This window comes from Nuphar pumila, chromosome 11, assembly GCF_984573655.1.
Source record: "Nuphar pumila chromosome 11, dmNupPumi1.hap1.1, whole genome shotgun sequence".
Taxonomy (NCBI): domain Eukaryota; kingdom Viridiplantae; phylum Streptophyta; class Magnoliopsida; order Nymphaeales; family Nymphaeaceae; genus Nuphar; species Nuphar pumila.
The window spans coordinates 5333760-5622117 of NC_143259.1; the positions used below are offsets into that span (position 1 = coordinate 5333760).

General features: G+C 37.8%; 10 protein-coding genes, 1 long non-coding RNA gene and 1 pseudogene across 20 annotated transcripts; 4 read left to right on the top strand and 8 right to left on the bottom strand.

Annotated features, from left to right (window-relative positions):
• The first annotated feature begins 6433 nt into the window (after window positions 1-6433).
• LOC149821732 (protein NRT1/ PTR FAMILY 6.3-like) lies at window positions 6434-10133 on the top strand. Its single transcript, XM_089980051.1, has 4 exons — window positions 6434-6711; window positions 6902-7119; window positions 7549-8111; window positions 8970-10133. The coding sequence occupies exons 1-4, from the start codon at window positions 6594-6596 to the stop codon at window positions 9838-9840; spliced, it is 1770 nt and encodes a 589-aa protein (XP_089836177.1). The 5' UTR covers window positions 6434-6593; the 3' UTR covers window positions 9841-10133.
• A 33209-nt stretch (window positions 10134-43342) lies between these two features.
• SIP1 (Raffinose synthase family protein) lies at window positions 43343-51721 on the bottom strand. The gene is made up of 4 exons (XM_089980030.1): window positions 50386-51721; window positions 48681-48858; window positions 47491-47858; window positions 43343-44123 (listed from the first exon to the last, which is right to left on the bottom strand). The coding sequence occupies exons 1-4, from the start codon at window positions 51637-51639 to the stop codon at window positions 43563-43565; spliced, it is 2361 nt and encodes a 786-aa protein (XP_089836156.1). The 5' UTR covers window positions 51640-51721; the 3' UTR covers window positions 43343-43562.
• LOC149821734 (uncharacterized) lies at window positions 45447-45720 on the bottom strand. Its single transcript, XR_016425733.1, has 2 exons — window positions 45587-45720; window positions 45447-45493 (listed from the first exon to the last, which is right to left on the bottom strand). It is a non-coding gene; the product is annotated as an uncharacterized LOC149821734 (long non-coding RNA).
• An 11122-nt stretch (window positions 51722-62843) lies between the features above and the next one.
• Window positions 62844-107517, bottom strand: LOC149821735 (FKBP12-interacting protein of 37 kDa-like). 4 transcript variants are annotated; one of them, XM_089980052.1, is made up of 14 exons: window positions 107360-107517; window positions 107227-107279; window positions 107040-107097; window positions 99599-99666; window positions 99433-99469; window positions 96481-96568; window positions 96268-96332; window positions 96109-96186; window positions 95482-95529; window positions 83662-83715; window positions 83127-83288; window positions 80804-80873; window positions 78996-79051; window positions 62844-63458 (listed from the first exon to the last, which is right to left on the bottom strand). In XM_089980052.1, exons 1-14 carry the CDS (start codon window positions 107381-107383, stop codon window positions 63276-63278), a joined length of 1044 nt encoding a protein of 347 aa, XP_089836178.1. In that variant the 5' UTR covers window positions 107384-107517; the 3' UTR covers window positions 62844-63275. The 4 variants fall into 4 exon arrangements, with proteins under 4 accessions (XP_089836178.1, XP_089836179.1, XP_089836180.1 ...); XM_089980055.1 differs by having other exon boundaries at window positions 63354-63479; XM_089980053.1 differs by lacking the exon at window positions 83662-83715.
• Window positions 107518-123651: 16134 nt separating this feature from the next.
• On the top strand, window positions 123652-166251 carry LOC149821736 (uncharacterized). Its single transcript, XM_089979965.1, has 10 exons — window positions 123652-123995; window positions 124259-124381; window positions 125793-125913; window positions 129615-129743; window positions 143866-143975; window positions 144076-144259; window positions 160713-160913; window positions 163478-163714; window positions 163834-164026; window positions 165897-166251. The coding sequence occupies exons 1-10, from the start codon at window positions 123937-123939 to the stop codon at window positions 165989-165991; spliced, it is 1452 nt and encodes a 483-aa protein (XP_089836091.1). The 5' UTR covers window positions 123652-123936; the 3' UTR covers window positions 165992-166251.
• Window positions 166252-175722: 9471 nt separating this feature from the next.
• Window positions 175723-176856, bottom strand: LOC149821737 (golgin family A protein). Its single transcript, XM_089980983.1, has one exon. The coding sequence runs from the start codon at window positions 176832-176834 to the stop codon at window positions 175959-175961; it is 876 nt and encodes a 291-aa protein (XP_089837109.1). The 5' UTR covers window positions 176835-176856; the 3' UTR covers window positions 175723-175958.
• Window positions 176857-195989: 19133 nt separating this feature from the next.
• Window positions 195990-204306, bottom strand: LOC149821738 (uncharacterized). 2 transcript variants are annotated; one of them, XM_089980914.1, is made up of 5 exons: window positions 204074-204306; window positions 200170-200307; window positions 197633-198962; window positions 196420-196607; window positions 195990-196341 (listed from the first exon to the last, which is right to left on the bottom strand). In XM_089980914.1, the coding sequence occupies exons 2-5, from the start codon at window positions 200301-200303 to the stop codon at window positions 196227-196229; spliced, it is 1767 nt and encodes a 588-aa protein (XP_089837040.1). In that variant the 5' UTR covers window positions 200304-200307; window positions 204074-204306; the 3' UTR covers window positions 195990-196226. The 2 variants fall into 2 exon arrangements, with proteins under 2 accessions (XP_089837040.1, XP_089837041.1); XM_089980915.1 differs by lacking the exon at window positions 204074-204306 and adding an exon at window positions 199807-199948 and having other exon boundaries at window positions 200170-200236.
• Window positions 203962-231905, bottom strand: LOC149821739 (uncharacterized). 3 transcript variants are annotated; one of them, XR_016426002.1, is made up of 17 exons: window positions 231240-231905; window positions 229975-230061; window positions 229362-229465; window positions 229029-229079; window positions 220758-220929; window positions 220325-220645; window positions 213185-213388; window positions 212553-213080; window positions 212225-212434; window positions 211384-211572; window positions 209056-209231; window positions 208532-208684; window positions 207797-207878; window positions 206972-207614; window positions 206801-206882; window positions 206475-206665; window positions 203962-204148 (listed from the first exon to the last, which is right to left on the bottom strand). XR_016426002.1 is itself a non-coding variant. In XM_089980913.1 (14 exons), exons 1-14 carry the CDS (start codon window positions 231738-231740, stop codon window positions 207225-207227), a joined length of 3168 nt encoding a protein of 1055 aa, XP_089837039.1. In that variant the 5' UTR covers window positions 231741-231905; the 3' UTR covers window positions 206760-207224. The 3 variants fall into 3 exon arrangements, 1 of the variants encoding a protein (XP_089837039.1); XR_016426001.1 differs by lacking the exon at window positions 203962-204148 and having other exon boundaries at window positions 206103-206665; XM_089980913.1 differs by lacking the exons at window positions 203962-204148; window positions 206475-206665 and having other exon boundaries at window positions 206760-207614.
• Window positions 231906-242684: 10779 nt separating this feature from the next.
• Window positions 242685-243941, top strand: LOC149821740 (uncharacterized). The gene is made up of 2 exons (XM_089981620.1): window positions 242685-242923; window positions 243750-243941. The coding sequence occupies exons 1-2, from the start codon at window positions 242702-242704 to the stop codon at window positions 243834-243836; spliced, it is 309 nt and encodes a 102-aa protein (XP_089837746.1). The 5' UTR covers window positions 242685-242701; the 3' UTR covers window positions 243837-243941.
• A 4252-nt stretch (window positions 243942-248193) lies between these two features.
• LOC149821741 (uncharacterized) lies at window positions 248194-253740 on the top strand. 4 transcript variants are annotated; one of them, XM_089980607.1, is made up of 3 exons: window positions 248194-248581; window positions 252717-253047; window positions 253155-253264. In XM_089980607.1, exons 1-3 carry the CDS (start codon window positions 248244-248246, stop codon window positions 253215-253217), a joined length of 732 nt encoding a protein of 243 aa, XP_089836733.1. In that variant the 5' UTR covers window positions 248194-248243; the 3' UTR covers window positions 253218-253264. The 4 variants fall into 4 exon arrangements, with proteins under 4 accessions (XP_089836733.1, XP_089836734.1, XP_089836735.1 ...); XM_089980608.1 differs by having other exon boundaries at window positions 248196-248581; window positions 252717-253072; window positions 253199-253740; XM_089980609.1 differs by having other exon boundaries at window positions 248203-248506; window positions 253199-253740.
• A 5597-nt stretch (window positions 253741-259337) lies between these two features.
• Window positions 259338-263863, bottom strand: LOC149821742 (vacuolar protein-sorting-associated protein 37 homolog 2-like). The gene is made up of 7 exons (XM_089980814.1): window positions 263780-263863; window positions 261721-261930; window positions 261197-261284; window positions 260095-260134; window positions 259925-259971; window positions 259721-259841; window positions 259338-259639 (listed from the first exon to the last, which is right to left on the bottom strand). The coding sequence occupies exons 1-7, from the start codon at window positions 263794-263796 to the stop codon at window positions 259482-259484; spliced, it is 681 nt and encodes a 226-aa protein (XP_089836940.1). The 5' UTR covers window positions 263797-263863; the 3' UTR covers window positions 259338-259481.
• Window positions 263864-266037: 2174 nt separating this feature from the next.
• Window positions 266038-267704, bottom strand: LOC149821743 (putative xyloglucan endotransglucosylase/hydrolase protein 32; annotated as a pseudogene).
• Window positions 267705-288358: the final 20654 nt, after the last annotated feature.

The following is a 288358-nucleotide window of genomic DNA, read 5'->3' on the forward strand; positions in this document are numbered from 1 at the left end:
GGGAGGATTAGATGGTTTTTATTCTCCCTTGCTTATCATGGTCAGATCTCGAAAAGTAAGGAGTTTGCTCTTCGAAGCTGACATCACAAGACATAATTTTTTTCTTTCATCGTCATAACACGTGTAACTCTTCTTGATGAAAGATTATCTAAGAAAGACACATTTAATGGCCAGAAGGCTGAGTTTATCACACCCTTGAGAGGGGCTTAGGACATAGATAGTGCACCCAAAAGCACACAAGTGGTCGAGGGGCACCTTCCTCCCTTTGACAATTTTCATGGGAGACTGATTGCTCAATTTGAGATTGGGGAACCTATAAGGTAGGAAGATGTAGCAATGGCATCGTTACAAAAGTGTTTTGGTATATTATTTTGAAACATGAAAGCTCTGGTAACTTCTAAGCAATGACAAATTTTCCTCTTGACGACCCCATCTTGCTGGGGGGTTTGACGCAGATAGTTTGGTGGTATATGCCCTCATTATGGAGAAAGTAAACAAAAGATTTATTCAAATATTTGTGCTCCTGATGCACTGGATCTTAGCCTCATATTCAGTGTCAACATTTTTTAGAAAATCTTTGAAATGGGAGAAAACTTCATCCTTGAAACCCCATAGAATAGACTCATCCACAAAAAGTCATCAATGAGGATCACATATTATTTGTAACCATTGTAGGAGTCAATTGGGGCAGGTTCTCTAGACTTATCAACCAACTCAAACATTTTTTAGTAGTTCTATGAATACAGAAAAGGAGAGCTAGTAAGTTTGGCATAACAACAAACATCACAAGTGAAACAATCAAAGTCAGTGTCTGACAAGAGAGAGTTTAGGACTTTATTGGATGGGTGGCCCAGTCGATGGTACCACATCTTTTTATTTTCTTTTATTTGTGATTCCATGAGAGCTTCACTTTCAATTTCAAGAAGGTATAATCCTTTGTTGGTCCTTCATTCACAAATCGTTTTCCAAACATCACAAGTGAAACAATCAAAGTCAGTGTCTGACATGAGAGATTTTAGGACTTTATTGGATGGGTGGCCCAGTCGATGGTACCACATCTTGTCATTCTCTTTTATATGTGATGCCATGAGAGCTTCATTTCTAGTTTCAGTAAGGTATAATCCTTTGTTGGCTCTTCATTCATAAATCATTTTCCATGTCTCCTGATACTGAAAGATCATGTTTGTCAGGGTGAAAATAACATTGCAATTATGACTGAGTTATCTTTTGGAACAATAAAAGATTTGAGGTAAACTTGGGCATACGGAGAGTATTACGACCAATGTTTTTGCCAAAGAAGTGTCTCTCCTATTCCCTCCACTGGAACTAAGGATTCGTTGGCAATGGTTACATGTCCTTTAAGACCTGGGGGTATGATGTTAGTTATTTTGCATTTGGCTCCAGTCATGTAGTCGGTAGCCCCAAAGTCTATAATCCATATAGTTTGATCAGACAAAGGGGAGGAAGTAACGAGGTTGTCTGGATTACCATCTCCACTCCATCTTCCAAACCCAGGCTCCTAAACAGCAGCTAGGAGAAGGGATTTAGTGAATTCTAATATCCTCTTCAAATCCATCTCCCAAACAAAGCTTATTTGGATTTCCATCCTTTCAGTTTCAATACAATAGATTGAAACTTAACCTGCCATGAAGTGAAGCTTAGAAGTTACTTGGGTGGAACATGTAACACTCTCAATTGCATAATGTTTAAGGCATTTACATTACCTAGTGATATGATTTTGAACCTAAGACCATAGGACCATAATTAGTGTGGTTATAGCTTCACTTTATTTTAATAAGAATCTGGCAAAATACAACTCACTTAGGTTGTACAAATTCCCTTTGTCCTGACTCTTTTTTTCATGATATTTCTAACTCAATCATCCTGCACGTGAGATTTTAACTTGAAGAAAATACCAATAAGACGATAATCAATCAGGTGAGCTACCAAATCACCCTTTCTGTATTGTTACCAAACCCCCCAACTCTGGTATGGAAAAAGCAATAGGAGCTCTGAGGTAGAAGAAGTTTGTGCAAGTCACCATGTGATGGGACGTTGCAAGTTCAAACCCCACCGGTATATGGGTGCTTGCATAATTGTCGGGTAGTATGTACTGACCTTTGGCATGTTTGACTTGGCTAAACGCTATTTGTAAAAGGGAGGGGCCCTAATTCTCCCAGCTCTGCTATGGGAAAAAACACTATGGTTGGACTCTATATCTTACATGGGTTTCACCTTTTTTATTTAGAGTTGTTGATGCAAATGGCATCTAGAGTTTTTCCAAATGAACAGCTAAAAACATAAAGTTCAACCATGGTGTTTGGGATGCATGGAACATGAGAGAGGATAAGGTCCAAGGAATTAAAAGCGTCCAAAACTCTTGGACATCATTCATCACCAAAGGGCATCAAGAAATCCATCAAACAGAAGGGTGCTTGGACGAATATGAACCTCTCATTTTGCAACCATTGATGTATTATTTCTAAATAATGAACATCACAGAAAAGTTTTGTGGGACCCATCTAACTGGACACCTATCATTTGATGGGTTTTTGGGTGTCGTTTCCAAGGTACCTTAGACACTTTTTTCCAAGGTATGTTGGAGAGAAAAGTGTCCCAAGTACCTTGGACCTAATCCTTTCTCATGGAACAGGGTGACCTCAGACGAATTACCATGAGAGGTTGCTCTAAGCTCAAATGCACTCTTTTTCTTTAAGGCAGTACACCAATACTTATTACTGTAATATTATTTCTACCAAGTTGTGTCCAATTGTCTCATCGAGACTTACCAACTATATGTCCCATGTAGGTCATTGGACTTGGCATCACCATGTGGCTGGGCGTGTAACGCCACTCAGGTGCCCACCCAATTTAAGAGACAGAATGAGAGAAGTCCCTCCCTCTTCCCCCATGTACTCCCTCTTCTCCCACGTATTGGTGGAGGAAGAAGGGAAAAACTCCCCCTTTAATGCCTTAAGGGAGAAGCCATTTCCTCTCATCCACGATTTTAGTAATGGAGAGATGGAGAGCATCTATTAATGGGGGAGTTACTGGTGGGCATCTTTATATAGAGGCCTCCAGATTTGTTGTGGGAAGGTTGAGAAAGAAAAAAGAGATTGAAAAAAAGAGGAAAGAAGGGAGACAATATTAGAAGAAGAAGGCAATGAAGGAGATCATGTTTTAGCGATCACCTCTCATCCTTCTTCATGTTTCATTTTTCTTCTTATGACGTTCTATGTTGTTGTATTTGTCGCCTGACCTAGTCGACCAGAATGGGGGAGGGTGACTCTCTTTGTCTCAGCCATGTTAGAGCCCAACCAAGTAGGGATGTATCCTCTCTGTCTCGATCAATGGACGACTAACCACTAGGTCGGCCAGTCTGGGTGAGCACAGACCGAATCTGGTCTGATGAGGATTGAGACGGAGAGCCAAGGCTCCCCACCTTGGTTCGGCTGGACATCACCTAGCCGATTTGATCTGGGTGGGCCCAGACCAAGCCAGAGGGGAGATGATAGAAAAAAAATAAACATACATAGAGCTTAGCTCTTTGCCTTGGTATGCCTTTGTCGCAGACTGACTCGATCTGGGTGATACCAAACCGAGTCGGGTCTGGATGGTAGGGACAGAGATGATTTCCTCTCTTTATCGCCCCTATTTAAAGCATGCAGACTGACTCGGTCTGGGTGAATGCAGACCAACTCAGTTTGGATAAACCAGACCTAGTCTGGTCAAGGTTGGGCCGAGACAAAGAGTGACATGGTTCAGACCGACTCGGTCTGGATTTATTTAGACGTACGATCACCGATGATTTTGTTAGGGCATGATCAACCATTTGAGTAGGTTCAGAACCGACTCGATCTGATCAGACCGCGTCAGTCCTGAAGGAAACAAGATAGGAAGCAAAGGTGCTTTATTCTGTTTGTTAGCATAACCAACTCAATTCGGGATCACCCAAACTGAGTCAAATTATGAAAGGACCATGATTCTGAGCATCTTGTTCACTGTCTAGGCTGGTTGAAGCAGAGTGACTCGGTCTGGCAAAAAAGATGAATGAGACATATCACGACTTTATCTCAGTTTTAGAAGCATTGAGTAACTCGGTCTGGGTTTGATTGAACTGAGTCAACAGGAAACTGATTTTGGTGCAAACCAGACCAATTTGGTTTGGTTGAGTTTCAGACCAATCGCAATTTAAAGAATATATATATATATATATATATATATATATATATATATATATATATATATATATATATATATTAATACACATAATTATAGAGAAAATCGAGACAGAAGGTGTTTCGATTTTATATCATAAAATGAATCCAATAGGACCAAGTCAAACTAGACCAAGTTTTGGAACCTATTGAACCGAATCAGAGTTGGATCCAATAGAATCAAACCATAATAGAGCAGGTTTCGATCCAGTTCAAACCCAAACCTAGACTGGATCGGTCTAGTTTCAATTTTCGCACCAAACCAGAGAACCAAGGTTCAGATATGTCATATCGGATTTGGACCTAGTATAGGAAACAAAGTCTTGATCTTATCCTGTTTGGGATCCTCAATAGAGTGAATTTGGATATGGATTCGAGTTGAGAAATCTGGAACTAAACCAGGAAGGTTCAGTTTAGACTTAACTTAGACCAGACTAGTTTTGGGTTAGGTTCAGTAAGAAGTTTAGATTCGAGGGACTCATACCCATTCGAGAAGTGAAATAACCATTTTACTCTTGTAGATAATTTGGGCATAGCCATTTACTCTGAACTCGAAATTGGATGAATTTTGGTGTGTTGGATTTGAAACAAAAAGAGAAATTTGACTATCTTGTGTCTATATTCAAACACATAACACAGAAAAATGAGTATCGATAGACCATTCTGAGGAAGGGTAATTTAATAATTTTATAAAGTATGAACCACAAATCTTGAGGAGTAGGTATAACTCTCTGGCTAGTTATAGGCTTGTCCTCTTTCACTGCATTGCATCGTAACTCTCGTGAGATCACAAGGAGTGGTTTATAATTTGGCCAACATTGTAAAATTGGGGTATTCTACATGGGTTGCTACACCTATAGTAGGCTATTACTGGCATAGCTAATTTAGTACATCAGTTAGCATCGAGTGGGTGCTAACTTATGAGTTTTAAAGTGATAAGTAAAAAATTTTAAAGAAACAAACATGTGTGTTACGTGGTATAAAACTAAACTAATACTAGGGGCTTAGCGCTCACTACAATTGTAAATTAAAGTCTTTGGTTGTTTATAAATATTTTTTACTAAGTTATAAACTCACCCTCCTTTTATAATTATAACTTTAGGTTTTAGGTTATTTATTAGAGACTAATCGGAGTCGCCACTGCTTCAGTAAGTGTTCTTAGGTTGTTAGATGAGATGAGACTTTATTTTATGTTTTTATTTTATTGAACTTATGACATGCATGAATGATGTAGCTTGAGAGGGCTTGAGATTATGAAACTATGTTATTTAAAAAATAATAATTTATGTCGTGGTTCTAACATGTTCACTTTGTATTCTTTTTTCTGAGAAGTAATACCTACAAACCCGAACTCAAGAGGTCACAAATGAAGTGTTCCAGGGAGTGACTCACCAATTGGAATTCAATTTCTCTAAGCTAACAAGCTATCATCGAACTACCTTTAAGATCTTATTGTAATGATCTTTTTCTTTTTCTTTTTTTGAATTCTGAACATATAGATGGATTCAACATGGTTGATTTCATAAGCACCAATTCTTGAATCTTTCAATGAAAATTTTGACTATTTAAAATCTTAAAAGTTTAGTGTTTTTATGGCGTCTGTTCTTTGAATAGCCAAAACCTCTGTACGCGATTCAAGTGCCTATCGCCACTAAACCATGTAAAACACATCTACGATATTAAATTTCATTGCAACAACTAGCAACGATGAAAACTGAGGGGTGGCATGACGATAATGTATGACTTTAGAGATGACTAGATCATAATGGGCTCTAACTACTGTGCCCCAATCAGATTGTATGTTTGTGCCCGTGCGGAGAGAGAGAGAGCAATTGGATGGGCCCTGCAACTTCAAATCGATGCCCCGGTGACTTGTGAGATTACGCATCTTTGAATACCCCACCAGCAGAGAGAGAGAGAGAGAGAGAGAGAGAGAGAGAGAGAGAGAGAGAGAGAGAGATGAATGTAGTATAGAATAGACTAATAGTAGAGGGGCACTACTAATGGTTGAGGAGAGGCGGCCATCGCGATCCGTAGAGAGCGTGGCAATGAATCTCTTTGAGATCGAAAGCGACTAAACACGAAAAAATTGAACCAAGTGAAAATGACGGTGAAAAAAAAGAAGTGATGCGTCATAGTTGATAGGGGGTCAAAATTGATGAACACGTCTACCTTGTTCATTTATTTATTAATATTTTCTTAGTATGATTGGATGAGGCTTTTAACACAGAACCACGCCTCTTTACATCCCTATATAATGAGCCCAACCCCCATCCATTTCAAACAGGCAAACAAAATCCCACACCCCACCCCTTTCTCTTCTTCCATCCAAGGCAAAATAGAGAACCTCTCCTTCTTCTCTCCATATATAACAAAATGGGAGTAGCTCATGATGAAGAGAACAATGGGGTGGTGAGTGACTCTTGGGATTACAAAGGCCGCCCTGCCAAGACTTCACAGTCTGGTGGCTGGGCTAGTGCTGCTTCAATCCTAGGTATAAACTCTCTCTCTCTCTCTCTCTCTCTCTCTCTCTCTCTCTCTCTCTGGAAGATGGGTGATATCTACTAGTGGCGATCTATTTTTACTTTTCTCTTTTTTGCTTTTCGTGTTCTTATAGACAAGTCTGAAAAAAGAGAATCAAGAGTTACGAACATACAAGGTGGTGTTGTGTTGGTGTTTCACAGGTGTGGAGCTGACTGAGAGGCTGACAACACTAGGGATTGCGGTTAACTTGGTGACATACTTGACTGGGGTCATGCATCTAGGCAGCGCCCAGTCTGCCAATACTGTGACCAACTTCATGGGCACCTCCTTCATGCTCTGCCTCTTCGGTGGGTTCATTGCCGACACCTACTTGGGCAGATACCTCACCATTGCCATCTTTGCCACAGTTCAAGCCACGGTAGACCACACCTCTCCCTTTCCTCCTCCTCCTCCATTTTCTCATTTGTTTCATTTCTAGCCTCAAACGTCATTCTCATGTAAATCTAGGCAAGGATGAATCTTGCAATATTTTCAAAAATCTTATTTTTCTACAAAAAAAAAACTCATGAAAATATCGGTATGTACGGCCACAAGGGCTCCACTCATTTGGTGGGGGATGTCACGAAACCTACAGGTGTGGCATCCGTTGCCGCAAGGTCAAAGCTGGCTGTGCTCCCTTGTGGACCGTCGGTGATGGGGTTTTTCCGTTTGATTATCCCGAATGTATATATATATAGTGTTTTTAACAAGTTAAAAGCACGTTATTTTTAAAATATTGGCGATTTTTATTACCATGGTTTTCTTGTGATGTCAAGCTTGATGTTTTTTCTTTTCCTCTCTTTTGCAGGGGGTGACCATTTTAACTGTGTCCACCATAGTGCCAGGCTTAAGGCCACCACCTTGCTCCTCAGATGGCGTATGCGTGCAGGCAAACAGCGCACAGCTCTCAGTTCTATACCTTGCCCTCTACCTCACCGCTCTGGGCACAGGGGGGCTTAAATCTAGCGTTTCCGGCTTCGGTTCCGACCAGTTCGATGAGTCCTCTGCCAGGGAAAAGTCTAAGATGATCTCCTTCTTTAGCTGGTTCTTCTTTTTCATCAGTATTGGCTCCCTAGCTGCAGTGACCATACTTGTGTACATACAAGACAACCTTGGCAGGAAATGGGGATATGGCATATGTGCATGTGCTATCCTCACAGCACTGCTGGTGTTTCTGAGTGGGACTAGGCGCTACCGCTTCAAGAAACTGGTGGGGAGTCCCATAACGCAGGTTGCTAGAGCGTTCTTTGCAGCATGGAGGAACAGGCGCAGAGAGTTGCCCTCAGATCCCTCTCTTCTTTACCAAGGTGACCTGTCCCCTGTCAATGAAAGAAAAAACACTGCTACACTGACGCATAGCAAACAGTTCAGGTACAATCATTCATTTAATGCTTTGCTATCAATGTTTACACCTGACCTACCGCTGAACTAGGACATGTCCAGTGAGCGGCCGATGCACATGGCTTTATTAAGAAAAGGGTGGGTGAGACTTTGATGTTAGTCAAATTGGATTCATCATATCAACTACATCCCACCAACTTTTTATTATGAGATCAGATGAATAAAGCCTAGTTTTAATTTTTGTTTGTTGGTAAAATCACGCGTTTAATATGCAAGATATTTTGAAAATATCGGGAACAAGTGATACCCTTATTGGCTGCCTTATTAAATGGACATAATATCATTATATTATATCTTTACCGAAAATTATCATGATTTTGTCGCAATATTTATGTTAATATGGCTATATATATGTTCGCTAAACTAAAATGAGTTTTTATATATTTTTTATTGATGTTTCTTTTACATAATTTCGATTCTAATTTTTAAGTTATTTATTTTTGCAGATATTTTTGACGATAAATGTGCAAGGAAAACAAAATGATTTCAATTTCTCATGAGAATTTAATTAGCCCTTGTTCTTTTTGCCTTTTTAAACTTTCGTCACTATGGTTCCACTTTGATTTTGACTTGATGCTATCGAAAAGGAAAAGCTGATTTTTTATTCAACTTATTGGCAACTGTGGCCCCATGAGGAGTGTGTCAGTAAGGAGGGGTAATTAGGCCTTTATCCACTTAACTATTATTGTGAAATAAATGTCATCTTTAACATAGTGCCATGAAAATGGCATTTGACAAAAACAAGTACTTTTATGCATATATAATATATATGACAGTAGCGAATAAAATGCACGAGGTGTTTACTTTTCTTCTGATCTTCCTGTGCAGGTTTCTTGATAAGGCTGCTATTATTAGAGATGATCATGACATGGAAGCAGAGAAGAAGGACCATTGGCATTTATCTTCGCTGACACAAGTTGAAGAAGTGAAAATGGTAATCAGCATGATGCCCATATGGGCCACAACTATAATTTTTTGGACGGTCTATGCCCAAATGACAACATTCTCGGTGCAGCAGGCCACAACCATGGACAGACACATAGGCAAATCCTTTCAAATTCCTGCTGCATCAATAACCGTCTTCTTCGTCGGCTCGATACTCCTATCGGTTCCTGTTTACGATCGCGTAATCGTCCCGATCGCTCGAAAATTCACAGGCAGGCCTGCGGGGATGACCACCCTCCAAAGGATTTCAGTTGGTCTTGTTTTATCTATCTTAGCCATGGTTGCTGCAGCTCTCACAGAGATAAAAAGGCTTAAAATGGCACATTCAAGTAATGACCCCAAGGCAGTGGTGCCCATGAGTGTGTTTTGGCTTGTGCCCCAATTTTTCTTTGTGGGTTCAGGGGAGGCCTTTACTTACATAGGTCAGCTTGACTTCTTTCTAAGGGAGTGTCCCCATGGGATGAAGACCATAAGCACCGGCATGTTCCTTAGCACTCTATCCCTTGGGTTCTTTGTGAGCTCAGGCCTTGTCACTGTTGTTGGTGAGGTGCATGGATCAAGTGGGTGGATATCTGACAATCTGAATGAGGGGAAGCTATACAACTTTTATTGGTTGCTAGCTGCCCTTAGCATCTTGAACTTGGGGTTCTATTTGTTTTGTGCAAAATGGTACGTGTACAAAGAGCAGAGGGTGTCGGCCACCAACCTCGAGGACGAAAATGCGATGGAGTTGGAAGCATGCTGCCATACATAGAGGGAAGAACAAAGCACCATATCAATGTGCCATGTGACTCCATTTATCAAAAGGTGAAATTTGTATTTCACCTTTGCTTTTGGATCACGAGGCTTGCAAGACCATCTAGGTTCCAACTGGCCCAACACTAAAAAAACGTTGGATATATATATATATATATATATATATATATATATATATATATATATATATATATGTGTGTGTGTGTGTGTGTGTGTGGAAAGTTGTATAATAAATTTAGCTTTTGTTCCCTTTTTTTCTCTTTTCAGAACGAAATGCTTAGTGTTCTAAGTGGAGAGAGAGAGAGAGAGAGAGAGTCACATTCCTAGATACCAAACATGCAAAAGCTAGAGAAGGAAAGAGTGCCATAAGATTTGAAACCTCTTGTACTTTTATGGCATCTATTTGGTTTTATACTGTTGCTATATTATCTATTTAGATTACCAATAATCAAAGGCAGAAGAATCGATCCCACCCCGGGTTAATAAGTACTGGTTAGGGCAGTTGTTGAAAAGATGGTGGAACCCCAAATTTGGACCAGGTGTACTCACATTGCACAAAGTGCAGGTGCAGGTGCAGTGACCCAGTTGAGACCAAGGAGCAGCTAAGTGTGACACTCACCAATCACATGACAGCATTGCATGGGGCCCACAGCTGCATAGTGGAGGCCCCATGCAATGAAATGATGTCATGTGATTGCCTGTTTCAGATACTGGCCGGAGTCTAAATCCCTGTTTGCCGTGGCCACCACCCACTTACTATTGGGCCCCAAAACTCTTAGGCTGTGTCAGAAAACTGAATGGTCAAGTGGGGCCACCACATGCATTTTTTGCATTGCACTTGATTCAGCCTCAGAACCTGAATTTTGTTCAATATGATTGCACCTGATTCAGCTTCGGAACCTATTCACTTGGGATCATAACCAGTGGTTTGTGCGGCAGATGTCCTTTGGTGTGCTAGGGCGCTTTTTCCGATTTATAATTCCAAGAAAATGCACAATGAAAACCTGAGCGTGCTGGCTCAGCCTGCAATACCTACGGTCTTCGTTTAAAACTCCGAGGCTAGGACTCCTTCCCCAGGGCTTATGCTGCGCGTCTACTTGTGCAGAGAGGAGAGGAGAGACTCATGAGAATAGAACCTTGACGACCCCTCCAGGTGATATTGATTATAAACCACGCCTGTTTACGACATCGTGGTCCTCACCTGTCAGGAAGAAGATGGTTCTTTACAGAAAGCTCGTTATGTCCTCTTCATACGTCTATTTAGGAACCAGCATCGTGGACACACAAGTGATGCTTATTCAATATCACCAACTTTTGCTGATATTACATATGGCCGGATCTCTTCTCCAACAAGTGGGTTTTGTTTATTAGGGATATAGTACTAAACTATTGATAGGATTTACTCTTATTCTTATATGTGGGAAACGATGAGAAACAACCGTATCACACCCAAGTTGTCTTTGTTTCTTTTACGGACGAATATGTTGATCTTTGAGGTCATGACAAACATGTACAATATGAGTGAAAAAAAAGAGAGATTCCTTGAGAAAGATTGGGGATACATAGACTAGCTTTTAGTTCACGAAACTCTGTTATATGATATGGGGGATAGTGAAGCTGCAACATGTTGACAAGGGAGGGGAGGGTAACTCATGCATGCCCCTCCATTATTGGCTAAGATGGCAGACAATAATGGGAGTAAGCCCAACATATATACATGTGGTTTTCAGTATTTCACGCCGAGCAGATCAAGTGATATAACACATCACCTACCATAGAGATCTAGATCTAAAGTTCCTCGTTCATGTCTGCGGTTCAAATTGAAAAGCGTTTCATATTTTGACACTTTGAAAAGAATTCTGTTTTAAAACCCCACTTAGGCCTGTTTGCTTCCTTTCATGGGAAAGGTCATAGATTTATCAAAATTCCTGCGAGCTCAGCCTTCCTACGAAAATGCTTTAATACGGGGAGAGCTATGAAAGGATTTGCACGTGAAAGTAGCACGTGGTGGGAAAAACTAAGGCCGGATTCTGCCAACAAGACACCTTTCCATCTTGATGATTGATGTTTGTTTCACTCACAGTACGTAGGAAAGGAAGGGAAAGGGTTGCCGGCTCAACAATTTCTCATGAAAATTGCATGAAACACATGCCTACTGGGGCATCTATTTCATGCCCTTTCTTATGAGAGGCTCTCTTTCATAAGAAATAGGACCCCTTTCCTATAAATAAAGAAACAAATGTCTTTGAGAAATATGTGGTAGGGCATAATAAATCCTCTTTCCTGTCAAATATGTTGATTGAGTAATAAAAATCAGTACAGGTCACGTCGATGTGGGAGCTATGAGGTATCGCCACCCACAAAGCCGCAAAGGACTGTATCGTAGATGCAGACTGTCACAAAAAAGATAACACAGATAACAGAAAAGAATTGAATTATTCAAAAGCCGATCCCAACTAATTCTATCATGTAGGACACATCAGTATGGTCAGATATTTTTTAAAATAAAAAATAATAATTGATGAAAAATTGAGTGAATTTTTGTACTCATGAATGGTGGTGCACCTCTCTCCCTCGCCCAGATTGTTCGGCCAACAACAATAGAACCAATGAGCGCTGGTGATTGCAAACGCTATCAATTGCACTCTCTTTTTTTTCTCAGAAGTGATATTGGAATCCTCAAACGACGATTGGCGACCTCTACTAAAAAGATTTCTGCAAGTGCACGGGCAAGCTAACTGCATTCGAGATATAAAGTACATGGTTTCTAAAAGTTTTGCTGTATGCACGTACCGGAGGAATATAATTATATTCCCTGCTGTCTTGCGAGGCTGAAGATCGTTCAGAGGAACCGTATCTTGAAGGATAAGCCCCCTGACTGGTTTCAAAACCTTTAAACCTGTGTAAGTTGATGGGATGCAACTGGTTCAGGTCTGACTAACCCCGAGCAGGGATCTAGAGAGCGCCATGGCTATTTGATACACCCAATCACATAACAGTATTTTATGTGAAGCCTTCACTCTATAGCTGTGAGCCCCATGCAATGCTGTCATGTCATTGGCTAATATCACATAGCCATGGCACTTAGCTGTTCCTTTGATCTCAATTATACTAACCCAAGCTTGCCAATCCAAAAAAATAAATGACAAAAAGGAGACCTTTTCAAACCAGAATGCTTTGAACCTCACCGAGGACATGGCATTGGATAGAAATGAATGGAGGAGAAGAATTCATGTGGAAGACCCAGAATGATTTTCTTTGTTGGTTCTTATCGCCGACCCTAATTGTTTTGGGATGAAGGCATAGTTGTTGTTGTTGTACTCAGAACGGGCCCTTTTCCCAGGGAGTCACCGGGCTTATTGGCCGATAATGGCATTACCTATTTTTTAATAAATGTAAAAAATAGCTTAAATAAATAATTTAATATCATTTTAATGGTTTTAGCACGTGTCAGGTTCTTATTGACACATAATACTTTGTAATTATTTTTTGGTGGATTCAGAACGATTCACTTTAAAATCGGTATCGACCGAATCCACTGAATCATTGGCCAAACGATACATGTCCGATTATTATACTGACAACACTATGCTGGAGTCAAATCCCGACTGCCCACTCCAACTATGCTAACCCTTTTAGGGCTTTTTCAAATCAAAAGTTGAAAAAGACATTTCATATGAATATTTTTTTCCTTTCTTTATGTCCAAGGGAAACCGCTGTTTTTCTAAATCACTGCAACGTGTGTTTTAAACTTTTAATGCCCTTGGTAGAAAACTCTATACTATGCTTTCCATTGGAAAAGTTTTCCCTTATTCATTGGCTTGCGCAAATAACGCTCCCATCACTTTGAGATGTCATTTCCTCTTGAAAAAAAAAAAAAGGAACCCAGATGGCTTTCTTTGAGATGTCCCAAGTGCACAAAGACCCCACTAGTCATTTCTATATGAATCTTAACCATCAAAATAGCTTCAGATCTACTTTTTTTTGTTTTGAAAGGCAAGCTGGGGTTAGGCAGACCCCTACTAGTTATGAGTTTTGAACATGCAACGTCCCAACACAAGGTGATGGGTGCCAGCTGCTCCTATCGGACAAGGGGAGCCGCTTGGTAGCTTCATATATACATTTGACAAATGCAAAGTTAGTGTTGCACACGAAGTCTCGGAGAGCCTTATCGCATGCCACGGTAGGGAACAATTAGTCAGGAAATAGCTCCCCTCATCTGGTAGAAGCCATTTGTAAACTTCACCCCGTTGACAGGACCTCATGAGCAAGGTTGTTAAATACGATGAGGCGAAGCGAGGCATTGAGCATGTTATGAAGCGAGGCATAAGCCTCAAGACATTGAAGCGTAAGCTTCATGATCAAAATAATAAAATATATAATATTAATAAAATAATAAAAATTTTAAAATAATGAAGATTGAGAAATCAAAGCCAAGGCAAGGGGATTGAATGTGCGAAAAATGACGATATATTAATTTTGGAAGAATAATACAATGTGTGACTGACCATGTGGGGCTAACAACCTGAACCTCATTATCTGTAAGTCAAGGGTTAACAACAGTCGATTCCCAAAAGCACAGAAGATCATTCTGTCGATGACAGAAGATCCAAAGGTTGAAGAGGGGGCTGGCCTAAAAACATATTTGGAAGCCTTGTGGAAGCAGCCAGAACTATTAAGGATGCAACAAGTAAGTGTGTGATGGATGAGAATCAAAGGGTGCAACATAGAAGGAAAGTCGGGGGATGGTTTGTGCAGTTGGGATCATCTTCCATGATGCAGTCACTCAATCAAATGGGGGCACCAAAAAGGAGGAGGTGCCGTACATTCCAGTATGCTTCAAGTACTGAGTGTGCGCCTCGCCTATGAGGCGTACGCCTCCCACAACAATGCTCATGAGTTCAAACCTATAGGGGCATTCTTTGCTGCTGCAAGGTTGATTTGATGCTCATGAGTTCAAACCTATCACTTGATTTGATGCCACATTTCACTTGTGTGCGTGTGTACTTGACAAACCTTGTGGCTTTGTTCGCCTACTCTTTCTTTCCGTGTTCACACAAGCATCCTTTGCATAACATTGTAGGAAAGCAAACACTATAATTTATTAGGGACCACCCGCGTCGCCGGATCAAACCCTGCTGGCGTACGGTGTGTTCATAGCTTTTAGTGGTGGGCTAAGTAAGGCAGGGTGGTTGGGGGAGACCCACTCGGGGTTTTCCTTGGATTCGATGAGGGTGTTTCGTCATCAAAAAAAAAAATTATTAGAAAAAAATTCATTTAGGGCCCAACTTTTTGCTCTTAATTTCAAATTTGGCCTCACGTTTAGGAAATTCTAAATATGAGTATTTGTTATACTGAAAAACTGACAAACAAGGATCGTTAATTATTGTTGCCCTTTAACTTAGATTAAATCACGAGTTGTCTTCATCATTAAGAGTTCAAAATATTTACCTTTTCTTATGAGGATGAATGAGGACTTTTAAATTTTCCAGGGACACAAGAAACCAAAAAAGAATCACGTTTTCCAAGATGATAGATGTTGAGCCGAGGTCCTGTTTGATTGTTTTCTGGAAAAGTTTGGCCAAAACCTGAGAATTTTGAAAAGTGTGGCCCAATTTTTAAATTATGGGCAAAAGGTTGGACCTTAAATGGAATTTTCCTAATTTATTATTCTTCCAACAGGGTCCTTAAAATTTTGAAATTATCTCCTTGAATCATGACCAACTTTTAAGGAGATTGGACCAAACTCGCTTCAGATCTGTACCCTGTTCAGCAAGACTAAAAACCCTTTTCATTGTTTTTCTGTTTTACTTTTAGTTTTCTTTGATAAGCAAGTTTTGGACATCCCCCCCTACATAGGATTTCTGTTATTCAGGATTTTTAACATACTTTAGTCCAATAATCAACAGTTAGATCTGAATCCGGATCCAGGGCACATATTAAGGGCCCAATATGGTCTCGAAATCTCATGTATGATCCTTAAGTGTCGAACCTTGTTTTGACATTTGGATAATTCTCTTTCCTGCCTTGTTTAGGCCCAACTAGAATAAAGTGAATGGTTGGACCCAGATCCATCACACACTTGACCTGGATCTGGGCCAGTTTCTGCTCCAGGTCCAGATATGAACTGTTTTTTCATTAGGCCTGAACATGTGGCAGCATTGTAGCAACAGCGTTTTATTAGACTAAGTGCATGACTACAAATAACACCAAGTTGTTGGCTATTTACAAACGAGTATCCTAACTTACAGTTATTAAAATATCCCCCCTTTTTTTTTGTTTCCATCACACACTTGGTCATAAAATCTGCAGTTGTCCATTGTTTGGTAAAAAATAAGTATGCATGATGTCCTCAATGGGTTCGACCGCGTGGCCAGCAGGGTGGTTACGAGGGTGCTGAGACGAAGGCACCGATTCGAACCCTACTGGCGCACGGGTGCAGTTATAGCTTTTAGAAGTGACCCAAGTAGGGCAGGGTGATCATGGGGCCCCACTAGGGTTTCTTTTTTCTTTTTCTTTTATCATGTAGAAACCACAGCCACGGTTTGGACATCCAGTTATGGGCTGAGAGGTGTCACATTAACCATATACCTAAGTCGATATCCGCAATGTAAAATTCCACAAGTGCTTTCCCCTACCCATTGGAGATAATTTCTCATTTGGTTTAGGCCTTACTGCAAAGGATGCATACACCTAGGGGTGGCAAAACCTGACACGACCCGCCAACCCGACCCGCCTCTTAGGCGGGTTCGGGTTTGGAAAAAATGAACCTGTTTAATAAACGGGTAACGGGTCGGGTTCGTGTTAGGGGTATGCCAACCCGCCGACCCGCCAACTCGTCTGCCAACCCGCCAACCTGACCCGCCAACCTGCCTACCTGCCAACCCGATCCGTCAACCCGCCAACCCGACCCGTCAACCTGACCCGCGAACCTGAAAACCCATTTACCCGACCCAACCCATTTATTAAATGGGTTGGCGGGTCGTGTCGGGTTACCCGTTTATTAAACGGGTCGGGTTCGTGTTTGCCACAGCCGACCCGTTTAATAAACGGGTCGGGTTCGGGTTGAGGTATGCTGACACGCCAACCCGCCAACCCGACCCGATTGCCACCCCTACATACACCCCAAGAATCGATCTTTCAATTTCCTTCAACTTAAGCCTTAAGCTAACCCACCTAGTCAGGTGTACAAAGCCCTTGTGAGCTCGTAAGAGTTTCATTTGATTCATGCAAATTAAACTGTAAGAGTTGGTCACCTGCATATTCATGAAATTTTTTTCTGCTTTACAACAAAACAAATGGATAATTGGGCTGTGATATTGAAACCAATAAACTATTCCCCTTGTATTATCATGGTCTTGCCTAGTAGAGATTTCGTCTGCATCATGAATAATCATATCCAAGGAAGAGGTCGCCCAAGCTTTATTAACGAATCCATCTTACGTAGTTTAATTATATCAATCCAATACACAGATTGAAAGTAGATCGGGTTTCAAATATGTATATAATAGTATTCCTCTTGTGCTCAATAATACATGATGCAAGCGTCCATATTCCTATTCCTATGGAGCCTCTACAAGAATAGAGGAAAAATCCCCAGTTTTTTATTTTATTTTATTCCCAATCATGGTGTTATGGGCTCGTTAGCTCTTGGATGAGCACATGATGTGGAAAATTGACCCAAAAGAATCATTGGTCCATGAGAAGATATCAGCATGCATGGGTCCGGATATCCACTTGTTCATTGATCTATATGGTCCATATATAAGCAGAGGACCATCTAGAAAATATGAGTAAATTATATTTCCTACCAACCAATTAACTTAACATACGTAGATGGCCTGAATTGGTGCGAATGAAGGTACTGGACTGTTTAGCATAAATCGCTCTTTTTTTTTATATTTTATCAAAGATTTTGATTCATGTGATTATAACAGGAAAGTAGGTTTTTCAGGGGTGTCAAAAATGAACGGCTCATAATATACCAAAACTTGGAGACGCAAAAAATAGTTTCCTTATGTTGGACAAACAGGATTCAAGGTGCAAATTTTTAGCAAACAAGCCATGCCAAAGTATCCCATATTGTAGGCCAACGATTTTTTAACCCTTATGAGTGTAGGAAGTGCAAACCCATTTTGGGTTGTGAGTCGAAGTCAAGTGTTGGATTTGTCATGTAATTAAGAGTTTTCGTAGTTTTGTCAATGCGCAGTGTGTAGAGATTTCATGAGCCAAGTTGGCATTTCCCTATATATATATATATATATATATATATATATATATATATATATATATATATATATATATATATATATATATATATATATATATATATATAGGGAAAGAGAGAGAAATTAGTAGGCCCCAACCAGTTTAATCTCCTAATCGTCTTAACAAAGTTGCAAAAAGCAAAGTAGCAAATATTTGCTTAGTTTGACCTTATGAATGTATTCTGTATGCTTAACAAAATGCATGTTCATGTGTGTTTTTAATCAACAAAATTGAACGATTCATACTGCACGCACTAAGAATTTGGGATAAAACATTCAAAATTTGCTATTAGTTAGATCTAAATCATGTTTTATACCAAAAAAATCATTGTTAAATCCATCAACATGTTCATATTAAGCAACAGCACTTGCAACTATGATTTGTTTGATTGCTCACTACGGTTAAGAACATAAACTGGTTAGCGCCTCTCTCTCTCTCTCTCTCTCTCTCTCTCTCTCTCTATATATATATATATATATATATATATATAGAGAGAGAGAGAGAGAGAGAGAGAGAGAGATGGGCATATCATCAGACACTAATGTGTAGGTCGATCCATCGGTCAAAGGCATGCCTTTTTTTTGCGCATTTTGACAATTTAGCGTGCTAAATGTTAAAAATTGTCAAAAAAAACAGACGTGTGTGTTTCACACACGTCTGATACCCATCCAACTAGAACGGGGGGTCCGACGATACCCCCTTATATAGGATAAATGTTGGTTACTAATGAAGGTACGGAACTAACAAGTAAAAATCAATTTTTTCTTCAAAATTTTCTGATTTTTTTGTAGATCAAATGTTATGGATGTGATCTACATGATTTGTTTAGTAGAAAACTCATTTTGAATCATGTGATTATGACAAGTAATTGTTTTTAAAGAGGTCAAAAAATCAATGGCCCACAATGTGCCAAAATTTAATTACTCAAAAGATCACATTTTTACAATAAAAAGGCATGATCTAAGGCTCGATCCTTAACAAACAAACAATGTTGAACACATCTATGTGGTTAGATTGAGTCGATATAACTTGCACCTATGATTTCTAGCTCATTAGTTTTGTACCTTCATTAGTAGCCAATATTTACCCATATATATATATATATAGAAAAAGTGATAGTTGTGCAACCCTTAGGTGAGAGTGTTCATCGCACTCAGCATCAATTTATGTAAAAGACCTTTACTGGTACACTAAAGGTGTCTGCCAGTAAAGGTCTGAGACCTTAGGAAGCATACTAAAAGCTCCATAAAAGGTCTCGGGTGCATTGCTAAAGGTTCCAGACCTTTACTGGTGCACACTTTTAGTGCACCAGTAAAGGTATTTTTGCAATGGATGCTCAGCGTCATCCCGTTGGCAGTGTGCTCCTAGTGATTGTGTAGCTATATATATATATATATATATATATATATATATATATATATATATAAGAAGGGGGATGGTTCACCCCTTGTCCTCCCCTCCAAAATCTATATGTTATATATGTTTGTTGGCAAATCTGAACGTATGGATGTAATCTCCATAGATGAAAACATATAAATATATTCCTGGGTCAATTTTTTTTTATTTGTAGGTAAGATTTTATAACATAAAAAATTTCAAAAATTTAAAAAAATCGTTGCTTTTCCGATCTTTGTAAAATCCTACTTACTCATCAAAAAAGTTTGATCATAGGGATTCATATGTTTTCAATTATGAATATCACACCCATATGGTTAGATTTGCCAAAAAACATATTTAACCAGTGTTGTGAGAGGCGTAAGCCTCAATACCTGAAGCGTACGCCTCATAGGCGAAGCGCACGCTCAAGGTATTGAGGCGTTGCATTGAGGCGTTTCAGGCTTGAAACACACGCTTCACTCATGTGAAGCGCACGCTTCAAGTCGAAACCCGCTTCGCTTCTAAAGCGTACGCATCTGCGTATGGACTCGGCAATTCCGGAGGAGATCGATCCGATGTTCAGGATGATGTACTTGGTAAACGAGGGCAATCTGCAAGGGATTCAGGAGCTTCTTGATGCAGGGACGGATGTGAACTTTAGAGATATTGATAGGCGGACTGCCCTTCATGTTGTTGCGTGCCAAGGTAGAGTGGATGTTGTTGAATCGCTGCTTAAGCGAGGTGCCAAGGTTGATCTCCAGGACCGCTGGGGAAGCACGGTAAGATCCATTGGTAGTGGTTCATTTCCGGTTTTAACTTTTGTCTGATTTTTCCGCTTCTCAGGAAAAAAAGAAAAAAGCCACTTTAATCACTTTCCTAAGCCTGGCCAGCCCACATTACCACCTTTTCTTTACTCCTTTTTTCTCCCTTTGTCGGTTGGGAAATCTGATTCCTGCCTTTGTCTTTCCCTACCCCTTTCCTTTCCTTCTCTGCGTTTTCTATCATTCCACCACAGAAGTTTCCACGGCGTCTTCTTCCCCTTTTTCAGGAGATTTCATTCCCTCGCAACGCGGAGAACGCCCTAATCCCTTGCTCCTTCTCGTTACAAAGGTAACGATAAGTTTTTTTTTTGAATCCCAATTCTCTCATTTCTTGTGCTAGACCGAAATTCTCTCTGCAGAACGAAGAAATCCCCTCTAGGGTTGTATATTTTAGGGTTTTGTCTTCTTTTTATTCTCTGTTGAGTCTGCTACAAGTCTTTGTTGTCGTTCGGATTCATCGTAATTGGTGGTTTTGAAATTGGTTGGGGTTTTTCTGCTTTGAATCTTGGGTGTTGAGTGTGTAATCTAGTTCAGTCCAAGGGACCCCCGATTGATCATGAAGCTTGCGCTCCAACGCCTCGAGGCTTACGCCTCGCTTCATAACATGCTCAACGCCTCGCTTCGCCTCAGCGCATTTAACAACCTTGTATTTAACATATAGATTTTAAAAGAGAAAACAAGGGGTAGATTATATATATAGATAGATAGAGAGAGAGAGAGAGGGAGATAAATGGGAAGGTGATAAATGAAATATGCTAGATGATATGTGCTAAATGGGTTTTTTTGCTCTTTCGGTGCTTTTTTCGCAGTTCTGGCCCCATAAATGTGTTGGGCATGGTCGATTTATAAGGAATCCACACCTGGATCATGTGTTTTCAATAAAAAATGATATTTAGACCCTCAAAATTTTACAAAAATTTTGGACTATCTATAAAATCAAGTACATAGATCACATTTGTATGGTCAAAATTTGAAAATAAAATAAAAAACCCTAAAAAAATCATTTAGCACGTATCATTTAGCATATTTCATTTCGCACCTACCCATTATATATATATATATATATATATATATATATATTCTTATTTAAAACTTTAATTATAGCATTCCCTCTCTCCCACTCATAGTGACAAATATCGTGAGATCTATGAAAATCTCGCGATAATATCGCAAGAAATTGCCTAAAAGTTTAAAATGGCAATTTCTCGCGACAATTTCAAAATATTGCAAGATTTTTGAAAAAACATAAATACCTTGATTTAAACGTGATATCTAGGTTTAAAATGGCTATTTATCATGAAAAAAATTTGTTTTTTATTTTTAAATAATTTTTATTAATATTTTCTTATAAAAAGTATTTTTTGTATTTTAAAATTTATTTTTTTATTGCCAAGATTTTGCCAAAAATGCAAGATTTATAAAAAAACTCAAATTCTCACGAGATTTTGTAGTTTTTGACGTAGTCACTATGCTTCCACTTAATACTTCAGAACAACGCACTGGTCTTATAGAGTAGAGAGAACGTGCTTCGTCTCTTTCACACACACACACACACACACGTCTCAGTCGATGTTCATGCAGTGACTATTACAACAGTTCTCACATATCAACAAATTAAGCGCTACAGCTTGACTGTGATTTCTGTACAGAGCCTGCCTCAGATCATGCCAGGAAGAGATGGAAACATGGTGAAAAACTGCACTTACTGATATGGCACATAATTGACGGAACCATAGCTGTGGTAGCCCACTTCAGAAGCAATCGACGTGAAAGATCTTGATCCTTGTTGTTATCTCATTAATGAAGCAAAAAATAATTGGCCTTCCAGGTCATTTGAATCATACCAACAGATGAAACTTAATAAGCTTAACTTAATGGCTTGGACGTGGATTAGAATTCATCAAGTGTAGTTCGGTTCCGTCCATCCCCTGCCATCCCCCTATCATCACACCCCTCTGAATCTTATTGACTCAAGTTGTTTCGATCAACCCTATAGACGGATTTAGCATGGCCAATGTAATAAGAATTGACCTTTGGATAGTAACTTTTAGATGAAAAATATGATTTTTTAAATCATGAAATTTTCTAGTCAACTGTTAATTTTTGAATCGCCAAAAAAACTTGCATACAAGTTGGATTCTGGACATTTAAATGTTGAACTTTACTAAATGAATGATGCAAATCCATACATCTATGGAATCTGATTTGATCAAGACATATTGAATCAATGAAATCCCAACGAGGAAACGCACCCATGAGGTTTCGAACTTGTGATGTTTGTCAACTTTGTGACATTAGTCTTACCCGAGGAGAACCCTCGTGGGCAATCACCGTTGCTTTTCCTATCATCTACAAAACCAGCCCAATCACTGTCAGAAAAGCCAATTAATTTGAAATCAGGAATTGATTGGTACCAAATCCCATAATTAGTTGTTGCTTGAACATAATGAAGGATCCGCTTCGCCGCTCCAAGATGATGTATCATGGGACACTGCATAAACCTTGAGATTAGGCCAACAGAAAACATGATATCTGGACGTGTATGTGTAAGATACATTAGCCTTCCAATTAAACTTCTATACAATTGTTCATCAGCCTTCATAGTACCATCGTGTACCGATAATTTCTCATTAGTATTCATGGGAGTGGAACATGGCCTGCACGACACCATATTAAATTTCTCAAGTAAGTCTAAAGCATACTTTTCTTGAGAAATAAAAATACCATCAACACTTTGTTGAACTTGAAGTCCAAGAAAATAATGTAACAACCTAGATCTGACATTTCAAATTCTTGCATCATGTTTACTTTAAATTCTTTAGAAAGTGTACTCAATGAGTCTGTATAAATTATGTCATTTACATAAACACAAACTATAAGAAATTCAGTACATGTTTCTTTTACATGCAAAGTGTGTGCACTCTCACTTCTGTGAAATCCTCTTTGCATTAGGTATGAGTCCAATCTCCTGTGTCAGGCTCGCAGTGCCAGTTTAAGGCCATAAAGCACCTTTTTCAACTTGTACATCATTTCTTCCTTCCATTTAACAACAAATCTTTGTGGCTGGCAAACATAGACCTCTTCTTCCAAGAACCCATTTAAAAATGTTGACTTTATATCAAATTGAAAAACTGACCATTTCATATGAGCTGCTAATGCCAAAATAATTTCAACAGTTTCAAAATGTGCAATAGAAGAAAAAGTTTTTGACAAATCTACTCTAAATTCTTGAGCACACCCCTTAACGACTAACCTTGCCTTGTATTTTTGCACGCTCCTATCAGCATTATATTTAACCTTGTAAACCCATTTCACATCAATAGCATTTTGACATGTGGGTAAATCTACAAGTTTTCAGGTATCATTTTTTTCAGTGGCTACCATTTCTTCTTCCATGGATCTTACCCATTCTTGTTTCCCACTAGCGTCCTCGTAGCACATAGGTTCTTCAACCAACAGGGCAAATGTACAAGATTCATAAATTTCTTTTATGGATCTTACCATTCTAGGTAGTGAATCAGTGTTCTCAGTACCACCATTTTCTTGAGAGATGCTTGTTGAAGCTTCTGAGCTTACCGCCTCTTTCACCAACTTGTTCTTTACAATTGCATTTCTTAAAGCTTCCAACGTCTTTTTAGACACAAGGAGAATGCCTCCCATATTTGACCTATCTGCATCTTGATTCCAATTCCAAGAGCTTAATTCATCAAAAATAACATCACGATGAAAAATTAAACTCTTAGTTGTTGGATTATATAATTGATACCCCTATGTTGTGTCACTATACAACAACAACTACGCCTTCATCCCAAAACAATTGGGGTCAGCGATATGAACCAAAAAGAAATTCATTTTGGGTCTTCCACATGAATCCTTTTCGTCCAATCATTTCTATCCAACGCCATGTCCTCGGTGAGGTTCAAAGCATTCATATCCTTTCCTATCATCTCCATCCAAGTCTTCCTAGGCCTACCCCGACCTCTTTTAACTAATATATTTTCCCATTTCTCCAATCTTCTAACTGAAGCATCATTAGGCCTTCGCCGAATATGTCCAAACCACCGTAAACGATTCTCTCGCATCTTATTTTCAATGGGTGCAACACCTACCTTCTTACGTATCTCTTCGTTCCGAATCTTATCTTTTATTGTATTTCCACACATCCATCTAAGCATCCGCATCTCAGCTACACTCATTTTTTGAATATGATGTCTCTTGGCAGCCCAACATTCCGTACCATATAGTAAAGCGGGTCTAATAGTCGTCCTATAAAACTTTCCCTTCAACCGCAATGGCATTCTACGATCGCACAGCACTCCAGTAGCACTTTTCCATTTCATCCACCCAACCTTTATCCTATGATTTACATCTCCATCAATTTCTCCATACTTTTGAATGATGGATCCCAAATATTTGAAATAATCATTCACCGGTATATCTTGCTCACCAAGCTTCACTACACTCCCATCACTACTTCGTTGCTTACTAAACCGACATTCCATATATTCAGTCTTACTCTTACTCAACTTAAAACCTCTAGCTTCCAATGTCTGTCTCCATAATTCTAACTTAGCATTAACCCCAGCTCTAGACTCATCAATCAAAACAATATCATCAGCAAACAACATACACCACGGTACATTTTCTTGAATTGATCTCGTAAGTTCATCCATCACTATCGCAAATAGGAAAGGGCTTAAAGCAGATCCTTGATGTAACCCAACCGTTATCGGAAAATTGGTTGTCACCCCTCCACAAGTGCGGACATTGGTTACTACTCCTTCATACATATCTTTAATTATACTAATGTACTTGAGAGAAACACCTTTCTTCATCATTGTCCACCAGAGAACGTCCCTAGGTACTCTATCGTATGCCTTCTCTAAATCAATAAAAACCATATGCAAATCTTTGTTCATCTCTCTATATCTTTCAATAAGTTGTCTAAGAAGATGTATAGCTTCCATAGTTGATCTTCCAGACATAAAACCAAATTGATTCTCCGATATCATGACAACCTTCCTCAACCTAGACTCAATCACCCTCTCCCAAAGTTTCATAGTATGACTCATGAGTTTTATACCACGATAGTTTGTGCAATCTTGTATATCACCCTTATTCTTATATAAAGGCACCAAAGTACTCTTCCTCCATTCATTAGGCATCTTATTTGTTCGCCAAATCAAGTTAAAAAGATTTGTCAACCATTCTAAACCTTTCTCTCCCAAGCATTTCCAAGCCTCGATAGGTATACCATCTGGGCCAACTGCCCTTCTTGATTTCATTTTCTTCAAAGCCTCTGCAATTTCTTTCTTTTGAATCTTGCGCATGAAGTCACGATTTATCTCATGAAAAGGAATGGAGAAGTCTCCAAGATCTTGAGCATGACTATCATTAAATAGCTTATCAAAATAATCTTTCCATCTCTCCTTAATCTCCTCATCTTTGACTAAAACCCTTTGCGTTTCATCTTTGATACATCTAACCATACCCAAATCCTTCGATTTCCTATCTCTCATCTTTGCAAGCCTATAAATATCCTTCTCGCCTTCTTTGGTATCCAACTTGTCATAAACCTCCTTATATACCTTAGCCCTCGCGTTTCGAACAACTTTTTTAGCTTCCTTCTTTGCTATCATATACTTCTCCAAATTCTCATTATCACGACTCTTACTTAGATTTCTATAACACTCTCTTTTAACCTTAATAGCTAATTTGACATCCTCGTTCCACCATGATGTATCCTTACCTAGTGGTGCACCGCCTTTAGACTCACCCAATACCTCCTTAGCTACTTTTCTTATACCACCCGCTATCTTATTTCACATTGATTCTGAATCCTCCTCGAGACACCAATCAACTTCCTTAACTACCTGCTCTACAAACATTCCTTGTTTAGCTCCTTTCAGTGCCCACCACTTAATTCTAGGATCTATCCTATGTCTATCCCTTTTGCGGCATTGTCTAATTCTAAGATCTAAAATTAAGACTCTATGTTGTGTAGCTACACTTTCTCCTGGTATAACCTTACAATCGATGCAACAACCCCTATCTCTCTTTCTAAGCAGGAAAAAATCTATTTGACTCGTATTAACCCCACTTTTAAATGTTACTAGGTGAGACTCCCTCTTCCTAAACCAAGTGTTTGCTAAGATCATATCATAGGACAAACAAAAATCTAAAATCCTTTCTCCACTTTCATTTCTTTCTCCTATACCATAGCCTCCATGGATATTCTCAAATCCATCCCTACTAATGCCTACATGTCCATTAAGGTCATCGCCGATGAAAAGCTTTTCTCCATAAGATGTCTCTTGTACTACTCCATCTAAATCTTCCCAAAATTGATGCTTAATGGAATCATCTAAACCTACTTGAGGTGCATAAACACTAATAATATTAATAATATCCGTACCTAATACTAATTTAATAAGTAAAATTCTATCACCCTTCCTACGGACCTCAACTACATTATCTATAAACTGACGACTCATAACAATCCCTACTCCATTCCTATTCCTATTTATTCCTGTATACCAAATCTTATATCCCCAAGGTTCTATCACTTTAGCTTTCTCACCTACCATTTGGTCTCTTGAAGACATAAAATATCAATCTTTCTCCTACACATAACATCTACTAACTCTACCAACTTACCAGTTAAAGACCCTATGTTCCAAGTGGCTAACCTAATTTTATGGTCTTGGACTAACTTCTTTACCCCCACCCGTCCAACAAAGTGAGGGAACCCTTGCCTATTTGACACCACACCCGGGCGCCGGTGTGACGCGTCGCTTCTGGGCGACGACCTAGCAACCCTTGCATATTTATCACTGCCTCCGGGCCTAGAGAGTACAGCGCGTCGCTAAGTAGGGAACGCCCCAACGAAATTCTCATATTGGTTCATTTTCATAGGATATGACAAAGTTTTTATGCTGGCTGTCACAGGCCTACCGCAACCCTCCTCCTTTATCCGGGCTTGGGACCGGCAGTGTATAACTACACAGGCGGAGTTACCTCTATGTTGATACCCCTATGTTGTGTCACTATAACCAACAAAAATGCATTTTTCACTTTTCTTATCCATCTTGTTACTATCACTATAATCGATCAAGAAATAAGAAACACAACCAAAAATTCTTAAATTACTCACATTTGGCTTTCGTTGCCACCACGCCTCATATGGAGTCATGTTACGCACAACTTTTGTTGGAGATATATTGAGTAAGTATAATGTTGTGTTCATTGCTTCAGCCCATAATTCATTTGGGAGTTGTTTTTCACTCAACATGCTCCTGACCATTTCTACGACTGTACGGTTTTTCCGCTCAGTTATACCAATTTGCTCTAGTGTTTTCCTTACTGTTAGCTGCCTGTGAATTCTATTCTTCTTGCAAAAATCTTTAAAATCATTAGATAGAAACTTTCTGTCTCTATCTGTACGTAGACACTTTATGACATGCTCACTATCATTTTCTACAAAAGCTTTAAACTCCTGAAATTTCTTAAATGCTTCTGATTTTTTAGAAAGAAAAAATACCCAACTCATGCGAGTAAAATCATTAGTAAGCAATAAAAAATATCTACTATTGTTCAAGGATGGAGTGTTCATGGGCCCACAAAGGTTTGCATGAACTAACTCAATAGGCTTTTTGGCTCTCCATGCCTTTTCGATGAGAAACGATAAACGGTGTTGCTTCCCATATACACACCATTCACAGACTCGATCACTGCATGTTACACTAGGCAACCCCAAAACTATGTTTTTGGTTCTTAGTATTTTCAACCCATTATAGTGGAAATGTCAATATCGTAAGTGCCAAAGATGTGAAGGCCCATCATCTTTTTCAATCAAGGCAACATCATTCACGTGTGTTGAGAGGTTTCATTCTATTAGGTGTTATCTTGACTCTGATGAGAGGTTCACTATCTATTTTTCTTTTTCTAATTTCACATACTCTATCATAAAAATTAAGTGCATAACCATTCTCAATCAATTGTCTAACACTCAATAAATTGTATGATAAACCAGGTATGTAATAAACATCATGAATCATCCTTTTATTATTTGATTTAACAACAACTACAATAGTTCTCTTGCCTTCACTTTGCACCTATTTGTTGTTTTCAAACCGAACATTCATTCGCATGGATTCATCAATATTGTAAAAAAGTTTTTTTCACCTATCATGTGGTTACTATAGCCACTATCTAGAAACCACATATTATTAGCCTTGGTTTCCAATTGAGCAAAGAAAAGATTATCTTGTTCTTGTTTTTCAGCGACATTGACCTGCTTCTTTGTTTTCTCCCAACATCTTGCTTCCGCGTGCCCATACTTCTTGCAATAATAGCATTGTTTGTCTTTATAACTCAACCTTTGATTGTTTCCATTTTGCTGACCCATTTTAAATCTCCCACGATCATGACCTCGGCCACGATATCCACCTCTACTTCTTCCTCTTCCTGCATATTTGTTCTTCAAGGATCCTTCGCTACTCGCTTGCTTGTTAGAAATTTCTACCTTGGCCTAAAATGCATTTTCAATACTTTTCTCGATTGACTTGTTCAACCTAGCCTCATGTGCAAAAAGAGACCCCATTAATTCGTTAATAGAATAATCACTCATGTCCTTAGATTCCTCTATAACTGTGATGACATTATTAAACTTTGGTGGCATACTTCGTAGGATTTCTTCTACTACCTTTTTATCATTAATTATTTCTCTGAATGTTCTCATTTGGTTTACAATAATAGACATTCTAGAAAAAGTCTTGTACGGACTCATTTTCTTTCATTGACAGGGTCTCAAAATCTCTACGAAGTGTTTGGAGTTTTACAGTAGTTACCTTACTATCTCCATGATAGACTTCCTTCAAAACAATCCACGCTTCATTTGACTTGATGCTTGTCGCAATTCAAGGAAAAATACTTTTTGTCATGGCTTGCTGCAAAATGATAAGGGCTTTGGCATCCCTTTTGCGCAACTCCTTTACTTCAGTTGTTGCCTTTTTTGTTGCCTTTGAGCTTTGTGTCTCTATAAAACCATTTTCAACTAGATCCCAAAGATCTTGAGAGATGAAAAATGTCTTCATCTTAATACTTCAAAATTCATAATTTTCTCCATTAAAAATAAGTACCAATGCATGTGAAAGAATTATAGAGTTTAAATTCGTACAGTTTGACATCATGAATTACACCACGTAATTACAAACCAACTTGAAGATCTGGCTTCGGCAACGATCTTCGCAATGCTCAAACACGCCCAACTCAATCAAACATGGTGCTCTAATACCAAAACTATTGAAAATACTGTGAAACACGCAGCATACATACTATAAAAGATAATCTAACAGTGGGAGACATTAATACTGAAACTGTTTAACACAAGGTAAAAACTTACGATTAAAACGTACAGGCTACAGGACCATTATATAGAGATAAAAAGCAGACTCATAACTGCTCCTTCCCATTAGAAGCCACTACCCCACTAATGTATGACTCTTATAACTCACAGAAAACTGACTCCTTAAGTTTATGAACCACATCACATGTGGTTTACAAACTACTCTCACATACACCTACTACTTACAGTTACACATTCACGTAATCCCTTTTTTGATCAGACTCTATTACTTCCAATGTTTAACGTTCATAACAAGGTGAATCAGGATCAAGACATGAGGTCATAAGGCTTATGCCACATGTGTCCTCTCCAAAGTTTCCAAGAAATTAAATGGATACGAGATACAGCTGTGCAGTGATGATATATGTAAGCTAAAGCAAGGAAGCGAGGGTTAAAAAGTGAACACAGATCCTATCATATGAAATATGATCATTAATTCAATCCTAGCCATCCAGCAGACCATTTGGCCATTGATTGGATGGAAAGGATTGAATGTATGATCATATTCAAATGATGGGATCCGTGTTCATTAAAAAGTAGCATGAAATGAAAAGCGAAATTCGGTTGTGCAATGATTATATATGTAAGTACGTTAGAAATAAAAATAGAAAGGAAACACAAAAAGCAATATAATGTGCGAGGCAGAAGCAAATAAGAAAGGTCGCCACACAATGATATAGCATGAACAAGCAAGGAAATTATTTTTTTAATATGAAAAATGTAGAAAGTGAGAGATGCAAGAAAGAAACATTAAAAAAGCAAGGGAGATCAATATGGAAAATAAATGGAAAGTGGGTTTTCTACTAAAACTAAACAAGTTTCTCATATTTCAGAAGTGGGTTTCTTAAAGCTTCCTCTCTTCTCAGAATAGCTATTATCGAGGAGTTTTGTGCTTCAGAAGCAGTATTATTTGGATAACTATTGTCCTCTCTTTCTCTCCTCTCTCTCTCTCTCTCAAAAAGATTGAATTATTACAATACCCTTATCTCCTAAACCCATTGAGAATGGTCATACAGAGAAGTTCAGAATGAGGGTGGTGGTGGCAGTGGTAGTGGTAATCAGCTATCTTTGGTAACTGTTGGATCCACGATAAATCAGAAAAGTAAACAACATCAGCAAGATCAGCTACTTAAAGAATGTCGTTACCAACCAAATGAAAAGTCTAACTGCACAAAAGATAATGATAAGACTAATATTGTTGATAAAGGAATGACAGAATGCAAATTTTTATAGAAGGAAAGATTGATGAACAATCTCATCGTTGTTATCTTGCAGAAAGTTATCCTATTAAAAGGAACAGATGAATAATCATCCTCATGTAAACTCTCTCTATATTGATTGTAAAAGAGTGAAAATAATAATAGAGAGAAAAAATAGAGTGAGAGAGTTCCTTACCATGGACTTAGGTCTAAATCGACTGAACCACATAAATTGTTTGTGTTGTGTGTGTGATCTTTGATTAAGTGCTTCTCTTTTTATGGTATCAGTGCAACTTGCAAAGAGTTTCGCAACCTCGATCTTGTGTCACCATAAGCAGTGATTCAGTCATCAACAGCTAGGGTATGAGTTTTCTCTGCTTCAATTTTCCAACAATCTATAGCACTTTTTATCTATAAAGTTGACTGCATAAAATTATTTCATTTGGGAATCTCAATTTACTCCCACCCTCATTTCTTACGATTTGATGGGCTTTATTGACGGAAGCAAGCCTGCACCATCAAAAACAAAGGGAATTCAAATGAAGTCAACCTCGATTATCTTGAATGGTTGAGATGAGACCAACTACTATTAAGTTGGATTTTATCGTCTCTTTTGAAACTAGTTCATAACCAAATCATTGGCTTTAGCTTGTCAGCTGTTGTATGGAATGCACTTAAGTAATCATATGTCGTGCATTCCAGATTGAGAGTTATGCAATTGAAATCGCAGCTCCAGAACTTAAAAAAGAGCTAAAGTACTGTGGGTGAGTATTTCATTAAAGCCATTGCCCATATGTTAGCAATTGCTTCAAAACCTGTGGAGGAAGATTATCTAATCCTATAAATCCTTAGAGGTCTTCCTAATGAATATATTGCATTAAGATTACAATAGAGACTCATAGAGATTCGATTACTCTTGCTGGCATGCCTCCTAATACAAGAAGTTAATTTTAAGGATAGTGATGATCAATGTATTGATCACTTAAGCTCTGTTGTATGGTGTTCAAGCAAGGCTTTAATAAACAAAATGGTTGTGGTGGAAGAAGAAATCAATAACATGGAAGACACTTCATCAAGGACCAAGTGAAGAGGGCTCTACAAAATAAGTGTGCAGGAAATAAGGAAGTATACCATGGAGAGGAGTCGGATCATTGGCACAGGCGTCTTGGATACCTAGCCTTTAAAATTGTTCGTTGTGTGTTAGATTCATTTGATTTGAATTATGATAAACATTTGTTTAATAATGTGTGTGAGGCATGCCAGAAGGGAAAAAGTCATAATTTGTCATTTTGTCACTCTTTTAATCATATTCAAGCTCCACTTGAAGTTGTCTACTCGGATGTGTGGGGATTGGCCTCAGTCACAAGTACCAATGGGTTCAGATACAATGTGATATTTGTTGATGCTTTCTCAAAATACATTTGGCTTTATCTTATTAAAAATAAATCACATGTGAACCAAGTTTTCAAAAACTTCAAGGTTTTTGTTGAAAATATCATTGGGCTCAAAATAAAAACAATTCCACTCTGATTGGGGAGGTGAGTTTCAAAGTTTGAAAATGTAATTTGTTGAAAATGGAATTTGACATTGAGACTCATGTCCACATACCCCCGAGCAAAATGGGGCTGCCGAACGGAGGCATAGACACATAGTAGAAACGGGTCTCTTCTTGATGGCTCAAGCACATATTCTAAATAAGTATTTGACTTAAGCTTTCAGCTGAGCTGTTTATCTCATCAACTGAATCCAATTTAAGTCCTTGATTACAAATCCTCTTTTGAAATGTTATTCAAAACCAAACCTGATTATCAGTTCCTCAAAATCTTTGGGTGTAAATGTTTTCCCTGCTTGCATGCATATCGAAAGCATAAGCTTGATTTTAAATCTGAAAGGTGTGTATTTATGGGTTATGCACCAAACCATAAAGGATATTATTGCATGAATGTCAAGGATGAAAAGTTTTTCATCTTTTGTCATGTCATCTTCAATGAGAAAAAAATTCAGTCATGCATATGAATGGAAATATTGTAAAAAATGCCTCTAAATCCGACCAACCTATCATTTTAGTTCCACTTGCTTTTATCCATCAATCAACCCAAGAGACACATATTCCTAAAAACGTCCAAACCCTACTTGAGACCGTCCCACCATCATCTCCACATGATTTAACTGAAACCTCTAATTCAGCCAAACCTAGCAGCATGCCAATTGTAGTTCAAAATGAAATTATTGAACAACAACCTCAAATCATTTCAAATTTGCCTTTTCTTTCTCACCAAATGACAACTCATCATCAAGATGGCACCTTAATACCAAACTCCAGATATCAAGACTTTCATACCTTCTTAGCAACTAAGCATCCTATACCTAGAGCTCTCTTGGTAATCTTACTTAAAGATAATGAACCTATCTCATTCAAAGAGGTTGTCAGAAATCAGAAACTGTGAGAGGCTATGAGAATGGAAACTGAGGCTCTTGATAAAAATGAAACTTGTAAATTGGTTTCATCCCACGATGCAACCCATGTAGTTGGATGTAAATGGGTTTATAAGATAAAAAGAAGAGCAGATGAAACTTTAGAATGTTATAAAGCTAGATTGGTAGTGAAAAGGTACAACCAACAAGAGGGGATAGACTACACAGTTCAATATAGTGATAAAACCCACCACTATACGAACTGTTTTGTCTATAGCCATCAGCTAAAATTGGGTAATTCATCAACTAGATGTGCAAAATGTCATTCTTTACAGATTTCTCACAGAAAAAGTCTACATGACCCAACCTCCAGAATTCAAAAAACCTAAATTTTCCAATCATGTATGTAAGTTATAAAGAGCCCTGTATAGGCTAAAACAAGTTCTACGGGCGTGGTTTGCTCGTCTTAGCTCTTCCTTTCTTAATATTGGATTCTCTGGTGCTAAGTCGACTAATACTTATTTATCTTCACAAAAGCTAACCTTGTCATGTATGTGTTGGTCTACGTTGATGACATAATTGTCACTGGGAGTTCAGCTCAAAAAATTCAAAATTTAATATCAAGATTTGGGTCTGAGTTTGCCATAAAAGATTTGGAAGCCCTTCATTTTTTCTTAGGCCTCAAAGCTTGTCCTACAAAAGATGGTTTGATCCTCTCAAGAAAAATATATTTTTTGATCTTTTAAAAAGAGTAGGAATGACTGGAGCTCGACTCATCATCACGCCTATGGCAAATACTCCGATTTTATCAGCCATTTTCACAACCCTACCTTATACCGGAGTGTAGGAGGAGGACTACAATATGCTACAATGACCAGGCCAGATATGTACTTTGTGGTCAACAAAGTTTATCAATTTATGCATCATCCTAAGGATGAACATTGGATTGCAGTAAAAAAAAATATATGGTATCGCAAGCAAACCATTTACTATGGTCTTATCATTAAATCATCCCCGACTTCAAGTATTTTTTGCTACAGTGATGCAGATTGGGCAGGATGCCCTGATGATCGAAGATTGACTAGAGGATATGCAGTCTTTATAGGACCCAATCTTGTATCATGGAGCTTGAAATAACAGTCTGTGGTGCCTCTCTCCAATACAGAAGCAAAGTATAAATCTCTTGCCAATGCTATCATAGAGATTATGTGGATTCCATTTTTACTGTGAGAACTTGGAGCTCCCTAAAGAGAACCACGACAACATTGGAGCATCATATCTTGCTCAGTATACCACAATCGGTGCAAACATGTGAAAATTCACCTTCATTTTGTTCAAGAGAAGCTCCACATGAAAGAACTAATTGTAAGGTACATTTCTTCTAAAGATCAAGTAGTTGATATCTTGACTAAACCATTATTGCATCAACAGTTCAGCAGACATGTCAGCAAGCTCAATCTGATTCCAGATCCGTTGAGCTTGAGGGGGGATGTTAGAATATCTAGCTAGTGGTAATCAGCTATCTTCGGTAACTGATGGATCCACGACAAATTAGAAAAGTAAACAACCTCATCAAGATCAGCTACTTAAAGAATATCGTTACCAAGCAAATGAAAAGTCTATCTGCACAAAAGATAAGGATAAGACTAAAAATACTAATAAAGGAAAGATAGAATGCAAATCTGTTAAAGAAGGAAAGATCGTTAAACGATCTCATCGTTGTTATCTTGCTGAAAGTTATCCTGTTGAAAGGAATGGATGAATAGTTATCCTCATGTAAAGTCTCTGTATATTATTGACTGTAAATGAGTGAAAATAATAATAGAGAGAAAAAAACAGAGTGAGAGTGTTCCTTACCGTGGATGTAGGTCTAAATCGACTGAACCACGTAAAATCGTTTGTGTTGTGTGTGTGATCTTTCTCCTTTTAGGTTCTTTGAGTGTGCCTTGAAGGAGAAGTTGGAAATGAAGTTGGTGATGGTGGTGGCAGTGATAGTGGTGGTCCAGCGAGGCGGTCTTAGTGGTGGTGGTGGTAGTCCAAGAAAAGAATCATAGTGGTGGTGTCAGTGACACCATCCAAATGCCTAGCGCCATCCCGCCCGGCTTGATAGGTAAAACCCTAGCAGGTGTTGGAAGGGAGTTTCAGGTGGTGGTTTGAGGCGATCAAGCAGCAAACAACACGAAGGGAGATGAGAGTATTTTAGTCATTTTGGGGTAGTGTTGAGTGGTGGTGGGGGAGACGGCCGATCAGGTGCAATCACATTGCACACTTTTGTGTGCTACTGCACCTAGCTGCCCTTAATCTTTTGGATACAGCTTCCCATGCGGGAGCATGAAACCATTTTGACTGAAGCAGGTTATATGCCCCCTCCCCCCCCCCCCCTGAACAGAGCCGCTAGCTTCATCTCATGTTCGGGGGTTCCCAAAGAGCACCACGTATTTAAGCTTGTGCATCTCGTATCCCCATGTTTGTCAGCATTAATTAGCATTAGAGTTTGATGCGATTGCAAAGACTTAAGTACCCTCTCCTCCATTGGTGTCAAAAAAATGACGATTCTAGAAAAGGAGTGGTTGTAAAGACTTAAGTGCCCCAAAGATGATTATTTAAGACTCAGTCTCTGCACTGCATGATTATCCGAGAAAGAAATCTCCATTGGAGGAGGCCATGAACATCAACCCTCTCACTCTCTCTCTCCCTTCTCTTTCTGCTTTTGTACACATCCATCAGAAGATCCAACATTGCTTCATCAAGCACCGACTGACTTGCACATTGACTGTTGTGGAGCCTGATTCAGAGTTTTTACCCTTACAGGAGGAGGGTTTGGCGGCTCCTCTCAGTGTGGGTAGCATCATTCAACTAAATGAGTTGTGGATCCTGATTCAAAGTTTTTACTCGTACAGAAGAGGGGTTTGGGAGCTCCTCTCAGCGTGGGTAGCATCATTCAACTTTAAGAGTTGTGGAGCCTGATTCAGAGTTTTTACCCTTACAGAAGGGGGGTCTGAGGGCTCTTCCCAGTGTGGGTAGCATCGTTCAACTTGATGAGTTATGGAGCCTGATTCAGAGTTTTTGCCCTTACAGGAGGTGGGTTTGGGGCTCCTCCTAGCGTGGGTAGCATAGTTTTTGCCCTTACAGGGGGGGGGGCTCTTCCCAGCATGGGTAGCATCATTCAACTTGATGAGATGTGGAGCCTGATTCAGAGTTTTTTCCCTTACGGGAGGGGGGTTTGGGGGCTCTTCTCAACGTGAGTAGCATAGTTTTTGCCCTTACAGTAGGGAGGTTTGGGGGCTCTTCCCAGCATGGGTAGCATCATTTAACTTGATGCACTGCAGGATTATCCGAGAAAGGAATCCCCCCTGGAGAAGGCCATGAACATCAACCCTCTCTCTCTCCCTTCTCTTTCTACTTCTGTGCACATCTAGCAGACAATCCTACACTGCTCTATCAAGCATCGACAGACCTGCACACTGACTGTAGCATGGTTCAATTTGATGAGTTGTGGAGCCTGATTCAGAGATTTTTCCCTTACAGGAAGGGGGTTTGGGGGCTTCCCCCGGCGCAATAAAGTGTTTTGTTTAATCATGGTGCTCATGTTTCCTTCGGTTGTTTCTTGCTAAAGGTTTTTGTAACACCCTTTCTCACAGTTTTTCTGTTTTTTTTTTCTGGTTTGAAGATGGTGACTTCTGAAAGTTACCGTTCAATTTCAGGAAATGAACCTGTCACAGAACCTGAAATTTTGTAACCAGTTCTGGTTTTTAACATATTTGAAATATCAAATGAGTTCATAAAGTTATAAAAAATTCCAAATATAAACTAGTCAAATAAAGAAAGAAAACTCTTTTTACAAATTTGAAAAATGATCTTTCGTTGGGGAGATATGACTCTTGCAAAATGAACAAAAAACCTTAGTAACTCAAATGATATATAGTGTGACAGGGTCTTGGGTTTAAAGATTTTTAAACATTTGTAATGTCAAACAAATATATAAAGTTATAAAAATTTCTAGATATAAACTAGACAAATAAAGAAAAAAAAAACCTTTTTATAGATTTGAAAAATGATCTCTCGTTGGGGAGATATGACTCTTGCAAAATGAATTAAAAACCTGAGTATCTAAAACGATATAGAGTGTGACAGGGTCTTGGTTTTCGACCAAAAACAGGTATGAAATTACCATAAAAATTGCTGAAATTTTACAGAAATAAACTAGACTTAATAACAAAGATGCCGCTTTTTAGGGATCAGAAATCCGATCTCCAGTTAGAGAGATACGCCCCCGACAAGTTGGTCTTGATTCAAATAGCGATTTACGCGTGACGGCTTACTGAATAACACTACAAATCGCTATAGCGATTTGTAGTGTATTTCATGAGTCACTATAGCGATTTGTGGTGTTGTTCAGTAAATCTACAAATCGCTATATATTCAGTAAGTCGTCACGCGTAAATCACTATTTAAATCAAGACCAACTTGTCGGGGCGTATCTCCCTAACCAGAGTTTGGATTTTCGATCCGTTAAAAGAGGCATCTTCGATATTGAGTCTAGTTTATTTTTGCCAATTTTCAGCAATTTTTATGGTAATTTCATACCTATTTTTGGTCGAAAACCAAAAACCTGTCACACTCTATATCGTTTGAGTTACTCATGTTTTTATTTCATTTTGCAAGAGTCATATCTCCCCAACAGAAGATCATTTTTCAAATCTGTAAAAAGGGTTTTTTTTATCTAGTTTATATTTGAAAATTTTTATAACTTTATATATTTATTTGATATTTCAAATATATAAAAAAACAGAACTATTTTGTTTAATCATGTTTAAATAAGATTAATTTGTAACCAGTCCTGAATTTTAACATATTTAAAATATAAAATATGTATAAACAATTATAAAAATTTCCATATATAAACTAGACACATAAAGAAAGAAAACCCTTTTTACACATTTAGAAAATGATATTTCATTGGGGAGATATGACTCTCGCCAAATGAACTAAAAATATGTGCTACTTGAATAATGCAGAATAATAGGGGTCTGGATTTTAATCAAAATTGGAAAATAAATGACCATAAAATTATTAAAAATTGAAAAAAATAAACTAGACTTAATAAGAAAGACACCGCTTTTTACGGATTTGAAATTCGATCTTCGGTTAGGGAGATATGCCTCCGACAAGTTGGTCCTAATTCAGGTAGCGATTTACGCCATAAATCGCACAGCGATTTACTGAAAATACTATAAGTCACAATAGTGATTTACACATAATGATTTACTGAATAACACCACAAATCGCTATAGTGACTCAAGTAAGCCCTCACGCGTAAATCGCTATTTGAATCAAGACCAACTTGTCGGGGGTGTATCTCCCTAACCGAAGATTGGATTTCCTATCTGTAAAAAGCGGCATCTTTGTTATTGAGTCTAGTTTATTTTTGTCAATTTTCAGCAATTTTTTTGGTAATTTCATACTTGTTTTTGGTCGAAAACCAAGACCCTGTCACACTCTATATTGTTTTAGATACTCAGGTTTTAGTTCATTTTGCAAGAGTCATATCTCTCCAACGGGAGATCATTTTTCAAATCTATAAAAAGGGTTTTTTTTTCTTTATTTGTCTAGTTTATATCTGAAAATTTTTATAACTTTATATATTTATTTGATATTACAAATCTTTAAAAAAATTGAACTATTTTGTTTAATCATGGTTAAATAAGATTAATCTGTAACCAGTCCCGAATTTTAACAAATTTAAAATATCAATATGTATAAAAAGTTATAAAAAACTTTATATATAAACTAGACAAATAAAAAAAGAAAACCTTTTTTGCAGATTTGGAAAATGATCTTCCATTGGAGAGATATGACTTTTGCAAAATGAACTAAAAAACTGTGCAACTCAAATAATGCAGAATAATAGGGGTCTGGTTTTTAATCAAAATGAGGAATGAAATGACCATAAAAATTGTTGAAAATTGTCATAAATAAACTAGACTCAATAAGAAAGACATCATTTTTTATGGATTTGAAATTTGATCTCTATAACAGGTTCATTTTCTGAAATTGAACAGTAACTTTTAGAAGTCACCATCTTCAAACCAGAAAAAAAAAAACAGAAAAATCGTGAGAGAGGGTGTTACGAAAACCTTTAGCAAGAAACAACCGAAGGAAACATGAGCACCACGATTAAACAAAACACTTTATTGCACCGGGGGAAGCCCCCAAACCTCCCTTCTGTAGGGGCAAAATCTCTGAATCTGACTCCACAACTTATTAAGTTGAACGATGCTACCCACACCGATGGGAGCCCCCAAACCCCCCTCCTATAAGGGCAAAATCTCTAAAACGGGCTCCACAACTAATCAAGTTGAACCATGCTACAGTGAGTGTGCAGGTCAGTCGATGCTTGTTGGAGCAGTATAGGATCATCTGCTAGATGTGCACAGAAGCATAAAGAGAAGGGAGAGAGAGAGAGAGGGATGATGTTCATGGCTTTCTCCTGGGGGTTCCTTTCTCAGATAATCCTGCAGTGCAGGGACTTTCTGGATTGAGGACATGTTTGTTCTTTTTTTAAACCGTTTGTTTTCCTTTTTTGAATGAAGGACATTTTTGTCATTTTCTCAAATCATCGTTTTATGGCAAGAATAGCAAGAAAGGATACTTAAGTCTTTGCAACAACACCAGAGTCTGATGCAAAGTTATGTCAACATACACAGGAATACGAGCCCCATGTGCATAAATACATGGCGTTCATTCATCCCCCTGAACACAGACGTGGGATTCAGTGAATCATCGAGGGAGAGCATACACCACCCTCTCCATTTTGACAAGAAAGCTGTTTTTTTTCAGTATATTTATCATGGACTTGTTTACTTTACTCTTTTTAAGAAAGAGGCTCTATTTCTTAAGAAAGATAGATTAGGAAAAAGAACTAAACAAACACACCCCTTAATGAGGTTTGATGATGGTTGTATTCGTTGCAAAAACAAGTCTATTTTTTTTATGAGTGAGGGTTCATTCGTCATAAAAAAAATACTGATGATTAAGATGATTACCCTCTGTTCGATGATGATTGATCTATCAATGATGATGGCGGTAGCAACAATGAGATCAGTAATGTACAATTTCCAAAGTCTGTGACAATGATGGCAGTGGTTCTGATGATAGAAATGACAAGAAAGATGATGCGTGATAATAGCAATGATGATGAACATGAGCATGATGGTGATCATCACGATGATAGACAGATTTTGGGAAAGAAAAATATCACAAAACAAGGTTTTATTTTACTCTGAGGTGACCACCCTGTTCCTCTGTTGCGACTGGACTCTGTTTTGCTAAACACAAAGGTTTTTTATTCAATAAAATTATTATATATGAAATTGTGGTCTAAAAATTTTGATTAAGATAAATTCACTCGCACAACTAAATTAATTGAACACTAATCTTAACATCTGTTTACAAATGGGCCCAAGTCCTCAGGCTAGATAGTCTTCAATTTGAGCCAATTCATGACTGGATCTATCAATTTGAACTAGTTCACATTTCCCATGCCCAGGAGGCCCAATAGTTCATTGGCAAGCAAGTGTGTTAGCAGATCCAGTACACAGCTGAGCAGTGTTGTGAGAGGCGTACTCCTCAGAGGCGAAGCACACGCTCAAGGTACTGAGGCCACATATTTTTACGATATTTTAGATATACCACGGATACTTGAGAGTCTCGCGTTGTGAGAGGCGTACGCCTCAGAGGCGAAGCGCAGGCTCAACGCCTGGCTTCGCCTCATCGCATTTAACAACCTTGCAGCTGAGTACTTTGCAAGGGTATTCTCAGCCACAAGGAGTAGATGTCACACATTCCACCCTCTTTACCACAGGGGAATTGAGATCATATGCAAATGTGACTTCACATTGCACCTGATCCTCCATCTGGCAATTGGACCCAGTAGCTTGCAAGGTACTTGGTCTGATTACTGGATCTGCTCTCTCAGAAAGGTTTTTTTGTTTTTGTTTTTAAAGGCGAGCTCGGGTTAGTCCGACTCCTGCCAGTTACTATTCAACGTACCACTGGGGTTTGAACCTGCCGCGTCCCACCACAAGGCGACTTGGGCTGACAGCTCCTACAAATCATGCTGAGCCCATTGGTCTCTCTCAGCAAGGGTGTCAATGTAAGAGAACTAAACCTTTTGGCATGACTTTCAAGCTGACAGTTCATCAGGCTTAAAGCACAAAAGAACTAAATCATCTTGAACCTGTGACGTTCCGTAAAGAAATACCGTTGAACCTGAACGCAACAACCTAGCCCACGCCCAGCTGAAATAAAGCCCATAGGCAAAAGCATAATTTTTGAGTAATTTTTAACTTTTCAGAATTTATTTTAGAGAAAATAAATTTTATTTATGTCCAAAACCCATTTTGTTAGGATCTAAATACTATTTAGGAATTTTGAGAATCTTTGAAGCCAAAATTTCAACTTTTAGGATTTTAGGGATTCTTTATCGGATCCGGATTTAGGTACCGTAGCTAGTTAGGATCCGTTTGAGCCGTTGGAGGGTGTATTGGGTTTGCAGGGTAGATTTTTATTTGTATTAAACATTATGCAAAATATTGATTATATCCATTGGACGGCCCAAATCCGCCCATTGGACCCTGCTAATGGTGGATTGGACAATTAACTAGCTGTTGGACCCAGAACCGCCCCCATTGCAGTTCTGGGGCAAGAGACCCGGACACAACGTCTCTTGCCCCGCCCCCCACCCTGTCTATTTGGGGGCATGAAACAGAAATGAGGAGGATCTTTTGCTGTGAATCCTCCATTGAACAACCGTGCGTGAGGTGAGGTGAAGAATCGCCCTCCCAAAATGAGTGTGCTACCGTGAAGTTCTTCGGCCGGGAATCAGCCTAACCAGGGTCTGTCTGTGTGTTTTGAAGCAAGGAACGAGCAAATCCATTGTTGGCCAGCGCTGCGTCACCGGAGCTAAGCGGACTCTCTCTTTCCTCTCTACCTTGAATGCTATTCTTTTATTTTCTTTTGACTGATTGAAGTACCGAACCATTATCAGCGTGAAATATGTTTATGCGTGGCTGTTAATGATAAATCTGAGTTTGTTTTTTAGTTTGAAAGTTTATTTGGAATCTGATTAGGACAGGTTATCATTCTCGTTATTCATCGTTTCGTGTTCAAGCGAAAACTGCATAAATTTTGTTCATGTTTGAATCTATTTTCGCGTCACACTGAATGTGATTAATCTTGGTTTTGCATCCAATTTGAAGCATGTTGAATCTGGTTTCTGCTGTGAATATTAAATATCGTTTATTGTTGAGCAGGGATAGCGATTCACGACATTTTCCTGTTAATCCGGAACAGGCCTCGTATAGTCATTGGGGACGCTCATCAACTGTTTGGTGAAACGTCCCAATGAACTAACTGTGCCTATCGCAGCCAGATTTGGATAGTGTTCTTAAGCTTTCATTTTTCTGTTTGTAAATACGCCATTAAACACCGAAAACAGCATTATTATTATTATTATAAAAAAAAAATTTAAAACTTGTTACCTATTTAGTTTGGCACACAAACGATTGATTAAGGATTGTTGAACACATCGTGTAGTCACATACTAGCCATACCCGTGCATAAGTACATTGCTAGGACGTGTCCCCGTCCTGTAGGCACCCTCAATTAGGCACAGTAATGCCACATTTGGAGAGGTGTCCCATGTTTTTGTTGGCATATGACAAGATACTATCATATCCATATGGTACTATCCTGTTTCTTTTTAATTCTCTTTTGGAAGTCTTCAAACCGAGAACAGGCAGAATGCAACAACAAGATTTATCGTTCAATGCAAACGAATCTGGATCCAGATTTGAACATGCTTGAAATCTCATCAAGCCTGCTTTGGCAATAGTCCACTAGTACTTGTTCTTGTGATTATTGCTGTGTCTCTTCCAAAAATTACTAGTTCGGTGTTTGTATGTTACCATCCATCGAGACATACTTTTGCACCCTCAGTGCATAAACCATCCATCGAGACAAATTCAAATGAGCACTTCTCTTATATATTAAAATTATAATTATTAGTAATAATACAAATTATGTAAGATTCATCTTGATCAAAGCATCTATGGATCCGGGAAAAAATGCACATGGAAAATCATAGCCAAGTTGTTAGAGTTGCAGCAAATTAACCCAGGGATCATAGGTTCAAGGTCTGACCTTACAACAGGTAAGACCAACAGCCCAGTACCTAGAACAAGTACTCAATAACAGAGGATCCAGAAGCTGGCCAAGCAACCTGAACCACAACCATTTTGTCATCATAAGAGTGCTCCACTTCTTCTCCATTAATCCTGCATGATTTTGGGTTTTTGGATGAAAAGGCGCGCATCTCGCCACAACCTTTCACCTTAATGGAGACAGTGGCTTCATTTTCATTGTAATCAACCGTTTGAATTGCACCTCCAGTATTGAGCATGTTAACAAGTCCAATTGGTGAGAACTGAATGCCTCTGTTGATGAAAGGCTTCATTGGGGAGACCGTTAAGAGCTCGAAATCAAATGGTTGCAATTCAATGTCTATGCTCTCTTCTGGTTTGAGGAAAACCAACTTTTTTGCTTGGAAAAGATATACAGCAAACAGATTAATGCCGTCAATTGAAATTGGATCCTTCCCTTTGTTCCATTCAATGTCCAGTGGTTTTGCTGAGCATTTTATCTCGTGAGAATACTGTGAGAAGCATTTGTTTCTCCTGGCCTGCGGGCACCAACCTCCTCCTTGGCAGTTAAATGCTCCAATTACTCCAGTAAACTGTAAAAAGAAAATTTTTACTGGTTGAAAAAGACATATTGCTCATATGGGGACCATAGTTGCCAAACTGTTTTTTTTTTTTTTTGAAAGAAAGTAATTGTATTACTGATAGAAAGAATTGAGCACAATCAAACAGAGAAGAGAGGATAACGAGAGGACACCCACAGAATAGTTCAGAAACAGAAAAATTGAAAATGAAATAGAAGAGAGAAAAGAGCAGAGCAGAGGGAAAAAGCGCAGAACAAAGGAGGGTAGAATTAAACAGAACTGCAAATTGCAGAACATCATAGAGTGATTCCTGCAAACTCTGCATGTCACCCCATGTGAATCCAGCAGATTCGTTCTGGCTCCACGAGGAAGAGAGAAATGAGGATCTATTAGGTAAAATTACAGCTCTATTGTGATGGGATTTCAGTTTGCCAAGTCCTGTATTGTGAAGCTGCATTAAGTTTTGTGATGTACTCCAATAGACCTGCTGTGAATGAAATTTGTGGATCCTCCATGAACAGACCCGGTGTTACATAAGGTGGAGAAGCCTCCTTGAAACCAAGCTTGTGAAGGAAAACACATTACTGTGCAGTTTTTACTGGAACCATATTCATGCTGATCATAACCAAAGCACCAACAACACAGCCTTGATGAGCACGTCAAGATGTTGGAAGTTGTATCCACATAAGTACACACACACACACACACACACACACACACACACACACACACACACACACACACACACACACACACACACAGTAGGGAGGGGAGGGAGTTCATATTCTTGCTTCACCCAACCTGTTTGCAGAGAATTCTGGCCATTTAATTTTAATTCTTTGAGTTTTCATCTTATCATTGGCAACAATGCCGATGCTGGAATAGCTTCATCCCTATACTTGCGTCTGTTTCTTTCCAGCCACATGCCTAGCCGTGTAAGGAGAATGCACCAACGCCACACAAACAACCACTGGTGCCCTTTGTCAGCCATAGGTTTGGCCATAATCAAGTCTCTAAGTGCTGAACTATTTTGCCAAAAAGATAAGGTCTGGCCAAACCAACTGAAAAATCTTAGAGATATATACACACTTGGCGAAAAGATGCATATTAGACTCTTGTCAGCCACACAAGTAACATCTACTTGCCGAGTAGAAGTCTTTTCCATTCATAGCTAAATCTGATTTAACCCCTTCATTCAAAACCGACCACCCAAAAGTGCATGCTCTTGTGGGCAGATCATGTCCCCACAATGCATTAGTAGGCCAGGAAATGACAAGTTGGAGGATGAAAGTCCAGTAGCAAGAAAAAACTGTAAATTTTCCGGAACCTGAAAATCTCCAAATAAGTTGATCACGTTCTGTTAGCTTGAAATGGGATAGGGACTGCATTACAGAAAACCATTGTTGTAAGACTTGTGCATTGAGATTTCTTCTCAAAGCTATATCCCAAGAATTATCCTTATACATGATACTGACCGAATGGCTAGTGCCTTTGACGACTTGAAATAGCAATGGGTATTCCTCTCTTAGTGTTAGATCTTTGCACCATCTCTCCAGAAGTTTGTCATGTTACCATCCTTCACTTGTACTGTAATCCCTTCCAAAAAGATGTGTAGGACCTTTTGTAAGCCTTTCCAAAACCTTGAACATCTTTTCCACATGTTTGGACACCATCTCCAAGGCCATTCATATAAAGCAGACTTGGCTTTCACCACATTCGCAACCAAGGAGTTTTCCATGGTGAATATCCACCACCATTTGGCAAGCAAAGCGTCATTGAACCTTCTTAGATCTATGATCCCTAGACCACCAGCTTGCAAAGGTAGTGTGACGTTCTTCCAACTCTTCATGACCCGACCTTTGGCACAAATTGGACCAGTCCAAATGAAGTTTTGGATTGATTGAATCAACCTGTTAGTGACCTTTGGCATAGAAAAAAGTTGCATACAATGGGTGGCCATAGATGAAATGACAAATCTTACCAATGTGATGCACCCCGTGAATGAGAAGAATTTTATTTTCCAATATTGAAGTTTGGAATTGATGTTTGGAATTGGAGTTGCCAAACTGTTGATCTCTGCATTTCATCCAGGAGCCATTATGTCCTATTCTATAATTACATTTTGTCAAGATCCTGCAAATGTGAATTTCACACACCACTTTCTCAAATTTTTACAAACATGAGGAAGTGTGAGTTATCATGATTCACACTTGAAAATGCTCCTCCTTTGATATTTGACAAACTTGTTGGTGCAAGACCTATCCGGTAACCAACTTTCTCAAGTGTGATGGCTCATCCCACCTGTGACCAAACTAAACGTGCCCTTGGTATGCCAAGGTCTCACGATCTTTACATATACACACGCACACACATATGTATATATATATGGAATTCATTTATTATTAGAGTATATGTATTGAAGTAATTCAGCTAATTGACATGAGTAAATCATCCTTAAAAGCAATGGCAATTCTCAAAATATACGATTGTTTTTTTAACAAAGTAAATATTTTATTTTTGAGGGAAGATAAAAGTTGGACACATCCTTTAAAAAGTTATATTTTATAAACTTAAATTTAAAAAAAGAACTTTTTTTTATCAAAAAATAACCTTACATTTTAAAAATGTCATTGCACTTAAGGTGAAAAATCGATGGCTTACAATGCATTTAAAACTTTACAATACAAAGTAATGTGGGCAGTTGATTTTTAGCACTTTCAAAAACACATCTGAATATCAAAAATTCATAATCTAAAACATGTCTCTTACTAAATAAACGATAAAAATCCAATATGTAAAGTTTAATAGATGAAAAACTCGTTGTTAGAAAAAGAATGTAATTGATCATCTGTTGTAGATTTTGAACCTTCTTTTGGTTGGACTATATATATATATATATATATATGTGTGTGTGTGTGTGTGTGTGTGTGTGTGTGTGAGAGAGAGAGAGAGAGAGAGAAAGAAAAATATTAGATAATAATAAAGGTATGAAACTATTGAATTAAAAATCATAAGTGCAAGATGTACCAACTCAATCTAACCATATAGATGTGTTCAGCATGGTTTGTTTGCTAAGGATCAAGCCTTGGATTGTGCTTTTCTGATGTAAAAATACAAATTTTTGAGTTATGTAGTTTTGGCACATTTTGGGCCATTAATTTTTAAATCCCTTTAAAATCCTACTTGTCATAAACTCATAATCATGTGATTCAAACATATTCCCTACTAAACAAACCATCTAAATCACATTTGTAACTTTTGATCTAAAAAAAATTGAACAATTTTGGAGAAAAGAGTGATTTTCATCAGTTTCAGTACCAAATAAATATATATATATATATATATATAGAGAGAGAGAGAGAGAGAGTCAGTCGATCACCTTATTCAAGTTCCATATCTTGAGCATAGTATTGCCATCATGTAATGGGTCTTGGAACAGGCAATCACGAGTAGGCAGAGTATAGTGATTGCAGCGCAGGATGGATCCATCGGGCAAGGCAAGGCTCTTGAGGAGTCGGAAGTCATGGCACCCAACGGAATCGCTGATATAGATGGGACCCCCGGATATGGCACGGGACGCAGCATGGAACGCTGCACAGCAGTGAGTAGACTGGAACATGTCCCAGTCTGGGTGTATGAAGTGCGCCATCCACAGGCTGTTGTAGGCACAGTGGACCATGTGACACCCTTGCAGCCAAAAGCTCCCATTTGGATCACCAGACGGGTCAGTGCACCAAAAGTCATCACCTGCAATAATGATACATAATCAAATTAAGTCTTGTTTACTTTGTGCTAAATTTCCAATAACTCAGGTGCCTTTAACCGGTGGGCTCTGTAAAGGCTCGAGTGTTAGTGTGGTGACCCCATCCAAGGTTTATCTCGCAGGGAGCTGGCTCCTGCACAAGTGACTCGATTCTCAGTGAGGGTTTCTCGTCATAACCTTTTTTTTTCAATGACAAGAAACTCATCCAGGGTCTAGGCACAATGAACCTCACCCTGGGTGGTAAGTCAAAGAAGAACATTAGCCCCATAATCGCTCTCTTCGTAAAGTCATTAGTACACTCTGGTGGTTAGACCATGAGACACCTGGGGTCGCCAGACTCTCAACCCTTCTTCCTTAGCCAAGAGGACCTCAACTCTATGCAGCCGTCCTCTTTTTTTTTCCTTTGGCTTGGCTAAGGGAAAGCCTCCCAGTCCCATCACCAATAAGGATGAAAATGGGTCGGGTTTCGGATCCCAAAATACATTGGGGAGTCAGATCGGTTCGGATCCTGGACAGAAATTTTATAAATTTTTCTTCCTCAATCCGACCCATTTGCAACCCTAATCACCAACCGCACATCTGATTGTTACAACTCTTGAGGCCATTCCCTGATTCGACCTTCCAGCAAGGGGCAGACTTAGAGGATTTTGAGCCATGATTATCTTATGTCAAAACAACAAACCACGGTTACCTCTAAACAGGAAGGCAGAGCCCTTCTAGTAGGGCAGGGGCATGTTTCTAACATAGTTGTGAAGTTAATGCTAATGTGCATGCTTGAGTGCATAGACAGAGTAAGTGATACATACCAACACGGCCAAGGCATATGGTCTCGGTGCCAAGAAACATGAAGTCATTGCAGTGTTCCATGCTAGCGATCAAGCCATTGCCATTGAAATGCTTCCTGACCGAATCACTTAGAGCCTTGTAGTATCCCTTAGCTAACTTTACTCTACCACCGTAGTTCTCGCATAGCATCTCCAATAGCTGCAGCCAACCGTTTGCAAGCATTAAGACCACCAGTTTTTTAGATAATTAATGATCAATCTAATCTAACATTTGTTGCTATGTGGGGCCAAGTTCATGACTATTGCTTTAGATTATGAATGGGCAACATGTGACAAACTTTTTCGTCATTGGCCGAAAGTGGCGCACATGTATTGCGGTGGGGACTTTGGTGACATGCGCATTGCTATGTAGAAAGCTCATGTTGATGGTCATGAGCTACGAGGGTGGCACGAGACAACAATACATGCACATAGCAGCTCAACAAGCAAGCATGAACGTGTGTCTCACATCTTAAGTACATCTAATTCAACTTCATGTTCCATATCTCTCCGACCACCCGTGGCCACGTGTCATGCTTCGGAAGTGTTATGCCACCTACGGCCTATCTCAACTTAATACCCGCAAATGGAGGACTTTCATGTATAATTCATGTGTTACAGTTGAGTATTCTTCTGCACAATCCTATGTGAAGAACACTTCCATGAATTCACTTCATCCGGCAGTGTTGTGTCGATGCTCATGCTCGTGTATCTCTATGCACATTGAAAATTATTGAGTCAAGATCAAAATTTCACCGACATATTCATATGTGAGGAAGATCGTAGTGTGATCATTTAGGCAAAAATATGAGACTTTGTTTAAGAGCACTATTGGGGACAAAAAGTGTCGTGTTCCCAAGTAATTTTCGAGTTTCTCCTATTGGCGGGGTCAATACTCATAACACATATATAGGGACCCTTCCTCACTTACCACCTTGCAGTCTTGGCTACTCGCGAGTAGCACCTCAGAGTGCATGGGGGTCGAGTATGCAAATTCTCTACTTAGACATCTAAAGCACGCTTGGGGCCCGCTCTGACTCCTTACCTTGCCGCCCAACCTTGCACCCTTACGAGGAGCTCGATGAGTGCATGTCGAACGATGGTGATTTCTCTTGGTTATGAAGTTTCACTATGTCATATTAGCAACTAGCTTAGGCTTGAAGTCGAAAAGCCTTTTCCATCGGGACTCGTTATACGCCTTGCGGACTCACAAGTCCCAGAAATCAATATACCCCTTGTTCGGTGTGTCTCTAATGCCTGTGACGATTATTCAGATGCATAGTTGGCGTTCCGACCCTCGACTACTTATACGCTCGTCAGAGGAATGTAAGGCACCCGTCCATCATTGGTTTGAATGCTTTATGCTAAAAGTTTTGGCATAGACCTGCTCGGCTCGACTCGACTTCTTCAAAATATTTCATTGTGTTAAGCGTGCATGAAAAATGCACAACCACAACCTCGAATGTGCTTTTCTAAGCTTATGCAGCTCCTCGCTAAGGCAAGTTGTGTGCCGCATGGCACAAAGAACCCCCCTCTCCGCATGGGACAAGAAGGGGAAAAAAACCATGACAAACCGAAAGAGAGCATTTATGGTGATCTCATCTGGTTTCCTTTTCCTCATAGTAATAAATCTAATAACAAAAGTAGCTAGCAATTCTATTGGATAGAGGGATGGGGGGTTACTTACATGGATCACGTCCACCTTGACTCCATCAATCCCAACCGAAGCAAGATGCGAGTGCAGCCCCTCGTACATTTGGTGCACTTCCTCTGGTGGCACCAGACCCACACCATTGTTCACAATCTTGTCCACAGCAAGATCCTCCATGGTCATCTGCAAGCCCGGTGAGAGCTTAGGTGTTATCACCACAGAGTCAGGCATCCCAGGCACCCCTGGCCTTACCCCACCCCAATAACCGCACAAAGCATGCCAAACATACACATCCTCCACACTCTTAAATGTGTTCTTTAACTCCCTAATGAAGCCCCCCATCCCACTAGAAGGACCTTCTCCATCATTGGGGTAATCCCTGAATTTGTAGTTCTCTTGGAACTTTATAAGCCTACATGGCATTTGCTCTCCTGCAGAGGTCCTATTCATGCCCTCTTGCTCAGTTATAGGGTCATCATCGTGACATATGGATTGCCACCCATCATCTATAAGCACATGCCCTGGGGGACACCCACCTTCCACTAGGCCCTTGACCCCTTCCCACACACCTTGTGGGTGCACCTTTAGGTAAAAAGCATCCCAAGTGCACCAACCAAGTTTGTCTATAATCCTTGGGGGTGTCTTCTCTTCTAGTAGCTTGAAAGTGCCTAGGTGATACCTCATGGCCATCATGGCATCTTTAACGAGATCATAAGGATCATCTCCATCAAGCATGTAGAGGCAACTCCTGAAGCTAGATTCCGCGACTCGCGTCGATCCGCTCTCGACGCAAACGTCGACATTGTTGTCTTCCCCTGGTTGCAGAGATGCCCTGAAAGCACCCTCAATGAGGGGGAGGAGGAGAACATAGGGGCGCCCAGAGTCAGACTTGTCTAGGATCATGATTTGGGTCTCATTCTCAACGTCACCCCCTTTTTCTCCAACCCAATGTGTAGTCCACCAGACCTTGAACCTGAATATGCTCATGAACCTTATGCCCTCAAGCTTGCCAAGTGACACCACATGCCTACTGTCAGGAGCATCAGCATTGAAGCCAACAAAGTAACCTGGCTTTGGTACTTCCTTGTTTGCACAAATGGAAGTATAGGGGGTCAAGACTGTGTTGCAGGGGACGTCTGACAGGAAGGGGAAGCCATGGACCAAAAATTGTTGGTCTTGGAGGGTTATGGAATGATGCTTCTTGTCATCCAAGTGAACTAGGGAGGTATCTGTTGTGGCTTTGTTGAGATTGAGAGCCATTTTCTCTCTAGAGATTGAGCAAGGAAGCATTCATGAAGGGAAAGAGAAAGAGAAGCCAAAAAAGAAGGTGATGTTTGGGGAATACCTGTAGAGAAACAAAAGATACTTGGCATCATGGGCACGTCTCTCTTGAAAATGGGGTCTTCCTTATTGGATGGATGATGGAAGGGAAAGGGGCCCCACAGCTTTTTTCCTCTATATGAAATCCTCAAGGAAATGGGGAAAGGTGCTTGGGGGTTTCTGGAAGGTGGGGCCCATCTTGGCCTTTTGTATAACCAATCTTTTGAAAGTATCTACCCTAGGTGAGGGAGAGCGGATCCTTTAAAACGTTACTGAGCTACAGTACAATGGGGGTGGGGGGTTGTGGTTGTAAACGCCCAGTGTTTTACAGGATCTCATCTCTAGGTGAGGTGGCATCCACATTGAAAAGGAGAGGGGCCAAGTGGTTTGAATTTTCACCTCACGTTGAGGTAGCAATCACCTCCCAACATCCTAAAAAAATCTCATGCCTCTTTGAAATGACGCCCTGGCCCTTGGACAACCGAATGGATCAACCTTAACACACCTAATCCGTTACTAAACCAGAATCCATCCAGATTTCAGATCTATGGATCGATTTGGGTCCAGTTCGGGTCAAGAACCGGGCCGGGCCACACTGCAGGAGGACCGCACCACGATACCAGAATCGAGTAGCCCTCCCTTTAAGGATGACAACACGTTGACGGAAGCACTGGTCATGCTCAAAATGAAACTCTAGGGCGCACCAAAGAGGACGATCTTGTCAAAGAAAAAAAAGGATCCGCGTCCCAAAATAGCACATCGTGGGAGTTGGTTCGGCATATCAACCGCACAATCTCAATGCACAATTCAGCTAAATATAAAAAAATATCCAAAATCAAGTTGTATCTTCCAGAAAAGACAACGACGATGATCTGTCTCATGCCGCCAAGCAACCTGTCATCACACTAGCTCACGTACTATTTAAAAAATGTTAAAATATGGAGCATTGATCCACAAGCCTACTAGAATACACCAAACAACGTAAACATGAATGTACACAAGAGATAAGCATTGGTACATCTTCAGACAATCAACTAAAACATGCAATATCAATCTAAGCTCAATTCACATATTTACAACCAAACATGCTTACAATTAATATTCATGATAATTATCTTACTCTGCATTATTTCAAAGATAAACATACAATTCATAATAAACCCTAAAATCATACACAAACTGTAGTAATGCACTTAATGTTTTGTTTTTGTTTTTGTTTTTGTTTTTGTTTTTGTTTTTGTTTTTGTTTTTTTGAAGAGTACGGGTTCCTGACTCCGATTCAACCAATCCAATGTGGTGTCTATTATGCCATATAATTTATTAGCCTCATTGATTAGAAGAATCTACCAACTCTCTTAGAGTTTTCCACTGGAGTAGTCTCCAACCGAGAGAATCTTTCAGTAGTCCAATGCATAAGGTAAAACCTCTAACTTACCTATTTTGATTGGATTCCAATTGGCATCCAATTTTGGTTTTTTCTTTTCTTTTTTTTTGTGTGTTTTCTTCTTATTTCAATTTCTTTTCTTCTTTTTTTGTGTTTTCTTCTTATTTCAATTTCTTTTCTACTTTTCTTTCTGTTTCTTTAGTATTTTATTTACTTTTTTTATATACCCAATATGGCAAGGTAAGGGACCTCTCACTATCTTTGCCATACTACTACTCCATATGGGATTTCAATACTTGCTTTGAAACCAAAAGAAAAAAATATATATTTAAGATTAATCCAATAACTAAGCATATTTACAATTAGGAACTTTTGACCTTTTTTTATCCTTTTCCTTAAGCAAGGAAGGTGGGGACGTCCCACCCCCCTTGGGCTTGGTTTCTATATATTTAATTAAAGTAATTAATTAAATTCCCTAAAAATTTTATTTTGGATCTAAAATCCTATCTTGATCCAATTTTGATTTTAGATTTTATATCCAATCCAAGTCCAAAAAATTTCTAACTCCAAATTCACTTCAAATTAAATCTAAATTCAAATTTATGCTCAATTAAATCCACATTCAATTTAACATGAAATTAACTTCAAATTATGCTCAAATTCCAAGAAAAGTCCTAATTAATTCCCAATAAAGTCCTAAATTAATTCAATTCATAATTAAATTCTAAATTCAAAATAGACCTCAAATTAATTTAAACAAGAGTATCGAATTAATTTCAACATTAATTCAAGATTAATCGCGAATCAAATTCACACCATAAATGCACATCAATTTTAGCTTTATTTATTTAAAAAAATTGCTGGAAAATTAGGTTTATTACACCAAGGACCTTAGGCATTTTAATAATGCGTTGCTGGTCAAGTGATGGTGAACAATATAGCCAATGAGGAGGAGGGTGTTAGGGGGGTAACGAGGAGCAAGTATGGGTTGCAGGATTGTCTTTGGAATTGGTTTGAAATTTCTAAAACGAAAGTAGATTTTAAAAGGGGCTAATGAAGGTCCTTGACATCTTTATTGTCAGCATTAGGGTGAAAGCTGGAAATGTAGGTAAGATTTCTTTTTGGTGGGATGTATGACTCACAGAGGTTCCATTACAACTAAAATTTTCAGACCTATTTTGGGTGTTCAGAGACACAGGAGGAAAGAGTAGGAGATAGATGATTGTTGGTGCATTTTTGTCAGCTAAATGTGGGTCATCACCATTCCAGTGATTCCTTACAGCAGGTGCTCACTTTATTGGGTGATTTGGAGGGGGTTTGACAATCAGTTGGACAAGATCGCCTATGGTGAAAACTTGAGAAAGATGAGGCCTTTACGGTGGCATCATGTTATCGTGTGCAGAGACCCTCCTTGGTTGCTTGACTTCCTAACTGAACTTTGTAGATATGATTTACCCCCAAGATCGGCACTACTTAGGTTGGGTTGTGCTGCATGGAAGGGTGATAGCTGAATCCAACCTCTAAAGTTGAGAAATTCGTTGGCCTTGCTAGCATGATATTGAAATGATTACACACATCTTTGTTAAATGTCAAGGTGCTATACAAGGTTTTTTGGGATAAAGATTTGTCCATGACAATTTTTAGCCCACACAAATAATTCTTATACGGTGGCAACAAGGGTTAGGAAAAAAATGAAAATGAATGGAAGTGTTGGGTTGTCACCATGTGGAAGCATGAGCAGTAGGGGTGGTAATCGTGTCGGGTTGGCGGGTCGACCCGACGGGTTGGTGGGTCAGCATACCTCAACCCGAACCCGACCCATTTATTAAACGGGTCGGCTGTGGCAAACACGAACCCGGCCCGTTTAATAAACGGGTAACCCGACACGACCCCCATTTAATAAATGGGTTGGGTCGGGTAAACGGGTTCTCAGGTCAGGTTGGCGGGTCAGGTTGACGGGTCGGGTTGACCCACCCGCCTAACCCGTTCATTAAACGGGTCAGCCGGGTTGGCGGGTTGGCATACCCCGAACCCGACCCGTTTAATAAACGGGTTAGGCGGGTCGACCTATTTATTAAACGGGTTGGCTTAAGCCCAACCCGAACCCGCCTAAGAGGCGGGTTGGCGAGTCGTGTCAGGTTTTGCCACCCCTACTGAGCAGTGAGCGCACAGGAACGAGGTTTTATTCAAAAGTTGCAGCCACTAATAGGAAGCTGATCCATATATGCATTAGCAGGGAGTGTGCTGTCACAAGCCATGTAGCTATAGCTGGATTCAGCTTGCTGCGCTTAAGGGCCTCCTATAATTGTACGTTGAATAATAACTGGTCAGGTCTACTTAACCCCAGCTAGACTTTAAATAAAAAAAGGAATCTACAGGTTCGAGAAAGACCCTTGGTTTTCATAGATGGAAAAGCATTATTATGGGTTACTTGCCATGTGATGCCATTTCACGTCCTTGGCGACACGACATGGGCATGCTATGACACTCGACATGACCTGGACGCATATGTATATTATTTTAATATTTCAAAAAAAAATTATAATATTAAAAAATCATAACATAGTTTTCTAGTCTCAAAAATTAAAAAAAAAAAAATCATTCCCTCATGTCTTATTTTTTCAAAAAAAAATTCAAAGTCGTGGCGTTAGATGGTATAGGTTTCTTAGTTTTCCATAATATTCATCTTCAAAGAATCACACTTGAGACAATTTGTCCTTTCTAAGCCAGGGAAATAGGAAGAGTTTTTCCAAATCTAAAGCCATTTTTACTTTGTGCTTCACCATGAAGGCCCTTGTCAAAAGGAAAACGTTGTGGACCCTACGTTGTGCTTTTAAATTTAGGCCACTTCTTAACATGTGCAAACAAATTTAACAAAATAACTTTAACGTGTGCATCGGTGGCCTTGCCTCCAGCCTTCCTTTTTCTTATTTGGGAGCAATGTTGTCAGTATCTAGGGATAGCAGTGGTTTTGATTTTAACCTTCATGATCTATTCTTTGTATCATGTCTTCCATCCTCTGTTCAAATGGGACGAGGCTCCATTTCTTCAGTTCTTCTGTTGTTGTTGTTGTCGTCTTTCGCTGTTAGAAGTAGAGAAGAGAAATACGAGCTCGCACTGTTCGTTAGAGGAAGGAGAAATTCGAGAAAAGGGTTTAATGTTAGGGTTATGAATATATATAAGATTTTATAATATATGTAAGGTATAATAATATTTTTTTTAATGAAGATCGGAGGCAGGGTGGGGCAAGAGTAAATTCATCTCCACCTTCATCTCCGGACAAGTTTAAATTTTAACCTCTATATTCCCTGTTTTATGTCCTCCATCTCTGATCCAAACGGGGCAAGGCGGGGCGGGGGCCCATTTTCCCCCAGTCCACTGCCATCCCTATCAGTATCGGTGCTTATGGGCCAATACTTACTGCATAGCTAAGAAATCAATATGATACTGACTTGAATCAGCTATTTTTTAATCAATATAAAAAAAACTTAAAATCAATTTTTTAAATATTATTTTAATATTTTTAACACATGTCACATTTTGATTGAGACCTAATATTTTTAATTATTTTTTGACTGATTTAGAATGTGTTAGTATTGTTTAAGGTATTTATTCCTTCATTTGTACATAAATTATTGATTTAAACTAAAATAATATTTAACATAGATAATATAATATACAGTGTATTAATGTGTTAATTCTTATATGAATCCCTGAAGGTTTGGATATGAGAGCACATATCTATTGGAAGCCCCCAAGAGGTTGCATTCTTCCTGCATTTTCATGTATTGCAATGTGAAATCGGTCAAGCAACAAAGAGGAGATTGACCGAAGAGTGTATGGTTATCACATTTCCAACAATGGCCATTACTTGAAATTATCGAGAAGGTTGATCAGAATAAATATAAATATTTTTTATAATATTTTATACTTGTTTATAAATAATGCAATATAGGACTAACTATGAATGAAACTTCGTTATGTAAGTAAAGTGGTTTTCCTACAAAGACGCGGAGGAGGAGGAGGAGGACGAGAATGAGGATATGGTTGTGCAAGCAAAGGTCATCACGAGGATGGACATTTTGTTGCACAACATTAATGAAGTTGAGCTTCAAATGGTCAGTCAAGTAGTTTGGCAATTTGGCTATGTTCATCAACCAATTGGTCGCCCTAATACAATTAGCAAAATCGTTCCACTGACAATAAAAGATAGGACAAAGGATTACCTTATCGTATTCTTCTTTAAACTTGAAGATTGGTGTGATGGTGGTGAAGACATCAGCTTGTCCTCCATGGAACTTGTCGGTGATAACAAAGATGTAGTTGCTCAATCCTAGCATTTTGCATGCAATCCCTCCAGAATAGGGGTCATTTAGGAGGAAGAATGTGAGCTGATGAGCCAAAAGTATAGAAGGACCGCAAGTGAAACATATGCAAGGTGGGCTCTTGCACAACACGAAATCTAAGTGCTAAAGGATATGTTTGCTCTAAATGAGGCTATTATACATAATCAAGTCGAGTTTATCGATAATGATGCTACGGTCAATGAAGAGTTACGAGAGCGCCTGAGGTATCTACAAAAGTGAACAATATTTTGTAATTGAAAATCCTTATAATTAAGTAAATAGTGATTTATAAATTGAATTGTAATTGAATTTTTATTTCACAGTTTAACTTTAAATACCTATAATAATTTAAATGTATGTTGAGAATGAATGTATGTAGTTTAAAATATTACAGGTGAATTGTGTATAATTTTAAAATATTTTGTAAATGTCAAATAAATTATAATAGAAAATATTTGTTGAATTGTAAATGTCTATTGAATTATAACAGAAAATGTTTGCTGAATTGTAAAATGTTTGTTAAATTATAACAGGTGAATTATAACAAAAATAATGGATTTATGATTTTAGAGAACTTTGCAAATAATTATTGCAATTTTAGGGAACTCCTCAAATAATTATTGTGATTTTTGGAAACTCTGTAAATAATTATTGTGATTTTACTAAAGTATTTGCGAAGTTATAATCATAACGAGGTTGGCAAAACTTGATTTTACGCTCTTTTTGTGAGGACCACAAAAAATAATGTGTGAATATATATTTAAGTGAGGGTTACATAAAGGAAGTTTGCACGGTATTCAATGACTTCAACATAAAATATATAGTTTTACTAAGGTATTTGTGAAGTTACCATCATAAAGAGGTTTGCAAAACTTTTTTTTGTGCATTTCTTAAAGATTGCAAAAAAATAGGTGTGAACATACATTTAAGTGACGGTTAAAGAAAGAAAAAAGGAGGTTTGCATGGTATTTAGTGACTTTGATATAAAATATGTAATTTTATTAAGGTATTTGTGAAGTTATGATTAATAGAGAAGACCGCATAAATAACATATTTTTTTGCATGCTTCTTGAAGACTGCAAAAAAATGTGCTAATATGAAATTTAAATGAAATTTTGCCTTAGCCAACGAACAAAATGATATATCTGTGTAACCTCCTGAGGTTTGCTTGTGCGAAGGGTAAAAAGGTCCTAAAAAGTTTTTTATTTTCAATTTTAAGCAACGAACATATTTCAAAAATTTTAAGGCATTTAGGAAAACGCATCATATTTATCTTCATTTATTTTACGTATAGGTAACTAATGATGAATACTCAATTAGCAGCCTTAGGTTTTAAATAATTAAGATGAACGCCTATGTAAATTACTCAAATGTTTGTTTGAGTTTTTTTATTTGACCAAACTCTAGTTAACTATCACTTTTATATCTTCCCATTTTTGTAGCTATAATTAAGAGGAAATAAGCAACTCTAGAGAGTAAAAGCAACACAAGTAACCATCACAGCAATTTCTAAAACAGTAAGTCGTTTTCTTTAAATTATTGAAACCTGAGGCAACTAAATACAAATTCACCATATGTTAGGCAACTATATATCAGTTACCCTTTATTTTTTGTAGAAACTACAACTCATGAGATGCATGGGTCGGACAAAGTTGGAGTTAAACTTTGACATGTACATGAGCATTGGCTTCATTCAAATAGAGCTAAAAAGGTGATGAGACATTAGGTCTAGCACCTATGGACCACCATGCAAATAATTGAATGAACGCCTATTAAAAGCCAAATCTGATTGCATGAATACAGCCATAAAGATAACGCCAGGAGGGAGGCTGTTATGAACCTATTTCTTTCATACACCAGTGCGGTGTGACGGTCCTTTCTTACCGTCGCAAGCCTTTCGATCACTCACAGACATAGAATGCTTCGCAAACCCACGATATGACAAACTGCTCAATCTAACAAGCCTAACGGCCAAAGGCCGCACACCAACACTTTTTCACGTGTTGAATCATTTTCATTGGCCATGCGCACTACCTTGTGCGCAGCTGCCTAGCGAAAGTTGATCAAGCACATTTTCAAATGCGAATTTCATCCAGTCCATGTCGCTTAGTGTATAGTCGTCTCATACCAGCTATTACTTTCGAAAAGGGCACAAACTTTGTCTTAGTCATGCGTGTCATAGAACGTATTGTCACTTCATACGCACTCTACAGTAAAACCTCTCCACTAAAGGAACAAGACCTTATGGCCCCAAGTCCGAAGACCAATTGATGATTGAACACCGTAGAAAAGAGCACCACCCAGACATTGGTGCCTAGGCATTCATTCGCCTGACCCCGAGTCACCACACTCAGTTGAAATCGCCTAATATGATACTTGGGGGGATTAGCCCTAACCCACATGCACCCTTGTGCATCCAACCACTATGTGTGGGAACTCCTGAAAGTCGAGAGGTCCTCAACCAAATTTTCAAAGGCAACAACCTTTTATCTGCTGCACTATTTAACAAAACAACGCTCTATGTCTGTGTTGCCACGCAGTGATGCACTAACGACGATATTGTTGCCTATCGCGTGTCATGCTACCATTGCACGTCACCGATCAAGACAACGCATACCGCGCGTTCCTACAATCGATGCATTTTTCACTCGGTAGAGCTCTGCACTGCGCATGTCTCATTCTAAAAGCTTGACACAAGACATTCTCCCCCACCCAAACCATTGTCATTCTCGACAATGTCGGTGTAAGTAAGAACACAGTCTTAACTGATATCTCAATTTTTCTTTGAACTTATCTTTAGTCTACTTTTTTTTGCTCTACTCAACTTGTTCTACTTTTCATCCACCATCGCCCCAACCTTTAACGCGTCAAGTATCATTCCTTAACGCGCCTCTGATCACTTAGATAGTCATTTTTAGCTTCACTAACATCGAGCATTATTTGCTCATGGAACCTCAGTGTAGTCCCATATACAAGCAGGTCATCCCCGCCTGCACGATAAACTTGTCGTCTTTATGCTCATGGTTGAGGTGTTTTCCAAACCCAGCAAGGGCAATTCCTAGCCCTTCGTGATTCTCGCAGAGAAGAATAACCATCAACATGTGTCGTAAGGATATCAACTCCCTTAAGGCACCAACTTGCGGTTTTCCAACAGTCCAAACTAGTCCTCAAGTGGGGGACGCCTACTTGTGTATCACCTCAAAGCGGTTCTTCAAAGTATCTTCTTGAGCACTCGTCCTCACAAGGGCACATTGGCCCAACGTTGCAACTCTCATTCAGAGCCAGCATGTTGTAATTCTCTCTCAAAGTCAGCAAAATGTTTTCGCAGAAATAAAATCGACGAGAAACGAACAACTTTTTTCGCACACACAATCCACAGAGGAACTGCCAACTCAAGGGACCAAAACAATGAGCATTCTGCTCAAGATGGGCACTCCACTAACCCACCATATTGGGAGAGAATATAAAAGTTTAGTTGAGTCTCTCATACCCAAATGTGCAAATCCATCCAACGTGCATTCTCAGAATGCATAAGACAAACGTCACGCTCCACCTACGAGCCTAACGCACAATTGGTAAGAATCTTTAGCTTATCTATGTTCTCTTAGCCAACTTAACAGCAACCTTATACTTCTGTTTACCATGGTCAAGATGGCTCATACCATCCTGCCAACATCCTGCTTCTGTGTTCGGTCAACAATACTTCAATTGCACAAATTTATGTAACCAAGATAAATCATCTCTATCCTCTTCAGTGTCATACACAGTGAACAACAAAGTCTCCATGAATCCTTCTGCTCTGATGCCAATTTATCACGGGCCTATTTGTTTCATAGGTCAATGTGGCACGACTACATTATTGTCACAAGCCTACCAGTCGCTCACTCGCAACTAATTTTTTGCACGCATAGAATACTTCGCAAACCCACGACATGATAAACTGCCCAATCTGGCCAGCCTGAAGGCCGCGCACCATTGTGAGCAACATTTTTATCGGCAATTTCTCATTTTTCAAAAACTTGCGAGAAATTAAAAAAAATCCATAAATATCACATTTTTTGGGCAAAATCATGATAATAAAAATTTTAATTAAAAATATAAAATTTATTTTTTATAAGACAATATCAATAAAAATAATTTAAAAATACATGATTTTTTTGTGATAAATAGTCGTTTAAAACATAAATATCATATTTAAATCATGGTATTTATGTTTTTTTCATAAATCTCGCAATATTTTAAAAATATCGCAAGAAATTACCGTTTTAAACTTTCAAGCAATTTCTCACAATATTATTGCGATATTTGTCACACTGTCGTGCACCAACACTTTTCCATTTGCTGAATCATTTTCATTGGCCCTTCGCACCACCTCATGCAGAGTTACTTAAATGTCTTGTGATACTTTTGGTTCATACATGACATGTATTGCTCGATGAGCAAATGGGTCTGTGGAGGCCGGTATTATCTCATTGATATCAATAAGGAGTTGCTTGATCACTTCAAGGTACTCAATGACCTCCCGTACTATTTGTATCATACTTGTCTTCAGGTCTAATTATGAAAGTAAATTTGTGGGTTTTTCGATAGATAACCCATCACAAAGTTTTATAAAAGTCTGTATTATACTTGGCATACTCGAATACTAAGAAACAAGAAGTTCATGCTGCTTAGTGCATAACTGTTTTATACTAGCTATCATTTCCAAAAAAATCATACACTTTGCCTTAGCTTTGTGTGTTATGAAACATATTGCGACTCCATGCGCACACTACAGCAAAACCTCACCACTGAAAGAACAAGACCTTGCAACCCCAAATCCGAAAACCAGTTGATGATTGAACACCATAACAAAGAGAACCACCAAGACTCATTCACCAGTGCCTAAGCATTCACTCGTCTAACCCCAAGCCATCATACTCGGTTGAAATCACCTAATACGATCCCTGAAAGAATTAACCTTAACTCACAAGTACTTCCGAGAGTCCAACCGCTACACGTGAAAACTCTTGCAAGCTGAGAGGTCCTCAACTAAATTTTTAAAGGCAACATCATCTAATCCGCTAGCACTACTTAACCAAACAACACTACGTCTGAAAAGTCACACCGCGATGCACTAACAACAATATTGTTGCCTATCGCATGTCATGTTCAATCAAGCTAATGCATACCATGCAGTCCTACACTTGATGCATTTTTTACTAGGTAGAGCTCCACACTACACATGCCCCATTCCGAAAGCTCAGTTCGAGACAGAGGCAGCGTCTTCCCAATCTTAATCATGGGTGTCAATGGAAACAAAAAATCCTACTTTTCAAGTGTCTCCACTCCCAGTTGGAATGTCCAAAGCAAAGAGCTATCATTAGACTTTAACAGCATCCACGACTCCACCGAGATGCAGAATTTTCTAGAATTTGGGTATTCCTAATAGTTCCAGATTCGCATTTTAGTTAAGATACACGTGGCTTCAGGCCAAAAAAGTATATATCTAAAATCTCATCACAAATTCAAATTTGAAATCTAAGCAATCAAACGCCCCCAAAATGGCATATTGGCTCCAAAAATGGGCAAAAGTCGAATATTACAATTTCTCCTCATGCTAAGCTAATGATGTTGAGGGGCAATATACCCCAACCCTGTGCACAGTCTGTGCCTAGCCAGGTGAAGGTCAGAACTGAACCACTGAGCCCAATTACAACAGGATGGGCAACAGAAATTTACAATACCTCTAGGCCACGGGCATAGCCACAACAGATAAGCGTTTTGGTTCTCAGCACGCAGCTCAGAAAGTGATTCTCATCAGAAGCTATGCGAGTTTGGTACAAGCGAATAAAGTTCTCACTTTCCCTGTGAGATGGAGCAATGCATTCAAATTGCTAGACAGACTGCTTTAGGTCCATCAATTCTTTCCCCATGTCTTCAAGCTCGATATCCTGAGCAGCCTCCTGATCACCACCGTGGTCTCTGTTTTCTTTGCCCGTTTCTTGGTCAGAAAACTCCTTCCTTAGCCTTCGCAGCTCGGATTCCTTCTCCTCCAGTGTCTGCCGCAAAATTCTCACCTGGGAATACCACATCTTTCACTTCAAAGTACACACTTTACATCAATACGGAAATACCACATCTTTCACTTAGAAGTGCATACTTTACATCAATACGGAAAAAATGGAATATTTGGTAAATGTACAACATATTGAGGATACTATCGAATTTTTATGTGAAATGTCAGAAAGCGTGATCATTATAAAACACTTCACAAAAGGCTTAAGAAATCAAAGTGTTCAGCAATTGTTCCAGCCCCATGAGGGTTATCACCCAGCTTGCCACAGAGAGAGAGAGAGAGGGAGTCAATCATCAAAAAAATAGGAAAGACCTTATTGGGAACTTGCAGCAGAACCAGGGCGAAGCCCTTTTTATATTTTTGGTTGTTGAAGTGATTCAAACGTGAGACCTTCGGATAGTGCAATTTAACCCGCTACCATATTTGGGATTGAATGATATAAGCAAGATGATTAGGTCACACTATTATAACCAAAGGGTCTCAGGTTCAACTGCCAAGTGAAGTGGGTTATCCTTCAGGATGCCTATCATTAAAAAAAAAGACTAATTTATTCAACATCACTAGAGGAAAGACATTATTTGCAAAGCAAGGTACATCAGTGCTAGAACCAGGGCACTAGAACCGCTACTTGCATGTGGAAAACCCATTCTTGAGAAACTATATCCGAAACATGAAACTTAACGTTTCTGAAACTTGTATGGAAACTTGTGAGAAACACATTTCTCATAGAACGAGAAACATTTTTCATCACATGTAAAACCTATTTGCTTTATATGAGAAACACATTTCCTATGCATTTTTCATGCATTTCACTTAAATAAGAAAAATCTTTTTTCTATGAAAAAGTTGAGACGTGTTAAGTTTTCTAGTTCATTGTTTTCAAGAAATATATTTGTTTACATACTTTTAATGTAAAGAAAAATGAAACGTGCCAGATAAAAAGGAAATCTCAGAATTTAATGCAAGCACACTATTATATATCTTTTGATTCTATTCTATCCAAACCTACAGCCTTAAATATTTTATTGAAAATATTTAATATTTGATTCAAAGTAACCCAACCAATGTTGTGAAAAGCGTGGAGGCACAGCGAGGCACTCCACCAAAAACTGAAGTGAGGGATAAGCCTTGAGAAGTAAAGCATAAGACTCAAATTTTTTTTAAACTTAAAAAATATCTAAAAATATAAATAAATAAAATAAATGATTTATTCATGAAGTAACAACCAATAAGAAATAGGAAATATCAAATAAATACCAAAAAATATGAGAACCTGTAAAAGTAACATGAATGCAACAACTTGATCTAAGTATCTAATAAATACAATATGAGCATTCAATGAAAAATTAAGTAACAAAATCACTAACAATTAAATTCCTCAACATCATATTATCAACATATAATGCATATTAACACAAACTAAAAGTCACAAATCACATTAACAATCTTTATATACAAAATTACAAACCTACACATACACAATAGATTACATGTACATACACAATCTTTATGTGTAGTTATGTACATGTACAAACCTACATATACACAGTCAATTACATGCATATCCACCTATCAAAATATTATTTTAAAATAATGACACAAACTAACATTCAAGATTTGATATACACAATCTTTACAAAAACCAACACATACACAGTCAATTTCATGTACATACATAATCATATGTACAGTCAATTAATTGCACAGAGGAAGAAGAAGAAAGGAAGAGGAAAGAAGAAAAAAAAATGAAGAGGAAAGAAGAAAAAGAAGAAAAGGAGGGAAGAAAAAGAAGAATAGAGGAAGGACAGAGAAAGAAGAAGCAGCAGCAGCAGAGGAAGGGAAGAAGAAAAAGGAGGGAAGAAAGAGAAGAAGAATAACAGAGGAAGAAGGAGGAGGACAGAGGAAGGAGGGAGGAAGAAGAAGAAGAAAAAAAAAGGAGGAAATAAGAAGAGGCAGCAGCAGAGGAAGGGAAAAAGAAAGAGGAGGGAAGAAGAAGAGAGAGAAAGAGACTTGCTGCTAGTGGTGGCTGCCGTTGATGGTAGGTGTCGTCGATGGTGAAGAGGGCGGGGGTCGGGGTAGCAAAAGGGAAGGAGACGAAAGGGGAGGCCTGGCCTAACATCGGGCCTCCCTCCCCCCTTTTGTTTCGTTTTTCTTTTTTTAACTCCGCCTGTGTATAACTGTTTAGTTATACACTGCCAGTCCCAAGCCCGGATAAAGGAGGAGGGTTGCGGTAGGCCTGTGACAGCCAGCATAAAAACTTTGTCATACCCTATGAATATGAACCAATACGAGAATTTCGTTGGGGCGTTCCCTACTGAGCAACGCGCTGTACTCTATAGGCCCGGAGGCAGTGATAAATGGGCAAGGGTTGCTAGGTCGTCGCCCGGAAGCGACGCGTCACACCGGCGCCCGGGTGTGGTGTCAAATAGGCAAGGGTTCCCTCACTTTGTTGGACGGGTGGGGGTAAAGAAGTTAGTCCAAGACCATAAAATTAGGTTAGCCACTTGGAACATAGGGTCTTTAACTGGTAAGTTGGTAGAGTTAGTAGATGTTATGTGTAGGAGAAAGATTGATATTTTATGTCTACAAGAGACCAAATGGGTAGGTGAGAAAGCAAAAGTGATAGAACCTTGGGGATATAAGATTTGGTATACAGGAATAAATAGGAATAGGAATGGAGTAGGGATTGTTATGAGTCGTGAGTTTATAGATAATGTAGTTGAGGTCCGTAGGAAGGGTGATAGGATTTTACTTATTAAATTAGTATTAGGTACAGATATTATTAATATTATTAGTGTTTATGCACCTCAAGTAGGTTTAGATGATTCCACTAAGCGTCAATTTTGGGAAGATTTAGATGGAGTAGTACAAGGGATATCTTATGGAGAAAGACTTTTCATCGGCGGTGACCTTAATGGGCATCTAGGCATTAGTAGGGATGGATTTGAGAGTATCCATGGAGGCTATGGTATAGGCGAAAGAAACGATAGTGGAGAAAGGATTTTAGATTTTGGTTTGTCCTATGATATGATCTTAGCAAACACTTGGTTTAGGAAGAGGGAGTCTCACCTAGTAACATTTAAAAGTGGGGTTAATACGAGTCAGATAGATTTTTTCCTACTTAGAAAGAGAGATAGGGGTTGTTGCATCGATTGTAAGGTTATACCGGGAGAAAGTGTAGCTACACAACATAGAGTCTTAATTTTAGATATTAGAATTAGACAATGCCGCAAAAGGGATAGACATAGGATAGATCCTAGAATTAAGTGGTGGGCACTAAAAGGAACTAAACAAGGAATGTTTGTAGAGCGGGTAGTTAAGGAAGTTGATTGGTGTCTCGAGGAGGATTCAGAATCTATATGGAATAAGATAGCGGGTGGCATGAGAAAGGTGGCTAAGGAGGTATTGGGTGAGTCTAAAGGCGGTGCACCGCTAGGTAAGGATACATCGTGGTGGAACGAGGATGGCAAATTAGCTATTAAGGTTAAAAGAGAGTGTTATAGAAATCTAAGTAAAAGTCGTGATAATGAGAATTTGGAGAAGTATATGATAGCAAAGAAGGAAGCTAAAAAAGTAGTTCGGAACGCGAGGGATAAGGTATATAAGGAGGTTTATGACAAGTTGAATACCAAAGAGGGTGAGAAGGATATTTATAGGATTGCAAAAATGAGAGATAGGAAATCGAGGGATCTGGGTATGGTTAGATGTATCAAAGATGAAACGCAAAGGGTTTTAGTCAAAGATAAGGAGATTAAGGAGAGATGGAAAGATTATTTTGATAAGCTATTTAATGAAAGTCATGCTCAGGATCTTGGAGACTTTTCCATTCCTTTTCATGAGATGAATCGTGACTTCATGCGCAAGATTCAAAAGAAAGAAATTGCAGAGGCTTTGAAGAAAATGAAATCAAGAAGGGCAGTTGGCCCAGATGGTATACCTATCGAGGCTTGGAAATGCTTGGGAGAGAAAGGTTTAGAATGGTTGACAAATCTTTTGAACAAGATTTGGCGGACAAATAAGATGCCTAATGAGTGGAGGAAGAGTACTTTGGTGCCTCTATATAAGAATAAGGGTGATATACAAGATTGCACAAACTATCGTGGTATAAAACTCATGAGTCATACTATGAAACTTTGGGAGAGGGTGATTGAGTCTAGGTTGAGGAAGGTTGTCATGATATCGGAGAATCAATTTGGTTCTATGCCTGGAAGATCTACTATGGAAGCTATACATCTTCTTAGACAACTTATTGAGAGAAATAGAAAGAGGAACAAAGATTTGCATATGGTTTTTATTGATTTGGAGAAGGCTTACGATAGAGTACCTAGGGACGTTCTCTGGTGGACAATGATGAAGAAAGGTGTTTCTCTCAAGTACATTAGTATAATTAAAGATATGTATGAAGGAGTAGTAACCAATGTCCGCACTTGTGGAGGGGTGACAACCAATTTTCCTATAACGATTGGGTTACATCAAGGATCTGCTTTAAGCCCTTTCCTATTTGCTATAGTGATGGATGAGCTTACGAGATCAATTCAAGAAAATGTGTCGTGGTGTATGTTGTTTGCTGATGATATTGTTTTGATTGATGAGTCTAGAGCTAGGGTTAATGCTAAGTTAGAATTATGGAGACAGACATTGGAAGCAAGAGGTTTTAAGTTGAGTAAGAGTAAGACAGAATACATGGAATGTTGATTTAGTAAGCAACGAAATAGAGATGGGAGTGTAGTGAAGCTTGGTGAGCAAGAAATACCGGTGGATGATTCTTTCAAATATTTGGGATCTATCATTCAAAAGTATGGAGAAATTGATGGAGATGTAAATCATAGGATAAAGGTTGGGTGGATGAAATGGAAGAGTGCAACTGGAGTGTTGTGCGATCGTAGAATGCCATTACGGTTGAAGGGAAAGTTTTATAGGACGACTATTAGGCCCGCTTTACTATATGGTACGGAATGTTGGGCTGCCAAGAGACATCATATTCAAAAAATGAGTGTAGCTGAGATGCGTATGCTGAGATGGATGTGTGGAAATACAATAAAAGATAAGATTCGGAACGAGGAGATACGTAAGAAGGTAGGCGTTGCACCCATTGAAAATAAGATGAGAGAGAATCGTTTACGGTGGTTTGGACATATTCGACGAAGGCCTAATGATGCTCCAGTTAGAAGGATGGAGAAATGGGAAAATATATTAGTTAAAAGAGGTCAGGGTAGGCCTAGGAAGACGTGGATGGAGGTGATAGGAAAGGATATGAATGCTTTGAACCTCACCGAGGACATGGCATTAGATAGAAATGAATGGAGGAGAAGGATTCATGTGGAAGACCCAGAATGATTTTCTTTGTTGGTTCATATCGCCGACCCCAATTGTTTTGGGATGAAGGCGTAGTTGTTGTTGTTGAGGTGTGTGCCTCACCCTAAGGCGTGCCTCGCCACGAGGCGTGGACCTCAAGGCGTATGAGGCGCACGCCTCAGGCATAGTTGCGCCTTAGGCTTGCTCCTCAAGGCAAAAATCTCCTCGCCTTGAGGCGAGGCACACTTTCTGCACCTTGAGGGGTGTTTTCAACATGTACACTCATTTATATGAATGCTTTCAATGAGAAATCCTCGGAACGAGGCATGTGTAATTGTTCTATCATTCTAAGCTAGGTATTCACATACTTGTAAATTAATTTATTTAATTCTTATCAGTTACCATAATGTTGGTGAACAAGTTTGCGTAGACTTATAATATTCTTCGTATATATCACCATATTTAGACTTCACACATGTTTTCTATTCCACGAGACTAATGTTTTCCCTTTCTGCTTCCCAAAACTTTTCTCGTTTCCATTTCCCTTCCTAACAACCTTAGGAACTAACTGTAGGCATTTGAATTATACTTTTGTGAATCAAGGGATATTGTTAAAATGCATTGATTCATAATATATATATATATGAGTGTATATGTATATATTATATATTTTTGTAACTATTTTATTATTGTAATAGGTACTGCCCATTAGGGGCAGTTTTGTCTTTGTACATTGTTTATATTTTTTTGTCATTTCCATTTTTGTATGAGGGCATATTGGACAAAGTCCAATATAGTCGTTGGGATCTCCCCAACAATCGTTAGGAGCATCCCAATGGCTATATGGCCTCTTGTAAGGACTATTTAAATGGGTTAAAACTGTCACGGGCTTACTTTTTCCAATAAGCCAGTGCGGCGCGACGGTCCTTCCTTACCGCCGCAAGCCTTTCTATCGCTTTGTCACAGGCACAGAATGCTTCGCAAACCTGCGACGCGGCAAGCTACCCAAGTTGGCCAACCAAACAGCCAAAGGCCGCGTACCAACACATTTTCATGTGCTAAATCATTTTCATTGGCCCTGTGCACCACCACGTGTACAAAGTTGATCAAGCGCATTTTCAAATGCGGATTCCATGTAGCCCATGCCGCTTAGTGCATAGTCGTTTCATACCAGCTATCACTTTTAAAAGAGGTACAAACTTTGCCTTAGCCTTGCGTGCCATGAAACGTATTGCGACTTCATGTGCACGACATAGCAAAACCTCGTCACTGAAGGAACAAGACCTTGCGACCCCCAATCCGAAGACCAGTTGATGATTGAACACCATAGCGAAGAGCAACACCCAAACTCATTCGTCGGCGCCTAGGCATTCACTCGCCTAGCCCCGAGTCACCATACTCGGTTGGAATCACCTAATGTGATCCCTGAGAAAATTAGCCCTAACTCACACGCACCCTCGTGCATCCAACCACTATGCATGGAAACTCTTGCAAGCCGAGAGGTCCTTAACCAAATCTCCAAAGGCAACATCCTCTGATCTGCTAGCACTGCTTAACCGAACAACGCTTCACATCTGTGCCACCACACAGCGATGCACTAACGACTATATTGATGCCTATCGCATGCCATGCTACCACCGCACGTCACCGATCAAGCGAACGCATACCGCACGTTCTTACACTCTATGCATTTTCCACTCAGTAGAGCTCTGCACTGCGCATGCCCAATTCCGAAAGCTCGGCCCGAGACAAAAACTCTCTTGTTTCTTAATGTTTTTCTAAGCATTCTCTCATAATAAATATCATATTTTTAGGTGCTTTGTGTTCTTTTGTGTGGTTATTGTAATCTTTTGTATTTGTCATTGTTTGGCTTGTGTATTGTCCCCTTGTGAACTTGTGTTTGAGGATTCACTTGTTGTCTATTGTATGCCCTTGGTGGCTCCTTTGTATTTCTCTTGATTTCCTTACATGGTATCAGCGCCAAGAAAAAATTTCTTGGTATTTTGCCTCATTATCAATGTATGGCTTGGGATTCAAGAGAGTTTTTTACTAAGTTATTTTTACTTGAGTTGTCTATCTCATGCTTTATGCATGAGAAAAACACTCATTTCTCTCATATTTGAAAATTTATTTGTTATTTCTTAACTTTTTGAAATTTTTTGTGTTTTATGATTGTTAATTAATCAATGATTTTTTTAAATTCCAAGGTTATTTGTTAAAATCTTTAAAATGTTTGTTTGCAAATTTATTGTTAGATTTAAAATTGCATTCATATTTGTGCTAATTTATTAAAATGTTTCATAAGGCTTATATTATTTTGTGAAATAATAATTATGCATGTGTATGCTTTTATAAGTCCTTTTAATATGTATGTATGTGATCTAGTATTTTTTGAGCATTCACTCGCCTAGCCCTGAGTCACCATATTCGGTTGGAACAACCTAAGGTGATCCCTGGAGAATTAGCTCTAACCCACATACACACCAGTGTGTCCAAACTGTTAAAATATGTAACATAATATATAATATAATAATAATATGATATATAATTATTATATTTTATATATTTTCTTTTCTTTTTATTTTTTATTTTTTATTTTTTATTTTTTATGTAATAAACATTATCTAGTTCACATAGAACTAGATAATGTAATTTGGTCAAGTTCCGGTTGAAACTTGACCAAATAATCTAGTCGTTGGAACTAGTCCAACGGCTAGATTTCTAGCCGTTGGACTAGTCCAACAGCTAGAAAGGGAGAGCTCCTTATGAGCTCTCCCTCTTTCCCTTGTATAAATAGGGATGCAGCCCCTCTTGCTTAGACACTTCTTGTAATGCTTTTCAAGCATCTTTTTACATAAATATAATTTATTTATTTATGTGTGTTGTTCCTATTTTACCCTTTTTAAGGGCTTTGCTTAAAGTGTCTTTTAGACACTTCTTTTGAGAGTTTCAAGGGCGATCGTGGACGACCTCCATTTCATTACATGGTATCAGAGCTACAGGAATACTAGATCTTGGAGAAAAGCTTACTCGGTTTTTTGCCCTTTGCAAAAGCATTTCACCACTTGAAGAGAAGTGTTTTATCACTTCATTGGAAGAGCTTCTACATCTTGTATCTCTTTCTTTTTTCATTCTTTTATTGTTCTTCTTTTCTATCCCTATTCTTTCTCTTCCCTTGTAATCGATGGATGACAATGATAAAGTCACCATAATTCCCATGAAATTAAGTGATACGAATTATGTAACATGGGCTTCAATCATGAAGCATTATATATGGGGAAAGGGTCTATGGGGGATTGTGGATGGTTCCGATTCAGAACCTAAACTATCTCTTACCAAAAAAGAGGGAGATAAAGAGGTTCCTCTATTAGAAGAGAAAATGAAGGCCCTAGCCTCTTATGAGAAAAAATGGAAAGATTGGAGAATGGCTCATGCAAAAATAATGTTATGGCTTATCAATAGCGTTGACATTAAAAAGTGCTCAAGTCTTGCCAAGTTTGATCATGCCGATAAGGCATTGGAATACCTTAAAAATATGTATTCCCTTAAAGATATTGCACATGTGTGCAACCTCCAAGAAAAGGTTCGAATAATGACCCAAGGAGATAAAACGATTCGTGAATACTACAATGGGTTGTCGAAACTTTGGGAGAAACTTTCTCTCTTAGAACCAAAGTGGCATTGTGCCGAAGACATCGAGCTTCGCTAAAAGCAACTAGATGCTGAACACTTTTATCAGTTTATAACTAGATTAAGGCCGGAATTTGAAACCACCAAATCGGCCCTTCTTCACCAGGGAAAAATTTCTTCCATTGTTAAAACTATTGAAGAACTAACAATGGAGGAAAATCGTCTCCGGAAAGGCTCCTCTAAAGCTGATGATGATTCTGTCCTAGTTGTGTCTGGGCCTGGGAATCATACTCGCACCTACAGGCCACCTCATTTTGGGAGGCAAAATGGCGAATTTGATAAAAGAAAAGTGATTTGTTATCACTGTCATGAACCGGGGCACTATAGGCCTCAATGTCCAAAATTAAAGAAAAGCGACGAAAAGAAGGTTGCAGCAGTTGAAGAATCAAAAGACCAAGATGCACATGTTTCTATGGCTCAACTTATGGAGATTCTTCAGCCTCTTCTTCAAAAGGCCTCTTCTTCCGCTGAAGCCTCAACTGGAGCAGCAGTTGCATCTGTTTCCGGTCCAGGTAACTTTCCTTGGCTTTTAGATTCTGGTGCCTCATTTCATATGATCCCACGTTATAAATTCTTATCCGAATGTTTTAAATATAACTCAAGTATTTCAAAAGTCTTTACAGCAGATGGAACATCTCTTGAAATAAAGGGAGTTGAGTGTTTTGAAAAAACCAAAACCTTTTGTGTTCCAGAAGTTAGATATATCCCAAAACCCAATTTGAATCTCTTATCTGTTTCTCTAATTTCTGATTATGGATGTAATATATCCTTCTCTTCTGATGGTTGCTGGATACAGGATCGCCAGTCAGGGAAGCTAATTGGAGAAGGTCATAGAGAAGGAGGACTATATTACATGGACTTTTTGGAACTGCCCAAGAATGTTTTTTGCTTAAATGTTTAGAAATTGAAAACAGACTTATGGCACAGAAGACTTGACCATCCGCATATGTCTAAAATCCAATATTCTCCAAGTTTGGGAAAGTTTTGTAAATCTGAAAATTTTGCTTGTAAAGACTGCATTCTTGGAAAAATGAAAAGATTACCTTTCTCAAGTAGAACTTTTGTCTCTTTAAAACCTCTTAAGTTAATACATTTGGATGTTTGGGGACCCGCACCAGTAATTTTGTAAAGGTGGTTTCGCATATTATGTCATTTTTGTAGATGATTTTACTAGACATACTTGGATTTATTTTTTTAAACATAAATTTGAAGTTTTTACTCACTTTCAAATATTTCATAAAATGGTCACAAACAAATTTCAAAGTAATGTTTCCATTTTTCGCACTGATTCAGGGGGAGAATTTATGTCTGGGGAGTTTAAAAATCATCTTAATTCATATGGCATTATTCATCAACGATCTCGCCCAAATACCCCGCAACAGAATGGTCTTGCAGAACGCAAACATCGTCACATTATGGAGATCACTCGGACATTGCTAATAGCAAGCCAAGTGCCAAAAGGGTTTTGGGCTAAAACAGCTTTAACTACTACTTATCTCATAAATCGAATGCCATCTTCTTCTTTAGAAAACATATCTCTGATTGAAAAACTTTATACCTTAGCCCCAGACTAAGAGTATTTGGTTGCAAATGTTTTGTATTTACAGACAAAAACGATAAATTCTCTCCTCGTGTTATTCCATGTGCCTTTTTAGGATATGCCGAAAACCAAAAAGGGTATAGATGTTACTATGTTCAAAATAATAAGTTATATGTGTCAAGGAATGTGACCTTCCTTGAAAAAGAAAATTTTTTTTGAAAGTGAAAAATCCAAGGATATTACTGAATATTCCTTTTTAATTGACTTAACTTCCAAATCCAATGAAGAGGATTTTGAATGTAATATTGACAATGATCAAAGTCCTACTAGCTATGAACATGATATTGAAGATCAAACTAGTAGGGATGTTAGTCTTCAGTATTCAAGGCGAAGAATTGGAGAGCAACGCCCTCCATGTGCGTTAGAAAGATTCTCTGAAGCTCCTCCTCGTAGAACTTCTAGAATCTTTAGACCCCTGGGAAGTTTGTGTCTTATGAATCCTTTTCACCCTCATATAGGGCAGCGCTTGCTTTAATTCAATCCTATGTTGAACCTTCCTCATATCTTGAAGCCAAAAATCATGCAGAATGGATTGAAGCTATGAAATTAGAGCTAGATGCTTTAGAAAAAGCCAATACTTAGTTCATCCAAAATCTACCTCTTGGAAAGAAACCTATAGGTTGTCGATGAGTCTATAAAGTCAAAACCAAAAGTGATGGGACCCTTGAAAGATATAAGGCACGACTTGTAGCCAAAGGCTAGGCTCAAGAGTATGGCATTGATTACGAAGAAACCTTTGCTCGTGTGGCCCGAATGATGACAGTTCGAACTTTAATTGCCTTAGCCTCTATTAAGAAATGGTCTATATTTCAAATTGACGTTAAAAATGTCTTTTTAAATGGGAGTCTTGTTGAAGAGGTGTATATGGAAGCTTCTCCTGGTATTAGTCTTCTTAAGGGTAAAATTCTTCGTCTTGAGAAAGCGCTTTATGGTCTTAAACAGGCACCAAAAGCCTGGTATGACAGGTTTAGTCATGTTATGACTGATATTGGTTTTCGTTCTTGTTTGACTGACACTGTCTTGTTTATTAAGCAATCTGATGCAGGTATCATCATTTTTCTTCTTTATGTGGATGATATGATCATCACCGGAGATGACAAACAGGAAGTTGCTAATATCAAAACTCTTCTTAAAACTCATTTTGAGATGTCTGACCTAGGACTATTACGATATTTCCTAGGAATAGAAGTTGCTTATTCCCCTAGAGGGTATTTGATATCTCAATCTAAATTCGTTTCTGACATTGTTTGCAGGTCTGGCATCTCATATGAAAAGAAAGTAGATACTCCAGAAGTAGTTAATGTTAAGATGAAAATTGATGATGGAGAACGACTTGAAGATCCTACTCCATTTAGACAACTTGTTAGAGCTATTTCCTACCTTTTTATCACTCGGCCAGACATTGCGCATGTCGTCTACAAGGCTAGTCAATTTCAACATGCTCTCACCTCTGTTCACATGGGAGCAGTCTTACGCATTATTAGATATTTAAAGAGTTCTCTTTCACGAGGACTCTTCTTGTTTGCATCATCATCTTTAGATTTAATTGTTTATACAGATGCTGATTGGGGAAGTGATCCTAATAATAGGCACTCAACCACTGGTTTTTGTGTGTTTTTAGGTGAATCTCTCATATCGTGGAGGTGCAAGAAGCAGCAGAAGGATTCTCTTTCCTCCACTGAAGCCGAATATAGAGTCATGGCAACTACCACAATGGAGGTTGTTTGGCTCCGAAGACTGTTAGCTGACATGGGAGGTGAATCAATACAGGTCGCACGCATGTGCTGTGACAATAAGAGTGCAATCTACATCGTAAGCAACCGGACCTTTCATGAACGCACCAAACAGATAGAGATGGATTGTCACTATGTCCGAGAGGAGTTCCAGAATGGCACCATTGATCTGTCATATGTTACATCAGAATACCAATTAGCAGATTTCTTCGCCAAACCTCTTGCAGCTCCCAGATTTCACTTTCTCTTAGACAAACTTTCGCACATTGTACTGTAAGTTTGAGGGGGAATGTTAAAATATGTAACATAATATATAATATAATAATAATATAATATATTATTATTATATTTTATATATTTTATTTTAGTTTTATTTTTTATTTTTTATGTAATAAACATTATCTAGTTCACATAGAACTAGATAATGTAATTTGGTCAAGTTCTGGTTGGAACTTGACCAAATAATCTAGTCGTTGGACTAGTCGAACGACTAGAAAGGGAGAGCTCCTTATGAGCTCTCCCTCTTTCCCTTGTATAAATAGGGGTGCAGCCCCTCTTGCTTAGACACTTCTTGTAATGCTTTTCAAGCATCTTTTTACATAAATAAAATTTATTTATTTATGTGTGTTGTTTCTATTTTACCCTTTTTAAGGGCTTTGCTTAAAGTGTCTTTTAGACACTTCTTTTGAGAGTTTCAAGGGTGATCGTGGACGACCTCCATTTCATTACACTACGCGTGAAAAACTTATCAAAGTTTAGAGGTCCTTGATTAAATTCTCAAAGGCAACATCCTCGAATCCGCTGGCACTGCTTAACCAAACGCTCCACGTCTGTGCCGCCGCATCAACGACGAAATTGTTGCCTATCGCATGACATGCTACCACCGCACATCACCGATCAAGCCAACGCATACAGCATGTTCCTACACTTTATGCATTTTTCACTCAATAGAGCTTCGTATTGCACATGCCCTATTCTGAAGGCTCAGTCTGGGACATTCTCCCCCACCCAAACTATTATCGTCCTTGACAATATCGATGCAGGTAAGAACACAACCTTTACTAACATGTCAGTTTCCCTTTGCACTTATCTTTGGTCTTCTTTTCTTCACCCTACTCAACTTGTTCTAGTTTTTATTCGCCATCGCCACAACCTTTAGCACGTCAAATCTCATTCCTCAATGCGCCTTAAATCACTTGATCTTTTGCTCCATCAACATTGAACATTCTTCGCTCGTAGGACCTCAGTGTAGTCTCATACACAAGCAGGTCATCTTCGCTTGCACTGCAAACTTATCGTCTTCACGCTCATGGTTGGAACGCCTTTCGACCCCACCAAGGGCAATTTCAAGCCCTTCGTGGTGCTCACAGAGAAGAGCGACCACTAACGTGTTTCGCAGAGATATCAACTCCCTTAAAGCAGCAACTTGTGGTTTTTCAATAGTCCAAACTAGTCCTCAGGTGAGGGACGCCTACTTCATATCACCCCAAAGCGATTCTTCAAAGCGTCTTCCTGGTCACTCGTCCACACAAGGGGCAAGTCACGACCCAACGTTGCAACTCACATCCGAAACCAGCAAACTGCAACTCTCATCCGAAGCCAGCAAACACGTTCCTACAGGAACCAAACCGACGAGCCTCGAACGACTTTTTCCGCACATACAATCCACAAACGACTTTTTTCGCAACACACAATCCACTTTTTCCACACACACACTCAAGAGACCAAAACAATGAGCATTCTACTCAAGATGGGTACTCCGCTAAGCCACAATCTCGGGAGAGAACATAGAAGTTCAATTGAGTCTCTCATCTCAAAGGTGCAAATCAATCTAGTCCAATCCAACGTGTATTATCTGCATGCACAAGGCAAACGCCACGCTCCACCTGCGAGCCTGACGCACAACTAGTAAGAATCTTTGGGTTATCTACGTTCCCTTAGCCAACTGAACAGCAACCTTACACTTTTGCTTACCATCGGCAAAATGACCCATATCACCCTGCCAACAACTTGCTTCTGCGCTCAGTCAACCACACCAGCTGCACAAATTCGCGTAAACAACACAAACCATCACTGCCCTATTCAGTGTCGCACTCGACGAACAACACGGTCTCTGTGAATCTTTCTGCTCTAATGCCAATTTGTCACAAACATAGAATTTTTCGCAAACCCGCAACGTGCCAGACTGCTCAATCTGACCAGCCTAACAGCCAAAGGCTGCGTACCAATACTTTTCCATGTGTTGAATCATTTTATTGGCCCTGCACACCACCTCGTGCACAACTGCCTAGCGAAAGCTGATCAAACACATCTTCAAATGTGTATTCTACTCGGTCCATGCCACTTACATGCATAGTTGTCTCATATCGGCTAGCACGCGCACGGATGCCTTAGCCTCGCGTGTCATGGAGCGTATTGCGACTCCATGGGCACGCCCCTGCATTACCTCACCACTGAAGGGACAAGGACTTGTGACCCCCAGTCTAAAGACAAGTTGATGATTGCATGTCATAGCGAAGAGCATCATCCAGACTCTTTCGTTGGCCCCTAGGCATTCACTCGCCTAGCCCGGAGTCACCGTAGTCAGTTGGAACCACCTAAGGTGATCCCTGAAGAAATTATCCCTAACCCACACGCACCCCCGTGCGTCCAAACGCTACATATGGAAAACTTATCCAAGTCAAGAGGTCCTTAACCAAATCCCCAAAGGGAACATCCTCTGATCTGCTAGCACTACTTAACATCCACATCTGTGCCGCCACACACCGTTGCACCAACGACGATACCGTTGTCTATCGCATGTCATGCTACCACTGCATGTCACCGATCAAGCCAACGCATACGGCGCGTTCCTACACGATGCATTTTCCACTCAATAGAGCTCCACACTGCATATGCCCCATTCCAAAGGCTCAGTCTGGGACACACAATGATTTCAAAATTTTGCTTTTTGGGGGAAAATATTTGAAAATCTCAATGACTTGAAACATAATAAAAAACTGTAAAAATAAATAAATAAAAACAGAAGCCATAAGCTTTGCAATAAAATCATGATACGATCATTACACCAAGAACAGTCAACAACTTGAATTCATCACAATTTTATCAAGAATTTCATGTTTACTAAAATTATCAAAATAAATTCAAAAATTGACAATATTTGTCACTAACCTCCAAAACAACAAATTAAGAACAAGTACACAAGGATATAAAAATTTACCATTTCATTTGATTTTTCGACACTTTCATTGAGTTCGTCCATATAGTCATAAAGTCCTATAAAGCAAAAACAAACAAAAATAATTTTCTTAGGGGTGAATAAACAAAATAGTAATGTAATTATAACAACTAAATAACTAGAACCATAAAATTAGACTAAACCATATAGTCTAGCTAAAGCATGATACCTAATAAGAAGTCTAATTTCTGTTTACAGAGGAAGATAAGCCACATAAACTTCAAAAATATTCAATAGAGCAGTTTCTGAAATTCTTTTACCACCATATTCTAGAAAAGAAAACAGATAAATCAAGAAAAGGAGTGTTCAAAGGATTTAAAGTTTTCTGCGTTTGGAGGCAGAAGATTATATGGCAAAGCAACAGAACCTCATTATCCTTGTGCATCCCTATTTGTATATAATTCTTGACCCTCATAGTTGGATGGATATTGAGCAGATGTTGAATCCTGTGCGAAATCCTATATAAATGCTGCATAAACCTCTCAGGATTCCAAAAATGCAACTGCATTAGCTCGGTAGCACCAAGGCTCCATAAACACAACCCAGATGATGAACAAGTTCATGCATATGCAATCAACCAGCAATAACCATCAAAACTTTTGCTGGAAAACAAGTATGACAGGTTGATGTGATCTGCAGGAAACCTTCATCATTTCATATCACCTATACCAAGCAAATAACAATCGGCCCATGAATCTGTCACTTCTGCATAAAGTTATGCCACAACAGCATCGATTTAATCCAGTGTTACAAATATCATTCTCGGAATATTTTTGGCAAGAGAATATCCTGGAAGTCTTAAAAGTTAAAAGTTTTTCATTTTTTACAGGAATCTCACAGAATTATTAAAAATTAAATTAAATAATAAAGACAAAATAAAGGAAATTGGAAAAGAAAAGGCAAAAACACAAACATAATAAAAGACCATGATCTTATGGTAATTTTCAATAAGCTTTGCAAAAATTCTGAAGTTTAAAACCAAAAACATGTCAACCAATAGAATATATTCATGGGACACAAACAGAGGCTGATACAGTATCCCAGGGTGACCAGTATCAATGACTGAATACTGGCCAAACTCCTCTTCGCAGCGTTCAGAATAACAATGACCGGCAATCAAAGCAACTTGATCTAAACAGCCACACCTGCTAATCTTGTACATTGAAATGATACCCTCAGTTAGGCTGCAAGTGCCACCAGCCAAGCCTGAATATCATCTGTTAAAGATCAGCTCCGTAACACATGCCAGGCTCGAGCTCAAGCTCACCAAGCTTAGTCAAGCTTGAGTTCAGTTAGGCCAAGCTGGAATCAAACAGCTTAATAGAAAATCTTTATTTTTACTTTATAAAAGAGGCAAGAAGCAGGATTTGAACACACCAACTCTAACTTGAGGGAAAATATCCTTACCATTGCACCACTATTGTCACAAATGACTAACATCTACTAGATATAAAGATATTTTTATCTTAAATAAGTTTATCACAGATCTTAAGAAGCTTAAGCTCGGAGTGAAGCCCAGCTTCTTTAATTAAAGGAGCCTGCTTATTAAGCACAAGCATGGCTTAATTATTAAATGAAGGAACTGAAGCCAAGCCCAAAATCTTAAATGAGGTCAAGCTTTTGCCCACCCCTGCTCTCAGTACAAACCCCACACGACATAGAGATGCCAACTTCTTGCAAAGCAGTTGACTATCTGGACGTAATATGTACCTACTTAGAAGCAAGAACATCTGCATCAAAGGGCTTAAAGAATACCACAAAATAGAAATCCTGCATTATGTGATACTAACCTTGGTACTGCCGCCTTAGTTCTGCATTCTGAGACTTCTGTAGAGCTAGTTTCATAGCCAACTCATGTATCTAGATTAAAGAGAAGAATAGGATTAGTGTGCAGAAAATACTTCTATCATTAAACAGAAACATGGCATTTGAATATAAACATTAAAAGCATGTCAAACAAAGGTTGCCAGACAAGGAAGCAAAATTGGGAAATGATACAGAAAGCAGAAGCGATGAGCAAGGCATTTTAAAATTTATACGAAGCCATAAGCAAACAATCTATTTGAAAGAGAAAGGGAATAACAAAAGGAAGTAATATGAGAATCAAATGGGAAACAAATTGGGAATCGAATGGGAAGTGAATGAAAACTAAAATAAAATGACTATTCTTAAATTGCATGATTTTTTGTATAAACATTAATTTTTTGTCAAATCTTAAAAATGTACACCAATTTGGAGAAAGAATGTGGGAAGTGAGTATAAAGCATGAGGAAGCACATAGAAAACATGAAAGATGTGTGAGAGAACATAAAGGAAGTATGTAGGAAGCATGAAGAAAGAATGTAAGAAGATTAGAATCGAGATTCCCATCAAGTTTCATAAGCAAGGAATATCGTGCTTCCGAAGCAAGTTTGCAGGAAGAGTGCTTCTCACCTATCTAAGAAGCTTCCAGTAACTCTACGTCAAACATAATAATTGTATTTCACCATCTAGATGACAGAATATCAAGAAAAATATAAAGCCTGTGTCCATTAATCTGAGAGATACAATTAAATCAATAAAAATACTAGTTCATCATAATAAAGCACCTTACTAGCAGGAAACGCTTGGATATGACAGAATGTGAATTAGGCAACTACCATATTGCCCTCATCAAAAAAGAAACATTATTCTGAAAATTTTAGGGTTCATAGCTCAACTAATTCGCAAGTCAATAATGAGAAATTTTACTCAAACACAAACCATATTTACTACTGCAAAACTGCAAAGTTTAGAAAGCATTTGAACCAGGTAACATGTGGCACCTCCCCAGAAAGCATATTGTACAGAAATGAAATTTAGTTAGACGGATTTCTTTCTTGACCGCAGTTAGTCTTACAGGAGAATGGAGAGGTTGACCAGACCCAATAAGCAAGCAGACGTCTTCAATGATTTCAGGATCACGACATACTGATGTTGCCATAGTTTTTCAGATCCACAAGATTTTTAGAAAGCTCCCATGCAGCAAAATTATAAGTTAGATTAGGACAGACCAGGGTTACCGGAAGCGCCTAGCTAAAAGGGGAAGCGCGCTTCCCCGAAGCGCGCTTCGGAAGCGCGGAACGTCGCGCTTCCGAAGCGTGGGGGGAAGCGTCCCCCTTTTTTGGGAAGCGCATCCCCCTTTTTTGGGAAGCGTGCTTCCCTTTAACGGGGGACGCATTTTCCTTTAATGGGGGACGCGCTTCCCTTTAATGGGAAGCTCGCTTCCCCCTCGCTTCCCCCACGCTTCCCCCACGCTTCCCCCACGCTTCCCCCTCGCTTCCCCCTCACTTTCCCTGTTTTTTTTTTTCAATTTTTTTGTATTTTTTATTTTTTATTTTTGCTTTTTTTCGCTTCCCCCTCGCTTCCGAGACGCTTCCTATGTCACTTCCGAGACGCTTCCTAGGTCGCTTCCGAGACACTTCCCGAATCGCTCCTAAGTGGTCCCACGCTTCCCCGCTTCCTAAAATTTTGAAAGTGCCTCGCTTCCCGCTCCCGCTTCCTCAACTGGCAACCATGGGACAGACACACAAGAACATGCATACATATGTAAGTTTGTGTGAGCGTGTGAGCATGAGAGAGATGGTACGGTGTCGTTTAACTCCACACACACACAAGAACACGCTTACGTATATACATATGTAAGTTTGTGAGTGTGAGAGAGATGATACGGTATTATTTAACTCCAGACACAAAATACAAATATAAACGTAAATTTGTTTTCTCATTTTTTAATATGGAAGATGCTTAGCTGACCTATTATGTTAGAAACTAGTCGCAACACAAATTTGATGTCAGTGGGAAAGTGTGACCTTTTTTCTCCAGAATCTCCTTTCCCTTGTTACTGCACAAAACAGCCCCAAGCTTTGCAGACATGGCAGCAAGGCAATATTATGAATCCTAAGTTCTACATATAATCCCTGCCCACCATGATCACACCACTCTGTGCATGCATACACGCATCAGCATAAACCAAATTTATATTAGTTTATTTCCAGTAATAGGATCCAGTATTGAAAACACACCACGGATAAATAGGAATATTACTGATCTGTTAATATATATCGAACAAATAGCAATAAGGATTCCATGTACCTTTCCTTCCGAGGCCATCATTCCAATCTCTTCATTTTCCTCTTGCAATGTCTTACATTTAGCCATTAACATCTTCCCCATCTTGCTTTGAGGGGTGAAATTCACTGCAGCAACATTGTCCTGCAACTCTTTTACTTTCTTCTCTTTCTCTTCAACCAAAGTCTTCCATTGTTAAAAGCACGTATGGATTGTGAAAATCCCAAGAAAAGATTGTCAGATTTTTATCACAATAGCCTCACTGAATAACTTGATAATCTCTGTGCTTTCATAAGTATCATTGGAAAAAGAATAAGCACGCAGGAAGGAAACAACCATAACAACAAGAAATTGAGTTCTACCCTACTCTCGTTTCTGCAAAAACTGCTACATGGAAAGGGAGAAATAGCATACGAGACAAATTTTTATCTGAGAACTGAAATTAAAATAAGCAGGCAAAACCATCTAGTTTAAAGTTGAAAATAATTTCCATGTATATTGGCCTATAACGTATAACCAATATTATAACATACAGAACATAGTCATGACATTCAAGCACCTTTAGACGTGTGAACTCCTCATGAATGGCAGGGTCAAGCAGCAACCTTCTAGCCTGTGGTGCATAAGATACCACCAATGTTATCTCACAAAGCTAACTACAGCATCAATATCTTGTCACCACACATCCACATGAAAATCAGGTTTCTAGCAACATACAGCAATCTTATGACAAATGGATAAAAACTTGCACCTGTTAAGTTTGAATGATTAACATAGACAACCAACTATGAACTAGCTGACTGCAGTAAACAAACATGAAACATGAATAAAAGAATTTGTTGCTATATCATGGCAGCCTATATACACTAATGGACTCCACTGACGGTATGCAGGAAACTGGTGGGGTTGGCACAAACCCCAAGACTTTTGAGATCTGGTTCAACCAAATAAAACCAATCCTTCAGACTATCACCATTCTGTCATCAGATTGCCTGGAAATCCAATGGCATCCTACTAGTTTTATAGCCAATCTAACAATCAAGGCACCGGGGAGAGGCTAAAGTCTATAACAAGCTTGACAGACACAAGTGTATACAAACATAAAGAAAAAGTTGGTCGCTCCACAAGGAAAATTTTTGTCACCGGTTTTCTAATAAATCTCAAGAAAATCTCAATATTTGAAAAAATAACACAAAAGTAGAAAAGTTTATTCCTGATGAATTTAATGTAACGAAGTATGCAGAAATACAAATACAAAGTGCACAAGCACAATTACAAGTCCACCAAGGGACAATACAAAGGTATTAAGGCACTACACAAGCACAAAGTGCATACAAAGACTTAAAAGAGTCAAAAGAGAAACACAAGAACATAAAAAATATTAATTTTATTGAGAAGCAATGCTTAAGAAAAGCATGAAAGAATAGGGACTAGAAGTCCCTTTAAATAGGCTACGCAAGAGAGAAGGGAGCTCCCAATATAGTTATTGGAAGCTCCCAACGGTCATATTTATGACTATTGGGCCTCCCAACGACTTTATGGTCCAAAAGAACATAGAGCACATTCACTATTATAAAAAGACAAAAAAAATAAATAAAATAAAAAATACAAAATTGTCCTTAGTTGACAGCACCTATTACAATAAAAAAAAGACAAAAATGGCCCTGAAAAGCATTACCTATTACAATATTGTACATAACAATATATATATATATACACACATATACTTTAACACCCCCCTCAAACTTACGATGAAGTCATTGAAAGTTTGTTAAGGAGAAAATAAACTAAGGCGCGTGAAGAGCTTTAATGAAGAAATCTGCAAGTTGGTACTTTGATGTAACATACAGCAACTCAATAATTCCTCTCAGATATTCATCATGTACATAATGACAATCTATCTCAATGTGTTTGATTCGCTCATAGAAGATGTGATTGCTCGCAATGTAGATTGCACTCTTATTATCGCAACATATCTCCAAAGGTTTTGAGATGATTACTCCCATGTCTCTGAAAAGATATCTTAGAGACACAAGCTCCATTGTTGTCGTAGTCATCGCACGATATTTAGCTTCAGCTAAGGATAAAGATATTTTTTTGTTTCTTGCATCTCCACAAAATTAAAGAATCTCTTAAAAAAACACAAAAACCAATAGTTGAAATTCTATCATTAGGATTTCTTCTTCAATCTGCATCAATATAAGCAAGTAAATTTAAGGATGAAGATGAAGATAAGAAAAGCCCTTTAGTTATGGAATTCTTTATATATCTGACCATCTTTAACACAATACTCATGTGCACGTTGGTTGGAGCATGTTGAAATTGACTAACGGAGTGAACAGCATGAGATATGTCTGGTAAGTGAGTGACCCGATTAGTTGCCTATAAGGTGTGGGGTCTTCGAGAAGAATTCATCTTCAAGCCTTAATTTTGCATTATTACTTCAGAAGTCTCCACTTTCTTATCATCTAAAATATCAGGATTAGCACAAATATCGACAGCAAACTTCATTTAAGAAAGATTATACCCTCCAGGAGAGTAAGCAACTTCAATACCTAGGAAATATCTTTAAAAAACCAAATCAGGCATATCAATTTTTTTTTAACATTTTTAATATCACTAATTCCCTGTTTGTCACTTCCGGTTACTTTTATGTCATCTACGTATCGCAAAAGTATAACATTAGAACGTGTACTTTTGACAAAAAGAGTAGTGTCAATATAACAAGAATGAAAACCCAGATGAGTCATAACATCATTAAATCTATCATACAAGGCTATATGAGTCTGTTTAAGACCATACAAGGTCTTTTAAAGTCTAAGAGTTTTACCTTTTTTAACATCAAATCCTTATGCAAATTTCATGTAAACTTTCTCATTTAACTCTCTATTGAAAAACGCATTATTAACATCTAGTTGATATATAGATCATTTTTTTTATAGATGCAACTATTATGAGTATCCTAACACTAATCATCCTAACTAAAGGTGCAAAGGTTTCTTCATAGTCAATTTTGTATTCCTGGGAATGCCCTTTGGCCACTAACCTAGTCTTATATCATTCTAGGGTTTCATCACTTTTGCTTTGGACCTTAAATAGCTCTACAACCTATAGCTTTCTTCCTTAAGAGTAATGTATTCCCAAATTTTAGCTTTCTTAAGGGCATCCAATTCTACATTCATAGCTTCAACCCAATGTAGAAGGTTTTTGGCATCATTATAGTGTGATGGTTCATAATAGGAGTGTAGAGCTATCAAACCTACTTATAGGAATAGAGACACGACTAGATCTTCTAAGTGAGGTTTCTTTTATAGAAGAGTTATGTGAGTATTTTTAAAAGCACTTAGAGGATTTTTTTGTTCATGTCGGGTATACACTTGTATAGGTTTTTTAACTATATCATCATTACTTAATTATGATCTATCATTCTCATCATTAGAATGTTCAAGATCATCACCAACTAAGTCTTCTTCATTATCATCGAAGAATTATCACAAGAATTAACTTCTCTTGGCAACAGATCAAATAAAAAAGTATAATCTACTTCCTCTTTTCTATTATCCTTATCAAAACCATTTTCATTTTCTGAGAAGGCCACATCCTTAGAAACATAAAGTTCGTAATTTTTAAAATCAAAGCATCTATAACCTTTTTGAGTTTCTCCATAACCAATGAAAACACATTCAATGGTTTTTGAAGATAACTTATCTCTTTTTGTGAAAAGAACAAAACATTTACAACAACAAAAAATCGCAAAAGATTAAAACTGGGTATCCTTTTAAATAATTTTTCATATAGAGAAATGTTTTGTAAAGATGATGAGGGCATTCTATTTATCAAATAGGTTGATGTTAGAAAGGTCTCAACCCAAAAACTCTATAAATATTTTTAGAAATAAGTAGGGTCCTAACGGTTTCTATAATATGCCTATGTTTTCTTTCAGCAAGCCCATTTTTTAAGGAGTTTTAGGGCAAGATTTTTTATGATAAATTCTATTTTATTGATTCAGCAAGCCCATTTTTTTAAGAAGTTTTAGAGCAAAATTTTTTATGACAAATTCTATTTTGTTTTAAATAATTTTGAAATTCACTAAACAAATATTCTCCACCCGAGACGGATCTACGTATAGAAATATTGCTTTGAAATTTTTTTTTGACAATCATATGAAATTCTTTAAAGAAAGAAACATCTTATTTGAAATTGAGGAAGTAGACCCACGCATATCTAGTAAAATCATCAATAAATGTAACATAATATGAGTAGCACCCTTTTAATATGACCAGAGAAGGTTCCCATACATACGAATAAACTAACTCAAAAGGTCTTTTGAAAATAAAGGTTTTATTTAGAAATGGAATAGATTTCATTTCTCAAAGAATACAATCTTTGCAAATAAAACCGTTCTCATTACAAAAAAAAATAAAAAATGATGAGATACATCTTTGATAGCTTGGATGTCCAAGTCTTTTATGTCAAGTTTTAACATCTTTTTTTTTGGACATAACTACAAAAAAATTAAAGAAAGATTTAAAGAGTCCATAAAGTAGACAACCCCCCTCCTACGGCCTTGCCCAATCTACTTCATGGACCGAAGATCTTGCACAGAGCAACCCTTAGATGAGAAGGAGATTTCACATCCATTATCGAATATTTGAGAAACTGAAAAAAGGTTTAAAATTAATTTTGGAACCACCCTAACTTTTTGAACAAAAAAATTGAGAATTTTTAGAGTCTAAAGCTCCAATACTTTTAATTTTCAAAGATGTTCTATCAAGTATCAATGGTAGAAACACAAAATAATTTTGAATTAGTGCATATATCTGATAGAACATTCTTTTGCGGTATCATATGAAAAGAAACTCCCAAATCAAGAATCCAATAGGACAAACCTAGAGGAGAGGATGAAGTTATGGTGGCACCTGAAGTTGAGTCTTGAGAAATTGTTGGAGTGCCATAGTAAGTTAACTAATGGAATCCTTAAGATAACTTTCAGCTTTGCTTGCCTCTTCTCTTTTCTTTGATGTGGATTCTTCAACGGAAGCTACCTTGTTTTTGAGTTTGGGGCAAGCCGGTTTAATATGTCTCGACTCATAATTTTCCTTGAGCCTCCATTATTGTATTATTTCAAAAAATGAGGAGGCTTGTAGGTTCTGACATTGTTTTCAGGACTAGATATGGCCATAGATCGTCCACCTACTTTAGTAGATTGCAAACCAAGAAGTGTCTCCTCTTGGTAAATTTCAGCAAGAGCATCTTCTAAAGGTAATGGAGTACTTCTATGGAGGAGAGACAATCTCACTTGTTCGTATTTCGGGCGCAATCAATGCAATAGTTGGAAAAAATGTTATTTTTCCATTTATTCACACCTAAACTTCAGATCTTCTATAGCTGCCCGCTTAGGCTCAAGAAGTGCAAGCTCACCCCATAGAGGGGATAAGGCACTATAGTAATCTAAGACACTCATGTTCCCTTGCTTGGTTGTTCTAACATTTTCTTAAAAGAAGTATTGTCTTACAAAATCTTTTTGGGTATGCATTTGCTTCATGAATGACCATGTCTCATTAGCCTTTCTAAATTTGGTACGAGGGCACACATTTTGGTTTCTACAATATTTATAAACCATGCAAGAATCTTTGCATGATTGCTTTCCCAATCTTCAATTTTAGATTGGTACTTTTGTTCGAGCTTCTCCTTTAAGAGCTTTCTCTTGATCGCCTTCAAGTTTGGTGAGTTTCAATTAGAGTTCAGGAATGGTGTTCATCACATAGCCTCAAAGTTTCTTGCCTTTGAGGTGATTCTCCATTGTCGCGGCCCACATCATGTAATTGCTTTCATTGAGCTTGAAAGAGAGGTCTATCTTGGCTTTATGCTCCATGTTGAAGGTGAAGTACAAAAGATAGGGAAAAATACATGGAGAAAAGAAGAAGATGACTAGAATAGCTTTCGCCAAAAGCTTCACAAGCACACGATCCTTGATCACTTCAAGCAATATGCTCCATGGTCTGTTGTGATACCATGTAATGAAGTATGAAGAAATACAAATACAAAGTGTACAAGCACAATTACAAGTCCACCAAGAAACAATACAAAGGCACTAAGACACTACACAAGCACAAAGTGCATAAAAAAACTTCAAAGAGTCAAAAGAGAAACACAAGAACATAAAAAATATAAATTGAATTGAAAAGCAATGCTTAAAAAAAGCATGAAAGAATAGGGACCAGAAGTCCCTTAAAATAGGCTAAACAAGAGAGAAGGGGGCTCACAATATAGTAGTTAGGAGCTCCCAACGGTCATATTTATGACCGTTCCGGCTCCCAATGACTCTAATGTCCAAAAGACCATAGAGCCCCTTCACTGATACAAAAAGACAAAAATATATAAAATATATAAAACTGCCCCTAGTTGACAGCATCTTTTATAACAAAAGGAAAAGATGAAAATGCCCTTGGAGGGCATTACCTATGACAATATTGTACATAACAATATATATACATGAATATATATATATACACTTTAACATTTAATTGATATTAGAATTTTCATTGAGGTAAAAAATAAACAATTAAAGCATATAAAATTTGTTTAAATTGGAAGCATGCTAATAAAATTAGAGTAAATGAGTGCCTGAATTTGAAGAAATTGGTAAAAAAAGTAAAATCATCTATTAAACTTTTACCCAACTGAGAAAGAAAATGTACATTGCAGTTCTACTTACTATTAATAAAATGTGATGATAATGATTTGAAAGTCATTAAGTACCTTTCTTGAAAAAAAAGGAATATGGTTGATATACTAGAAGAATGACGAAGTGTCAAACTTTTAAAATTCCTAAAACCACAGTTCGTGTAGGCATGTGTGAATAACAAAATTTTATGAGCATAGAAAGGATAAAACAAATTTAAAATTTCTTAGAAAAATTATGAACATAGAAAGGATAAAAACACATTTAAAAAATCTTAGATTGACTTTTGAAATGTCATCTAGTATTGAGAATTGTTGAAAGGTAATTTTTCAAATGCCTCTGCCCACGTCCATATAACAAATTTCTATAGGAATTTCAATGCATAAGATATGCCAAACTGTTTCAAGATATTACAAGGATCTATGCATAATCTACAAAAAAACCATTAATTATCCATAAGTTCATCCATCTATGCTTATCTAGATAGCTCTGCTAGAGTTTTACTATCCAATGAACAACAAAGAATGAAAAGAAAGGACTACCACAAAATTACATTCAAACGAAATATTCCATAAAATTATAAAGCACACAGTTGCTTATCAGCTAACATGAAGAGCAGGTGTAGAAACAGGAAACTGGGCACATCATTAATGCTCCCCTATGTGTACACCTGAATGCAGCACAAAGATGGGAAAACATACTAAAATTTCCAACCTATCCCAGTGAGGTACAGTACCAGGGAATATAACATTACTAGAAGGCATGATCAGCTGTTAAAATATATTCATGAATATATATAGTTTTGTAATAGCTAATGCGTATTAGGGACATTTCTGTCTTTTCACATATGTAATAAATAACTATTTTAGAAAAAACAGTTATTTATTTATTTATTTTTTGTAATTAATAATGCCATTGGGGGCTTTATGGTCATCAGACCATGGAGACGTTCCCAACGTATCTATGTGGGAGCCCCCAAATGGCCCTCATTCCCCTTTTTGTTGTATATAAATAGGGATGTTTCCCCGCTATTCCTTTGTGCTTTTTGCTAAAGCATTAGAACAATAAAGAGAATATATTTTTTATCCTCTTGTGTTTGCCCTTTGTTGGCTATTGTATTGTCCCTTAGTGGACTTGTGCTTGTGCACATTGTGATTGTGATCTTGTAAAGCCTTAGTGGCATTGGATCTATCTTTTCTGCTATTTCATTACATGGTATCAGAGCCATAGTGCTCTTGGTCTTGTGGGAAGCATCATCAAGTGTTCGTGGTGCTCATGGTGACTCAAGTGGAGATATTCTTCCACATTCTTTGTTCTCTCTCTCCCTTTCTCTCTTCTACCACTCAAGACGGAGCATGAATAAAAGATTGACTTATCCTTCAAGTTAAATGGTTCCAACTACATAGTGTGGGCATCCGCAATGGAAAATAACCTCAAAGGCAAAAAAATTTGGGGATATGTGATGGGCATCATCCCAGAGCCACAACTCAAGCTGACCAAAAGAAAAGGATATCAAGAGAAAGCCTTAGAAGGCGATGCATGTATGAAAGCTATTCAATATCACCCAACTAAGGTAGAGGATTGGGAAAGTAACCATGTCAAGATTCTTGCATAGTTTATGAACAATGTTGAGCTCAAGATATGTGCCAACATTGCCAAATTTCGTAAAGCCAATGAAGCTTGGTTCTTTATGAAGGGTATGTATACCCAAAAAAATCTTGCAAGACAATTTTTATTTGCAAGCGAAGATATAGAGCTAAGAAGAGAACAAATACAAAAATAACATTTTTTAAAATTTTTACATGGGCTTAGGCCCGAATTTGAGCAAGTTAGATCCTCCCTTCTTCATAGATCTAAATCTCTTCCCTTGGAAGATGTGATTGCCAAGGTTTGCCAAGAGGAAACTCGTCTTGGTATAGTTAAAGGGGAAGATGAAGTGTTAGCCGATTCTAAACCCGGCAACCATGTGAAATCTTATAAGCTTCCATACTTTGAGAGGCAAAATAACTATAATGGTGGATATAGAAAAGTTATTTGCCACCATTGCCATGAACCGAGATACATATGGCCTAATTGTCTCAAACTCGATGAGACATCCAAAAACAATGTAGCTTTGGTTGAGGAGACTACACCAAAGAGAAGAATCCATTAAAAAATGGAGACACTTTTTCACTTACTCAACTATCGAAAGCACTCCAACAACTGCTTAAATCTTCATCAACTTCGAGGGTCGCGATAGCATCATCATCTCCTCCTGATATGTGTTCTTCGATCCTTAACTCAGGAGTTTCTTTTCATATGAAGCCACATGAAAATTATTTATCTAATTTATGCACTAATTCAAAAAATTTATATGTTTCTAATGCCGATAGAACAGTCTTGCAAACTAAAAGTATTGGAACTTTAGATTCTTCTAAAACTTTATGTTTCAAAAATTAGAGTTATTATAAAATTAAATTTAAATCTTTTTTCAATTTCTCAAATAGTCGATCGTGGATGTAAATTTTCCTTCTCATCTAAGGGTTGTTTCGTACAAAATATCTAGTCCGGAAAGTAGATTGGGCAAGGCCATAGGAGAGATCTCTACTTTATGGACTCTTTGAATCTCCCCTCAAAATCTTTTTGTAATTATGTCCAAGATAAAGACATTAAAACTTGGCACAAAAGACTTTGACATCTAAGTTATTCAAAGATGTATAATTTTCCTTTGGGGGAAAATTTTGGAATGAGAAAGATTTAATTTTCAAGGATTGTACTTTTGAAAAAATAAAAGTTATTCTATTTTCAAATAGAACATTTACCTCTAAAAGACCTTTTGAATTAGTGCATTCAAATGTTTTGGGGCATTCCCCGGTCATATCAAAAGGAGGATATTCATACTATGTTACATTTATTGATGATTTCACTAGATATGTATGAATCTACTTCTTTAATCTCAAATCTGAAGTATTTTTCTTACTTTAAAGAATTTCATATGAATATTAAAAATTAATTTCAAAGCAATATTTATATCCTTAGATCTGACTCGGGTGATGAATACCTATCAAATAAATTTCAAAATTATTTAAAACAAAACGAGATTTGTTATCGAAAATATTGTCCAAGAACTTCTCAACAAAACGGACTAGACGAACGAACACATAGACATATTATGGAAACAGCTAGGACCTTATCTCTAAAAATGTTCCAAAGAGTTTTTGGGCCGAGGCCGTTTTAACATCAACTTGATAAATAGAATGCCATCATCATCTCTTCAAAATGTTTCTCCATATGAAAAGCTATTTGAAAGAACTCTCGATTATAAATGTTTGAGAATTTTTAGTTGCAAATGTTTTGTCCCTTTGCATAAGAGAGATAAATTATCTCCAAAAAGCCATTAAATGTGCCTTCATGGGTTATGGATAAAATAAAAAAGGCTTTAGATGTTTTGACTTCAAGAATAACAAACTTTATGTTCATAAGGATGTGACTATTTTAGAAAATGAAAATGGACTTGAGATGACTAAGGAAAAAGAGGAAGTAAATTACAACTTCTTATTTGATTTCTTACCACAAGAAGAACTAACATCTTCTGATGTTTCTTTGAATGATAATTCCTTGAGTGATAATCTATGTCACATGGGTGCGGGTGCGGGTGCGGGTGCGGGTGCGGGTGAGGGTGCGGGTGCGGGCGCGGGTGCGGGTGCGGGCACGGGTGCGGGTGCGGGGATTCGGCACTTCCAAAAAAACCGGGTGCGGGGGTGCGGCAGGGGCAAAAATGTAAATATATATAGTGTATATGTATGAATGTATGGTACTTGTTAAGGTCCATGACATTTATGCCCAACTTACTTTTTACCATTTTTTTATCTTATATGGTTGTCCCCAAAGATGAAAGTGATGAGTTGTGGGCTCCCCCCGGAGCGGGTCCCAGCGGGGGTCCAGGAGGGGCGCCCCTGGTGGGGGGTTATAGGGGGGCAGCGCCCCCCCCCCCCCCCCCCAAAGAATTTTTTTAAATTCCACAGCCCATTTCATAGGGCAAAAAAAATTTTAAAATCTAAAAAAATGGACAAAAATGACCCTGGGTGCGGTCAACGCACCCAGGGTCGGGTTGACCGCACCCGCGTCGAGTCACGTCGACGCGGGTGCGGCACCCTGCTAGCCGAATCCCTGTGACATAGGTGATAATGGTGATAATGATGGGCATTCTAATGAATTAAGAATTAGATGCTCTCAAAAAAGGCAAAAACTTGATAAATAACTCCATTACCCTTAGGAAAGAAAGCTATAGGACGTAGATGGGTGTTTAAAATTAAAACCAAGAGTGATGGGACCCTAGAGAGATATAAAGCTAGGTTAGTCGTCAAAGGGTATTACCAAGAATACGAAATTAATTATGAAAAAACCTTTGCACTTGTAGCTAGGATCACCAGTGTTAGGACCCTCATAGTCGTTGTATCTATTCAAAAATTGCTCATATATCAACTTGATGTTAAAAATACTTTTCTTAATGGGGAATTAAATAAGGAGGTCAGATTTAGTATTGAAAATGAAAAAGTTCTCAGACTTAAGAAATCCTTCTATGGTCTTAAACAGACTCTAAAAGCCTGGTATGATAGATTTAGTAGTGTTATGTCTCTTTTGGGTTTTCACTTCTGCTATATTGACACTGCTCTTTTTACTAAAAGTACAAGTTCTAAAGTGGTCATACTTCTACTTTATGTAGATGATATGATAATCACTAGGTGTGACAAGCAGGTAATTATTGATATTAAAATTGTTTTGAAAGAAAATTTTGACATGACTGACTTGGGTGTTTTAGATATTTCTTAGGCATTGAAGTTGCTTACTCTCTCAGAGGATATATTTTGTCGCAAATGAAGTGCGTTGTTGATATTTACACTAAGTCTGGCATATCATAGAAACCCCTGAAGTGATCGATGGTAAGTTAAGACTTGAAGATGAGACTCTTCTTGAAAATCCTACACCTTATCGTCGATTGATCGAGTCACTCACCTACTTGTCAATCACCATGCCTGATATAGCTCATGTAATTCATGTTGTAAGTCAGTTTCAGCATGCTACAACAGTTGTGCACATAAGTGTTGTGTTAAGAATTATCAGATACATTAAAAACACCATAACAAAGGGAGTTTTCTTATCTTTATCTTTTTCCCTAGATTTGCTTGCTTATACCGATGATGATTGGGGAGGAAATCTCAATGATAGAATCTCAACCACAAGTTTTTGTGTTTTTTAGGAGATTCTCTAATTTAGTGAAGGTTCAAGCAGCAAAAAGTATCATTATCTCCAACCGAATAGGAATATCGTGCAATGGCTATAATCACAAAATATTTTCTCTTTTGTTATTAATCTCAAGAAAATCTTGACATTACCAAGGAAAAGACAAAGCATGGTATAAAAAATAAAAACATAGATTTTAGAGCTATTTTTCCACAACAATTTATAAAAGGTAGAAAAATTAACAAAACATACAAAAATAAGGAATGAGAAAAGGTATCATATGTAAAATTCAGAAAAAACAAAACAATAATAAAAAATATTTTACCTAAAATCTCAGCTAATCAAAATATAAAAATGACATCCAAAAGCAATACTTTTTTTACTCCAATAAAGGAATATAGAAAAACACATGACAACACTATAAATAAGTATGAACATCATTCATTGGTAATGTGAAACAAATGACACTACCTGCATTGAGGGTGGCCTCATTTGTGCCTTTAGATCCCGAACAGCAGACTGCAAAGTTGCCAAATTAATGTGAAAGCTTCAGTACAAATATGAAAAATATGAAATACAATGGCATCCCCTAGTTCAAGGCAATAAAGAACACAAAGAGCAACATCATTGATATATGCATATTCAACTGATAAAGGTACATAAATGGCATGCCATAGGATATTTTAAGCACAATGAGGCAATGGGAAATCAAAAATGTGTCCAAGAAAATTATTATCAAAGTTTTGGCAGTGATGGTGTTGAAGAAGTGGCAGTGGTGATGATGGTGAAATGGTGGTAATGGTGAAGAAGTGGGGATGGTGGTGGTGGTGGTGATGATGTTGGTGGTGGTGGTGATGATTGTGATGGTACATGTTGGAACACAACAAAATTAGTAGTGGTAGAAAAAAGAGACATTACAACCCCCTTAAAAAAAAGAGAGGTGCTTTCTCTTTATTTTTATAAAAAATAATACAACCAAGCACAAAAACGTGTCATTTAAAATAAACATAAATAGCAAGAAGCTTTTTATAAAAACATCCAAATGGGGGCTATATGTCAAAGAACCAGCACAGGATACAGCAGGATGGAAAATGTCACCTTTAGTTCAGCAATTTCCTGCTCCCTTTTAGCAAAAGTGACAATGAAAGCAGCTTCCTTCTTCTTTGCTTTCTCAAGCTGATCAAACCAACAAGATCAACAAATAAATAGGAAAAACATGGCATTGCCTATTCAGATTGCAACACTGAAGAGACCAACCTGCTCCTTCAATGACTCCTCAGAAGATCTCAAATTCTGTAAATAGTTTACCACCAATCCCGGCTCTATAGTGATAAATTCTCATAATCAGTATGTCTGAACATCAACACAAAACTTCACGAAAAGAAAAGGCAACAAAGAATGCATTCTTGGCTTTTAAGAATTACTCAGTCAAACCAAAAAAACTAATATTAATGCTGAAGAGCCACAGACCAGGATATGACCCTGAAGGAATAGCAGGATCATTTTGAAATGCAGAATGCCACTTCTGGACTTCTGATTTGGTTGTCTCAAGCTCTGTCTGAAATGAACAAGAGGAATTTCCTTTAGAGAAGGAAAAATCACGCTGATCAAAACCTTGAATGCAGTCAGATAATCATGACAATTGACAAGGAATGTCCCGGCATATGCAAGTTGAGGAAACAAAACTTACTGATTAGCCAAATGCCAACAGAAACAAGGGGATGTTATCACAAATTCACAATTTTGATAAGACAAAGGAAGACTCCTCTGTATTTTTAGAAACAATATAACATTAGCATTCATGTAGTAAAAGTATCGAGGAATCATATATTATAATCCATATGTGATGATGTCACCTTCTTTTGCATAAAATACATGTTTTACATACACAACAGTTGGTGGACATGCCTTAGCTGAAAAGCACATTCTTGTGAAAAAATCAACAGATTTTTTGGGAAAAAAAAACTGTTAAGCATATCCGTGCATTTCTCGGTTTTTCAGTCTATGACATATCACAGAGTATCGATTGTGAGTAGTCCATGATGCAGAATCAAAAAAGAAGAAACAAGATTATGGCTTAAAAGATTTGCTCAGAACAATGTAATGGACAAACTGGCAAAAGTTCATATTTCTACTATAAAATGCATTTGTAGTTTGTACTTTGTACTTTGTACTGAAGAAGGACTAAGTATATTTACAACAGATACACAGGCTGGGCCCTAGCCAACCAGCATAATGTCAATCGAGTGTTAAAGTGAATGACAGAATTTCAACATGTAAGGTTACATATTCATTTTGGACTATCTGGGATAGATGCACATAATGTATTTGCCAGACTATACTAGACCACACTACATCCGTGTGACCACCCAAGACATTTATGTACAATAATCCAATTTGTTTGTGTATGCATATCTGAAAGAATACTGAACTACAATTGCCCATGATTGTAATAAAGCATACATGATTGTAAACAATATCAAAATATCTTGCTGTATCTTTAAGCATGCAGAGACAATAAGATACCTAATAGAATGATATTTAAATGCCAGTTACAGTCATAGACAGCAGGAATGAACTTTCGATTACAGTCCCAATCGTTGTCATTTAGGCATACATATCAAGAACCATCCTACTAACTGACACAGGAACAATTCTTGGTGCTGGAAACAGGCACAGACAGTCGTATACTTTGACGCTTAGAAAATATGATTCAGAAACATGTGTGAATGCAAGTTTCAATTTTTAACATTTAAATATTTAATATTCTGTTCTTGAGGGGTGGTATTCCCATGTTCACTGTAATGGTTCGAAGAATCAGGGAGCAACATCAACAACCAGAAGTGCCAGGATAGAAGAAGCTATACCTTGGATTTCACCCTCTAAGGTCACCAGAAGCAAGAGGCAATTGCCTAGACACTAAGATAAGATTACAAAATCCATGCAGCAAATTGCAACCAACAAGTTGTACATAAATCCGCAAAGAGGAGATCCCAAAAGAAGTAAAATGACTCGTGTTCCTTTTGAACTAACAAGCATATTTAACTGTACTGTATTGTTGAAAGTGGAACATTTAAAAAAAAAACTTATAATCATGTGTGTCCAGGATCTGTTGGACTGTTTAATGATTTGTATAAATCATTCTATGGTTTTATGCATTGCAGTGATTCTTCAAGTTGTTCTCTGAACATCAACACCAGGTATTATGGTAAAGTTGACTTGTCCTTTATTATTAAACAAGTTTTTGGAGATCAACTGTGAAAAGTTGATATATAGTCACAAGCCAATAAGGATAGACCCCAAAAATCACCAGCTAAAACCTAGTGGCATTGACCCAAGCCCGTTATGAGTTGGAGGATATGATTCATGATAAGTAGAAGTGGATATGGCCTTGTAATGGTCCAAATGTCTGCTGGCAGGCTTAACTCAGTCATGCTTCATGGCAAAACTTATTAGAAATATGAGTACCCTACACGTTGACAATCAATGGACATAAATAACTTGGGTTAGATGTGGAATATCAGCCTCACCAAGAATGTTAAGCAGAAAAGGTTACAAAGTTCACATACCAGGCCTGTTGGATTATCATATCAGTAAATCATCACCTGATCACCAATCCCCTTAGCTTCCGAATTAGAAGATTAGACAGAACGAAAGACTTATGACAGTTACTATTATTTATCTGTATTAACAGAATGCAGCTAGCTTGACTGCTGAGTAGCATCTTACACATTTATCAATATGTTGGCTGTGTGAAGAATTAAGAATTTTACACATTGACATAGGCGATAAAAAAGAAAAAAACTGCAAGAAACAATCACAAAGGTATATTTTACATTCCCGTGCTTCATTTAGAGAGTACACTTGTATGACTCAAGCATCAATTTAATTGATTGGTGAGAAAAACACCTAATGCATCCATTACTATTGATTATTGGGAAGAACAAAACATAAAATATTAAAAGCTAAATAAAAAACTTAACCATAAAATTGCAAGTCTGCAACATATGACATCATTTTAGCAATCATCCAGTCTGAAACGAAGGGTCATGCGTAAATAACCCCCATAATTAATACAAAAACATTAATCCAATGTGGCATCTCCTGCCTTTAAGCTATCCTAGTTAACATTGTCAACATTTACAAGTTCAATGTCATCCTCATTCTCACAGGGGACATAGAAAAAAGAGTTTGAGAAAATATATGGAGACAAAATTAAACAAAAACAAAATTTACCCTAAATTTTAAATGCAATGCAACAAGAGAATACTATATTTACTTTGCATACGATAAATGTGAGGCATAGGATAAACAAACATGTCTAAAAGTCAGAAAAGAATACGTAGAATAGGAACAATGAAGCAATTTTTAGAGTTGCACATTTATCTATTCATTTAACAGGAAAAGAGAATGCCAACATACCTGACATGTTGCAAGCTTGTCCTTGCAAGTTTGAAGGCTGAGAAAAACAAATTTATTAAAAATAAGTTCATTAAGATTAAATTAATTGGAGTAACGATGGCTAATGATGTCCTCTTCACATGTAGTTGATAGCAGATTCGTTGAAATTGTAGATAGTTTAGAATACCTTTCACGAAGAGATAAAATCATCCCTGTAGCCACACCAGGTGCGCTTTCTTCCACCATTCCATGCCCCTTAATTTAAAAAAAAACAAAAAAAACAAAGTCAAGATTTTCATAAAATTACCTATAACATCAGCCTTTTCTAGCCTTGAAAGAGAAATGTAAATCTTTATCTTTCAAAAGAAATTGTCAAATGCATATAAAAGAATTATCCATCGTTGCAATATAACAACATGTAGGGTCATACATGGCACAATGACAAAATGCATTTAGGGAATGTTTATTTTGCCCCGCCAGAAATGATTCCAATCGCATGTGATTTGGAATCATGTGATTCAGAATTGCAAGGAGCTCCTTGCTATTCTGTTTCTGGTGCAAATGAGAGAACTCTCATTTTCCCCTGCAAATGAGAATCATTCTCTCATGCTCCATTCTCCCACAGTATGCTTTGATGTCAGAGAATGGAGCCAATGAGAATCATTCTCTCATTTGGGTGAGTAAATGATTCTCACTGGATTTAAACAAACATCCCCATAGTGACAAATATTTAAAGGATGAAGACAAGGTTGAACTGATTAAGGAGCACTGAGGGAGTAAGCCTTACAAACACCATGAAAAAAAGCTGGTATTTCTGATTGATAGCAACCTATGTTGTAAAAAGTCAACCAGTCTGCTTGCGTGAAAGGGCAACAGCCTCATGTTATTCTGGTTAGCACTAGTCTACACATCACTGTACAGGGGGGGGGGGGGAATAGAATGGAACGAAACTTATTAGGTCCAATAGTCAGTTCTTTGGCCATATGAAGCATTGTAGTACAACATTTGACTACACCACAACAACATTTGACTACACCACATCGTGAGGCTGGCCATCATCGTTTTCCCCTCTAAAGGATATTGGATGGTGAAAGAAACAAGGCATTCCAATCCAACATTAATAAACAAATTTAGAAAGAATAAAAAGGATTTAATCACTTTGTTATATAGCTCCTCAAGATGTGATAAAAGACTTTCCCTTCTTTTCCCAATATGTGTGTACGCTTAGTCCAATAGACCAAAGTTATTGTTGGTTTTGCTCCTCTTATATTCCTTATCAAACTATTGACTTGGTGAAAGGAGATACTTATGTTAAAACACTAGATAGTATAATTCAGTAGGTCATTTATCAAGAATTACAAATACAACTTACTCCTAGAAAAGACTGAAGGTTAAGGCTTTACAAACATGGGACAAAATATAGAGCCAGGAAAAACATGGACAATTTACATATAACCATAACGTGAACCCATTTTGCAGAAACCTACAAGACCTTGAACAGAATAGAATAATGTGACTTTCAATATAGTACCACTAATGACCTTAGAAATGGATAAACTTCCATTTAATGTGGTTAGCCCTTACTAGCATTAGTGCCATGTTATCCATTGGATTATTAAACATAAACATCTCCAAACAAGTGGTTAGCATTTGAATTTCTCCTGAATTCATACCATCGGGCAGAAAACAAGGACCAAGTAAACACAAATTCGGCATAGACAACTGTTTGTTAAAGATCCAGATCCAAGCAATGTAGACCCAGGCAGTGAACCACACGGCTGGAAAGAGTCCCAGGTAGTCAGGGCTCTGCAAATGAGAGTTCTCTCACAAGTTCTTTCAGAAAAGGAAATACAGAGAGAAGGAGAGGTTCCAGCTCATTAGAACTCTCCAGAGGTCAAGATGCTGAGTTGAAGAAGGTCTCTAGAAGTCCCAAGCAGGATCCAGGTTGTAACAAAATAACTGTCAAGGATCCTATTTGTAACAAACCTCTTGGGTTTTGTAATCATTATAAATTAAATGGAACCCCTCCCTCATAAACACGTTGAGAGAGAGGGAGAGAGCTCTTGAGGTCGTAGACGTAGGCACTTTCTGCCGAACCACGTTAATTCTTGTTCTATGTATTTTATTTTTCCTTGTCAGTGTTAATTCTATTATGGTATCATAGCTCAGGCCTTGATTCGTCCTTTGTTGTTCCTGCTCCTGTTGTTGCTCTTGCTATTTGTTGCTTGCTGCGTTGAGTGCTCCTTCATTGATCTTGAATGGTGTTTTCTCAAATGAGTAGTGTTTATTCCCTTCCCTCATTGCCAGCACCAATGAATTCTTAAGTACTAAACTCAGCAGACAACTATTTCTTATGGGAGTCGCAGTTCACTCCCTTACTTTAGTCATACGATTTTGATGGGACAAAGCCAAGTCGGCCCAGGACCAGGACTACTGCCGACAGAAAAGGGTAGGAACCAAACCCAGATTTCATGGCCTGGGTTAGGCAAGACCAGCTCCTTTTAAGCTGGATAATAGCCTCCTTGTCGAAGAGTGTTCATGCTCAAGTCATTGGTTTAAAAACCTCATATGAGGTGTGGAATACCCTTAAAGATGTGTATGCTACTCATTCTCGCCCTTGCATACTTCAACTTAAAGAGCAACTCACAACCATCAAGAAAGGGGCTCTCACTATCGAAGAGTACTTTCAGAAGGTCAAAATGATAGGTCATCAGTTAGCTTTGGCTTCAAAACTTGTTGGCGAAGAAGATATGATCCTCCATCTCCTGTGTGGTCTCCTGTCCGAGTACTCGGCATTCAGAACCTTTGTCACTACTCAACGGGAACCAGTGACACTAACCAAACTTCATGGGTTGTTGTTGGCACAAGAGACTCAATTAGGTGACGCAGACTCCGATCGAGTTGCTGCAGTTGCCAATTTTGTGAGTCAGCAGGGAACCAATACTCAGCCCAGGCAGTTTAATAATGGAGGTCGTGGCAACCATCAGTTTAATCAAAACCAATTTTGTGTTAGGGGCGAGGACCGCAGCAGTTCAACAGAACTGATCAGGACCGAAATCGTGTTGTGCGCCAGTTTTATGAGAAACCAGGACACACAACTAAGATGTGCTTTCAGACCACCCGCAACCTTGTTGCTAAAGCAACCAACAATGCAGCTAACCACAGGCCTATCATGCCGCTGTTAAAACATATATATGTACAATACCCGATAGGGGTATTTTGGTCTTTTACATAGTTGTTTCTAGAAACAACTATTTTAAATAGGATACATTCTTTTTACCTTTTTCTTTTTTTTCTTTCTTTTTATTTTTTGTTTTCTAATATGCATTGGGGTCCCACATATAGTCGTTGGGACCCCCGAACGGTCATAAATATGATTGTTGGCGGCTCCCAACGACACTATGTGGGAGCCCCCAATGGCTTTCTTTTTCTACTTTTCTTTGTGTATAAATAAGGGACTTCTCCCCTTGTATTCTTAAGCTTGTGAGCTCTTTTACAATAAAGTTCTTTACTTTTTACTTATTTGTGTAGCCTTTTAAAGGCTTTTTGTATTGTCCCATAGTGGACTTCTCTCTTATCTCTCTCTTATGCCTTTGTGCTTGTCCATTATTGGACATTGTGAATGCATTAGTATTCTTGTATTACATTTACGCATACTTCATTACAGCCGCTCCTTGAGTCTCCATTGGAGCAAGTTGGTACCCAGATTTAGGGGTGTCACATCATGTGACGCATGACATGAACAATTTGTCTATGCATGAGTCGTACAAAGGACAAGATGTCATTAAGATTATGAATGGTTTAGGTTTGAAGATCAATAACATTGGTTCTTCTATGTTTTCTACTTTGGGTACTTAGTTTTCTCTTAATGATATATTACATGTTCCTGAGGTTAATCATAATTTGCTTTCAGTCAACAAGTTTGCTAATGATAATCATGTGTTCTTTGAGTTTCATCCTGATTTTTATTGTATAAAGGATCAGGTAACTGGGACAGAACTCATGCGGGACACGACTAATCAGGGATTGTACCAACTAAGTGTTACTCTGGGCCAGAAAAAAGAAACTATAGTTGGAGAAAGAACTAATTTGGATCAGTGGCATCAATGATTGGGTCATCAAGCTTTTCGAATAGTGAAGCAAGTAATTAGCAGTTTTGGTTTGCCTTTCTTTCATAATGTAGAAAATAGTATATGTGATGTGTGTCATCAAGGAAAGAGTCATTCCTTGCCCTTCTTTGCTTCTCAGCATAAAGTTTCAAGAGCTCTTGAGCTTAAATATTCAGACGTATGGGGCCCTGATCCAGTGATTAGTTTTGATCGCTATCGTTACTATGTCATATTTGTTGTTTTTTCAATATTTACTTGGATTTTCATGATAGCATATAAATATGATGTGGAGCACGTCTTTCGTCAGTTTAAGACAAGTGTTGAAAATATTTTTTACAGGGAAAGTATTTTTTTTCAAACTGATGGTGGAGGTGAATATCAGGCTCTTAATCATTTCCTGCACAGTTATGGTATTACTGATAGAGTGTCGTGTCCCCACACATGAACAAAACGGTAATGCTAAGCGCAAGCATCATCATGTGGTTGATGTCGGTTTATCTCTTATGAGTCAAGCCAAAGTTCCTACAAAGTATTGATCTTACGCCTTTAGCATTATTGTGTTTTTGATAAACAGGTTACCTTCTCGTGTCAGTAAGAATAAGTCACCATATGAGTTGCTACATAATAGGAAACGTGGCTACAAGCTTCTTCGAGCATTTGGTTGTACTTGTCACCCTTGTCTTAGACCTTACTGCAGTCACAAGTTAGAATTCAAGTCACAGTGCCATGTGTTCATTGGGGTACAGTTTCATGCATCAAGGGTATTTGTGTCTATATGGATACGAATAAAATTCTTGTATCCAGAAACATGATTTTTGATGAGTCTAAGTTTCCTTTTCATGAGTATGAGTGCAATCCTACTGTTGTTAACCCAATCTCTCAAGGGTGATCGTTTATCCCAACCATTCAAAGCCCAGCCTTTGTTCAGCCTTGTCCCTGAAGTCACTGATTCTCCTGAGGAACCTCTGCTTGAACCGGTTTGCGTCCCTGAGTCACCTCAATCTGTTGAAGAAACGAGGTTTCAAGTCTCGCCCGCTCCAATTGTCCAACCAATTCGCTCTCACTCTATAGTCACCAGATCCCAAGATGGTACCTGTGTTCCTAAGCTTTACCTTAACACATTGTAGCCTCTACCTATTGCTCTTATTACTTAGTATATTGAAGACCATGAACCTCACAGTTTTTTCCAAGCCAGTTGTCATGCTCATAGAAGAGAAGCTATGAAAAAAGAGATGACAGATCTAAATCTCAATAAAACATAGTCTCCTAAACAACCTTCAGCAGGTCAGCATGTTATTGGTTGTAAATGGATTTTTAAAGTCAGAAAAAAGGTTGATGGAATATTAAAAAGGTACAAAGCCCGTCCGGTTGCCAAAGGTTATGCTCAAGAAGAAGGGATTGATTATTTTGAGACCTTCAGTCCTGTGGTTAAACCAATAATCGTTCATATAATTCTCTCTATTGGTGTTAGCTTCAATTGGGTGATAAGACAACTTGATATGAATAATGTGTCTTTGAATGAAGATTTAAATGAAGTTGTTTACATGTCTCAACCACCTGGATTTCAATATCCAAATCGCCCTAACCATGTTTGCAGACTTCGTAAAGACCCATATGGCCTTAAACAAGCTCTCTGGGCTTGGTACCAACGTCTGAGTCAAGTTGTGGTTGCTATGGGGTTCATGAGCTCAAGCACGGACACGTGTTTATTTGTTCTTCATAAGGAAGAAAATGTGTTATATGTGCTTGTGTATATTGATGATATCATGATTACTGAGAATTCTTCTAAATCGATCAGAAAACTTATTGAGGGTCTAAGTAGAGAATTTGCTTTGAAGGATTTGGGTGAATTGCATTACTTCTTGGGTGTTGATGTTGTTCATGTCAAACAGGGATTGTTGTTATCTCAGAAGAAGCATGCCCTTAGTCTTCTAGAAAAGGCAAACTTGTTTGGCACAAAACCCATGACAACACCCTTGTCCTCTTCAGGTGTTCTATCTGCACAATCAAGGAAATGGTTTTCATATCTCACTGAATATCGTAGTGGTGTGGGGGCGCTGCAATATCTCACACTGACTCATCTAGGCTTGCCGCTTGCAGTGAATAAGGTGTGTCAGTTTACGCATTCTCCCACGGTTGATCATTGGGCAGCAATAAAACACATCCTGCGATACGTGAAGCACACTATCCATTTTGGTCTCCTGATACAACTTGTCTCACAGTTTCGCTTAGAAGCTTTTTCTGCAGAAAATTGGGTTGGTTGCTCTAATGACCGTAAATCCACCAGTGGTTATGTTGTATATCTGGGACCTAATATTCTATCCTGGAGCACAAATAAACTGAACATAGTAGCCTGTTGCAGTACAAAAGCCAAGTACAAAGCAGCAGCCAATGCTGCTACAGAACTTCTATGGGTCCAGTATCTCTTAAAGGAACTTGGGGTCCAGCACATTGCTCCCCCAACATTATGGTGTGACAATGTCAGTGCAGCCTATATGGCAGCTCACCAACACAGTAAGGACATTGAAATTGATGTGCACTTTGTCCGTGATCAGATAACCAAAAATCAGTTTGCAGTTAAGCATTTGTCTTTGTTGGATCAATGTGTTGACACATTCACAAAAGCATTGGCTGCCCAGCGATTTGCTGAATTAAGGTCCAAACGATGTTAAAGATCCAGATCCAAGCAATGTAGATCCAGGCGGTGAAGGGTCCATACGGCTGGAAAGAGTCTCAGGTAGTCAGGGCTCTTCAAATGTGAGTTCTCTCACAAGTTATTTCAGAAAAGGAAATACAGAGAGAAGGAGAGGTTCCAGCTCATTAGAACTCTCCAGAGGTCAAGATGCTGAGTTGAAGAAGGTCTCTAGAAGTCCCAAGCAGGATCCAGATTGTAACAAAATACCTGTCAATGATCCTATTTGTAACAAACCTATTGGGTCTTGCAATCATTATAAATTAAATGGAACCCCTCCCTCAGAAACACGTTGATAGAGAGGGAGAGAGCTCTTGAGGTCGTGGAAGTACGCACTTTCTGCTGAACCACGTTAAATCTTGTTCTGAGCTTTTTATTTCTCCTTGTCAGTGTTAATTCTATTACAGTTAACGCCAAAGACACATAATAAAGCAAACGATGAGCATAATTTCAATCTGAGGCCAAGTCACGTAATGCTTCCATGACCAATCAAATAAAGTACTCTCCATAACGCCCGTGCCCTTTCTTGTTTTAATCAAATAAAGTACTCTCCGTAATTCTATTACTGTTTTGCCGCATTAGTGAAAAATCAGCAACCCTGTCTACGCATCCAATCTGTTCATCCAAAAAATCATTTACGCGTTTGGATGCATCTACTTATATACCTAAAACCCCGATCCTTTGGGGTACCATATCGTTCTCCAAAACTTAGCATCCCAATTATCCAACTATTCAGGATAAGATGGTGCATGCAAACACTTCCTAAAATTGCAATCATGGGAGGAAAATCCTTGCACGGATAAGAAACGACGGATGGAAAGGGTTACCTTCTTCGATGAAAATATGTCCTCCTCTTCGTCATCAAGATCACCGAAATTCCTTTTACTACCTGCAATTCCTTCTAATTAGAGGCTACAAGGTGCTCCAATTATAACGAATGGTGAAAAAAGAACGAAACAATGCCCTAAAATGCTTTCAAAAGGCAGAAAATAGAGGGGAGAGACGAGATGAAACCTACCACGCCGAGCGCTATGGCTTCCCGGAAAATCGCCTCCGAAATCGTCATCCTGCATTGAGGAAAACCATTATATACATGTAGAAATAACTCAGAATGCAACCAAATCTCTGATAATAGAGAGAGAGTTACATCGTCGCCCGGAGAGGAAGCCATTGATTTCAGATTGGCGGTTCGAGACGATGGATTGCTTATTTCGTGTAGAGAAAAAGGAGGAAGAAAAAGGGGGAGAAGGGATCCCGCCTTGTGGCGCCAAAATTGCTAGGGCAAACTTGAATCTCACCCCGTCCGATCGCACCCGTCGATGGCCTTATAGTTACTGCGGTTTTAGTTGCGCAAACGTGACGCTGAAATGACCATTTGTTGTGCCTAAAAAAAAAAGCTAACCTTCTTGCAATAGAAATATTTTTTAGAAAGGTTATTGCTTATCCACGTGGCAAAAAAATGCTGCGAGGCTTTTTTAATAGTTGAAACACTAATGCGATATGTTGTTTTCTCATTATCACAATTATCGTTCTCGAGAATTTCTCGGCAAGGAAAAATCTCCAGATTTTGAAAATTTTGTTTTTGTCTGAAAAATCTCAACAAATTATAAAAACAAAGAAAACCGGTTCTCAGTCATTTTGACACTAGTTCAGTGCTACAGAGACTGGTTCAGACTGTTACAGAGCTGATACAATGTATTTTTGAACTGATTCAGTGGGTTTATAACTGGTTCATATGGTTTTAGGACAGGTTCAAGGGGTTTTATCACCTGTTCGTATAGTTTTAGAACCGGTTTGGGGGACTTTTGATCGGTTCATTTGGTTTTGAGGCCGGTTCGGGGGTCCTTTTGTCCAGTTCTTTGCATTTTAAGACCGATTTAAGGGATTATGTCACCGGTTCAAAGGTTTTATAGTCGGTTCATAAGGATCGAGAACCGATTCAATAAATTGGTGACTGATTCAAGCTTTTATTTCAGTTGTTTATCAATTTTTTTATATGGATATTCATTTTTTCTTCGGTCTATGGGCATAAGCATTAAGTTACAACACATTTAAAGTGTTATTTCATTATTTTATAAATATTCAATATTGGCATTAAGGATAGTTAGATAATTTAGTGAATTTATGTCACCAAAGTGACTGAATACACGTATGTTATCAAAAATTTCTAGTACTATCATACAATTTTAGCCAATATAAATATTGTATTTAGATTCGTGAAATGATAAATGACCCAAATGAAGTTTTGTCATATTTGAAATTTAAGTAGAGTAAAATAAGGTAAATGTGTCGAGATACATCGTACATATGTATCCAAAGGTACCTTGTGTTGATGGTCTAACTTCACAAAAACCTTAGTTTTATCAAATATGGTCGGTAGGCGAAGTGGTTTCGTTTGTTGGAGCTCTTACCAAAGTAAGGCTTCAATGACTCCATACACTCGCTTAGAAATACACATATTAAGGGTCTTTATTCATTTGCTTTTTTTATTAAGTTTTGTCTCGTATAAATGCCTTTTGATACATGTCTTTTGTCATGCAGTTTATAGTCCTATGATTTTAGATGGCTCCAACTGTATTCTCTTTCTAGATGGATCGAACTTTAGTGATTGGAAAGAGATTGTTTTATTTACATTAGGGTATATGGATTTAGCTTTGGCCCTAAGGATAGATGAATTTGCTGCTCTTATTGGACAAAGCACTGATGAATAAAAGAGTGCTTTTGAGAAGTGGGAGCGCTCAAATAGACTTAGTCTGTTGTTTTTACAATCTAAAGTGACTAAGAATATTCGCAGTGTTATCCCACAATGCAGGACAGTGAGAGAATTTATGAGTGCTATTGAAGCACAATTTGTGAGTTCAAATAAGGCCATAGCCAGTAGCCTAATGTCAAAGTTTATAACTATAAAATATTCTGGAGGGGATAATATTCGCTAACATATTTTGGAAATAAGGAACATAGCATCTCAGTTGAATGACATGAAGCTGACCATTTCTTACTCATTTCTAGTGCATTTGATTCTGACGTCCTTACCTTTGGAGTATGGACCTTTCAAAATTTTATACAACACACATAATAATGAATGGGCGTTCAATGAACTTATGTCAAAATGTGTTGAAGAAGAAAAGAAATTGAAAGGAGAGAAGGTGCAAAGTGCACATATGACTTCTCATGCACCCAATATAGGATCAAAGAAAAATGCATTCAAGAGAAATACTAGGAAGAAGCCAGCAGGGAATAAGACATCCCAAGGCAAGCAATCTGACTTTACTCTCATAAAGTGCTTCTTTTGCAAGAAAAAAAGACACAAGAAGGTATATTGCATAAAGTATAAAAAGTTGTTGAAAAAAAAAGTAATTTGTCATCTGTTTTTCATAAATGTAATTTGTTATAAAATTTTGAAAATAACTGGTAGATTGATTCTGGTGCTACTGTTCATATTTCCAACTGTCTACAGTTATTCCTGAGCAGAAGGGAACCAACAATACATGAGAAGAGCATCTATTCGGGAAACAAGATGTGTTCACATGTGAAGGGTGTTGGGACCAGCAAGATTACTTTAGATACAAACATAGATTTGGATCTTCTTGATGTCTTTTATGTTTTATCGTATGGTAGAAACTTAATTTTAATTTCAAAATTGGATAAATTTGGACATTGTTTTAAGTTTAAAAATTTTAAATTGTTCATTTGAAATTGGTTCTGCATCAGTTTATGATGATTTGTATAAATTGAACGTGAAGATCCAAACTGAGGAGTCTTTGACTTTTGAATACGCATTGGTTAAAAATAAACGTAGCATGATAAATGATAAATCCTATATGCTTTGGCATCGAATGTTGGGTTATATCTCTGAAAAGAGAATAAAGAGACTTATAAATGAAGGGGGGTTGAAATCTCTAGATTTTACCAACAATGGCTCGTGTGTTGATTGCATAAAGGCTAAGCATATAAACACATACAAATAAGGTGTCAAACGTAGTAATGAGATATTAAAGCTACTTCATACAGATGTATGTGGATCATTTTCTCCTTGTTGCATAGGCGAAAAATATTTTAGCACCTTTATTGATGACTAATCATGGTATATGTATATCTACCTAATCTTTAAAAAATCTGATATTTTTCATATGTTTAATGAATTTAAGAAAGAAGTAGAGAAATAAACTGATAAAGTTATTAAGATAGTCATGTATGATAGAAGTGGCGAATATTATGGTAGGTTTACTGATATGAAGCAAATAGAATGACCATTAGCGCAATTTCTTAAAGAGGAAGGCATTGTGCCTTAATATACTATGCCTGATAGTGCCTACCAGAATGGTGTAGCTGAAAGAATAAATCGTATGCTTAAATAAATGGTCAGGGTCATATTGAATTATTCAACACTTTTCATAAAGTTGTGGGGTGAAGTCTTAAGAATTGTTGTGCATATTTTGAATAAGGTTCCTACAAAATTTGTGCCTAAAACTCCTTACAAGTTGTGGACAGGTAGGAAACCATCACTGTCTTATATACACATATGAGGATGTCCAGCAAAGGCTAAGTTGTATAACATCCACATTAAAGCCTTCGATCTAAGAACAACTAGTGGATATTTTATTGGTTATCCAAAGAGATCAAAATGATACAAGTTTTATTACCTATCTCATTCACCATAAATTGTTGAAATGGATAAGGCAAAATTCCTTGAAGATGGTTCAGTAGGATTAAGTGCACTTCAAAACCTTGGTTTTGAGGAAGTACATGATCCAGTTTCATCGCATGTTAAAGAAAACACTAAAAGATACCACATTATTATTCCTAATGATGATGTGGTTGATCACCCGGTTGTTGATGCATAAATCCAAAGTGAACCTATTGTGAATAATGCAGAAGAGCATGAATATCATGATTAGGTTCAATCTGAGCCTGAAGAATGACCTGTTTAAAGATCCACAAGAATTAAGAAATTTGCCATACATCCAGATTATGTGGTATACCTTTAGAAGCTTGATGATTTCATAAATATAGATGATGACCCGTTGACCTTTATGAAAGTTGCGTAAAGAAAACAATCTTCACACTGGATAGAAGCCATGAAACAAGAGTTAGACTCTATGGATAAGAATCAAGTGTGAGATATTTTTGAGTTACCTAAGAGAGTAAAACTCGTAGGGTGTATGCGTCTTTAAGACAAAAAAAAACTTCAAATGTAACATAGAGAGACATAAGGCAAGATTGGTTGCTAAAAAGGTCACCCAGATGGAGGGCATTGACTATAATGAGACATTTTCTCTTGTCTCAACTAAAGAGTCGATGAGGATAATTTTGGCCCTCGTAACTCATCATGACTTATAGCTACATCAGATTGATGTGAAAATAATGTCCCTCAACAAGGATCTGAATGAAGAGATATACATGGAACAACCTATTGGTTTCTCTGAAGATGATCGTTTAGTTTGCAAGCTTAACAAATCAATATATGGACTTAAATAGGCCTCCCGACAATGGTATATTAAATTTTCCCAAGTCATTGTAACTTTTGGGTTTACATAAAACATTATTGATCAATATATATACCTTAAGGAAAGTGAGAGTAAGTTCATTATATTAATGTTGTATGTGTATGATATTTTACTAGCAACCAACAATATAAAGTTACTTGCAGAGACAAAACAGTTTATTGCATCACATTTTGATATAAAAGATATGGGTGAGGCTGCTTATGTACTTGGCATTGAGATTCGCCGAGACAGAGCAAAAGGTTTTCTAGGCCTCTCCTAAAGATTCTGCATAAATAAGGTGTTAAAGCGGTATGGTATGGAGAATTGTTCTTCTAGTTCAACACCCATATCAAAAGATGACAAACTGAGCCTAAAAGATTGTCCACAGGACGATATTGACAAAACACAGATGAGTGATTATCCATATGCATCAGTTGTTGGCAGCTTGCAATATGCGCAAACTTGTTCACGGCCAGATATCTCTTTCGCAGTAGGGGTGTTTGGCAGATTTTAGTCTAACCCAAACATATCTCATTGGAAAGTTGCCAAGAAAGTCATGCAGTATTTACAAGTGACAAAAGACTATATGTTGATATATCATAAAGTTGATTACCTCGAGGTTATTTGCTACTCAGATGCGAACTTAGGAGGATGCTTTGATAGTAGAAAGTCTACTACTGGGTACATCTTCTTACTTGTTGAGGGCACGATCTCTTAGAGGAGTGGAAAGCAGACGACCAATGTTGCTCACACCATGGAGGCAGAATTCATAGCATTATACAAGACTACCTCGCAGGCCATATGGTTGACGAACTTCATATCACAGTTAAAGGTGGTTGATTCCATTAAGAAACCACTAAAGGTCTACTATGATAATGAAGCAACGGTGTCCTTTTTTAATAACAATAAAAGTACTACGCCATGTAAGCATATGAAATTAAAGTACTTTGTTGTTAAAGAAAGGACAAAGAATCATCTAGTGCATATTGTCAATATTGGTACCAAAAAGATGATTGTTGATCCTCTTAGTAAAGGGTTAGCACCAAGGTTGTATTTCGAACACGTACTGAGGATGAGCTTATTAAACTCTTTTTGACATATGCATATAAATAAAGTGATCACATTGAGTTCTTTGATTCTCGTTGTTATTTGTTTGTTGTTAATCTCATAAGGATTAGATATTCAACTAAGGATCTATAAAATAGATTATAAAGGCGAGTCTATTCATTAAGTCATTCCCATAAAGTTTTATGGTTAAGGGTTTATCATCAGAACAAGTGGGAGAATATTGGGATAAGCCATCGTAAGTGAAAGTTACCTACATTGCAGATAACCTCCCGCATAAAGTGTTTCTTCTGATTTACATGTGCATAATCAAGGAGGAACAATTACATAAACCGTTCTCTTTTTGTGCCTAAAAGGGGTATCACGGGCGACTCCGATATACAGAGAAACACATTAAAAATACAAAGGGAAAACATGTCGAGAACCTTACCTTTCATCCAGTGTTTTTCCATCCAGTGAGGGAACGATGATCCTGCTCACCGATTGCGTTTAGTAGCCTACACTCGTGGAGGGTAGCAGTTTGGCTGAGAAGTGAAGCTTTCTTCTGCTCCGTGTAAAGGATTTAATTTGTTGTTGTTGCTTTGGCAACCTCAAATACAGAAAACAACACATCCCAACATTCAGGGACATCAAAGTAGTTTGGCCATTTTTTTTAAGTTTTCATGGCTACTGCAGTTCGGCTTCTTGAAATAGGACTTGTCTTGCAAACCTGTGTTTGTTGTGCCAATGGGTCACATAATATTTAATTTTTTCTATTCTTAGGGAGGACTGATTATATGTGGTTTCTCTATCATGAACAACATTTGGTGTCTCATCTCTATTTGCAACCGGAATGTTGTTTATATCTGCTTTTATCAGTGGGGTCTGTGCTTGTGCCTCTGGTTTTCTGTTGAGGTTTTATTTCAGAGTTTTGTAGCAGTTGAATTCAAAGAATTAAGGTTGTATAGAATTTTGTTCTCTGTTTTTCGATAACAGTAAGTGATATCTCATCACTTGCTATTGTAATGGTTTTATTCCAATATGTTATGAATGATATTTCTTTTAAAATAAAAATTTGACAGTTTGTTATGTTTTTTTAGTCATAGTATGTTTTTATTTCATTTGCTAGAAAAGGCATGACATGTGGCTTAAAATGATAACTAACTAATCATGTGGATGGATCAATAAGTATGTACTTAAATAAACTTCAACACTAAGTTTATAAACATGAAAATGACAAAAAATGTCTAAATATGATAGCATATATAGATTTATTCTCTATTTTTTGTGTTCTTGTGTGTTTGGGGATAGATGAGTTGCATAAAGCTAGCCCACATTGATTCTTCGAATATAAAATGGTGGGATGGTGGTCCCCATATATTGTGGATGACTGATGTGCATAATCATGCATTTTAATAACTCAAACAACAATTCTATATACATATGAACACATTCATAGATTAAGCTTCTATTTTTCATGTTATTGTGTGCATGTTGTTTTCTAACAATTATAGTCATGTTTTTATTTATAAGTTAAAAAATTACAAACAAATAGACTGGCATAGAGAATCGTATGGACTTAATGGATCATGATCTTAACAATTTCTTATGATTTCTTTGTTATAATATATTTTTATTTCATTTGTTCGAAATGTATGTCACACAACTTGAAACAACAACCTATACAAATGATTGTGTGGATGGATCCATAGTTTTTTATTTAAATAAGTTCAAGGTGATCAAGTGCATCTGCATACTTAAAGTTTTATGTTTCGGGGAACTGAAATCTCGTAATACTTGCAACAGTTTAGATAACCCTACATTACGTCAAAGGATCACCCTTATGTAAATGAAGCCACTTTTAACAATAAACATGATTCTTCTTAAAAAACAAAAAACAAGAAACCAAATTTTAAACAACTCAAGAAATAATACAAGAAAATCATGATATATGCCCAAAGCACATGGGAAGCACAACTCTCGCATGTTGGGGGCAACTATCACTTTATCCAAAATCTAAAGAAAGTGAACTTTGGTGTGATCGAGAAACTGTGGGTCTTAAAGTACACCCATATGGTACACATTTGTACTTGTAATGTACAAATAAAAGGACGAGCCCATCGATAGGGATGTAAAGCGGTCAGACTCACTCTAGGCATTACCAAGTTTGACTTAATTGGGTTGAATTAGAAAAAACCGAACCCATAATCAACTAGCTTAAAACCCGACATTTCAACTTAATCGAGTCAGGTTTTACTTGAGTTTCGGGTTTGGGTTTGAATGCAACTCAAAACCAAACACGCATCTGATTATTAATCGGTTCTTAAGTTTCCTACCAAATCAAAGAAAACAGGTTCGGTTTATCCGGGTACCAGAACCAAACCTGTTATGTTTACATCTCTACCTGCAACTATATTTAGCCACAATGACAAAACATTTCAAAATAAGAGAAGAGAAGAATGTTATGTTGGATATTAGTAGGGATCCAGTGTGGGCTATTAGGTCTCACACATGGAATCCATATGTTGGATCCAGGGTGCATCATTGGATTTTCATATGAGAATCCAATGACTTATAGTAAATCCGATGACCCACTTAAGTAAGTGGGCCCTTGAGTTATGAGTCACTTAGTAAGTGGTGGGCCCACAACTCATTGCATTCTTGGCATGTTTGGGAATCTAAATAAACTATTAAGGTTGGGAACCGGCTACCCAGGGGAGGCTACTTAACCATCCCTTACCTCTGCAGGAAATGATGAACGTGAATCCATGAAACCCCCCTTGAAGCATGCCAGTTAAATATAAATCCTCATATGCTATCCTCTATCACGCTGCACACACTCCTATTCGAATTACAACGTTGGTATCAGAGCTCGATTCCAATGTGTGCAGTAACTCGACGTAGATCACAGTTCAAGGATCGATGCAAACATAGCCCACACCGAAAAACCCAGTAACCATTGGGCTCGGCCAACGATGCTGCCCGCAGGAATTGGTTGCTAGCCAAAGTGAAATCCTGCAACCCACATTGCCGATGTGAGGTGGCAAAAAAAAAGAGTGGAGGCTTTGTAAGACGGCCTAGTCTCGCTAATCGAATGGATCTGACAAAGCCGCCAGAGAATTAACTACTAACACAGAAGAACAGGCAGAGTTGTTGGATGTTGTTGCGAGTGCGAACGAGTCATCTACTTGGACTTTTTTCTTTAACTCTCAAATTTCTGAATATTTTATTTTAGGGTTCTAGTTTGTATTTTTCCCATAACGGTCCTCTATTAGAAAAGTATTTTTTGGTGTGCATAATACCTCCTAGTACATTATCAAGACAAGTTTGGATATAGATTGGATCAAGTTGGTACAAAAAAATGTTTCAAGTTCGCTAAATAACTCCCAATGCTTTATCTAGCGTTTTATCTAGACAGGTTTTGATCTGGATTGGATCAAGTAGGTACAAGTAGTTTCTTATAAACCTGATTCAATTCGGTAAAAAAAATTTGGACTGTGATTTGCTTTGGATCTCTATCCTGATATAGGAGAGAATTTTTTAGCATGCATCTATTTTAGTATCCTTAAATACTATGTGTTTGCATTTTTTTATATGCTTTAATACTATGTTCATATTTTGGATTATGTTAATATATGGATCCGATTTTTATGATGGATCAAGTTTAACGGGACTAGGAACCATTAGATCTGATGTTTGGATAAAGATTGGTCCTGATCAATATTGAATTAGATGTTTGGATCTAGTAAAGAGACATAGACCTGATTTGATCTAGTAGAATATTTTGGATCTGGTTGAACTTGTATGGATCTAAATAAATCTAGTTAATTTTTTTTTATTCAAAGAATGAATTGAATCGACCTTGAATTGGCCCCTTTTGAATTTTCTTTGGGCTGATTTGATCTGAATTTTGGCCAACCAAGAAGATTCAGACTAATTTTCACAATATTGCTATGGATACTAAGCAGAAAATAGAGATCCAAACTATCATCGTGTGCACCAACGCCATATGTAGAAGGAAGAGTGTGTGGTTATGTTGCCACAATGTCATAAATTTCATTCTTGGCAAAAAATTGGTGAGGAAAAATCTCTTGATATTTTAAAAAATATGGGTTTTCTAAAAAAGATGGAGATCTTGATCAAATATCAGTACATGTAAAAGTCTTGCTATTGCATTAGCCTTAAAAGTCCTGATATTTTTAAGATGTCAGTGATATTTGTGACATAGACATGTCAACACATTACTTGAGAAAAGAAAGTAAAATCAAGTCCCTATTGTATTTGCTGCCAGTCATAAGGAAAAATGTCTTTATACATGTTGACGTATCATGTTCGTGATGCATCTTAGGCACTCTTTTGTATCATCCTGTTTCCAAATATCTTAAATAGTGCCAGTGAATGTGTTTTGTTGAGTTTTTTTTTAGAAAGAGGTAAACTTGATTTTATTAAAGCCAGATAAAGAAAAAGAGAAAGCCTAGGGCGATTAGGTATTGACCCCCAACTTTACAAGAAGAGCAAGGCAATCGACGAAGATGGGTCAAATCCAGCTCAAGTCCGTAGCCGACCATTTCTGTTTTGTTGAGTTGAATTGTGTCTAAAAGGGAGTTGCAAGGAGTTAGGGGAAAGTACAACTACAGGATTTCAAGGAAAATGGGTTTGAGAGGAGTTGTGGACTTCCTCATTTGTTTGTAAGCATAAACAACTCTTTCAAGGATTCAGGCATGCAACTAATGTTGATTCCTCATCATGTTTGGAAACCCGTAACATGGTATTTGAGTAGCAAAGAATATAGAACAAAAGTTATATTAGATTTAATTGTATAATTGATATTTATTTTTTTTAACAAACAAGTAACAATAATTTCTTGCAAGATTTTCAAAATATCATAATTTTTTCGCCAAACCATAAATATCATCATTTAAAACCGATATTTATGTTTTTAACATCTATTTATTGTAAAAAATCATGTGCTTTTTTAAATATTATTTATTAATATTTTCCTATAAAAATATTTTATTATATTGTTTATTTGTTTTTTATTGATGATATTTTGCCAAAAAAATGTGAGTTTTCAAAAAAATTTAAAATTCTCGCAAGTTTTTTACTACTGATAGTTTGTCATTTTTTAACTTTTTTGTCACTATGTTTGTGAATATACAACCCCAACACTAAATTAATGTAGAATGATGGTAGGCTTGGCTGAGCATATGAAAGTGTGTTGAGGCGGTAGGAATAAGTGGGGAGCAAATGGAGAGAGTGGAGTGATTGGGGAAGGAGGGAGAGGGGTGGGCTGCAAAAAGAGAGATTAGGGTTTTAGAAGGAGAAGGAAGCAAAAAATGAGAGAAGGGGGAAGAAATGAGACTGAGCTCATCTTGCGCCTCTTTTTTAAATCCGTGTGTGGGAAACTCGTAGTTTGTCATTACTTTGTCGGTTATTCATGCAGATGTTGCTTCTAGGGCAGTACAATGAGAGGGGTTGATAGTGTCCTAGACAAGGTAGACGTTGCTATTCTTGTTAGTGCTCCTGTGGCAACGAGAAAGGGAGGCATTGTCTTCTTTACTATATTTTTTTTGTCGTTCCTTCATGTCATTGGACAACTTTGCATTTGTCAAAGGTAATGACATTCTCCTATTATTTTTATTCTTATCTGCTTGCTGCTTTTGGCACTTGAGTTTATTTGGTAATTTCTAATTTATATACGTTTGTTGATCCTCTCTTCCTTCATATATTAGAGGCTTAGTGTAACACCTCAAGATTTTTAACCCAAAAAATTTTGAGGAATTTTTTTCCATCATTGAAAATAATTTTCAACATCTTGACTCAAAAACCTTGGGCGAGTTACGGTCGGTCAAACACACTAGTACTGGATTTTTATAAAAAAAAAACGTATCAATGTAAACTTTCATTGTAGCACATAGGGTATTGTTCAATAGACAAATAAACCATACTGTAGTTCATAAAACAAAATAACAGAAGTTTCAAAAATCCAGTCTCCAGGAAAGGGAAATGGTTTAGTTTCCTGACTCCACGACAACTCCCCATAATCTCCCTGGTAATTCATTTTGTGCTTGTAATTGTGTAGGGGGTCAAAACAATACCCCAATAGGAATATAATGACAAGTATATATATATATATATGAAAGCAGGCATACAAAAAACATCAGTTTTCAAATGTAAACAAATATCACAACATTGATAAAACACATAACCACTGGAAAACTATTTTCAATACTTATGCATGATAAAGTAGGTCATTCATGACCTATCAATGTAGTGGAATATCCATCTATGACATGAGTGACTTAAAATTCTTTCATTTAACTAAGCTTTCTTAAACGATGCATGTTATGCTTTGACAAAATACTTAATACACTTTTGTTCCTCTTGCTAACAATTTCTGTGGGTACGATAAACTAATATACATACCAGACACACGACCAAGGAGTATATTCAAACAATTTGTATCTTATTACCTTGGCCTTGCATGTCCTTTTTGGCCTTAGGTGAGGGGCAAAACTTATCGAGAAAGAAATCCCAATACCCTCAACCTTATATATCAATGTTTTTATTCAACTGAAGCCTTATTCACTGCCACCCCGCGGCACCAATGATAGCTATCCCCTATCTTCGTGGTTGGAGAAACAACCCTTCATGCTTTACAATACCCCATGGAGTCAATCATACCACTTACTCGGTCATTGTAAGTAACATGAGAACTAACATTCACTTTCTTAATTAGTTAATTCTCATGACATACATACTTGAACATTATTTTCAAACTTTCAATGGCCTCCATAGGGTACAAGTACACATGGTTTTCTTTTAACACCAGCACTTTGAGGCACAAACATTACAATTTCCTTTCATAGGTTCTGAGCATATATGACATTTCTCACTTCCTTATGAGTCCATTTCAACATTATTCCCAAAGTGTCTTAGAGTAAAGCATCAACACAAACTTTCTTTGCATTCCTCAATTAACATACATGTATTTCACATTTTTATCATGATGCATATAACATTATAATAATTCACATCATGCATTAAACACACATTTGGTTGTCATGCATCCCCCAAAAATATCTTTTCTTATTTGAATAAGCACACTATTGCATAAGGCACAATATTCATTTCATATTCATCACATCATTTTTATGATATGTCTTAGCAATCCATACAAGTTATGGTAAAAAATGCAAATCATATATCAGAAGCTAACATAAGCCTTAATCTTTCACTTAATGGAAATACGCAGCTTTAAATCACATAGGCAACTCCAATGTTACTAAACTTCATCAAAACTTACAACATATACAAAAAAACAATTTAAATTGGGATTATTTTCTAAGCCAAATTACTTAATTAACATATCATATATAATTTAATTTACTGATTTATCATATCATTTTTCATAAGTCCATACTTTAAAATCACATATTACAAAGCTTGAAATCATAAGTATATATCATTTTCCATAAAAAATCTAAATCTCAACTCGCAGGTCACTATGTAGTTCATAAAACACTTGTGTCGTTATATATATATATATATATATATATATATATATATATATATATATATATATATATATATATATATATTAAATACCTTGAACGATGCCACTTATTTAAAATGAACATTAAACCCAATATGATTTTGCTAGATCATACATGATTTTTTTTATACGTGATTTTAACCTTCAGTCATGAGCTACATGTGATTTTTTTTATAGACCCGATTTAATAAAAAATGTTATTTTAAGCATAGTCACATTTTGCACACATTTTTTTTTTCTAAAATCAATCCAACACCAGCTGGACTGTTTAAGAAAATGCAGACTATACATATATTGCCAATCCCATTTTTACAAAAAAATGTCTAAATAAAAAAAAAATGATGTGAGCACAATACTCTTTTTTTTTTTCTTTCTTCCTTTCTCTCACATTCACATAGATGTCAGTAACTCATAAAAATATTTGTTTGACCAGACAATCTATGTTACCACAACACAAATCCGATTGCGTGCATACTTCACCGATTAATGATATCACAAATCATTTAAAAGAAATTATTAGCTAAGCATTTTAATTCCCAACATAACACGTGCTGTCAAAGAAAATGAAAATCATATACAACAGGGAAAAATCTGTAGACAACAATTCAACGTTCGATGTTCATTAATAGGGTTGATCAAAATGAGATTTTTGAAAATTCATAATCGGAAAAAAATTTGTCAAACATGATTCAACTTTTTATGTCAAACCACAATATGGCTAAAATGAATATTTCCAAAAATTAACATGAAAAATAGACATTTCATGGAGCCAAATTTTTACACGCATATACTTAAGTCAAAGTACCTACCTCAAATCGATAGCACCGGTTGGACTCTAGTGGTTGGCCGCGAACCGAGCTAACTAACGTCACAACTACCATGATCTAGCTATAACAAAATAGAGAGAGATATAGGAGAGTATGGGAAAAATGAGGGCTCATACAGGCTTTATATAGAGAGAAAAAATGTGAAGGTTACAACATGAATTAGTGATACTTTGTGGGTTTCATTTCCCAAGAGTCACCATAGTGTAGTGGGGAGGTGTTAGATTAGGCTGCCATTTACGTATGACTTAATGAGAGAGAGAAGTGGGTGGGAGTTGTAAGAAACTCAAAAGTCTTTTTTTTTCCCTCACATGTTTTGTAACCTCTCCCCATTGACGTGAATGGGGGTATAGTTTAGTCCATTATTACAGCCCACCATCTTAGGTGTAAGCCCTACTTAAAAAAAAAGTGTTTCTCATAACCTTATTTTGTTATTATTGTTATTTTCTTCCTTTCTTTGGTTCAAGTGGGTTCCACTAGAGAGAACGCTCCCTTCTCTTTAACGTCTACTCTTCCTCTCACATTTATTTATATATATATATATATATATATATATATATATATATATATATATATATATATATATATATATATATATATATATATGTTCCTATACTTATGTAATTATTTCATGTTTTATAAAATCCATATTAAATCTTATATCTAGTACTACTTCTATTTTAATTTATATCATTAAAGTCAGAATCCATGTTTTATCCACTCCTATGAATCCATACACATACTGAAATCAATTTGGATTTCAGATCTTGGGATTCAGATCCAATTTGGATGCTTTTGAGATCCATATCTAATTACCAAAATTTGACCCATATATCCTTTATTTAAATCTCAGATTTACCTATGAACTAGATCAAGGTGCTAGATTCCTTTTCTATAAATAGTGGATTTCAGATATTTTTGGTATTGGACCAAGATCCAAATCCTTGTAGGTTTTCAATTTGCAAAATTAAATTTTGCAAATTACATTCCTCACAAACCCTTAGTTTACATTAACTTTTCACTAATTATTTTTAAAACACTTAAAAATTTCTCAAAAATTTGCTGGTCTTACACTTAGTGTCTAGCCTTTATGTTACTCTAGATCAGTAGCGGTGCATCATGCAGTTCCCTCGCTCTATCATAACCATTTATTTCTCTCACTTTCTTTCCCTCCCTCTCACTCTTTCTCCATTGTTGGAATGAAGACGATACAACACTCCTGAGCACCAGCGGGAAGAGATGGTGCCCCGATTGCTCCAGCTGAACTTGTCGTCTATCGTCTCTCTCTCCTGTGCTGCCAATATCAGATTTTTAAGGGACTCATTAGAATCCTGGTGAATCCAGTAATTACAAATGCCTCCTCTTTTTAAGAGGAGTTCAAATGTGTATTTTGGAAGAGTTGGAGTCGGCTGATTCCCAGCCCAAAGCCATGCCTCCCTCCAACTCAACCCAAACGACTAGGGATGGCAGTGGGGCGGGGCGGGGCGGGGGACAAGGTTTCCACCCCCGCCCCACCTCAAAATTTTATCCTCCACCCCCGCCCCACCTCCGCGGCGGGGATGGATTTTATCCTCCACCCCGCCTCCATCCCCGTTTCATACCCTTCATCTCCGGTCCAAACGGGGATGAGGCGGGGCGGGGATTAGGCGGGGAAAAGTGCACGTCCACCCCCGCCCCGCCTCCGCAGCGGGGATGGATTTTATCCTCCACCCCCCGTTTCATACCCTTCATCCCCGGTCCAAACGGGGCGAGGCGGGGCGGGGCCCGGCTTTCCCCCGGTCCACTGCCATCCCTACAAACGACAATCAAATTCTTGTCTACGGCGTTATCCCAGTTTACCTATTGACTAAAGGTTTTACCGCTTTGAGTTCATAAGACCCCGACTTCTCTACGAAGACCATTGAACCCTATCTTAAATTTGAAAGAAACCCGCAGGGGTAGAGAAACTTTTAGTAAGACAACATTGCACTAAATAGCATTTAGCTGCCTACTTTTACAATCTATGTTTCAAAAACACACTATCCTTTAAATAATTTGTTTGACCTTTTAGTCAAAGAAGGAAAAAATTGAATTGCACATAATGGGCTAGGGCTGGCCCGGCCCACTAATGAACCATGCCAACCTGGTTGGCCCGGTTAAAGCCTGACCCACTAATTGACAAGCCAGGCCATTATCAAAAGCTTGGCTCACAGCGCACCCATTAGGCCCATGGGCCTATTTGAGTGTTCTTCTGCCTATATATATATATATATATATATACGATCTGGGCTAGGCCAGAAACCTGGTTAAGGCCAAATTTTAATGCCCAACCCCGGCCCATTTCCCACCTCTGAGCCTAACATGAGCTGCTTCGTTAAAAAAAAGTTCACAAATATTCTTTTATACCTCATGCGGGTGTTTGAAATGCAATAAAATAAGATAATAGTTGAATGTAATAATCAAGATATTTGGCGGTGTTCTGAAATAATTATAAGTTAAATAGTTTTATTCTGTATTTTTTCCTTTTATGGAGCAAGTGATCAAACGGTTAAGTAGTTTTTTCTGTAAATTATTATTTCCTTTTGTGGAGCAAGTGATCAAACGGATTCACTTGTGCTGTTTTGGGGGCGGTGTCTGCCGAAACCGAGGGGCGTGTGTGCTCCCCCGAGTCCTGACTCCTCAGAGACGCTTGTGGCGTCGACGAGCAAAAGAGCTTCCCCAGTTGATGATCGGAGCAAACATGCATTTGTAGCGAGCCCTTGATGCTCACTCTTAAACAACAAGAGTGGCTCGAACGCCTGCTTGGGGGCAGAAGCAGCCGTCGCGATCTTCGGAGATGAATCTTGACGTGGGCGGGCCAAGGGTCACGCTGACGAGCTCGGAGCCCTTCAAGAGGTGCCTTCCGTCCTGTTTTCCTCGATTCGATTGTGCTTCCGCTTTTGATTCTTCAGTTTCTTGATTGTTCGGTTTTTATGTGTTTTGTCTGATGCCCGACGAAATGCGTTCGATCCTCTCTCTTGAGCTCTTTTGGTTGATGTGTGATTCTTGAATTGCCTTCTTCGCTTTTTGGCTGTTGGGTTTGCTCGTTTTTCCCTTTCTTTGAGAAAAGTTTGGTAGCGAATTGGGCGCTCCTCAGTGTGTTTGTTTGGGTTTCGTAGGTTGGTGAGATTGGCGGCACGGGCTTTCTATGATGATATAACCACCAAGGGCGAGAATCAGCAGAAAACCGGTCGGAGTGATAACAGAGGAATCGCAGTGGTGGTCCTAGACTCCCTCACCAGGTAAAATTTCTTCTAACTCCGTGGTTCTTGTGATCATTTTTGCTTTCGTATGCAGTGCCATCATTAAAATTTGTGGTAATTTGTGAATAACTTGTTCGTTGGTTCGACAATTCTGTTGGGGAATATAATATTAGTATACGGTCGTTGCAAAGAAATTATGGTTATGTCTGGCACCTTATAGGCGATATTCGATTTCTCTGGGAGAAGTAGTGCCAATATTTTGGTTCTGATAATTGCATACATCTTTAGTTTATTGACATTCTATGCACATGTTGAGAATGTTCTTATTTCTTTTAGCCGGTACTTGGCTCTGCCAGCTTAGCCAGAAAAATAGGATGCGTTAGAAAGTCATGTTTATACTCCACATTGCAACTTCCCAACCTAATCCGATTTTCCAGATAAGTAGGTACAATCGAGCTCCTTTCCTTGTGCCATTTGTGCATTTCATAGTGGGTGCACCGAGTTTACTAGAATGTTAAACCTGATGTCGTGACTCTGTGGTAAATACCATAACTCTGGCCATATGAACTTTGGAACAGTACACCAGCTTTTCCAGTTCCTGCATTTGTGTTGCGTGAAAGTAAAGTCAAGAACGTGGCTTTCAACACAACAGATCTAGTATTGCACTTGGATTTGTGTATCAAAATAATCAAAATGGACTTTCTTTCTTTGCCACTAAGAAAAAGAAAAACATAAAAATACATTCTAGTTATTTTAATGTATGTCCAAAGGTTAACATGCCATTTTGGTAGTATACTGAACCGTGGTTTTATATAAGTTCCTTTTCTATATCACCTGTTCCCACAATGAAAGGTGACCTACAAAGTTGGTACGTAGGTCATGAATGTGACACATGTATGCCAGTGGAATTTGGGCTTTGCCCATGCTTATGATCTCAAACTTGTGCTAGGTCAAGTGCAATACAGAAGCCAAATACCAAAAAAATTGGCCTTGATATGTCAAATCCACTATAGTAAATGCTCCTCTCACAATATAATCAGCAGGACTTTTTGCTATATAGGTCATATTGTACTTTTAACAAAAAGAATGATGTGGTACTGCATTGCAGAATAACTCACACTGCAGGGTAAATTTGAACTAAAGAGTGCCTTTCTTGATGCATATATTTGTCTCGATATTGCAATGCTCTATTTTCATGTATTTGAAATTTTTGTTGGTATTAAAAAGATGCTTGATATGTGATGGTGATGAAGTATAGAATAAAGCTTTTGTCTTCCCATTTGGTCTTGTTTTCCGTTCAGGTCAATATGTGATGAACTGCAATGATGCAAACTAATTGGATAAGTTGTCCCATTCCCTTGGTTTATTCTAGAGAGTAGTGAATTCAGTTGTTTGATTAAACCCATAACATTTGCTAAATATTTTGTGTCACACTATTTAAACTTTGTAGGCGTCAGTGGGTTAAAGAGGAAGATTTGGCAAAGGATTTGAAGTTGCACGCAAAACAACTCCGTCGTACATTACGCTTTTTTGAAGAAGAAAAGCTAGTCACAAGAGATCAACGGAAGGAGGTGATTATATGTTACTTTTCTTATTGTGAAGTTGCATTACTTCATGTGCAGTGTTCTATGGTCATTTTTTTATAGACATGTATATGCTCATTTGTTTTCTGTAATGCTATGTGCTATATGACACCTTGATTTGACCCACTGGCTTGATCCTTGGTGTTATCTGAAATGTGTTACTGATAGATATGCCATTTTGGATATGGCAAGACATCAGATGGTTTAGGGCCATCAAATGACTTCATAAACCTCAAATACATGATTCTATGGTCTATGAATGAGTTGAACTGAATCTCGATGACTTTGTTTCATTGTTCTTTTTTAAGTTCCTTAGAGCATTAGTATTGGAAAGATTAACAAGAACATTTACTAAACACAAAGACTGGTACAAAAGGCTGATGGGGCACAAGCTAAAGGAATCAGGAGAAGTGGAGACTTATGAAGACTTGGAGGGAGACACAATATTTAGGTGTGACATGTTTTTGTTCTAGTTAGGAAACAATGAAGAAAAAAGAACATCAAGTTAACTCATGTAGTTGGGATGAGGCTTGATGACGATGGAAAGGATTTAAGAAATAGTAACAATAGATTTTCATGTTAGGAAAGCTCATGGGTGCTTTGTTGATTGGAGATTGAGAATTATTTGTCAAGAGAATTGAATCTTAACGACAAGGCATCTACTTGTTGCTGCATGAATTGGACTCATTTTAATACGACAAGGTATCTAACCGGCTTGTATAGCACATAGCTCTCTTTGCCATCCATCAATGACAACCTTATGAGAGCCTATCTTTGTTTTGACAGGCAGCAAGACCTCCCTTAGTGGAAGTTTACTATATTCCTATCAACAGCTTATAGCATTAGGAAATGAAAATCATGCTTAGAAGAGCTAGACAAAGAAAGGACATGTAAATCGATAGGTGTATGTTTGAAAAAAAATGATGATAATTAAATTAAATATCATAAAAAACGTATAAATAAACTAAAGCCTCACTTGCACAACATGTGCAAGTTATGTAAAATTGTAATTTCAAATTGCGTTACCATGCTTGCAAATTGAGGTAAATACAACCCAAGCCTCACTTGCACAACATGTGAAAATTAAGGTAAAGTTATAATTTTAACTCACCTTGCTTGCAAGTTGTAGTAAAGAGGTAAAAACATCTCCTTTAACCATGACTTGCATGAATTGTGCAAGTTGGGGTAAAAATCCCATTTTAACTGACCTGCAATTGCAAGTCAGGTAAAACGAAAATGATACATAAATGAGACTAAGCAAGATTAAAACCCCGTTCCAACTTTCACGGCTTGTGCAAGTTGGGATAAAAATTGACTTTAACCTGCACTTGCACACTATGAAAGATAGGTAAAAGTAAAAAACCTTTACCTTACTTCTTGTGTGGCAAGGATATATTCCCTACTTTAACTCCCTAGTACCCACCCATGTCATAGTTGGTTCCCATAAAGTAGGGAGGCAAGGAGTAGTGGGGGTGGTTGCATGATAGGTGATAACCATCTAGCTAAAGTAGCACCCATGATGGAAGTTATTTCATCATGGGATGCTAAACTTAATGAAGAGGTTTCTCCAAATCTATAAAAGGAGAACCTACATAAATTCTGGGGCATGAAGTCTGCAAGTTAGAGAGGGAGAGAATCTGCCCAAGTGCTCGTGCATCCAAGAGAGCTGAAGACACAAGAAGCCAACCAGTCCTCCAGCCTTCTCCTTCTCATTTCTTTCTCTCTTTCCTTCCTCTTCTCACCATGTACTCAAGCTTTGAGAATCAGAGGCCACTGTCAAGATGAAAAGTTCCTAATAAAATTACAAGTTTTTCCCACATCTCTACTTGAGTGTTTAATTTTTTTTTTCAATACTCTAGTGTATTCTAAGGGTATGTTGGTTGGTTGATGTTAGGAGAAACATACTTCCATTATATAGTTGTTCCAAATAGCCATATGTTGTTGTGCTATAGGGCTTCCATCCTACCTATGCTAAATCAGAAGAGCTACTAGAACAACCAAGGCTGTTAGAAGGAAGGCTTGTAGAGCAGCCAAAAAGCTGTTATTATTCACCATGATTTGGTTCCAAACCGATAGTGTCTGCAATGGATATCAATAGTTTTTATCAGATTCCTTCTTTCACAATATGTAGATACATACAATGGGATGCAAAATTGAAATAATAGTAGTTTTTTTTCAGTCTTTTTTCAACATGGTAATTTTATGAAAAGTAGGACATGGCATGATTTATTTAGTGTTTACTGTTTAAACATTTGTGTGTCACGTGTAGTGCTTAAAGCTCCAATTTTTCACAAGTTACCACCTTAAGATTCAGCATCATTGAGAAATGTAGATTGTTGTCATTTTAAAAGAAAAAATACCCGATGTCAAAATAAAGAGCTTCACATAACTAAAACATGGATGATATTGGGATCAGAGTCTTGAGTGTGCATGCTATAGGTTTGACCATGCCCATGAATTGTTGTGGTGCAGCTAGCATCTGCATTAAAGGATGTAACACACTCAGCAAAGTGTCTTCATGACATGGTCAATTTTTTTAACTTAACAATTGATGAGAATTCATTGATAAAGGTTTCCAATCTTTTCTGGAAATTAGAAGAACCATTCACCAAACATCATGCTGTGCGATTCTTGAATAGAATGGGGTTAAAAAAAAAGGAAGAGTTATCACTTAATGGTTCTTGCCAATTTAGTTGTGGTAACAAAAGGCGCTTGCTTAGCACATATGCTTGTGATCTTAGAGACAAGAAATTTATGACTCCTTGCTAATACCCTCTTGGACAAACCATGAGTTTAATTTGGGCAAAGGAAATTAAAAGTTAGGCCCACTGAGGAACTCACCTACTTCACCATCGTCACCTAATATTTGCACAGTGAGTCTTGCTTTCCATTAAGCAAGCCTGTGTGAAAGTTTTTTGAAGAAAAGATTATCTAAAAGGAGGAAATTTCTTTGAAGACAAGGAATTGTACTTGCAGATGTTGTACCTTTATTGGCAGATAATAGTTGCTTGTTTGAAAGAGTTAGAAACAACTGGTATACACAGATTTAGTGAAGAAACTCAATTGACTGTCATGGCATGGATTGCCTAAGGATGGTCATGGTATTGAGAAAAACCTATGATTTTTTTTTTGCAATACTCAAGCTTCCATACCATAGCATTCATTCCTGCATTTTTTGAATGGATGAAGAACATTGAATCAATTGTCAAAAATGAAAGGGAAGTACGATATTACTTGTGCATCACTACTGATCAGTTTGCACATATCCCTTCCTACAGTTGACTTGAAGTGCTAGTCTGCAATCTCAAAGTAGTTCTGTATCTAGTTGGGAGCATGATATAGGCAAACATTTTTTTGTGAATCGTGAATCACTTTGTTGGAGTATTGGACTGTAACTATATGTGAAAAGTGTCGTAACCTAGTTTTATGTACAATTTAAACTACCTTATGCATGCTATGCTTTATACGCTTGTGATTCTTGCAACCATTGTTGAAATTAATAATCACATAATGAACCTAACATCTAACTGTTTCTCATATTTGTAATTTTCTAAAAGAAATATCTAATATCAGTTTCAGTAGTAAACCTAATTCACAACATACTTTCTGATGGTTTCATTATGTATTTGGGTATGCAAATGATAATGATTGATTCCATGTTATGTTGTTGCATGTTAATTTGTTTCCAGACGGCAAAAGGGGCAAAATTTCACAGTGCCGCTGTGGCTGCCACTGGTGATGGTCAACCGATTGGTAAAGAGGGTGATGAAAAGATAAAGCAGCATATGCATTCTTATTGTTGCTTGGACTATGCTCAGGTTAGCTATTGATGGATTCATTGTGCTCAATATGATGGGTGGTGATTCTCTTCCATTAAAAGTCTTCCAGTCATTGATCTATTTAAAGTAATACTTCTTTGTTCTCATTGCCTCAATGTATATTCATGTCTTGCCAGGAGCATAGCATTGAACATTATGGAGTTAAAAATATGGAAGATGACCTTAAGACTTAATCATACAACTATTTACATGAACCAACTTGCATTATATGATGCATGGTTCATTTTTGCTTGATTGGTACTCTGCCATGTCTTGAATGTGGAATTGTGTTAAGTTTCTTTCTATGTCACATGGGTACAGGTACGGGTGCGGGTACGACACGGCAAGTTCGATAAATGTGGGTATGGGGACACAACTATATATGTGTGTGTGTGGGGGGGGGGGGAGATGTTTGTTTCATTTTAAAATGTAAATGTCCAAAAAGGGTCTTTTCTTTTTTACAAGGGGTAAAATAAGTTTCTTTTACCCAAGTTTGACTCAGACCTAGACCAGAGTCCAGACCCCAGCTTGATTGAGACCTGGGTCAGACTCAGGTCTGATTCAGACCTGGATCAGATACAAGTCCAGGTCTAACCCAAGAATGATATATATATATATATATATATATATATATATATATATATATATATGTCAGTCTTGACTTTGACCCAAGTTTGACTCGGACCTAGATCTGACCCATGTCTAATTCCTATATAGGTTAGAGCCACTCAGGTCTGAATCAGATCCAAGCCTAATTCAAATCTGGTTTGGGTCTGATCCAAGAATGATTCAGCCATACTTAGAACACCTTCAGGTCTGGGTCTATTCTGATCCTAATTCAAATATGGTCTGGGTCTGATCCAAGAATGATTCAGTTATAACACCTGGACCTAAACCAGAGTCCAGAGCCCAGCCTGATTGAGACCTGGGTCAGACTCAGGTCTGATTCAGATTTGGATCAGACACAGGTCTGGGTCTGACCCAAGAATGATCTATATATATATATTATATGTCAGTCTTGACTTTGACTCAAGTTTGACTCTGATCTAGATCAGACAAAGGTCTTATTCCTATATAGGTTAGACTTAGGTCTGAATCATACCTGAATCAGATCAGACCCAGGCCTGATTCAGACCTGGGTCAGATCCAAGCCTAATTCAAATCTGATCTGGGTCTGATCCAAGAATGACTAGGTGAGAGAGCGAGAGAGAGAGAGAGAGAGAGAGAGAGAGAGAGAGAGTCGTCATGGTGGACAAGAGGGAGAAGGAAGGGGGAGGAGGAAAGGGAAGCAACAAAGAAGGAAGAACAACAGTAGGTGGTGATGGGAGAGAGAGAGTTATCGAGAGAAGCACGCAACACAAAGGCATTGAAGGAGGGAGGAGGAGGAGGACAACGTCGAAGGCTCACCAATGAGTAGTGCAACGCGAAGGAGTAAGGGGACCCCATACCTGTAACGACCCCAACTCATCCCCTTTGAAAAGTGTTTTTTTTTTCTTTAAAAACAATTACGATAACCAAACCTAGAGATCCGGGGCTTTACAGACATAACACAACTTAAATCATAAGGGATCTTACGTTAACCCAACTAACTTTATTCATCAATAATTAAAGTTAAAAAAATAATCAGATAAATGTCAATAATAATGGAGCCACACTGTCCCAAACAAAATATCAGAAAGTAGTCACGCAACCTCGTAAGCCCCATATAGTAGACATCCTCATCATTAGGCTTCAGGGCCTGTGAAAAACATAAAAAGCACAGGGTAAGAATCAAAGATCCTGCATACGAAATTCTCTAAAGATCCAAATAGGCAAAAAAAGCATAAATCAAATTCATGTAATATTTTTAGAGAAACATAAATTACAACTATCTCATAATCCAAATAATCATTCATGCATTTAATAACAATTATCATGCAACAACACTATCTTACTTGAAACAGAATATGTAAGGATGCATGAACTAATGCAGAATAGTAAATATGCATGATATTAATGCATATGCATAAGTAACTTATTAAATTTTTATCAGAGTTTTCTTCTGTATGCATGTCCTTATTAAATATACACAAATTTAGTTATACTTTTCATTAAAACCCGTGAATACTCAAAACGGGCACAACAATTCTCGAAGTTCAAGATAGGTTTTTAGTTGTAACCTAACACAAAATTTGTATTTTATTACTGGGTTCCACACTTGACCCTTGACTAATATCAGAAATCAACACCATCCATTGGATTATTAGAAATCAACATCTAATGTTGGGACACCAGAAAAATCAACATCTACTGATGTTACTTTCTTGATATACAATAACAATAGCTGTATCTACACACCACTCCTAGGCAAAATTGCGGAAAACTTTATAAAACTGTAGTTGGGAGGCGAACCATCATATCGGGTTCAAGAGCACAATCGCACACGAAGTTTTAGTATCCTCACGGTGCCCAAAAACTACCATCTAGGATTCTCACACTGTGAAAGAGACATCCAGGAAGAAACATTAATTACATTGTTTTATCTCTTTTATCTTTTTATCAAAAGACATATTCTTTACATATGATTAGTTTTGCAAATCAACATGCAAAACACCACACAGGACCTTGGCCCCTTACAAAATAGAACAATAGAATTAATTCAATATATTTCAAATGGATTTTTGCAATGCATACAAAAGACTTAGAGCAACACCTGCTCGTAGCCCACATGACCTACAGTGGTTCACATCGGACCACTGATACATCTTATGCAAAAACCATAATGAACATGTGATCATACAATTATCCAAACATGTCTACAAATGCACATTCATTCATACATAATACGAATGTGCATGAATAAACAATTTACATATGCATATGAACATATGTTTGCAATACACATTTTTATTTTCATGATTCATCTGATGCATATCATGCAAACATGCACATGATCATGTTAGTGCAACAACAATGTAAATTTCAGAATTTACGTGTTCACTATATGCATAGTTAAGCCAACATAATATTAAAGTTCATGTGCATATCTAAACAACCACATTTTTACCCAATTCGGGCATGCTCGGGTTACCAATCAAAACATACCGAGCCTGAAGCTATGCTGCCCGTACACGGGACAACACTAAGACCTCATTGGCAATCAGCTTGGCTTAGGCAAAACCATCCCAGCCCCATCCGATAACCATATGCAGTCTCATATTGATTTATGCATATATGTGGTGTCTCTTTACGACACTTAACCATATAAAAATTTTGTGACATTTTATGACACATGAATAGTCACATAAAAGTATGCATAACAGTTGCATAAAAACATGCATAAACAGTCACATAACATGTTTTTAGTAACATTCATAAGGCACGACAGTCCTGTAAAAGTATGCATATTTACGCCAACATGATGTCCAGTTGCATGAGCATATATAACCAATAACACTTTTGCTATTCATACATCAAATTTGGGCATTTCCATGTACCACACAATTATTTAAACATAGTTAAACCGAAATCATCATTCTTGATTTTCTGCACATATAAAAACACAACTTGATGACAGTCTTACAATGATTTTTTTTTCAATCAGCATCATCGTATAAACCAGTTTGATCAGCACATATTTCGGGACTCGTTCGCACCCAATACAGTATGTATTTGGGCCTGCTCAGTCGCTCAAAACTGCATGAGTTTTGGGTCTGATTAGTACCCGAATACTGTGTGATTTCATGTCTGATCAGCACCCTCTACTTCCTGTGTTTTGAGTTTGATCAGTACCCGAAAATTGTGAGTTTCGGGTCTGATCAACACTCTCTACTTCCTGTGCTTTGGGTTTGATCAGTACCCAAAAACTGTGACAGTTTTGGGTCTAATCAACACCCTCTATGGCACATGTCTTGAGTCTGATCAGCACCTGCAAACTGTGTGGGTTTCTTATCTGATCAACACCCTGCAACAGTGTCAACTTACAGTGGTTTACTCAAGACCGTAGTCTCTTATTAACTGCACCCTGGAGCTAGTAAGGGAGTAAATGGGTTTGAGCATGCCACATAGATCTAACTTGCTGTTCTAACATGCAGAATCAGATTTGCTCTCTTTACATGAGAGTATACTAGTCATGAAGGCATGCAAAACATAACCTCAGCTGAGAAAACATGTACAAAACAACATGCAGATCAGATTTCGTGTGTGTGTATATATATATATATATATATATATATATATATATATATATATATATATATATATATGCAGAAGTACCTGACAATCAATGTTTTTTTTCTATTCTTACATCGTATGCCAGCCTGACGACCTTCAGCTGGGAATCAGATTGTACATAATCTGATCGGATCTATTCCCAGCCAATAGTCTGACCAGAATCGCCTTCAAAGCGAACCCCAGTCGCAATCAGCCTATCGGTTTTCCGAAGAATAAATGTTTAATGGCAGTTGTATTGATTAACCAACATGAGCATGGGTCAACACAGTCAAGTTCAAGAGCTTGATAAATCAAACATACTCTCTTAAGAGAAGGAAACTGAACATATACTCAATGACGTGAACCCCATATGGATGCTATATAAAAACAAAATACGCTTATCGATTCCACACTCAACCTGAAACTTAAAGCCATACAAATTTTTTTTGTACCAAAGACTATTTGAAGAAAATTTCTGCATAAGTGTTTCCTCACTCGACATATCCAATTCAATTCGGCCATGCTTGAACACTGATCTGTACACCCCCACAAAATCGGCAAATCTGTCCAGATCAGAGTTGCCAGTCGCGGAAGCGGGAAGCGGAAGTGGGAAGCGAGACACTTATAAAATTTTAGGAAGCGGGAAGCGCGGGATGACTTAGGAGTGAACCGGGAAGCGTCTCGGAAGCGACTTAGGAAGCAAACCGGAATCGACCTAAGAAGCGAAGAAGGAAGCGACATAGGATTTAAATAAGAAGCGAAAGAGAAGTGAATAAGAACCGAAAGAGAAACAAAAATGTAATTATATAATTTTATTTTATCAAAAAATAAGATTTATGTCATCATTGATAAAATAAAACATGTATCTAAGACAATAAATAATATAAGTTGCAATTATCGAACAAATGTATCATTTGCAACTTTCAAGCATTTTAAAAAAATACGTCAAGAGAAGATCATAATTCACATTCATGTTGCAACAATTTAACAAATGCATGCAAGCACTAAACAATGCATTAAAAAAACTAATAAATTTGATTAAAAAGCGTACATTTTTCAATGAAAGAATCAAATGACTTAATTGTTGTAAATCTTGTGATATCTGCAACATAGAAAATAAGAAATAAATAAACTCAAAGATTACATAGAGATATGGTTAAATTTCTAAGTTATAAAGTTCTAAACTGTAAATTATAAGCTATAAAGTTCTAAACTAGAAACTTAAAATTAACATAATCCACTAATTTACTTCATCATGCAAGGTTCAAAATAAAAGTACATATTAAACCAACAAAATATTACAAGACCATGACAACAAAAGTAACATAAAAGTTTCTAAGTTGGACTACTCCAACTATATCATCAAAAGAATAATTAAGAATTCAATAGTTTATTAATCTATCATCTTTCTCTTTTCTTTCAAGTCAGCAATAGATCGAGAACTTTCTGCATCATCACGCGCTTCTTGTCCTCCACGACCATGCCTTCTGCTCCTTCCTTCATTTTCTATAATGAATAAAATGTTCAAAAACCATAATTTAAAATATAAAAAATACATATATAGAAAAAAGTAAAAATAAAAAACACAAGATCAGGTGATCAACATACCTTGCCTAGGTCTCCGGCTAAAGAAACGATCAATCCGACCATGAGGAATTGATGGTCGCTCTTGTATATCTGCAGTTCTACTAGCTCTGATGGATTGATTTGTATCATCTTCAACTTCATTTGTACGTATAATTATTAGAGGTAATGGAGCTCTTGGTTGTGCATCTTTATGTTTGGATTTGGAAATAGTGTTTGATTGTTGTGCACTATCATCCAAATCTCTCCATCGCATATCTTCTAATCTCAACGTATTTTCTTCTACAATAGGAAGTTATGGATTGATATCCCATTTTCGACTAGGCACTTCTTTGTAGCGATTGTTGCACCTTTAATAACAAGAATATAAAATATGAATGCTAATAAACAATCAATGATAGAAAAGAGAAAAAAAAATACCAAAACAAAAGTATAACACAGTTTAATTATACGTGTCAATCAATCGAAGATTAGAATTAATATACACTAAGGTATCAGCACGATCTTCATTGAGCCTATTTCTTTTCACATTGTGAATGTAACTATAGGTGCTCCACACTCTTTCTGCAGAAGATGTGCTAATAGGTTGAGATAAAACCTTAATGACTAATGCTCTCAACTCAGGTGTATCACCACCATAAAAACGTCACCAATTAAGCACTGACATTGTAGGATTCAGTGCATCTATTCTTGCTGCATTTCGGCTAAATCTTTCACTTCTTAATGCAAAAGTCACAAATTGTGACCTATAAAGTGTAGATAACTCTTCATTTCCAGCAGATATGACTTCAAGCGCGAGTATTGCACCGTCTAAGATATCATTATCCTTTTCTGCAGAAAAATGTTTAATAACTATAACAAGAAAATGCAAATGAAATAATAAAATAATTAAATAATTAAACAATTAAACTTTATTAAATAGATAGAATAAAATTTTTACCAGGAAAAACTCGTTTGACCCCTCCTGCTGCTGGGATTTTAAGATACTCCGACTCGTAATATTTTGGAGTAAGCATGTGGGCTAGACTATGGAGAGGCACATTCATTCTATCCCATCTATTTGAGACAATCTTATGAATCTTTTCATATAAATCTGGTTGTCCTTTTAGATTGTCTTTGATTTCCCCCAACATGTTGTCCATGCCTTCATACACTTCACCAATTATAGGGCCTTCCTGATCACAAAATTTAATCATCTTATAGATGGGTTTTGTAATCAGTAATGCTAAATGTACAAAATATCAATATTCTTCATCAAGAACAGTTGTTTCTGTTGTAACAACCCTTTTTTTCATAGTTTCATCCGTGCATGATTGCTTCCAATCGCTCCATCTATCTGAAATTACTGTGAGCCTTAAGCTCTCCCTCACATCAAGCAAGCGTTTCAAAGTAGTATAATGTGAAGCAAACCTTGTTTTTGCAATCTTTATTAGTTCTAATTTTTCATTGCTTTTAAAGATTGCTAGTGCTTTTGAATGATTTGTGATATACTTCACAATTTCTTTACTCTGCAAATATGTTTCTCCCAACCAATGAAACTCATGTGCCAAATCCTTAAAGATCAAATTAAGTGTGTGCACAACACAAGGTGACCAAAAAATATAATTATGCGTTTGTTTTAATTCTTCACGTGCTAACTTGCAATTTGCTGCATTGTCTGTAATCACTTGCACTACATTAGAAGGCCCCACAAGTTTAAATCCCGTCTTCAAAAACTCGACAATGTTTGCAGCTGACTGTTGCACATTAGAAAAATCACTTGCATATAAGAACATCGAGCCAAAACAGTTTGATGCAATTATATTTATCAAGTGTTTGTTCTTGATATTTGTTCAACCGTCCGAGACAATGGAAACTCCAAACTCCTCAAACTTTTCTCAAAATTCATTTAACTCTCTGTGAACACACTCTTTCTCACTGTCAAACAACGTTGTTCGCGCTTTTTCATATGATGGGGGTTTATATCCGGGCAGTTTACTAACTGCAGATATCATCTCTTCCCAATATGGTGATCGAAGCACATTGAAAGGTATGCATTTGCACACAAAAAACTAATAATTTTGTGATCTACATCATCTCTTTCTACCTTTTTAAAGGTATCACGAATATCAACTGTTTTTTGGCTTCCACTAGATGATATAGTCATACTAATAGGTGTCTTCGGTTTATCAATTCTTCATCTCCTCAACTCAAATGTACTTGATGAAACCTCAACTCATTGAACTTGCCTCTTAATTTTCCTTGCCAATTCTGCATTTTTTGTAACTATAAGACAAAAGGCAATCCCAACACTTTGTCCCTTTGGAGATCCCATGAGATGTGTAAAAACTCGAGTATATGACCCATGATAAATATTTTTATAGTGCCTGCACATAAAAACCTGGGTTCCACCTTGCTTTCCTTGTCCACTCTTCTTTTGTTTCAATACATGGCGCCATAACACTATTGTTTTATGCATGCTAGGTGGTTCATCATCTTGGTCATCTTCAGAATAGTAGTCATCCAAGTCATATTCTTCTTCATCTTCCTCGTCAAAACAATTTTCGTTTTTATCCTCAAACTGATATGGACAATCATAAAGTACATTTAGGGAACAAGGGATTGTTAGAGACTATTTGTTTCATTTTCCTATTGCAATAACATGATGGTCTTTATCTTTTGTGTTATCAATATGATGATCATTTATATTCTTATTTGAGTCCCATGAATGAACACTATATTGGTTGAGAAACATTTCACATTTTGTGGTTTAACTGAGTTTATTTGGTCGTCTTTTTTAGGAATAAGGGTTAATGCAGTATTTTTTTATCATTCTTGTAGGTTTTAACTTTGAAGTCATTTTGACGATTGCTTGAATCCTGATTCCTGATCAGATTGACTGGATCACTTTTATTATTCTTTTACTGTTGGATATATATGGATTATTGATTTATTGTTTTCAATTTCAAAGTCAATGAAAAACATGTTTTGCCTCCACAAGTTGTCTTATGGTTTCATTATGGTGTTTGATCTTGCAGACTTCTATTCTCTCCTTGATCTCTTGAAGTGACTTTGCTTTATGTGAATTCTGAACTTACATGTTGATCAAGTGAACCAAGCATGATAAAAGAAACAAAACAAAAGAGATACTTATAAGTATCCTATAATATATAAAAAATATATTATAGGAAAATTCTTGAATTCATATTATAAAAACATATTATACAAAATGTATACCAAGCATGATTGAGCTTATCATCCCTATTAAGTATGAATTCTTTGATATACCGAGCGTGGGCACACCCAGGCTCAACTCATTTACTCTATCAGAAGAGTGGGGCAACTAGTATGTTGCAGCTAGTTGTTTAAAATTTTAAATAAATATCATTATTGCTAGTAACAGTCGACCAATATAAATTTTATTTTTCTTCGTTGTTATGTTATCTTTCTTTAGCATTTTTTCATAAATGCAAACTTTTGAAAGAACTTCCTTTTTTTTTTTAAATTTTGTCTGCTTTATCATAGTATATTATAGAATCATAGATCTTTCACCTCCTTAAATGATGTTTATTTATTTGTTTTAGTAATTGGTATATTATGAGTAATGATTTGTGTTCTTCACTCTCCATCATTTACTGTTAATAATAGCTTTTTTAAAGTGTTTTAGGCTGATTCTTATACTTTTATGATGCAGATATATTTGCATGTTCTTTGCTTCATTAATGACCATCTCAAGCTATGATCACGATAATTCTGATGACGATGACGATTCTTTGTACAATTTGGAGCATGAATCATCTAGTGGTGTTGGGAAGGGCAAGAAGAGGTCTTCTGCTTGTCCATATCAGTTTGAGGATAAAAACGAAAATTGTTTTGACGAGGAATATGAAGAAGAATATGACTTGGATGACTACTATTCTGAAGATGACCAAGATGATGAACCACCTAGCATGCATAAAACAATAGTGTTATGGCGCCATGTATTGAAACAAAAGAAGAGTGGACAAGGAAAGCAAGGTGGAACCCAGGTTTTTATGTGCAGGCACTATAAAAATATTTATCATGGGTCATATACTCGAGTTTTTACACATCTCATGGGATCTCCAAAGGGACAAAGTGTTGGGATTGCCTTTTGTCTTATAGTTACAAAAAATGCAGAATTGGCAAGGAAAATTAAGAGGCAAGTTCGATGAGTTGAGGTTTCATCAAGTACATTTGAGTTGAGGAGATGAAGAATTGATAAACCGAAGACACCTATTAGTATGACTATATCATCTAGTGGAAGCCAAAAAACAGTTGATATTCGTGATACCTTTAAAAAGGTAGAAAGAGATGATGTAGATCACAAAATTATTAGTTTTTTGTGTGCAAATGCATACCTTTCAATGTGCTTCGATCACCATATTGGGAAGAGATGATATCTGCAGTTAGTAAACTGCCCGGATATAAACCCCTATCATATGAAAAAGCGCGAACAACGTTGCTTGACAGTGAGAAAGAGTGTGTTCACAGAGAGTTAAATGAATTTCGAGAAAAGTTTGAGGAGTTTGGAGTTTCCATTGTCTCAGACGGTTGGACAAATATCAAGAACAAACACTTGATAAATATACTTGCCTCAAACTGTTTTGGCTCGATGTTCTTATATGCAAGTGATTTTTCTAATGTGCAACAGTCAGCTGTAAACATTGCCGAGTTTTTGAAGACGGGATTTAAACTTGTGGGGCTTCTAATGTAGTGCAAGTGATTACAGACAATGCAGCAAATTGCAAGTTAGCACGTGAAGAATTAAAACAAACGTATAAGTATATTTTTTGGTCACCTTGTGTTGTGCACACACTTAATTTGATCTTTAAGGATTTGGCACATGAGTTTCATTGGTTGGGAGAAACATATTTGCAGAGTAAAGACATTGTGAAGTATATCGTAAATCATTCAAAAGCACTAGCAATCTTTAGAAGCAATGAAATTTAGAATTAATAAAGATTGCAAAAACAAGGTTTGCTTCACATTATACTACTTTGAAACGCTTGCTTGATGTGAGGGAGAGCTTAAGGCTCACAGTAATTTCAGATAGATGGAGCGATTGGAAGCAATCATGCACGGATGAAACTATGAAAAAAAGGGCTGTTACAACATAAACAACTGTTCTTGATGAAAAATATTGGGATTCTATACGTTTAGCATTATTGATTACAAAACCCATCTATAAGATGATTAAATTTTGTGATCAGGAAGGCTCTATAATTGGTGAAGTGTATGAAGGCATGAACAACATGTTGGGGGAAATCAAAGACAATCTAAAAGGACAACCAGATTTATATGAAAAGATTCATAAGATTGTCTCAAATAGATGGGATAGAATGAATGTGCCTCTTCATAGTCTAGCCCACATGCTTACTCCAAAATATTACGAGTCGGAGTATCTTAAAATCCCAGCAGCAGGAGGGGTCAAACGAGTTTTTCCTGGTAAAAATTTTATTCTATCTATTTAATAAAGTTTAATTGTTTAATTATTTAATTATTTAATTATTTCATTTGCATTTTCTTGTTATAGTTATTAAACATTTTTCTGCAGAAAAGGATAATGATATCTTAGACGGTGCAATACTCGCGCTTGAAGTCATATCTGCTGGAAATGAAGAGTTATCTACACTTTATAGGTCACAATTTGTGACTTTTGCATTAAGAAGTGAAAGATTTAGCCGAAATGCAGCAAGAATAGATGCACTGAATCCTACAATGTCAGTGCTTAATTGGTGACGTTTTTATGGTGGTGATACACCTGAGTTGAGAGCATTAGTCATTAAGGTTTTATCTCAACCTATTAGCACATCTTCTGCAGAAAGAGTGTGGAGCACCTATAGTTACATTCACAATGTGAAAAGAAATAGGCTCAATGAAGATCGTGCTGATACCTTAGTGTATATTAATTCTAATCTTCGATTGATTGACACGTATAATTAAACTGTGTTATACTTTTGTTTTGGTATTTTTTTTTCTCTTTTCTATCATTGATTGTTTATTAGCATTCATATTTTATATTCTTGTTATAAAAGGTGCAACAATCGCTACAAAGAAGTGCCTAGTCGAAAATGGGATATCAATCCATAACTTCCTATTGTAGAAGAAAATACGTTGAGATTAGAAGATATGCGATGGAGAGATTTGGATGATAGTGCACAACAATCAAACACTATTTCCAAATCCAAACATAAAGATGCACAACCAAGAGCTCCATTACCTCTAATAATTATACGTACAAATGAAGTTGAAGATGATACAAATCAATCCATCAGAGCTAGTAGAACTGCAGATATACAAGAGCGACCATCAATTCCTCATGGTCGGATTGATCGTTTCTTTAGCCGGAGACCTAGGCAAGGTATGTTGATATTGTGTTTTTTATATTTTAAATTATGGTTTTTGAACATTTTAATTTTTTAACGTATTCATTATAGGAAATGAAGGAAGGAGCAAAAGACATGGTCGTGATGGACAAGAAACACGTGATGATGCAGAAAGATGACAGATTAATGAACTCTTGAATTATTAATTTTTTTTTATGATGTTGTTGAAGTAGTCCAACTTAAAAACTTTTATGTTACTTTTTTGTCATGGTCTTGTAATCTTTTTTTTGTATACTTTTATTTTGAATCTTGCGTAATGAAGTGAAGTAGTGAATTATGTTAATTTTAATTTTAGAGTTTAGAACTTTGTAGCTTATAATTTACAATTTAGAAATTTATAGCTTAAAAATTTAACCATATCTCTATGTAATCTTTGAGTTTATTGATTTCTCATTTTCTATGTTGCAGAGATGACAAGATTTACAACATCAAATAACAAGTCATTTGATTCTTTCGTTGAAAAAGGTACGCTTTTTAATCAAATTTATTTGTTTTCTTAATTCATTATTTAGTGTTTACATGCATTTGTTAAATGGTTGCAACAAGAATGTGAATTATGATCTTCTCTTGATGTATAATTTTTTAAATGCTTGACAGTTGCAATATGATGCATTTGTTAGATAATTACAACTTATATTATTTATTGTCTATATAATGTTTTATTTTGTCAATGATGATATAAATCTTAGTTTTTGATAAAATAAAAATATATAATTACATTTTCGCTTTCCTTTCGATTCTTATTCGCTTCCCTTTCGTTTCTCACTCGAATCTTATGTCGCTTCCTTCTTCGCTTCTTAGGTCACTTCCGGTTCGCTCCCTAGGTCGCTTTCGAGACGCTTCCTAGGTCGCTTTCGAGACGCTTCCTAGGTCGCTTTCGTGACGCTTCCTGGTTCGCTCCTAAGTCGTCCCGCGCTTCCCGCTTCCTAAAATTTTAGAAGTGCCTCGCTTCTCGCTTCCGCTTTTCGTATCGCTTCCCGCTTCCGCTTCCTCGACTGACAACTCTGTTTTGGACTGAGTTTGCATATTAACTTGGATCATGCGGATCGAATCCGGTTCGATCCAACTAGACCCGGTCCCATCGAGATGAGTTTTTTTTAAAAAAATGCGATTTTTAGGCCAACCGTATCCCGAAATTTAGGAAAATAAAATATCGTTGAAATCAACATTTTGAGGTGCATCTAATGATGTATAACTTGAAATTCGCCTCTGAATTTCCTTGAATTTAACTTGAATTTTGTTTGATTTTAAAGGTAAAAAGTAGGTCTTTATCACATTTAAATTGGCTCGTTTAGGTCTTGTCGATGAGACCTGGGCTAAGCTCAAACACAAATATCATCACCTAACATCGAGTATTTTACCGATGTTTCTACATCACAGCCAAATTTTTAGAATTCCAGAATTTAATACAGTATAAAAATACGCGATATTACAATACCCACTGCCTCTCTCTCTCCATGCGAAGAAGAAGAATGAGAAGGAGGTACCTTCTCTCTCTCGTTGCTTCTTCGTCTTCTCCTCCCCTCTTTCTTATTCTTCTGCTGGTTAGGGTGGAGACACGGGAAAAATAACAAGAGAGAGAGAGAGAGTTGGGGTTCGGGTTGGGTTTCAGTTGAACCCAACCCGGTCCAGGCCCAACACGTACCCGTGCCGCGCCTGGTACCGATACCCGTGTTGGGCCATGTCGACATGGGTACATGGGGCCTTTTGCTGTGTCTATGTGACATAGGTTTCTATAAAAGTAAACTTTAACTATGTTTATCTTTTGTGTTGGATTCTCGGTATTAAATTTGTCAAATAAGAAGTTCCCATTCAATATATGCAAGGTTCTTGTTTATTGTTCTTATTGAATGTCCATTCTTGCATAATGTTCTATTTTGTCCTTCTCTATGTCTAGAACATGAGTCACGTTGAATCTTTTATTTCTTATGCTTCTCACGTGGTTTAGCATTATATTGCAGATATATGATGTTGTGAGGTACAGAATACAACGCATGAAGAAAAAACTGAAAGATGAACTGGACAACAGAAACACAATCCAGGAATACATTTGTCCCAATTGTAAGAGAAGGTGGTATTACGAGCTGAATTGTTTTATTTTCAGTAACTTCGTTATTTCCTTGATTTAGCAACTTCTTGACTCCTGATGACGAGAACATTCGCTTGTCCAGGTATTCTGCTTTGGATGCACTGCGATTACTAAGCCCAAATGATGAATACTTTCACTGTGAAAATTGCAATGGCGAGCTTGTTGCTGAAAATGATAAGCTTGTTGCTGAGGAAATGGGAGATGGTGATGACAATGCAAGGCGCCGCCGCCGAGAAAAAGTTAAGGATATGCTCCAAAAGATTGAGGTCTGATAGTAAAAACTTGTGTCTTTTTATGTGTTTCAGCTTTAAGTATTTATATTACAAATGTTTGTCTTCTATGAAAAAATTATTATTGCCTTTGCAAGATTTCCTGCTATAAGTTTTAGTTTGAATCTTTTCTGCTGCTGCTTTAATTACTTCCAGTGATGATTGATTTCAGATACCCATTGAAGATATTTTATTAAAATCATTATTAGGATAGGGTATATTGACTAGGGGTCCATATTCTTTTAGTTAATTGTGCATCATGAAGTCTTTCACGGTGCTCTTGGTAATTTGATCAGGACTGATCCCTTAACCGTCGGTTATATCTCCAGAATCCTGAATAGGTAGATTCTTTCAAGAAAAAAAAACCCTGAGTGGGTATTAATTTATTTTGGTATATTGTCTTGGGGATGGTTTGCAAAGGATGGACATGGCCTAATGGATGCCAGGTTGTGTCAAGCTTGGGTTACCAAACCACTAGCAGTTGGGCTGGCCTGTCTTTTTGCTCTTACAAGTGGATGGAGAGGATAAGAACCCACCTATACTCTTCCTGGACCCGTGCCTTATAACTCTATAGTCAATTTGTATGAGATTATTGTAATGAAACATAAAACACAGATACACTCACAATGCTACTATGAGCATACAAGTGCATATGCACAATGCCACAGGCAATACACTAGCCACTAATGGGTAAATACAAAGCCACAAGGGCACACTCACAATAACTCACAATAGCATACAAGAGAGCACAAGATATAAAAAATAATATTCTATTCACACTTAAAATGCTTAAGACGAGCATACAAAATACATGGGAGAGACCCCATAAAAGGAGAGAACAAGAGGGCAAATAAATAAATAAATAATACAAAAATTCCCCTAGTGGGCATGACCTTTTACAAAGAGAGAAAAATACATAGAAATCTAAAGGATATATATATATATATATAACAACTATACAAGTTAATACTCTCTTTCAAACTTACGGTGTGATAACCGAAAGTTTGCTAAGAAGAGAAATTAAACAAGTTTAAGGTAAGGCCTTAGTGAAAAAATCTGCTAGCTAATACTCGGAAGTCACATAGGGTGACTCAATTGTTCATCTCAAATGCTCTTCTCTAACATAGTAGCAGTTTATCTATATGTGCTTTGTTCCTTTATTAGAAGGTGTGGTTGCTGGCAATGTAGATAACACTTTTGTTGTCGCAACAAATCTTCGAAGGATTGAAGATGACAACTCTCATATCTTTGAGAAGGCTTACCAACCAAATAATCCCCATAGTTGTTGCTATGACACAATATTCAGTTTTTGTTGAAGATAATAAGACCTTTTGTTGCCTCTTGCACCTCTAAGATATTAAAGAGTCCCGTAAAAACACACAAAATCCAGTAGTTGAGACTCATTAAGATTTCCTCTCCAGTTTGCATTAGTATAAACAAATAATTCTAAAGAAGCGAAGGATAAAAAAAACCCTTTAGTTATAGATTTTTTTATATATCTGATTATCCTTAAAACTACCCTCATATTCACCATTGTTGATGCATGCTGAAACTGACTTGCTGAATAAACAATATGAGCTATGTTTGGCCTCATAATAGACAAGTTAGAAACCCTATCAATTATCGATATGGCGTTGGATCTTCGAGAAAAACTCCATCTTTCAACCTCAATTTTGCATTAACAACTTCCGGTGTCAACTATCTTGGTATTTGAAATCCTTGATTTAGCAATAATATATGTAACCAGCTTCAATTGAGATAAAATATAGCCGTTGAGTGAGTAAGCCATTGCTATACCTAAAAAATATTTTAAAAAACCAAGGTCAAGCATATCAAAATGATTTTTAAGAATAATTTTTTATTTCTTCAACTTATTTTTTGTGACTTCTAGTAATGATCATATCATTCATGTACAACAGAAAAATAACAATATCAAAACATATATCTTTGACAAAAAGAGTAGTATTAGTATAATAAGATTTATAACCTAAATTCAACTTAACCTTGTTGAATCTATCGTACCAAGCTTTAGTACTATATAAAACTTTTCTCAATCAAACTTTTTCCTTCTCAATCTTAAGACTGGGAGGAGAACTCATGTACATTTCCTCGTTTAGGTCATCATTTTAAAAGGCATTCTTTACATCTAATTGGTAGATAGATCATTTCCTAATGGATGCCAAGGCAATAAGAGTCCTTACACTAGTCATACATGCTACGGTGCTACGAGTGCAAACGTTTTCTCATAGTCAACAATACCATACTCTTGAAAGTAACCCTTAGCAACTAGTCTAGCTGTATATCTTTTTAAATATCCATCTCTTTTAGTTTTAACCTTAAAGACCCATCTACATTCTATGGCCTTCTTCCCTATAGGTAATTTTTTAATCTCCTAAGTGTTGGCCTTTTCTAGTGCTCCAAGTTCTAGGTTCATGGCATCTACCCATTCGAAAAAGTCTTTGGCTTCATTAGTAGGACTAGGGTTCATGGAAAAAATGAATGAACAGAAGACAAACTCTATACTTTGGTGCAAAGGACTCATAAGAGACAAATCTACTGGGAGGCCTAGAAATCTGATCAAATCTCTTAACATTCGGTTATTCTAGAGTTTGGTTTTGAGTAAATCTATCAAGTGCACATGGAGGATTTTCAATGGTTCAAGAATATTTTTGCATAGGCACATCATTATTCAAGGAATCACTAGAGTTATCAATATGCTCAATCTTATCATTAACATGCTCAATATCTAAGTCACAATCAATATGATAATTATCATTTTTGTGCAATAAATCAAACAGGAAAGAATACTCGGTATTATCCTTAGGCTTATCCATATTAAAACTATTTTCACCTTCAAAGAAAGGCACATTTTTTTAAACATATAATTTGTTATTTTTTTAAAATCATAGCTTCAGTATCCTTTTTTTATTTTCCATATATCCAATAAACACATTCGATAGCCTTAGGAGAGAGATTATCTTTTCCTTCAAGAAGAACAAATCATTTGCATAAAAAAACTCTTAAATCTACTTAAAATCGAGAGCGATTTTATAAAGTTTTTCAATTGAAAAAATGTTTTGCAAAGAAGACGAGGGCATCTTATTTATAAGATATACCATGGTAACGACACTTTCAACCCAAAAATTCTTTGCAAAACTTTTAAAATAAATAAGGTTCTTGTGGTTTCAATGATACACAAATGTTTTCTTTCGGCCAAACCATTTTGTTGTGGAGTTTTTTGAAAAGATCTTTGATGGGTGATTCCATTTTCTTTCAATAATTTTTAAAATCATTGGATAAATATTCTTCTCCCGTTTCTGATCGAAAAATAACAATGTTAGTTTCAAATTGATTTTTCATAAACTTAAAAAATTCCTTCAAACAAGAAAACACTTCGGATTTAAGCCTAAGGAAGTAGATCTAAGTACACCAAATATAGTCATCAATAAATATTACATAATAAGAAAAGCCTTCTTTTGATATAATGGGAACGAGTCCTCATACATCCGAGTGCACTAATTCAAAGGGCTTTGTAGAAACAAAAGACCTAGATCCAAAAGGAATAGATTTCATTTTTTCAAGTATGCAATCCTTACAAATAAATTCTTTTTCATTACATGATTTCTTCAGAAATGAAAAAAGAGATAATTTCGAAATATTTTGATGACCTAATCTTTTATGCCACAATAAAATATTTTTTTCCTTTACAAAATTACAAAAAGATTCTTTAAGAAGATAAAGAAAATCCATGTAGTAGAGATCTTCCCTCTTATGGTTTTCCTTAATCAGCTTCCCTGACTAGCGATCCTACACCCAACATTTTTTAGATGAGAAAGAGATCTCATACCCATGATCGAAGATTTGAGAAATGAAAAACAAGTTTAAGTTAAGTTTAGGAATTACTAACTTTTGGAACATGAAATTTATTTGAAATATCTTTAAAAATTCCAATACTTTTTATTTTTAAAGAAGTATTATCCGCGGTAGAAACAAAAGATTTGCAAAATTATTAATGGATTCAGATAAGGTCTCATTAGGAGTCATATGAAAAGATGCACAAGAATCAAGAATCCATGAATATATATCAAGTGGAGAAGAGGTAGTAATCGCAACTCTAGAGGTGGATGTTGAAGATGCTTTAAGAAATTGTTGAATAGCCTTTGCAAGTTGAGAGATAGACAAGTCTTTAAGGTCACCACCATTCTTGCTTGTTCCATCCTTGTAAGATTCTTCAACAATAGTCACTTTTTTTTGAGTTTTTGGACACTCTGGCTTGATGTGCTTCGATTCCGTAATGCCCCAAAACTTTAACCCAAAATTTTAACAGCTTTTTTTGAAATACAATGGATATATTAAGTTTGCCTTGGGTTAAACATCTCAGGCGCGTCACAGGCGTTCATACCACAGATATCATTCCATATATTTTCTAAAGTCTAACATCAAATAAAATTATAAGTTCATTACAAATGAGTTTAAATTGAAATAGTTAAACTATCCAAAAGATGTCTGGGGAATATTAAAATTCATGCATCAAGGCCCCGACAACATCTCACAACCACTCTGCGCCATCTGTTCCTCATCTGAATGTTTGAATAGTTGGGTCAGTCTACAACCGACTTGAGCAGTAGGAACACCGAAGGAATAGGTGTGTACTCAATAACAAGTATCTACCACCATGCAATCATACATCAGTCATATGCAATACATTTCTACATCTTAATATAAATCAGTTCAAGAAACTCACTACAAGAAATTCAGAATCATCTGAACAAGTATGAGCTTGATAAACAACAATCACATTAGCAAAGCGTAAATTAACTCGATCACATATCAAAATCACTCTACTCAAATTTAGTAATTGTTTCTCTTGTTATTTTCTCTGCGGGTACACGCAAAGCCACTGTAACCATAACAGAAGAGACTATTCGGGGGTTCATTATTTTAAGTATTTTAATAACCCAAGTAATCTAACTAAAACTGAAACCCAAAGGGATAACACAAAGACCGAGAGAGAACCCCCAAGGCCGAAGCAAACCAGGATGCATCCTAAACTTTTGCAGAAGAACATGGATATGCCACCTATGACAAAATTGGTAGTCTGGTCCCCTAACTCCAAAGATTGGGGACCAACCGAGTCATAGCCACTCGGAGCATAACCAAAATATCCCCGAAGTTTTGTACCACTTACCCTCTCCTAGGTAAGCCCAAGACTAAATGAATTATCTGTTATTATTATGATATATACATACATATATACATATATATATATATATATTCCTTCCTTTGAGGCTTTATTAACTTACCTCACATATGCGCAATTGATATTGCACCCATGGTTTAATAGACTAGGTACCCACACCGGGTACCCTACCACATTGTGTAACGCCCCCAAATCTCGGACTTGTAACTTTTAGGAAAAATTTGAAAGCTTTTTAATCAACCATTTTTCGAGTTTAAAATAGTAGTTCGGACGAAAATGGTGTTTGAAATAACAAGTCAACGGACCTTGGGTGCATTACAGGTGAACTATGTCACAGGGACTCGGCAAAACAGTTGCCGCACCCGCGTCGACGCAACGCGACACGGGTGCGCGTGCGGGTGTGGCACCGGGTGCGGTCAACACGACCCTGGGTGCGTTGACCGCACCCAGGGTCATTTTTGTCCACTGTTTGGGCGTTAAAATTTTTTTTTCTCCGATGAAAATGAGGATTAGGGCAAAATTTTTTTTTGCCCTAATCTCTCCTCTCCTCTCCCCTTGAGCTCGATCTCTCTCCCATCGCCGCCTCCCAGGCTCCGCCTCTTGGCTCCTCCTCTCCTTTCGCAGGTATGTACCCTCTCTCACTCTCTTCTTGGGTCGGCAGGGGAGGGGCCGAGCACCCCCTTCCCTTCTCGCTCTCTTGTTGGGTCGACAGGGAAGGGGCTAAGCCCCCCCCCCCCCCCCTCTGGCTCTTTTTTTGGGTCGACCATTGATGTCTGCAAATGGGTGACTCAGAATCTTGGTTCAGATAGGATCCTGCTTGTGGGTTCATCTGCTGGTACGCTTTCTTGCTCTTCTCTACCTTGCATTTCTTTATTCTCAGTTGATTTGTCATGTGAAGTTTGTAGCATTAGCTTCTTTATTTTTCATAAATTGTGTTTTTAGATTGGATGGATTCAATGATATCCAAGGAAATTACGGGTCTTTTCCTTTCTCCTCTGTGTCGATGCTTTTTAATGTAGAATCTATGAGTTCAATTAGATAATGAGTGATTTTCGTTTTTGTTTTTTCCCTTGAGCTTGATGATATGGATGTGGGTGTTCCATGCAATTGCCTAGATGAACTCCTATGCTTGCGTGCATGGTTCATGTACAAGGATACTGAGTTTTGGCTCATATGTCGTTTTAGGTCATATGAGTTCATGGTTTCTGTACATAAAATCATGTCCAGGAACGCGAAAGGAACTTGTAATGTTCATCAAGAATAGCATGCATTTCTACGAGGTTAAAATAGGACTACAGAGGGGATTCCAGTTTATCTCTTGCCATGAACATAATTTGTGTCAGATGAAGTTTTATATTATGCTACATTCACTGCACAAACACAAATGAATGGACAAACCAAGTTAAGGTATATTGTCATTTCAAAAAAGAATGTGGGAATTGGGTAGGCATGGCAACTATATCCTAGATGCGTACAACTAGGGAATGAGACAATCAAACTAAATCTGCACTATTGAGCCTGGAGTATTGAAGAGAAACATCACATACAAGGAATCCTCTTTGGTTCTTTTCACAGCTGAATGGAAGAACCTTTTCCAATTGCAACTGTGAGTAACCTTTTCTCAGATTGAGGCCAGGTGGGTGAATAGTACTAAAAGGCAATGATGAAATGGAAACACAAGTCAAATGCAATTGTTGCCATTTCATTTCTGATCTCCTGCATGCCCAAATTCTCCTTTCTTCTTTTGCCCTCTTTTATTCACCCTGTCTTCTTTATTCACCCATCCCGTTAGAGAAATGAAGGGAGATTTTGGAATACATTGAATTTATTTTTCTCTTATACCTTGATAGCCTTTTGCTGTCTAGCCTGTCTTATATGCATGTGGGATTTATTTACACGCCTTGACATTTGTTGTGATCAGATTTTTATGAATGTTCATCGGCCTTCTTTTGAAGTTGCTTTCAATAATATTGTTACTTCTTGATGTAAACATAGTTTCCTAAGTACAAGTCTCTAAGTAACTAAGAGAGCAATCAAATATGTAATTGCTTTACTTATTTGATTGATAATTTGATATTTAGGTTGATATACTGCATGCATGATGAATCATATTATGACAATGTTAACTGTTAAATGTTAAACTGTTAAAACTTCAAAATTATATATATATATATATAAACATTTTTTGTCTACATATAATGACACTAAAAAATAAAGTGTATCAGTGACTAGATCAAAAGTATAATCACAATGGCAATAATGGGTTAAAAACAAACACGAAGATGTGAACAAACATCTTGTTTACATATAACGACACTTAGATAAGAGGCATAATAGGAGGAAACACAAAAGGTAAGAGAGCTTGTAATAAAAACACTAATGCTATCAATAAAAATATGAATTTTAATCATCTTTTGAAATAGCATGATTTAAAAAATAAATAGCCATCACAGATAAACAGAGTTACAAGCATCCATAATAACAATGACCATACAACAAATGAGTGATATAATACACTTAGATCCAAAGATCAAACAACTGTAAGTTGACAATCTAAACTGACATAAAATGATGTGCATATAACTCACCTCAACATCTCTAAATAAAAAAAAGGCCAAGAAAAATGATGCTTCATATAAATTTCTGTGATGGACACGACAAATGCCATAAGGAGACAATAAATACTTACAAAAATCAATTTTCAAACAAGTGAGTTCAAATATAAGAACCGATTTAAAAAAATAAAGTTTCAAATCAAATCCAACAAAGGTAGATGAAAAACTTGAACTGAATATAGTACAATCATATGCACATGCAATCATAAGCATCGTTAATATAAGCAAGCTATATAGAGAGACAACTCAATCTAGATTACATGTCTACTATGAGACAATCATTGCCATTAAAGATGGCCAAAACATATATAGAGATTCTCAAATAACCATATAAAAAACCAAGTGCATACATAAGTACAATTAATCATGGATTCTCACAAAGAGATCAAAAGAACTCATGTATATGCAATAATCTAAATAACTTAAAGCCACATATTTTATACAAAAGACATGCATAAGAACAAATTTAAGCATATATGCAAGTGATAGATTTAAGGCACTAAGGGCACGATATAAAAATTTATGTTTTATAAATAACAAGTATGCAATAAATCAAGAACACACGTCCACCAAAGATCTGAGTGGACGAACACGTCCATCAATAATGAACAAATACTAAAATGAACCATGAGAGAAACACATATAACTCCCTTAAAAACACAATTTTTTCTCATGATTCTCAACTTAATATTTTATTAAAAACCAAGTATGCAACACAATATTTAAATCACATGCAAAGCATGTAAAATAATACCACGCGGCTAATAACATAATCATATATGTACCACAAAAAAGATCATCAATATAAACACCTAATATCATAACTGTTAGTTTTGGATCATGGATCCGACCCGTACCACATTCCAAGGATCCATCTTGGGATGCGTGGGCGGTGGCATGTTTGTAATTTATTTTTATTTCTTGTGTAATGTCATACCCTGTACAACACTTATAAATAATAAGTAAAAGAGGGAAAACCCTATTGCCGCCGACTTCTCTCTTCTATCTCCTCTCTTCTCTTCTCTCTCTCCTCTCTCTTTACCTCACCTTTAACACTTGCAGGTCGATATTTCTCACATGGTATCAAAGCACAGGCGCGTCGTCAATCATCTAGAAGACCTATAAGGACCAACACGTGCGTCAAAAGGACGTAGGCTTTATTTCTGTCTTGTTTCCCTTAATCAGATTTCTTTATTTCTCATTTTCTTAATCTGATTTCACGTCATTCTAGTTTTCCTTTTTTGATTCTTCTCATTCTCAATATTTCTGGTACGCACGTCTTAACATCCTGTTTCAGTTTGCCGAGTTTTTTTTTTCTCCCCAAAAATATTTCTGATCCTTTCTTTTATTTCTGGTTCGCACGTTACTATTCATCTGTGTAACGTGTGTGCTGATATTGTTTTCAGCACACAGCATTGCTGTTTCCTTTTCTCTATGTAACGTGTGTGCTGATATCATCAACAACATTGCTGTTTCCTTTTCTCTGTGTAACGTGTGTGCTGATATTATTTTCAGCACACAACAACATTGCTGTTTCCTTTTTTTCTCTGTGTAACGTGTGTGCTGATATTATTTTCATCACACAGCAACATTGTTGTTTCTTTTTCTCTGTGTAACGTGTGTGCTGATATTATTTTCAGCACACAGCAATTGTTGTTTTCTCTTCAATACACTGTTATAACAGTTTGGCTTCTCATTCTTCATATAATCCATGGATTCCAAGTTGAACCCTAGTTTTCTTACTCACCTCATGACCCACAAGTTATCTCATGATAACTACTTACTTTGGAAACATCAAATTGTGTCTTTTATTCGCAGTCATGGTCTTTATGGGCATCTAGATGGGCGATCACCCGCTCCACCTACACATATCATGCAAGAAATAACAGGTGAAGATGGGAAGGTGAGTCAACTTCGAACCACCAATCCTGCTTATGACATATGGGTACAACGGGATCAGACATTAGTTGCTTACATAACTTCCACACTTTCTGATCGTGTTTTACAAACTATTTCTGATGATCAATCTGCTGCCGAGTTGTGGAATGGACTAGCTCATTCTTTTTCTCAAGTTTCCGAATCTCGGGCTTTGCAACTCAAGTGGCAATTCCAATCCATGCGAAAAGGAAACAAGTCTATTACAGAGTTCATGGGGGATGTCAGGGTTATTACAGATCAGTTAGCTGCCATTGGAAGTCCTGTATCAGATAAGGACATGGTACAACAGGTATTAGGTAGCCTTGGACCTGAATATCGCATGTTTTGCACAACACTCCAGGTTGTCTCAGTTCTTCCATGTTTTGATGATCTTCAATCTAAGCTTTTGCAATATGAGGTCAGTTTAAATCAGGAACACGCGTCAGATGATACTCATCCTGTGATGATGGCACATACGCCTATTCAAACAGGAGTTTCATTTACTCCTCCTCGTCCCAATGGAACAACTATAAACAAAAGAGGATTACTACCTACACCAGGTGGAGGAGGCCTTGGCTCAGGCAGTGTACCACGAGGGGGACGTGTTCCTACTTGTTTTCTATGCAATAAGCGGGGACATGTTAAAGCAAATTGCTGGTACAATTCTCAGAACCGGAACAAAACAGGGAGGCCAGGGCAGAGGGCAACTCAGACGTTTGCACGCACTCCTCAGGGACAAGTTCTTCCACAGGACGTACAAAATATCCTTATGACTACTTTCAATCAGATGAACTTGCGCCAAAATGATGAAGGTATATGGTATATTGATTCAGGGGCAGCATCGCATGTTACTTCTGATGCAGGTAAATTTTCTCACTTGACTCCTTACACTGGAAATGACACTATAGTCATAGGAGATGGATCTCACCACCCCATCTCTCACACTGGAAATGTCTCCCTTTCTTTGCCTGAATCTCAATTACCCTTGTCAAATGTCTTACTCACACCTGCTATTCAAAAGAATATTCTATCTGTGTCTAAATTAGTTGATGAAACAAATTCTTCCGTTGAATTTACTCCTTCTGTTTATCTTAAGGATCTTCACACCAAGAAGACGCTCGCTAAAGGTGAACGGCGCGGGAACATGTACGTCTTTGAAGAATCTCATGTGCCTTTGAAGACGTCATCTTCCGTAGCCGTGGCTTCTTCAGCTCCTTCCTTTCCAACATTTTTGAGTCGATCCACAGATCATAGTTCTTCATCTAGAGTCTTGAAACTTAATAAGCCAGACTTATGGCATCTTCGTTTGGGTCATTGTAGTCAAGTTTTTCTTAACAAGTTGTCTGCTAAAGGTCTAATACCCGCAGTCAGTTTAGAGTCAAAATGTCCAAGTTGTCATTTATGCAAAAGTCATGTACTTCCTTTTCATAGTATCAATAAAAGAGCAACAAAGCCTTTTGAGATTATATGCTCAGATGTTTGGGGTCCTGCGCCCATTGCCTCTCTTTCTGGATCTCGATACTATGTACTCTTTCTTGATTCTTACACTCGATTTAGTTGGATTTACTTCATGAAAAACAAACATGAAGTTTTCAAGTTGTTCAAATAGTTTCATGCACTAGTCCAAAACCAATTCAATACCAATGTTGTATATTTCCAGTGTGATGGGGGGGGAATACATATCCCATGATTTTAGTGAATATTTGAAGGAGCATGGCATTACACGTAACATTTCTTGCCCTCATACCCCTCAACAAAATGGAGTAGCTGAGAGAAAACACATGCATATTGTTGAGACAACCTTGAACATGATGCACACTGTGGGTATTCCCTTCTCTCTTTGGATCGAAGCTTTCCATACAACTGTTTACGTTATCAACAGGTTGCCCATGACCATCCTTGAAGATAATTCTCCGTATTTTGTTCTTTATAATTGTCATCCATCATATGAAGAACTACATCCTTTTGGTTGTGTATGTTATGTTCACATTAATCATTCATTGAGAAATAAGTTTCAAGACAGAGTTGTACAGTGCAAGTTTCTTGGGTATGCAGACGACTATAAGGGATACAGGTGTTATGATCCTCATACAGGCAAAATTCGGGTATCTAGAAATGTTGTTTTTGATGATGAAAACTTTGACACTCTGGGTTCGTCTTCCACAGATACACAGGACAGTTATGATCCTTGGCTCAATGACTCACTTTTATATGACTCGTTGCCTTATGAGGATTCATCTTTATTGACAGACAATGAACCCTATACTTCAGATGTGGAACCGCATATGGAAGACATTCCTCCTACAACAACATCCTCACGTTTTTCTGGTCTTGTTTATTCTCGTAGAGCTCATCCAGTCAATGATGAGACTCCTCTACGACGTTCCACTCGGATTAGACATCCTATAGATCGCTGGGTAAGTTATAACAATTTCTCTTTGAATTTTCAAACATTTCTAACCAGAGTGTCCAAAGAAACAAAACCTTCCTCTTTTCATGAGGCTGTACATTCCCGTGCCTGGGTAGAGGCGATGAATGAGGAAATGGAAGCATTACATGAATACAATACATGAAAAATTGTACCAAGGCCAGATAACAAGAATGTTATAGGATCCAAATGGGTGTACAAGATCAAGCATAAACCGGATGGCAGTGTTGAGCGCTATAAGGCTCGTCTGGTCGCACGAGGCTTCACACAGCAGTATGGGCAGGACTACGATGAAACGTTCAACCCAGTAGTAAAATTGGGCACCGTCAGGATTATCATTGCATTGGCGTTACAACATGGATGGTCACTCAGTCAACTTGATGTTAAAAATGCTTTTCTACATGGTGAACTAAAGGAGGAAGTTTACATGGAGCAGCCACCTGGTTATAGTATGCATGATTCATCCAATTGGGTATGTAAACTTCGACGCTCTCTTTATGGCTTGAAACAAGCTTCTCGATCTTGGTTTGAGAGTTTTTCCACGGAGATCCAACATCATGGGTTCACTAAAAGTGTTCTAGATCATTCATTGTTCATATTCAGAAGTGATTCAGCTATTGTTTGGGTGCTTATATATGTTGATGACATCATTATTATCGGGAATGATGAGGTTCACATATCTTGGGTTAAGTCTATGCTAATGGCTAAATTCAAGATGAAAGACTTGGGTCCCTTGCGATATTTTTTGGGTGTGGAAGTTGATAGTCGACATGAGACTATTACATTGAGCCAACATAAGTACACCATTGATATTTTACTTGCTACAGGGATGGAGAATTGTAAACCAATTAGCACACCTTGCCTTCTAAATCATAAGCTAAGTGCTAAAGAAGGCACTACTTATCATGATCCTACTTTGTATCGTCGAGTTGTAGGGATGTTACAATACTTAACATTCACTAGGCCTAACATAGCATACTATGTCAATCAGGCTTCACAGTTTATGCATGCTCCTACAAATGTACATATGGAAGGAGTAAAAAGGATCCTTCGGTATTTAAAGGGTACGATTGGAGATGACTTGATGTACACCAAGGACACAACTTATATGTCAGGGCATCGACTATTTACCTACACAGACGCGGACTGGGCTGGTGATCTTGATGAGCGCAGATCAGTTTCGGGGTATTGCATTCTTATCGGCAATAATATTGTAACATGGAGTAGCAAGAAGCAAAAGTCAGTGGCGCGATCTAGTACTGACGCAGAGTATCGTGCAATGGCAGTAGGAACAACCGATGTTACATGGGTGAGACATCTACTGCAAGAATTACAAGAACCGATCTCGTCCTCTATGCTTCTTTGCGATAATCAGAGTGCTATTAATATTGCCTTCAATCCCATCCTTCATTGTCGCACGAAGCATATCGAGATCGATCCACACTTTGTTAGGCAAAAGGTGGAAGAAAAAGAAATTGAACCTGCATATGTTCGGTCAGATATGCAAGTTGCTGACATCTTTACCAAGGGATTATCCACTCATCAGTTTTGGGCACTCAAAGACAAGTTGAGCATGATCAAAGACCATACTCAACTTGAGGGAGGTTGTTAGTTTTGGATCATGGATCCGACCCGTACCACATTCCAAGGATCCATCTTGGGATGCGTGGGCGGTGGCATGTTTGTAATTTATTTTTATTTCTTGTGTAATGTCATACCCTGTTGCTGCCGACTTCTCTCTTCTATCTCCTCTCTTCTCTTCTCTCTCTCCTCTCTCTTTACCTCACCTTTAACACTTGCAGGTCGACTTCTCTCTCTCCTCTCTCTTTACCTCACCTTTAACACTTGCAGGTCGATATTTCTCACAATAACTATTGTCCCACAAAAGATCCATAAAAGACATTTATTAAAGGAATGACTTCCTATAGGAAATTATGCTCAATACCTTGTGCACAAACAAATAATCTTATTCATCATGTAAGCCAATCATATGTACATAAGGATCAAATATCAATAAAAATTATTTTATAAGCTAGATCATAATTTCTAACACTTTATGTGCTACTTTTAATATACCAAGAGTAAAAAAAAATATGAAACACAAGTTCAAGCAAAATTTCATAAAATTATACTTGTGAAATACACACAACATCATTATTTTGAAACATCTCAAATTATTTTAAAATATATAATAATTTATCAAAAAAGAACAAAACCAAATTCAACAATACAAACATGATTTGACATTTATAATCGTGACTTGTTCAAATAAAGCATCTAAATGCCAACAATACATGCTCAAGCATACATGATTGTATACATATATATCGAATAAAGAAAGTTTTAAAAAATTAAGATTCAAATTTCAAACATGATTTCAAAATAAACATATATCTAATTTCTCAAAAATAAACAAATAAGTCTTATAATATATTTAATAAAAAACAAGTCCAACAATGAAAAACCATTTAAAGAGATTTTTTATTTTAATAATAACATATATATATATATATTTTAACGATAAAGAAAATAAGTGTTTTCTCATGCATAATGCATGGAATAAATAACACAAGAAATACTTAAAGATATAAGATATATACTGGGTCTATATTTCTCTCGAATCCAAGCCACAATAATCATAAATCCTTCACGAAGCACGAATTCAAACCAAAGAATCCCAAGACCCAAAAGAGGCAAAATACCAAGAAGAATTTCTTGGCTCTGATACCGTGTAATGAAATAGCGAAAAATACAAAAACAATGCCACTAAGGGTTTTACAAGATTACGATCACAAAAGTATATAAGCACAAATCAATGCCATTAAGGGCTTACATGATCGCAACACAATGTGCACAAGCACAAGTCCACTATAAGACAACAATAGCCATCAAAGGGCAACAACACAAGCACTAAGTGCATATAAAACATTAAGGAACTAAATAGAAAAACACAAAATGTAAAAAATATTCATCTTTATTGAGCATAAATGCTTAAGAGAAGCATTACATAATATGAGGACAAGAGGTCCCTTATATACACAAAGGAAGAGCCAAAAGGGAGCTCCCAACGGCTATAAATATCGCCATTGGGATGCTTCCAACGACTCTTAAGAGCAAAAGACCTTAATATCCTTGGTCTTTGGGATAAAGACAATACAAAAATAAAAATAAAAATAAAGAAAAAAAGAAAATCTGTCCCTAGAGGACAGAACCTATTACACAATGAAAAGATGAAAATACCCTTACAGGGTATTTACCTATTACAGTGATAAATATATATATATATATATATATATATATTACAATGATAAAAGATATATAATATATGTATACATTATATATACATTATATACATACATCTTAACACATACTTGTAAGTTTCCATTTTTTATGTTGTATAATCTTTCGTATTTGTCCAGATTATAGCATTGCAGTGTCCTAATCTCTCTCTCTCTCTCTCAACATGTTGGTTCTTTTTTCTTTGTCTCCCCTAAAGATCTTCAGTTGGTAATATAGCTCTCTGGTTGAAGAGTGGGAATGAATTTTTGTTGAAGATGGCTTACATTGAGAAAAGGAAAAAAAGGGTATCTTGGCAACTAGTGTGCCATTTTCATGATAATTCAAATCAATTATGATGAGAGCAGACTAATGATAATAATGTTTTTCTCCCTAATATGAGGTGTAGTTGTATGATGCAGAGAGGAGAATAAATTAGGCTAGACTCTGTTGAAGGATGGCCCATTTTAACAGCAAACAAAAAACAGAAAGTATTGTCATCCATTCCTCATCCATGTTCGTACATGAAAATCAGTTCTAAAATGCATTTCAACTTTTGAGGTCTCAGCTGCAATTTAGCAATATATGCTAGTGTCTGCAAAGGCTGTGGCTGAGTTCCTGATTATCACCCTTAGTGTCACTGTAGTTCTTTATGACATATTGAACCAGTGAATTTAACTTTGAGCTATGACATCTCAAGTTCTGAGTAGAGCCATAATCTTCATTTTGCCTTCCTTTTAAGCTATTATATCTTAGAAAACAGCTATGTGAGTGTCAAATGTGCTATAAATAATGAATTAGTTATTTTCATGTTAAATGACTCCAATAGAGGATGAATCATCTAATTCACTTACTGTTTTATTTGTGTTTCCATTCTTATGTACTTTGGATCATTATTAACATCTTGTGGATGGAGTTTTGTTGATCACTCCTCTTGATACGTCTGGTCAATTTTTTGTATTTTTGCACCCTTACTTTTCATGATTAATTAGTGCAAGCTAAAATAAAATGCAGGTGCAGCTGAAGCCGTTGATGGATCAATTGGGGAGGGTGAAAGAATTGCAAGCTCCTTATTTTGGTAGTCTCCAAGAATGGGAAGCTCGTGCAATTGCAGCCAGACCTGTCAACGGTGATTCAACTGCTATTGACTCCTCTAGGTCTTCTCAACCATATGCGCATGGTGGAACACCAATGCCATTTGTTGGCGAAACAAGTGTATGCTATTCTGTTGTTTACTTGACTTATTTCTTGTTTTACTTTTTCTTTTTTCTTTAACGTGTGCCTTCTGGTTCTTTTTGATATTTGGTTTGGTATTCAAATGCTGGAAGGGCCTTATTAGGCAAATTTCTACTTATCTCCTAGTTTCCTACTTCAGAATAGAAATATACCAGGGCCCTTAGATTCTACTTTCAGATCCTCCATGTGTCTCTGCTTGACAAGTCTGTAGTATATTTTTATTACACAAAATATTAAACGTTCGCTTAAATTTAATCCCCATTAAATGTTTCATATACCTTAGGCCCTTATATTAAATTTCTGATCTCACAGTGTTCTTCAGTTTTTTGAAGTAAAAATGTCAATTATAATGCTTTCACACTTGAGAAGTGTTAGAAATATTTGTCCTTTTGTCCACTCAGTCTTTGTTTTTTTCTGTTGTATACTTGGCCTTGCCTTTTCTGATTAAATATTCTCCATGTTTTGATCTGCATGTTTTTTCTTTTGTCTCTTATTTACCTGGAAATTTTTTGACGCATACTTGGCCATAGTAACTGGATGCTCCTGCATATCTTGGAAGGCTCATTTTGTTGAAAGTTGCCTTAGAAGCTAGAGATTTAGGTTCTTCTGAAGTCTTTTTCTTATGTCATAGGAAGCATGCTTCCAAGGATGTAGTGTTTCTCTACACAGGCATTACACTTCCATTAAAAGCAACTCATTTACAAAGAGAACCACAGATGATATTTTTATTGGATTGAGTGATAAATATAAAATAACAATCTAGGTGTTGTTATTTTTTCTAAAATGGAAATGATGTTTTCTTCTTTATTAAACTTAAAGATTTTTCAACAATTCATTTAAAAGAATGAATCAGAGTTTAGCTGAATTTTCTTCTCAGAATATGAACAACATCTACACTATTATGTAGTCTTCTGCATGAGTTACAGAGTTTTATGCTCAGGTTCATTGTATTTGCTACTCAATAGTTATTCACTTTGTTGAATAGTGATTTTTAGCTGGATTTAAGGTGTTTGTACATCCATGTCTTTAAGGACAAAAATCTTGGTCAATCTTGTATGAGTAGTGGTACCATATAGCATGATAATTTTGAGCTTTTTAAAAATGTCTTCTTTGTATACTCTCTAATTTTTCTTGGTCACTCTTCCTTCCTACTTCACATGAAGATTAGGGCTTCCTACTTCACATGAATTGGGAAAATCCTTGTGTAAAGCCTGTGATTTTTAGAGGAAAAAAAACCGGACTCGGGTCGGATCCGAATCTTTAAGGCATGCGAAGGGGGGCAGGGTTTATCGGTCGAGGAACCCTCCCCCTTCCCGCTGTTCTCTCCGCTCGCCCCCCTGCTCTCCCTTCCGACGACCGCACCCGACCCTCGCCTCTCTCCTTCGTTCCCTTCAGCTCACCGGAGCCCCGTTGTCGTGGAGGTGCAAAAAGCATAAAAAAATATCATTATCTTTAACCGAAGCTGAATATCGTGTAATGACTACAACTACAATGGAGCTTGTGTGACTAAAAAGTCTTCTCAAAGATATGGGTGTTATCATCTTAAAACCCTCGAAGATGAGTTGTGACAATAAGAGTGCAATTTACATTGCAAGTAACCACACCTTCCATGAGCGAACAAAGTGTATAGAAATGAATTGTCATTATGTACGTGATGAGTACCTGAGAGGAACTATTATGTTGCCATATGTCACATCCGATTATCAACTCGCTGGTTTCTTCACCAAAGCTTTTTGCACCTTGATTTTTTTTCTCTTTTAGCAAACTTTCGGTCACTTCATCGTAAGTTTGATCGGGGGTGTTAAAAAATATATATGTTCAGTTTTGTAATAGCTAATGCCCATTAGGGACATTTCTATCTTTTCACATATGTAATAAATAACTGTTTTTATAAAATTATTATTTCTCTTATTTTTGTTTTGTTTTATAATTAATGAAGCCATTGAGGGCTCTATGGTCATAAAACCATAAAGACGTTGGGGCTCCCCAACGGTCATAAATGTGACCCCAATAGGCTCCCACCCTCTCTTTTTGTTGTATAAATAGGGGTGTTTCCCCTTTATTTCCTTATGCTTTACTAAAGCATTTTCTCAATAAATTGAATACATTTTTTATCCTTTTGTGTTGCCCTTTGTTGGCTATTGTATTGTTAGTGGATTTGTGCTTGTGCACATTGTGATTGTGATCTTGTAAGCCCTTAGTGGCATTGGTTCTATATTTTTCCACTATTTCATTACAATATATATATATATATATATACACACACTCTCCCTGCACCCAGCTCCCAAGTTTTTTTAAAGTGCCGCATCACTGCATCCGCACCTGCACTTATGTGACTGTCATATATTTCAGATAGGGTTGGTTTCATCTTCTCTCTAGTTCCGTGGATTTTTTTTTTGAGTTTTTATCGCTGTTTTTATTATTCTTCTCCTGCTAATGGTTTTGCTTGCCTTGTGTTGGGTGATGGTTCAATTTAAAGAAGTTAGCAGGTTCTGCATATATTAAAGAAATCATTTTTGGTTATTGCATGTGCATCTTGGCAGGTGGAAGTCTCTCTCTCTGGTATAGAAGTCAAGGAAGAGGATTCCAAACCTGTAGATGCTGTCACAGGGATGAAGGCTTTACCTCCCTGGATGATCACGCAAGGAATGCATCTTACAAAAGAGCAACAGGGTTTTGTTAAGCAAGAAAGAAAGATGAATGACTTATCAGGTTCAAATGGCCCATCTGAAGATAAAAAGCCTGGACACCATGAAAAAGACGCTGCACAGAATTTACAGGTAACTTTGTGCATGTGACTATGAGATTATCTATGTTTACATATGTCCTTATATTGCATGTATGTACCAATATTATTTTAGAGAGCAGTCCTTAACTTGTGATTCTTGCATTCTGATAGGAAGAATATCTCAAGGCCTACTACAGTGCACTTCTTGAGAGGCAGCAAAAAGCAGCAACAGCAAATAGTGCCACTGCATCAAGCACTGCGAGTACTATTTCTGAACCACTATCTCATCGGCAAGTTGGAATGAAGGCAAAAAGAGAATATGATGGGGACGATGATATCGAATGGGAAGAGGCTCAATCCGCAGGTATGATTTGATGGTTTCTGTGCTGTTAGAAGGCATAGTTTGGAATGGCAATTTCTCATTTTCATTAGTTTGCTTCTTAATTTTGTCCTTGCTACAAGTTTGAAGTAAAGTTTTGCTCCTACTCTTTCTTTTTGCTAGGCAAGTTTGGATAGTTTCTATTGGGCCATGCCTTTGGTGGCATGACAGGGATATGTAAATGACATTTGGTGCATGTTCGATGTAGGACAATTTCTTCTGTAACTTATTACTGGCTTTGTTTGTTCTTGGATGATCTTTGTCATCACACATTTCTTATGTCCATGTCTGTGTCTTGGTGATGTAGCTAACAGTGTTTGACACGAGACGTCTAGGCTAGGTGAATTTTCCCCTCGATGTGACCTAATTATTCTCTCTTCCTTTTTTCTTCCTTTCCCGTTCCATAGTCTTTCAGTCCCTGGAGAACATTGGTATTGGAGCCTGGTATTGTAGCCTTATTCCAGGCCAGTTGAAATTTTCTTTAAAAGAGGTTGTAGCTTTGTGAAGTCTGATGTTCTTCATGTGTGAACTAACCGCCGCCATTCTATGTTCTCTCAAGATTATGAATTGCAGTAGTTACATTATATAGAGTCTGAATTTTAAGGGTGGATGTCTTGGGATTAATGTTGATCTGTGGTGGAAGTGCAAAGATAATTTGTTTTTAATGGAATAGCTTTTTTGGGTTCCTTATGGAATTAATATACGTCTTTTTTCCTTGTTTTTTGTTCTAAATGGAGGTTACAGTAGTTTAGATTTATGAAGAGCCCGATAAAGATGAGCTTATGTGGTATGAAATGTAGGTTATATTTATTTCTGGATGGTTTGCAGTATTATTTGAAAGGGAATTGAAGACTTAAGCAAGTTTAATGATTGTGTTAGCTTCCTGGGTGTGTGTGTCCATGTGCATGTATCAGGGTTTTCTTAAGGTGCTAAAAGGAGGTTACTGTTGTCTAGATTTATTAGGAGCATGATAAATAGGGCCCCCATAAGAATGTAGTTGTGTGAAAAAGCAAGGCCGAGATCTGTCAACGGATGGTTGTTGCGTAATCTACCTATTTTCATTAAGTGAATTTAAGGCTAAAACTACTACAGAATTTGTGCTGTTTCCCTGACCATGTAGAGTTGTCTCATAAATATAGCTGGTCAAAGCAAAACAAATAAGTCTTGGTGGGGATTGTAATGATGTTCAAAAGATGTGAATTTTCATAAGTTCAAGTGTGTTTAAATTAGTTAGTCTTCGACTTATGACCATTAGGTTTAATGATGGCAAGCACTTGGAATTGTTAAAAGATGCTATATTGGCTATTAGGAAAGTGAAAAAGTTCGGGTGAAAATCTGGATAGTTCTGGTGAATTGAAGCCTTATTCTGTTGGTTATGACGTTACAGACATCCTGACAGTTTATATCTGAACATTTTCTGCCTATAACTCTCTGATACTCATGGCACCATGGGCTAGTCGTCTTCATGATATAATGGTCCTTGGTAGCAACAATGCATTGTTTAAAGGGACGTTCGCATGTAAATGATGATGCATGTCTTTTGATTGGATTATTGGATCTTTTTTTATGTCTCTTCGTATTCTGATGATATGGAAACAGCAAATGTTCTTGTAAATTGACCATGAGCTTGGTGGTGTTTGAAAATCTTTTAGCACTTACCTATTTTACACGTCATTTTCTTTTCTTTTCTTTTTCCATCTTATGTCCATTAATGTGTCTACTGAAAAATGACTGTAGAGTGTAGACGTTAGCTTGATAACATGTAAATTGAATGCAAACACAATTTCTGTGGAGATCCTGATTAACTAAAATGTTTTATTGCTAAAATATTCTGACAAAAAAATATCCATCACAGGTAATGCAAATGAGGTTCACAAGGTTCAAGACTTGAATGCGCTAGCTGAGGAATCAAGCGAAGATGAGGATGAAATAGACTGGGAGGAAGGCTAAAAGAATTCACGCGTCTTACATGCAAGCATTTAACTGGGGTTTGAAATTGTTCTACGAAGAAACTGGTGCAGTAAACATGTTCGGCCAATCACAGTCTAGATGACTGGTTGTCATTGAATTGCTCATTTTATTGAGTAATTATGTGACCTCATATTAATTTTAAAATGTAACAGCAATTGAGTGTAACAAGCGCCTAGCATAGAGGATTGCAGTATCAGAAACTTTACAGATGAGCCAAGATCTGACATCTTTCTTTATAAGTCTCAAGTCTTATTCATTTTCTTCCCCGTTTGCACTTTTTTTTTTTGAATCTAAATGCAGATCAACTTTATCCTGACGCATACCTGACCTGATTGCACACCCCTTATCTTTGAATATAATCTGGGTCCCGCTCTAGTGTTTATGATATGTTCATATAAATTGGAAGAGGCCTTGATATATGAAGGGTTGTCTGCGTGATAGCATTAAAAGAAAACACCCGAGGTAGTGTAAACCAGAATTACCGGAAGCTTCTTAGATAGGTGGGAAGCCCACTTTCTGGAAACTCGCTTCGGGAGCGCAACTCCTCCTTTCTGAAAATGATGAAAATCTCGATTCTCCCACACTTCTCATATGCTTTTTACACGCTTCATCTATTCTTCTTATATGTTTTCTCACTCTACTTTTCATGTATTTTCTCTCACGCTTCTCATTTACTTGCATGTGCTTTCTCTAAATTGACAGTCATCATTTTTAGATTTTGTTAAGAAATTAATTTTTATAGTAAAAAATCATGAAATTTAAGAATAGTTTTATTTTAATTTTTATGTGTTCTATTTCTATTCCCATTCACTTCTTATATTGCTTTTTTTTTCTATTTTTTGCTTCTAGTTTCCTATACATTTTAAAATGCACCGCTTTTCACTTTGGCTTCCTAGTTTGGCAACCTTGGTGTAAACCCCGAGAATGGAGTTTACAAGTTAGATTTGGAATGGACCCAAGAGGATCCAGACCCAGACAAGGCTAGAATGTTTGGTTGATTAAATTAGATGTCTAACTCTAAAGATTAACTTTGTGGTCAAGAGACACTCCTTGAGATGGTGAATCATATGAGCGGTCAGGTTTGTTTGGGGATGAACAGGATCTAAACATCAGAAATCTCATAAGCAAGTTCATACTGCGAATTACAAAGCCTGGATTTGATTGAAGTAGGCATTCGTGTACTATGGGCCTCACACAATGCTGTCTTGCAAGGTGCAATTAGACTTTATAAGCGTGTTTTGCAGTGCTGTATCGCAATTGGGATTTGTAAGCATGTTTAGAAACCAAAGAGAGCCGTAAGATAATTCAAATCTATCATGGTAATTTTGCAAAATTAAAAAACTTACAAACAGCTCTCAAAACATTCTGTTTTTTAGGGCTGTGGATGTATCGGGTCAAGGCTGGGTCAGGGTTCACCCAGACCCACCCAGTTAACTAATAACGGGTTTAGGTTCGGGTTTGGATTTTGTTGGGTCATGAAAAATGGAAACCCGGACTCGCATAATTTAAAAAAAATATTTTTACTATATATATATATAGTCAGGTCGGATACCCTGCAAAAAAGCCAGGTCCGGTCTGAAACTTGGCAAAAATTATGACCCAAACCCTGTCCGCATATTGCTTGGGCCGGCTTCAGGTCGACCCAAATATTATTAGGGTCAGCAATTTCCAGGCCCATACCCAGGAATTCGGGCTCGGGTCGGATCGGTACCCGATACAAACCGCATCCATTGACATCCCTATCTGTTTTAACTATTCTTAAACCGAACATTTCTCAAAGTTTGTAAAGGATGCGATCAGGCCATGACAGCTAAAATTTGGAATTAACACATGCGATCTTTAATACCAACTGTGAACATGTGTTTGAATTAGCCCAATGTAACTCATAATTAGCAGAACTTTTTCCAAATTGGCCGAGTAGAATTACAATGGACAGATACATATCCACGTTCTAACTCCAATTCCATCAAACCAGCGACAAACGAGTTCCTACTGCACCACTTCCACATAATCTACATATTTTGCGAGCAGGGTTTTTTTTTGTCAATGCCAGGAGAACAAAAAATTTCCACTAAAAAGTATTATTTTTTAATTAAAATAAAAATAAAAATACGATTTGATAGTCGACTCTCAAAATTTTTGCTTTTTTTGATGAGGAAACCTTCACCGAGACGAGAGATCCAGGGAGTGCTATAGTGCCCCGACTATGTGACGCAGTTAATCATATGACAGCATTGCATGGGGCCCACAACAGCATATTGCAGGCCCCACATTGAATGCTGTCATGTGATTGGCTTTGTCACATAGTCAGGGCATCCTCTCCACCGAGACAGGGTCACTTAATGGGCCTGCCCTTATGAGGTAAAACCCTGAGTGCCCCACCATGCCTCATCCCACCGTAAAGCTAAGAACACACCCACACGCCAGCAGACTTTGATCTGGCGTCTTCATCATCATAATGCCTTCACACATACCCTGCTGGCCACACAGGCAACCCAAATACTCGGAATGATGAAGTTCCCCACCCAAAAAGCGAGTAATCACTGGGTGGGGGTCCAGTCGAGCAGGGATCAAGAGAAAGGCTAACTGCCATGGTTATTTGACACAGCTTATCACATGACAACATTTCAAGTGGGGCCTGTACCCTGTAGCTGTGGGCCTCATGCAATGCTATCATGTGATTGGCTAGAGTCACATAGCCGCTCCTTTGATCTCAACTCGGGTCAATGAATCCAGACCCGGCGTGGTTTTCTTCGGCAACCGACCTTACTACATATATATTCCCCACCTTTGACGGCACCATAACCCTCAAACACGCACCCATCGTTTGATACGCTGACCGCCCCGAACACTGCTTCTTCCCTGTCCCAGACATGTAGATATTCGGGCACGACCCGTTCGACAGGGTGAGCTTCATGAACCTCACCGGGCGAGCCCAGGTGAGCACCCTCGTTCCCTACACCACCTTTAATCAGCTGTGTTGAAGGATAAGAAGAATTTGATGCAAACTTTTTCAGGTGTCATCTATGATAATATCTACAATGCATTTGTGAAGTAATGATTCAGTAACTAGCCGAATATGATAATAGTATCTTACTTTCAAAGATGCACGAGTAAGCAATATTCTCTAGGCCCCAAGAGGGGTTTGCCTAGTGGGGTGGGGGTCTTGGCTGCTAGATGGTCAGTCAAGGTTTGATTCTCATGGGTGTTGCCCCTCTGCGAAAGCCAATGCGTAACATAGGCCTCGGGGGGCAGGGGTCCTAACTTCGAAGTTTTACGCTGGTGGCACGATGACCATAGGTATGAAAGGCTGAGCCAGTGAGACCAGATCTTAGTGCTTGGTGCGATTTCTTTGGGTTATAAATTAAAAAAAGAAGCAATATTTGAGATGCCCAATATCGGAAATCCCTGGTTGATTTGGAAAAAGAAAATGGAGGCAATTAAAGAGATTAGATGAGATTTTCTAGGGAAAAGTATGCTCCCATGTGATTGGTCAAACGGGTAGGGCTCAACAGTTGGAGGCGGCAGGGCGAGAAATGAGAGCTAAATGATGCAAGAAAGATCGACTTCTTGATCGATCCGCCTCGGCGGCGTAAGATCCATGCTGTTTTTCCCTACCCTTTGGGTAAAGCTGATTATTATATTTTTTTCATGAACCAAAAAAACCACACTTGAGATAAGAGACCTACTCGCGCTGACTAAGCCTAGAGTCAAACTTGGGTCAAGCTGGCTATTCTTCCCCAACTTCTCTTTTCTCTTGATTGGCAGCCAGTATAATTTCACTACAACAAAACAAACAAGTAGCGGCGTTCAAGACCATCGTCAAGGCCGTCGCTACTTCTAATTAGGGCGACAGACCAAGGTTAGCTTAGCTAAGGGCTTTGGTTCAGGTCCATCCCAATGCTTCAACCTTCAAAATGGAAAATGAAGGACATTGGATCAAACCCAATTGCTTCATGATGCAGCTCACTGCTTTTCTCAGGTCCGTTCTCATAAACCATGGGCGTCGGAGGTGTACTTGAGGTTTAGTTAATAGGGTCGGACCCAAATGGTCTGATTAGTATATGGATCCTGATATGGTTTGTGAAATTTTATACCGGAACTGGATCCTACCCAAATTTCCATTAAAAGATAAAAAACTATTATTTTTTTCAGGTATGGATCGGGTCCGGTTTTTGTAATCCTTATAGGGTCTAGGTATGATTTTTCTTAGAGCAGACCCAATAGGACCTGGGTACGGACCTGGGTACGGACCCTGCACCAGCACCTCAAAAGCAGATCCGGGTTTGGACTCACCTGGTTCTGAATCAGATCCGACCAGTGGACACCCCTTGTCTTAAAACCTGTTAACAAACCATGGGATACGTGTAAAGTTGCAGGAAATTTCCATTTTGCCCTTTACCCACTAAAAATACTTATTGCCCTTTGAAGTACACAGAAGTATCCTAACTACCCTTATTGAACCTCCTTCGACGTTCTGTGCTTATGAACGGATCCGTGTTCCAGCTAACGTCTGAATCAGATCTAACCAGTATTTAGTTTTTGGATGGCATGGGTCCGAATTTGGGTCAGACATGGAACCAATATATATCTTGTTTCAATCCGCATAGCAGGGTATCATTTTTTAACCAGATTCATAACTTTATTGTAAGATCTAAGTTGGATCCACATGTAAAAGATGAACCAGCTACTCAAAAACCAGATCCAAAATTGGATCTGACCCATATTCTCATACCATATAGCAGATATATGAATTTCATTCAGACCACCTGGGCATGAGAATATGGGTGGTTGTGGAAGGGTTTGAAAACCCTATCCCACCTTCCTCTTTCCTCGTGGGTGAGTACCCACCCATCCTAACCGATTCGTTACAGAAAACCCTCTCTCGTAATACCCTTGTTAAGAACCGGTTTTGCTTCCCAAAACCGGTTCCTGCCCTATTACAACTTGGTTCAACCTTTCATGGATCCGGTTCTGACCCAAATCCCTTCAGAACCAATCTGTTTGAACCCTAATACCTTGTTAAGACCACAAGGTCTGATCGTAACCATAAATTTTAACCTCTAACCCCAAACCCAAACTTTAAATCCTACTCCTTCACATTGGTGTGGATCAAACCCAAAAGTGTATTTTTGTGAACGCATTTAACCAAACCATGAACCCATATGTAGATCCATTTGAAACCTATTTGAATCCATCAATAAACCATAGGATCAACATACCCCTACTATTCGGATTTTATGCAAACAGGATCCCACTATTTCCAGATCTCCTTGACATGTTCACACCTGATCTCCATGCCCAATAGGTGACATTATTTCGATGGAATGCATGGGTTGAGCGAAACCAAAAGAAACGAAACCGTAGATGACTTGAAAGCGAGTCTTCTCCAACCCAAGGAGAATGATGCAGGAGCGGAGCAACATGCACGTAGGGTCTACGACATCCATTTGGACTCAAGTTTTTAATTTGGGGTTTTTGTTTTAGGATTTAAATTTGGATCTTATTATGTAATAGATTTATCTTAAATACAGTTAGAAGTAAGGCTTTTTCTTTTATCCTATAAATACTCATTATAGAGATTGTACCAAAACTCTATGTATCTAAGGTTCATTTTTCTGCTTGGATTCAGTTTTTTAAGTTTCGTGGGATGATGAATGCCTATTTTATCTGTTGAGATGTTCTTGTAAGCAAGTTATACCTGTTGAAATTATGACATTTAGTTGCAACGTCTGAATTTGTTTGATATAGCCGTGAATTCACTAGTGCATAATTGGTCGATATGTGTAATGACTCATATCTATGCAAATTACTACGATAAATGACAAATGACAAATGGCAATTGACTTATTGTATCAGTTATGAGGTATTCAAGTTCATATTAAAGCATTGCTTCTAAATCTTAAGAAGTGTCTTTGCAGCAAATTTTTGATGTAGAACTTGAGCTCGCTGTAACTATTATGTCCTCAACATAAAGCTATATGATTACAACATCACCATGATATATAAATAATGAGTTATCAATAGGAACGTTAATGAAACCTTGACCTTTAATGGCATTGTAAAAGCTTTCAAACTAGATTATTGATGCTTTAAGTCGTAAATAGAACTATTCAATTTGCATATATACCTCCTTGGGTTGCTTGTGAGAAGGCCAATGGTTGTTCCATATACCCTTCCTCTTTTAATTCTTCATGTAAGAATGCATTTTTATTATCTAATTGAAATAAAGGTCAGCCAAAAGATAAATCAAGAGATAATATTGTTTTTATGCTATCAATCTTAACTAAAGCTAAAAGTTTCTTAATAATGCTTGTTGATCATAGTTTTTAGCTACCAACCTAACTTTAAACCTCTTGATTCAACCATCTGACATATATTTGATTTTATACACCCACTTGATACCCACAACATTTTTATCTTCAAGCCTCTTAACAATAACCCATGTATCGTTCTGATATATTGCTTCCATTTCCATCTTTTATAGTCTCAATTCACCTTGTCTTTCTCCTCTTCTGCAAACCCATTCGGTTTACTAAATAAAATCCTGAAAATCAGCTGATAAGCTTTCATACGAGACAAACATGTCTATCTGGTGCTTTATTCTGGAAGATCTTCTCAATGTCTCATGCTGAACCGATTCTTCTGGTGCTGTATTTTCCACTACACTTGAAGGATATTGATATTGATTTACAGCTTGGCTTTCAGCAGTATTCAGTTTGTCTTTTGTAAACAGTAGGTTCTTTTTGCTGCTGATTTGCTTTATTTATGTTATTAGGGTGTTCCCCAGGACTACTAGTATCTTCGTGATGGACCGGCTGAAGTTCTTTCATTGCATCATCATTTTCACACATGCTGATCTTCATCTAGCTCAATAAACTGCTGAAATTCATCCCCCACATATGGATGTTCTTCTGGTTCAGCTGCAAATATATTCACTTTAGGTGACTGGCATACAAAAAATGGCTCATGGGCAAAATCACGTCTGTTATATTTAACACCATCATGGCAACTTAAGAGATCCCTGTAGCAAATTGTTTCAATAAAATCGACATTTCGAGATGTATAAATATGTTTCTTTTGCATTGAAAAACACATATACCCCTTGTGCTCATCAGAAAAACCAACAAACACATTTAGGATCTAACTTTTGCGTCTGTCTGTGGTTAATGTTCATGTAACATGAACATCCGAAACTCCTCAACAGAGTAATCGGCTTTAGATCCCCAAAGGATTTGATCTGGAGTTCTGTTATCAATCCCATTAGTAGGCACCCTGTTTATAACAAAAGTAGCTGTATGGAATGCTTCAGACCACATCTTCGGCATGCCACTCGCAAACATCAAAGAGATAGACTTTGGTGATATGTCTATGTTTTCTCTCATCCACTTCATTTTGTTGTGAGGTGTTATGGTAGGAAAATTGTTTCTCTATTTCATTATCCCTAAGATATTGAGTAAACACATTGGATATATATTTTTCTCATCCATCATTGTCACGGACTTACTTTTTTTCAATAAGCTAGTGCGGCGCAACGGTCCTTCCTTACTGCCGCAAGCCTTTTCATCGCTTTGTCACAGGCATAAAATGCTTTGCAAACCCGCGATGCGCTAAGCTGTCCAATCTGGCCAGCCTAACGACCAAAGACCGCGTACCAACACCTTTCCATGTGTTGAATCATTTTCATTGGCCTTGCGCACCACCCCATGCGCAGTCGCCTAGCGGAAGATGATCAAGCATATTTTCAAATACGTATTCCATGGAGTCCATGCCGCTTAGTGCATAACTGTCCCATACTAGCTATCACTTTCGAAAGGGGTACAAACTTGCCTTAGCCTTACGTGCCATGAAGTGTATTGCGGCTCCATGCGCATGACACAACAAAACCTCGTCACTGAAGGAATAAGACCTTACAGACTCCGGTCCCAAGACTAGTTGATGATTGAACATCATAGCAAAGAGCACCACCCTGACTCATTCGTCGGCGTCTAGGCATTCACTCGCCTAGCCCCGAGTCACCATACTCGGTTGAAACTACCTAAGGTGATCTTTGGAGAAATTAGCCCTAACTCACACGCACCTCCGTGCATTCAACCGTTACGTGTGGGACATCTTGCAAGCCAAAAGGTCCTTAACCAAATCTCTAAATGCAACATCCTCTGATCCGCTGGCACTGCTTAACCAAATAGCGCTTCACGTCTATGCCGCCATACAACAATGCACTAACGACGATACCGATGCCTATCGTGTGCCATGCTACCACTGCACGTCACCGATCAATCCAATGCACACCACGCGTTCTTACAATCAATGTATTTTCCACTCAGTAGAGCTTCACACTGCAACTGCCCCCATTCTGAAAGATCGTTTCTGGACATTCTCCTCCACCTAAAACCATTGTCGTCCTCGACAATGACAGTGCAGGTAAGAACACAATCTTTACTGATATGTCAGTTTTCCTTTGTACTTATCTTTGGTTTACTTTTTTTCTTCAACCTACTCAACCTGTTCTGGTTTATATCTACCACCGCCACAACCTTTAAAATGCCAAGTCATATACCTTAACACATCTCTAATCACTTAGACAACGGTCTTCTTCTTTATCAACATCGAACATTCTCTGCCCGTGAGACTCCAGTGCAGTCTCAAACACAAACGGGTCATCTTTGCCTACACGACAAACTTGTCATCTTCAAGCTCATAGCCAAGGTGCCTTCCAACCCCAATAAGGGCAATTCTAAGCCCTTCGTGATCTTCGTAGAGAAAGATGACCAACAATGTGTGCCACAAAATTATCAACTCCCTTAAGCACCACTTGTAGTTTTCCAATGGTCCAAACTAGTCCTCAAGTGGGGGGGATACCATCTTGCGTATCACCCCAAAGTAGTCCTTCAAAGTGTTTTCTTAGGCATTCGTCCTCATATGGACACCTTTGGCTCAACGCTGCAACTCCCCTTCCGAAGCCAGTACGCTGTAACATCAAAAGGTAGCTCATATGATCATATCCATTATTATTGTTTCATTAGCAACATATGGTCTAATCTGAAAGTGGCACGGATCAAAAGAAACTTGCATATACCATGTCTTAGTTGAAGTAAAGTTAGTAAACAGGTTCTGAGAATTCTAATCGCCATAATTCCGCATGATGGTGGTCTATACAAAGTAGATTGGGATGTTCAAGGTTACCTCAATTTAACTCGTGGGGTGATCTTTTGAAAATAAAATTGCATAATATTCCCAATGGCTGTGGATTTCTCCTTCAGTCAGCTTTTGGTTGAAATTCTTAATGCAAGTTTCGCTTTGTTTGGGAGATTTCACTGTTGGTTGGGATCAAACCCACTTGAAAACTAGCGACAGTTTATTACTATTTATAGTTCACTAAGATGGCATGGTATCCAGAGTTTTTCCTAATCACATGCAACCAACATCAGTTTATTCTGATTAAGGTCAACATCACTAAAATGTGCACAGTTCAAGAGGGTAATAAAGGCAATAATTGGTAACCTGGCATCGTCAAATAACATTGTCTTGGAATTAAACAATGCAATTATGCAAAATCAACTAATATTACCTTCGAGCAACATCATGTGAGGTGTCGCCTAGTATAGCGTCAATCGGCCTTGAACCCAATTTTACATTTAGCAGGCAGCTTACATGACTTCCCGACTGGATAAACTTCAATAGGGGGACGAATTACAACCATTTTCATGTGAACTCCATTTGCATTGTGATTTCAAGAATTATAGTAGAAAGAGATGGAGCAAAACAAACACATCAAAACTGCTCTTCTTTAAAAAGCTGCATTCTATTCTACTAACAGCGTGTGAGCTGCAAGATACACTCAATCATCTAGCCAATACAAAATGAGCATGGCCTAAAATTGGGATTCAATGAAACAACAGGAAAAGAAAAAGGTTGAAATTTACTTGAATCTAGGCAGCCATCTTCAATTGGGGTTGTTCAAAACACCAAGCTTTCTCAAAACGGCTTGCCGACCTGGAAAAGGGTTGATCCTCTCCGCCACCGGCGATGACGATGAAGACGACGGACGTTTCACTAATCCATGGTTTTGGGGTTGGACAACGCCACCACCATCCTCCGCCTTCCTCATCCTCTGCCTCTCCCTCCTCAATTCCCGCCTCCTCTCAATCCCCGACCGGACATTGTTATCCCCCGCACTTGATTCAATCAAAGAAGAAGAAGAAGGAGAAGACCATCTATCGGAATCATTGTCATTAGAATAAGGTTCCCCACTTCCCAATATCTCCTTATCCTTAATCCTTGGTATCCTTCCTCCTCTCGACGTGCCCAATAGCTCAAAATCGACCGTTCCCCAACCTTCCTTATCATCGTTATCCCAACCGAAACGTCTGCTGATCTCCAAGAGATCCGAAACCGGTTGGTGGATGTAAGAATTCGAGTGGTTTCTAGTTCTGGAGACCCTCGAGAGCTCGTTGCCGGTGAGGATTCTCTGCGCGTGCTCCCACTCGATGCGGTCGAAGTAGACGGGGTCGGCGAGAACTTGATCGGCTCGGTCGGCCCACTCCTGGTAGTCGCGAGTCCTCAGGTTCTTGGACACCCATTTGAGGTAGCTCGAAGGGAGGGTCCCCAGCATCCTTCCTCTGTACTTTCCGAAGTCTATCACCATGTCCCTTGCGGGAACGGAGCCTCCTCTGGAGGAGGAGAATGCCATGACCATCCTGATGTTTTTGGGTGTAGGAGGTTTTGTCGGTGTGAGAAGGCAGAGTGGTGCGGTTTTGGGGAGGTTGCAGGAGGTGGGTGGTGGGTATATGGAGAGGGAGAAGCTGTTTGGGAAGGCCATCTTTGCCCTGTTGTTGCAGAAATGAGTCTCTCTCTCTCTCTTCCGTGGAAGATGGAGAGAATTCCTTCGTGTATCTTGGTTCGTTGCTTGGATGACGTTGATGCCTTCCCTCCACCAAAGGGTGTCAACGGGTGGGGTTTTGTTGGGCCGGGTCGGGTTTCGTTGGGCCCAGGTGGAACCAGACTTGGACCAGATTTTTGGGTATAGTATTAGGTCCAAACCCGAGTCTAATCAAGTCTACTATAAGAAAAACTATACCCGGATCCAATAAGAACTACGTGAACCAAACCTGAACCATACTTGGTAAAACCATATTTTTTATCATTTTTACATTGAAAAATTGCGAGAACTTAGCCCTGGTATAAAATTTCATAAACTATACTCGGGTTCATGTATTAATCATGACCTAGGTCTTAATTGGGTCTTCTTATTTATCACCATACCCGGACCGACCCTATAGGATTTAGTTCCGGTCAGATATGAGTAAACCAAGCCCGTTGACTCTCCCACCTCCACCCCACTAAGACTCAGATTTTTTTAATTCTCGAATCAAGATGAAATCGGTCATTGGCTGCCACCCGCTTGGATTTGGTATAAGCTGATCCGAATGTCAAAGACTAAGTCACTAGGTGCAAACAATTTTTGGATTCAAACTAAAACTGCTGAAGAAGAGTTGTAAAACCATCCTGACGAAATCGTGGGGGAAAGAGATTAAAAAAAAAAAGAGGGACAAGGAAAGAGTTTCCCATTTGGGGGAACAGGCTTCCTTGTAACCTTTGGGGGGATTAGGATAAACCTCACCCTCCCCCCCTCCCGTTAAGTGGGGGTGAGAGTTATCCTCACCCACCGTGAGGGTTATAAAAAACTCTCACGGTATGCCTCCTCCACCCTCGATCAAGCAAGTGAGCGACAAAGGAAGAGAAGCGTGAAGGAAAAAAAAAGGAAAAACGAGAAAGTCCAGAGATGAGAGAGGTTTACTGGAATTTCGGCCGGTGACACCAGGTAAGGTACCTCTTCTTCTCCTCCTTCTTTATTTTCCTGATCGAACAGAAGGTCGACAACCATGGCTGCCGACGAGTTGCAAAAAAAAAAAGAAAGAAAACTCGACCGCCAAGAGAGAGAGAGAGAGAGAGAGAGAGAGAGAGAGAGAGAGAGAGAGAGAGAGAGAGAGAGACGGCAAGCCCATATGTAAGAGAAAGAGAGAGAGAGAGGGCCGGCTTTGGCAACCGGCTCCTCTGCATCTAAGAAGAAAAGGAAAGACGGAAGAGGTTGTGTCCCTTCCACCCTTTTCTTTACACATGACGACTAACCGGGTTTGTCTGGGTGCGACACCTAGACCAAACCGGGTAAGAAGAAAAGAAAAAAAATGGTATTGGGTCAAATCGGTTTAGACCGAACCGGTCTGGGTGTGAACCAGACCGAGTCAGGTCTGATTGAGTTTTGGTTCTCAGTTTGTATTCGATCTGATATGGACCAGACTAAATCTAAGTCCAGTTCGATCTAATCAGTATGGATCGATCCATATAAAACTGAATTTAGATAAAGTTGGGTCTGGATCCTGTCTGACAAATCTAGATCCAAATCAGAACTGTATCTAGTTTGGATCAGTACTGAATCCAGATCATAACTAGATCTGGTTCAAATCAGTGTTGGATCCAGATCAGAACTAGATCGGGATCCAACTGAATGGATCAGTTCTGGATCCACATCAGAACCGAGTCTAGATCTAGTATGACAATTCTGGATCCAGATCTAACTCATAATTGGATAGATCGGTTCTGAGTTCATATCAAAACTGGGTTTGGATCCAGTCTAACAGTTTTGGATCCAGATAAAAAATGAATCTGGATCCAGTTTGCGATCAATTTTGAATTTTGATAATCCAATTGAGTTTTTGAACCAAACCCAGATGGGTTGAGACTAGGTTCAGTAAACCTAGTGCTCTAAGTTTAGATCAAACCTATTTTGACCTAGGATGAGTCAGGTCAAATCATAAGAGTTGAAATGACCAGATTATCCTTGTGTACCCAAAATCTGATTAAATAAAATTGGCATAACTTTATACAATAAACTCAGAATTTAGTGAGGTTTGATGCGTTGGACTCGTATTGTACAGGAGAATCGTTTTGTCCTCTAGTTTTGGTCAAATTAGAGATACAAAAATCAAAGTCTGATGAGTCAACTTGAAAGGGGTATTTTGGTAATTTTATCAAAATATAAGAAGTTATTTGTATTAATACGAACACGCTTGTTTGATGATAAGATCCTACTATTAGAGCCTTTTGAGACTTGATTGTGACCAGAGCACAATACTTGTATTCGAGGTAAGGGGTATTATAAGTCATTTTAGTTGTGAATAAACCTTACTGTGTTGCATGTTATTGTTGATGTCGTGTATTTGTATGATTAGAAAGATAGCTCTTGAGTATGAACATAACATGCATAAAGTAACCATGCATGAAATTATTGCAATAAAATGATTACATACACATGTTAGTTGTGATATATTATGCATATTAGAAAGAAATTGTTTTGCTATCACAAAAATACTACATAAACAACAAATACACTATTGATTGGTTTCTTAGAGATCATGTTGATCTTATGAAAATAAATAAATAAAAACTGTCAAGAATGATCAGTTTATCCAGGCAAGATGTATACTCTCAATCTCATTAACACCGAGGTTAAAGCTGCCTGTAGAAGCTTCTTTGAATTTTGTACAATAGATAATGACTAATCATCCAAGAATTTCATTATCAAATAAGATAATCATTATTAAAATGATTAAAACAGACAAAATTGAATAAAAAGGGAAGGATAAGATGGTTACTCAAAAATTCTGAGCCTTACCTTGTCTATGATTGACGATGGTGTATTAGTTTTATGTTTCTATTTGTCCATGCGAGATTGTGTCATCATTCAAAGAAAACCCAACAAAAACAACTCAACCTCTATTATGAGCAGATCTATAGTATCCATAACATAAGCTCTTATAGTTATGTAGTGCTCTAGTTTGAGGTCCACCTCATTAATATGTATTGTTGCTTTCTGAGTTTTAGACAAATTAGGGTAGATCCCCATGCCGAAGCCTAAGATATGGATGGATTTGGTTTATGTAACACCTCGATCTGGGACCTCAAGAGTTCAAGTTCAGTTGATATTAATTTTAAGAGGGAAAACATACAAAGTTCATAAAGAGAAAATATGGCTAATTTTTTTTCTAATAAACTTAATTTCTTTGACAAAGTTCATCATTCATAACATATACAAATAGTAATTACATGAGTATTCTATGACAAAAAAATAAAACTAACGAATACTCTGCTACACAGTAGGAGTAACTGATCATGTCCTACCTACGCTAGTGTGCCTGAAACCTACAGTTGTAATTATACAGGGAGTGAGTCTACAACTCAATAAAGAATATTTATAAGTAATAAATGACTTTAACTTACAATTGTAGTGGGCTCTAAGCTCCTAATTTGAGTTTAGTTTTTGATATACTACACGAGGTTTGTATATTTTAAATCCCTCCTTAATTCTCTCAATCTAACATTCACTCACAACAGACTATAATATTAGGTTAGCTATACCGGTCATAACCATCTATGAGCATAACAACCCATGTAGAACACCCAAATTCTATATTGTTGGCTAGACTATTAACCATATACTCTCAGCAATCCTCGGATGACTAGGCACTACAGTGAAATAACAAGGAGAATCCACAGGTAGCTAGTCGGGAGGTCAGGCTCAAACTCGGCATGGTTCATGCTACATCCAAACCATAATGACTTTCAACCATCCATAGTTGTATAGAGTCTCAGATATTGTGTGAATATAAAACTCTAAATCATATCTTAAGTTCATTACCATAAACCTTACTCTCAAGCTAGTGTTTCACTCGTTCTTCCACGAGTGTCATCATAAAATAATAACGATGGATCTCATTCTCAATCTCAAAATGATATTAGGGTTCACACTTTCTATCATACTAAGTATGCAACAAGCTAGAGTCTCTACATTGTTAAATCACCGATGGCCTACTATCCATGGTGATTGCACTCTAGCCGCGAACCAGGTAGCCATTTCCATAGGTCGCAACTTTCAAGATTTAAGAAGTTAAGCATGCTAATCTCAATATAAATTTAAACAACATGATTAGATTCAAGAGACTCAAGGCTAATCACAATCTCATCATAATGCATGTTATTCGAAGATTAAAACATATATATGTTATCATAAAATAATCTATTTCTAATATGCATGGCATATCACGACTGACGTGTGCATATAGTCATTTCATTGCAATTAACTCATGCATGGCCATTCTATGCATATCATGTTCACACTCAAGAGCTACATTTCTAAACATGCTAATATACAACAACAATAATAATATGCAACACAATATGATTTATTCATAACTAAGAATACTTATAATATCCCTTACCTCGAATATAAATGCTTTACTTTAGTCGCAATCGAGTCTCAAGTGGCTCTAACAATAAAATCTGATCATCACACAAGCATGTTCATATTAATACACATACCTTCTTTATATTTTGACAAAATTATCAAAATACTCCTCCCAAGTTGACTCGTTAGACTTCAATTTTTGTACCCCTAATTTGACCAGAACTATAGAACAAGAAGATTTTCCTCTATGATACGAGTCTAACACACCAAACCTCACTAAATTCTGATTTCGAAGTGCAAAGTTATACCCATTTTACTTAATCAAATATTGGGTACACACATAGGTAATTTGGTCATTTTAACTCATATGATTTGACCTAACTAATCCTAGGTCAAAAACATGTTAGGTCTAAGTTTAGAGTATTAGGTTTACTAAACCTAGTCTCAATCCAACTGAGTTTGGTTTAAAACTCAATTGAATTCTCTAAAATTCATAATAAATTACAAACTAGATCCAGAACTGTCAAACCAGATCCAAACCTTGTTCTGATCTAGATCCAGAACTGATCCATCCAACTATGGATTAAATCCAGATTCAGTTACATATTGGGTCCAACACTTATCCAAACTAGATCCAGATCCAGTTCTGACCTGGATCCAGTACTATTCCATCTACTCCATACCAGATCCAAACCCAATTTTTATCTATATTCAGTTTAACTTGGATCAATCCAGACCGACTGGATTGAACTGGATCCAAATCTGATCTGATCCAGTTTAAACCAGATCCAAACAAGGAACTGAGACCCTGTCAGACCCAACTCGATCTGATTCGATCAATCGAGTCTTGTTGACCTGGTTCGGTATGGACTGACCCAGATTGAGTCGATCTAGGTCAAAACTGACTCAGTTTGGGTTCATACCCAGACCGGTTCGGTTGGCCGAGACCAAGTTTTTTTTTTACTTAGTTCGGTCTGGGTTGCACCTAGACCGCCTCGTTCGGTTTGGGTCACACCCAAACCAACCCAAGACTCAGCAGACCCAACTTGGTCTGGTTTACCAGCCAAACCGAGTCAGTTCTACCAACCTGTCAAGGGTTTAAGGCGGAAGGGGGACGACCCCTTCTCGTTCTCCCTATCGTGGGTTGTTGGCAACCTCTAGTTGCTCCCCCCCCGCCTCTCTCTACAATAATGCCGTCAGCCATGGTTGTTGGCCTTCTCAAAAAACAAGCAAGATGGGAAGGAAGACATGGTGGTCGTCGGTGGTGTTCCGATGACTGCCTCCCTTTTCCCGATGTCTCAAGGTAAGCTTTAACTCTCTCTCTTTCGCTCACTCTCTAAAACTCTCTCTCTTTCGCTCACTCTCTAAAACTCTCTCTCCCTCATGTTCTTTTTAGACTCTCTCGCTCTCTGTATATCAAGGGGGGACCCAGGAGGGCGCACCGTGAGAGCTCTTTATAGAACTCTCATGGTGGGTGAGGATAACCCTCACCCTCCACACACTATTCGTGGGGGGTGGGGTTTATCCTCCCCCCTTTCCATGGTGATTGAGGGAGACGAATGGGGAACCGTCTTCCTCATTAGACGACCTTTTTTTTTTTCTTCTCCACCCAACGAATTCATTGGATGGGTTTTGTAGTTTGGATTGACTTTTTCCCAAAACCAAAGCCCTCTTAGATCCAATAAAAAGTCTAGCCAATTGATGCACTTTAAAACCTGAAAATGCAAAAAATCTCTAAGTTACATTATTTCTACGCACGAAAATAGAAAGATAGCAAGAAAATACTAAAAAATTACATAAAATTTAGAGAAAATAATAAGTTTAATCATTCACCTCTTACTCAAAAATCTCTATAATGTGATAGCATATCTATATTATAATTTGCAAATAGCATGCATTATGATGAGATTATGGTTAGACTTGAATTCTTTTATTCTAGTAATGTCATGTGGCTTTTATATTAAGATTAACATGTATAACCCCTTAAATATCGAAAGTGACAACCTTTGGAAAGGGCTACCTGGTTCGCGACCAAAGTGCAACCACCGTGAAGATTGGGTCACCGATGATTTAATGTTGTAGAGATTTTATATCGTTGCGTACTTAATATGAAATAAGTGTGAACCCTAGTGCTATTCTGAGATTGAGAGTGAGACCTATCGTGAGCATTCCACGATATCACTCGTGAGAGAACGAGTGAAACACGAGCTTAAGAATATGGTTAAATGTAATAAACTTAAAATATGACTTAGGGTTATATACACACAATATTTAGGACTATAGACAACCATGGATGGTTGAAAGCCATCGTGGTTAGGATGTAGCATGAACCAAGTTGAGATTGGGTTTGAGCTTGACCTCCTGGCTAGCTACCAATGGGGTTCCCTTTTTGTTTTATTGCAGTGATTGGTGATTCGAGAATCACTAGGAGTGTATGGTTTATAGTTTGATCAACATTGTAGAATTCAGGTGTTCTATGCGGGTTGCTACGCTCATATATGACTATGACCAGTATAGCCGACCTAATATTTTAGTTTGGTGCGAGTGAGTGTTTGAGAGAGTAAAAGAGAAAAAAATAAAACAGGCAAACCTTATGTAGTGTATCAAAAACTAAACTCAGACTAGGGGCTTAAAGCCTACTACAGTTGTAAGTTAAAGTTATTATTTGCTTATAATTATTTTTTACTGGGTTGTACACTCACCTCCTGTATAATTATAATTGTAGGTTCTAAGCACATTAGCGTAGGCATGACGTGATCGACTACTTCAGCAGAGTACTTGGTAGTTTTTTTTCTTGTCATTGAACATTTATGTACTTGTTATTTTCTTATGTTATGAATGATGAACCTTTTGAGCCGCCGGTCATAGGGAGAGAAGAATTCATCGTTGTAATGACGATGACTATTGGAGTCATAGCGAGCATGACTCAAATCGTTAGAGAGTTGACACCATGACCCCCACCGATTTATATCATAGTCGAAGAAAGATATGAGTACCGACAGGACAACATTGACACTACTCACGGACGACGACCACAGTCTTACGAGAGACAACTACAACCCTATGAGCGAGAGACTCACCAGTTCCACTGTCAGAGAGCTCGGTCAATGCGCGGATGAATGATGAGAGATTGAATGGTGGCTCGAGGAGTCTCAAAGAGAGCATCCCCTAGCACAAACTTTGCATCTCGGAGAGGGTCTAGAATGATAAGTGCACGAGAATGATATATGTCTCAAACCAACTATGCGGTTGCCATGAGCACAATCAATCGAAGAGTTTTGAATCCGACTATGGAGTTTCTTATTAAAAAAACGAGGAGAGCGGTAATTTAAGTTGCAGAAACAACATGACATGTTACACAAGCGAATAGAAGTGGCTTAGGACTAGCATATGAATGAACAACATCGAGAAGTTCTTGGGAAGGAGGCAAGGATGAAGATCCCACACTTACGCCTGCCTCACCTACCTACACTCTTTTTTTGCCCCCATACAGTATGGATACTCTTTCTATGCTTGAGGATCCCACTGTTGATCCTGCGTCACCTACTTACACTCATGCTTCATCCCCATACAACTTGAATATTCCTCTTATGACTCACCCTCAGTAGATGCAGAGGAGTTCGGGAAGACAACCAAGCTTCAGATGGATTGAAGAGTGATATGACATCACATTTAAAAATGCTTAGCTTTATTTAGTTGAGTTTGATTATCTTTTGTTTTACTTTATTTTCTTCTTGCTTGCCTAGTATTATTTTTCTTATGTGTATTGGGATGATTAATGAAATAAAATATTTTTTGACTAAATGAGTGTTATAATTGCTTGCATGTGTTAGAATTTTATGCGAATATAAATGACTCAAATAATGATAAGTCTATTACGTGATGACTTCAATGCAATATATATGGCTACTCGTAGGAGAACATCTTATCTATCTAAGGATACCGTAGCTGTCATATGAGAGATAGGGCAGCTCGATGGAGTGACTGGGGATGGAGAGTGCCTTAGTAGACCATTTCAGAGGCCACCTTCATCATCCCGTACCTCGAAAGGTGCACCCCTTCATCTTTTTATACTTCTGAGAGGCATGCTCAACACGGTGGTGGAGAAGAGAGTATGAAGATCCCACAAGGATCGATGATGAGAAGCTCAGCAGGAGAAAGCACGATGATACCTCCTGAGGATACCACAAACTGCATCTTGTACGAGCTCTTGCAAACTACCCAAGCTCAACAAGGTCAGCCCAAAACGATCATTTCTAGCATCACCTCTTTGGCTAAAAGGTTTAAGAATATGCAACCTTCACTTTTCGACAGTACTCCTAATAGCATTGCAGCAGAGAATTGGCTCATGCAAGTAGAAAAAACTTTAGATGTCATTCAGTGTTTGGAGGATCAGAGGGTGTGTATAGCAGTGTCAAACTTGACCAACATTGCCAAACACTGGTGGAGGACCATCCGAGACATCCTATAGCAGGACACCTATTTGCCCTGGTTCACTTTCGTGAGAAGGTTTTACAGGAAATTCTTTTCAAAGTGTTAGAAAGTGGAGAAGGCAAAAGAATTTAGAAAGCTGAAGCAAGGAGATATGATTATAGCCCAGTATATAGCCCGATTTAACTCTCTTTCCTGTTTTGCCAAGTCCTTGGTGGCAAATAAGAAAGAGAAGTGCAGACGCTTTAAGAGGGGCTTGAAACCCAAAATTCTGAGGTTGGTAAAGCCACAACAAATAAAAAAATATAGTCGGCTCGTGGAGTACGCTTCAAGGTATGAATTTTGAGAGTTGGGGGCGAAGGAAAAGCCCTAGGAGAAGGAAAAGCCCAAGATTGAGGAGAAGGCCAAATGACATAGTCCTATAGAAGAAAGTTCTTGTATAAAGAGAAGTTCCAGTGGGAGCACAAAAGGTACTACGGATGTCAAATCAGTGGTTAGACCCAGGGTACGTAAGTCAATAATATGAGAGGCAAACAAGCTAAGAGGCAAAAAATTTAGAAGTTGACCTAGTCGGACAGTTCGTGTAGGACTTGTGGTCTTTAGAGGCACGAAGGTGTGATCTAAGGAATGTCAAGTGCTTCAACTGTCAGCAGATGGGTCACTATGCCAACGACTACCCACAACTGGATCGGAGAAATAGTGTAGCCCTGAAGCAAAAGCCCACAGTACTAGGTCGAGCTCACGCGAACGCTCTTCAAAAAGCCCTTGCCAACCCTGAGATGGTTGAAGGTACACTCCCTATTTCTAGTATTCTAGCACATGTGTCGTTTGACTGTAGAGCTACACATATTTTTACTACCTCAACTTTTGAAAAACGGTTACCAATTGCACCTTCGCGATTGACTATTTCTTACTGAATAGAAACACCCATAGGTGAGTCCACCACAGTGGGCACTGTGTACAACAATTGTGTAGTAAAAACAGAGAATCGTGAGTTGCCTATGAACTTGTTACAACTCTATTTAAAGGATATAGACGTTGTCTTTAGTATGAACTGGTTGTCGGACCACCATGTTACTATTGATTGCAGAAAGAAGTGTGTTAGTTTCCAAACTCCCAAGACTCCAACTTTCACATATTAGGGTATTAGAAAACTATCTAAACCAACGATCATATCATGCTTGAGCGTCAATAAATACATTCAAGAAGAATGCATTAGATTTTTCTTACATGAAGACCGATGGGAGAGAAGGCCTCACCATATCAGATGTGGATATAGTTCAAGAATATGCTGATATTTTTCTGAAGGAACTACCAGGTCTCCCTTCTGATCGAGAGATTGAGTTTCAGATTGATCATATTCCAAGAACAACACCTATTTTAAATGCCCCTTATCAGATGAGACCTGCAGAACTTAAGGAACTCAAGGAGCAACTGCAAGAATTATTGAAGAAAAGTTTTATACGACCATCGATATCTCTTTGGGGTGCTCCAATTATGTTTGTTAAGAAAAATGATGAATCACTGCAAATGTGTATAGATTATCGATAATTGAATATAGTGACCATCAAGAATAAATATCCATTACTGTAGATTAATGACTTGTTCGATTAACTACAAGGAGCTGCATGCTTCTCGAAGTTGGATCTGAGAATGAGTTACCATTAGCTGAAAATTAAGGAAAAATATATGGCTAAGATGACTTTCAGATTAAGATACGACCATTATGAGTTTTTGGTCATGCCTTTTGGTCTGACTAATGCACTAACAACTTTCATGGATATGATAAACAAAGCTTTCAAACTATATTTGTATAAGTTTGTGGTGGTATTTGTCAATGACATCCTTGTTTATTCAACTACGAGGGAGTAACATGAAAAACACCTGGGGATTATTTTGCAGACACTCAGAGAACACCAGCTCTACTTCAAATTTTCAAAGTGTGTATTTTGGTTGAAGCAGGTGTCCTTCCTTGATCATATTGTATCTAAAGAGAGAATTATGGTAGACCCTGTGAAGATTGAAGCAGTCACCAATTGGGCTAGACTTAAACATCCTATAGAGATTCATAGTTTCTTGGGATTGGCTGGGTACTATTGACGATTCATTGAAGAATTTTCTATTTTGGTAGCTCTAATGACAAAACTCACTAAAAAAGACATAAAGTTCGAGTGAAATGACAAGTGTGAATAGAGTTTTCAGGAGATAAAGAAGCGTTTGAGCACTGCTCCATTTTTAGTCTTACCTTCTAGATCTAGAGGCTTCATTATTGACAGTGATGCTTCTCATAAGAGATTGAGTTGCGTTTTGATGAAATACGATAAGGTGATAGCTTATGCATCTCGCAAACTGAAAACACATGAGGGGAAACCCAAGAAAAAGAGAGAAAAATAGAAGAGTGGTTGTTCGACTGTGGTCTTGTGAGATGAGAGAGAGAGAGAGAGAGAGAGAGAGAGAGAGAGAGAGAGAGAGAGAGAGAGAGTCGTCAAGCCCTTTTTAAATGACTCTATAATGGTGATATAATTGTCACCATTATAGACTAAAACCTATAACAACACGATCCAGATCTTGCCATTATTGATCTATAATAGTGAGATTATGGGATCGTTGAATATTGTTGTTATAGTGTTTTAACAGTAATATTTAACGGTAGAGAATATCATTATTATACACAACTTTAACAATGATATAACTCTCATCGTTATTGATTTATAATAGCGAGATCTTTTGCCTATTAAATATACTTGTTAAACTATTTTAACGACAAGATCTTTGCAAGGGCAAGGCCTGATCTAGCTTGTCGTTATTGGTGAAACAATAACAACGAGATTCATGGCCGTAGTAGAGTAATAACGACACAATATTTATGTCGCCACTATTCCTATCAATTAGCAAGGACAAAACTCTCATCATTATTGCTTGATCAATAGCGGCGAGTTTTTTTCTTGCCACTAAAAAGTCACCGTTATTGACCCTCATCCTTATAATGATCATATCCTTTCTTTTCATTGGGGTTTGGGTCTTTATAAAGTTGTGTTTTCTGTTTGTGGCGGTGGATTTAGACAAGGTAGTGGAAGAACTCTCTTGTAAAGATTTTTTTGGTTGGTAACACTTTCCTTACCAGATTATATTTTCACTCTCTTCAAGTTTGATTTATGGGTTACCACTAGGAGAATTTTGGTGACCGACTTTTGAGGGTCATTTAGTGGAGAGCCTCTAGTGATCTTCCTTATATCTTTATCCAAGTAAATGACATTCATTTTCGTAGAGAGACTTGAACTTGAGACAAATAAGATGTTTTGAATTTTTAAAAGATTATGACTTCAAGCTAAAATATCATCGGTTGATGCTCTTAGCAAAAAGTCATGAGCATTGGTCAGACTCACATATTGGGATTTGTTTTATTCAGTTGCACATCAGAAAGCGGAATTGTGCAAACCACGTTGAGATCAGAATTGTGGGAGCAAATTAAAGAAAAACAACCCTTAGATTCAGAGTTGACCCAAATTAGAAAGAGAATTTTTGAAAGTGAAGAGTCAGACTTTAATATTGATGATCATGGTCTCCTTAGATTTCATCATAGAGTGTGCATTCCTAAGGACGATCAGTTCAGAAATCAGTTATTGGGCGAGACACACCACTCTAGATATGCCATCCACCCTGATAGTACCAAAATATATCAAGATCTAAAATATACGTTTTGGTAGAGCGAAATGAAGAGAGACATTGCTGAATTTGTAAGCAAATGTTTGGTGTGCTAGCAAGTGAAGATTGAGTACCAACGACCCAGAGGACTACTACAACCACTTTCCATATCTGAATGAAAATGGGTAGATGTTACTATAGACTTTGTCTCAAGACTTCCAAAGACCACGAATGAGATGAATTCAGTATGGATGATTGTAGATAGGTTAACTAAGTCAGCTCACTTCTTGGTTTGTAAGATGACTCACACTTGTGACTAGTTAGCCCAACTTTTCATTTGAGAGATAGTCAAACTTCATGGAGTACCCGATTCAATTGTTTTAGATCGAGACTCCAAGTTTACGTCGCGATTCTGGCAGAGCTTGCAGGAGGCAATGTGGACACAGTTAAAAATGAACACGACATTTCACCCTCAGACAGACAGATAGTGAGAGCGAACCATTCAGACCCTGGAAGATATATTACGAGCATGTACTTTAGAGTATAGTGACTCGTGGAATGACATCCTACCTCTGATGGAGTTTGCCTACAACAATAGCTTTCAGGCAAGCATAAGTATGACTTTTTTTGAGGCAGTGTATAGTCGACGGTGTCGAACACCCTTGTGTTGGGATGAGGTTAGAGATAGAAGATTGTTAGGGCTTGAATTGATGTAGCGTATGACTGACCAAGTGAGATTTATTCGAGAGCGTCTTCTGGCAGCGTAAAGTCGACAAAAAAGTTATGCGGATCAAAGACGTCACGAGTTAGAATTTGAGCAAGGTGATCATGTATTTTTGAAGATATCTCTGTTTATGGGTGTGATACACTTTGGTCGTAAGAAAAAATTGAGTCCAAGATATATTGGACCCTTTGAGATACTCGTGAGAGTTGGTTAGACAGCGTACCAATTAGCTTTATCACCTTCCTTGTCCTGAATTTATGTCTCTATGTTGCGGAAGTATGTGCCTGATCCCTCCCATATATTGGATTCAGTCAAGTCAGTATTGAAAATCCATAATGATCTGAGCATGAGTGAGAAACCCATAAAAATCATGGATGTAAAAGTGCAAAAGCTGAGAAACAAAAAGATATCATTGGTATTAGTTAGATGAGGTTATCACAACAAAAATGAGGTCACATGAGAGCACAAATCAGACATCCCTGCACAATTTCTACAATTGTTTTCAAGTAAGATTCAGAATGAATCTTCTTTTAAGAGGGGTAGAATTGTAAAACCACCCCAACGATTTCGTCGAGGAGGGGAGGAGAGAGATTTAAAAAAAAAGAGGAATAAGGGAAGACGACTTCCTATTTGGGAGAATCGCCTTCCCTATAACCGTTGGGGGGATGAGGATAAACCTCACCCCTCTACGATCGTTGGGTGGGGGTGAGGGTTATCCTCACCCACCATGAGGGCTATAAAAAGCCCTCACGGTGCACCTCCTCCACCATCGAACAAGCAAATGAGCAACAGAGGGACAGAGGCGTGAAGAAAATAAAAATAAAAATGAGAAAGTGCGGAGAGAAGGGAGGCTTACTGGAATTTTGGTCGGCGACACCAGGTAAGGTACCTCTTCTTCTTCCCCTTCTTTCTTTCTTCGATCGAACAGAGGGTCGATAGCCATGGCTGTTAGTGAGTTGCAAAAAAAAGAGAGAAAAACTCGGCTGCCAAGAGAGAGAGAGAGAGAGAGAGAGAGAGAGAGAGAGAGAGAGAGAGAGAGAGAGAGAGAGAGAGAGAGAGAGAGAGAGAGAGAGAGAGAGAGGATCGGTCGACGCCAGTGGCCAGCCCCTCTGCAATAGAAAGAAAGAGAGGGCCAGCTCTGGTGGCCGACCCCTCTGCATCTGAGAAGAAAAAGATAGACGAAAGGGGTTGAATCCCTTATATCCTTTTCTTTACACATGACGATCGACTGGGTCGGTCTGTGTGCAACCCAAACTGCATGGTTCGATCTGGGTTGCACCCAGACTAAACCGAGTAAGAAGAAAAGAAAAAAAACATTTGGTATTGGGTCGAACTGGTTCAGATCGAATCGATTCAGACCGAATCGGTCTGCGTGTGAACTAGACCAAGTTGGGTCTGACTAAATCTCGGTTCTTAGTTTGGATTTGGTTTGATCTAGACCATACCGAATCTGGATTTAGTTCAATCTAGTCAGTCTGAACTGATCCAAATGAAACTAGATCTAGATAAAGCTGGGTCTGGATCCTGTCTGACATATCTGGATCTAGTTCAGATCAGTGCTAGATTGAGATCCAACTGAATGGATTCGTTTTGGATCTAGATCAAAACTAGGTTTAGATCTAGTATGATAGTTTTGGATCTAGATCAAAGCTGGAACCAGATCCAACTCATAACTGGATGGATCAGTTCTGGATCCAAATCAGTTTTGGATCTGAATCAAAACTGGGTTTGGATCTAGTCTGATAGTTTTGGATCTAGATAAAAAATGGATCTCGATCCAGTTTGTGATCAATTTTGAATTTTGAGAATCCAATTAAGTTTTTGAACCAAACCCAGATGGGTTGAGACTAGGTTCAGTAAACCTAGTGCTCTAAGCTCAGACCGAACTTGTTTTGACCTATAATGAATTAGGTCAAATCATAAGAGTCAAAATAACCAAATTACCCTTGTATGTACCCAAGATCCGATTAAGTCAAATGGGTATAACTTGAAACTCCGAAGTCAGAATTGAGTGAAATTTGATGCGTTGGACTAGTATCGTTGAGAAGAATCTTCATGTCCTCTGGTTTTGGTCAAAATAGGGATACAAAAATCAAGGTCTAACGAGTCAACTCAAAAGGGGTATTTTGATAATTTTATCAAAATATAAAAGTTATATGTATTAATACGAACATGCTTGTGTGATGATCAGATTCTACTGTTAGAGCCTCTTAAGACATGATAGAGACCAGAGCACAACATTCGTATTTGAGGTAAGAGATATTATAAATAATTTTAATTGTGAATAAATCATATTGTGTTGCATGTTATTGTTAATGCATTGTATTTGCATGATTAGAAAGATATCTCTTGAGTGTGAACATGATATGCATAAATTGACCATGCATGAAATTATTGCAATGAGATGATTATATATGCATATTAGTCGTGATATGTCATGCATATTAGAAAAAGATTATTTTTGTGATATCATATCTATATTATAATTTATAAATAACATGCATTATGATAAGATTGTGGTTAGACTTGAGTCCCTTTATTCTAGTAATGTCATGTGGTTTTTATATTGAGATTAGCATACATAACCCTTTAAATCCTTGAAGTGACGGCCTCTAAAAAGGGCTACCTGGTTTGCGGCCAAAGTGCAGCTACGATAGAGAGTAGAACATCGATGATTTAACGATATAGAGATTTTACATTGTTGCGTGATTAGTATAAGATAAGTATGAATCCTAATATCATTCTGAGATTGAGAGTGAGGCCTATCATGATCATTTCATGATATCACTCGTGAGAGAACAAGTGAAACACGAGCTTGAGAATATGGTTCAATATAATGAACTTAAAATATGACTTAGGGTTATATACACATAGTATTTAAGACTCTAGATAACCATGGATGGTTGAAAGCCATCATAATTATGATGTAGCATGAACCAAGTCGAGATTGAGTTTGAGCCTGACCTCTCGATTAGCTACCGGTGGGGTCTCCTTTTTGTTTCACTGCAATGCTTGGTGATTTGAAAATCACTGAGAGTGTATGGTTTATTATTTGGCTAACATTATAGAATTGAGGTGTTCTATGTAGGTTGCTATGCCATAGACGGCTATGACCAGTATAATCGACCTAGTATTTTAGTTTGGTCTAAGTTAGTATTTGAGAGAGTAAAAGAAAAAAAATTAAAATAGGCAAACCTTGTATGATATGTCAAAAACTAAACTCAGACTAGGGGCTTAGAGCCCACTATAGTTGTAAGTTAAAGTTATTATTTTCTTATAATTATTCCTTACTAAATTGTAGACTCACCCCTGTATAATTACAATTGTAGATTCAAAGCACACTAGCTCATATAGAACGTGATTGACTGCTTCAACATAGTACTTGTTAGTTTTTATTTTTTTGTCATTGAACATTTATATACTTTTTTTTTATTTTATGAATGATGAACTTTGTGAAAGAAAGTAAATTACTGAAAAAAAAGAATGCATTTTTTTTAAAGCATGTTCTCTTGTGTGAACTCTATACTTTCCCTTTGAGAAGTAATACGAACCGAACTCGGACGCTCGAGGTCCCATATCGGGGTGTTACACTAGTTGAGTCAAATTTGGGAAGCCAACGGGTCAAATTCAAGTTAGATTCCGATGAAAAAAAAAGATAAAATTGAATCAAACCAGACCTAATCAGATTTGAAGAATGATGAAAAATGTTAAAACCAAATTAGGATCCGTCTAGCTTAAAACCAAATATTTACACTTAAATCAGGTTTGGGTTTTAGTTGAATTCCGTACAGGTTTCAATGACCTGAATCAGATTTCTAATCGAATACGGATTTGGCTACCCAAACCGACTAATTGGATTCAAAATCGGGTCAGCATCGAACCCATGACATCCCTAAGCTGAGTGGAGATTCAGATTTTAAGTTAGGGGCTTAGAGCCCACTATAGTTGTAAGTTAAAGTTATTATTTTCTTATAATTATTCCTTACTAAATTGTAGACTCACCCCTGTATAATTACAATTGTAGATTCAAAGCACACTAGCTCATATAGAACGTGATTGACTGCTTCAACATAGTACTTGTTAGTTTTTATTTTTTTGTCATTGAACATTTATATACTTGTTTTTTTATTTTATGAATGATGAACTTTGTGAAAGAAAGTAAATTACTGAAAAAAAAAGAATGATTTTTTTAAAGCACGTTCTCTTGTGTGAACTCTATACTTTCCCTTTGAGAAGTAATACGAACCTAACTCGGACGCTCGAGGTCCCATATCGGGGTGTTACACTAGTTGAGTCAAATTTGGGAAGCCAACGGGTCAAATTCAAGTTAGATTCCGATGAAAAAAAAAAGATAAAATTGAATCAAACCAGACCTAATCAGATTTGGAGAATGATGAAAAATGTTAAAACCAAATTAGGATCCGTCTAGCTTAAAACCAGATATTTACACTTAAATCAGGTTTGGTTTTTAGTTGAATTCCGTACAGGTTTCAATGACCTGAATCAGATTTCTAATCGAATACGGATTTGGCTACCCAAACCGACTAATTGGATTCAAAATCGGGTCAGCATCGAACCCATGACATCCCTAAGCTGAGTGGAGATTCAGATTTTATATGGCGTGCCGGATGCAGTTAACAAAGGTTGGAAGCAAGGGTTTTACTTGTAAAATATATAAATTTATCTTTTTTTAGGAAGAATAAAATATATAAATTTATAAATTTTGATTTGGAATTGAAGTCAGACACAACCGAAAATACTAATCTGAATTCATATCGGATTTGGAGTCTCAGATCAAATAAGTTTGGATCACATCCAAATATCCTTTCAGGTTTTATTTTAAGATTCATATCCAAGAATAATATCAGATTCATAAGGCTCCGATAACGAAGGCCCCGACGAATGCCGAGCTATTTGAGACCATGGTTTTAGTAATATAAGTGCCTCTTCTCTATGCTTTCAGTGTCCACACTTTCCTTCTCTAGATATTTTCTTCGGCTTGCACCCATACTTTCCTTCCCCAGTTTTTCTCTTCTGATTCACCATGAATCTTCCTCTGACAGAATATATACATTCTCTTTTATTTTGAACAAAAGATTAAGTATGGCTTTCAAGGGAGGGATTAAGTAGCCCGTGCAATGATATTTCCAACTCTTAACCTACTTATTTTCTTTTTTTGGATAATAAAGCTGGGGGATTAGGCCCCCTCCTTGATATTGAAGAGGATAAACTAGTTAGGAACAGACCATCATGCAGGCCTGTGCATCCATGGCAAACTTTCATCCGACAAACATTACAATCAAACAACGTACATAAGGTGAGATGGGGATTACGGCAGGAGAAACGGTTGGTGGCAAGCAGAGAGTTAAAGCAAGGGTAGTTGTCGTTCAGCCGAAGTTATGCCTTCAGCAGGCGCTGTAAGATGAGGCATCCAGCATCGAAGATGCAAAAACATGTGTACAGGAAGCTGTATATCTTGGATGAGTTGCAAAGCTCTTTCAAGGATAGGTGTTTCAGGCATTAAAAAAATTAAATGGAATAACAACCTTATTCAAATGCTCTCTCTCTCTCTCTGACCACCTTTGAATTCTAGTATTCTACAGCTCACTTTATCTTATGTTGTCAATCAGTGTAATTCTTTTGAAATCTACTTGTGAAGATTTCATTGAGATATAAAGTAGATTTTGAAACAATTACACTGACTAACAACAGAAGATAAAGTGAGCTGTATAGTTCAAAGCTGGTCAGCTAAATATCTATCATGTTGAAAACCGTCCAAATAGTGACAATGATATGATTACTGTACCATAGCAGATGCTTTATAGGGTAAAATACCTATCAATGCATGCACTCCATCTAAAAATTCGCTCCTCTAAAAGCCTTACGAATGTGGGAAATCCTATTATGCAGTTTAACCAACTAATGCACAAAAATACAACTTAATAGCAGGCGCACTTCATAATTCCTGAAAAGCAGTTGCCAAACCATAATACCAGTATTGCCTCTAAAGAAGAGCTCATGAGGAACAACTACATGGAAGATACAAGCCATAATGGTTGCTTCGGAAGAATCAAGAAAAAAAAGTCCATTCATTTGTTTTGATTTAAAAAAAATAAAGGCAATCGCCTGGATTCATGTTCTTGTTTGGGAGCCAACATTGGACATCAGCATCACTCTGTCCAAAATTTTATAAAGGCATTCAGGAAGGCCTCCATCACTGCCCACAATGGGTTAGTCTCTGGCTTTGTTATTGCATTGAATTCCCTCTCAGGAGGCAATGATACACTGGCATGGAAAGAAAATGTAAGATTCTAAAAATTTAAAGAACATCAGAAAGAAAATAGGGCTTCATGAAATTCATACATAGTTCCTGGCATTAGATTATTACTGCTCATGTTGTTAGAGCTGCTGCTAGACATGGCACTTGCTTCAGCATCAAATCCCTCGGCACCTTGTCGTATGGCATGTTCAAACAATTCTTTATTGTTAGAATCCGTCTCACTAATGGCATCTACCATCTTTAAGCTGTTGTGATTGCCTCCAACTTCCAACTGCAACAACACCAACATCACTCGGCAATATACTAGGAAATAGCAACTAACATGGGGAAAGAACCATAAACTCAAATGAATGTAGTAAAACAGGAAGGAAGCGTCAAACAGGCCTTAAAAGATACACCAACTGGTCTAATTATTTTTATCAGTTTTGATGCCTGACCACATCTGGATATATCGGAATCCAACCTGACCACATATAGCCGGCTTCAGGGCATGTCATGCTGCACATACGAGAGCCTAAACCTGATTGATGTGATTTAGATGCTATTTTGGAGTACGTGATTTACTAAAAAATGCACACATATAATGCTCAGGTTTGTTTGGATCAGACACCAAAACAAAATACAACTCAAAACTCCAGTACACGCCCAAACCCTTAACTGCATTCAGGTCACTCAGGCACTTGACCTTGTATCCAACAAAATGACAGCCCAAGATACTCAGGTAATTGTGAATCAAAATTCTACTGAATTACATAATTGCTACTGGAAAATAAGAAGGGCATGGCAGCAATGTTGATGTTGCACGCCCTTTGGAAGCAACACTGAGCAGCCTGAAACTATCTAAAATATTCTTTCATGAGCATGGGCCTTGGTCCAACATATAAATGTTGGTGTTATCAGCACAGAAGGCTTATAGGAGAGGTTAACAAGTTAAAAGAAGATTTCCTTGACAAACCCCACCCAACGCCCCCACCCCAACCCCGAACCCCACCAAAAAAAGGAAAAAAAAATCATGGTGGTGTTTTATCCTGAATGTCATCACAGGCAGTATTTGATAACAAATTTGTTCTTGAAATTTTTCCCTAGCCTTGGAAAACAATGCTTTAATCAGTTTAATTACACTCTTTACAATATACACTCCAATATTATTCAAGACAAAAACAAAGCACAAGCACTACCATGTAATCTCAGAAATCATTACAGGTAAAAAGTTTGAATGAAAATAGCCTTTGTAGAGAAAGTTAAATATGCTTCTCAAAATTTGCTAAATAGCTTTGATGGGATAGTATCACTAACCTCAAGCGCTGGAATAAGATCATCCAAATTCTGAGACGATGACTCATCACTGTGAGAAGTAACAACTTGAAAATCTCCATCTTGTAGACTGTTTAATTTGGAAGCCAGTGAGTCATTTTCTGAAGTTTGAGAAAGAGTAGAATCTGCATTTTCAGATATTAAACTTTCAAGGAATGTGTTCTCTTTCTTACAATTGGAAGATAAGGAAATGCTTTCTGTCGAATGAGTTTTGGCATCAGTTAATAAGCTGACTGGTGCAGATGTTCCATTTTGTATTATTGTCTCTTTCATTTCTACAAAGGCCCCATCCTGAAAGCCAGCTGGTAATGTAGCTGATGTTGATGAGACATGCACTGGAACCACTCGGTTGGATGCCTTGACTGAGCTGTTCCTTGCCAGTGCATTATCCAAGACCCTAGCTTCAGATTTGTTGTATCCCATTTTTGAATTGGAAGCAGCATCATGCTCCAGAATAACATTCTTGTTGTGGTCATCAATCTGATCTCCGTTTTCCTTTTCTGTCATTGAATTTGCGGCCTTCAAATCACCTAAGCATGATCCTTCCAATTGGTCAAGAATGAAAGTGCTCTCACCAGTCACATTTGTTTTCTTGGGCAGTTCGTCAACTAGCTGGTTCACAATTTGACCATCCACAAGTGCTTCATCTTCATTAGAATTTTCATCCACTTTGAAACGGCAAATGTTCTCAAGGCTATAGAAGAGATCAGGATTATCAGTAGGGCTTGATAATTCTTCATATTCCTCTTCACGACCATCAACTAAAGGAGAAAATGATTCAGTATCTTCTACTTTGAGTTGTTCCTGCTCTGATGGTCCAATAGTGGTGATAACTTTGATGGATTCATTAATCAGATTTTCATCAAGTTCTCCACTCCATAAATTATGTTTCCTTTTATGATCAGACTCATGCATGTGCTCTACTGAGGTTTGACATTCAGGATGAGATGAAGATATATCATGGGAAAAAGATTTCTCCAGTTCAATGTTTTCTTCCTGAGATTCTCTGCTTGCAAGTGATTCAGGACTCTTCATAAAGCTTTGATAATCACTATTCTGGACAAAAGAGCCCTCCAACTGTCCTATTCCATGAATATCAGTAGATGACAAACTGGCAAGGTTCAACAACTCTTCTGTTTGGAAGGGACCTTTATCAAGAGCATGATCCTCTAAAGGTAAAATAGAAGTGCTGGAACTTTCATTTCGTTGCATTATTTCCCTCATGATTTCCCGTACAGTGTAAAAAGATCCTCCAACTTCCTTTTGTGTAAGACTAAGAGAGGGGAAATTTCCATTATTTGAGTTTCTAAACCTGGCACACATATGAAGCATAACCATCAGCTCACAATAGAAAAATTCGATGCTGGACAAAGTAGAAATTCTAAAACTATGCAAGAGCAGTGAGAGGAATCACAATTATCAGTGGTAACAAGGGGATAGCAGCCTTCGGAGTACAATGGAAGGCCACCAAAAATAATAAAGCAGGCCCTACACAAGAACATGATGCATTAGAAAATCATGAGGTGCCTATGAAAAAAATGCAATAAATATTCGCTGAAGAAATGAGGTAAAATGTTGAAAAAGACCCATGAAAACATGACACAGTTGGACTTTGTTGGCCTCATATGCATTTTTTCGCAATGAACAAAATGACCAAAATAATAGCTCTCTTTTATTTTTGTGATGCAGCAATCTTACTTATTTAGTGCACATTTGAACTACTTTTAGATTCACACTTGTTTGTAGAAGTAAGTTATTTCGTAACCGTCATGCAAAAAACAAGTTTTTTAACTTTTCTAAGTTGAATGTACATGTATTGTTCAAAACTGATCGTTAATTCTCTCTATTCATATTATCTATTATTTAGTTCATGGGTTTCCTTCGTAACATACAAATGCACACATATAGCATATAATTATTGGCAGGAACCGTGAAAATTACTAAGGATTTTAAACTTGAAAGGAGAGGCTAGCTTGTCTCCATCTGTCAAAATCCTTGGTTGGTCAAGACTCAAGCATATGGATCTGACAGGTGTCACCTCAGATGACGTATTTTACAGTTTGTTCCATGGGCAGTCCAATGTGGTTGTGCTTGTCACTATGATGTCAACGAGTTCAAGGTAGTAGAACAAAGTGCATCCTTATGCTAGCACTCACATGGGCTTTTGCTTGGCAGCTAGAGGTCCACAAGATTGAGAATTGACGTCCTGAGCTCATTTCCTTGATTTTATAGAACTCACATGGGAAATGTTGAAGTTGTTGATACAAATGAACCACTGCTTCATACAATTTATGAGATCTGAGACAAGATGATTGAGAAAATCAAAATTTGTGATTTTTGAACATGAATGCAGAGATCCTCTCGTAGATGATATAGATGTTTTCAACAAAGATCGTTTCATAAAGCAACACTTGTCTTACAATATAAATAGAGAGAGATAGTGATAACATTTGTGTGAACATACAGATCTTGAATAAAAACCATATGGGATCTATATCTGTTATTGGAAGAGGAATTACTTTGTTATAAAGGACTCGACCATAGCCCTCCTCTCCTCTCTAGTTTTCCGGCTGCGAGGCCTCTTTCTGCAAGATTCATTTGACGAAGCCAAGGCAAAAGTTTTCCACACCCAACCAACCTTTACTGCCTGCATGTTGCTGAACAAAGTTCACCACAGATGTAAGCATCATTAGTTATTAACAGCTGATGTATAAACTTCTAACCAACAATAACATTGCAGATCATAGATCATGACTTCTTGCTACAAATCATGGCATGAGCTTTTCATAGTTTTGCAAGCTGCCATATGGAAAAATAAACACAGGAATCCATTAAACAACCAACTAGCATACTTGAACTTGTGTCAGGACACATTTGGTTAAGGTTCCTCATTTTCTAACTTTAATAATGAAAAAGAGCTTTTACATCTTTAAAACTGAAGCCACTGACCATCTAAAGATAGTTAAACTAACAATAAGAAGACTGAACCTCTTCAACAGGCAACTATCTATAAAAGATAAGCATGATTCGACATCAATTGATCATATCATTCCTGAAATTTTGCAGCAACTGAATTTAGATAGGATACAATACTTATTTATTTATAAAAGAATGATTAACTGATAAACAGCAGTAAGCTGACTCAACAAAACAGAAACAATGTGCAAAGGGTACAGACTCTCTCCATGGTGCAGAAGTCTATTTCTAAAAAAAGTTTAACTCAGGTCGTCTCAAGCATATGGCAAATCTGTGATAGACTACTAAAACAAATGCGCCTGTTTATCATTCATTGACTATTCAAAAGCCATTTTTCTCATCAAGATGTCAATACCAGTATTACCAATTAAAGTATAAACCAGTGGCTTAACCTCACTAAATTTGTATAGACATCTTTTCTAGTGAATCGCATATCTAAATTCTTCAAGCTGATTTTGTGGAGAAAATTTGGATTTCAACCTATACTTGTAAGACTATGATCCATCATATTCAAGTTTTATTAACCACAGAAGCTCAAACACTGAGGTGGATTGTCAATTAAAATTGCAAGTACACCATTGTCTTGATAGAATCAATCAATTCAACTGTATTTCATTTATGTGTGGTCAAAGTTCTATTTTACTCCACATGTAATTTGAGAGAAAAAGAGATTTATTACTTAATCAGAAACACAAAGTTGACATGGGCCACTGGAAGTCAGCCAAGCAGGTAAGAAACAGGGAAGCACATCAATAATAATTTAGACCAAATTAACACTCCAATGGCCGGTCTTCATCAGAACTTTTCCTGGACATAGACTTGGCAAGCATGAAGGATATCTGCCAAAGTATTACTGTGCAGAGGTACCAGATCTGCAGCTGAGTTCTTCAACATTCTTAAGTTTTTTTTTCAGGTTATACCATTCCCCAGGCTATAAACAGACACCATTTCCAAGTTGTTGCCCATCTTTTTCTTTTACTCTTTAATCCATTATTCATATTCAGTGAACTCAAATCAAGGTTGCCTCAACTCTATCTATCAACTTGGCCAAGCCCAATGAACAAGTGTTTGAAACTTTGAGCATGCCCAGAAAAATGTTAAATGTATATATGTGTGTGTGTGTGTGTGTGTGTGTGTGTGTGTGTGTGTGTGTGTGTGTGTGTGTGTTTACATTTACAGTTTTGTACATATCTGTATATTTAAAGTTCAGGGTATTTTGGTCTTTTCACATGTACAAACAGAAATAAGTATTGTTCTATTTTTATTTTCCTGTTTTTATTTTTATTTTTTTATTGTGATTATTCCTAGCCTCATGGGCTTTTGGGGAATGTTAATAGAGTCGTTGGGACTCTACCCAACGGCTAGAATTCTAGCCATTGGGTAGGTCCCAATGGCTCTCTAGGAGCCTCTTGTGTATATAAAAGGGGTCTACCCCCTCTCTCATTTGTAACTCTCTCTAAGGATTATTTCCCAATAATATCCATTATTTTTATGAGTGTTCTCAGGCCTTAGTGGCTCATTCTTGTGTTTTCATAAGAAGTCATATTCTCTGTGTTCTTTTGCCCATAAGTGGCACATCAAGGCATATACTTTAGTTCGTGACAAAAAATTGTCCACATTTTTTGCTCAGTGACACATATGCAAGCAAATTGTAACTCTTTTTTTTCAAGTTTGGTTTTTCTTTTCCACCTGATCTAAGTAGCACATGAAAAGAGTTTTAAAACAGTCCATTGCAAGAGTTATTCCATTCTCTGGCTTCCAGTCCTAGAAAAGTGGGATCAATCTAAACCGTTCACCTAGTTAAGATTCCAAAGGATTCTTCAAAGGATGACATTCCAGGATTCCTCACCCAACCATCACAACTTTACAAAATCTAAACTTAACCATATTGAATATGGACGGCCCAGACAAGTGATCACTGAAAAAATCTTAATGATCTTCTTTCCCTAGTTTTGCTTGAACTATCTTTACAAGGTCCTTCAAAAATTTTAGCCAACCTTTCCACATTCTAGATACCCTAAACAACCTATGCTTCAGTTTTTACTCCCATGGCCACCATTTGTATTTGATACTTCTCCTTCAATAAAATTTCCCCTCATCCGTTCTCATGATACAGGAGGCACCACCATTTGCATAATGGTGGTCTGTTTTTGGACCGACTTCTGACTGGAAGGCCACCAGTTAACTAGGACCGTGCAACATGAACCAATCAACTTAGAGAAACCATATTAACATATTAGCTCGCATCTCCATCCAAAGTTGGAAGCAGGTTTGGAGAAAAATATTTAAAAAAGAAAACTCAGGTTTAACTAGTAATCTATATGAAACTTCATCAACTTTTACAATCTTCAATATAACATTGTTCAAGGTGACAACGACCCAAGTGCAAAAGCAAGCTTCACTGCTCTTGCCTCCATTCGTGTGTAGCTTTGTTATTACAAGAAGCTGTGGACTGTCTTCTTGCACAGATATCTTACAAGTTTGTAACAGCTCCTTCTCGGGTAGATTTCCTTTTCTTCTGAAAGAAACAAAAGCTTGTTTTTCCATTGTTCTTTGAAGAAGAAATACAACTTACCAATAAGGAGGATAATACTCATTTGTACCTTTTTAAGTGCACAGATATTATTAGTTTTAAAGTGATATACTGCAGACTGTCTAGTAAGGCAGGATATCCATATGAGTTTCACGACTTTTTAATCTGATAACAAAGTCAAGAGTAGGTTCTAGTCAAACTAATTAACTAATCTACCTTGCAATACTTTGTCCTGTCAGTCCAGCAATAAATATATCAAACCCAATTGAGCAGCTGCAGTTGATCGATGCAGATCCATAATCCATTAACCCTAAAATGTGCATGAGCTTTCTTGGTACAACAATATCCATATATGTCACTAAACTGCAACTCATTTTTCATAAAAGTCAAAAGCACGTAAACACCTCAGCGTTTAACAAACTTGAAAGAGACATGTTGGAGGTGTGTGGATGCAAACCCACTTACCAGTAGAAATGTAACAGCTGAAATAAACATTGTGGGTCAGAATACAGCAACCCACTTTATCCCGCCTATATGGTTAAGTCCGTGAATTAAAGCAAACCCCTCCAAAGGAAAAATGAAAGTTTTTTTTATGCGTGTGCGTGTGTATGAGGCAAACCATTGAAGCTATCAGTCACCCAGATACCAACATATTCAACTACGCTCATCATTCAGTATCACCCAGCGGTTCATAGTCTCTGTTAATCTATCTCATGCATATAGAAGCCCCAAAAAAGAAAAAGAGAGGGTAAGAAAGAAACCAAATAGCTCCATTTTTTTTCTTTCGAAGAACAAATAGCTCCATTTGTAATCTGAAAAAACACAAAAAAACACATGTTCCCTACATATTGCATAATGATTATCGCCTCCCCGCTACTATTTTTATGAGGGCAATAGAAAGAAATGGGTCTCACCTTACACCGCCACCATAAGCATAATGTTACACCAGTTCTCATGTAAAGCCCATCGCTTCAACACTAACAGCGACACTACAGCGAGAAATAAACCCACTGTCAGAAACCAATAAAAAAAACGAACGACTGAGCAGAAAAGAGGAAATGGAGAGAAGCAGGGCTACAAATGCAAGCGTCCAGATTGGACAACACCCAACAAGTAACATATTGCTAACAATAATAAACCAAGGAAAACGCTTAAGACGAAATATTCTCATTAAGAAAGCAAAGAGAGAAACATGGGGGCAGTGAATACATGAATGCAAGGCCATGAACAGGAGAACCAACAAGCATATACTGTACCACTTAGAGAGAGAGAGAGTGAATGCAAGGTCATGAACAGGAGAACCAACAAGCATCCACTATACCGCTCAGAGAGAGAGAGAGAGAGAGAGAGTAATAACTGGAATCGCAGAGTTACCAAAGTATTTTTTAAGTTGTAATTCTCTGGAATTCCTTAACGTTTGCAGTTTGCACTGTGGTGATTGGTGTGGGGCGAGGGAGTTTGATTCTTTCTTTCATCTTTTTGTGGCTACATGCATTATTTTCTACTCGATAGCCCAAAGAGAGGCTATCCTATTGAGGAATGTTCTAGTATTTACCGCGGACACGAGTGGTAAAAGGGTGTTGTTGCCCGCAGATGATAGGTCTCGGGTGATTTTTGGGGAAGCCTTTTTTGGCTACTTAGAATGGGAGCAGTCCTCCCGTTCCTCATTTTCTAATGTTCCAACGATTTTCCCATTATCCAAGCACACAAAAAGAAAACCATACGGACATTCAGTAAGGGCTGGGAGACGAGATGAGCCGCTCATGGCTCCCCCCCCCCTTATGAGGAGCTCATTCGAACTCGTGAAATAGGCTCAGCAAACTGAAGACCAACAACTAATGTTTGTCTCGCTTCGGCTCGGATAGGCTTATTAATTAATAATAAATATATTTTAAAAATATTTTATGCCCTAAAGTGTAGATGGTTGAAGTGTTTGGCTTGCATAGGAGCTGCGGTTGCCCTTAAGGCACTAAAGCCGGAGTTTTACCTAGCAGGGAGGTGGGCTCATTAAGTGACCTAGTTCTCGGTATGGGTTCATTAGTCATCAACAAAAAAAGTTTTAGAGTTCAAATCCTATTGCTCACAAGTTTACAATAATTATTTTTTTTTGTAAATAAGCCAATTTGAGCTTTGCTCAGTAGGTTTAGGGTCTGAATTCTATTATTTTCAACTCTGAAAAAATAAGGTGTGTAAATGAGCTAGCTCGTGCTTGGCTCGGGCGCTTTGTAAACTCAAGCTTGGCTTGGCTAGGCAGAAGAAACGAACCAAGCTTGAACACCCATTGTTCAGTTTGTTCAGCTCTTTTATCAGCTTTAATTCAGATGGTTTGGATGAAACTTTACCTGACCCAAGATGAGTTGGGTTCTGGTTGTGCAGTCCAAAGCTCAATAGGTGTCAGCCTGGCTCCGCCCCACTAGTAAATGGTCTTAGGTCCATGAAAGGCTCTAAATGACATGCGTAATGCCCGTTGCTATTTGTCCTTAAAGGGCACAATCCAACCCAACTTGGAGCCAGCCTAATAAGATCAGACCCATCCCAAACCCATTGAGAATTGGTTAAGGCATCGAACAGGCCTGGGTCTAGGTCAGGAATGTCAAGCCCAAATGAGCCCTAGGTTAGGCCGGCCTCATACCTAATTCAGAGCGGTTGAGAAATTGGGATGATGGTCTGACCTCATCTGCTCGACCAAACCAAGGGTGGGTGTTGGCTTGGCAAAGAGCTATTCTAGATCACAACCTATGGCTAGATTTTTAATGCCAGAGGTAGTGAAAACTTTTATTATAGCTCAGGCGCGTTTCGACTTTCTGGTTAGACATGATTTGTCACCTGACACCAACGGATGTGGGGGGAGGGGAGGGGGGGGGGGGCTCCTCTTGTCTGGTAGCAGCAGCTAGTGCACGTCACCTTGTGTTGGGAAGTCGCAGGTTTAAAAACCCAATGGTATAGTTGTATAACTGATAGGGGCCTGCCTAACCCCAGCTTGCCTTTCAAAAAAAAATTATATTAGAATGCTATGATCCCATATCGACATTTGGGTCTGCCCAGAATCAACTAGTGGGACCCATTTACAGCTGTATCTCCCATTGCGGATCTAGGTGATGCTCCATCATCAGAGCCCCACCTGCAAAGCATGGTCCATCTCAAGATGAATGGTAAATGTTCTTAGGGTCCCAATTCCCAGAACAAGTTTGCCACTGACACCATAAATGCCTGATACATGTCACAACCACTACATTTTTCGGAAGTTAGGATTCTGGGATTCCTTCTGTTTCTCGATGCGGCACAAAAAAAAATCTGGTAGTATCAACAGCCAACCTGATCCTGCTACAACTTCATCCACAACACTTTTCATCGTTGGTAGTGCCTGAAACTTCTCTGAGTTTCACCTGAAGAACAGCAAAAAACCCTGGAAGAGGGTGCTTGACAATGGAGTAATGACAAGGAAATTCGCTTTGATAGATGTCTATTAACTTAACACTTTAGATCCCACTTAACGTACACAAACCCTGAAAATAAATTTCCCACAGCAGATTTAAAGTGATTGTGCCATAAGTGAATATCCCACAGCTTCCATCAGAATCATAGTATAAAAAGTCTCCAAGAAACTAAAATATCTATTACTCAGCAGGGAAGATGCTTACCATCTTTTTGAAAGAATGGATACAGGCCATCAGAAAAATGATGTTACAGATATGTACACAGCCATTTGATCAGATCATGATCCTATAGGGAAAATAAGAAAAAAAGAATTTCAGCTCGCGCTTCAGTGAAAAAAAAAGGGAACCTGAACAGAATGCTAGATCCAACCCGACCAATGTTGATGATTTTGTTGTCGGTCGTTCTACCGTCTAAGGGGCTCGCTCAATGTTAGGTTCTTGTCACTTGAAATGTTCCAGACTCCAGCATCTCCAATACTTTTTGAGTCTTGGCTGAGATGAATAAGAAAACATGAACAGGTTTTCTGGTTAACCTTAGAAATATCAAATTCATGGAGTCCTTACTCCGTTATCATAGCAGTATGAGTTGGCGCCACTGTCTTGACAAGAGTAACAAGGAAAAATGTTTCTATCCCCCTAATGACTTTTGTTTATAACCATATTTCTGCCTCTCCAATAACTTTTCCTTCATCTTCCTCTTCTTCTCCATCTTTTGCCTATATCTTTCCTCCCTCTCCCTCTCGTAAATGCCCTGCCAATGCACCTCCCCTGTTAAAGGCCACAACCATCGGTCATTTGGATGGTCCCCATCATCTGCTTCCTCTGCCAAATCCTCATCCATACTCTTGAGTAGCGTGAAATTGAAGTACTTAACCCACATCAAGCCCTTGCGCTCTTCAAGGGGATGCTGCTCTTCAAGTACGCCAGAGATGGGGTTGACATAAATCATCTTTCTCGCACTGTGGTAAGCCCATACATTAACCAGAAGCTCCAAGACACGGCAATAACAGTGTTTCTTCTGCAAGAAGACATCTTGGTGAAAAAAAAGTACTGATTTCTCCTAATCTACACTCAATAGATGCACCAAAACAAGGGCAATAATAGTGCTTTTTCTGCAAGAAAACATCTTGGGGGAAATTATTTTTTCCCAAGCTACAGTCGATGTCAATGTGAAGTGTGAACAGAACCTGCACACTATACCTCCATTTTTGAGGATCCCAGTAAGCATGTCCAATTTCTTCCTGGCTCGTGATGTTGAATATCCAATGAGCTAACAAACATCCTGTCAATAAGTACAGCTATCATTTTAAGCATCCAAGCTACAATCCAGCGTTCGATGTGAACTGGTACCAGTCATTTTCAGACACAGGTGCACTTGTACACAACAGAGTTTGGAGCGTTGACTTGAAGGTCAATGCTCCAGGTCATCGTGTGGAGTCTAAACAACAAAATGGTTTCAGCCTGTCCTTGGTATGTAGGGGTATCTGATATCCAGCCAAGTTGAGATTACACCTAGTACAGGCTTGAACTCAGCTCAGATGATATCGATCATAGATATGAAATAATAGTCAACAGATACAAGAGGGAGATGCATCTGAACCTCTATCATGCAGTACCAAAAGGTTATTACCAATACTATGATGCTAAAAACACATTGGTTCCGCAAATGGAGCGAGAGGAGTCTGAGCTTGATCAGTAGGCTTGACATCAGCCTATGAGCATAGTTCACAAGCTCAAATATTTGTAGAGCCAAGCCCCAGTTGTTTGCAAGTAGCTTAGCTCATTTACCAGCCTGTTGATCAGCCCCATTAGTGGCCTAGAGTTTTCTCGTTTCTCCCCTTTTTTTGTCCTCTCGAAGCCAGATTCTCCAAAATCAGTGAGGTAAAGTCAATTTACCAGTGAGGTGCATCATCAGCAGTGCATTATTAAGCATACCTTGAGAACATCACAAACTCCAAAAAAGAAGGGGTTGGCATGGCCCAGCTGTGCAGGGTAGACCAGTAACCACCATCATGAGGCATAGGCGGTAGTGCAGTCACGTTGAATGGTAAACCATAGATATGTCGGAATGTGTTCTCAAAAATATCTCTGCAATCATTTAGAAACATAAAAACCAGATAAGTTTTTCTCATCTAGAAACATTGTACATGGAATACCTTCTCTAGATTAATCAAACCCAAGAAATCCAATTTAGAAAAGAAAAAATTGTGTGTGAGAGAGAGAGCAATGCTAGAAGGAGCGTCATTCTTAGAATATATGTTCTCAATAATTAAAATTAAACAGCAATATAATCACCCGTGCAAAAATATAGAGAATTGTTCTCATATGAAATTTGTTGACAGAATATAGTGAAATCAGAGAGAAAATCATAAAGAAACATGAATGCCTTTTGAAAACTTGATGAAATATTCCTATTTAATTATTTTCAACCTAAAGCACAAGCTTCAAGGCAAACAAACCTGCATCGTCCACTGTTTAAGATATCACACAGAGACCAAAAGTCAAGATTCTTTTCTCGTCCATCATAAACTCCATTGTCTATCTCAGCTCGTGCCCAGAAGTATATTACATCCCCTTTAGATTCAGTATGTATACATTTTTCAAGCACCTTTTCAGCTTCAGCTGACAAAGATACCTGTTTCTCAGAAAAGGAAAAACAAAGTGGTCATATTAGTTCGCAAAGTTTTCTCATAAAGTGAAAACATGTCCAACTTTGAGAAAAGTCATGATGCAAATTCAGCATATTGGATTCCAACAAATAAATGGAGAATACAAATGCATACTTGAGGAATAAAAATCATTAAATAGTATAAAGAAGACAGAATTAACAATGTGGCATTAAAAACTAAAATTGCTGCTCACTACGCACCATAGCCACCAACCTTTGCAATTTTTTTAATTTCTAAAATTACGAGAAAACTAAAATTTCCTTCGAAAATGACTTTTTTATTTCTGAGGAAAATATCACAATAATTCAGTTATTATATATATATAATAACTGAATTATTGTGATATTTTCCTCAGAAATAAAAAAGTCATTTTCGAAGGAAATTTTAGTTTTCTCGTAATTTTATTATTTTCCCTTTACAAAACATTGCTGAGCTTCTCTCAAGGAAAAAAAGAACAACTTATTTAATTTATTAGAGAAATTACCTTGTCAATATTATCCCAATACTGATACCGGTGATTGTTCTTTAAATATACTGAAAATGAGCTAGCAGAAAAGAAGACATGGTTCATGCATGTGTGGTGTAATCACTGAAGAATCAAAAGAACCTACTTTCTAGCTTGCTTGTCGAACCTAAAGGTTGAACATGATGGTTCTTGATTTTGGTCTTTATTTTCCCTTGTAAGCAAAATTATTCCATGCAAAGTCACACGTAATGCAGAATAATTTTCCAAATGTAAGATTTCTTAAGGAGGAAAGTCTTCCCACTGCTTGCAATAATCTGGAAGGAATTTATTTCCTGCACAAGATCAATATTCCTTGGCATGCACAAACATATCACAAGAGCAAGGCATTTACATGGAAGGTCAAAACAGCAAAGCTAAGGGAGGAAGATCAAGGGACAACAAACTCAAAATATCCCTATATTTGTTAAACAATAGTAAAAATGTCACCTTCATGTCACTTGCCTTTAAAATCTCAGAAGTTTGATAGTAAAAATAAAAAGCTCGCTTGAAAATCTATGTAGCTAAAATAAATCATTTATGAAGTTTAGTTTAGAAAGAAATACTGGAAACTGCTTCAAAAGTAAATTATGGAAAGTGTTCCTAGTGATTAAATCAGACCTTTGGAAATGATTAATCGACGTTGAGCATTAAGGTCCATGATTGAAATCAACCTGGTTATCATTAACATGATAGACAGCATGAGACATAAATAGAAGAGAGTTTCCAATGCAAGAATGTTACCAACCAAGTACGTAGAATGGCATTTTTTCAGGACTCTCATTAGACAAAAACAAAAATGTAATATTAGGAGACTTCCATCAAACAAAGGAGAAAATACATTATCAAGGACTGCAAAGAGGCTATCCTTCATCAAGTCAGTGCTACAGTGCCTACCACCTTAATACATATTGCTTTTCAGCATTCCTGATAAGGTTGTACCTAATATAGCCAGAATATTTTAAAGTTCCCACTGGAAAGAGATGGATGCCTCTATGTACAACTAATTTTGCTTTGAAGATGGAGTGTTGTGTAACATGTTATGTCTGACATGGAAAAAGGCACTCTAAGTAACTAGCCAAGTAGGTATATGTACCAACATGCTGGCACACAAGCAGGGTTATATACATGGATTATTACCCCAAACATGTACCATGTGAGGCATGAAATGAGTCACTTAAAGAACTACCCAAATAGGTGCCCTCACTAGCAAGCTACATACGAACTGAATCTCAATTAAAATAAGGTTTTAGTTAATAAGTCCAATCCTGAGGCAAATATTCCGTGACTTCCCTATTATTGATCAAGTCCTGAATAGACTACCATGATTTTTTGATGCAGCTGGGTTTCTTTTGATATTTGTGATTCTTCTCTTGGAGCAAGATCTTATGGACAAAAATTCTAAGGGAAAACCAATGTAGAAAATCTTTAGAAAAAAGAGAACATCCAAAAAGTAAGCAACTTATAAAGGACACAAGCATAATCAATCTGAGAAACATGAAGACATTGCTTTACCAGCATGAAACAAAAAAGTGAATGTCAAATGCTCTAATGTAACAGATATTGCATGTTATCAACCTATAAATATAGTAAAAACAAAAGGAGGGCAGAAAAACCTTTCTTCCACTAGCACGCCATGACTGGAACCCAATCCATGGTATTTTGTGAACACTGTCCACGTGGTTTGCAATGGAAAACATGCCCCCAATCTCACAAAGAAGATCCCTGTAGTAGGTACTGTTCAGAAAGGGAAGACGGTCAACAGCATCCACATCATCTGATACTAATCTCCTTGCCCCGGATGACTGAAGTTACGAAGTTATGAACATAAACATAACAAGTACAATAATAAAGGAAAAGACATAACTAAATGGATGTCCACTGCTTATATATATTGGCTAATAATGTTTATTACATATTGTGAAAGAGTTTGTGTAAGCCAGTGTGCACAATTATGCAGTTTGTGTGTACATACTGAAATGAAATAGTGGTCTTCCACAAAAGCACTTGAATCCACCAAAAGAGTGTCTATTAAAGACACTTCAAGCAAAACCCATAAAAGGGTATAAAAGGAAGAACACAAAATGAAATAATAAATCTTTATTGATAACCAAAATGTTTAAGAAGCATTGATACTTACAAGGGAGGGGATCACCCCTATTTATACAAGAGAGAAGTGGGCTTGGAAGAGAGCTCTTCCAAAAGAGTTATTGGACCTAGCCCAACGGCTCTATTTCTAGTCGTTGGACTAGGTTCAACAACTAGTTATTTAGTCAAGATCTAATTAGATCTTGACTATGTAGTTCAAATTGAACTACAAAATGAAAAAGAAGAAAAGAATAAAAGAATAAAAGAAAAGAAAAATAAAATAAAATAATATATATATATATATATTACATGTTTACATTTTAACACATACTAGAAATAACTGAATCTTGTAAAGAAAATTAAACTTACAAGACTTAAGCCACGATACAGAGAACCATGGTGAAGAAAATTCCAGGCACCTGGACCCAAATAAGTTTCATATATACATAATGGTTGGCCTATCCTTTCCAGCTCCCCTTCATCTCTTTCATTTATTTCAAACTTTATCTTGTCGACCTTTCTAACATTGTTGTGCACATCTTCCCATGTGCCGACAACTTTCTCTGATCTCTCTTCAAGCTACAGTGCCCAGAATATACTTTAGGTTAGCACTATCTCGAAGAAAGTTGGCTTCTTAGGAAACCTTGGTTTGAGAAAAGAATGATGCTAGACCTGATAATACCAAAAAATAACTTACCTCCTCTATCTCAAGCCTCTCAGATTCTTCAGAAAATTCCATGTCTGCCAGGTCACGCCAATCGAGATGGGTAGGCACATCAAATTTCAGAGTGGTTGATCCAGTCTCTGATGCATTTGACAAAGGATTGTGACCTTCCCATTCTTCTTCAAGTGTATAAACCACACTGGATGTTCTGGACATACCACCCACATCCTGCACAAGACTTTGGGACACATGCTCATTACCAGAATGTCGCACTCCTTTAAAGAAAACATCCCATTCCCATTTATTTGCATGTTCCAAGAGTTTAACAATGGGTTTGGGCATCAACGTATCGGACGGAAACTGAATCACATTTTCTAGCAACTCTGCATAACCACGAATACACTTTGAAGCCAGCATGCTTCGTGCAAGTTGTCTTCCAGAAGAAGAAAGTGTATGGGAAAGTTCAGACAGATTCCCATTTGATACCAAAAGTAAGAAAGCCCTAGTCAATGTATCAGGATGATCAGCATGAAAAATCAAACCATGAACTCTATCCACAACCTGCACCACCATATGTTAAACAACATCAAGAATAACATGATGCACAAGGATTGTAGCAAAATAGTCTGTAAAGGGAGGAAAAGGTTCAAGAAAACTAGACTCACATATTCTTTTATGATAGTCAAATTAGGAGCAATAATTGGTATTTTGAAGGTCATAGCTCGGAGCAGTAATGGGGGAAACTCTTGTTCATCTTGGAATGAGCCATATAGAACAATATCGGACATTAATAGGACACTGTTGACATCAACATCCATGCCATAATGCCTTATATAGCCCTCAGGAAATCCCAAATGCGAAGCAATTTCCTAGAATATAAAAATGAACATTATCTAGTGCTATAAGTACAAGAAAATCATGAGAAAATATAAATAAAACATGTCGGATACAAGAAATTAAAACATCATAATTTTCCATGATTTCCAGGATGTACACAAATTCCAGGATGTGCATTGCATATGCAAGTGCGCACAAAAAACAATCCTTAGGATAAGTGACCTTGCCTAACTAAAGAGGATACAGCTCAACCATAAACAATTCCAAGCCTTGACTCACATCTTTGTTGAATTACACATATTAGAAAAGAAAAGGCCACAAGGTCTCTTTCTTACTCTTCCATTAATTTCAGTATGTTATCTTTGTTAAAATATAGTCGTGTATCATATATACATATATATACATGTGTGTGTGTGTGTATATATATATATATGTATATATATATGTATATATATATATATGCATATATATATATGTCACATGGGTGCGGGTGCGGGGATTCGGCACTTCCAAAAAACCCGGGTGCGGGGGTGCGGCAGGGGCAAAAATGTAATATATATATATTAACCAAGCTTAATCGAGTTTCTTCATTAAGCTCTACTGGTCTGAGCCGAGTTTAATAGTTTAATCGAGCACTGCTGGATGCATATATGGTTTTAATTTTTTGCTATTGAATCAGACAAATATCAGGATTTGATGGATATCTGATTACATGTAAAAGAACCAAATAAGATACGAACACCGGTCCAAATGGGGCGAGACCCCATTTTCCCCCTGGCCAGGACATATATGCTTGGTTTTCCATCCGACTCTTTTAGTTATTCTCTCTTAGTTCCGTAACCGAGCTACTTTAGAATGGTAACCAAGCTGGTCATCCCTGAAGAAAGGTTGTATTGTCCATGATCATTACATCCTGCCCCAAAATCTGGCAGCTCATTGGCTTTAGATATTTTGTATTAATTTTTGTAGTACGTAACCTCCAGCCCAACACATATCTCGAAGGAAATCAAAATCTGATTTAATATTTGCAGGCAGGTACAGTGGACTGCAATCTGTACGGGCCAACATGGGCATCATTACCCTTTTGCCTTCCTGAACCCTCTATTTTAACAGAACCATCTGTGCTCTCGTCAATTTTCAGGATACAGTATGGTTGTTCTCTGAGACCATCCAGATTTTCATGAAAAGTTAAGCTCTCATCAACTACGAGAGGTGTCAGATCTTCAGTAAAAGGTGAGAATGATGAAGAAAGCCACCAGGTGTAGTATCAATGCATTGCCTGATTCACTCCCCATCAAAGTTGCGGTGAGGACCAGCATCCTGTCCAAGAGATGGAGGTATCTCCCCACCGCAATCCCCTCTGCAGATTTCGATGAGGATCATTTCCCTTCGACCATGAAGCAACTCAAGAGACAGAAGAAGCTTGGTGAGTGGCACTCGCTGCTAGAAGGAACCGATCTCTTCACCGTTGTCAATCGATTCTTGTTGAACCAGGCACCTTCGTAGGTTGAGCCTGCGCTTGACCCAAAGAAACAATTTAGAGAAGAGACTCCTTGGTACATGTGGTTGCCGTAAAGAAAGTTGAAGAGTTGTGTCTCGAAACTCGCCATGTTGACAAACCAGTTCCTAAGTTTTCTGGCTGTCATGCCCATTTCAGCGGGCCTCTTTTTTTTCAAGTCCAAAAGTTGGGCATAAATGACCTTGGGTGCGTTGACCGCACCCAGGGTCGGGCTGACCGGACAAGGTGCTCCACCCGCACGCGCACCCGCATCGCGTCGACGCGGGTGCGGCACCTGGTTGGCCGAATCCTTGTGACATATATATATATATATATATATATATATATATATATATATATATATATATATATATGTATATTTTAAGTTGTATCCAAAATACCCGATAGGGGTATTTTGGTTTTTTCATCATGTAATTATAGTTTTTAGGGTTTTTTTCTTTTCTTGTTTTTATTTTATTTTTTTTATTGTTCCAACATGGAACCATTGGGGGGCCCACTTGTGTAGACGTTGGGGTGCCCAACGGTCATAAATATGACCGTTGGGACTACCCAACGTCTACCTAGTGGGAGCCCCAATGGCTCCCTCTCTCTCCCTTTTTCCTCTTGTATATAAAGGGGTCTCTCCCCTCTCAAAAGAGTAGAGTTTTACCTCTTACCTTCAATGAAGATTATTTCTTTTTAGCCTTTTGGCTTCACCTTTTTGTGGGTTTATGTGTTTGCACTTTATGTGCATTTGGTTACCCCTTAGTGGGTGGGTGTATTTGCACTTTATGTGTGTGTTTATGGGTTCATTTTTGAACCTATTGCATTCAAGGTCATTTTCAAACATGGTATCAGAGTAAGGTTGTGATCGAGTTGTTTTTTGGAGCATCAGAAAGCGTGTTACTCAAGAACTTTTAAGAAAAATGGTGAAGTATTCATTGTTCTCTCTTTCCTTTCTTGAAGTTATTCCATATGTATTCCTTTTCCTTAAGTATCATGCAATATGAAAGAAATATCTACTTATTTGATCATTTATACGTATGAATTTTTCTTTGTCGTTATGTTTTTAAAAAATTAAATCACATTACTTTTGTACTCTTGCTCTAATAGTTGATACACTTGTTTTGAATGTCATTATATATAGACAAGAGTTGTTTCACACCGTTGTGTGTGATGCTGGCCCATGATTGGCTTTTGTGCTCTTGTTCTAGTCGCTGATACACTCATTTCAAGTGTCATTTTATGTAGACAAGAGGTGTTTTAGTCACACATTCGTGTGTGTGTTTAGCCTATAGTTGGCTTTGTACTCTTGTTCTAGTCGTTGAAGATACTTGATTTTGAGTGTCATTATTTGTAGACAAGAGATGTTTGTTCATACCTTTGTGTGTGACTTTTTAACCCATTGTTGGTTGTTGTACTCTTGTTCTAGTCGTTAATACACTCACTTCAAGTATCTTTTTATGTAGACAAGAGGTGTTTTGTACACACCTTCGTGTGTGTCTTTGGCCCTTTAGTGGCATGTTTTTATGCTCTTGGTCTAGTCGCTGATACACTTGATCTGTGGGTTTTGGAGGTCTAATGAAGTGATTGTTTGTAGTAAAAAAACTATTGCAAAGATTTATGTGCTTTTTCAAAGGGTCTTAACTTATAAATTGTATGATCAATGAAATTTTCTAAGCTAAAAATGATTATCAACATGTTTTTGCATTATGTATCATTGATAATATATGCATATTTGGAAATCACTTGATTTTGCCTTGTTGGCATTTATCCTATAATGGATTTTACACAAGTGCTTATGGTTTTCGGCCCTCTAGTGGGCTTTTGTATTGTCAAAAATTTCATCCCTCAATATGTGAGGTTCTCTACTCAAATAATATTCATTCTTGACTCTTGGGTGGGTGTTTTTTATTGTTATACTTAATTGGAGTGTGTTCTTGTAAGGTCATACATGACATCTGTTGGTGTTAATTTCTAAGGTGTTGATAAAATTAATTGTCTCGTCATTATTGAGTTATGTACCTTCTTTCGTATGCCAATATGCATAATATTGCACAATTTGTATGTGCACTTGTTCTTTTGTATCTAAGGATATATCTTTGTCCCATAAGTGGACTTGCATGTGTTTTTACACTTTATTCTGGTATAAGGTTCATACCTTTTCTTTTATCATAAGCTTTTCTTTTAAGCATTTCGTTTGAAAAATCCCCCTCAAGAGAATTGCTCTATTCAATAAAACTTGTCTTTCATCTCTTGTAGGCTCAAGTAATATATTTGGTAGAAGTGTCATTAGGGCATATCCATAAATGACTTATTTTAGTATTAATTTATTTTATTATATGATGTTGTATGCATATGCTCATAATGGCTATTATTCTTAGGCACTTATTGGAATTTTCTTTCTTTTACTTATTTTCAGTATTGTATGACTCAATCTTGCATTCAATGTTTTTTTCTTTTTAAGCTTATGTGAATCATTGAATGCACATTACATCATATGATTATGAGTTGAAGATTCTTACTTTTTTTAAAGTAAATATATTTTCTTGTATATTTTGAGATTCCTGTTTTGTTTTTTCAGGTCCTTCAAGATAAGATGAAAGAATAATCCTGATATACTATAAAGTCTGTCCGAAAAAGTGCTTAAGGGAGCTCATTGGCAAGATCAATTGGAAGAAGACATTTGCTAACTTTACTGATCTTCTATGAAGATGGCGTTTTTATTGAAGACTTTTGAAGACTTGAAATTCTTACTATTGTATTTTTTCAAACTTTTCGTTTCCCCACGCAAAGTTTGAGGGGGCGTGTTAAAATATAGTCGTGTATCATATATACATATATATATATGTGTGTGTGTGTATATATATATATGTGTGTGTGTATATTTTAAGTTGTATCCAAAATACTCGATAGGGGTATTTTGGTTTTTCCATCATGTAATTATAGTTTTTAGGTTTTTCTTTTCTTACTTTTATTTTTCTCTTTTTTTATTTTTATTGTTCCAACATGGGACCATTGGGGGCACCACTTGTGTAGACGTTGGGGTGCCCAACGGTCATACTCCCCAACGTCTACCTAGTGGGAGCCCCAATGGCTCCCTCTCTCTCCCTTTTTTCCTCTTGTATATAAAGGGGTCTCCCTCCTCTCAAAAGAGTAGAGTTTTACCTCTCACCTTCAATGAAGATTATTTCTTTTTAGCCTTTTGGCTTCACCCCTTTGTGGGTTTATGTGTTTGCACTTTATGTGCATTTGGTTACCCCTTAGTGGGTGTGTGTATTCACACTTTATGTGCGTGTTTATGGGTTCATTTTTTAACCTATTACATTCAAGGTCATTTTCTAACAATCTTCTTAGGATAAAGGATATTTTCTTATTCCTTGACTCTATCCTGAACAACATGGGATTCTCTCCTAGAGCTTAGAACTCACTTTTCTATTAGAAAGAAGAATGACCAACTTTTACATGAATTTTCATGTGGATAGGTCAAGTGGCCTCTCTTTTGAGTTGTCATATGAAAAACTTCACATAAGTGGAGAAATGGGGGTGAAAAATTTCATAACCCTACATACCATGCTTTTCATGTTATATTAATCTTCAAATTTTCTAACGGATTTATATTGCTTCCAAACATGATCTAACTATCACAAACAGAATATGAGAAAAACAAATGGCATGAGAATGTTAGTCAAGATTGAATTGTTAAAGATACATCAGATAATCACATCTAGTACATAACATACGTACAATATCTAGTAGAATTTTGACAAATTCCACGTACCAACCCCATATCATATATCTAGTAAGTTAAACATGAACAGCAAAGAAGTTAATGCAATAATGCATGTAACATGCTCAATAGGGACAGGAATATTCTGTTAAAATGTAAACATGTAATATATATTTTATATATATAATAATAAAATATATATTTATATTTTTTCATTTTATTTTATTTCTTTTCTTTTTCTTTTTTGTAGTTCACTTTGAACTACATAGTCAAGATCTAATTAGATCTTGACTACACATGTAGTCTTTGGACCTAGTCCAACGGATAAAAATAGAGCCGAGCTCTTCCCACCTCATTTCTCTCTTGTATAAATAAGGGTGATCCCCTCTCATGTATGTAAATGCTTCTTAAGCATATCTTGTGAAGAAATAAATATTTATTATTTTAGTGTGTTCTTCCATTTTTACCTTTTCATGGGTTATGCTTGATGTGTCTCCAATAGACACTCTTTTGAAGTTTTTTCGTGCTTTTGTGGAAGACCACCATTTCATTACATATTCTACTAGCAATGTGTTGAAAACTGACCTTGAATTGAAAATTAATTTGCTCATACTGCTGTGCAGTTGAATCAGTTGCCTAAAAGGCAAATGCGAATAACACAAGTTTTGAGTCAAACCAACAATATTTCTGTCAGAACCATCAAGGAAAAACATATATTAGATCAATCGTCAAAAAAAAACCATGATGTGTTTGTTTGGGCTGCACGAAACATAGTCTTGAAATAATATCAGCTTTAGGGTTATTCTCTGGATAAAAAGAAAAAAGTGGTTTTCTCAGGAAAATCTTGGATTAAATATAATTAATAAAAATCAAAATGAATTTTTGAGAATTTTTTTTTTAACAAAGTTATTGTGATAGTATGGCAGAATTAATTCGTCATATTCATTTTAGATTTCTTAACTTTATTTCATCTTTTGGAGTTATTGTTTTTGAAAATAAAAAATAAAAAAATTGAAAAAAAGAGGCTGATATTGAAGGCTGTCAATGGAACTATAAGGTATAAATGTATAATTATTGTCATGAAAAGCGAAGCCGTGACTCTGCTTTCTAAACATTTCACATCCCTTCCTCAGCATCATCTCAATCCCTTTCTTCCTATAAATGGAGAAATGAATACACAAGTTTAATCATTTGTTCTCCATGGAAAGTGGAGACATGGTTTTGCCTGGATTCTTTGGCAGTGTCAGGAAGCTGAACAAGGTGAAGCCATGGGAATTGACTTTCCACGATATAAAAAATAAACTGATGTCATTAGTCATTCACATAGTTCTTTTAAATCCTAAGCAGAAAAGATGGTAAATCTAAGGCATATCATAATATCAAGGGCTTAAGAGTTTCTTTTCTTCTTCTTCTTCTTCTTCTTCTTCTTCTTCTTCTTCTTCTTCTTTTTTTTGTGTGTGTGTGTGTGGGGGGGTGGGGGGGGGCATCAACTAGAGCTCAGTACATGTTTTCAAAGAATCTAAGCAATGACCACATCTATGAGTCATACAAGTTTACGGCTTTCACATAAAATGATGCCACTACGTGGCAAAGACAATGATGAAGATCAAGCAAAAAAGATCAAGTTATCGTCAGGCATGACAACTGTTGGACCACACATCATGTACAATTCACCTGAAAAGCATCGGGCTACATCACTGGAGTTGCCAAACAAGAAAATAAATATGAATGAGAATTCACCTGAAAAGCATCACGGGCTACATCACTGGAGTTTCCAAACAACAAAATAAATTTGAATGACCCTTTCAAGTCATCTGCTCTAGCCAGTTTCATCAGCAGAGGTGAGATAGCACGCATAGCCACTGCATAGTCCAATGACAACCCATTGTAGAACAAAGAACCTCCTATCACAACCACAATCAAATCACTTTCATGGAATCCATTTTTTAGTCGTATCTGGTCTTTTGAGTGGTATTGAAGATACTTCTCTGCAGCCAATAGATTCACAGGAGATCCAGAAATGACAAAAAAATTCCCATTATCAAGTTTGCTGTACAACAGCTGCAATAAAAGCAGAATCTTAATCATAATCATGTGGTTAAAAAGATAAAATTGGTAAGAATCACATTAAATACATAGTTGATAATTAAGCAAATCTGGAAGAAATAGGTACTGGAAGGCGGAAATCTGGGAACACAATAACATCTGCTCGACTGAATGCATTTGCCCACTCAACAAGAAGTTGTTTGAAGCCTGTCTCTTCATATAACGTGAGACGCCTTCCAAGGGTATCTTCTTCAACAATCCATACAATCGGTATGGAAGAAAAGGGCTCCTGCATAAGACTGCATACCATAAAAAACTCAGAGCCACAAATAATAGAAATTAATAAAGATATTAACTCCAACCAAATGTTCTCTTTCTGCTTTCTTTTTCATTTTCTAACAACATAGGATGTAGACATCCACTTGGCTTGGTTATGCGTCGCATCAGCCACATCGTGCACTAAAAAACATTACAAGTTCCTTGAACACAAGCAATATACACCTGTTTTAAATAAAGTACTATTTCTGAAGAACAATACAGAATTGATCCTACTAGTTTTTATAAAATGTTGTTGTCAACTCAGCTCTCTAGTGAATTCCCAGTAAGCTTTTTTATTCAAAGAAACACTCTTGAATTATCCAACCTAATGAGTTACGTTTTTTTTTTAAAGACCAACCTAATGAGTTACTAGCATGTACTTATGTACCTCATTACCATGTCACAGGAACCTATATCCTCTTGTTGCACACTGTTCTTTTTTTCACTACATGACAATCAACATACTTTGTAACACAATCAGTTTTGTCAACTTTATGCATCTTAACCAGTCTCCTGACTCAATAGTAACATTTCATATTTCACCAAATCTGATATGTGATAGCAGTGCTATTCTGCTCCTTCATTTTCCCTTTTCAGATGCTCGTTTCAACTAAGTCCAGAAAAGGCTATTAGATCCAATGTTGGATCCCCCTTAATCCTATAAGTCTATCTTGCTAGCGCAATATCTACTGCTTCATTACATAAATTCACTTCGTGAACATCTGAAAAATATTGAGAATATATATGAACAGGAGTAGAAGGGCCACAGAAAACAAATGAGAAGCATGGATGGCCTAGCAGAACACAAAACCTAGATGGAATTAGAAGGTAGGAGACGAGTGATCTATTTAGGATTTGCCACTTAGGTCTAGCATAAACATTCCCCCCTCCCCGTGGGAAGTTTCTGTGAAAATGTCTACGAAGAGACTATACGCATACAAGCACTAATACCTCACAAGAGATGTGCACAAAGGCGCTTAAATAACACTTGAACAAGTATGCACAAAGGTGTAAAATGATATAAACATGCACAAAGGCATGAAAAAGAAATATATATTGAAAAAGTGACAAGAGCTTGAGCTCACAAGCTTGATATTTACAAGGGGAAACACCCCTATTTATACATCACAAGAGGAGCCACATAGAGGGCGCCCAAAGGAGTCGTTGGGGGCTCCCCAACGACTCCTTTGGGGAGCCTTCCCTAGGTGGCACAAACCACAAAAAAAATAAAACAAGAAATAAGAAAGGAAAAGAAAAAAATAAAAGAAAAAAATACAATCATATTCCAAATGGAATATGCGTAAAATAGGAAATTACAGAAATAACCTTTTCGGGTTATTATGAGCAATATATATATATATATACATACATATATATATATATATAGAGAGAGAGAGAGAAAGAGAGATGTATGCATATATACATAGTATATATGTATATGTATTTCTATATATATACATGAATATATATATATATATGTACAACGAGATTAAGAATTACATTTTAACACCCCCCCTCAAACTTACGGTGCGATAACCGCAAGTTTGCCAAGAAGAAAATTAAATCTAGGTGAACAAAGAGCCTTAGTGAAGAAATCTGTCAGTTGGTACTCAGACGTCACATACGGGAGATCAATGACCTTCTTCAAGTATTTTTCCTTGACATAGTGACAATCCATCTCTATATGCTTTGTGTGTTCATGAAAAGTATGATTCTTGGCAATATATTGCATTTTTGTTGTCGCAGCATAACTTTGTTGGCTCTTTAATATAGACTCACATATCTTCTAGAAGACGTTGAATCCATACAATTTTTCATGGTGGTGGATGTCATGGTTCGATATTTGGCTTCGGTGGAGGACAGAGAGATCTTTTGTTGCTTCTTGCACCTCCAAGAGACCAACGATTCACCTAAGAAAACACAGAAACCAGTGCTGAAGTGACGATTATTGGGGTCAACTCCCCAATCAGAATCAGTATAGGCAATTAACTTTAATTTAGAAGATGAAGACAAAAATACTCCCTTATTTGCAGTTCCCTTTAAGTATCTGATGATGTAAAGAACGACACTCATGTGAACCGTTGTGGGAGCATGTTGAAACTGACTGACAATATGGATCACTTGAGACAAATCAGACCGAGTGATGCTAAGATACATTAGCGAGCCTACCAGTTGTTTGTAAGGAGTAGTATCGGTCAAAGGAATCCCGTCATCGATCTTCATATTTGAGCTTACTATTTTAGGAGTTTCGCAAATTTTGTCATCTGAGATTCCTAACTTGTAAATAATCTCACAAGCAAGTTTAGTTTGAGATAGAAAATAACCATGTTGGGAGTAAGCAACCTCAATTCCCAAGAAATATGTCAGAAACCCTAAGTCTAACATTTCAAATTTCGAAATCAAGTGACTCCTTTGACATCATCACATATTATCAACATATCATCAACATATAATAATAATATCACAACACCTGCATCAGAGTTTTTGATATATAATGCAGTATTTGTATAACAGGAAGAGAATCCATTTTCTAACATAACATTGTTAAATCTGTCATACCAGGCTTTGGGTGCCTGTTTCAAACCATAGAGAGCTTTCTAAAGACAGAGAACTTTATCTTTAAGAACTTTCATATCTGGTGGGGCATCCATATAAACTTCTTCATTAAGATAACCATTTGAAAATGCATTTTTAACATCCATTTGAAAAATATTCTATTTTTTAATATATGCAATAGTGATGAGACATCTGACTGTAATCATCCATGATACGGGTGCAAATATCTCTTCATAGTCAATTTCATATTCTTGACCATACTCTTTCGCGACTAAGCGAGCTTTATACCTCTCCAGAGATCCATCGCTCTTAGTCTTAACTTTATACACTTAACGACAACCTATAGTTTTCTTTCCAAAATGTAGAGTTTGAAATTCTGTTAGTTTTCCTAAGAGCTTTGAGTTCATTTTTCATAGCTTCTTGCCATTCTACAAATTTTTTGGCTTCCTCAAAATTTCTTGGTTCAAAATAAGAATGAATGGCACTAAGACAAGCTCTATACTTAGGTGAAAATGAGTCAAAAGAGACAAACCTTGTTGGAGGCTTCCTATTTCTTTCAGATCGTCTGGGATCATGTGTGGGAATAGAATCACTATATTGCTCAATTACACTTCTGAAAGTATTTTTATCTCTACGAGAATAGGTTATTGGGTTATTTGATGTTCTATCTTCTTGAGTACTGGGTGAGTTGAAGTCATTAATGTCTGCTTCATTATCACTATCATGGTTTGATGATATTTCATCATCACAAGACTTATCATTATTACTAGATAATAGGTCAAATAAGAAAGAATAGTCAACATTTTCGTGGTGGAGTCATTTTTTTCAAAGCCACTCTAATTTTTCAAAAACGTCACATTTCTTGAAACATATAACTTATCATTTTTAAAATCGTAACAGCAAAATCCTTTTTGAGTCTCGGAATATCCAAGAAAGACACAGAGAATGGCTTTAGGTGAAAGTTTGTCAGTCTTATCTGTAAGAACAAAACATTTACAACAAAAAAATCGCAATCTGTTATAATCAGGTTCTCGTTTATATAATGTTTCAAAATGAGAGATTTTACCCAAATTTATAGACGATAAACGATTGATAAGGTAGGCAGATGCAAGAACTGCTTCGGCCCAAAAAAAATTTAGAATATTTTGAGCTATGAGAAGAGTTCGAGTGGTTTCAATGATATGACTATGTTTTCTTTCAGCCAACCCATTTTGTTGAGGGGTTTTAGGGCATGACCTTTGATGAATAATACCATTATCTTCAAGATACTTCTTGAATTCATTTGAGAGATACTCTCTTCCGAAATCGGTTCTAAATATCTTTAAGTTGCTATTAAATTGATTTTTAATCATCACATGATATGATTTAAAGCATAAAAAAACTTCTTGCTTATGTCTAAGAAAATATATCCAAGAGTACCTAGAAAAATCATCAACAAAAATCACATAATAGGCAAACCCTCTTTTTGAGACAATAGGTGTCGGTCCCCAAACATACGAATGAACAATTTCGAAAGGTTTAGAAGTAAACATGGATCTTTGTTCAAAAGACATACTTCTCATTTTTTCAAGAATACAGTCATTACAAAAGAAAGTATCTTTACAAAGATTTTTACCAAAATGCAAATAAGATAACTTGGTGATATTAGGATGACCAAGTCTTTTGTGCCAAACATTTATATCCTTATGTTGGGCAACATTACAAAAAGAATTTTTAGGAACTTGGAGAGAGTCCATATAATATAAGTCTCCCTTCCTAGAGCCTTCCCCAATCAATTTCCCAGACCGGCGATCCTATATTAAACATTTATCAGAGAAAAATTTAATATCACATCCATGGCCCAAGAGTTGAGAAACGGAGAGAAGGTTCAAGTTTAATTTTGGTATAAATCTAATTTTGGGGATGAAAAAGTTTTGAGTTTCAAAATTCCCAACACCTTTAATTTCAAGAGAAGTCCCATCCGCAGTAGAAACAAAAGATGGAGAAATATTTTTTGAATATTCGAAAAGACAATACATGTTTGGGGACATATGAAAAAACGCACCCGAATCCAAAAGCCAAGAAGTTTTACCTGAAGGAGAGAAAGTGGACACGACGGCTCCCGAGATGGCTCCCTTGAGGAGAGGTTGAAGTGCCTCCACAATTTGATTTAGTGAAAGAGATCCACTTGAAGAGGTCTCATTTTGCGGCTGAGAGGTGGTGGCCATGGCTAACAACTTCTTCCACTTGGGACAAACGGGTTTGATATGCCCTAGTTCTTTACAAAAATGACAAACAATTTTGCTATAATCTTTTTTTCCACCTTGTCCATCATTTCATCCTTGATTTTGATTTTTAAAATGAGGGGGACGATATGCTCATAAATTGTTTTCGGGCCTAGACACATCATTGACCCCATCATTCTCTTCGAAATTGAATGGAACCGCAAGCACATTTGACCCTTACACCCATACGGGTTTCTTCCCCACTTAATTTGGTGAGAACATCCTCAAGAGAAGGGGGAGTGAAAGATGACAAAAGAGAAGACCTTATTTGCTCAAATTTGGGCCTTAGCCCATTCAAAAAATTGAAGAATCGATCTTTTTCTAATTGTTTGTGACGAAGTTCAATCACCTCTCCACTCCATTTTGGTTTGAGCATAGCAAGCTCGTCTCAAATGAAAAAAGTTCGACGAAATATTAAGAAGAGTTAGAGCCTTCTTTTGAAGGTAATATTTATGGGACAAGTCCCTTGAGATATTCATTTTCTCAAGATACTCCCATGCTTGAGAAACCTTTTTGAATTTGATAATATTCGAGTTGATTTTGGTCTCAACGGAAGAAAAAATCCAAGATAATATTTTAAAAAATTTCATTTCTCATTCATCATGCTTCTTCGAATATTCCTCAAGGGCTTTGGTTCTTTCCTCCCCTTCAAGGATCTTAATTTCACCTTTCTCCATCAAGGTGATTTTTGGTTCCGATTCCGAGATTGTGCCTTGCACATAACCCCAAAGACCTTTCCTTTTTTATGTGAGCCTCCATGTTTCTGGCCCAAACGTGATAGTTGGAGCCACTGAGTTTAAATCCAATAAAAAAATGAGACTCTTTTTTACCCATTAGAGAGGAAAGATGGAAGAAGAAATACGTACCACAATAAAACTTTTAAGACTTATCGTAATGCCCTCCTAAAATAATGAAGGAAGAGAAGCCCCAACTCCAATCTCCAAGAAGCCGAAGGCACATTTTTTGAGGCACCCAAAAAACGAAGGACCACACGATCTTCAATCTTTAACCAAACTCTGATACCATGTGAAAATGTCTACGAAGAGACTATACGCATACAAGCACTAATACCTCACAAGAGATGTGCACAAAGGCGTTTAAATAACACTTGAACAAGTATGCACAAAGGTGTAAAATGATATAAACAAGCACAAAGCCATGAAAAAGAAATATATATTGAAAAAGTGACAAGAGCTTGAGCTTACAAGCTTCACATTTACAAGGGGAAACACCCCTATTTATACATCACAAGAGGAGCCACATAGAGGGCTCCCAAAGGAGTCATTGGGAGCCCCCAATGGTCACATTTGTAACTGTTGGGGGCTTCCCAATGACTCTTTTGAGGAGCCTTCCTTAGGTGGCACAAACCACAAAAAAATAAAATAAGAAATAAGAAAAAGAAAAAATACAATCATATTCCAAATGGAATATGCGTAAAATAGAAAATTAAAGAAATACCCTTTTTGGGTTATTATCAGCAAAATATATATATATATATATATACATATATATATATAGAGAGAGAGAGAGATGTATACATATATACATAGTATATATATGTATGTATCTCTCTCTCTCTATATATATATGTATGTATCTCTATATATATACGAATATATATATATATATGTACAACAAGATTAAGGATTACATTTTAACAGTTCCATATGACAGACATGAGCACAAAAGTGGCGCCAAAAACACTAAGATCATTAATGAGCCTTCAATGAAACATATTGCATACCATTTGTTACAAATGATACTCGTGTAAACATTGAATCACCATAAAATATGTCATATGTCAAAAAAGCATTTGAAGATGGTTTTCTCCAGTGTCGTTAAAAGCGTGCCTTGAGGCGCAAAAGGCGTGCCTTGCCTTGAGGTGAGGCCCTCTGCGCCTCAAGGCGCCAGCCTAAGGCATGAAGAAGAAGAAGAAGTTAGGACACTATATTTTGTTGTTAATCCTGTTATGATATCTAGTTTTTTTCAAAGCTATATAGTTATATAATTAGTTTCTCAGTTATATAATCAGTTTTTTAGTTAGTTTTTTATAGTTTTTTTTAATTCTCAATTATATAATTAGATTTCTTAGTTTCTCAGTTATATATTCAGTTTTTTAGTTACTCTTTTATAGTCTTTTTTTAATTCTCAATTATATAATTAGTTTCTCAGTTATATAATCAGTTTTTTTTGTTACTTTTTTATAGTTTTTTTAATCCTGTTATGCTGTGTAGTTTTTTTCACAGCTATATAATTTGTTTCTAAGTTATATAATTACTTTCTCAATTATATAATCACTTTCTCAGTTACTTTTACATGTTAATCTCATATTTTTTGTATTTATTTGAGATTTTCTATTTTTTATTGGTTGTTGCTTCATCAATAAAGCATTTTTTATTTATTTGTATTTTTAGATATTTTTTAGAGTTTTTTTTAAGTTTTCAAAAAAAAAATTGAGGCTTATGCCTCACCTCAGTTTTTGGTGGAGCGCCTCGCTACGCCTCAATGCTTTTCACAACATTGCTCTACACAAAGAACATCTCTAACAATGACAAGCATTTCTTCTTCTAGCAATGTTTCTGTACTTACCTTGACTTATTTAGTCAAGTGTTCTGAAGTTATTTTCCCGCCCAAACAGACAAAAGAAGATTTTTAAACAAGTTAATGTGCACTGCGTAGGATAGATTTTCATATGATGACTACAACTCCCATGTGTTTATAATATCTTCCATCCTCAATGACAGGGTTAGCTACAACTTCCTCTACTAAACATATTACAGTTGTGGTTTGAGATGAAAATCTTAGGCGACAGGTCAAAAGATGCTCTTCAAGTGTTTTGTTGCCTCATAAACCTTTGGAAGTTATTGGTAAGCTTTAATTACTAACAAGAAGCATCATTCTCTATCCCTATGTATTACTGACAGTCACAAAGCCTTTTCCATGCTATTCTAAACAGCATAATACGCATTTTGTTCATATTGCAAGCTAGATTTTGAAAGCATGGTGCCTTAATATCCACAAGATTATCTTGACACCTGGAAAACCTAAAAAGACTGAGCATGTGCCTTTGTTGTATGGCAATAATGATCATTCGAGCATCAAACGTAAACCCAAATGGGTGCATTAAATATGTTCAATTATATACATTACCAGTTTAAAGAATAAATGCTACATGAACTAAAGTATGTGTCCTTATATGAAAGAATCCCAGCACTAAAAGAGAAGGAATTATAGACAAAGAAAAGATGAGAGATGCTTACCTTGAGACTACAACCTTTGTTTCAAGTGAGCTCAAGACTACACCATCAAAACTGTCAAACGAGATCAAGTAAAAGTTAATCAAGTATTTGAAAAGAACATATACCATAAAATGGCAGTACAGACGAGATGACATGTCAATCAGTGTAACAACAATTGAAGTATGAGCATAATTTTGATAAGTCCCAGATAAATGCCTCATCGCCAATTTGATGAAATAAAAGCTAACCAGATAGATTATTTGGAGGGCTAAATGCAGAAATATGGCCCATATGTATACAAACAATACCCTAGAAAAACTAGAAAATAATACATATGACCTGCAATAAACCTACTTTGACCAATCCAAATGATCAGCAATCTCCAGATCCAAAATAGACACTCGGCAGCCAATTTTCTCCCAAAGCTCATGCACATCAGCCTCTTCTACTGCATATACCTATCAGATTATCAGAAGGGAATCAGGGAATTATTTCCTTAAGAAGTATTATGATAAAAATTGACAATTTTAAAGTGGGGATTCCCATGACCCATATAAAGGACTAACATATGATAATTAATACCTAGCAAGAAGTGTGATTGAGAATCTAAGGCTCTGTTTGGGAGCCGGAGATGGGAGGGAAAATCGAATTCAATGAGGGTTTAATTAATACCATCATAGATGTTTGGGAACCCTGTTTTCAGATATGAGAATGGTGTTGAGGGTAGAGAAGGGAGTGGAGATGGGCCATTTTCAACTACATCCTCACAAGGATGTAGACTTGTAGTTGACAACTCCACCATCATAACCCATTTTCTTCTCCACTCCATCACCCTTCTCATCTCCTCTCCAATGCGGGCTCCCAAACAGAGCCTAAAATGAAGTGGCAATAACCCATATGCCAGAAACGCTATGAGAAAGTGAAACAATTAAGATGCCAAGCTCAAGAATGAAGCCATGCAACTAACCGTAAGCTTATATCCAAGAAACTTGAGGCTATTTGCTATCGTTAGCAGCTTTAGAGATGAGGAGTCAACCTCCACTCCACCTAATACCTGAAAGAAGTAAGGTTTATCCATTATCAGCGTGAAATCAAACGAAAAATGAGTCTATAACACCCAATAACACGATATACACATGAGATTATTAGAAATTTCTTAAGAACAATGCACACGGAATGATATGCTTAGAGATGTGCGTCATAAGGCAGCAACCATTTTACATATCTGCAAAAACATAATCCTGCAGCAACCTACATACAACATCATCAAATCATAGGCAGCTAGTCAAATATATCAGTCTCTCTATCTATGAAGATACAAACACTCCAACTGCCACAGTAATAGTCAACTTCATTCTCGATATTAGTCTTTTTTGCAAGTAAACAAGGGTTGCTGTGGTCATATGCGAGAGCTGGATGGCTAGGTTGCACCATCGGGTTAGAATCCCACAGGGTTTATCCCACAGCTTGCTTATCAAGCATTTTAAAGAAAAAGAGTAAATAAGGGTTACTTAGAGACACAATTTGATTGAGCTAGATATAAATTATTTACTAAGCACGCAATTGTAAGAATCTTCCGGTTTTAAGAAAAGAAAAACGTAAAAATCAGCACATTGCAAATTGCACTGATCGATTGTTGAACTGAATGTAGGCACCCTACTGCTCCTCTTCAACCTACCAATGGATACTACTGGCAACAAACATCATGATACCAATAATGTGGTTCTTGGAAACCGACTCCTAAAGATTGTTATACGAAGATTATTGTACTATAAACATCAGCTTTAATATCAAAATATAGCAGCTAGACACATTGATTAAGGAGAAAGACTTAAGACACAAAAGTAACAGCGAAGAATGCTTGTAGAACCCGGATTCATTCGTTCAACGACCTATAAGATAACTGGTTCACGTGATATGTGTCAACAACATCATTGGATCTAACTAGCAACCATCTACATACTGCAAGCAACGGATAATTTCATCAAAGTCCAACAGACGCACCCGTCATGCTAATATCAATCCAGAATTTCGGTTTAAAGGTTCCGCACGTGTAATGCTGAGGGTTTCGAGCATCAGAAGAAATAATCCAGCATTTTCGTGGAACAAATCTTTAATTTAGATTGAAGCTCAAAAACCAGAAACGAAAAACTAAGGATCTCAGAGCGTCATTCTATGAATCGACCGTGAAAACGAAGAAACAAGAAAGGAAAAAGGACATGTATCTCTCACAATGGCCAATCGAGGCGGGCGAATGCCGACTCTCGCCTCGTTCCGCATCGAACCGAGCTCGCGTAGCCGCGCAAACCTCCGCTGGATCCGCTCCGGCACGAACTTGAGATCCTTCCCGACAACAAAACGCGTCGACGAGGACGAGTGCCCCGTCGACTCCCCGACGATCAGATTCCTCTCGCTGCCGAACCGTCCGAGCATCGGGCCGAAGAGCGCCGTCTGGATGAAGAGGGTCTCGGCGAGGAGGAAAACGGCGGTGACGGCGGCGACTACGGTGAAAAACACGACGGATCGCTTCCGGCTCTGAAAGAAACACAGGATCCCGGCGAATTTATCTCCCTTTCGGCCTCTGGAGTGCTGGGAATGCGGGCGCGGCCGGGCTCTGTGATCGGATCTCCTCTCCTTCTCGTCGTCGTCGTCGCCGCGGTGGCTTCTCTTGAAAGGAAGCACTCTGTTGCTCGGACGGAATCCGGCTTCTTCGTCCACGCCGGATTGCTGCATCCTCTCTCTCTCTCTCTCTCTCTCTCTGAAGGAGATCAAGAATCGGTCGGAGAAGGAAGTGAGGCAAGTGGCCGCTTGCCCGAAGCACCCCGCGGATTGAGATCGTTTTCCCTCCTCTTGGGGCCGTCGGATTCCGTTGGTGTTTGTTTTGGGTTGCCAGCAGACCGGGGCGTGCCCCGGAGTGAGAAAGTGGGGCTTCATTTATCGTGCTCAAGTGTGGACGGGGCCAGCTTCATGACAAACCGTTCATCTCAAGATGGACGATGTGGGTCGTTTTCATCTACTTTGAAATTACATTTCAGCCTTTTTCGCCAAAAAACACTCTGAAATTCTTTTACAGGGTCAACAGAAAACAGTCGCGTGACTTTGGATTAGCGGAGGGCCTCGTTTGTTTCCTTGTCATGGAAGGAAACAAAGATTCCGTGGGACTGGAACGCCCATTGGAAGAGGTGTGAATGGTTTTACGTATGAAAAAGAGAGGTAGGAAGGAAATTTTGGCCTGCATACCAACGTAAAGTTTTTCCCACCTTACCTTTTGAGTGTTTGTTTCACCCATCATGAGAAGAAAGAAGCTCGAGAAAGAGGATTCATGTGTGAATGATCCTACGCTTTAGCTGGTCGGCTTCCTCACCTTCGATCCTACTTTCCGTCTACGATGAGCATGATGAAAGTTATGAAAGAACTGTATTGTAGAGTTGCTATTCTCAGCCAGCAATAAGTTTATAAAATCTTGAATAATGCTTACATGTTTGCAAGGGTGATTTTGGAACTTTCACAAGTTTCTTGTGAATGTGATTCACAATTTCAAAACTTTCACTAGGTGTTGCAAACATGTGAAAATGCACCTTAAAGTGATTCCATCTGTGAATGTTGAAGCCTCAAAACTTGTGAAAGTTTTACACAAGCCCAACCTTGTGAATAACTTTCATAAGCATTGGATGTTTAGGCTGTGAATATGATAAAGTGGTGACACGACATATTCTAGCGCAATAGATTTTCACAAAACTCAAATTCACAACCTAAAAGCAAACATGAGAAAGTGTTGTACATATATTCAACTTGCAGGAAGGTCGTTGGGTTTGTCATTATGGTTAGTCTATGTTCATCTAGGGATCTGAGGATCTCTAGTCCGACCCCTCCCCCTTCCCTTGGACTTCAAATTCATGGATTTGGTTGGAAGGGTTTTGGCATAAAACAAGGATCTCAAAACCTCACTTTTTAGATCCACTGTTTGCATAGAGGTTGGATCAAGGCATGGGCTCCATTTCTCGATCAACAAAACCTTGGTTTTTCTCTGAGATCCAAGGTAATCAAACACACTCTAAATGTCGACGTGAATCGTGCTTAGTCTATGTTCATGTAGGGATGCAAATGGGTCAGATCTCAAACAACTAAATGCATGAGGTAGTCGAATCGGGTTGGATTCAGGACAGTCAGAAATTGCAAAACCTCAATCTTGAATCCAAACCCATTTGCATCTTTGTGTTCATGGACAGGTGGTGCTACGTGAGGGAGGATCAGGTGCAAGTGATTGAACACTTTTACTATGCTGTTGCACCTGATCACCCTCCATCATCTCCTGTTGGGCCCCCATAGCTGACAGGCTATATCTCAAAATTAAATGATGGAGGGTGATCAGGTGCAGCAGCATACCATAACTATGCAATCACATTGCACATGATCTTTCGTGTCGTCTGGGAATTAGTAAGGCTATGTTTGTGAGCCTTGAATTGGAGGTTGTGTTGTTTATGCTCTCATATTTTCTTGATGTTTGAGAGCAGTGGTGTTGTTGAAGAAACGAGTTTGAGACGAGTGTTGACAGAGGCAACACATTTCAACACCTTTCAACATCACACATTGGCAAAACGATATTTTAGCAACACACTGAAACCGTGTTTTTATACCATTTCAAGGCGCTCAAACGCAAACATGGCCTAAAGGTTCGCGGTATTTCTGTGAAAATGCACCACTGCTCACTTAATCACTTGCAGCATGTTACAAAATTTCTTACACCACTTTCTTGTGAAAAGATCAGGTGCAATATGATTGCACAAATATTTGTATTTGTGTATTAAGCACCTTCAGGGACAGGGACTACCATGTTACAGAACATCAGATTTTTTTTTATAGGCAAGCTGGGGCAACAGCCGCCCCATGTGGCAGAGGGATTCGATCCTGGGCCTTCAGCTTGACACAGGACCCCACTTACCACATAGGATACCACTTGGGTGGTAGGTATTTATGCATCCTTGATTCATAAAGATTCCCACGAGTCACTAAAAATCTGATGATTCCAATTTTTTACAGAGTTTACCACACTAAATGCCCTATTTATCATGTTAGGTCCCTTCAACAGTTACCACAACAAATTGTTTACAGCATTTACTACAGTAAATGCCTTATTCCACTGAGTCCCTTAAAATCTAGGTATGTATTGACTCTCCTCCATGCTGTATACGGTGGTCTCTTCTACATTTATCAGAGTAAAGTTTTTACAACATTTTTCTCTAAAAATAAAATTAACAGCATTTATCACAGTAAATGCCCTATTCCAGTGAGTCCCTGAAAATCTGAGAGTTTATATAATTTGATTCTCCTCTATGCTTCTCTTTCAAACATGAGGTTAATTTTCTCAAGTTATGCTCCCATTGCTTAAAATGTATGTGCTAGTGCGTGCCAATTTTCTTTGTGAAAAACTAGCACAAATTTCCAAACCAATTTTAAAATACACCAACTTGTCTGGTCTTATACCTACTAAAAGTTAGATTTCATTCATGTACTAAACTATCTTCTATAAGTGAAATAATACAAAACAATAAGAATTTTTCATATAAAAATATATTACCATTGTCTACAGACTGCTAATCATAGAAATAGAGGTAGCAACAGGCTGGCTGGGCCTAAGTCCAGTCAAGGTTGGACCAACCGACGAAGGGACTAAACATGGGTCTGGGCCTAGCCCAGTCTTTCTTTTTTTTGGTGGGGGATTGCCATCTCATTTGCAAGCTATGGCCTGGCCATACCAGCGCTCAAAATGGATACAAACTCAGTCTGTATGGGCTGGGCTACCTGTGGCCTGCCAACACTTAGCACTTTCAACAAATAGTCACTCATGTCATTGATTTTTAATGCATTAGACACTTTGGTTGTCTTCTTGCTTCAATATCATAAACCACATATAAATTTTTTGTCAAGTTTTTCACTTAATTTTCTATTGAGAAATGTCACTTGTTTGTAAAAAATAAATGGCAATGATGCAATTAAGCCTTATATAACTTGTCTCTACATTCTTTGTTAATCAAATACCATGTTACATATTTCAAACATGGCGAGGAATTAGTAGTAGTTGAAAGCGTGAATACTTGGAGTTATTTATGCTTCTAAACAATAGAGTGAGTTCACAATTCTTTTAAAATCATTTTCCTTGAAGTCCAAAGTTCACAGAAACTTTGGTGGTCTAAGATTCAGGAATTAGTACTGCACATTGCAAAAATACTGGAATGCCCTTGCACGCGAGAGTGGTTCACAGCAGTCAGCAGTCTAGGACTCTAGGGTTGGTAAGAGAATCATGTATTGAGAAAGCAATATAGGGTGGCTTTCGAAACTGCAAAACATACGAGTTGTGACATATTAGACTATGTGTATAAAGATATATGGAGGCATGCATCAGTTAAATTTAATGATGGAGCTACAATATTTCATTACCTTTGTAAGAAGACTACTCAATGAAAGTTTGGGTCTACTTCATAAATAATAAAGCAAAGGCATGCTTAAAATTCAAGCAGTGGAAGGCAGAGGTAAAGATACAAACAGAAAAAATGATAAAATACTTTAGTTCAAATAATTGGGAGAAGTATGAATCTAATGAGTTTATTGAGTTATGTAGAAACAAGAGAATTACTCATTACTTTACCACACTAGAGACACATCATCAAAGTGGTTTGACAAAAGAATGAACATGACTCTTATGGAAAGGGCTCACAATATAAAGTGCACTAGAGAAGCCAATGTTGGATGCGGGAGAGAGAGAGAGAGAGAGAGAGAGAGTATAGACTCTATAGTAAAATTACACATGAAACTCGCCATCCTCCTTATTGAGACCAACAGTCTTGCACTAAGTAATTTTGTTTTTTGTTTTTTTGAAAGAGAAAGTTGAGGTTAGGCCGACCCCTACCAATTATACAACCATATACCATTGGGATTCAAACATGCAATGTCCAAACACAAGGTGGTGTACACTAACTGCTCCTGCTAGACAAGCAAAGCCCCCGTTGGTAAGCAATCTTTGTTTTCAACAAAAGGAAATAACCAAGATAGAGATCCTTCGTTGATTGTTTACCCGACCATTTATCCAACCAACACAAGTTTTGTCTTTGCAACCTGGTTTGAATTGTAGGCGATTGAAGAAGTTATCAATTACTAAAATATAATCCTTCCAAAGAAACTATGTCACAAGGACACACTACTTTGCTTGTGTGTATTTATTGACGCTACTCAGTTCAGACTCCAACATGCCATTGACATGAGTTTGATCGTATCAGACAAGGTTAAACACGAATCAATGGATCCTGTCTAATTTTTAAAAGCAAAAAATGATTGTACTATATGACAAAAATGATGCATTTCAAAAATTACCCCACAATTTATTAAATCCATCGAATGGACAATCTTGTCTAATGTTAAACACACATGTGCGGATTTTTTATATTCACATGTCATGATGCCAAAAATAATACACCTATGAAACTCGTCAATAAAATCGCATCTGAGGTTGCGATTTTCCAAAAATGATTGCAAAATTCTAAACAATTTGCGAAACTCATGATGAGTTTTGCGCAATCACCTACGAAAATCATAAAATTTATAGAAGTTTGATAATTACGAAATTGTGGATGAGTATCACATGATGTATTCCGAAATTCTTTTTTGTTTGCAAAATTCCGTACAAGCATAATATAAAAACAAAGCTAGGGTTTCATATTTTTGTGGTCTCCAACCAGTTAAAACTTAGGACTATTTTTCTAGGGCCATGCAACAACGGCGCTTCATTGACGATGAGTTTTTTTAGTAAGGGCATCTTATGGTATAAGTGACATTGAAAATAAAATATATAACCCATCCTCATCATAGAGAATGAGAACGATGATGATCTATCTCCCCATCAATACAGAGTCAACATCTCACAATCAGCGTTCGATCGCGTGGTATGTGTGAGATATGTAACATTCTTGAAGCCTTCGCTTTAACGAACTGTGAGTTTTTCTCGTAAGCACATAGTATGATATGAGTGTGATATAAAACCAAAAGTCTACAAGTTATTATCTGAAAACCCATTCTCATCATGAACGATGATAATGTAGAATTGATGGAGGGCCTCCACTCTAATAAATTGTGATAACTAGATAAATGCATTTTCTCTCCATCAACACAAAGTCGACGTATTTCACAGTCAACATTCACTACAAGAAAATTGTTAATTAACGACGGAAATTAGCGACGGATTTTTCCCGTCGCTACTTAGCGACAGATTAGCTAGAGATAGAATCTGTCGCTAATTTGCGACGGATTAGCGAGGAAACGACTTTTATCGCTAATCTGTCGCTACTTAGCGACGGATTAGCGACTGCATGTTTTTGTCGCTACTTTTGATTACAAGAACACCATTTTAGCGACGGAATTAGAGAGGGAACTCTGTCGTCGCTACTCCGTCGCTAATTAGCGACGGAGTAGCGACAGAATATATTCCGTCGCTTTTTTGGTATTTGGGTTTCGCGACGGCTTCGCGACGGAATTTTTCCGTCGCTAAGCCGTCGCTAAATGTCGCGTAAATCCCTAATCCCATCCCTCTTTCTCTTTTCCCTGTTTCGCTGTATTGCTCCCTCCCGCCGCCCGTCGGCTCTCGCCACCGTCCGGCCACCGCCGCTCGCCAGCCGCCGCTCCCCGTCCACCGCTCGCCAGCCGGCGCTCGCCAGCTGCCGCTCCCCGTCAACCTCCCGCCACCGTCCGGCGAAGCGCAGGTAATATTCTTCTTCTTCTTCTTCTTCTTCTTCTTCTTCTTCTTCTTCTTCTTCTTCTTCTTCTTCTAAACGCAGGGGGTACGCCCCTTCCCTGCCGGAAACGGAGGGGGTTTAACCCCCTGCCGTGCTTTCCGGCAGGGGGGGTCGACCCCCTGCGTTTCCGGCAAGGGGGGTCGACCCCCTGTCGGAAAGGCATGGGGGGTCGACCCCCTGCCGGAAACGCATGGGGGGTCGACCCCATGCCGGAACTGCCTTTCCGGCAGGGGGTTTAACCCCCTTCCCTGTTTTGAAAAGAATTTTTGTCGGCTGGGCCGGCTGGGCCGGCTATGGCCCTGTCATAGGCTCGCCTAGCACCCAACCGACTGGGTGCTGGGCCTGGCGCACCTGCCAGCATGCTGGCAGTCAGCCGAGTGCTACTCGGCTGGCTGCCAGCCAGCCAACAGCCACCAACGTGAATAAAAAGATTTTTTTTTTTGAAATAAAGGGATCATACCCAGCCGATCACTCGGTTGGGCCAACAACGAGGGTTCACGGCTTGACTTCGGCTGGTCTGTCAGCCGACACCCATACCACATCGATCGTGCCATGGATTTCTTTTTGAAAAAAAAAATGAAAAACAAGGAAAAATATCAATATAACATAGTGGATTCGTAGATCCACTGAGCACAAGGCCTCCAACCTTCTTAGTCTATCTCTTTCTCTTCCACTCGGCTGGGTTTAACAAAAATTTGTTATGAGATACCTACATTGCCTATGTGATCTGTTTTGAAAAGAATTTTTGTTATGGATACCTATGCTGCCCATGTGATCTCTTTTTAAAAAAAAAAAAAGTTATTATGTGATCCCTATGTTGTCCATGTGATTAGCTTGAAAAAAAAATTGTAATATGTGTATATAAGATGTCCATATGGTTTTAAGTGTAGTTTGCATATATGTTGTCCATATGGATTTTAAGTTGAATTTTTTTTTGTAATGTATATATACAAGTTGTCCATGTTGTTCAATTTGTTAGTTTGTTAATGTCTACTGGTAGTTAGTTTTACTTCAATTTGTTTTCTTGAAATCTGGTTAGTTAGAGTATTTCAATCTATTGGTCTTTTATAATTATATTTTTCTTAGATAGATTGGTATTTAATGTTCTCACAATCAGTTAGTTAGATTAGGGCTATTTGAATTCTTTATGATAGTGGTGGTTAAACGGAGTTCACATCTTTTCTAGTAAACTAATTGATTGATTTACTATTCCTTTGCTAAGTAGTTCAGATTAGAAATTGTCTATGACTTTATGTTAGTCGACTGGTTCAACATGTTATAGCTGGTTTGTTAAATTAGCATCTTCTAGTTAGATTTGGCTTAACATATATACTATTTTTCTTTTCTCTTCTTTCAATTAGTTAGAGTTGTTTTAATTTGTTTTAATTTTTTTAGTTAGTGTTTCATCTTGTTTCATGATTAGTTAGTTTGTTACTTAATTTGTTTTGTTTTTGTGCAGATTTTTCAACGGAACCAACTCGTGCTCGGCCACCTGTGGTAAGTAAATGACAAAAACAATGCAAATCGGGTAAATACCCGTGGTGAGTAAGTGATGCAAACGTATCACATGTTATTTAATTTATTGAATGCAGCACTTTATTGTTCACACACTCACTTAGTTGTTGATATCTAGGACTGCTTTGTTGGAGTTCGGAGATCATGCTGAGCATGATTTTAATGTAGAAATATGGAAGTGTTCTTATTTTTGGAGTACGGAGTCCATGCTAAGCATGGTAGTAGTTAGTGAGATATTGAAGTGTGTTTGCTGCAGGTACATGTTTGCCATTTATTTGATATGAATGATTATGATGTATTGCAATGTTTGATGTAATTGTATCCATGCTTGCATGTAGTTACTTTCAATTTGATTTTGACTTCCATGTGAAATTTTATAATAAAAGCATGCTTCAAATGATTGTATCATGTCATTAATAGTTTGCACATGAAAATATTAAGTTATCAATGCATGCATCAAAATTCTTGTTATTGTTTGACATAGTATATTGCATGATAAATTTGATATTTTCTTCATCGTCGCATTCTGATTGTTTTTTTCTTAATTCGTTAGGATACTATTCGTAACATCATACGACAGAATGACTGCAAACCGTGAATGGATGTACCGTAGGATAGTGGACAATGAGTTATCGCATGAATATATGGATGGTGTCGATAGTTTTATTGAATTTGCAACGGCGAGTGTCAGTACGGTAGATCCCACAGGTCGGATTAGGTGTCCCTGCAAGATTTGTAAGAATAATCGATTTGTAGAACCTCATGGCGTTAGACATCACCTATACAGGAAGGGTTTTGTGAGTGATTATCAGAACTGGGCGTTTCATGGAGAAGAATTTAGAAACGATTTTGATGCACGGGTGAATGTGGTGCACGATAATCCATATACGAATTTGATATTTGATGCTGCAGGAACAGAACTGGGTTCTGCTATGAGTTCTAGTGATGTAAGAACTGTCGTAGATGAAGAATCACCAAACGATGCAGCTAGTAGATTTTATGATTTACTTAAAGATGCTGATGAGCCACTTTGGAACGGTTGTGAGAGTCACACTATCTTGTCTGCAGTTCTTCAACTAATGAATTTGAAGTCCGAGTATAATTTGAGTCAATCATGTTTTGACCGTTTGTGCATGATTGTGAAGAGTATGTTGCCTAAAGATGAGAAATTGCCACAAAATTTCTATCGTGCGAAAGTTATGGTCAACGCTCTAGGTATGGGTTACAAAAAGATTGATGCTTGTCCAAATCACTGCATGTTGTATTTCAAGGAGCAGGAAAACGACATATCATGCCCGTCATGTGGGCATCCTCGGTTCAAGCCAAAGACAAGAGGCAATGGTAGCACGAGATCAAAGGAAGTTCCATACAAGTCGCTCCGCTACTTTCCTATCACTCCTAGATTGCAGCGATTGTATATGTCTTCAAAGACAGCTAAACACATGAGATGGCATGCAAATAAAGTTCGACACGATGAAAACAAGATCACGCATCCTGTTGACGCTGAAGCTTGGAAGCACTTTGATCGTACTCATCAGAACTTCGCAATGGAAGTGCGAAATGTTAGACTCGGTCTATGTACAGATGGATTTAATCCATTTGGGGGTAGATCAACTCCATACTCATGCTGGCCAGTATTTGTAACTCCATACAACCTTCCACCAAGCTTGTGTATGAAACGTCCAAATCTTTTCTTGTCTCTGTTGATCCCTGGTCCGACCTCACCTGGCCAAAATCTTGATGTATATCTAAGGCCATTGATTGATGAATTAAAAGTACTGTGGGATGACGGTGTTACCACGTATGATGCCCACAAAAAACAAAATTTCAACATGAAGGCCGCTGTTCTATGGACAATCAGTGACTTCCCTGCATATGGTATGTTATCTGGTTGGAGCACACATGGGAGGTTGGCTTGTCCGTACTGCATGGAGGATTCCAAAGCTTTTAGATTGAGGCATGGAAGGAAGTCTTGCTGGTTTGATTGCCATCGTCGATTTCTACCCAGCGATCATCCGTTCCGACGTCAAAAGAATGCATTTACAGCAGGCACAACTGAAATGGAAGGTCCATCCTCAAGATTGTCTGACATAGAGATTTTAAGAAGATTGCGATACTTTCCAGATGTATTAACAGATGCCCGCAGTCCTACACCCTTCCATGGATTTGGGAAGGAACACAATTGGACGAAAAAATCTATTTTTTGGGAACTACCGTATTGGCCGACCCTATTGATACGACATAATTTGGATGTGATGCATGTAGAGAAAAATGTGTTTGATAATGTGTTCAATACAGTAATGAATATTAAAGGAAAAACGAAGGATAATCCGAAGGCCCGTATGGATTTAAAATTAATATGTAAAAGACCAGAATTGGAACTCAAAGAGTATAATGGCAAAGTACTGAAACCAAAGGCGAAGTACGTGCTCGGACCTGATCAAATAAAACATGTATGTCAATGGTTGAGACAACTGAGATTTCCAGATGGATATGTCTCTAACATTGCTCGGGCTGTGAAGATTGACGATGGACAGTTATATGGGTTGAAGAGCCATGATTGTCATATCTTTATGCAACGATTGATACCCCTAGCATTCCATGATATGTTAGACAAACCTATATGGGGGGTATTGTCTGAGTTGAGCGGATTTTTCAGAACATTGTGCGCATCGGAGGTCATTGTATCAGATATAAAGAATCTCGAGGACTCTGTCATCACCACTGTTTGTCTGTTAGAAAAGATATTTACGCCAGCATTTTTCGATGTTATGGAACATTTGATCATACATTTGCCATATGAACTAAGGGTTGGTGGCCCTGTGCAATATCGATGGATGTACCCATTTGAAAGGTATATGTTTTTTTATATTTGTCTCTTTAATGACAGATATTTAAAATTTGAAATGTATATTCTTGTCAGATGCATGTTCGACCTAAAAAAAAAGGTTCGTAATAAAGCAAGAGTAGAAGGCTCTATTTGTGAGGCGTACACTTTAGAAGAGATTTCAAATTTCTCATCTATGTACTTCGAACCTCATATTTCAACACGTTACACATGCCCGCCCCGTAACGATGATGGAGACCATATAAGGATGTGTTTGTAGAAACACATAAACGGAAGACCACGGGAGTCTTCGTATCAGAGAAGGCGAGAACGACAACGGTATGTATTAATTCTATTAATAATCATTGCAATATATATGCAAGTCATCATAATGTTATCATTAATTATTAATGAATACTTTAAACATTATTTTGTAGGAGGCATATGAGCAACAAATGGTAGAGCGATATGGTGAAGACGCTACTCAGCATCCATCATTTGATCCTACAGCATGGGTGACTGCAGCAGGTGAACCCAAAAAAGGTCGCGTGTTCGGGTTTGGGAGTAATATGAACACTTCACCAGTTATTGGTTCTTCCAGTTACGGCTCACCAACTTCTTGCGCCGACATAAGCTCCAAGCAGCCGACTATTCTTTCCGGTGATGATGTACGCGAGATCATTAATGAATCACTGAATAACTACTTCCAATACACCGTCGCCCCCTTTCTCCGAAATGAGATCAAGGCCGCTGTTCAGGATAGGGGATCTTCGATTCCAGGTCCCTCTCAGGTATAATCACATATATAGTTTTTTTGACTATCTTAAAGCACATCTGAGCATGGTAGAATCACATATAGAGTTTTTCTAGATGCCTTAGAACACATATGAACATGCTATAATCACATATTCAATTTTTTTACTGCCTTAGCACACATATGAGCATGATAGAATCACATATATATATATATATTTAACTTTTTGTCTGTCTTAGAGCACATATGAGCATGATAGAATCACATATAAAGTTTTTTTGATTGCATTAGAACACATAAGCATGCTATAATCACATATTCAGTTTTTTTACTGCCTAAGAACACATATGAGCATATTATAATCACATATTCTGTTTTTTGACTGCCTTAGCACACATATGAACATGCTATAATAACATATAGAGTTTTTTAACTGCCTTAGAACACATATGAACATGTTATATATCATTTATGATAGAATCACATATAAAATTTTTGGCTTTGCCTGCCTTAGAGCACATATGAGCATGCTATATTCACATATTCAATTTTTTTACTGCCTTAGCACACATACGAGCATGATCGAATCACATATATAGTTTTTTGCCTGCCTTAAAGCACATCTGAGCATGGTAGAATCACATATAGAGTTTTTTTATATGCCTTAGAACACATATGAACATGCTATAATCACATATTCAATTTTTTGACAGCCTTAGCACACATATGAGCATGATAGAATCACATATAGAGTTTTTTTATTGCCTTAGATCACACATGAGCACATGATAGAATCACATATAGTGTGTAATTTATTTCATTATATTTTGTTTATCAATACTGACTGTTCTTTTCTTGTGTAGGCTGCTAGCGATAATCAGGGTAGTGGAGCTGAAGGGACAGATAAAGACAATGAACAAGAAGACGCACAAAATCTTGGCGATGATTAGAGGACTGTGTTGAAGAAGTTCTATTTTTTTTATTTTTCCTAATTGTAATTGTTGAATTGTAAATAATTAAACTTCTTAGTTTTAAGGTGGAACGATTAATTATTATAGATACTTGTTATATGAATTTTTTTGTGTGGTTTGTTTTTTATTTACAGGAAATATAAATTGTACAGGAAATATAAATTGTACAGTTCTCCGTAATTAATTTTTAAATAATTTTTTTTTGATTTTTTTTCGTTTTTGCGACGGATGATTCCGTCGCTATTCATATTAATCTAGCGACGGCTTAGCGACGGAATTAAATCCGTCGCCACGCCGTGGTCGCCGTTTAGTACCGGCGGATTGGCGACGGAATATAGCGCTCGTTATTCCGTCGCAATTAGCGACGGACTTGGCGACGGAATTATTCCGTCGCCAGTTAGCGTCGAAATATTCGCGACGTAAGCATACTGTCGCCGCGTTGTCGCTAATCCGTCGCTAACATGGTTAGCGACGGATTAGCGACGGAAGGTGGTCGTCGCTAATCTACTGCTCTGTTGTAGTGATTCAATCACATGGTATAGGTGGGATAAAAAAAACCAAGAGAATAACACATAATGTAATATTTTCTCTCCATCAAAGTTATGGTGATATACAATATTCTTGAGGCCCAAGAGATAGGGGTACTTCTTCACATACTCTGTTTTCTCCCCATCAAAGAGGCAGTGAGAAGCAACATTCTTGTGAAAGAATGAAATGAATGCAATGTATGAGAGACTTGATTTTGTGAAAGAATATAATGAATGCAATGTATGAGTGATTTCGCTTTCATAAAGAATAGAATGAATGCAATGTATGAGAATCTTTATTTTGTCAAAGAATAAAATGAATGCAATGTATGAGAATCATCATTTTATGAAAGAATTGAATGAATGCAAAGTATGCGTGACTTCATTTTCTGAAAGAACGTTTCATTTTTCAACCTCTTTTTTGCAAACCCTGAATTTTGGCCTCCAACTATTTTTTCTGGCAAATCTCTTTCGAATGGTAGAGGTGCATAAGAAATTTTGCAAGAAAAATGAATTTTGCAATACCAGTATGATGCTAATAAGAAATTGGCCTTCACAATTTTTTTTACGTACCTTGAAAAAAAATGATTTAAAAAGAATGAACTGAAATTCGCATGTACCTAGCAAAATTCCTTTCTGATGTAAAAAAATTATCAGTTGTGAAGTTTGCATGTACCTTGCGAAACACATGTTCATTCACAATTGATTTTCATAAACAAATTAATCACCTGTTACATAAACAACATATATCAAACACCTTCGTTCCTTGCTATATACACAATTCATTATCATAAACAAATCAATCATCTGTTACATATACAACACATAAACAAATCAATCATCTATTATATAAACAATTCATTCCACTCATAAAATAAGAATCAAACAACTTTATTATCTATTATATACATAATTTATTTTCTTCAAAAACCAAGAATAAAATTCCATTCCCTATTATATACACAATTCATTCATAAACAAATGCATATACACAATACGACTTTTCATCAGCTTTTATTGTCGCAAGCTCAATGGTCGCCTTCATCAGCTTTCATCTACAAGTGCAAGTGCATCCTTAGGTTCAGACTCTTCATCAACTTTCATTGTCGCAAGATTTGTCTTCATTTTCTAGTTTACCTAATCTCAACTATTGCATATACAAAAGAGCATATATTCCACAATCATACATGTAATATTCATATATCAAGTGAACAAACATGTACAAAATGAGTTAATAAATATGTACAAAAGTAATTACCAGTTTGATTACGTAGGAATGTCTTGCACAACAATGACCAACTATTCTGCGTAAATATCGTAACCAATCCATACTAAAAAAAAAATGAACCTTCAACACAACATTAAACCAAATAAGTACTTTAACAAAAAAACACAATATTGAAAAAACATTATGTAAACTATAAAGAAGTATGTCATAGATTACTTTCAAAATGCATCAAATACTTACATGTTACTATACTTTAGGTTGTCCTACTTTCTTAATTGGTGCTAGCGGTAAGAAGGAAATAAGGGTTAGAGGAGCAACATGTAGGATATTATCAAGAATTGTTGAAAGGGTTGGGGTTCTAGAGAAAGGAGGATTGGGGTTACTGATCTTTCTAGATAAAAAAGAAAAAAGGAAAAAAACATAAGCACACGCTTTATGGGATAAAATTTCGCAATACAGGTGTGATGTGAATAAGAAATTTTGCAATATCGGACTTTCGCAAATATTTTAGAATTTTACAATACTCCATGTGATACTCGTCTGCAATTTCATTATTATCGAACTTTCACAAATTTTATGATTTTTGTAGGTGATTGCACAAAACTCGTCATGAGTTTCCCAAATTGTTTAGAATTTCGCAATCATTTTTGCAAAATCGCAATCATAGATGTGATAAGTGTATTATTTGGGCGCCATGACGTGCGAAAATAAAAAATTCGCACTTGCAAAGGATAAAAACATTAAAAAAATTTTAAACATGTGATATTGTCCATTGGATGAATTTGATAAATTGAGAAACATTTTTTTAAATACGCCATTTCCCCCATACATTAGGGTCATTTTCCGTTTAAAAAGAGCAAAAGAAAATTGTTTGTCAGCGGGAAGAAGGCACTATGATCTTTGGACCAGTTTCCTTTTCCTCAAATGCTAAGAAAGGCACTCACGCACATTCCCAAGGACGGTAGACCCCCTTACCGCAAAGCAGGTTATATGTTCCCCCCCCGATGATTCACTGAATCCCACGTCTGTGTTCGGGGCTTTGAATGAGCACCACGTATACAAGCACATGGGGCTCGTATTCCCGTGTATGTTGACATAACTTTGCATCGGACTCTGGTGTTGTTGCAAAGACTTAAGTACCCTTTATTGCTATTCTTCTCATAAAGTGATGGTTTGAGAAAATGACAAAAATGCCTTTCATTCAAAAAAGAAAAAACAAATAGTTCAAAAAAAGGACAAACATGTCCTCCATCCAGAAAGTCGAGGATGATGTTGACTCTTCAAAGTCTTCTTCTTTTTCTGTTCAAAAAAAGGACAAACATGTTTTCTTCTTCTTTCTCCGTAAAACACTGTAAAACCCTTTCTCTCTCTAGAGAAGAAATCAAGGGAAACAAAGAGTTCTTCCTGGAGAAGGCCATGAACATCAACCCTCTCACTCTCTCTCCCTTCTCTCTCTACTTCTGTGCACATCCAACAAACGATCCTACATTGCTGCATCGTCATCTTCTTCTTCTTCCTTCTTCGTAAAACACTATAAAACCCTCTCTCTCTATAGAGAAGAAATCAAGAGAGGTAAAGGGTTCCTCCTGGAGAAGGCCATGAACACCAACCCTCTCACTCTCTCTCCCTTCTCTCTCTACTTGTGTGCCTGATTTAGAGTTTTTGCCCTTACAGGAGGGGGGTCCGGGGGCTCCCCCCCGGCGCGGATCCCGCTGCGCGGTCAGCGGGCGGGGGTCCAGGGGGGCCGCCCCTGGCGGGGACCAAATTTTTTTTGGGCCTTCCAATAACGATTTGTAGTGTTATCGGGCTTTCCTACAACGATTTGTAGCATTTGTAGTGTCTTCCGTAAATCGCGAAATGCTATAGCGATTTGTAGTGTCTTCCGCAAATCGCTATAGCGATTCACAAATCGCTATAGCGATTTGTAGTGTCTTTCGCAAATCGCTATAGTGATTTGTAGTGTCTTCCGCAAATTAGGACCAACTTGTCAGAGTCATATCTCCCTAACCGGAGGGCATATTCCAAATCCGCGATTTGTAGTGTCTTCCGCAAATCGCTATAGCGATTTGTAGTGTCTTCCGCAAACCGCTATAGCGATTTGTAGTGTCTTCCGCAAATTAGGAAAGCCCGATAATACAACAAATGCTACAAATTGCTGTAGGAAAGCCCAATAATACTACAAATCATTGAATCGATACCAAACCAATACTGACAACCTTGAGTCAAACAAAGTAACTTTTTATTTTTAAAAATATATTTTTTAGTATATTTTAGTTATTTTAAAAAAGTTGAAATAATCAAATGTTAAGCTTAATTGGTTTAAAGACAGATTAACCCTATATATAAATATATATATGCCGATCGGTCGGTTTAGGTTCACAGGCCTAATGGATGAGCCGCCGTGCTTTGACCGGATCAACCGCCCGATCAATTAGAGAGGATCCTGTAAAACGCTGGATGAGATTGCTAACCTCTCTCGATGAGCGGTGAGGGTTGCGTATGAACGATGATCGGTCAGATACGATATGACCGGCTCCTACTCTTTTCTCGATCGATCGACTCGATATAAAAGATCGGTGGAGGACAGGTCACGGGGGCTTTCCACCGGCATAACGGCTGCGCGCGCGGGCCATGGCTCCTCCTCCTTCTCCTCTGGGCCGCCTGGCGCTCATGGCGGTGAGGTACGGACCCACGAATTCTGCAGGACCCTCCCTTCCCTTTCTCCGTTGCAAATCGACGTCGGTGTGGGGAGAACATTGGGAGACGTCGTCTGCATCCAACGCGACGGAGAAGAAGGCGTCTTCCAGAGCGACGGAGCGCCTAGCCTCTGTCTTGGACGTCATTCACGACAGGAAGCTTCCCCCAGAACTCCGTGGAAGGCCAAACGCAATCCAGTACGACCCCTTCATTTCATTTGATTCGCACCCGTTTGTCGGCCTCTTTCATTTTCACGTTTTTTTCCCTACGAGGTATCGTGAATCCGTGTTTTTTTGGTTTGTTGGTAACAAGACAACCATGGGATAGCGGTATTATTTGAATTTGTTTGCCTTGTAAAATATTGGTCATGATGGGGCTCGTGAAACACACGCTTATCCAGAAAAACGGGATCAGTTGGGATATTATTTGAATTTGTTTGCCTTGTAAAATATTGGTCATGATGGGGCTCGTGAAACACACGCTTATCCAGAAAAACGGGATCAGTTGGGATATTATATCATGGGTCGTGGTGCAAAATTTCACCTTATCTCGTTTGATAAATGGGTTCGTCAAAGTAAAAAACACCCACCTTATTTCTAGCACCTTGCTTTGATCGATTGGAAGACGATGGATTCTTTAAATGGGCACGGGGCTGAGTGGGTGTTTCTCAATCGACCTTGTCATGGATCTCGGTCTTTGGTTGGTGTGGGCAAGGTGTTTGATTGGTGTTCCATAGAAATGTATCGACATTAATCTGTAGATCGATGGATTTGCGCAGAGAGAGAGAAAAGGAGAGAGAGTGTTTAACGGCCTGCTGGGGGGGGGGGGTGTAAAACTAGATGTTGATCGATGGTACAAGTAGCCTCCCCTGGGTAGCCGGTTCCCAGCCAGATAAGCGTGCACCCGGATAATCCTCAAAAAAGGTAAAAACTGTTTTAAATGGGTAAGTTGTGAAACCGTTTTAGGATAAGCTAGAAAACACATTTGGATATGGCCAGTTATGGGCAATCCATACTGTAATCAGATCAGAGAGAGGGCCTGAATCTCTCCTTAACTCAAGAAGACCAACATCTCTCTCTTGGCCATGCAAACCTAATCATGTGGCAGGATTTTTCCTCCTAGTATTGGAGTCTTACACTTGCCTCAAGAATGATGTATTTTCACTTTTACCCATCCAGCTAGATTTATCTCAATCTCATATAGAATACATGTTTTGAAAACAATTCTTCAGATATACCTTTGATTAAAGGATCAACAATCAAATAATTGATAGGTAAGTAACTGACTATATTTTTATTTTTTTCAACCATGTCATGAATGTCACAACAAATTTGCACTGGCCTGTTGGTTATATCTAGCTTTAAATCTTTGATGAAATGGTTTATCCAAACAGTAAAGGTGTCAGCAACATTGTAGGCAATATACTCAACTTCTTGGGTATGATAAGTTACACAATCTTGTTTCTTGCACCTCCTCCACAGAGAAAAATGTATTTACTATTATCTCTACTGCCAACAAAATCAACATCAGAATATACGGTTAGTTCTAAGTTATCCTCTTGAAAATACAATTGCAAGTTTTTAGTTCATTTCAAATATCTAAATATTCTTTTCACTGCTTGTCAGCTCACTAGGATTACTTTGGTAGTGACTAACAAGGCCAATAATAAAGCTGATATCAGGGTTTGTGCATAGCATAACATACATCAAGTTTCCAACGGCTTTTGCATAAGAGATATTCAATCTTTCTTATCCTTCACCTAGGAAAGTATTCATGTGGTGTTTGGTTCGAGGAATTGAGAGTGGATTCAATGGAGTCGAGAAATCAATATTGTTTTGTCACTTACATTTTTCTAATATTTACATGGGGAAACCGCCCCCAGGATTGGAGACCTAGCCGCGCTGGCTCTGCCTACCATACCTACGATCACTGTCTTGGCAGATTAAAACTCCGTGGGCTTACCCCTTGCCCCCAGGGAGTCTTTTGTCACTTACATGATTCACAGAATCCATGTTTTGCAGAAAATGAATACAACATTTTTAGGCATTGACCGAGAATCTACCTTGTTTCTGTGGAATCTGGATGTGCTGGATCAAGATAAATAGTAGTTCCATGAAATGGCGTTCATTTATGTGTGATATAGAAATATAAACAATTATAAATATCACAATCCTAAAACTAAATAGTGAATGATTATACAACATATGATATTAATGTACACATCCGATAGATTAATTTATGATAAGTGCTAGATCTTCTTGAAATAACCAACGTTGTCAATAATATAACAAGAATTGTGAATTCTAACATGGCGAAAATAATCTAATTGATTACTATAAGTGTGATCCCCCATTGCTTTCTGTAATGCTATAGAAGCAAGAAGCACGCTTCACAGTTTAAAATTGTGCTTTCAATAACTTTAGTCTTATGGTTTCCTGGCCAAAAACTGGTAAGGGGAACCACCACCTTTTTGTTCACTGGGTATAGCTATGGGTATCACTAGTAGTCATCCACACAAAAGGTTCCTCTCAATTATGGTAACCTCCTTTTTGGAGATTTGAAAAAAGAGAAAAATAATGAGAGAGATTGAAAATTATCCAAGCCACCGGAGAGATAACCTCCCATGTTGCACAATATATTTACTGTTTTATTGGCAGCATTGGATTAGTGTTTGGCAGTTGGGAACAAGTGCAAAAGGTGATGATTCAAGAGATTCTGTCAGATGTTGGTCTATTGGACATTTGTGGCAGGAGATCTCTTTTTGTGAAGAACCATGAGGCTGCACGCTTTGTAAAGTGCATTCACCTTGCTTTCTCCTTGATGGCTTCCTGGATACTAGCATAGCATCGATACATTCCTAACGGATGGCAGCAGAAACCTGTTTGCTATAAGGTTAGAAGATTTTATTTTCACATGAAATATGGGAAAAGGATTTTGAAGTGTGATTAACTTAAGGTCTATGAAATAAGGGGAAAAGAGGGGTCAGGGAGATGGAAGGGGGTTTAAAGATAGTCCTTTTATAGATGTATTACTTAATCCTATATATTTTTTGGTAGCTCCATTCAACTATTACTAGGGTGAGATTGGATGTTGAACACCTGAATTGTAGTTTAGTTCTTCAAAATAGTTGAAGTGCACAGAATTATACTTTTTTACCATGCATTAGAAGTAGGAAGCAGATCTAGGATTTCTGTTCCCAAATATTGGGACGTCTATTTCAAGGTCATTTATCGATGATATCCATTTAATTGTCTTCCTGAATCAACGTTTTGAACCTGTTATCTCTTTCATAATATTTACCTTGTAACTAAATTACATAAAAGGGCTTAACATAAACTGTAACATGCAACTGAATATTCAAATTTATATCATCTTCTGGCAAGTGTGATTCAACTCAGCAATAAGAGATTCAAGTTGTCAATTCCTTGTGCACCTAAGTTTGTGTTTGGATTTGTGGAATTGGATCCCAATTCTTCTCTATGAAAAACAGGGGAAAACAGAATTTTGTGGAATTGGATTCATTTCCACCCAATTTCACAAATTCAGGAGCACCCTAAATGACAAGACAAATACATCCTTTGGACCTGAATCTCAGCTGGATTTCGTTACATCCCAGTATTGGTGTGGGCTGACACTTTGATGGAGTTTTAGTTGGAATACCCTTTACAAAATTCCAGATTTACTGGATGTAAATACACATTGGGTATGTTGGACAAGATTAGTAATATTAATCAAGGAATTCTGCGGATGCCATTTAGTAAGTACAGACATCCAGTTTCTGTCCTACATGGGGCAGGAAAAAAAAAAGATAGGGGCAATGCAGAATTTAGTATAGTCATTCCAATAGTTTGTTTGGCTGAATTTCGGAATATTGGGTGATTGTTTGTTTTTGTTGAGCATAAGGTAGTGATTCCAACTTATCGTGAAATTTTAGGCTCTTCGCACTATAGAAACTTGCATCAAGATTTGACAGATGATTAATAATTTTACTTCATCTCTTATGAGCTAATAACACCAATTTATTCAAGGGTTGGATTTGTTCTTACATTCGCTTGCTTGAGAACTTAAGATGCTACCTCTTTCCCAATCGTCCCATTTCATGTATTTTCACAAACCAACGCCCCAAATTTTTGTACTTGTCCAAAAAGAAAATTTTGGCCATTTTTGAGTAACATCTGTTCTCTCCATAGTCAGTATTAAGTTGAACTGTTGAATCTGAAGCAGAAGTTGCTGAACCAAAATCATTTCTACCCCATATTGTTTGGCATTTTGCAGGATATATTTGAAAGTGGCACAATTGCTTTCATTCATTGTTTTTCTCCTTTTGAGCAAAATTTTGGTTGTAGTATATCTGCTCCATGCTTACAACTTGTCTGAGACTAAATTTTTTTATTTCTCAATTGACAGATCAGAAACTGACATCACGAATGTTGTGGAACAAAGAATATGGCAGTCCATGGAAGAAGGACAATTTGAGAACTTGCCAGGGAAGGGGAAGCCTCTGAACCTGAGCAATAATCCTCATGCTGATCCTGCAGATGATACATTGTACAGAATTCTTTCCAGAAATGGATGTGCACCTGAATGGGTTGAGCTCAACAAAGAAATACGAACTAAAATTGCTGAATGGAGATCTAAGCTAAGGAAAGCTTGGATGTGCAGATCAGATGAAGCTGCACCTGAGTGGAAACAAGAGTCTGAAGCTCTGAAGGCACTGATTCGTACCATCAACGACATGGTACACCATTTAATGATTTATCACTGTTAGTAGCTATCTGTGAATTAAAATGCAGTTTTTTCTTACTTGATTATATCAGTAATCGGTGTTTCATTTTGCATTACCAGCTCTTCAAGATCTATGATGAGCTCACTGTGTATACTTTTACCAGGTTTTCCGGTATAATCTGATTGTACCATTTGGTCGCCAGATGTTTGGACTAAATTGGGAAAAAGAATTGCAGCGTCTTGAAGAATGATGTTAATCTAATAATCTTCTGCCGTTGCCCACTAATGTTTTGAAGCTTGTAAGAACAAATGGGTTGGCCGCTAGTTGCATTTGCTGTTCAGATGATAGTATCATTCTGCATGTTTGCGTTGACTTTGATGCAGGAAGTGATTGTTGATTCGAGGAGGGAATATTAAAAGGTGTGATATTCTTACCAATGGGTATTGGTTGAGGGGGAGAGGAAATTTTGGGAGAGAAAAAAGAGAATGTACTGTTCTGTTAGTTACTGTTTGTTGCTTGTGAATTTAAGTTGAGCGATAGTTGTTTCCTTCCAGCATTGACTAGGAATCAGATAGTCTAGAAGATGAAATCAAAGATGGAATGTGGTTTTAGGAGGGGATAGTATACTGGACATGCGTTGCTTAGATATACTTACTGTTATATTGTAATTTTTGTGAGGTACAAATGAATGTGTATTCTTGAAAATCTCTTTGGGTATTGTTCTTTTATTGGCATGTAACAAATCAGTGAAGCTTAGATTTTACATTGTTGTTCGGCACTTACCACGCTAATGTATAAAGCCAAAGACATGAATGTATTAGAGGGTGTTTGGGTAGACCCGTTTATTTGGATAAATGGGATATTTGAAAGTAAAAGTTTAGAGTATCAAATTAAACCTACCTTCTTATCTACCTACGCCCAGACGACTTCTTACCATCCAAAGATTGACTTACGTACCTTGCTCAGGATTCACCCCAACGAGTTGGAGAATTGGAAGTTTGGGTTCTAGAGGGATTTGGTGTTGCTTATATTTTACAAGAGATGCTTGAAAAGAATAACAAGAAGATGTTGAGGGTCAGTTTTTCTCTGTGTAAATACCAGAGAACCGATAGTCTATTTATATATTACACATACTTACAAAGATAATAAAACATAAACTGTCGCACAAATTATCGTTTTAGTGGAACATCAGAAAACGATAATCTTGGATTATCGTTTTCTGACAGATCTTTATCAAAAACGATATTTTGTATTTCTTTGATGCTTGAGATCACATTTGGTTTATCTAATGATAAACCATAACTCCTTGAGGGTTCACAAGTGGTCTGGATTCTCTAAACCTCATTTGGTTTATCTGAGGATAAATCGTGACTCTTTGAGAGTTCACGTATTCTTGAAACTGCTTTAGGGTTATCAAAAACCGAATTCTTAACACGCCCCTGCAAGCTCATTGTGGGGTCAACAACGATGAGCTTGTCTCGAAGAAACTCAAACCGTGAGAGTGGAAGCGGTTTAGTCAAGCCATCAGCCAACTGATCAGAAGAGTGGATGAACTGAACTTGAAGATGTCCTTTTTGCACATGATCGCAGACAAAGTGAAAGTCAATTTCAACATGTTTAGTACGAGCATGGAAAACTGGATTGCCAGCAAGATATAGAGCTCCATGGTTGTCACACCACAAAATAGGTGGCAAGGTAAGCCGACAACCGAGTTCATAGAGGAGAGAGTTGAGCCAAAGAAGATCCGACGTAGCGCATGCAAGAGACTTGTATTCAACTTCAGTGCTAGAACGCGCAACAGTTCTTTGCTTGCGAGAAGACCAAGAGACTAAGTTGCCCCCTAGAAACATGGCAAAACCACTCGTTGACTTGCGGTCATCAGGGCTTCCATCCCAATCGACATCAGAGAAGGCACTGAGTTGGTGAGAAGAAGACCGTGCTAGAAACAAACCATGATGAATCGTCAATTTGACGTAACGTAGAATGCGTTTAACAACAGACCACTAAGCAACGGTGGGTTGGTGCATGATCTGACAAACTTTGTTGACTGCAAAGGCAATGTCAGGCTACGTGATCGTGAGGTACTGCAGGCAGCCCACAATGCTACGATAGAATGTAACATCATGAAACAATGGAGAATCATCCTTGGACAACCGAACTGTGGAGCTGAGAGGAGTAGACACTGGATTTGCATCAACCATGGCGGCACGACAAAGTAAGTTGAGTGCATAAGCACGCTGAGAGAAAAGCAACCATGATGATCCATAGATAACTTCAATGCCAAGAAAATAATTAAGGCAACTAAGATCTTTGATGGAAAGGGCAAAACTGAGCTGTCGAATGAGTTGATGGATAGCAATAGTAGTGCTGCCAGTAATGATGATATCATCGACGTAAACCAAGATATATAGAGTCAATCCTCGATATTGAAGAATAAACAACGAAGCATCGGAGAGGGAGATGTGGAACCCACGGGACTGACGATAAGAGCTGAGTCTTGGGTACCATGCGCGAGGAGCTTGCTTGAGACCATATAAGGCGCGGTTTAACTTGCACACATGACTAAAAAAAGTAGGGTCTTCAAAACTAGGTGGTTGTGCCATATAGACTTCTTCAGACAAAAGACCATTGAAAAATACATTATTAAAATCCAACTGATATATAGGCCATCCTGACGAAACTGCAAGGGAAAGAACAACACGAATAGTGGTGGGATTGACAACGAGACTAAAGGTCTTAAAGAAATCAACACCTTCCTTTTGATGAAATCCCTTAGCAATGAGACATGCGTTATAACGAGCCACGAAACCATCAGCATGCCGTTTGATGCAAAAAAATCCATTTGGAGCCAACAATGTTATAATGAGGATAGGGAGGTACAAGGTGTCAGGTGTGGTTAAGATGAAGGGCTTGAAACTCTTCTTCCATAGCCGTGCGCCATTTAGGGTCAAGGTTGGCTTGTTTGAACGTAGTGGGTTCGGGGGTAAGAAGTACAAAACTGAAGCAAGACATGGATACAGGGTAGTGGGTGGAGGTGAAGACACATGGTTTAAGGGAGTTAGTCATAGAACGAGTGACTATATAGGGGGGGGGTGTGTGTGTGCTTTTATGGAGAGGGGATGGAGACGGAGAATATGAGTCAGGGGGGTCGGGTACAAGGGTCACAAGGGAAGAAGGTGCAGAGGTAGGCTGGGTAGGAGGAACAGTCGGTGGGAGAGAGTCAGGAGGGGGTAAAAGTACAGAGCGAGGAAGAACCCACACAGGGGAAGTAGAGGAGGAGGAGTATGACGAGGAAGAGGGAAGGCCAATGACGAACTCATCAAAGTGAACATGGCAATAAATATAAAGACGGGGCTGGGTAGGATAAAAAACAGAGGTAGCATTTATGGCGAGAGGCATAGCCAAGGAGAATGCAGGAAGTAGTCTTGGGCTGAAATTTGTTGGAGCGGTATGGAGTTAGTAGGTGATAACAGCGGGCATCAAAGACATGGAGATGATTATAGACGGGAGGTTTATGAAAAATAAGCTCGTACGAGCTTTTGTGATTAAGGACAAGAGTTGAGAGATGGTTAATAAGATAGACTGCAACTCAAATGGCATCAACCGAAAAAGTCTTAGACAGTGAGGAAGTGTGTAATAGGCTCAGGCCGGTTTCAACAACATGGTAGTGTTTGCACTGAACATGGCCATTTTGTTCTGGGGCGTGAGTGCACAAAAACCGATGAAGAATACCGTTATCACTTAAAAAGTTTTCAAAGTCATGGCTGGTGAACTCTTTTTCATTGTCAGTTTGAAAAGTATGAATAGAGAATTGCAATTGATTTTCAGTAATATGCTTAAACGTCTTAAATCACTCAAAAACTTGAGACTTGATGTATAACAGAAAAAGTCATGTAAACCAAGAAAAATCATCTACTATAAGAAAATAAAAGCGAAAACCCTCTCTTGAAGATACTGAGACTGGCCCCCATACATCAGCATGTAAAAGTTTCAGAGGGTACGAGGTAGACGAGCAAGATTTTCCAAACGGAGGTTTGTGAGCTTTTTCAATAAGACAACTTTCACAATCTTTTATTTTGTCATGCTTATTGACAAAAATATAATGTTTAGAATTTAAATAAGAAATAATCTTTTTATTTGCATGACCAAGGCGTTGGTGCCAAGTATCAAATGATGCCGCTTTACCCGCATATGCCGCTACCTGTAATTTATCATCAACTTTGATTGGATAAAGTCCCGCGCTGGATTTCGGCCCTCAAAGACGAATCTTACATGTCTGTTGATCCTTAACACGAAATTCAGAAGGAGTAAATTCAAAAGTATAATTATTATCTGCAGTAAACTGGCCCACAGATAGCAAGTTTTTCGTGATAGCAGGAACATGAATAACATTGTTTAAATCAAATGAAGAACCATAGGTATTGAGAGTAAGATTATCGACATGTGATATAGGAAGCATCTTACCATTAGTAATCATGATTCACTCATTCCCTTGATATGGATACTTTTGAGAGAATTAATTATCATCTATGGTGAGATGATTGGTAGCACTAGTGTCAGGATACCAAAAATCATTAGCACTTTGCTGAAGAGTCATGGCCGAAAAGGCTTGAGGGATATCCCAACACATTTTGGCAACATGGTCACATTTTTCGCAATATTGACAAACAACCACTCTACGACCACCCTGAGTTTGGGGCACAAGGTTGTTGTTAGACATGTTTGGAGATGTTTTTCTCCCTTGTCCTCTACCACGACCACGATAGTAACCGCAACCCCGTTCTCTACCCCTAAATGTAGAAAAGACAGTTTGCTACTGTTCTTGAGTTTCAGGAGGCTTAGCTCGAGTGAGAAGCACACAACGTTCTTGATTGAGCAACAAATTATAAAGATCCATGAAGGTATACATGGCAGAATTGGTAGTAATAGAAGTAACAAAACTTTCATATTTAGATGGAAGACCATTTATCGTTATTTGTACCAACTCTTCGTCTTCTACAGGATGACAGGCGACAACCAGATAGTTGGCTAGAAATTTAATGTGGTCCAGATAAGATAACATATCCATGCTCTCTTTTTTAATAAAAGTAAGGTCTTTCTTGATCCATATGCTTTTTTCAGAAGAAGCCAGGCTTTCCGAGCCGTTTTGGTTCTTATGATTTGACCAAGAACCACCTCAAAAACAGTTGCTTTGATCCAACTGAAGGCCAACTGGTCAGAACGAATCTAAATAGGATAATTCAGATTTTCGATTTTACCTTCGTCTTTAACAGTAAGGGCATCTGGTTGTGGATGAGATCCATCAACAAATTTGAAAAGATCTGGCTGATCATAAGAGATTCAAGTTGTGATCTCCATAGCAGATAATTATCTCGATTCAACTTTATCAAAACGAGGCTGGCGATGGCATTCCATTAGGTCATGGAGGACGAGAAGGATGACGAACCGGCCATGGATAACTCGTTGGAGATGATGGGCTCTGATACCATCAAAAGAATAACAAGAATATGTTAAGGATCGTTTTTTCTCTGTGTAAATACCAGAGAACCGATAGTCTATTTATATATTACACAAGTCTTACAAAGATAATAAAACATAAACTATCACGCGAATTATCATTATAGTGGAACACCAGAAAACGATCTCGAAACCTCTTTTGATTTATCTGAGGATAAATCGTGACTCTTTGAGAGTTCACGTGCTCTTGAAACTGCTTTAGGGTTATCAAAAACCGGATTCTTAACAATGCTCACTTATAAATCCAATCATATTAGAGCTCGTCCAATTATGTTGTAGCCGGTCATTGAACCTGAAAAGTACCTGTGAGAAGCCGTATAGGCAAGAAATGTTTTGTCGGTCCCTCATATTTACTAAGACTTGGTAGTAGTAAGGCATTGTTTTCTCCACTGAACTATTGGATATCGCATTTCTCTCAACAAAACCTTTTCCAGCATCAACCCTTTCGACTTTCCAGCATCATCATCTTTTAAAAACCCTTTAGAGAGCTTACCATAGGAAGGGCATCAAAATGCATGCTGACAGCATGTTAAATAGAATGCAGTTACCTCCATAGGGGTGTTTTAATGCTTGAATTTCAGACGAGGGATCAAATTTGGCATGGAATCCTACACTACAATTCAGAGGCCTATTTTGAATCTCAGATACCTTAAAAATGAGAATCTAGACTTGGTTTTTTCAGCAAAAAATAATTCAAAGCGCTAATTACGGTTTCAGAAACAAACTCTCTAGTACTTCGGTTTGCTCAAAAGGGGGTCAAAACCAATGCTCTAGACTGCCAGTGCAATGACTCAATGAGCACCACCTCCATTGTTGAAAGACTGACCAGTAAAAATTTATACATAGTAAAAAACCACACAAGATGTGAATCCAATACAATCAGATAAGTATAAAACACAAGATAAACAAGGCACTTAGAAAATTGTCGATCAGACGGATGTCTTAGCAGCAAGATACAGAAGAGCACGATGATGATAGATCGTTCGGAGCTTCTTGTATTTGTTGAGGAAGGTTTGCAAGTCGACATCTCCTGCAAGAAATTGCTCATGAAGCTTCTCTGACTCCTCATCTGCACTAGCCATTGCATCTGAAAAACCAGGCCACAGTTAAACTGATTTGTCTCTTTTTCAGACCAAAGCATGTTGCCATGCAAGCCAAAAATACTCACCTTGCAACCTCCGGATGAGTGTGGAAGGCGCATAGAGTCTCAATGTCTCTTCCTTTTCCTTCTCTAGCTCATTCAGCTTCTCTTGTGCCGCCGCTAATTCTGTGGTTCTGATTATTCTACACTGTTATCCCAAAGAAATGGATTTCTTGTCACTTACTTTAGACATTGTACGGTGCATCAACACACAAATTGTCAACAACTCACCTGGTTCCTTAGCTCCAAGATTCGGGGTTCCTTGTCCAGGTTTTCCCCTGATGCACAGTATCACAAACATCAATATGCAAGAAAGACACACATGGCAGAGAGAGAGAGAGAGAGAGAGAGAGAGAGAGAGAGAGAGAGAGAGAGAGAGAGAGAGAGAGAGAGAGGGTTACTTGCTAGCTGAATGGTCTCCTTCAGAAGCTCATTCCGCAGCTAGAAGTGAATCAACAAACCAAAATTGGTCAGAATTTTCACTTTGGATACAGATGGAAGCAAAACAAAACAAAATATACAAACATCTGTATGAATGCTTGCTTGAAAGCTCAGACATCACAGGTGAAGAGAATGAGAAACTATCTTAATGAACACAAAAAAATCAATAAAAGCAACAAAATGTGGAGTCTGTAGACATATGGGCAGTTTATCATCCATAACCTCCAGCGGATGTTACTGAATTCTCTGAATTGTTTGCCCTCACCAATTTCCAAAATTCTAGTTGATGCTTTAAATTACTTATCACCACCAAGGATACTCCAATAAATCTAAAAAAATGTTCAAACATATTTTACTCGAGTTTTTTTATTAATAAATATTATTTAAAATAGACTTATTGGGAAAACCACAATGATGACAACTGATGCAAAAAACATCAATCTGGCATTTCAGGATACATTTTTGATTAACTTGTTAAAGTTTTCAAAAGCCATGGAGAGAGAGAGAGAGAGAGCACCACAAATTAGTGATTGTCTTATTGAGATTCAGTAATCCTGAAGTTGAGCTAACAGTTCACAAATTAGTCATTATGTTTATTGTATCAGAGTGTAACATGCATCACGAACAACAAACAGATATGAACCCAATAAAACATAATGAACTACAGAACGTAGGAATCCAAGCTGGCTCATCATACTCATCGTTCAAGTAATTATTTTCAACACATTTTTCTCTTGCCAAAGTAAAAAACATTTTGTTGATCAGTGTAAAAGTTACAAGATTCGTATTGAAGTCAAATCTAATTGGATACAGACTTGGAAAGAAAGATGCAGGATTTAACACATCTATTAGACTTGATCAACATGCAAATAAACCATAGTTTGTGAGTTTGCAAGCTGTGGAGAATGGTCACATATTCTTTTTGAACTAATCTACCCAATTTCCCAGGCATAAAATACCTCCAGAAATAGTATTAGACAGGATAATACAACATGAATATGGCATGCATTTCATCTAACAAGCTAGAAAAAGGAAACTTAATTATGCACATCAATGCCTTACATTATTTTGAATCTTCACTTGCTCAATAGCATGCAGAAGTGCATTGTATGCCTCCTTATCATTCAGAATCTTTCTCAGTTCATCCACACTGCATGAACAAGACAAAGTGGAATCAGATGCATAAACTTATGAACATCTAATAATGAAAATTATATGTTAGTCTTACAAAACAATTCGCCCTGAGAGAGAGATGCATGAATCAATGAATCAATGTTACATGTAGTATAATCTTATGAACTCAAGTCATAAATATAATATCATCTTCAAAACCTCTATCAGGCATTTTCTGATGACTCTGATCTACTTGGGGTCTGCTCAATATTATTTTGCTCCATTTAGCATGATGAGAATGAACATGACAACAACTTTCAATTGTAATAACTTTCCCAAGCATTTCAGCAGTTGATACACAAAAAACCTCATGTTTAGAAGTTGTAAGTGATTTGTTAACACTCAAACAAAGTCCCAGATGGTAAAGTTAATCATAGATGACTGCACGTAGATAAAAATGTCACCAAGTTCACCTCTTATCCTTTAGCAGCCCAATTATAGCTGCCCCTTCAGTGGGTGGAACTTGTCCATATGAAGGTGATGGGGAATGATCTGGAGGTTTCTGATGAACAGTTGCCATAGAAGAAACAGTATTTGGTGTTGAAGGAATACTAGGGCTTGGTGGAAAACTTGCAGATGATTGATACCAAGATTGTGCCGGGACATCTTGCTGCTCTTGTCCCCTGTGGTAAACCGTATAACACATGAGAAAGCCTTCAACTAACCAGATGCAATCAAATAAATTCAAGAACAAATTCACACATATTCATGCCTGGCAGTCATGTACTTTTCATAGGAAAGAGTATGAACAAGAGTTTATGCTGAAGAACTGAGTTTACAGCCAAGCCCAAAGGCAGCATACAACTGATAATGCTCAGAAGCTGTTACGAGATATATTATGAATTGGTTTTACCCAACTCAATTTTCTTTATCATTTCTTCCTCTGGATCTTGGGACAAGTCTACTTGCCTCTTTGTTTTTTGGGTCCTTATGACTTGCTCCACAATCGACCTTGATTGTGTTCATTTTTAGCACTCCATTTGTTTTACCTATTTTGGCTTATTATTGATCGGAGTTGCCAAAAACATCGCCATGTGAATAGTGTTGAAATGTGGTGTTGGGGCTGTCAACTCTACTTCTAGTACAGTGTTTTGGTAACACCACTGCTCTCAAACAGCAAAGAGCATGCGAGTACTAGGGAAAACTGCAACACACTTCCAATTCGAGGCGCCCAAACAAATGCTAATCCAAATCACTATGCATTTCCTTCATGTTACTTATTCATGAGTGCTTAATCATTGTCTTCTGTATTGCAGATCTTGATTACTGCTTAGTTAGCTTTATTCATTATCACTTTTTTTTTCTTCCGGGCAATTTACTTAGTTTGTGGAGAGTCAATATTGTTCTGCTTATAGAATGCTTAACTTTATATTTCTTCTGCTTAGCTTTAACAAATTAATTTACAAGTTTAGGACTTTGCAAGATATATATCTTCCCGAATATTTTTTTTCTCTTCACCATATCAATATGTCCAGTACCACATTCAGTCAGACCTAAAAAATTCTACCAAACTACATAAATTTTGTAGTAGCACGCTTTCCATGACTACATTTCCTGTTCAAATTCTGTCTTCAGAACAAAAGTGTTCAACGCTGAGATGCGTATGCAGATCGACACATTGGTCTACTTGTAACAGTATGAGCTGTATGTGATACATGTCACTCAAATATATCATCCTCGAACCATCTATTCAATCCATAAACAACTATTTGTTCAAATTATTCTCAAAATCAAAGGCGCATCAAAGTTTGCTAATAATAAATTCCCAAGGTACCCCACGCAGCCCACTAAAAAACCGGTTAAAAGAATATGACTTTTCTCTGCAGCATGAAACCCATTTCTTTATTTGGGTTTAGCTTCAAAATTATCTTGCAGAATTATACGATTATGAGCCATGTAGCACGACATCCACAGAAAGAAAAATATGCAACAAAGGGTTCACAAAACCACAACAACTGAAATCAAAATCATAAAAAAGAAGGGAAAAGAAAAATGGGAGTAAGATAGTTGCTCTGTTTCAGTTTCAGTTTCACACATGCCCTAGCAGCAATTAGATGATCTTAGCATGCAATCCAGCATCAAGTCAATCGGAATCACATATCGGGATCACTATAAGAGCGCATTCAATCGGTGAAAACGACCATTTGGCACACAATCAGAGGACAATAGAATTGCGAACATAACAATTCCCCATAACAATCCATGAGCATAATTTCAACATCGTTTCTTCCAATCTATCAACCCAAAACATGACGAAAAAGATAAAACCGGAAGAGGGCAAATTTGAATAAATTCACGAACCCAAAAACAGAAAATCGATTCAATAAGAAAACCGTCAAAGAGAGGAAAACCCTAAGCTTCTTCCATCAGGGCAATCGAAAAACAAAACCGACAACAATCACGAAGGAAACCACTGAAAGCGAGGGAAAGAAAAAAAAGAAAAGAAAAAAAGGAGAGGGAAGAGGGACGAACCAGAAGGCTCTGAACATGGTTGCGGATAAAAGACGACTAACGACGATTGATCGATCGATCGAGAGAGAGGACGCAAATTTCGCGAGGCAAAGACTCTGAGTCTCCGACGCAAAGGTTTTTCCTTTCTTTCTTTTATAGTCTTCTGTAATTTTCAAATACCCACCTAGAATTTTATCTTAGTCAATATACCCCTCAAACTTTTGCTACGTTTAAGCACGTATGAGGTGCCCCCTTTTTCTCTTCCCACGGCGAATGATTCAAACTTTTCATAGTCAATTTTTCATTTTCCTATGAGAAATTTTCTTGCTTTCAAACATGACCTTTAATCTTTAGGTTACCCCTAGGTAACAAATTTTCGTGATATCTTGAAAACATTGCAATTTTATGGTGATACTTTAAAAATCGAATACATTTTTAAAAAAGAAATATTGATAAAATGTTATAAATTTTGAAAAATGTCATGTTTCTTCTATGCACTAACTCATGAAAATAGATTTTAAATTTGTATATTTTATAAGATTATATTTATATATGCTGATATTTTCTTGAGATTTCACAAAAGATTTAACATATTGCACGATTTTTCTCACCACATTCTTTTAATAACAAAATTTGTAACATTAATGTTGATCACTATCAAATTTACCTTTAAATTTTATTTTTTTACCTTTAAAATACACGCAGAAATCAAGACAATGATGGGTTAAAATCTTGAAGCTAAAATAAGGATTTAGCTACTTTGGTAAGGGTTATTGCTTTGAAGTACATGCCTAATTTCACTTGCCTCATGAGATTGTTTGCATGGACATTGGACATGTCAAAAGTTTGAGGGAATTTGAAAATTGAGAAAACTTTGGGGGATATATTGGTTTAAAGTAAAAGTTTTCTGGCCATTTGAGAGAGAGAGAGGGGTCAACCCTAGGTTCGGTCATGCTCCATTTTACGGTTCCTGCTGATTTGGTTTTTTGAGCACCACAGTTAACACGTGGCTATGCGTATCGGGCCATGAATCGGTGAATCGGGCGATACTGATTCAGAGCTGAATCTATCTGAATCGACCAACTTGTAATCAGAGAACAACACGTATCAGAGAAACATTAAAATGATATTAAAAATATTGAACAATATTTAAATTATTTAAAATATGTTTCTGATTTATTTGAAAAATAGCAGAATCAGATCTGTTCGGTATCGGTTTTCTGACGATACGAACTGAATCGGCTGATTCAGGCTAATTGGCGACGATACTGGGCAGCCCTGAACCTGTCTGCATGTGGGCAGCCCATCCCATTTTTTCCACCCCTACTTCAACCATTTAAAATAGTCTCTTTTGGCGTTTATGTTGAAACCCTGCCAAAATTTGAAAATAACCTCTCTCTTAGGGATGGCAGTGGGGCGGGGCGGGGGACAAGGTTTCCACCCCCGCCCCGCCTCAAAATTTTATCCTCCACCCCCGCCCCGCCTCCGCGGTGGGGATGGATTTTATCCTCCACCCCCGCCTCCATCCCCGTTTCATACCCTTCATCCCCGGTCCAAACGGGGATGAGGCGGGGCGGGGATATTGCGGGGAAAAGTGGTCGGGGCGGGGATTAGGCGGGGACGGGGCGGGGGGGGGAAGTGCACGTCCACCCCCCCCCCCCCCCCCCCCCCCCCCCCCGCCTCCGCAGCAGGGATGGATTTTATCCTCCACCCCCGCCTCCATCCCTGTTTCATACCCTTCATCCCCGGTCCAAACGGGGCGAGGCGGGGCCCCGCTTTCCCCCGGTCCACTGCCATCCCTACTCTCTCTTTCTCTCTTTCAACATTCCCATATCGTATATACAAAAAATGTTTCCTTTTTTCATAATTTCCATCCATCTTTTTCCATAAATGAAACCATACATAAGATAAGAGGCAAAAAAGAAAAACAACTATGTTTCATTCATTATCATTTAATATCAACCTTATCATTCTTACAACAACAATAAGCTATAACATCTATTAATTATAATGCCCCTCATCATGGGGGTATTACACAATGCCCTAGTACATGATAATTGAGAAAACCAACTAATCTTTTGAGAGACCCACATCATCTCTTACATCCCTTCATGATTTCTCTATTGTATGCATAGCTACACAATATGTAAAAAAGTATTATATCCAAAACCCAATATTTGTATACACATATTCTTTATGTCTTTTTCATTTTTTTGCCCACAAAACTTCCTTTGACAACAAGGGGAGAGCATGCATGTTTCGTTCCTGAAACTTTTTCTTCAAGTCTTAATTGAGGTGCTAGAGGAGGCCCAACACTCTGGGAGTAGGGAATGGTTCTTAGTGAAATCCTTGCAGTAGTCATAAACCAAGGAGTACCTCTGAGCCCATTGCAAGGCCCAGCTCTGCATGAGTGTCAAACCAAAGGTGCGACCAGGAGAGCCAGACACTGGTTGGCAGTACCGAGACGAACAAACCGGGCAGCCTTTGATTATGAACCTAGTGTACTTTGCCACAAAGGGTTGGTAACTATAATCAGCCTTGTACCTTCCATTTTCAGTAGCCCAAGCAGATGCATCCCATATTGAAGCAAAGACCCGCATTGGTCTTTGAGGGAAGGTTGATGGGCTTCTGTTAGCATATATCCTAATGGGGACATCATCCACGAAGAATCTGCATGTAACAAACAAATTTATAAACCCCACATGAGGTGATCACAAGTTTTTTTTTTCATTTATAACCTGAAGAAACTGCTCCCAACACGAAGACCTGGTCACGCTGGCTCAGCCTGTCATACATATGGTCGTCATGCCGGCCGGCCGGCGGCGGCGGCGTAAAACAACTAGGCTTGTTATCTAATCAAAACCAACTTAAAAGAAAATAGGCGTATACACACTTGGGTGTTTTTCATTATCCCATTACACTTGAGTTTATGTTTGTAGGGTAGGAAAGAAATTCTCAACAACCTTTTAAACAAACGTATTTAATTGGTATGCTTATAAAAGTATTGGTTCAAAAATATATAGACATAAAAAAATCAAAGCAATTTGTAATAGTGCTAAATAACAGATTTTGACAATGTTATTATCATTTGCGAAAACACACGTAGGCACAGATACGGACACGGACACGCTTCACCCACACAGAGGGCGTCAAGAAAGTAACGGTTGGCAAAACTGTAGTAACAGAGATGGCAATAATGGAACAAATGATCACTCACATGATCTCTCTTGGATTCCAAAGTATGGCGTAGTTGTGAAAATCAGCAGTGGGATCAAACCACAGATGAAACTACACCTCTCTCCCTATTTTATTACTCCCATCACCAGTTCCTTTGATGTAAACATTGGTCTGCAGTGTGTAGGGTTTTCCTGGAGTGGTACCCAAGAACTCGATGTCCACTTCATCATGATGCCCAGGATACACATCGTGGTTGGAAAGCTGCAAAATTTCAACCGATAATTCAAAATTACACACACGCGCACACACATATAAAGCACATGCATTCAGATAGCTTACATAGAATGAGGCTATGACGCCTGCTGTATAGCCGGATTGGAGTTTGATTGCTGCTCCAAAGTAACCCGATCGGTAAGCCCTTGTAGACTTAAACCCACTTCCTGGTTGTGACAAGAAATATAGCATGAGCAGTTTGCTGAGAAATACACACACACACACACACACATGGGCATGCGCGTGCAGTGCACACACACAGATATGGACTAGAGAGACGAGAACCTGAGTAACTGTCGAGCAAAATAGTGACGGAAGATTGGTCTGGAGAAACATATTGGTGTTGAGCACCCCAGAATTTTGCAAAAGATTGATAGAAGGAGGAGGAAGGGTAGATGGAGGTTGGGTAGTAGCCAGGAGATGGAGGTCTCTGACCACTGCTGCTGCTTAATATCTGCAGTACAGTCACTAGAAAGCAAGCAAGAGGCAGTGCCATCTAGCTAGGAAGAAGCAAACATATAAAACAAGCAGTTGGGTTACAACTGTTTCTTTTTTCTGGGGTGGGGAAAGGGAAAGGTGAGCTACTGCCTGGTGATTGAATACTCTCTTGTTGGGGACTTGGAGATAGGGAAATTGAGTGGGGTGGTACACTCAATAAATAGATTCCCCCCACCCCCTCCCCTTTCTCTCTCTATCTCTCTCATGTAGGATAGAGACAAAACATTACAACTCAGGATAACTTGATGCATGGCATATTGTCATCTTTTCCTTTTCATTCATGCCATGTTTTTCCCAATTTCACCTAAAACCTAATCGAGCATCTGAAACACCGGGCCAAACCAAGCCAATGAATTAGAACCAAATTTCTGTTTTAGTTGGTAGAGCCGAAATACAAACAGGAGCAGAAGTCAGACCAATTCAGCCTTGCCTATCTCTAGTCGTGCCTTGTATATCAAAATCCACAGCAATGTAGGACCATCTGGAGTTGGTTGGGTAGGCCCACTTCGTTCTCACAAGAGGCATGGCCATTAAAGCTGGGGATGGCTCTTGAGCATATTTGGTTAGTGTATTTTAGTAAACAGTCAACAAGTCCCAATGTAAAATTCATTGATATCATCACATTCACTTTCAGGGGTACTACTATCACTCCCTCTCTCTTTTTTTGATGTTTACTCTGAGAAACCACGCCAGGTGCAGAGACCTAGCAGCGCTGGCTCAGCATGCCGTACTACGGTCTATGTCCATGTCCGCATAAAACTGTGAGGGCTTGCCCCTCAACCCCAGAGAGTCACCATACTTTGGCTTATGACGCCCATGGGATTTGAATCTAGACTGCCCGTCAAACGGTCTATGCCCATCCCACTAAGCCCCAACCCTTGGGGAAACGTGTTAGCTAAAGGCAACTATAACGTACATGGGGTGAACATGACCGGTGACGAAGCAGGTTATATGTCCCCCCCCCCGAACAGGGGAGTTAACTACATCTCATGTTCGGGGGTCCCAAAGAGCACCACGTATGTAAGCATGCGCGTCTCGTATCTCCATGTTTGTCAGCATTAATTAGCGTTGGAGTTTGATGCAATTGCAAAGACTTAAGTACCCACTCCTCCATGTGTGCCAAAAAAAATGACGATTCTTGAAAAAGAGTGGTTGTAAAGACTTAAGTGTCCCGAAGATGATTATTTAAGACCCAGTCTCTGCACTGCAGGATTATCCGAGAAAGAAATCTCCCTTGGAGGAGGCCATGGACATCAACCCTCTCACTCTCTCTCTCCCTTATATTTCTACTTTTGTCATCCAACAGAAGATCCTATATTGCTCCATCAAGCACCGACTGACTTGCACATTGACTGTTGTGGAGCCTGATTCAGAGCTTTTACCCTTACATGAGGACGGTTTGGGGGCTCATCCCAGCATGGGTAGCATCATTCAACTAAATGAGTTGTAGATCCTGATTCAGAGTGTTTACCCTTACAGGAGAGGGGTCTGAAGGCTCCTCCCAGCGTGGGTAGCATCATTCAACTTGAAGACTTGTGGAGTCTGATTCAGAGTTTTTACCCTTACAAAAAGAGGGGTCTGAGGGCTCCTCTCAGAGTGGGTAGCATCATTCAACTTGATGAGTTGTGGAGCTTGATTTAGAGTTTTTGCTCTTATGGGAGGAGGGTTTGGGGGCTCCTCCCAACGTGGGTAGCATCGTTCAACTTGATTTGTTGTGGAGCCTGATTCAGAGTTTTTGCCCTTACAGGAGAAAGGTTTGGGGGCTCCTCCCAGCGTGGGTAGCATCGTTCAACTTGATTCATTGTGGAGCCTGATTCAGAGTTTTTGCCCTTACAGAAGAAGGGTTTGGGGGCGCCTCTCAGCATGGGTAGCATCGTTCAACTTGATTCGTTGTGGAGCCTGATTTAGAGTTTTTGCCCTTACAGGAGAAGGGTTTGGAGGCTCCTCTCAACATGGGTAGCATCATTCAACTTGATTCGTTGTGGAGCCTGATTCAGAGTTTTTTCTCTTACAGGAGAAGGGTTTGGGGGCTCCTCCTAACGTGGTAGCATCGTTCAACTTGATTCGTTGTGGAGCCTGATTCAGAGTTTTTGCCCTTACAGGAGAAGGGTTTGAGGGCTCCTCCCAGCGCGGGTAGCATCGTTTAACTTGATTCATTGTGGAGCCTGATTTAGAGCTTTTGCCCTTACAGGAGAAGGGTTTGGGGGCTCCTCCCAGCGTGGGTAGCATCGTTCAACTTGATTCGTTGTGGAGCCTGATTTAGAGTTTTTGCCCTTACAGGAGGGGGGTCCGGGGGCGCCCCCCGGCATGGGTCCCGGGTGTCGTGGTCAAAAAATATACAGGGTGCCGTGGTGAGAAAGACATATGTTTGTTTCAAGCAAGGTTGAAAGAAATCAATGGAAAATCCAACAAGGAGCATGCCAAAATCAAGATGTGGATGTCAAGCGAGATTCAAAAACACTATAAATCGCTATAGTGAGATCCAAAAATACTATAAATCGCTATAGCGATTTGCAAAAGACACTACAAATCGCTATACTGAGATCCAAAAACACTATAAATCGCTATAGTGATTTGCGGGAGACACTACAAATCGCTATAGTGAGATCCAAAAATATTATAAATCGCTATAACGATTTGCGGAAGACACTACAAATCGCTATAGTGAGATCCAAAAACACTATAAATCGCTATAGCGATTTGCGGGAGACACTACAAATCGCTATAGTGAGATCCAAAAATATTATAAATCGCTATAACGATTTGCGGAAGACACTACAAATCGCTATAGTGAGATCCAAAAACACTATAAATCGCTATAGCGATTTGCGGAAGACACTACAAATCGCTATAGTGAGATCCAAAAATATTATAAATCGCTATAACGATTTGCGAAAGACACTACAAATTGCTATAGTGAGATCCAAAAATACTATAAATCGCTATAGCGATTTGCGGAAGACACTACAAATCGCTGTTGAAAAGCCGAATAACACTATAAATCGTTGTGGAGCTCGTTGGAGACCCGAAAATACTACAAATCGTTGTAAGAAAGCCCGATAATACTATAAATCGGGATCCGCGCCGGGAGGAGCCCCCAGACCCCCCCTCCTATAAGGGCAAAAACTTAAAATCAGGCTCCACAACTCATCAAGTTGAATGATGTTACCCACGCTGAGAGGAGCCCCCAAACCCTCTTCTGTAAGGGCAAAAACTATGAATCAAGCTCCGCAACTCATCAAGTTGAACGATGTTACAGTCAGTGTGCCGGTTAGTCGGTCTTTGATGGAGCAATGTAGGATCGTCTGTTGGATGTGCACAAAAGTAGAGAGAGAAGGGAGAGAGAGTGAGAGGGTTGATCTTCATGGCCTTCTCCAGGGAAAACTCTTTGCCTCCCTTGATTTCTTCTCTAGAGAGAGAGAGAGAGTTTTATAGTGTTTTACGAAGAAAGAAGAAGAAGACTTTGAAGAGTCAACATCATCCTCGACTTTCTAGATGGAGGACATGTTTGTCCTTTTTTTGAATTGTTTGTTTTTTCTATTTTTGAATGAAGGGCATTTTTGTCATTTTCTCAAACCATCACTTTATGAGAAGAATAGCAAGAAAGAGTACTGAAGTCTTTGCAACCACACCAGACTCCAATGCTTAGTGATGTCAACATACACGGGAATACGAGCCCCATGTGCTTGTATACGTGGTGCTCATTCAAAGCCCCGAACACAGACGTGGGATTCAGTGAATCATCGGGGGGGAACATACACCACCCTCCCGACATAAGTAGTACCAACAATGACATTTCTTGAAGGGGGAAAGTTTTTGTCTGTAATTGAGTAAAAGGAAATGTGCCTTTATTATTTATGGTTAGGGTCGGATCTAGGTGAAACCAGACTCGGATCGGTTCAGGTATAGTATCAGGTCTGAACTCAAGTTTAATCGGGTTCATTATAAGAAAAATCATACCCGGGGACCCGATAAGAACTGCATGAACCAAACCCGAACCATACCTGCTAAAATCATATATTTTTATCTTTTTACATTAAAAAATTACAGGTCTTAATCGAAACTCAGGTCGGGTCAAGGTTTGGTATAAAATTTCACAAATTATACTCGGGTCCATGTATTAATCGGACCTTCAGGTACGCGCTCAGGTCTTCTTATTTATCACCATACCCGGATTCTATAGGGTTTGGTTCTGGTCGGGTCCAGGTAAACCAAGACCGTTGACACCCGTATTTATGATCGTATCGTCAACCCGGCGTGTTACCCACCTCTAGGGAAGGTGGGCCCATTAAGTGACTTTATTCTTAGTGAAGGTTCCTTTGTTGTAAAAAAAAATAAAAAAATAAAAAAATAGGGATAAGTTAGGTTGGTGGTTTGTCTTTTTCAACGCCCTTTACGGTAGGACATGAGAAAATCTTTTGATAATTAAAAACAATTCTTACGAGAATCTCGAGAAGATGTTGACGATTGAAAAATTAAATATAAGTGCAAAAGAACATATATATATATATTTAATAAAAGAAGTATTTTTAACTGTATTAATATCGTGATTACATAACCATATTTTTTCAAACCAGTGATATTTTGAAAATATCATACTTTTTTGGGATAATATCGGCTTTCAAAAATAAATCCTGATACAATCATGATATTTTCAAATAATACCGATATCTGCAACATGGAACCAAACAAAAACTGTCTAACAACATGGTGGTTATATATAGATGGTGCATCATACAAGCAATTTAACCTTATTTATTAATTTAAGATAAGGCCACTCAATAATTTTTTTTTGATTTAATTACCACTCGAAGACCAGGTCTGGGCTCAAAGACCTGGTTGTGTTGGCTCACCCTGCCATACTTATGGTCGTTGGCCTTCATTGAGGCTAGGACCCTCACCCCCAGGGTCTATATAATGGCCTAGGCCATGCCCCCACTACACCAAACCCCCTCGAGGTTAAGGCCACTCAATAATTAACCATGAACTTGGAAGAGTCATGGCAGAAGCTTAATTTGAGATCCTTAACTATGTCTTCAATTGAATGTAGACATACCTCATAGATCGGAGGATCTCATGCCACCCAACCCTACTTCGCTGCATGTAGGAGGTTCCTTAGTTGGAACTCATAGTGGGAGGCTCTTTTGATCAAATTTAAACTCTTAGTAGTATGAATTGACTCTTGGATCATATTTTTCAACGCAAAGATATGATGCTAGGAGGGTTGAAATTTTAGTACACTGTAAGTTGATTTTTCAACCATGGAAAATCTTACATACACGTTAAGGAATAAATGACCCAACCCATTTCTACTAAACCAAACATGTAGATGACATTTGAAGAGTCAGATGTGTAAAAAAAAAAAACATTAAAAAATTAAAAATATTACAACTTTTTAAAAAGGAATTCCTTATCTATGAGGGTAGCAAACATTAACCTTATACATACTGTGAGTGCATGTTATGTCCCTTGCTCGTGCCGAAGCAAGGTGCCTTGAAGCCATGGAGTAAAGTAGACTTAGCCTGCCCAATTAGGTCTCTGATCCCGAGGGTAGTTTCCTTATAAAAAAACATTAACCTTATATATATATATACACATGAATGAGTTCTTCGATTGTGGTAACGCACCATAACTTACAGTGGTACATACTTGATTTACATTGATCTAAGCTCCAAACACAAAATCTAACCTTTGGAGTCCTATTTACTATTTTCATGTGTTTAAGTTGATTAAAATAGGATGTTAATGCCATATCTAAATCACCCTTATATTTTCATAATTTGTGAGCGGTCGCCATCTCAAAAATGAATTTGATGGTGTATTAGACATGATGAAACCTTATAACGTACTAAGCACTCCTGTATGGTTAATTTTACCATTTGGTGGCGAGATCCATACAAACAAGAGTGTCTACCATGTCATGCTACAAAACTATATATATATATATATATATTTATATATATATAGTTGAGCATAACATGCACATGGTATCCAACTCCATCTCCGGCACCAACCAGACACCGCCCAGAAACAGGTGGGGCCTTAGTCTGCATGGTACCATGGCCTCTAATTTCCAGCCACATCGGCGCCGAAACATCGATACCCAACCCCATCTCTTGCATTGACCAGACACCGACTAGAAACCGGTGGGGCTGACACTTTAGTCTGCATGGTACCATGGCCTCTAATTCCAGCCACGGCGGTGCCGAAACATCGACGGTCAAAGGACCAACATTGGTTGGTCAAACAAAAAATGAGACCAGCCTCCTTCAGTACTATGGAGGCAACCACAAAAGAATGTGTTCCCCATTCCCTGCCAGTACTGCATGTGATCGTAGTGCAATGGTCGGTTTGGGCACATTGTTACATTTATGAAATTTTGGAGCATGTCTAATTTCTAATATGCAATCGTCAGGTGACCTGAAAAGATCAGGTGCAATATGTTCGCACAAATATTTGTGCATTAGGCTGTGATCACCCTCCATCTTGAGGACAGGGCAGTTGTGGAGCCGAAGTAAGGATAACAGTAGACCGAGGGAAAATGGGGCCCCGCACCATCCCGCCCATTAGAACTAGGGATGGAGGACATGAAACAGTGATGGAGGCGGGAATGGAGGTTAAAATCAAAACCCGTGCGAGGATGGACTTATGCTTTCCCCCACCCCACCTTTCCCCATCCTGCTCCGTCCTCGATCCCCGTTAATAAAATGATAAAATACTCTTTAGGGATGATAGTGGACCGAGGGAAAATGGGGCCCTGCCCCACCTCGGCTCGTCACCGGGGATGGAGGTTAAAATCAAAACCCATGCAGGGATAGAGGGCAAAATTTTGAGATGGGACCGGGGGGGGGGGAGATCCCTAAGCCCAAGGCCTGATGGAGGGCAATCAGTTGCACCCGATCCGTACTCTCTGGTGATGAAACATTGGCAAGTTTGCTTAACTTAATCCAGCCTGGGTTTCTTAATTCACTTTGTTTCCTTAACCCTTATTTGAAAAGAAAATGATATTTACATAGAAAGATCGCCCATGAATGAATGGGTAATTTTGTATACAGATTACTAATTATAATTCATTCAATGAACTGGTAGGGATCTACCTAACCCCAGCTTGACTATAAAAAAAAAAGAAATATTGCAACCTATTGTTGGGCTAATATTATATTGTTCATATGTAAAAAGAATTCTTTAAATGCAATAACTCTGTTTGGCTATAAATGTTGAGGGTGTTGTCATAATGACATTCTTCTTTAAAGAACGTTTGGAAGAAGGAAGAAAATGTCATAAGATTTTTTTTTTTTAAATTTTTATAAGAGGTTTTCATATGAGAACTCTTCTTTGTGAAAGGTTTTCTGTTGTTTGTATGATAAAATGTTAGGGTGCTTTGATTAGGGTGAGGGCAACCGGCCGGCAGCCCAATGGGCCAAGCCGACCTGGACCGGCATGGGCCAGGTTTCAGCCATGATTTTAGGCCCAGGCCCGTTAGGTACCGGGCCGAAACTCGAACCGTTATATATACGTGGGGCGGGAATGAGCTGGCCCGGGGGCTATTGGGCTGGTCCGATGGGCCTGAGTTATTTATTATTTTTTTAATAATATATATATTTTAAATTAACTATTACATAATATCTTGAATAACTATTATTATTTACTTAATTAGTTGCATGAAAACTTGCCATTTGTTAATTATTACCGTTTACCTAATTAGATAGACTAATTAGAAATTAGTTGCACAAGAACTTGCTATTCTCTCATTGACCCATCATTTCAATCAAGCATTTATGCATTTTAGGATTGGGCCAGGCCGAACCCGGCCCACTTCACATTGGCCTGTTGGGCCAGTGGGCCGGGCCATGGGCTTCTCTTCAAACCCGAGACCGTTAAGGACTGGACTGTCATGTTAGTAAACGGGCCGGTCCGATCAATGGCTCGATCGGCCCAATCCATTAGCGGGCCCGGCCGGATTGATGCCTACCCCTAGTAAGGGCTGTCCTAAAAAAACTGATATTTTTTAATAAGAAAATTTCTCTCCATATCTGAGATAAAGAAAATTTTTCTATCAAAATAAGGGCAAAATAAATTTTTTTCCTTTTAAAAATTCCTGTTGTATGAAATAAATGAAAAAGTTGCCACTTTTCCTTTTCAACTTGCGTTTTTCCTACCATTTTCTAGCTTTCAAATGTGCCCTTAATATCTTAGGTAGGATTCACACCCAAAATATTTGGTAATTCAAACGCATACCTCGTTTATCTTATGGTCAACCAAAAGCATACCTGCGTTTACTTCCTAAGTTGGCACTTCCTATTTTCACTCAAATTTCTGGTTTTTCTCTTTTCTTGAGAGAGAGAGAGAGAGAGAGAGAGAGAGAGAGAGAGAGAGAGAGAGAGAGAGAGAGAGAGATTATGGTAAAATGTTCAAAGAGAAACATATTTCATCAGGATAAAGCTGCTATATTTTTCAAGTTACTGTTAACCATGGTTAAAGTGAGAATTGTTACCAAGACTATGAATTTGAATAACTGAAGATAAACTAGGCATGAGTTTGATTTACAAGTTTTTTAAGTATGAATTTGAATTATAACAAAAAATCAAGCATGTATTTGTAAATAGAACTAAGTAATATTTACAAAGACATTAATTGTTTTTTCTGCAATTATGGGCGCTCATGTCCTTTCCAAGAATATCAAAATGAGATCCACTTTTGAAAAACAAGTCGACCAGAAAATTATTGATCTTTTCCAAATAATCGCGGAGTACTGGTCTAACTTCTTATTTTATTTTGATACAACAACAACAACAACAACAACAACAACAACAACTACGCCTTCATCCCAAAACAATTGGGGTCAGCGATATGAACCAAAAAAGAAATTCATTTTGGGTCTTCCACATGAATCCTTTTCCTCCAATCATTTCTATCCAACGCCATGTCCTCGGTGAGGTTCAAAGCATTCATATCCTTTCCTATCATCTCCATCCAAGTCTTCCTAGGCCTACCCCGACCTCTTTTAACTAATATATTTTTCCATTTCTCCAACCTTCTAACTGGAGCATCATTAGGCCTTCGCCGAATATGTCCAAACCACCGTAAACGATTCTCTCGCATCTTATTTTCAATGGGTGCAACACCTACCTTCTTACGTATCTCTTCGTTCCGAATCTTATCTTTTATTGTATTTCCACACATCCATCTAAGCATCCGCATCTCAGCTACACTCATTTTTTGAATATGATGTCTCTTGGCAGCCCAACATTCCGTACCATATAGTAAAGCGGGTCTAATAGTCGTCCTATAAAACTTTCCCTTCAACCGCAATGGCATTCTACGATCGCACAGCACTCCAGTAGCACTTTTCCATTTCATCCACCCAACCTTTATCCTATGATTTACATCTCCATCAATTTCTCCATACTTTTGAATGATGGATCCCAAATATTTGAAATAATCATTCACCGGTATATCTTGCTCACCAAGCTTCACTACACTCCCATCACTACTTCGTTGCTTACTAAACCGACATTCCATATATTCAGTCTTACTCTTACTCAACTTAAAACCTCTAGCTTCCAATGTCTGTCTCCATAATTCTAACTTAGCATTAACCCCAGCTCTAGACTCATCAATCAAAACAATATCATCAGCAAACAACATACACCACGGTACATTTTCTTGAATTGATCTCGTAAGCTCATCCATCACTATCGCAAATAGGAAAGGGCTTAAAGCAGATCCTTGATGTAACCCAACCGTTATCGGAAAATTGGTTGTCACCCCTCCACAAGTGCGGACATTGGTTACTACTCCTTCATACATATCTTTAATTATACTAATGTACTTGAGAGAAACACCTTTCTTCATCATTGTCCACCAGAGAACGTCCCTAGGTACTCTATCGTATGCCTTCTCTAAATCAATAAAAACCATATGCAAATCTTTGTTCCTCTCTCTATATCTTTCAATAAGTTGTCTAAGAAGATGTATAGCTTCCATAGTTGATCTTCCAGGCATAAAACCAAATTGATTCTCCGATATCATGACAACCTTCCTCAACCTAGACTCAATCACCCTCTCCCAAAGTTTCATAGTATGACTCATGAGTTTTATACCACGATAGTTTGTGCAATCTTGTATATCACCCTTATTCTTATATAAAGGCACCAAAGTACTCTTCCTCCACTCATTAGGCATCTTATTTGTTCGCCAAATCAAGTTAAAAAGATTTGTCAACCATTCTAAACCTTTCTCTCCCAAGCATTTCCAAGCCTCGATAGGTATACCATCTGGGCCAACTGCCCTTCTTGATTTCATTTTCTTCAAAGCCTCTGCAATTTCTTTCTTTTGAATCTTGCGCATGAAGTCACGATTTATCTCATGAAAAGGAATGGGGAAGTCTCCAAGATCTTGAGCATGACTATCATTAAATAGCTTATCAAAATAATCTTTCCATCTCTCCTTAATCTCCTCATCTTTGACTAAAACCCTTTGCGTTTCATCTTTGATACATCTAACCATACCCAAATCCTTCGATTTCCTATCTCTCATCTTTGCAAGCCTATAAATATCCTTCTCGCCTTCTTTGGTATCCAACTTGTCATAAACCTCCTTATATACTTTAGCCCTCGCGTTTCGAACAACTTTTTTAGCTTCCTTCTTTGCTATCATATACTTCTCCAAATTCTCATTATCACGACTCTTACTTAGATTTCTATAACACTCTCTTTTAACCTTAATAGCTAATTTGACATCCTCGTTCCACCATGATGTATCCTTACCTAGTGGTGCACCGCCTTTAGACTCACCCAATACCTCCTTAGCTACTTTTCTCATACCACCCGCTATCTTATTCCACATTGATTCTGAATCCTCCTCGAGACACCAATCAACTTCCTTAACTACCTGCGCTACAAACATTCCTTGTTTAGCTCCTTTCAGTGCCCACCACTTAATTCTAGGATCTATCCTATGTCTATCCCTTTTGCGGCATTGTCTAATTCTAAGATCTAAAATTAAGACTCTATGTTGTGTAGCTACACTTTCTCCTGGTATAACCTTACAATCGATGCAACAACCCCTATCTCTCTTTCTAAGTAGGAAAAAATCTATCTGACTCGTATTAACCCCACTTTTAAATGTTACTAGGTGAGACTCCCTCTTCCTAAACCAAGTGTTTGCTAAGATCATATCATAGGACAAACAAAAATCTAAAATCCTTTCTCCACTTTCATTTCTTTCTCCTATACCATAGCCTCCATGGATATTCTCAAATCCATCCCTACTAATGCCTACATGTCCATTAAGGTCACCGCCGATGAAAAGCTTTTCTCCATAAGATGTCTCTTGTACTACTCCATCTAAATCTTCCCAAAATTGATGCTTAATGGAATCATCTAAACCTACTTGAGGTGCATAAACACTAATAATATTAATAATATCCGTACCTAATACTAATTTAATAAGTAAAATTCTATCACCCTTCCTACGGACCTCAACTACATTATCTATAAACTGACGACTCATAGCAATCCCTACTCCATTCCTATTCCTATTTATTCCTGTATACCAAATCTTATATCCCCAAGGTTCTATCACTTTAGCTTTCTCACCTACCCATTTGGTCTCTTGAAGACATAAAATATCAATCTTTCTCCTACACATAACATCTACTAACTCTACCAACTTACCAGTTAAAGACCCTATGTTCCAAGTGGCTAACCTAATTTTATGGTCTTGGACTAACTTCTTTACCCCCACCCGTCCAACAAAGTGAGGGAACCCTTGCCTATTTGACACCACACCCGGGCGCCGGTGTGACGCGTCGCTTCTGGGCGACGACCTAGCAACCCTTGCACATTTATCACTGCCTCCGGGCCTAGAGAGTACAGCGCGTCGCTCAGTAGGGAACGCCCCAACGAAATTCTCATATTGGTTCATTTTCATAGGATATGACAAAGTTTTTATGCTGGCTGTCACAGGCCTACCGCAACCCTCCTCCTTTATCCGGGCTTGGGACCGGCAGTGTATAACTACACAGGCGGAGTTTCTTATTTTATTTTGATATGAATAAATATTTATTAGTCAATGCGTGAGCATCATTTGTCCTTGTTTAATCTTCTGAACCATGACTTCTAATAGCTTGATCAAGACTTTCTGGGTAATTCATTGTACACCATCAAACATGAATGACAACTACATTTGAGGATTAATGCTTCATTAGGAATAGTTTGATGTGATGATTGTTCAATTTGTCAAAGCTCGTGATAGAGGGTGATGTTTCAGCGAAAACATTTGTTGGGATTTTGATCCCCCAATTAACGCAGCAAAAATTGGTTCGACCAATAGGAAGGAGGTAAGAGGCAAAAGGCCTTAGGTGCTCTCTCTCTCTCTCTCTCTCACACACACACACACACAAGTGAAATGCAAAGGACATGTTGTAGAGGCACACACACTCACTTGCACTCAAGAAAAATTACTCTATCGCTTTGATTTAAAGAGAAAATACATGAGGGCATTGAGATATATATATAGGTTTTTTAATGGCTAAAAAAAAAATAGATTAGACTCAAGCTTTCAAGAGCCTTTCACTAAGGGCACATTTGTAAGTGAGAAAGATGTATGAAAAGCGATACAAGGTAAGAAAACTGTATGAATTGTCTAACTTTTCAAAACGAAAGACTTTTTCTCTGAGAGAATAGAAAACATTCATCTAAAGAGAAAAATGGAAGAGTGTTTTCAACCAAGAGAAAATGGTGATTTACACTACTCTCCACCACCCATTTTCACCACATCTCACCACCACCACCACCACCACCTTCCACCCACCAACACCATTATCACCATCCATCTCACCACCACCATCTATCATCACCTACCTCTCGAAAAACTGTCCTCCCAATGATGATTTTTACCATCCATCTCACCACCACCACTACCAACTCCTGAAAAACCATGCTGAAGAAGCGCCACCACTACCCTCACCACGATTTTCTACCATCACCTTCCATTTCACCACCACCACCATGACCACCACCCATTTCTTGAAAAAAATGCTCTCTCCATGATGATTTTTCACCATCTATCACGGCCACTACCACCCACCATTACCCACCCCTCAAAAAATCATACGGGAGAAGCTCCACCACCACCCTCCTACTTCTCTTTCTATTTTTTTAAAGATTTTTTATTTTATTTTTTTCATGCTATCCAAACAAGTGAATTTTTTTTATTTAAAAATTTATCATATCAAAACTTTTAATCGACCATTTTCTTTTTCTATGAAAGTTTTTCTTGCTTCCAAACTTTTTTGAGCCAAAAGTTAAATATTACAAATAGAATGAGAGGATTCTAGAGAGTCTTCCATATGTACCGGCCTACTGGACCCTTCTTTCACAGCAACCAATGCATTTATGACTACCTCATCTTGGCAGCAAGAGGAGTCCACTAACTTGAGGCACCCTTATTTAGATTTTAGACCTAAAAAGGTCCAAATCTAATTATAAATTAATATTCCAACATGGTAGTTATTTTTTTATGACGAGGACCCTTGCCCAAGAGAAAAAACCTTGGGTACTGCCCCCATGATCACCTTGCCTGCCTTACATGGCTCACCTCTGAAAGCTACGGACATACCCGTGTGCCAAGTGCCTTGATTTCACTTAGTAATATCACCACTAGGTTGAGCAAATGAAGAGTGCAAAATGACTTCCGGGGAGTGGATGATGGGTTGATTGCTCACTGCTTTTGCGTGTGATTGCAGACTAATCATTATCTGCATCTATACTACTACTTAAAGACCGACGATGGAAGTACTGAGCACAAATTATAAGCTTGTTATACCTTTTTTTTCAGTGACCTGAGGTGTGTTGCGTGTGAGGATATCTTTTACAAATTTGTTTAAATTTTTTGTTATGCTGAAAAAAAGAAAAAGCACCGGTATACTAGGGTTGTCAACGGGTCTGGTTTATCCGGACCAAACCCTATCAGGTCCATATATGATGACAAATAAGAAGACCCAGGTCGGGACTCGAAGGTCCGATTAATACATGAACCCAATTATAGTTACTGAAATTTTATATCAAACCCAATTATAGTTTGTGCGCTTGACGAACGATGATTGTCTCGATTTCCATTATGCTCTTGAAAGGCCATTATGATGTTGGGGTATATCAAAGCTGTAATAACCTCAACAACAACAACAACTACGCCTTCATCCCAAAACAATTGGGGTCGGGGATATGAACCAACAAAGAAAATCATTATGGGTCTTCCACATGAATCCTTCTCCTCCAATCATTTCTATCCAATGCCATGTCCTCGGTGAGGTTCAAAGCTTTCATATCCTTTCCTATCACCTCCATCCATGTCTTCCTAGGCCTACCCCGATAACCTCATTTTTTTATTTATTTTATCATAAAATCATACTTATTTTTCTAAAATTGGGCTTGGGATTCGTGTTTAGGATCGGGAATTCACAATGGACTATATATATATAGTAATGTAATAATTATATATTAAACGTACATATATATATATATATATATATATATATATATATATATATATATATATATATATATATATCAATAAATGGGTGAATCCACAGTTGGATCCATATGGATCCAACCTACGGATCCAACCCCAGGTTAATTACGGATCCAATTGGGCAGACAAGCCGTGGATCCAACATGTAGTTGGATCCTCGGTCCCAGACCCGAATCCAAGCCATGCCCCACGTAACTAACAAGTAAAAAAAAAAATAACACAGCACTAAAGTTGTGCTGGCCCGATAAAATGGGTGTTAGGGTTCAAAATGAACCCTAACGCAGGCGGATGGTGGGAGGGGGAGTGCGCAACCACCGGGAAGAAGGGGGTAACCGCCTCCTTCCTTTCCAGGAGATCACTCCCCCCTACATAACGCCTCTCCCACTCCCCTCTTTCTCCTACACACTCTCTTTCTCGTATTCTCTCTATCCCTTTCATCCTCCTTTTCACGGCAGAGGAGCGGGTGTGGTCGACTGCACCTCCAACCAGGGCATCTCAGAGGAGAAACACCGAACAAGTAGGCTTTCTATATTTTTTTTCTTTTGGGTATTCTATGGGTCGAGCATGGGCTGGGGGTTTGCCAAAAATCCATAGTAAAAGGAGGATTTGGGGTTTGAAGTGCTTGAGAAGCCCCAAATCGTGAACTTTTGAAAATAGGGTTGGTTGTGTTTTTATTTTTGGGTGCCGAAATTCCAAAGCCCGATTTGGGGTTTTCAGAATTTTGGATAGTATGGTGATATTGTGCAGTGGGTTGCTGTTATGAACCCCAAATCAATCTATTTGGAGATTTCTTCAAATCAAGCTTCTTATTGGTTTCAGATTTTTGTTGAGAAGGGAATTAGTTTTGGGGTTAAGGTGCCAGAAATCCCAAATCTCTGATTTGGGGATTTTGGATTTCCGATGGTGGGGTTACTATGTGTTGCAGATGTGTGGCTTCAAGAATTGCTTTGAGGTGTCACTCAGAAACAATTCCATTTTGGAGAATATCCGATTCTCTCTTGTGGGATGTATGGTGTTAATCATGCATCGGTGGTTGTGGTTCGATTGACCCTACCGTGTACACAGACTGCTATAGTGTTTGTAGTATGCAACATCTTGGTTCTATGTTTTGATGCAACATGGGGGTTTGAATCTGGGTTGATGCTTGAGGAAAATACATGTTGTCTTCATGATATTTTTGTACATCGAGTTTGGTTTTGTCTGTTTCGATACCATGTTCAATAACTTGAGTAGATATATTGATGGTTGAATAGTTTGTTCCTTTTCTAATTATGTTACGTGCCAAGGTAGAATGGCTGTCTTAAATGGACTCTTTTGTGCCTGCGTAAACACGAAGCCCATGTCTGTGTGTATTACAGGATACTGTCTACTCTCTCAGTGGGGTTCCATTTGAGATTTTTATATGCAAACTAGCTTAAATAGATTCTGGACTGCGTAAGTGTAAAGCCTGTAGTTTCAAAAAAAAAAAAAAGAAGGAAGGAAAGAGAGGAAGAAGGAAGAAGGAAGAAGAAGATTTTTTTTTTTCAGCCATCCAAGCCTTCTCCACCATTAATTTTCATATTTTCTTCAATCTTTTGCAAGGTACAAGTCTCTTCTTTTGACATAAGTGAGAAATCAAATACCAATTTGATTCTCATGATATACCATGGTCTAAAACCATAAAAAAAAGAGTAGATATATGTGATCACTCTAAGATACACGGAAGATGATCCATGCATCCCCTTCCATGTATGCATTTTTTACTCTTTTCATCCTTCAAAAACAAATTTTTGTACATACTAATTTCTGTGTTAAAACTGAATTTTTAATGTATATGCTTTCATTTGATGTTTAGTCCTTGTGGAAATTGATGTCCCTATGGGTGGATCAAGATAAATATATGTGAACTTATACTGTATGCATGCATTTTCATAAAACATGGTACAATGGCATGCTTGTGGAAACATTAAATATGTATGTGCATAATTGAATATGTATTTTCAATAAGGCATATTGTTCATGTGTTATTTTTAGAACTATACAACAACAACAACAACAACAACAACAACAACAACAACAACAACAACAACTACGCCTTCATCCCAAAACAATTGGGGTCGGTGATATGAACCAAAAAAAAAAATCATTCTGGGTCTTCCACATGAATCCTTCTCCTCTAATCATTTCTATCCAATGCCATGTCCTCAGTGAGGTTCAAAGCATTCATATCCTTTTCTATCATCTCCATCCATGTCTTCCTAGGTCTACCCCGACCTCTTTTAACTAATATATTTTCCCATTTCTCCATCCTTCTAACTGGAGCACCATTAGGCCTGCACCGAATATGTCCAAACCACTGTAAATGATTCTCTCTCATCTTATTTTCAATGGGTGCAATGCCTACCTTCTTACGTATCTTCTCATTCCGAATCTTATGTTTTATTGTATTTCCACACATCCATCTAAGCATACATATCTCAACTACACTCATTTTTTGAATATGATGTCTATTGGCAGCCCAATATTATGTACCATATAGTAAAGCGGGCCCTATAGTCATCCTATAAAACTTTTCCTTCAACCGCAATGACATTCTACGATCGCACAACACTCCAGTTGCACTTTTTCATTTCATCCACCCAACCTTTATCCTATGATTTACATCTCCATCAATTTCTCCATACTTTTGAATGATAGATCCCAAATATTTGAAACAATCATCCACCGATATTTTTTGCTCACCAAGCTTCACTACACTCCCATCACTACTTTGTTGCTTACTAAACCAACATTTTATATATTCTATCTTACTCTTATTCAACTTAAAACTTCTTGCTTCCAATGTCTGTCTCCATAATTTTAACTTAGCATTAACCCCAACTCTAGATTCATCAATCAAAACAATATCATCAGCAAACAACATACACCACGACACATTTTCTTGAATTGATCTCGTAAGCTCATCCATCACTATAGCAAATAGGAAAGGGCTTAAAGCAGATCCTTGATGTAACCCAACCGTTATAGAAAAATTGGTTGTCACCCCTCCACAAGTGCAGACATTATTTCTGGAACTATATAAGTGTTAATTTGTTTTTTAAGGCATATGTCAATTTGATTACATTGGTAACATATCTTCTTTTTTTATATGTATCCACGTAACTATACACAACACATGCATAACTTGAGAAAAATAGAAAGTTTACAGGCTATGATTTAATTGTCCAGATGTATTACTTAAAAATTTGAATCAACTGTGTATGTGTACAAGAATAAAAAGTTTGTATGCTTGCACAATGATACATTATGCTTAATTGCAAGGTTTTGACATGCTTGCTGCATATACATGTGCTTATATGAAAATGGTAGTTATTGCATGTAGGTGATGGCATGAGCCTTCCTATGTTTTAATTGAAGTGATTTATTAATGAGAATATGCAATTGACATGATCATGCCTAATGAATGAGAACCTACAATTGATTTGAAAACATGCATTAAATGGAAGCGTTCTCTTGACTGTAAACTGGTTTCTAATTGTCCTTGTTTCCTACGCATAACTGAAAGTTGCATGCATATATGAATATGCATTTAGAAAGCTTGTGAATTATGGCATGTTGTTATGGTTTTTGCGTAGGGTGCATCGATGATCGTAATGAGTCATTGTGGGTGTGGTAGGACTTGAGCTTTGGGTTGCTCTTTCTTTAATCATCTCAAATGCATCACGAAAATCATATTTATTTTTATTGCATTATGTTCACACTATTCTATGTGTTTCCACGAGCGAGAGTCCTGTGATGACTCTCGCAGAGGTAGATGCGAGCTTTTGCCTTGCTTTTGCATACTAAATTGCAGAACTTAATAATTGGCTTTTAATAAAAAGATAATAAATAAGAACATTATAATATATGAACTGAGATCTTCCATCGAAAGAATGAGCATCTTAGAGGTTCAATTTTAGGGGACCACGAGGATACAAAAACTTTGTGTGCTTTACTTTGATCCGTGAACTCGATATTTAGGTTCTTTCTTCTAGCCTCGACTTTAGGGAGAGTCTTACCTGGGGGCGGTGTATTCGACACAACTGTTGTTTTGGTATACCAAGAGAGTGACACTTGTGGACGTCGAGGGTCCATAGTGTCCCGACATTATATGTGAAGGTCTAATATTCTGAAGGTGATTCGGTCGAGGGCTAAGTTTGGAACATAGTAATAAAATACAACTTGTGTACTAAGTTATCCTGAGAACCCTACTTGACCTAAGAAAATTTTACCCTTTTGGTGCATCCGCGAGCAACGATAATTATAAAAAGGAATTTAATAGGGCATGTATATGGAAAAAAAAACTTTAAGGAAAAATAATAAAATGTCACATAAATCATGTATATTCATGTTATGCATTAGATCATGCACATTTTACCTGTTCTCTTAATTGTTAAATGTTGGTGAATGCATTTTATTGTTCTCTAATACATGTCATATGGTTGTATTGCTTAAATAGTGATTTCTGTTATTGATTAATGTTTCTTCATGCTTAATAAATGCTCCTTGTTACATGAATGCTTAATTGGATTATGTAATTGTCATAATTGCATTCATTTGAATTATTGCATAGAATCTTATTTGTGTTCTTTAGGCTCATTTATTTCATTAGAGAGATTCATATGCAGAATTCTTTGAATTTCTGACACCCACTATTTGTGGGTTTTTTTCACAGTCGCAGGTGACCAGTGAAGTGACTAACTTCTGAAAGAGCTATGTGTGTCACATTTTGCTAGACAGTTCACAGAGAGACAATGTGACTCAGTCTTCTTTATTTTTCTTTTATATTTAATGATCTATATACTCTGAATTTCATTTATGTAATTGTCTTGAGACTTATCACTTATTATTTAATAAAGGTTTGGTTGGGCATGAATGATAATTGTAAGTTCTATTGTGGTTGGTTGTTTAATCAAATTGGGAGTGAAACTGTAAAGACCCTGGGTTTCTGGGAAGATTTCTACAATGGTTTAAAAAAAAATCTGCATTTTCAAGGGGTATGAGTTTGGGTCGTTACAAAGGCACATCATGAGAGCCTTCTCTTTTAGCCCATGATAAGTTGGTACCAGAACCTTGTTGACGTTGGGATTGACAAAACCTCAAAAAAAGTATAATAAGATTATTTTGGGCAGTTAGGTTTCTCTTAAAGATGAGTTTATAGCTGATGATCGTATGATAACTCTCGTGTGCGATGCCACCGAGCTGATGGGTACAATGACCAACGTGGAGAAGTTGGTTAATGATATTAATACTACTTTTATGATGCTTTATCAAGAGATTAAGATTGTAGTAGAGGGAGTGGAGGACTCTGTAGAAAGTCTTGACACCAAATTACCACCAAATTTGATGATCTGCTAAAAATGTTCAATATCATGGTTACAAAAATGAATGTTGTTCAACGAAAGAATGACTAGTTAAAACAACAGTTGATGATTGTCTAGACTGGTAGAGCAACAACACGTGGATAGGCTACATATCAAGTTGCCCAAGCCTGCAAAGTATAAGGGCACTCAAAACTGAAGAGATCTTGAGAACTTTATTTACTTGATAGACCAATACCACGATGCTAGAGGCATTGTGAAAGATGTAGATACTTCGTGCACCGCAATGATGTAACCTTGAGGATGATGTTATGCTTTAGTGGCGACACTGCCGATACATTATTGGAGGTGTTCCAACACCTTCAAATTGTATTTCAGATTTTTAAGGATAATAAGTTGTATGTGAAGTGGGAGAAATATTTATTCAGCCATAAAGAAATGCATTTCTTTTGCCATATTGTGGAAAGAGGCATAACTAGGATGGATCACCAGAAGGTTAGGGCAATTAAAGAGTGAGAGTTGCTTACCAAAGTCCTCGAGTTACGTTCTTTCTTAGGGCTTACCAACCATTGTCGATGATTTATTTAAGAATATTCTTTGATCACCGTGCCACTTACTGATATGCTAAAGAAAGACAAACAATGAGTATGGTCTAATTCTTACCAAGAAGCTTTTAAAAAGCTAAATCACATATTGATTGAGGAGCATGTGCTATAATTGTCTGACTGCCAGAAGCCGCTTGAAGTGCTGACATGTTTGACTTCACGATTTGAGGGGT

What these genes read in the sequence shown, in the direction of transcription:
- LOC149821732 (XM_089980051.1), top strand. Translation starts at nt 6,594, where the DNA reads ATGGGAGTAGCTCATGATGAAGAGAACAATGGGGTGGTGAGTGACTCT. An exon ending in TAGTGCTGCTTCAATCCTAG is followed by an intron (nt 6,712 to 6,901) that starts GTATAAACTCTC and finishes GGTGTTTCACAG; the next exon opens with GTGTGGAGCTGACTGAGAGG. An exon ending in TTGCCACAGTTCAAGCCACG is followed by an intron (nt 7,120 to 7,548) that starts GTAGACCACACC and finishes TCTCTTTTGCAG; the next exon opens with GGGGTGACCATTTTAACTGT.
- SIP1 (XM_089980030.1), bottom strand. Translation starts at nt 51,639, where the DNA reads ATGCTTCCTTGCTCAATCTCTAGAGAGAAAATGGCTCTCAATCTCAAC. An exon ending in CATATGCCTTGGCCGTGTTG is followed by an intron (nt 47,859 to 48,680) that starts GTATGTATCACT and finishes TCATTATTGCAG; the next exon opens with GTGATGACTTTTGGTGCACT. An exon ending in AGATATGGAACTTGAATAAG is followed by an intron (nt 44,124 to 47,490) that starts GTGATCGACTGA and finishes TTCTTTTTACAG; the next exon opens with TTTACTGGAGTAATTGGAGC.
- LOC149821735 (XM_089980052.1), bottom strand. Translation starts at nt 107,383, where the DNA reads ATGGCTTCCTCTCCGGGCGACGAT. An exon ending in ACATATTTTCATCGAAGAAG is followed by an intron (nt 99,667 to 107,039) that starts GTAACCCTTTCC and finishes TTTTAAATTAAG; the next exon opens with GGGCATGGAATGGTGGAAGA. An exon ending in ATTTTATCTCTTCGTGAAAG is followed by an intron (nt 99,470 to 99,598) that starts GTATTCTAAACT and finishes TGTTTTTCTCAG; the next exon opens with CCTTCAAACTTGCAAGGACA.
- LOC149821736 (XM_089979965.1), top strand. Translation starts at nt 123,937, where the DNA reads ATGAATCTTGACGTGGGCGGGCCAAGGGTCACGCTGACGAGCTCGGAG. An exon ending in CATTTGTTGGCGAAACAAGT is followed by an intron (nt 160,914 to 163,477) that starts GTATGCTATTCT and finishes GCATCTTGGCAG; the next exon opens with GTGGAAGTCTCTCTCTCTGG. An exon ending in ACGCTGCACAGAATTTACAG is followed by an intron (nt 163,715 to 163,833) that starts GTAACTTTGTGC and finishes GCATTCTGATAG; the next exon opens with GAAGAATATCTCAAGGCCTA.
- LOC149821737 (XM_089980983.1), bottom strand. Translation starts at nt 176,834, where the DNA reads ATGGCCTTCCCAAACAGCTTCTCCCTCTCCATATACCCACCACCCACC.
- LOC149821738 (XM_089980914.1), bottom strand. Translation starts at nt 200,303, where the DNA reads ATGCAGGCAGTAAAGGTTGGTTGGGTGTGGAAAACTTTTGCCTTGGCT. An exon ending in GTCGAGTCCTTTATAACAAA is followed by an intron (nt 198,963 to 200,169) that starts GTAATTCCTCTT and finishes TATGTGTGCCAG; the next exon opens with GTTTAGAAACTCAAATAATG. An exon ending in ATCTTATTCCAGCGCTTGAG is followed by an intron (nt 196,608 to 197,632) that starts GTTAGTGATACT and finishes GTGTTGTTGCAG; the next exon opens with TTGGAAGTTGGAGGCAATCA.
- LOC149821739 (XM_089980913.1), bottom strand. Translation starts at nt 231,740, where the DNA reads ATGCAGCAATCCGGCGTGGACGAAGAAGCCGGATTCCGTCCGAGCAAC. An exon ending in GCCCGCCTCGATTGGCCATT is followed by an intron (nt 230,062 to 231,239) that starts GTGAGAGATACA and finishes TACTTCTTTCAG; the next exon opens with GTATTAGGTGGAGTGGAGGT. An exon ending in TTAAACAGTGGACGATGCAG is followed by an intron (nt 208,685 to 209,055) that starts GTTTGTTTGCCT and finishes AAATGATTGCAG; the next exon opens with AGATATTTTTGAGAACACAT.
- LOC149821740 (XM_089981620.1), top strand. Translation starts at nt 242,702, where the DNA reads ATGAACACTTCACCAGTTATTGGTTCTTCCAGTTACGGCTCACCAACT. An exon ending in CGATTCCAGGTCCCTCTCAG is followed by an intron (nt 242,924 to 243,749) that starts GTATAATCACAT and finishes TTTCTTGTGTAG; the next exon opens with GCTGCTAGCGATAATCAGGG.
- LOC149821741 (XM_089980606.1), top strand. Translation starts at nt 248,244, where the DNA reads ATGGCTCCTCCTCCTTCTCCTCTGGGCCGCCTGGCGCTCATGGCGGTG. An exon ending in CACGTTTTTTTCCCTACGAG is followed by an intron (nt 248,582 to 252,716) that starts GTATCGTGAATC and finishes CTCAATTGACAG; the next exon opens with ATCAGAAACTGACATCACGA. An exon ending in TTCGTACCATCAACGACATG is followed by an intron (nt 253,048 to 253,198) that starts GTACACCATTTA and finishes TACTTTTACCAG; the next exon opens with GTTTTCCGGTATAATCTGAT.
- LOC149821742 (XM_089980814.1), bottom strand. An exon ending in AAGTGAAGATTCAAAATAAT is followed by an intron (nt 260,135 to 261,196) that starts GTAAGGCATTGA and finishes ATTCACTTCTAG; the next exon opens with CTGCGGAATGAGCTTCTGAA. An exon ending in ACTCATCCGGAGGTTGCAAG is followed by an intron (nt 259,640 to 259,720) that starts GTGAGTATTTTT and finishes CTGGTTTTTCAG; the next exon opens with ATGCAATGGCTAGTGCAGAT.